General features: G+C 42.0%; 1 protein-coding gene and 1 non-coding gene across 9 annotated transcripts; one reads left to right on the top strand and one right to left on the bottom strand.

The window, feature by feature from the left end:
- Positions 1-94,790: 94,790 nt before the first annotated feature.
- pcdh9 (protocadherin 9) lies at positions 94,791-269,868 on the top strand. Of its 8 annotated transcripts, none has more exons than XM_028979369.1 (5): positions 94,791-95,369; positions 95,918-99,038; positions 127,597-127,698; positions 200,336-200,411; positions 267,779-269,868. In XM_028979369.1, exons 2-5 carry the CDS (start codon positions 96,024-96,026, stop codon positions 268,126-268,128), a joined length of 3,543 nt encoding a protein of 1,180 aa, XP_028835202.1. In that variant the 5' UTR covers positions 94,791-95,369; positions 95,918-96,023; the 3' UTR covers positions 268,129-269,868. The 8 variants fall into 8 exon arrangements, with proteins under 8 accessions (XP_028835202.1, XP_028835200.1, XP_028835204.1 ...); XM_028979367.1 differs by having other exon boundaries at positions 200,207-200,411; XM_028979371.1 differs by lacking the exon at positions 127,597-127,698.
- Positions 169,147-169,218, bottom strand: trnag-ucc (transfer RNA glycine (anticodon UCC)). Its single transcript has one exon. It is a non-coding gene; the product is annotated as a tRNA-Gly (tRNA).
- Positions 269,869-288,358: the final 18,490 nt, after the last annotated feature.

Here is a 288,358-nt window from a genome sequence, read left to right as displayed (position 1 = left end):
TTTCCCCTCCGTTGCCATGACCTCATGAATATTCATGAAGTGATTTGCATTTACCATGTATGCTTGAAGGGGGCGACCAAATTTTTTACATTTTTACTCAAAGTTTTATAAATGGGACCCCTGGTCTGGTTTCAGGTAAAGCTGAACATTGCACGCCTGCCAGATACAGTATTTGCCAACTTTAGGTACCACTCTATTCAATTAAAAAAAGTATCCATTCTAAAATATCACTAAAGCACTTAAAATCATGAAATATAAATTTTGCTCAGAGGATAAAAATTCTGCATGATTAGATGGTATTTATGAATTTAGTTCTGAACAAAATCTTATCTCTCAGTACAATATTTTAGACAAGTTCTCTCTTTTTTTTTTTTATTTGACTATGAAGCTTTGTGTCATCTGTTGCTGAAGACAGGCCTGTACCTGCAGTGACGTAAAATGCTGGGTGGCTTTCATCTGAAGTGGCATCTGCATTCCCCTTGCTTTCCAGGCTCAGTGCGCGTGCAGAAGGACAGGCACAAGGTGACTGGAGGGCTTCTTGTTGGCTCAGCTATTTGACTGACTTTGTTTAACACTTTATCTATTTTTCCCTGAGCTGGCAGGATTCGTGCGACCCACACCGCCCGCCCGTCTAAACTGTGTTTATTTTTTACCATATGGCCAACTGTGTGGTCCGCCCTACACCTTAACATCACTTGTAGTTAATTAGCACTGGCCTTTACCTGAAAAATAGACGAGATGAGGAAGGAGAGTGACGGGCCATATGTGAGTGTGTGTGTGTGTGTGTGTGGGCTAGATTAATCATTACGGTGCATCTGTGCAGCCGGCAGAAGCGTGGCAGGACGCCGAACCGCTGCCCCCGTTTTCCACTTCGGCAGCTGCATAATGGTGTGGTCGCTCGCTGCTGTGTCCCGGGTGATAATCACGCATAATCACACATGCTGCGACCGACCATGACCTCTGACCGGACAGAGGAGGAGTAAACATAGAAGAAGGAGAGAAAAAAAAAGGAAGATCACAAATATGCTGTTCTATCAAAACACAAGCAAACTGGCCAGCTGTCTGGACACAGCATGAGCAGAACAGACCAAGGCGGGGTGGGCAGGAAAAAGAAAAAGAAACCTGAGCCTCTGAACACCAATCTGCCACTCTCGTTATTCGTAATATATCCGTTTTTCAGTGTGACTCGGTACAATGCCGAACAGAAAAGACACAAAAGCTTTGGAAAAATGGGATCAAATGATCAGTATGTTTGCTGCCTGTTACCTGTTCCTGTAATACCATGGTAAACGAACGCCAGGCCGTATGCACTTGTTGCATTTTACACATTTGATTATGCAGACAATCTTCAGAAAGATGGTTCTTTAGAAACAATAACAACTGGACAGAATGAAATACAGAGTTTGTAATCTCCCTGGTTTGAGCTGACAACCCCAATTAAACTATTGCAGCAGCGTTCCTGAAAATTAGCTCTGGTGACTTGGGTGCAATCTTTTTGTTTACCGCAAAACGTCAAGCCTCTAACAACCAAATTTCCCCTGGCGCTTACAGGGATCGAGTGATAATAAGAGCTGTGTTTATCACAGAGGAATCCTTGTTGCTTCCACATAGCATTGCCGACACACTTTTTTCCATATGAATAGCTATTGCAGCTCTGGACATTTTCTTGTTTATCAGGAATATGTGCGGAAAGGATACAGGACACGGGGTCTTTGATAGAAAGCATGTTGCAGCTTTGCTCAGTAGAAATCTAAGCAGCTTACTGCTTGTAAATTGCATATGAAGACTGAATATCATATTAGGGATGTACATCTGGCCCCTTTTTGTAATTTTATCCACCCACCACCATGGACCTAGACAACACCTGATACCACATAATGTGGTTCTGGAGACCACACAGCAGACTACGTCTGGTCAACATGGACAGAAGACCAGTAAAGTGGACAGTCTGACCCATGCATGGACAACAATCAAACCATTAAATGAAATGACAATAAGGCACATACATGCACGCTCACACCAACGTCCTCCCCTTCTGCTGCCACTTTGTTGTTTCGCGGAAAGAGCAGGGCACCAAGGGCACAGAAAATGTAGAGTGTTACAGCCACTTTGTTCACACTTTAATCTCAGCAGTCAGGACTGTATCTGTGGCAACAAAATCGTTAGGCTGGCGGGTTTGTCAGCAGTGTCACCTGAGTCACGTTGACAATTCAATCAGTGAGTAGCGGTCTCCGATAAAAAAAGAGGCAGGCATTATATAGCCATTATGTTGAAGTGGAAGTAAAAATAGCAGTTTTCTATACTATAAAAAAAAACAAAAAAAAATCCTGTACTGTCCACATGAAAGCGAATTCAGATTTGGAGCCCTGTGTCTGAGGTTGTTCCTGAACTTGCCCATTGATTGGAAGGTGCCTACGGGCTCAGCATGTTAATACCAGTGAACTGAATTAGTCTGGATGTAGCAGACATCTAGTATAGCTCTGCGGTGCAAACAAGCTTTTTAAAAATCGTCTCAGGTAAACAGCCGCACCACCATGCCTCATATTGTCTGAGTGAGTCAATGTCTGACTTTCAAGCAGCATGAGTACCAAGTTTCACCTTGTATAACTCTTAAGCCGTCACAAAGCTGCAAAATGGACACTGACACAAAGCACAGTCATCGGTAATGGACATGCCTGTCCCATTTTAATTAGTCTAATCATCAAATACACAAAACATTTGAGACAAATCTTTAATAATTCATATTTTTAAGTTGCGTTGTGTTTGATTAAAGGGTGTTACCAAGGTGATGAGCATTATTAGCACCATCCCCGGTGGTCTACAGTTACTCCTGAATGAATTCATCAGCACTGGCTGAGCAGAGGAAGGTCAAACTGACCTTATCATGCTCATCTGCTATGTGAGCCCAAATGAAAGTGATTAAGCGTAATTTTGCCTCCAATAAAGACTGACAACAAGACAATACTCCCTTAATTGCCGTCCCAATTATCACGATTTGTTCCAGTACTGTAATTTATAGACAACACACTGTATGCATGGCAACAGCCCATTCGTGCACACTTGTTAAAACGTGCTTTCATGCCATCACCCTAAGAAAGAGAGAATTAAAACACACAGACATCTCAATAGAATTGAGGTGAATGTTGCTTTTCACCAAGGCATTATTCAGCATGCTTAGAATGTGAATGTAGGCATGATTAATTGCATGAAAAATAAATCATTCATGTATGTAATTGATTGTACATCATGATGAATATACAGATGGCGAACAGGAATGAGGAATTTATAAATGGTATTCAGGAGTTTCCTACATCATTAGGAAACATTTATCTGGTCATTTCATTAGCGAACAGTTAAACCACGGGTCATTCTAAATGCTGAGCCACCATAATATGAAGCCGCTTTTCCTCTTCAGTGTAACGGACCATTGATTGATTAAATGCTGATCTAGTTCAGAGAAGAAAAAAGTCGAAAATACTGGGGATCTGGATACATGTGGCCAAATGTGAGGACCATACTAGTAAAACAAGATCAGAATATTTTAAGCAAATATGTCAACTCAAGAACTGCTAAATGATAGTAAACCCAGGGTTGGTGAGCCCTGCTGTAGGTGAACCCTTATTAAAAGCATCATTTGAACAGTAATGGCCTACAAATGAATGGGCTTTTACTTTAACAAACAGGATGGGATTGTAGTTGTTCAGCTAAACCCAAGCAATCATTCATAATGAATTCCTTCTTCTGCTCTGTCCAAGTGTCCGATGAAGGAACCACACATGCAATACCTGGTAAACTCGGCTAAAAGGTAATTAATGGGACTGCTAATATCATAAAGTCATTGTTAAGATGGAGTCAAAATGGGCTTTATTTCCATTTTACGTCAACTGTCCTTCTCAAAGCATTTGAATGGCCTGATAAAACTCTGCCCCAAGGCCACAGTGCCTCTGATTATACCAGCTCATAATTAGTCCTCTCATTATTTGTGTAGTTGTGAAAAGTGATGGCCGTTACATCCACATTGAATATGTCATGGACCAGGCATGTCATCAGAGAGTCTAATCTGCTCTCTGTAGGATGGGTCCTCAGAATAAATCTGTTTCTCTTCTTCGGCTGAGCAATCAGAGTTTTCTCCTATTTTTAAGTCCTCCTTTTTTGGTTGCATTAGAATAGTTTGATTAAAGGGTGTTACCAAGGTGATGAGCATTATTAGCACCATCCCCGGTGGTCTACAGTTACTCCTGAATGAATTCATCAGCACTGGCTGAGCAGAGGAAGGTCAAACTGACCGTATCATGCTCATCTGCTATGTGAGCCCAAATGTAAGTGATTAAGCATAATTTTGCCTCCAATAAAGACTGACAACAAGACAATACTCCCTTAATTGCTCTCCCAATTATCACGGTTTGTTCCAGTACTGTAATTTATAGACAACACACTGTATGCATGGCAACAGCCCATTCGTGCACACTTGTTAAAACGTGCTTTCATGCCATCACCCTGAAAAAGAGAGAAATAAACATACAGAGCAGGCATCTCAGTAGAATTGAGGTGAATGTTGCTTTTCAGAAATGCATTGTTAAGCATGCTTAGAATATGAATGTAGGCATGATGAATTGCATGAAAAATAAATCATTCATGTATGTAATTGATTGTACATCATGATGAATATACAGATGGCAAACAGGAATGAGGAATTTATAAATTGTATTCAGGAGTTTCCTACATCATTAGGAAACATTTATCTGGTCATTTTATTAGCAAACACTAAAACTATGGGTCATCCTAAATGCTGAGCCACCATAATATGAAGGTGCTTTTCCTCTTCAGTGTAACAGACCATTGATTGTTTTTCTTCCCTGAACTAGATCAGCATTTAATCAACCAGTAGTCGAAAATACTGGGGATCTGGATACATGTGGCCACATGTGAGGACCATACTTGTAAAACAAGATCAGAATTTCTAAAGCAAATATGTCAACTCAAGAACTGCTAAATGATAGTAAACCCAGGATTGGTGAGCCTTGATGTAGGTGAACCCTTATTAATAGCATCATTTGTACTATAAAGGCCTACAAATGTATGAGCTTTTACTTTAACAAACAGGATGGGATTGCAGTTGTTCAGCTAAACCCAAGCAATCATTCATAATGAATTCCTTCTTCTGCTCTGTCCAAGTGTCTGATGAAGGAACCACACATGCAATACCTAGTCATTTTGACTAAAAGGTCATTCATGGGACTGCTAATATCATAAAGTCATTGTTAAGCTAGTGTGAAAATGGGCTTTATTTCCATTTTACGTCGACTGTCCTTCTCAAAGGATTTGAATGACCTGATAAAACTCTGCCCCATGGCCACAGTGCCTCTGATTATACCAGCTCATAATTAGTCCTCTCATTATTTGTGTAGTTGTGAAAAGTGATGGCCGTTACATCCACATTGAATATGTCATGGACCAGGCATGTCATAAGAGAGTCTAATCTGCTCTCTGTAGGATGGGTCCTCAGAATAAATCTGTTTCTCTTCTTCGACTGAGCAAACAGAGTTTTTCACCTCTTTTTAAGTCCTCTTTTAATGCTCACATTAGAATAGATGACATGACAGAGCTGATTTCAAGGTAATTGAGAGGCAACACCACATTTGACTTCACCCATGAACCTTCGGCAGAGAACTTGAGGACTGGAGGTGCTTAGATTGAAGCACAGAATGACCAGACATTTATCTTCTTAAGCAAAAGATCTTGCACTCAGATTGAAACGTTGAACTGAAACATAATATATTTATGAAAACAAAGTCCACATTTTTTACTAGTAAGAAAAAAAGAACTTGATGGGACAAGGGCCAACATATTGGTCATTTTGTTTGTAGTGTCCGGCTGCAAAATTACCAGATCAATGAAAAGAAAGTGGAACAGAAAAATACATTTTGTCTAAATTAGATTTAAATTGCTGTAATGAGATTCATTTGTAATCCACTGTCACTGTTACACAGCCATCTATTCTCATGCACTTTTGTTCAGTTCACATTTGGACTGTCTAAAACGTCCACTGTGACAAACCATGAAATATTATTGTCCAGATTTGTTTGTCAAAATGTTCAAACAAAATCAGCTTTGATGTCCAATGTCCAATGTTACTGAAGGGCTACTTTACAATAGCCTTTCAGTAACATATAAAATATATCAAGGTAGCTTGTACAGAGATTACGAACCCATTGGATATTTCGTATGGATGTGACACATTCAGAGCCATTCATGTATAAAAAAATAAATAAAACAAAAATACATTATATTACAAAAACAAAAACATGATTTCGCCTTGAGGATGAGGTCTTGGAAAATATATATATTCTTCAAAGAGAACCTGTCCTGCCATGTTAAAAATTGCACTGCACACATTTGGACAAATGTACTTAATCGGGTAAAATGACCAAATAATTTTTTTTTTCTGAAAGCCCAGTAAACACAAGTTCAGTAACGCTAGTCGTGGCCAGATTACACCAGTTCCTGAACTGTCGGTGGCCTAGAGACTCGACAGAATAACAGCAGATGGCAGTATAACACCACCCTCCCTCCCTCACTCTCGCTCGCTCTCCTTCTCCCTTCCACTCATAATCATCTCTCCTTCTCGCTCTTCCTCTCCCTCTGGGGGCACTACGTAGTCTCAGTTTGCACAGGGAGGCGGGGCACTGGAGATTCATTAAATGTAACTGCTACCTGGGATTAGAATATAGACCTCAAATGAAGTGGCACTAATATGGGGATTACATCAACAAATCCACCTGAAGTTCGCCCCAATTCAGAACACGGAGCACAGGGGGAGAAGAACACAGAGGCGAGAGTTAATCAGCTGTTCACACGCCACTCACCCGGCTCCTCTTAGACGCCGACAAACAAAAGATGTGAATTCAAACACGGCCATTATTATCATACCCGGCCCTGCCGATTTCAGCATGCTGACGTGCACGGCTCTCCCCCGACGGCAGCGCAGATGAGACTTTAACTTGTCAAGTAAACTTCCAAAAGTCAAAAAGTGCAGTGAAGAAACAGCATCGTGACATCACTTATTTACAACTGATTATTATTGTGGTATTTTGGACTTTACACTCGGCCAGTGGAAGGGTTTGTGGGGTTTTTATTTATGTTTAAAGCATGAAAGGCAGCCCCTGGTGGGGGTTGAAAGGGAATGCTTTGGTCATATGATCAGTAGATCAGCATAGAGGCACCATCTTCAAACACCACCGACCACAATGCACAACTCTTTATTTACTATGCGGACAATAAACAAAATGAGATTGAAAAGAGAATTTTTGATCGTGGCACATTCTTCTTATTAAAGCAAACTCGTTTCTGCCCACCCATGTGACCGTCGAAGATTCGCTGCGCTCCCGTCTCCCATCTTTGCACAGCTTGCATGTTTCAAGAAGAAGAAGGGATGGATGAATGGCTATGGTGTATAATGTTTGATGACTGCCAGACAACACACCCCCAACCCCCTCATTGTAAAGCTACGCTGATTGTCCATTGATTGCTTCTATCAAAGGGAATTCCTCACATATAGGCACTTGCATTATTGATAGATGTGCACTGAACTGCCACAAGCCATAAGAACTTTGCAGTGTCCAATTAATCTTTTAGCTTACTTCAGTCACAGCCATTGCCACCAATCCAGATAACAAGATGTTCAGGAGGAAAGAACAACAGAGGGCCAAGTGGCAAACCACCATGTGAAGCGAGAACATCATTACACTGAAACAGATTCACTATCGACCAAAGCCATGAGGCCGAGAGCGCCCTGAAAAAAAATAAAAACCTTCTTAAAATGTCTAAAATGCTGCAGAAAACATGGCATGATGGGTTTTAATGCAGTCTACCTATGCTACAAATATTTTTTATCTAAAAAAAGAATCCCACATTTGAGTTCCCATGAACACATCTGGTGTGATCATTTCACAACGGAGTGAACGAGAGATGTTTTTTTTTTTCAGCCGCTCTGCATTTCAAGCATAGATGGAGCCTAATGGCAAAGCACCGTAATTTGACAAGTGACAATTAATTACTGTGCACAAGCTCGAGAACACGCACGCGTACACACACACACACACACACACACACACAAAGGCAGTCACTGATGCGATAAGATAATGTAGAGGTAATAGCACATATACATCATACTTGCTTCACTTGTGTCAATTATGGAAGAACCTTTTTTTAGGAAATGAGAACTAATGCCTCCGTCCGACGCCATAATACACCTTCACCGAGGATCAGAGCATCATTAAATACCACACACTCTTCCTCTCTGCACCATGAAGAATTTTTCTCATTAGATCCACCCGATTTGATGAGGTTGCAGTACGCACTACGGAATATCAAGAAAGGGAGGCCTTAAGTAAAAACTTTAATTAGAAAGTTCTGCGCTTCATGAAATGTCCATGTATTTCTTCTTTTTTTTTTTTCAGCCTTTGTTATCTTCACATATTATTCCCTCAGACGTTACTCCTTTGCCGGGTCACTGGATTGAACGTCTAGTGTTCACAGATAAAGTGGGGTAATTGAAAGGGTGTCAAGGATGCTTGTTTTTAAGATACGGTACGTTCTCATCCAACCAATTTTCGACGTGCGAGCGACAAGCACTTGCTTCCTGTGACAGCGTGCCCTCTGTGTCCGTGTTGTGGAGTATGATGGTGAGATGGCATGTGATGGATTGATTACGAACTTCTCACCCCCCCCGTTTTTTACAGGTGCAGCGGCGCTGGCTGTTAGCCGAAGCATCTCCGCAAGCTGCTAATGGGCTCTCGAGCCTGAACGCATGTAATGGGGATCCGCTTCCTGGGTTGGGGTGGGGGCGGAGTGGTGGCGGTGAGGGTGAGAGGTAGGTACATAAATAAGTTAGTAAGTAAGTGAGTAAATAAATAAATAAGACGTGTTTGGTTCATCATGCAAATTAGGCTGCCCGACCATAGCACATTCCTCAAACAGACACCCCCTTTGGAGACAGGGACATGGAGTGAAAAAGAGACAAATGAGCTAAAGATCCTAACACGTGCCTTGGCTTCATGTTGCTTTGGATTTAATGTGTGTGTGTGTGTGTGTGTGTGTGTGTGTGTGTGTGTGAGAAGAAAGAAAGCATGGAGAAATGCCCTTTGCAGCAAGGACAGCATTATCAGTAAGAATAGCTTCGTTTTCCCGATTCTTTAGCAGTTATCTTCCGAAACGACAGTACATCTGTACAAGACATATGGAACAGTTTCAGCATGGAAGCTGAATCTAGAGTTTATTAATCCCTTAACATCTCTAGGACGTGCCAGGGACCTGTTTCTGTAAGAAGGGGTTAAGCCGTTAAAACATTATAGTTATCACTGAAACCATAAATAAACCTGAACCTAAACTGAGTTTGTAATTGCAGAAACAAACTTGAGCTTGTGATATGCAGCAGATATTGCTGATGTGCTTGAGACTGCAGCATCACATTTCTCATGGTATAGCTCTTCCTCTTGTGGGTTATGTCTTAAATATTCTGACAGCAATAAATCACTAATCATCTTTACAGCACTATAGTAAAAGACCACATCTAAGTATATAAATAGCAAAAGGAAATATTACTGATGTTTCTCTCAGGCTCGGCGCAACCATACAGAGTGTTCCAGTCCATGGAAATAAAGGCTGATGTGCTGATTGCCATAGCAACCAAACGCCCTTCACCTCGGCTTTCACCTCACTAAATGGCCTGTACCTGAGTTGCCATGGCTGTAGAGAGGCCGAAGGCGGGGTCATGATGATTAACCCATGCCTCGGGCCAAGAGCTCACACACCAACACATATAATCCTGGTAGTCATTCTTGACAGTACTTTACACTCACAGGAAGTGACATCATTTCCCTGCCTTTTAATTAATTTTTTTTCTTGCAAAGGCTACAGTTAAGCTAAAACAGTGGGTATTGTTCTCCCCCAAATCGATTCTGCAATTATTTCTCCAGAAATTAGATTTTTACCCTCCCTCATCTAAATAAAAGGCAGTAGAGTGTTGCATATTTCCAAATGATAATCATTTGGGCCAGATGGGAAAGGGTAATTGTGATTTTGATTGCTACGCCCCTTTTGAGTTAACCTTTGACCCAGGCGATATTTGGTGCGCACTCGTCTCTGCCGCACGCTTCTTCAGCAGATAATGTATTTGGATACCCCGACAAGGTGATAACAAAATTACCTGACATTTCCAGATTTATTGCTGTATTTTCCTATTATCGGCAAAGAAATAGTGCATAGGGAAATTTCAAGTCCATAAATCATTTTGAGAGAGAGAGACGCCAGGATCCATTGCGCACTTAGCCCTTTCCCTCCTTTTTTCGATCAGAAATACATTGTAGCCTCATTTTGGCAAATGGAAATGAGGGGAGAGCGTTTCGTCTGGACACACTGTGTGTTTCTCTGCAAACGCATGTCGATGCAAAGATTTCCTGTGCTGTGGCTGCATTTCTCTTCAATAGTGATTAGCTCTCATTGGTTCTGACAGCTGGCTTGCAGGCCTTTGTAGTTTGCAATATTTGTTCTTTCTTTGAGGACACACTCCGGCAGGATTGCGCCTGTGCTCCATTTTGCACGCAAGGCCGGGCCCTCTGTTTTTATTGTGTTTTATGTAAAAAACGCACAGAAGTGTCCTACGGCATCTCATCCGATGGCATGTAGAAACCTGCACTTTCTTCATTTCGCAAAATATGTATAAGTACCTTTCAAGTGGATCGTGGTGACCTTTTGGATGTCTGGCTTGTAAGGGAGTCTGAAGCAGTGCCTTGTAAATATTCATTGGATGCAAGGCTGTGACATGGTACTTTTTCACTCAGCCTTGTACACAAATGTAATATGTATTTCATTTGAATACACATAAAAGTAATAATAAAGAAGTTACACAGTGGTGAGATGAGTTTCAAAGAACTGCCAATACTTAAACATTTCAGAGTTTTAAATGAATGTCTTCACAGACTTAATGAGTGTACTCATCAATGCTTTGCTGTTGCATAAGTGAAACTGTCATCACCTCAAGTGTCACACTTAAGGCTTTCTGTTAAGGCTCAATTTTTTAATACATATAGGGCACTTTTCAACGGTTCTTGCTTGTTTTTTTTTATGTATTCATACAAATCCTAAGGAAATTCTTACCTTATACTAGCGAACAAGGTCAATGCTGAGCTTTGGGCCAACTTTATAATCGTGTCGGAATATCTCTTTTGATGGGGTGATTGCATGTCCAGCCAATAATCTGAGTTCACAGATACTTGCCTTATTACCAATAAGTAGAGCTATGACAGGTTTCTGAAAAGCTGACTATTAATGGTTAATAAAAGTCCAGAAATTCACCCTAGGAGCAGCTCAGCTGTTATGCCAAGGGGAAGGAGTGACAGGTGACAGACCCAGGCTTCAAATACAGATTTTTATCGACAAGAATAACAAAACAAAAGTACACTCACACGCCAACGCTACGACATAACACTGGTGAAGAACAGACCACAGCTAGTGGGCGTACCTGCAGTTTTAAAGGCGAGCGACCAGGAAGTGGTGTGTTGCAAGTGGGCGTGGCTTACAATGGAGTGCTCAGTCTCTGAGGGTAGGTGTGTGTGTGTGCAAGTGGCGCAGCAGTCGGCTGCTGCCGGGCATCACATTAGCTCAGGGCAACTTTGTAATATGGCTGCCCCTCATTGTTCCCCACTGTAAACCTTTTATTCATTTCCCCCTTTTCTACGTTATTTTCCCACACATTCATATTCATTCTCACCTCTAGACATAAATGCACATAATTTTTATGATTTTTTTTTGCAATTTATCCCAATAAATAATTTTTTTGAGAAATACTTCAGTTTTTTTGCTCTATGTTGCGGTCTCTGAAGAAAACCTGCTGATTCTCAGTGTGAGAGGCACATCTTAAGCTCCTCTCTGCTTTCCAACCCCACCACCATCAACAGGTATCCAGCTGAGGTGACTGTTTAAATTTTTGATGGGTGCTCAGCCCCCAACACCAACCGCCCTGAGCATTTTCAGTGCAGAATTCTCTCAGTTTAATCAGCTGCACGGTTAACCCTGCTGTCCAGCTGATGAAAAGTGTCACTTTAAAGAGTTCCTCATGAAGCTTGGAACAGACAGTGGGATTCGATCTTGCCAATAGCCAGCTTTGTCTTTATCGCTCCATCTTTACTCGGCCGCGCTGACACTGTTAGGACGTGCGGCGCTCAGCAAGAAGCCTGGTCTGTGAAAATTGCTCCCTAGTCGCCTATAAGAACTGATTTCAACCAAAACTCTGACCTTCCCCTCTACATTTTGTTTAGAAGTGACATTATGTATAAGACCGATGCCATTAACCATAAGCCATTACCCCCAGCTGCGGCATACAGGGATCACTGCCTGGGGTAAATGTGTGGAAAGGCCTTTTTGGATCCTGGGGGAAACACTTGTGCTATTTTAGGATGCCATGAATTTCATGCTGTAGAACTGCAGCAATATTCACTAGATCTCATATTGACTGTAGATCCCAATTTCAGGCGGATACAGCTAAAATATGAACAACTATGAATTATAATTGAGTATGTTGATTACTTAATTCTTCATAGCCAGCAACTTTATTGTAAATAAGGGGGTTTCAGGAACTCTCTATTGCACTATGCTCTACAACAGGCATTAATCAGATGAAAATCATAAAATTACATTAAAAGAAACTTTGGTTTAGAAAGGCTTAATAAGAAGAAAAGAAAAGTGTTGCTGAATCTGATTAAGAAGGTTGATGAGCTGAATGAAGCAATTACAGCAATCCAGCAAATCCAATGTTCAATTACCGTAAATTCCAGAAAATAGGCAACACCTATAAATTTTTAAAAGAAAAAAAAGTCTTCAGTATCAGCATTGAACAGCCTGAAGGTAGGCCATTACTCAATGAACGGCTGGTCATTGATCTTTGAACGGCTGGTCAGAGACTTCATCATTTCTTCACTACCAGATACACTCGACCCACTACATTTTGCGTATCGTCCCAACCGGTCCACAGATGATGCCATATCACATCTCCTCCATACTGCACTCACCCACCTGGACACTCTGAAGGGAAATTATGTTAAAATGCTCTTCATAGACTACAGTTCAGCATTTAACATAATAATCCCTTCCACACTCACCACCAAGCTGGAGCACCTAGGACTCAGCTCATCTCTCTGTCAGTGGATCTCCAACTTCCTAACCGGGAGACCACAGGCAGTAAGGATGGGTGGACATGTCTCAACCTCCATCACCCTCAGCACTGGAGCCCCCCAGGGCTGTGTTTTGAGCCCCCTGCTGTACTCCCTGTACACCCATGACTGTACAGCCACTACTAACTCCACCACCATCATCAAGTTTGCTGACAACACTGTCGTGGTGGGCATGATCTCTGACAACGATGAGACGGCCTACCTGGAGGAGGTTGGAAATCTGGCGATCTGGTGCCAGAGGAACAATCTCCACCTGAACGTCAGCAAGACAAAGGAGTTAATAGTGGACTTCAGTACCAAGCAGGAGAGGACCTACCAGACCCCTGTCATGAACAGGAGCCCAGTGGAGAGAGTGGACAGCTTCCGTTACCTCGGTGTTAACATCACGCAGGACCTGTCATGGTCCTGTCACATCAACACCGTGGTGAAAAAGGCCCGGCAGCGTCTCTACCACCTCAGACGCCTGAGAGACTTCAAACTGCCCTCCAAGGTGCTCAGGAACTTCTACTCCTGCACCATAGAGAGCATCCTGATGGGAAATATCTCAACCTGGTTCGGGAACAGCACCATGAAGGACAGGCGAGCCCTACAGAGGGTGGTTCGATCAGCCGAACGAATCATCCGTACCAAGCTCCCTGACTTTCAATCTATCTACAGAAAACGGTGCTGTACCAGGGCCAGGAAGATAGTGAAGGACCTCACCCACCCCAACAATGGACTCTTCTCTCTGCTGCGATCAGGGAAGCGCTTTCGCTCCCTGAAGTCCAACACAGAGAGAATGAGGAGGAGCTTCTTCCCGCAGGCTGTCCAAGCTCTCAACAACAGTACATAGAACTCATGCACTTTCACCTTCAATCACTCTGGACTCTTTGCACAAATCACTTTGCACAAAATCACTTTGCACAAAATCACTTTGCACAAAATGACTGCGCTTTTTAGGTCCTTACTGCTCTTTCTTTTATGGCTCTTTCTCTATTTCTTTAAACATTGTAAAAAAAAAAACTGTAACTCATTTGCACACCTTCACCCTACCAGTTACACATATTTTATGTTAAAGACGTAAAAGTGTAATACTTGGTTATGTTTGCAATATTTGCATATTGGTTCATTGTTTACTTGCAACATTTGCAATACTGTGGTCTGTAGCAGTTGCAGAAAGCATTTCACTGCACATCATACCGTGTATGACTGTGTATGTGACAAATAAAATTTGAATTTGAATTTGAATTTATCACACATTTTCTCGGCAAAAATATAGGAAAAGCAAAAGTCAATGATCACTGTCGCCATCATCCTCCTGTGCACTCTGGCTTCTGTACAGCAGCTCTACTTCCTTCTTCAATAGCTAGACTGATCGCTTTTAACTTAAAAGTCACATTGTGTGCATTTCTTTGTGCCTTTTTCCATGATGAGGGCCTGTGCATGAAGTACAAAATGGCTGATCTGCAGAATTAAGTGTGAGTGAGTTTGCTGAGACAGTTTCATTGGTCTACTGTGACCTGTTGTAATTTTTTTTGGTCTGATATGACTAGATTAAATGTGTTGGTGGCAGGTAGCTTGTTAACCTATAAAAATCCATAAATTAGTGGCATCATTATGAAATTCTCAAAGCGTGTGAAAAAAAGCTGGAATTTATGAGTACAATATCTAATATAATATGACTAGGGCTGTCAATGTGTTAATATTTCAGATTATTATATAACTATGTAACACAATACAATTAATTAATGCAGCTGCAATGTGTTTCCTTCCTGTTTACTTCCTAAGACACAAATGTAAAATCCACCCTAGCCAGAGAAAATCGCTACATAAAGATGGAGTTCTAGGGCCCATTTAGATGATGCATCTTTTGCATGTGCGTTTACATTATTTTCAAATGGAAATGTATAATGGATGTGTCTGTGAGTGGAAATTGGTACTAGGTGACATGCAATTTACAGCGTTTTTGTGTCTTAAGAGTGAATTCATTGCAATTATGAATTCAGGGAATGCATTGCAATATATGAAATTCATTTTTGAGTTTTTCAATTGACACCTCTAAACAGTGTTTAATGATGCTCTGTGATATTCCGTGATATTACACACTCAACATTTATTGCTGGTTTGTCTTTAGGCTACCTCACGGTGAGGCAGCATGTCTCCAGTTTTTCAAGGAAGCATATAGTTGAGGATTAAAATGGCTTCTGCTTGTTTTTATGTTATAGTGAGAACACAGCGCCGCTGAAGGGCACACGTTTGTACCAGACAAGAGATTATTATTTACAGCTGCGAGTCGGGGAGGAACTAATCTAATTAGCCAATTCCCTTTCCTTCCCTCCTTCCTTCAAGGAGACATTCTGTTTTCTCCTTCCCTGCTGACGCATCACATAAACGCAGCCCATACCACGGCGATCATAATGCATCTGTCTCCATTAGAAAAAAGAAGAACGGCAAAACACACTTGCTGCTTCTCTCCCTATCCCCCCGTCTTCTGCCACTCTCTCACATGTTCCCTCTCTTTTTCACCAAACACACATTCTCTCGGAGACAGTCAAGCTTATTGGCTGCTTCTTCATTCCAGCAGATTGCCACACAGGCTGCATCATTACTTAATGTGTTAAAGATGCATTAACCAGCAATAAGGAGCCATCGCAGTCTAGTGGAAACACTGTGAGATTACAACGTTCATATGAATATGACAAATGCACCTCTCTGGTGATAGTCCAGGGTTATGAATGTATTCTGGTGCTATTTCCTCTAATTGCTGTTTCCTTGGGTAAGACACCGTCTGTCTTAATGATGTGTTAATTAAAGATTAGCTTGAAGGCGTGAGTAAATGAGGGAGGTCTCCTGTGTTTATTTGCACTCTCGCAGGGATTCTGCTTAACAACTGACCTTTATTGCTTTGACCGCAGTGGCGACCTTTCCAATCAGCTTATCAAAACGATGTTCCTAAGTCTACCTGGAGGGGTATAACTGCTGAACCTGCACAACGATGTCAGGAAACAGGTACAGGAGAGCGGCCAGGAGCCAGGAGTGATGTTGGAGTCTCTATGGAGAAACCAGTGAATGAGCCAATGAGACCTGGTCAAGTTTCCATGGTTGCAAGAGCAAGATATGGAAAATGACTTTGATGCTCCAATGTTCATATTCACTATCTGGTATATCTGGTATGTATTTGTATTTACAAGGTGTACATTTTTTACACCGCAAAACTATTCAATCTTTTGCATCATTTATTGGATGCCCTTATCCAGAGCATCTTACAACCAGTAGTTAAAGAGACAGTCCCCCTGTGGACTCAGGGTTTAAATGTCTTGCTCAGGGACACAATAGTATGTGGGATTTGAACCTGGGTCTTCTGGTTCATAGGCGACTGTGTTACCCATTAGTCTACTACCATCCTACATTATCAACAGCATTTTTAAAAATATACTAAACACATTTATATATTTGGACATATTAAGGGGTTTTCAATAGCAAAAAATGGCTGTGAAGCTTGTGTTTCTAAATCTGATTCCCACTCTTTGTGCTTGAAAAAAGTGAGGTGTCCAAAAGTGTCTGTCTCCATCTTTATTGAGAATTTGTCTCTGGCAAGGGCAAATTTCACATCCATCTCATAGTCAGACCCATGCATGAAGTAAACAAAATACAGCTGTGTTAATTGCACTCCATATTCATATATGTAGCGCAGTAATTAACATGTTGACAGGCCTAACTAATACTAATGTCCAATTGAGTTTTAATGTTGAATTACAATGCCAAGAAGGCTGCATGGTCAACCACTGGTTGGGAAATAGAGAGTTCACAAAGCCTCAGGCTCATATATCCATGCGTGTGATCCCTCAGCAGATGGTTAACTTGGCTGTTAAATGCTGTTAACATTTTCGTGCTCAGCCAGTTCCGTTGAAGGGTTGTCTTTCCTCGTCCCCAATAATCTGATGGCTTTGTACTTTTACTTTCTGTTGGACACTGACAGTTTATTTTTCCCCCCTCAGGCACATTTTAGGACCGTCTGCAGGCAGTAATAATTGTGGTTTGTGTAAAAGATTGACATGTACACAAAACCAGGAAATGCATTAGCGACCAGCTGTTCCAATTTATTCAACCGAAATTCTGAGAGCAAGTGAAAATGAGCAAGGAAATTGGAGCAGGAGGAATGGCCAAGAGAGAGAGAGTGAGGAGGAGAGAGAAGGAGATATAATCTAAGACTATTCCTTCACAAAGGCTCCCTAGCCCGCTCTCCTCCGTGACTTCATTAGATATTGCTGAAAGTATTGATACTCTCTGCTACATTCAATTAACTGAGAACATTTCTATTTCAGCACATTATTATTGCGCTGGGTTGTCATGACAGGTCCCCACAGTCCTGAAGGTTCATTTGTATGCAGTTCCATTTGATATGGAGGTCTCTTTTGTCTCCAAATTATACTTTTTTTTTGCTTCTAGAACAAATTCATACTGTGGCAGAAGCCTGTTAGGCCACTTTATATATGTTAGCTATGTGTGTTTCAGCTGAAGCAGTGGAATAAACAACTGTAAGTGATCTTGCAATGCTAATTTATTCATGACATCTCTTCCTTCAAACTCTACATCAACAGAACTGCTGGTATTTTTTAGCCCGTGGTTAATCTTGGATTGGTGCAACGTCATGAGTGCAAACTTCCTTCTGGTGGGTAAAAGTGACAGTTACAATTTACCAAGTGGGTGCAGCAAAGAGGAGAGTAAATTTTTTTTTACATATCTGGCCTTATTGCATATTGATGTATAACATCGTCTAGTTCTAAAAGCTGAAAATTGTGGGTGGAGACGGCATCACTTCCTAATCTCTTCTTCTTTTCACTGTGGTGCCAATCTCAGGGACATGAAAGCAGTCATATTTTTTGCAGCGTAGTGCATAGCACGTAATTTGCTTTGCGTCATCATTACGTATCTGAACAGGAAAAATTGGAATTAAATGGTCTGCCAGGTCTTTCATATGCAAGTTAAATAGAAAATCTTACTGTATGCAAGGTTTCTGAATTCTAACTAAGAGAAAATAATGCTCTCAATCAAGCAGGTTTCAGCTCAGGCCCAATCTACAAAAAAAAAAAAAGAATTTTGGAGATTTGGAGTGCATATCTTTTCTGAAAAAGTTTTAATAGGCTTTACTCTGCGGCAAAGATGCATTAGCATCCTGAGAAATTACTTCATTATCACCAAACCTGTTTTCTATCAAAGGAATGAGAAAAGTTCCTTTCAAATTAGAAGAAAAAAAAAAAAGAAATCAAGGACACACCCAATCGTTGACTTGTGAGGTAATAATTGTTGTCTCCTCTGGCCTTTACCTGAGACGCAGACTCTGATTGTTTTCTCCAGGCAGATGCTTCATTAGAATGGCACCAGATTTGCGATTTATCGCTGAATATCACTTGCATTGCAGCAGCCAAATCAATGACCGCTTCTCCTTAGCCCCCTCCTCCCTTTCTTCCATTTCGGTGTTAGTGCTGGTTTTTATTTGCCTGTTCCACGTGTAAAACCCATTTTATCCAGACGGTCTTCTTACTGTACTGTCACAAGCATTGACTCCTGCTTCCATCCATTTGTTTTTCATTTTTTGTTGTTGTTCATTTTCTATTCCAAAGACAAATTGCCTTGGGTTTTCTGGCCCGCCACTTTGACGTCCTGTTAGGTCTGTTCATGTAACCTTCTCATTTTCTTTATAGTAAATTTTACACACAGCTGACAGGGAAAACCCAAAATCTGTTGTGCTTCCAGTTGGATTTTTCCTGTTGGATAATCCTTTTCATTCTTTCATTTGACAATTCTCTTTTTGGGGACATGTTTATTTTCAATTAGCCGACTCCAACAGCTCATTAAGGTCTGTAATAAGACCCTCTTCACTGGCGAGTAATTAGCATTTTCTGTCTTGTGCCAGTTTGTTTAAAAAAAAAAAACTGCATATTTCATAGAGTAATTCATAGAGTATATATATATATATATATAACATACACAAAAAAATTTGATATATTGAATCTGTAATGGATGCTTTTTATTTATGTCCAAGCACCTGGTTGAGCAGGATGGTTATGAGTCTTTGTGAGTCATGTCGTACCCTTTTTTCTCCTGTCTCTTCCCATTAGATTTTCTTTCTTTTGCAAATGTTCTTAGACGTTACGTCACCCTTCCTTCTGTCGCACCGCTGTTTACAAGGTCCCTCTCGCTCTGATTCCAATGATGCCATTTTAAAGAAGCCAATATCTTTTCTAACAACATTATCTGCAATTAACTCTTGAAATAACAGAATCAGGTTCATAATTTGGTAACTGGTGTGTGGCATGAGACTGCGGATCAAGATTAAATTAAGGTGCTGCTGCGGATGATTTCTAAAAGCCATTGCACAACAAAATAACTTCTCCTTCTTTATGACCCAAGGATTGAATTAGGGTGATTTTATGAAGGCATTACGCAGGAGCATGACAAGATGCATTAGTTGTCGCAGGGTGGATGACACATCACAACATCTGCAGCTTCTCTGCGTCCCACGGGTCTTAGCATGAACTCAGTCACAGACGCTAATTCTGTTCTCTGTGCCCTCGGGGTTTATCAGAGTTGGAAAAAAAGTTGCAAGATGGTAAAACCATTTCCACAGGCCTATAGTTACCCTTAAAAAAAAAGAATGCAGAAAAATAGCACTAAAATGATAAGGTGTTCTGCAAGTCCCTATGAACTGAGAGCAAGGCTCGGCCTCGTGTGGGCACTAGCGCTGCAAGTGTAATGTTGCAGATTTAACCCACAGACCTAACAGAACACAGTTCCACAGTCAGTCAGTCCCTGAGTGACAGTGATAGACAGGACTCAGACTCTGAGAGAATGGCAGGCTCGGGTCTGCAGGTTTGACAGATAAAATAGCTGAATTGAAAAATGTCACCCCTGTTAAAAAAAAAAAAAAAAAAAAGTGATAGAGTACAGATTACATATGGCTGCTTATTGCTCAAAAACAGAATACATTGACCTTGCGGGGCGGATAAACGCATTCAAGTTCTATGATTCTCTGTTCCTTCACCTACCTTCCTTTACAAAGAGCAAAGGTGACTGTTGTGCCTCACAACTGGAGCCGGCATTTCGTTAGCCCATAAATGTCACAAAAGTGACGTGAAATGATGCTCCTTCGTAATGACATCTGCCATCAATTTTTATTCCGAGGTCGGAATAAAACTCTGATTGGATGAAAGGTGTAAAATTAATCTTTTATTAATTTTGGATAGCGTCCATGGTGCAAACATAATTTTAAACAGACCATAACACAACATAATCATTACCGTCATTATGCATTCAATTGCAAATGCATTGCATGAATTTCCTATGCCAGTCGTTTGTCAGACATGTTAAAGTCACTAATGTTGTTTTGGCCCTGATCGAAAAACAGACAGGGACAGAAAAAAAATCTTTTGCTTTTGGGGTGTTTGTTTTAAATTGTTAGTACCAATTTTCCCTACATCAGCGTGCGACAGTTGTTGTGTCAGGCACCGCAGACAAGGATTTCAAATTGATCTGCTTAATTCTGATAATAGACAGAGAATGTGGCCACTGCACAGTTCTGGAAACTGTACCTTCAGCCGCAATGCACAAACACACACGTTGCATCACACTGTTGCATCACCCAGTTTGTCAAAAGCCTCAGCTAAATTACTAAAGATGTGCCATAATATGGCATTTTAAGACAGGATGTCAGTAAATAATTCGGGGTAAATGGCACTTTTCTCCTTTTGTTTAAGAGGCTAGAGCCGTAAATAACGGCCCTGTTTAACAGTCACACTGCTGTAGCTGTAGGTGGTGAGGACTCATTTTAGGTGGGTGTCGCTTTTTGCCCGTGTTTACCATAGGTTAATTAACTGGGCTCTTGCTAGATGCAGTGAATTAGAACACCTCACTGCCAAAGAGAGGAAAAAAAACTAAAATAAAAAAAAATAAAAAAGCAAATAAGAGATGTTCGGGGGGGCTAACTCAGTACTGGGCACCACACTGCGCATGCTGCACACATAATATTGAGTTTAGCTCTCTCCGCGTAACTTCATTAGCCTTTAAAATGCAGGGCGTGCTGCACTTCTACAACGCACTCGGCCGAGCAAACGGATTGCCGGCGAGCCCCAGGGGTGGATGAACATGCTTGTTTACCGGGTTCTGCATCATATTAACACCACCTCTCGCGCTTCTTCTTACGTCTTCCCTTTTTTGAAAGGGCGGCCGGATGGAGCTCACGAGTACAGATCCATAAATACATGCTGCTCCTGAAGCCTTGATGATATAGATAGATAGATGCCACTATACAAGTACAACAAGATAACATTTGGAGCAAATCAGCAAATGCACAACATAAACTAGGGTCATCAAAATGAAAAATACAAGTAAAAATTGAATAAAAGATACAGTTTAGAATACTCACAATATAAAGTAACCAGTGCAGTTAACATCAATGGTTTTTGCTCTTTTTGCCTTCCACAAACTCATAAATGTATATACTCAGGTACTTACGTGGCCTGTGAGGAACCTTGAGCAGATGGGTTGAGGGTTTTTTTTTAAGGGTGCACGCTTCCCTTTAATTAATGCTGACAGTTAATGAGACTCGTCAGTTGGGGAGGGAACATATGAACCATTGCAGTTTTTGCACTTGTATATTTCCTAATAACTTGTCATAGTCAGAATTAAACGAAGGGAGAACAGTGAACGCATTTGCCCTCCAAAGCAGGATAAAGGTGAATCATTAAGGAAATTTTTGTTTGATTGAGTAAATTCTGCAGGAGAAATTTTCTGCCAACTTGGACTTGCATTGACCTCGGCTCAACTATAAGATTTTAGATTTTTTTTGTAATCCAATTCAAAACCACATTTTTTTTTTCAATCTTTGTATCTTTTTTCTGACATTTGCCAATCATTGAAGAATGTCATTCTCAAATTCTGCTTCAGTATAAAAGAGACATCACATCCATATCCTTCCTGAAATGACACATTTGTACAATGCAGGTGCTCCACCTGATATATTTAGACCGGCCAGTTATTTCTGCTGTCTCCAAAGATGGATTTACCTGTGGAAACACAGCAGAGCTGGGAAAGGATGCTGTTGAGACATCATTTTAATTTTGTGACACATATTTTCAGGATTAATGTATAACGACTGACAGTTCCTCCCCTGCAGTTGGAGTGAACCTTGCAATGTGTTACCCAGACACATGAGCTCGGAGCTGATTAACTAGATGCCAGGAGATGCTGAGCGCTGTGACGTCAGCGGGAGATCTGCAGGTGTGAACGTTACAAGAGCGCCGTTGTATAAATGGCTGGAGACTCTTCACATTCATAAAAGCCTGAAAGCTGTCGAAATGATAACGAAGGTGCATACCCCTTCCCCACAATCAGAACACTTGCATGGAAAACATTATCTTGCTGCGGCAAGAAGTACTGAGCTCTCTCGTTCACTCTGTGATTCTTACAAATATTGTTTTCTCCTGAATTGTAAACCAATGCCGTGCAGAACTCAGAATGGATACTCCATCCCACATGATCACTATTTTAGCTAATTGGGCCTTTGAAGGAACATGAAGTGGGACTTTGATAGGAAGAAGATGGGATGCAGACGTTTTTTATATTTCACTTTTCAAACCTGCTTGCTGCGGACCAAAGGTAAATGGTTTTTTTAGTGCAGCATCTTCCACCGCAACGGATAACCACTGGCCCAGAAAACATGGCACAACAAATCACTAGTTTTCTGTTGCTTGTTTGACCTCTCATCAGAATGGGTCAAAACTGCTGAGCTATTTTTTTTTTCATCACAACCCAGGACCACGTATGTATTTTTTTTTCTGTATTTGACATGTGGAGGGCTGATGTCTGAAAGCAGAAGCTACAAACGTTGCTTGAGGCAGTAAAGAGGGCTGATGAACTGTATTTTTAAGGAGATTTTACCTGTCTTCATGCTCCTCATCTTTTTCCGACCATCACAGGACTGAATAAAATGCACATTGCTGGAATAAGATAATAAGATGATGATTGATATTAAACGGCTTTATGGCGAGGGCACGTAAGGTTGGCATTTCATCACCATTGGCCTACAAAGGTCAAAAGGAAATGATTTTCATGACAAGTAGCTAAATCAGAAATTTTCCTTTAATAGCTTTTAATGGAGGATATAACTTGGATATAGATGGATCAGTTTTTGAGTGGCCGCTTGCCTGGACGTGCTCATAAATAGCTGTGGCCCCTGGCCGCTTTGAGCCTAGCATTGTGGTAAAATCTATGTCTCATATCTTTCCTCATTCAGACACAACACGGCATTCATTTTTGAATGACATTTAACTTGTACCTCATCTAACCTAAGGTGGTTCATTTTTTCTGAAATATTGCCTTATGTGAGCATAAAAACTTGTAGGTTTTTGTGTATGCATAAAATTGTACCAAATGCAATATATTACAATTTGTCATAACTAACCCTAATGACAAATAAGGCATTTTTGATTGCAAAAGAGAAAAAGACAGATAGTAACGAGAAAATGGATGCATCACTCTCACTTGATCTACACTCAGTCTTTCTGAATATTTTAGAGAACTTGAAGGGATGCAACGTGGCTCTTTACAGCTGAAACGACAGATTTTCCTATTACAGTAAAACATTATTACCAATCTGTTGCCCCCCCATAAATCACCAAATTACACATACTGTCCTGCTGCAAACATTTGGAAGCGGACGTTATATTGCTAATCTTTTTCAATTTCACAGAGAAATTGTCCAGATTGTCCACTACGGCAACAAGGCAGATTTTTATTCATCTAAAAGCTGCACTATCAAAACCAAGCTGGTCACTTGCTTAAACATCGCAGCGGAAGGGAGAAGATGCCAAGAATCGCGGATGCTGCCAAATGCTCAACAGATGGTAAAGAGCATAAATACATCTGGAAGCATATGACAGTGTAAGGAAATATTAGGACAGAAACGAAAGTGGGATGGGAGAGGAGGAATATTAAACAGGCATCTGGAAACAATAATGGAAGAAGGTCACCCTGAGTTATATGGCAAAAAAGTTTCATGTGGTGCAAGATAATGGGACACTGCTGGGCTAATTTTAGTGTAATTTATGGTATGACCTTTGGGCAGGAAAATCTAGCATTATAATATGGAACAACACAGTTATCTATTCTCCAGTAAATTAGCTTGAAATTATTGAACATGAATATTGCATTTTTTTTACACCTCGCAAATTTATTATGCATTCCCGCACGAGGGATGGAAATTTTCACATTTTGGTCTCCATGCCTGGAGGTGCCGATTCCACCAGAGAGCGGTTGTTTGGAAGAGCTCCGGATCATTAGCAGACTTGTGAGGTACACCTGAATATCCAGGCGTGAGGGAGGGAAGAGGGAGGGCAGAATGGGCCTTGATCTCTCGGCAGGGATCCTGTTTTGGAATGAGGCAGTGAAAAGAAACAAAGCAGGCGTGTTTTTGAGAGATAATGGGGAGGTTGGGGGGTCGTGCTCTCGCTCGGAGGGAAGCCTTTGTGCTCCTTTTTAATGTTTGTCTATGTGGGTGTTAGGCCAGCACCTCAGCAGCCGTTTTCACAATTGCTCTCTTGTACTTGGCGTTAAAGGCTTCGGCTAGAACCACTTGACGGCGTGGATGCCAATCACAGAGCAAGTCGACTCAAACTGGCTTTATTTGACAGATGCCAGAATTGCTCAGGGTGGAGGCTTTTGTCAGGAGTTTAGGTCATGGCTACACAAACAGGAATTTGGAAATATTCATATCTAGAACCTCCAAGACCTGACAGCTTTTCAAAAGTTTTTGGGGAGTATTTTGGGATGCTACGTCTCTAATGAATTCCCAGGATCCTGCATGAAAATGTGGAGCCTCTTTTTGATCAAGAGAGCCACCGCTGACCTTGCTCCAGGTGAAAGAATCTGGAGAGGCTGTGGGGCCTTTCAGATTTCCCATTCCTGTGGCAAATAGTCAAATATGCTCTTTGATTTGCGTCTGTATCATTGTCAGGCACTTGTGCGGTGAGGTAAAAGTTCCTCTCCAATTACTGATCAGAAATGACAAATTTCCCTTTCCTGGATGTAGCAGTCCAATCTTAACACACACTTCTACCGAAGTAAGCCAAACAAATACCAGTTGTCTTGAAAGAAAAAAAAAACTGGCCAGTATCAAAGACTGGCCATCACAGGCATCAATTAATTGGTGGATCGGGTTCGAATCCTGATCCACCAAGGTGCCACTGAGGTGCCACTGAGCAAAGCACCCTGGGCGCCCTTCATGGCTGCCCACTGCTCACTAAGGGTGATGGGTTAAATGCAGAGGACAAATTTCACTGTGTGCACCGTGTTCTGTGCTGCTGTGTATCACATGTGACAATCACTTCACTTTATCACTTATCACTTTATCACATATACATATTTACATAATAATTAGGCAGCCTCACAATCAAGCTGCTGCACCGATGCTACACAGTCAACCGAAAACCATTAACCTGACCTAAAGCCACAAAGCCCCCCTCTTTACTATTTTCCCCCTATAAATACACCTGACTATAATCCCATAATTGGGTGTGCTCCTTGTAGAAGGGGGGACCATCAAGCAGGGTGAATCCCAAAGCACACATATACACACACACACACACACACACACATACATTCATATTCAGAATTCCCCAGTCAATGACTCCTTCATCACGGCCACGACATAACATATTGCCAAATATATCCCAAATCATACAGAGAACACAAACATTAATGAAATGAAAATGGCAGACAAACACTCACCCTCCAACATCAAACACACTTTGCTATGATCCCAAAATGGATTATAAAGGATTATATTAAGTCTTTCAGGCCGCACGTTTCCATGGGGAACTGGGGAATGTCGCTGGACCAGAAAGAGTCGTGGTGAAAACGTGAATGGCGCGCATGTAAAATTGGGTGAAAGTACAGAATGAATAATGGAGCAGAAGCAATGGATAACACACTGTTTGTTAAAACAATGAAATAATAAATGAGACGTGATGGTACAGTACGGTTTGTTGTGTTTTTTGGGAATGCTAAGTTAAAGTTGCCAATGCATGTCATGTAGTCCGTGTACATGACGTGTAAACAAACAGAACAGCATAATACAGGTAAAAAGTGCACTTACTTGTGTTTGGGTCTTCTGGTATTGGTTAATTCTTAGTCCAGTCAGCCTTCTAGGTCATTAATTTTTTTCTGTGTGTACATATTATGACTGATTTGCTTAAGAATTATTGGCTTTCATTTTGAAATGTAAAAAATGTAAAAAAATAGCTAATGTCCATCTGTTTTCTCCCCAATCTCATCTGCTCCACAACCAGGGTGAGTGGTGGCAAGGCCTTCCTTGGTCAAACACTGATCCTCTGTCGTGCGCCCCCAAAAGGTATCCAGCGTATTGAGATAAAGACTTGTATATTCAATTTTTTTTTTTTTTATAAAAACAGTTTTACCCACTGAGTTGGTCAATGTTTAATGCTATTTCTCATAAATTAACTGCAGCCACATGTCTTTGAACATGTAAATGAGCATCGAGGGTGCCAGTCAAGGGACTGCAAAATCAAGCATACATCTGTGGAAAAAATGTCAGATGCATTTTGTTTGCTTTGTCATGTTGTCACAATGATCATGTGTGGGAGCACAGAATTGAATGACCTTTGGCTGCCCTCCACACAAGTGCTTTTTGGCAGAAACTTTCCAAATAACCAAACCATTGTAGCAATGAAACAAAACAAAAAGCTTTAAAAGACTAACCATGCCACCCTAATAGTAGAAAAAAAAAATCACACCATTTAATAAGTTGTTGTGGTTTATAAGCATGAGAAACATTGTGAAACGTTGTTTTACCGGAGTGAAATCAGATGACCATTTCTTCTCATCTTATCAAGAGGTGCTTGAACTGCAGTGGAACAACTGGTCCTCTCAGCTTCAGCTTGACAACCTGAACTGTGGAAGCATCATTTCCACAAAAGTTACACATTGAGAGTTGTCTCAGAGAAACACAATGTCACGTCCTGTTTTTTGTGGTGTGTTTCTGTTCTGTGTTTGTGTTGTGTTTGCAGGATGCTTACTGGTTGCAAATTGAACCAGAATAAAAGGGGTCTCAGTTTCCTTTTTCGGGGCTGCACTAGCTGTGCCATCCACCCCGCCCACCTTCCTAGGATCTTCCCGTTTGCATCAGTTTGTTTATTTTTCTCTTTTTTCTCGTTTTGTTTGTCGTAATTTGTTGTAATTAGTTTCGTATGTATTTTTTCTTTCTTTATTATTATTATTTTTTTGTTAATAAAAAAATTGTTACATTTCTCAGTTTCGTCTTAGTAGGTTTTTGGCTTTGTCTTTTCTTTTGTTATGGGCCGGACCCCCTAGACTGGCCCGTAACACACAACAAGGACTGAAACCTCATCAGAGTCAAAGTCAATTCCAAAGTCAGCTACTCAAACTCTTAGCCTCTCAGGCTACCTCATCTTTGTGCCTTCATTGGCGTCGATTCTTAAATCGAACGTGTCAAGACAGGTGAAAGCTGGACACACGCAGCAACTGTTGCTGCTCCAGAAATGTTCCAATATGAGTTAAAACACACAGTGCACCTTGGGAATAGTCCAACGGCTATGGATCACACTGGGAAATGTTTTAATTGGCAGGTGAAGTAAATGTTTGATTGTTAAAGGCTAACCAACCCATCGATTCTGCGGACAGCAATGACGTGCCGATGGTAATTGAAACTTTTTTTTTCATTAACATTAATTGATTCCAGTTTTTTTCTGCCTCTTGGATGCACATTGGAATTGGTCTGATCAATCCAGCTCTTTAGCAGAGTCTCTCTTTTTTTTCTCAGTCAGTGTGGAGTCAGCTGTTTAAAAAGGGGCATTTCCTTAGGAAATGATTCACTCTTCTTTGCCATTTTTTTCTCTGCATGACCCAAATTGACTGTAATATCCCAATGATAAGAAAAAAAAATAGGCACCATTTCTTCCTGCACTTCAGTGAGCGAGGTTAAAATGAATGATTTTCTTTAACTCTTCAGTGTACAGAGTTGCCTGCTCTGGGTCTAATAAGTGAAATGCTAAATTCAATTGCACCTCATCATCGATGCGTCATCAGTGAAATTGCTGGCTGCTGAGAACTTGATTTGGTCCCTCTGCCTTACTTATGGTGAAGAACTTTATGGTTTCCAGATGTTGGCCCCCAGCCTGTTAAATCCCCTGCATCCCTTGCTATCTGCTGATGGGTGGTGGTCAGTATTGGGATGATTACTGTGGACTGGTAGTAGCCTAGTGTGTATAACACTGGCCTATAAACTAAACCTCATTCAATAGCACTTATCCCTGAGCAATGGGAAATTTAGCATAAATGACATGGCCACATTACAAAACTTTGTTACATGATGGAACATGATGGAAAGTGGCAAATGAGGAATATCTCATAGAAATCAATGTCATTACAACCAAGGTGGAGAAGATTGAAAGCTCAAAAACAATAATTCAGGTGGAGAGGAATAAAATGGTGCTGTTTTGCAGCTAAAAAGCATAATAAAATGGGGTGATAAATCACATGTATCAAAGCAGATTAACTCAGCGATTATGCAGTTTACAGTTTCCTAGTAATGTGTTTAGTATTGAACTAAATTCAAAATGATTTACATTTAGGAAAAAAAAAATGCCGGACTTGTGTACTTTTTGTCTGACAATTACACACGAGGTACGTGAAATCTAACAACATAAAATATGTAAAAAATGTAATTGTAGCTATAGGCATGTCCATAATAACACAACTAACTACATGACAAATAATCTCACAATTATATAGGTTGATAAAGAAAATTCCTTTCATTATCATATATAACTAACATCACCTGAAATCCTGGCTGCCTAGCATAAATAAAAAATAGCTTTAATGTAGTTTATTCTCTTTCACAGCTTGATTTCCTCTGCTTCAGAAACATACGCTATGACAAAGTTTGATAAATCACTAAATGGGCAAAATTGTACACCAGTTTTTCTGCCATATGCACATTTGATAAATGAGGCTTAATGTGAGGAAGTTTATAAAGTGAAGTGATTGTCACATGTGATACACAGCAGCACAGCACACAGTGCACACAGTTAAATTTGTCCTCTGCATTTAACCCATCACCCTGAGTGAGCAGAGGGCAGCCATGACAGGGGCCTGGGGAGCAGTGTGTGGGGACGGTGCTTTGCTCAGTGACACCTCAGTGGCACCTTGGCAGATCGGGATTCGAACCGGCAACCTTCTGATTACGGGGCCGCTTCCTTAACCGCTAGGCCACCACTGCCCCTGGTCACCACTGCCCCTGCCCCTTTATGGTGGTTTTGTGCTATTTTGATTCATGGGCAGGTGTACTACTACCACAACATAATTGAACTATGGAACTATGCCTTTATTTTAGTTAAAAAACTGAAAGTAGGTCTACAGCTATCACATGCAATGTCTGTTTCACATATACTGTCAACAATAAACAATGTTCACTGTCAAAATAAATCTGACAGGCCTACATCTTTCTCCAGCATACTGCCTTCCTTGCGGTAAGATGATAGGGTTGAATTAAATCACTATAATCAACTTATAATCACTGCTATAATTGACCTCTCCATGATCTCTGTTTCAAAACCCAGTTCAATGCCCTGTTTTTATTGGTAATGCATCACAGCACAAACTTAAAATTTTACTTTAAATTCTAACATCAATGATGTGCATTCTGCAGGAGCACATGCAGCAAGTTTGAGATGAATAAGGAAAGGTAAGTGCAGTTTTGTTTTAAAGGGCATGTAATGATGGTGCTATAGAGATCTATGTGAATCTATGAATCACTGTGGATAGCTAGAATTATCGGATTTTATTTTTTCACAATTTATTTTTGTGGGTGCATACTCTGTGGTACTAATTCTACTTAACATTAATACTCATGCATTGCTTGCTGTTGTCTAATTGTGAGTTGGAATTTTTATCATGTTTTTGCTTGGTTTGCAAACCATGCTGTAGGAATTTTTGTGCAGTAAATGCTAACGATTTCTAGGTGTGAGGAATGCCATGTGTGGCGTGTGAACTTGTTGAAATGAATGTGCCTCACGCTATGCCCTGATTCTTGGCTGACGATGCTGTGATTGAAGCTGCCCCATAAGGGACAAAATCAAAAATCACACATATTTCGGGATGTCCCAGACAATACGTCTGCCAACCCTTCAAGCCCGTGGTCATGACAGAATGAGGCAGCCCAAACCAGAAGTGCAGCAATAGGAAACAGACTAAAAGTAAGACAGAGAAGAGGTCCCCTCTTCATATGCCAAGCAGGCGTTAGCCTGAGGTGCAGGATGGTCGGCTTGGGGATCGGTTGCGTTGTGAGTGGGTGGGGCAAGGATGAGGGCATTAGCAGCAGCGAGGAGGTGACGTGGGCATCGAGTGAAGAGAATGCGACCCCCACGAAGAAAGTGAAGTGATTGTCATTGTGAAACACTGCAGCACAGCGATACAACAAAATGTGTCCTCAGCTTTTAACCAACACCTTTGGTGAGCAGTGGGCAGCCATGACAGGCGCCCGGGGAGCAGTGTGTGGGGACGGTGCTTTACTCAGAGGTCGGACCATGCCTCACCACCTCATCCTGAACCAGCCATACTACCGGTGATGTCTGCAGCACCACACCTCACCCCCTACAGGCCCTGGATAGCCTGACAGAACACCAGCTAACCCTGGCACCAGCACCGGAACACCACACAGTGTGGGACCCAGCGTTCTGTGTGTGTATGTGTTGTGTCCGTTTGTTGGCCCTGTTACCCCTCTTCTTTCCACCCAGGTGGCGAAACAGGAACCCAAGGAGGAGGTCCTTAACCCGCATTCACCAGTCCAGGGTCCAGCCATGGCAGGCGTTGTTTTTTTGGGGGGGTTGGCAAGGAACCGCCACAGATCCCCCTGCGCCACATCAGGATCTTGCTATTTACCTAGACAACTCGCAGCTCTCTCCTTCTGCAACAGCCCGCAACCTTGGCGTAACAATAGACAACCAACTCTCCTTCTCAACTCACATCAGCAATCTTTCCCGCTCATGTAGATTCCTTCTCTACAATATCAGACGAATCCGCCCTTACCTGTCAACCCAGGCCACCCAACTACTGGTTCAGTCCTTAGTAATCTCACGACTGGACTACTGTAACTCCCTTCTAGCTGGTCTACCTCTATGTACCATCCGACCTCTACAACTCATACAAAATGCAGCAGCACGACTGATCTTCAACCTTCCCAAATTCTCCCATACCACCCCTCTGCTACGTTCCCTTCACTGGCTCCCAGTAGCTGCACGCATCAGGTTCAAAATACTGATGCTGGCCTACAAAGCCAAACATGGAGCAGCACCATCCTACCTCACAGCCCTCATTACACCTCGCACTGCACCTCGTCTACTCCGAGCCTCCAGTACTGCTCGCCTGGTCCCTCCATCTCTGAAGGTAAAAGGAAAACATTCATCCAGACTCTTCTCCGTCTTGGCCCCTCGGTGGTGGAATGAACTTCCCCTCGAGGTCAGAACAGCTCAGTCACTGAGCACCTTCAAACGGCAGCTCAAGACCTTCCTCTTTAAAGAATATTTAGATTAAATTGTAATTTTCTTGTCAAACTTTGTGTACAGAATCTACAACAGAGTGAATTAAATAGATGTATTCATAGTTGGGGTCCTAGTGAACCGGAATTGATCTCTTCATCGATGGTAACTTGAAAGCACGTTGTAAGTCGCTCTGGATAAGGGCGTCTGCCAAATGCCGTAAATGTAAATGTAAATGCGCGGCATGAGGATCAAGCCAGGATGGGAAGGAAGAGGGCCTGCTTGTCCCAGTGGACCAAAAGGGGCTGAGCCCGACATACCAGAGAGGCAGAGAGAGAAGGAGGAAAGCTGCACAATCCTCTTTGTCGTCCTGTCAAACGAAAATGAAAACTCCTTTTGATCAAAAGACGGTGTCTCATTCATTTAATGAACGCAACCAAGTGCTTGGTTTATTACCTATTCTTGAGGTAAAATTACAGGTAAAATTTTCAGGTCCTTATGTCGATTAACACTCCAGACCGCAAACGAAAAACTGTCACATTAACATGCTGAAACAACATGTTGCTCGCGAGAATGCTGTGACTGTGCTGGAGGTTGTGTCAATGAGTTCTGTTTCAGCGGATTTTAACCCGTATTGTCCGGATGAAGATGGACTCCAGATGTGCCCATGGCAGGTACCTGGTTGCAAAACTCAGAGGTTTTACTGACTTTGGACTCGTACTTGTCACATTACAGTAATTTGTTCGTATCTGTCCTGTGTCACAATATTGATGTGGAAAATAATCCTCCAATTAAGCAGCGCTGGTATCATTTAAATCCCCATAAACGTGTAGGGATGCGTAGTGCCTTTAACGCCTCGTGGGGCTGAGGTCTCCACATTTGTCACACCTGATGATTCTATACAGTATACGGTGGTGGCTTTTTAAAAATGCACCTGTTATATTTCAGCGGCTGATGCGCGTTGTTTAATCTGAGAATCCTTGCTTATCTGGATGACATCGTGGTTTATTCGTCTACATGGGCTGAACATGTGATTGACTCTTTGCAGTTTGGCAAAGCCACGGTCACCTATCTCGGTGAGCTAGTAAACAAGCTTTTAACCAGGATGAAGTGCACCCAATCTTGACAAAAGTCCTGTTGTTATTCACAGAATAAAACCTTACTGAGCGCTAACCCTCTCATTCTGGCGCCTGTCTGAGACATGGGGACATGACATAGCCTGACGGCACAGCCCTGCAGTTGGGTTGTCGTTCCCTGGGCGGTCCAGGACCGCCTCACTGCATGACACGGGGAGGAGCCTTTGAAGGGTGGCGCGGGGAGGCGCCTTGTGAGCACGTGCACTGCACCGGCCAGGAGCTGGGTGCCCGCAGCTGCCATGCACAGGGCTGATTCGTTCTCAGTTGAAGCTTGTTGAGTGGGATTGATTAGGTCCTGTTATAAACAGAATGGACAAATTTGGACTCTTATGTGCACTGGTAGTTTACCTTTTGTGTTTTATGTTACCTGGCACACGGCCAGGAAACAGTTCCACGTGTTTGTAGGATAAAAGCAAAATTGACCACCCCGCTTCACACTACTCAGCGTTTGGGTTCACCAATCGTCTTCAGACATTTATGTATAAATATATAATCTCAAACCATTAATCAAGAATGTAACACAAATAGTAATATTAAAATATTTCAAAGATTGCCACCATATGAAATAAATGGGACAAAAGCCACTGACATCATAGTACACTTTTGGCATTTCAGCGAACTTCCGGCATCTTAGTGGATTTTTAGCCAGGCCCTTCCCTATGGCTTGTGCAACGTAAGAGGTGCGCCAGTATTCTCCACCTGGCTTTGGGTGGCTGCCTTGGCAGATGGCTCAGTCTCTGAATCTAAATATTTCACTCACTTCATCCGTGGGCTGTGATGGGGAGTAGATCAGATTGGGCGCTCATGGCTGTGGATTGAGAGGGTTCTGCCAACTGCAGCAAATATTTTCAGCTAACCTTCATAAATCCAAATGACGGACGTCTTCTACTGCTTCGCTGATGAAATTCTCAAACTTCTCAAAGCTGGACTCAGATAATGAGATTAGAATCAAGCAACTCCTGCATGTACAGTGCTTCCGAAAGTATTTACAGACCATCACTTTTTACGCACTTTGTGCAAAATGGATTGAATTCATTTTGTCCTCAGAATTCTAAATGCAACATCCCATAGTTACAACATGAAAAAGTTTACTTGAGGTTTTGGCCTAGTTATTAAAAACCAAACAAACAAACCAAAACAAAACTGAGAAAGCACACGTACATAAGTATTTACAGCCTCAAAATACAGCTCAGGTGCATCCATCCTCTGTCAGAGCTCCAGAGGTTTTCTTTGGAAAGAGGAAAACCGTCTAAAGGGACATCCATCTCTGCAGCAGTACACCAACCAGGCCCGTATTGGAGTCACCAGATGGAAGCCACTCCTTAAGAAAAGGCACGCGGCAGCCCACCTGGAGTTTGCCAGAAGGCACCTGGCATCAGAAAGGGATCAAAAGGTATCAGACCATCAGAAACGAAATTCTCTGGTCTGACAAGATAAAGAATGAACTCTTTGGTATGAACGGCAGGCATCACATTTGGAAGTAAAACCAGGCACTGCTAATCACAAGGCCAATAGCATCCTTACAGTAGTTGGTATTTTGGTAGCACTGAGGATGTTTTTTTAGTTGCTGGAACTGGGAGACTAGTCAGAATAGAGGGGAAATGACTTCCTCAATATAGTGTGCATTGTGCATCTTATTTGCAATATAAGGAAAGCATTCTGCAAACATGAAATGTTCAATATCCAGTGCTTCTTGGTCTAAACTCTTGTACTGTTGTTACTGTGCTTCATGTATATTGTGTTGCCTTCTTTATCATCTGTAAATATGATTCCTTCTGTGTGTGTGGTAATGTATGGCCAGTAAATACAATTCTGATTCTGATAGATAGAACTGTATAGCTGTCCAGTTCACCACTCAGCATGGTACCAATATTCCACCAGCTAAATGGTTTGTTCTTACAATATCACAATCGACCACATTGTACACGGAAAGGAACCAGTACTATAATAAAAACATCAAAATAATGCAGTCCAGAAGAATGGAGGCTGACATTCTATGCCAAGGAGCACTGAAGCTGTTTTGGTAGCATGTGGTGCTCAGCAGGTTGCTTAAGTCTCTTTCCCCTGTTGTGCAGAGAAGTATGCTTTTAAAACTATGCTCATGGTCATGAAACTTTCTTTGGATTTAACACACGGTACCCATATGTCTTGGGTTGCCCAAACAGCAGGAAGAGAAACAGCATAAAAATTTACTGTGAATTTTGTACAAAACTAACAGGTAAACAAGACTATATTCCTGATGGGACTGCAGCCCAACTCAGAGCACCTACTTTCAAAGGTTTCAACTTTTACAATGGCGATGATATGTAAAGAGATCTATAAGACACTTTATATATAATATCAAATTATGTAACAGTTCTGTGCTAATAATTGAGGGGAAGGGAATGTAATTTAGGATTCACTCATTCTTTCTCCCGGAGGAGGGAAAGTTGTGCTATCAGAATATCCCGATAAATTCTGTCCCTAAAGAAGGATTTCAGTCATATTTCAGCGTGGAGCTGTAATGGATACCGTAATGGAGTCCTGTGCGACGTTTATGCTATACGCTACATTAAGGCACCTGTTACTCAGTATTTGTACATTTAATTACATGATAGTTGTAATGTGCTATCGGATGCGACATTAAAGGAAGAAGCAGCTCGTGCAGGGTTGCCGTTGTCAGCAGCAGTTCTAGAGCCTATCAGCATGTGCAGAATTTTGTGGTACTCTGGCCGCTCCTTATCTCCCCTGCCCTTATCTCTGCCCAGCAGAACGCCTCGCACACACCTCACACCACCAGTTTCCTGGGAACTCTGTCAGGAAATTTTTACTGCCAGCCACAGGGGTTGGAGACCCTCCATTCTCTCAGTGGCAACCTCAAATGCCACAGCAATATATAAAAAAATAATCTGAAACCTTAACAAAATGTCTGATACCAAAACTAACTACTATAAAAAAAATTGTTTTATGTAAGGAAGTTTAAGATGCTTTATTTTAATTACTTTTATTTTGATTGCCTTCAAACTAAAATGACAATTTAATATGTTATGAATGCTTAGAATTTTTTTTTTTCAGAAGAAAATGTAATTCCAATAATGCCTAGAATACATCATATCTATATGCATTGTTGATGGAAAAAGGAAGTGGGGAGACAGACTTGTGTGTGCACTGCTGTCAGGGTGAAAATCTGGCTTGCTAAGTGCTTCAATTATCATATGTAAAAAAAAAAAAAAAAAACTGAGATCAAGACTATGTTTATCTATTAAACTTTAATTCAAACTCAAGTACAGGAAATGAAAAGTGCCTCCTCCTCCTACCTAAAGACTTGTTTAATCTTTGTTGGCTCACATAATAAAGTCTCTTTGAAGCCCCTCTCCCCTTTAATCAGAAAGCCTGTTCATCTCCATACACACCAGGACTTGCTCTTAACCCCTCCTTCCCCTGCCTCTGCTGTCTCCACTCCATCTTTATTTCTGTTGACACGGCGTTACTGTGCCCCTGTGTCTTATCTGAGCTAATTGGCCCAGGTGGACTAATTTAGCATCTAATTACGCTGCCGTTCTCCGTGCAGCGACGAGTTTTCAGGGTCTCCTTCGGCCTCTGGCTGAACCTCCCTCCTTCTCCCTTCTGGCCTCTCATTCATTCTCAAGGCTGCATGACTATTCAGATTCCTCGGCGTGGCATGCATTGATGAACTGTTGAGGTGCTCAGAAAAGATGAGACAGAAATACGCTGACAGTTGGGCGGCGATGGCTGAGGCCGTGATGTCGGGGCTGGAAACTTTTTTTTCCGGCCGACTGGCGTGATTGTGGATTAATAGGTCTCTCTGGGTCCAGGGAGGGAGAGTCGATTGTGTTACTCACCGGCAGCAGCTTCCTTTCTCGCTATACATATTCATGTCCGTCATTACGATCGGCCGTGTACCTCCAGTTGGTCAGTCCATCTGTCAGGATGTCTGAATTTTGCCCAAGCCAACCCTGATCATGTTACAACAAAAACATATGACTGAGAACATGAACAAAAAATTAATGCACTCATGAGAACTAGTAGCGGTGCACTCTATATATTTATTTATCTATCTATCTATTTGTTTATTTGTCTATTTATTTGTTAGTTGTGTTTATAAATGTAAATATATGCCTGAGTGCTATCTTCCCTATATGCCATCTTTCCAGTGGCATATCAATGAAGGCTAAAGATGTTTGATCATGACTTCAAAAAGCTTATTTAATTTTCTGTCACATCAGTAATTTGTTTTCATCTGAAATGCATCACTGCTGACTAAACTTTTCAAATTTCGCATTAATTAGCACCGCAATGCATTAGCTTGTTTTAAGTGTTTAAGCAGAACGGGCTCTCCATTGATGCTTTACCACGCTCAGTTAAACTTTGCGCCAAAGCTAATTACATTTTCTGTGGAGGAGTTAGGATTGTATGGAAATGTTGATGAACTCACAGAAACTAAAGTGGCAAAACAGTGGGAACGAAAACTGGATTCCAGCCAAACCTGACTTCCAGGTGGGGTTGGCTGCATAGCTACTACTACTAAACCCATACCTGGATTCAGACTGATGGCCTATTACTAATATACCTGGTCTTTTATAAAGAAGAGAAATTGGATATAACCTAGTGCATTTAATTTTCTGCCAGTTTATTGCTTTTATGAATACATAAAATAGTCTACTCTGGTATCTATTAATAAGAGTTGTGCATTCTATTAATTTGAGACCTTTCACGCAACCCAGACATCAAGAGATATTTCAACATAATTAAATTGAGCTTAGAAACAAACAGAAATGATAATGCTACTGGCATGTCCACATAATAAACAGAGAGAGAATTGATTTGTGTGATGTTTCAGCATGTATGATGGAATCCATGTCCAATTTGTTCTTATCTGCTTGTGTGCAGCATAATATTAGTTAATCTTTTGTTAATAATTTGTTCTAATCTTTTACAGCTTCATTAATATGACAAGGTACAGTTCTCTTTGCACACAAATGTTTTTAAAACTTTTAAAGAGTTGCGTTTCTATAACAGATAGAAAACTGTTTTCACATGTTTATGTGAAAACTACAACAGAGTGAAAAAATGATTGAGATGACAACTGATCACTTCATTGATGGTAACGTGAAAGCACGTTGTACGTCACTCTGGATAAGGGGGTCTGCCAAATGCTGTAAATGTAAACGTATGTGTTTTGCACTCACAAAAAATGTTTCTCTCATTACTAAGTGTCTCCATGATGGAACAGCGCACTCCATTGGTTATACTTCCTGAATGGGTTCGGGCTTGGTTACAAACTAAAATTAAAATTTAAACAAAAATGTGTTAAATTTGTCAATCTAATTCACATCACCTTATCCACAGCACCTAGCAATTACATTGCCATTAGCAAGAACATATACAGGATTCTAAAAAAAAGTGTCCAATGTGCCAATACCGATATGCAATATGAACAGATTCATGTAAACTCTGTTCTTCCTAAACACATATCTTTACTAAGAAAAAACAAGTCGTTTTGCTAACATTTCCACAAGGGCTGCTTAAACTGAAGCTTCTACACTTAGAGTAGACTTTACAACACTCGCAGAAGGCTACTGAAGCACTCATAAAAACCCAGACAGGGCGATGCGTGAGACATGTGTTTCAAAAGAGAGGTGTCACCAATCACAACATTGAACCCTCCCTCTCTTTGCCATTTGAGTTCCATCACTCCTCCTCACAGACTCTTTCAATATTAGTTTTAATTACTCCTTTAAAATTAATTAACAATTATATTATATGACACCCCAAGGGCTGTGATTAACTTACTGTTCATAGATAAGAGCGCAGGCCTTTTTTCTTTGAGTGGGAGCTCTGCTTTTTTTTCCTTAAAGATCAATTGGTGCAATTGGATTCCTAAAAAATAAAACATTGGTAATAAATAAATGAGTCACATGCATGAAAGGAGCTCTGCTAAGTGTCAAGCACTCTGATGAACAGATTAGTGCTTAGAGGATCATGGTTGTGAGGTGTCAAAGAGGTGGGGTGGGGCAAAGTCATTTTCTTTTCACAGCTAACGGCTGTTAAAAGCTTATTCGAAACTGAGCTGTCTATGATCCTGGAAACGAAAAGAGCAAACAATGTAAAAAAAACTTCCAACAGGTATTATTTCATATTTAAAGTGATTTTTGAATATGTATGTATATAAACCTCAGTAAGAATGACCATTAACTGTCAAAGGGGACCATTTACATTTACGGTATTTATCAGACGCCCTTATCCAGAGTGACTTACAGTCAGTAGTTACAGGGACAGTCCCCCCCTGGAGCAATTTATGGTTAAGTGTCTTGCTCAGGGACGCAATGGTAGCAAGTGAGATTTGAAACTGGGTCTTCTGGTTCATAGGCAAGTGTGTTACCTAGTAGGCTACTGCCGCCCTTGGGAACCACCATTGATTGTCTGTGTTTGAGTTGACATACCTTAACATTTTGGCATATTATAATTTTAACTGTTTTACATTACCTTTTAATAGGTCTGAAGTATGAACTGCCTCTTATAATTTATTACAATTTATTATTTATTCAGTGTTTAGTCAGGATCCGTATTCAGCCCTGTGTGTGTGTGTGAGTGAGAGAGAGAGTGTGCGTGCTGTTGTGTGAATAACTAATGCCTTAATAATGCTATGCCTATAAAGAAATATTAAGAACAGCAGCATAGGAAACATTTTTTATGGCATTTTCATAATGAATAGCAGTCTTATGTTAAAAAATTCTATTTTAGCCATTCATATTGATCTGCTGACTAATTAAAGCTAGTTGTCTTCAGGTGTCATCTTCAAGACAGGATGGGGCTGCACAAAATATGCTTTACAGCACAAATAAATGGTAAACTGAAGGTAAAATGTGGTTGAAAGGCTGAATAATAGGTACCAAAATATGTATTAGTAAAATGCAGAAAAACTGCAGGGATAAGTGCTGCACAAACAGGCTAATGTGTTGCAATATATAGTGTACATAGTAGTTAAGGTATCTTTACACTTTTAAATATTGTCAGAAAATGTATCAATTTAATTCAATTAAGAAAAATTGGACAATACATGTTACTACATGTTTTGTTTTATGTATATGATTACGGTGATGTCCTGATTCTATAAAGCATGTTATTTAGTCAATACTTATTAATTAATTAAAAAAACAACATCTTCCTGAAAATCCTAAATTTTGACATTCACTAATATACAGATTATGCAGGTGAAATATGACAACAAAAAATGAGACATGGAGCATAGTGTGCTTGCAGGAGCATAAGGAAGTGGACAAGAAGGGGGGTGACTCACCAGGTTGTGACACCAGGTGAGAGAATGAATAAGAATAATTTTCTACAATAAATCAGTTATTGCAAAGGTAGCACCTGCGCAGTCGTTGCATGACCTGATTCCAGACACCAGGATTTCAACCTCCACCTGCAATATATTCTCTTTTTGCACCTGAAGAGGACATATAATATGTCTCTAAGATGGGATCAGGGCCAAAAGAAATAGAAGGTGCTGACCCTCATCCAAGTTGTCAGTTTTGTCAGAAAAGTCACTGCAGTACATGTCAAAGGTCAAACGGTAGTGATAACAAAAGGACATAATGATCTATTTGAGCTCTAAGGACACCCTGATCATCCACAAGTGGACACAGTCCTGATCCCAGTGGTTGTTTGATAATCCCAAACAATCTTGGGGAGAAAGGACCATCTTGACTTGTCTGACATGGTTGTAAGCCATTTCCAAGTGAAAAAAGCCTGCGTCCACAAAAACATGACACTAAACCTGGAAAAAAAGTCAGATGTTAGCGCACCGTATGCCTCAAAGAATTTGTACATTATGTGCTCAGACACACACACACACACACACACACACACAGCACACGTGTGTGAGTACTGGAACATAATCTGTGATTAACAGAGTGGGTTCGGGGCGCCGGAGCTTGGGCTGCCACGAGGCAGCATGCTCTTTAAATCCCCAAGGTTCGGCTTTTCATTTATCACCTTCCGACAGGGTTCCCAGCTGCCAAACACAGGTGACACAGTCTGGGAGAAAATTAACTGTCTTTAAGATGTAGAACTCCTGCAGCCTTCAGGTCACTGGATAGGAAGAGTGTGTGTGTGTGTAAAAGATATTTTTTAAAGTCACAATGTGTAAATTATTTTGTTTTAATGTTTCATAGATTTAATGGAAGTTACCAAGCAAACCAGCTAGCATGTCCCATTTCATAATACCACTGCTTGCCTCAGGAGGCAATAAAGAGTTTTCAGGTAAAGCTACTAGAGTGTGATGGCCTCCTCCTCCTTGGACAGTGAAGATGATGGTTCGACCTCTCTGATGCTCCAGCAACTGCAATGAATTTAGTTTTAAGTTGGATATTCGACTAGTTAGACACAACAACATTTTATATTAATACAAAAAAACTTTGGAAAAAACTTTCTTCTGACTAGACCCATGCAGCAACACAGTTCGACAGTTGTGATGACCAGGGGCCACTGGGCTCTCACAATGGGTGCCTCTGCACCTGATTAGTGGGTCCTGATCACTCGTGCCTGATGAGCAGCAGCTGGGAGTGATCACCACCTGTTAAAAGAGTTCCTGCACTGACATGGACAGCATTATCGTGGTTATTAAAAACACTTTTTTGTGTTTTTTGAAGGCAAGTCACACAGTGCCTGGTTTTTTGTGATTTTGTTTCTTTGTAGTTTTGAGCGGCACCGGCGAGATATAGTCGGACTCACCTCAACACATAGCATTGGCTCTGGAACTAAAGTCCTTGAGAGAGGTTGGACACTCTCCTTTGCTGGAGTGTCTCCGGGTGAGAGGCGGAAGGCTGGGGTTGGCTTTTTGTTAGCCCCAAGGCTCTCAGCCTGTTTGTTGGGGTTTACCCCAGGGGATAAGAGGCTAGCTTCCTTCGGGTCAAGGAATGGTTCCTGACTGTTGTTTGGTAGAGGGTGTGCTCAAAAGTACCCACCCTTTTTTCTCACTGGTGGGACTAATAAAGGTTGATCTTATCTTTTTTGAGTCCCTGGGATGAGTGCTATATAGTGCTCTGACTGAGGACTCCATTGTCCTGCTAGGGGGCTTCAACGCTCACATGGGCAATGAAATCATGGCCTGGAGGGGCTTGCCAACTCTAAGTCGGGAGAGAGGTCCTGCCTCAAGTTGAGGAGTTTGTGATTGCCTCTTTCTTCTCCTCCTCCTCCCCACGTGTCTTTGGTTTGCCACCTTGGATATCTTAGTAGGGGGGGTACTGTGATGCCACTGAGCAGGTGCCTGTGCACCTAATTAGTTGGTTCTGATCACTCCCAGCTACCGCTCATAAGGCACAAGTGATCAGGACCTTTTAAAGTGTGTCCGACCCATGGAGCAGCACAGATCTATATTGACACTACCTGACACTTCACCGCAGTGTTATAGTGCTCCTTCATTTGGGGTTCATTGGCCTTCCTGCAGCTGACTTTGTCAACACAGAGCTGCTGGACTGAAAGGATGGATGTGAGCAAGGTGCTGGGTAAAGGTGCGCCGATCTTCTACCCGCCATGCTGGATTCTCAGCAGCCAGAATCCACACCAGAAACCTTGCCAGTTGCGCCCATGCTGAGTTGTCCACCATTGTCTCCACCCACTGACGGACACCACAACAGAACATTCTCAACAGCATGCACTGTTCTCTATGCCAGCACTCACCTTGTACTATTCACACCAAGACACCTGGACCTTTGTTCCTCCAAGACATCTTGTTGCAGAAGCTCCAGGACTTCGTCAATGCCAGAGCTGGTTCCACAGGAGCCTTCACCTGCCATACCTGGGGTGGTTCTTTGATTGCTGTCCTGTCCTGCCTAGATGCTTGTCTCTTGGTTTATACAAAGCCTGAGTCAATGAAGGATCACACCCTCCCACCTCAGATCACTTATCAATCCTTGCTTTGCACCTCGATCTCTCCTTCAACTGTTTTCACCATGCTTCAAGGTACCAGGAAAGCATTCATTTAGACTCCTTTCAATCTTGGCTCCTAAGTGGTAAAATGAACATCTGACATCATGATATTCATACAGAAGTTAAAACCATTCTTTTTAAGAAATACTTAGACTAAAAAGATGCACCCTTTATTAAAAAAAACAATTGGTTAAATGAATGGTATCGAATCAGCATCCTAGCACACCCATTTAGGGATTTCAATGATGGATATTTAAAGCATTTATGTCAGTCTATCTGGATAAGAGTGTCTGCCAAATGCTGTAAATGTAAATATAATATCAGACTGTGAATTTATTGGCCAAGTATGTGAGTGAACTCCTACAAGAACTCCTACAGTTGATGGTGTTTTTCAAGCACAACTGTACAAAACAACAACAGAAGGCTAAATCTTACATCTGCAGGCCAAAAAGTTTGTGTCCTAGCTGTACCAGTTGCTCAATTTCCTGTCGGTATGAGGATCATTACCATACAGAATCAATCCAATGATGGTGGTGTCATTTGCAAACTTTAGGAATTTAAAAGTTGAGTACCTGATTTACAAACATTAGCGTAGAAAGAGAAGAGTAGTGGGATGAGGATTCATCCTTGAGAAGCACGCATACTGAGGGACCGACTTGACATTACTTGACATAGTAAACTTAGGGTAAGAAGTGCAAGACCATATTCACACCCATGTCATACCAGCTGTAGAGGGCCGAGCAGGAGGTGGATTGCTGTGTTTGCACCATCTGCCCAGTTCGGTGTCTGGCTTCCTGAAGCTGAGGTTTTGTCCCAAACAATGTGCTAATTGTGCTAAATATCACAATGGTGAAATTCTTAACTGCATATATGCTGTCCAAAAATGAATTGTTTTTGGGTGAATTGATATTTGGAACATTAAATAAAAAAATGCATTAACCATATTAGATGCCAATGATTCCAGTGTCCAATGATACAGATTCACACAAAGAACTTCATGTTAGACATTTAATTTACATTTACATTTACAGCATTTATCAGACGCCCTTATCCAGAGCGACTAACAATCAGTATTACAGGGACAGTCTCCCTGGAGCAATTTAGGGTTAAGTGTCTTGCTCAGGGACACAATGGTAATAAGTGGGATTCGAACCCGGGTCTTCTGGTTCATAGGCGAGTGTGTTACCCACTAGGCTACTACCACCCTAATTGCCTAGAAGTAACAGGTTTCAAATAATGTGAAAGCAAAGTGATTTTGAAACACAGCACATGGTGACACAATGAAATGTTTCCCCTGCTTTTAACCCATCACCCTTGGAGAGCAGTGAGCAGCCATGACAGACACCGGGGAGCAGTGAGTGAAGTCAGTTGCACCTCAGTGGCACCTTGGGGGATCAGGATGGGGCCGCTTCCTTAACTGCTAAGCCACCCACAGGTAATGTTTGCTTGGGCTAAGATTTACAGATTTAATGCACACTATTTTTTTTTATATTTTCCCTAATTTTTACATACATAAATGCACACATATGGATAAGACATTCATTTTTGCAGCCTTTTTGATACAATATTCACAGCATTACATCCTAGATGGTGAGCTTTCTACAGAGACAGTCCTTTTGTGCACAGGCAAGTACTGTTGGACTGTGAGGCAGCCATTCACAAGCTTAGTAGTGTGTGCAGTAGAGCCTGAGGTGAGAAAATCTTCCTCCTGTGCTGTGCCCCCTTCTCTGCAGCAGAAGGAGAGTCTGGCCAGGTTAGCACAGTTTTTCATGAATATGCCATGAACAAGAACACAGCAGAAACAAAAAAAACTGTACAACACGTGTAGTCAAAAATGCCTTTAAGCCAAGTGGTACTGGAAAGTTCTGGAAAATGCATATGCATTTTCCCATTGTTTCTTTTCTGTGCTGGTGTATTTAGCCACATTCATGATTTCATATTGACCATCCATACTACCCAGTCATAATTGACTGTTCAGTGGTGACCGCAGCGGTACCACTTTGCCATGTGTTCTGTAGGGGGAATACAAAATGAGTTGAAAGTAAAGTAGTTCTTTAATAACAGCCCTCAGGTGACAGACCAAACTGTGCCAGCACTCATGAATAAAGGATGAAATGACCAGGACACAGTTATTTCCTAATTCAAGTCAGCTTTGCAAGCCATCTGCTTCTTTGCAATGTCCCTTCACCGCAGTGTTATAGTCTCTCCCACCTGTCACACTTTCTGGTCTTTCTTTGGGCCTGTTAGTTAACGCAAGACACCACACAACGCAAGACACCTACGTGTGTGGTGCCATTGAAGGGCATAATCCACACAAAGTGGATTCGGATTCCAAAATGGTTGGGAAAAAAAAGGGAAATATGAAATTCATCTGAAATGCGCAGTCTTGGGAAGTAGCAAGTCATATTTGATGACGTTATATAATTTAATTACAAAATAATTGTCACTGTAATACGTAATCATTGTCCAACATAATATAGTAAAAAGATGTCAGAAATAAAATGCAGTCTAAATAAATAGAAATCTGACTATGCTTGTATATAGAGCTCCTGCGCATACCTTTTTCTGTTGAACTTTGACCTTTGCATGCTGTGATGCATTGTCATTCAATCAATTGAAACAAAGCATTGAAGCAGCTCTGAAACCAAGATGGAGGAGAGGTTGATTATGGCAGCGATTGAGTTGATTATAGCTATTTAACTTAATTGAATCATCTTATCACAATGAAGGCAGTCTACTGTAGAAAAATGTCAGATGCTGCAGGCCAGCCAGGTGTTTTTTGCTGATATTTTGGGACAGGGGTGAGGGAGTTCAGAGGACCCCCTGAGCAACCCTAAAGTTCCTCATATCATTCAGTGCTTTGGAGTAACGTTAAATATTTGATTTAGTAATGTATTTTACATGTGTGATCATACAATGGTAACTGAATGTACTTGTTTCCTGTTGTAATGTTTCATGCACTTTTAGAGTCTCATTTAATTCCAGTTGCCTCACTTCAGCGACATTATGCTATTACATTGCCCTGCTATCTCCCTTTCATCTGTCCCAGTGCATTGACCACAAATGCATTATAACAGCATTTATCTGAGAAACCTGTTAGGTTCAGTAATGGACTGAATACATAGTCAGCCGGGTGCTCAGCTCTGAGTAATCCTGAGAGGAAATTGAAGCATCAAGTAGGCTGGTTAAGATGGTTATCAGTATCAAAGTCGCACAGCCCCGTGATTTAATGGAAGCAGTATTTGGTGACATTAAATCATTCAGGTCAATTATGGCTACCTACCCTGCAATTTCCATGGCAGTTGGAGTTGATACTTGTTCCTTAGCATCCACTGCATCAAAACCACATAATTTAACGTCTGTAGGGTCCAAATAAATAGGGGGTTTTAGTGTTTTCAGGCAACTTGTTATTTGGCAAATAAAAAAATAAATCCCACATAATGATATCTAGTCTCAGAGTCCCACACAACACACGACACCTCGCACAAACACAGTCTGTTCTCCACGGTGTTGTTGTGAGATAGATGCACAGGACACAGGGCTACAAAACATTTAATCACGCTTTCCCAACTTCCCAGTGAATCCTCTGCTGATCTGTCATCATCCATCATAATCAGTTTAATGGTGTCTTCTGTTGACCCCATCATCTGGAATACCTGCTGCAGCCTCTTTTGCATTTTTCAGCCCATTAATTTAACTAATTTTAATTCTGTACATTTTTGACAGTTTTAATTTCTCCCCAGTGGAAATGCAAGTTTCTTTCTTTCTTTTTTTTTTTAATCAGGCCCTGACTTTAAATTAAAGCTTCTTAATGGGATGCGTTAGGCCCAGTCTAAGTAAACAAAGGAGTTTTGCCAAATCAATTATAAAACTCCTGTCCTTTCCCCCTTCAGAGTCTGCTCTGTCAGATGTCCCCGTAAAGAACCACCCTCGCAAATTTAGGAGAAACCCTGTAGATGCTCGGCAGAATGAAACATTAATGGAGGCAAAGAAAAAGTGACATGTAATTATGGCGGACACATTTGTCCGCTAAGGCAAACAAATTCCATTTAAATAGGTTCTGAACTGTGCTAGTGAGATTAATCACAGTGGTATTAACAATGCCATACGCGGGGGATCAATCACTGGCATCATTCCTTCACTCTGACACAAATGTATTCACTTATTTAGGCCTTTTTATGTATTCATTTCATTGGTCAAAGTGGCATGCTTTTCAATCTGAATCTCCACAGGATCCTATTAGCTTTTAACAAAGGCCAGTGGTATGACGCGTGCTAATGGAACAGGGTTTATCCTTCAAGGCAAGTGTTGCATTGTTTCTGATTCAATTCTTCTTTACTTATTCTCTGCTACTGCCTGTCTGTGTCTGTTGTCTGTGGTGTCACACTCTTTTACAACACTGCAGTATTTGTAGGGGAATATAATATTATATATTACATATATATAATAAACCAGCTCACAAATAAACACTTGCGCACACACAATTGCTTTTCCATACAATGTTCAGTCTGTGCACTGCAGAGGCTGTACAATTGGCTCAAGAATCCACAGTAATGTCTTGCTGAGACGAGAATTCTAAGCAAAATGTGTGTGGGTGAGATTTTTCTTTCACTTCATTGGTATATGAGTTATTATTCCATGGCCCCAAATAATGTGCATTCTGTATCAAATTCTGAAAATACCTCAGAACAAGAACCCATTATCAACCTGGCCATAAAGGATTCATGCAATCTATGGTCCAAAAGAGAATATAAATGAACAGGGTGATAACTTTAACACATGTGAGTAAAAAGGGTATATTTATAATGTTATAATATAAGGAGGATGAATCTAGAGTTATTCTTACTTTACTTTTCTATTTGACTCTTCTACTTAACTTTTGTATCATTGGAAACAAATGTAACAAAATTCACAAAGATCATTTATGAGTTAAAAATAAATGTCAAAGTTTCTCAACAAATTATGTGATGCAGAAGTGTCAGTGAAGTTACATTTATTCACAAACTGATGAACCTGCATTTACAAACCACCATATATATTTGTGAATACCCTTCCATTGGTGGATTTTTAAAGCATCCCTGACAATGCTCAATTCTAAAATATGCTTATTTTCAAAAGTTAGTCAATCAAATACCTCCAGAGTTTACAGCCAATCACATCAACTGATGTTCAAGAGGGGGCAGTGGTGTCCTAGCGGTTTAATTGGAAGGTTGCCAGCCAAACCAAACTGCCAAGGTACCATCGAGGTGCCACTGAACAAAGCACCGTCCCCACACACTGCTCCCAGAGTGCCTGTCATGGCTGCCCACTGCTAGCCAAGGGTGATGGTTAAAAGCAGAGGACACATTTCGTTGTGTATTTAGGGGCATGGAATTATACCTCATATACCAATGAAGTAAAAAACATATCACCCACATACATTTTGCTGTGAATTCTCATGTCAGCAAGGAAACTTGATTCTTGTGTGCACCGTGTGCTGTGCTGCAGTGTTTCACAATGACAAACACTTCACTTTGAAATAATGTTGATTATCCCATTCACTCTATTACAAGACCCTGTTACATAACCTATGTTGGCCCCTCTCAAGCCACCAAAAGAGTTCTGAGATTCATCAGACCACATTCTTTCATATATCTCACCTGGAACGGGATGTTGATGGATGATCCATAAATGCTCGCTCCAGCTGCATGCTAGGGACATTCGCCAGTATTCCTGTTTACAACACAAGAACGCACAACTTACTTGCCTACATATTGCACTCCATGAGTACTCATTATTCATTGCATAATTTCAACTTGCACAAAAACCCAGTCAAAGTAATGATGGCAAGTGATAGCAATTGTACCAGAGCTTATTTCAGCATGTTGGTGACATCAGTGACAGTTTCATTATACTCTCAGTGATTGTTACATGTGATGTGGTGGCCTTTGGGGCAGTGGTGGCCTAGCAGTTAAGGAAGCAGCCACATAACCAGAAGTTTGCCGGTTCGAATCCCGATCTGCTGAGCTGCCCCTGAACAAAAGCACCGTCCCCACACGCTCCTCGGGTGCCTGTCATGGCTGCCCACTGCTCACTCAGGATGATGGGTTAAATGCAGAGGACAAATTTCACCGTGACAGGCACCCGGGGAGCAGTGTGTGGGAACGGTGCTTTGCTCAGTGGCACCTCAGTGGCACTTTGGCGTATCGGGATTCGAACCAGCAACCTTCTGATTACGGGGGCCGCTACCTTAACCGCTAGGTCACCACTGCCCCCCAGTGTATGTCATAGAGAATAATTGATCATTATTTTTTAACAGGCCACGAAGGCTTTGTCATGACTTTCAGCTGATAAACCGAGTTAATCACAGTTTAGCATCTGTAACAGGACAATGCTACGGTGTCAAGCTATGAAATGTCAAGATGTGTATTCTTTTCAGAAGTTAGTAAGTTTGCCTTGTGACAACAAATGCTAATGAAATATTTTACAGACTTATAGGGTTTCACTGATTTCACGATGTCTTTCACCGAATTGTAATATGTTTTGCACCACATTTTCTTGAGATAAAGACTCAAAATGTTTTATCCAAAATCAAATCTGTAAAGCCCAAAAGAGCAGATGAGAAAAAGCATTAAGTTCCTTTTGATGGGCTTGTTTGTTTTGGTAGGGAATATTGAAAGAACTCCAACATTTCCACAGTAAATGGTGTCTCAGTGGGGTGGATGGCTGTTGAGTTGAGTTGGAGGATGATTAGCATTACCCAGAGCGCATGGAGGTGGGGCGGCAGACTGCTTTCCTCAGCATCTCACCACGCAGCAAGAAAACCACATGTGATCTGTGCCACGTCCTAATGACTGACTATTTCCAGCAGGAAGAATATCAAACAGAATGCGTAAACAAGCCCAAATAGCAGTGCTGCGTACCGAGTAAAGCTCTTGGGGGGAAGATGTGTGGGACCAGAGCTGCGTACAGAACGTCCTTGTTAGCTCATTCGAGAATTGGGCTGAGGACAAGTCGGCCATCCCACACAGCATTTCAGGTATGTGATCTCTGCACCTCCGCACCTTCAAAGGACACAGCAGTTAAATGTGAATGGAACAGGCGTCTGCAGGTGGCGCTTCAGGTGATGCCACCCATATGTCTGTTTTTCTCACTTTCCATGTTCATACCATTCAGTGCCATTTATCTTACATGTGCTAAACAAGACAAACTGTAACTTGTAAGCTCTTAGTCAAATGTGTGATACATTTCCCCCTGCCTACAAAACATTCAAGAAACAAAAAATGCTTCATGTATCCTCAAAGTCAGAGCTGGACTTCTGGAATGATCGATGCACTGAATATGTATTAAGGACTTAACCTTCCTGCATTGCACGTATTTTATTTGTAGTTAATTTTTTACGGGGAGACAACACAAAAACTGTGTTGAAAACCTCCCAAGAATCTTCTCCTTCAATAACTCACATTCTCTCACAATCCCAAAGACACTTTTAAAATCACATATTTTACTTTACTGGAAAGGTTAAAAACCACCACCAACAACAAAAAAAAAGCATGAAATATTTCATCAATTCTGCACATCACTTCATATAACAACAGTGCTGTGAGTGGCCCAGATGGTGACATAATATATGGGTTGTGTATTCACCATCTGTGGTTGGCCATCAGTTAATCTCTTATTCTCTGATACTGACCTCAGGGCATAAAGCAGGCTATGTGTTTTTTTTTTTGTGTGTGTTTGTGTGTCTGTCTGTCCCTTGGGAAACACAGAGGGAATTTATTGTCAGTGGCCCACATTAATATTAAATGTTCCTAATGAGCTGTGATCTCCTACAGCAGGATTGATAATGAGGGGGTGCAGGGCTGAGAGAGTGCTCTGTTTCTCTGACACCAGGCTTAATTGCTTATGCTACTTTTAGTTAACTCTCAACCTGGAGACTTGTGGGCTTTAGGGGTGTCAAACAAACAAAGATCAGCCCTTTAAACTTGGTTTTTTTGAAGGTGAAATATTTTTGGTATAAATGACTATACAAAATTATTTTACAACTGTTTATATATATTATTCATCCATGTAATTCAGTTGCATGCGTGAATCGTTCAATTCATTACAATAATGTTATTGTAAAGTATTGTGAACACGTCAGGAACATTAGAAGTTGGACTATAGGATTAACTTTACAGTACATCGAACTTCAACACTTGCTTATTTTTGGTAATGGAGGCAATGTTTGTACATAAACAATGCGTATAATTGGGGCCAGGGGACTTCATAGCACCCAAATGCACAGCTGGGACTGCCGCTGTGCTTTGTTCCTTTAGAGGCCACAATGACTCTCACTTGCTGGTGCTTATTTAAGCAGGAGCAGTTCAGGAACAACTCAACAGGCACTTCATCAAACATTATTACCTACAACTTATTCCAAGTGGCAATTTAGGCAAATGTAATTTGGGATCATAGCCTTTTATTGGCTCCCAATGAACTGTGGGTCCAAACCTACCTCAAAAAATGATGCAATATGTAATGGCTACAATTAGAAAAGGAAATAGCACATTGCGTGCAAATGTATTGGATTGCAGAGATATTTACTGATGTTTGCATGCTAGCCGGCTATCAGCAACCTGCTCGATATCATAAAACTACTGATTACAATAATGAGTTACTGTAAGTGTAGCTCTATTGTTTTTTTTTTTTTTTACATTTGCATTTTCAGAACAGATTGGGCTGCTGGCAGCCTCTTCATCGTGTCCTCGCCTGTTCTGCTAAACTTGTGATAAGCATCGTGTTTACGATGAGTGCAATTATATTAATAGCTGTTAGATTTACCAGTTATGATCGAGTTTTATTTTTTATGTTTCATTTGTTTTCACAGGGAACAACAGGGTGAAGAAGAGGTGGACCTTTAGGTGGTGAAATACTAATAATCTATTGTTAGAATTTTTGCTGACAATAAATTCTCTAGAAAACCTCCATCAGATTTCCACAGTTGACATCAAGTTGCTTGAGCCTTGACTTCATCCTTTCTCATTTCTCTAGTTCATCCATCTTTTTATCTGACCCATTTTGACTTTCTTATCCATCCATTCATATGTTCAGCCATCCATAGCATGACATTCTGTATCACATCACACTAAGAAATGATGAACATGTATATTCATCTCACATTCTGTCACTACTGTGAAAGGCAAAAGCAGTACACTGAACAAGCATTAAAATGAGAAGAGTGGTGTATGTGTTTGCATCCATTCCCCTCCCTCACGTTGTCTCTGTCATCTGTTTTGCTGGTATGGTGTGAGCTATGTCTCCTCTGAGCCCCTTAATTGAGGTGGGGCATGGAAAGCATGCTGTGTTAAAATGGTCCTATTAATTAATGGCATAATTAAGGTTTTGTCAGTGACATGCCAGGCCGTGACAGCGATAGATGGCTCACCATGTCTCACGGCAGCAGAAGGAACGGGTGCGCAGTTGGGTAGGCGCCATAATGAATGGCAGCAATTTAAGGCGGGTTTCCACGGTGATGGAACCACCTATGTGGGCATGACTGGTATCTCTACTGTTATTGAGCAGACGGACAATTCCATGGCGTCCAATTTAACCTTAAAAAAGCAATCATTTCTTCCTCTTCCTCCATTCTCTTTGTCTAGTTCTCAGAAGTTGCATAAATGACATTTTTATGTGGTCTCACTAAAAATGCCTTAAAAGCGTGTTTTATATGAAGACTCACATTTTATTGAAAAATCAGACTATTCTGAGAACACGTATCCATTAATGCCAATTTTGTTTGAACTTGTAGAAGGTAAATATGGTGTACTGACTTTGACAGTTCCTTAGAAATGTTAAACCATAGAAAATTTTATTTCTCAGGGAGGGAAGTGCTTAAAAAACCGAATGAGTTATTACTTGAGGGACATTTGCTCTCTCATAGCCTGGGGTGAGGGTGCTGCGTCCATATACAGGCACATCTGTGATTATCATATGACCAATTCCATGTCACATCCTCTTTCCTCCCTCTTCCTCTCCATCAGTCTGTCAGTGTGATTTTCACTGCAAGGTGACACAGGGGTCATCTCAGGTTACGTCGGAGGATGAAGTCACATTTAGTTTGGTGGTTTTGGTAAAGCTGTGCCACAGTCTCCCCTGGGAGAGGGAAGAGTAACTTAAGAATGCATAAAGACTCGGAGAGTAAAGGGGACACAGCTTGTGACCTCTGCCTGAGTGAAGGAGAGGAGGAGATCTGTTCAATCAGATTAATGCAAATATGATACAAAATTACTGGACTCTTTTAATACACTATGTCTCTGAGTGACTCCACCATCAACACATTGTGTTTGGATTGGGTGGAGATCATTTAGAATCTTTGTACCTTATTTTTATTCTAATAAACTTTTTTTGCACACAATGTACACATTAAAGGGCTCTGGTTTCAAACTATCACTAAGTGCAGCACTGTGTGGGACTCTTTCGCTAATGTAGGTCACAGGCATCTTCAGGATTTACACAAATCAATAGATAAAACAAGAAAGAAATACAATCTTTAATTAAATGGTGTATTGATGGGTGCAGGTTTAAATCATCCTGAAATAGGAAGTAGCATGCATGAGGGCTGCCAATCCAAACTCTTTTTATTTGAACATCCTTAAATATTGTGCTCTGGATGACAGATGACACAGATGACTACCACGAAGTTCTTTCCTTTCATAGTTCTTTTCTTTATTTATGTAGCTCCTGAGGATACATTCTTACCTTTGTAAGATGGGACGTCGCGGAGCCATGATATTCCTGTGCCTTTGTTGTGCATAGAGATTCAACACCTCCGTTTTTGCATGTCTTTGTCAAATGGCATTGCAGCATCCACCGAGCCAAACGTGTGAGGGCCGCCTACTCTCTTTGTCTTCCCCAGACGGGAGGCACCGGGGGTGTGACGTCAGAAACAACAGGTTCTGATTGGTCTGTGACTGGTCTGTAGACCAGGTGTATAAAGATCTGATCACATGTGGGGAAGGGACTTCACTTTCTTTCCCATCTGCCTTTCCATCGAAACCGAATTTTCCAGTTTTCGAGTGTGCTCTCTCCTCTCACTTTCTCTACTGCTCTCTCCTCTCACTTTCTCTCTACTCTTCCTTTTCATTTTTGTTTTTTCTGTAACATTGGTACCTTTTTACATACAATATTCACATGTAACTGCAATAATAATTTACTGGTGTTAATAACTTAGAAACTGTTCATTTTCAACCTCTATTGTGCCATGCCTCTCTCTGCCAGGTAACATCAAGTTGGAGTGGTTTGAATACAGTGCTTTTGTGTGTGGAGAGAGAGGTTTTTTTACTCTGTTCTCTCCACACTTTTTACACCTTGTACTATGCTTGTAGCACTACAGTTAGTGTTAGTTCAAAAATAGTGTCAAAAGAGATAACAGCTTTCAAGAGTAGAACATCAGAGAACAGATATAACGATTGGAACTCTTTAAAAAATAGTTGCTATCTGTCCTGAAGATTTACTATAAACACAGGTCTCAATAATCCACAATAATGGATTAGAACTCAGAAAAGTGCCTCTAGATATCAGCACTGTGGAATGACATTTCCCTTTATGCTTATTGCAAGAATAGTGTTCTGGGAAATACTGTTAAAACTGTTTTAGAAAATACTGGAGAGGTCAGCATAATGGACAACATTACATACCTTGTCTGCAACCTACTGGTTGAGGGTGATTTTGGTCAGAGGCTTATTTAGCTCCAATGCAATAGGAATTGTTGCCCCTGGCAAAAGAACTCATGAGTTCCAGAAGAGCTCATCTCTGTGACTGGAGTGGAGAAACTGAGGCAGTGCATATTGCACATTTACATTCAAATTGTAAGTAATATCTTACATTTAAAAAGGTATTTTCCTTATTTTGATCGTTTTCAAGAGATTCTTCTTTAGTAAGTTCTAGCCCCTTTTTGGGGGATTATAAGAGTTATAGTTACATATTTACGTCTACGTATGCATAGCACTTTTGGTTATGCACATTACTGCACATTACTGCCTTTGAATTGCTGACATTCTCAGTCCACAGTGCCACATCCCTGGTTGACCATGACAGTACCCCTTTGACGTTAAAAACAAATTGCGCCATGGCCATGAGGAATTTATTTGATAAACAAATTCTTAACCCTAACACTTTACTCTGCTCTCTGTCTATCTAAATCTGCAAGTGTTAATTAAATATGAAATTTTCAAGGCTACGGCAGTGTCAGAGATCTATTAAAATTGTAAAGTGTTGTTGAGAAACTATAACCAGGCTCTTGATTTTTTTATAGATGTTAGACAACAGTATATTTACTGTTTGGGGGGGGGGGGGGGGTGTAAATATGTGATATCACATATCCAAATTCACTGTATATTTAAAAAGTGTCAGTTTACATTCTGCTGCACGTTTCTCTTTATGATTAATATACATTCAAACCTGTCCATGCTTTGCTGACTGAGGCTCTGCAGTCAAATCAAATTAGATCTGGAGGTTTAATTAATCACAAGCAACTTTGTCAGCCAACGTTTGTGGATTTCACTGAATTTAAAATGGCAGCAGAAACTCAGGGCAGGAAGCTCATTAAGATCAGTCTTAGACACCTTAATTTGAAAGGCTATGTGAAAAAAACTGCAACTGATACCAGTAGTGACAATGAAAGCTTGGCACCCCCACCATCCTGTTGAATGATATAGGGCCATCTATGGGCCATCACCACAGGGTCTCAATGTGACACCACAATCTGCACCAGGATGCTGCAACATGACACAATTGTATCTCTGTTCCCTATCTTGACAGAGCAGCCCTGAAGATGACTAGGACTATGGGTAATGAAATGAAAATAATAAAAGCTGGATCACTGAAATCTGTGAGCCTGCATATAAATATACAGTCTTCAAATTAACTACATACATGATCAACAAAATAAAATTTAATTTATGAGTATGATGTTTATTTGATTCTTTTAAGTTTAATGCACGCCACGAACAGAACTAACATGAAGACCAAAACTAAGGTTTAAGACCAAAGTCTAGACCAAGAATTGCAAATGGGAAGTAAAACACACAGATCTCGGCCTACAGCAACCTAACTTCATCCATTTAATCTGTGACTGTCTGCTTGTGAAGAACGAACAAGAAACCATGGATACAATAACAGAAAATGAGCAGTCAGCCACATGGTCAGCAGTCAGCCACAAATGATCAACTACAGAGTTTGCTGAGTGGAACGTTTGAGTTCTGTATTTTTTGAATGCTGTAATTTTGTAAAACTTTGCATATTGGTCTGACAAGGTCTACAGGGGTCTTTTCATCTTAATAATGAATGCAAGCCATGTAACTAAAGATGAGAAAGACCATCATTTCTTCTGTCCTGGCATTGGAAGTCAGATTTTTGGAAATGCCTAATGGTTGTTGGTTGTTGTATGCAAGTTGCACATACTTCTAAAAGTGCATTCCTTGAAAATTCTTTGTACATGCAGTGGAGGCCTAGTTTTGGTCTGGACATAGTTTAGACTTTTTTCTTTCAAAAAGAGAACATTGTTTCTTTTATCAAAGTTCTACCTGCACATTTTCCCTTCTTCAGCATTCATTGAAAAGTTTATGTCCATCTTAAAACATGACTGAATGATTTCAATCGAATGTCTGAATGTATTTTCCAAGCCTCAATAAAGAAAGGTGTGAAGTGCTGAAAAGAAAAATAGCCACCGAATGGAGACATCTGTCCTTCACTGCGCCAGGCAGGGGTGATGGCTGCTGAGGGTCAGCATTCATTTGCCTGAACAAAGACCATTCATTCATGTTCAATTAGAGAGAAATTCTGGGGGACCAAGGCCCCTTACAACATCTTAGGCACAAACACAACAAAAAACTATTGACGGTATTAGAGTTAGAATGGAAATGCCATTCCTTGTAGCTCGTCAGTGCTCTTTGTGCCCGAAAAAGCTTTTTTGAAGAAGAGGCTGAATTGTTGCGCTGCGTCTTGGACATTCTGGGGTGGCGTGTTGTTGCAAGTGTCCAGGCTAAATGCTTGGAGAAATGAGGATGTCAGCACAAGGCTTTGTCATGCATCGTTGGATCATTCAGACTCCCATGCAGCTTTGCTTTATCAGCCAATGCCAAACAGGCCCTTCCTCTGTCAACCCCTCCTCGGTTTGTGTCTGCCTCGCTCTCTCTCTCGCTCTCTCTAGGAAATTACAGGGTGAATCGCCTACTCTCGCTGGTGCAGTGTACTTCCCAAATCTTTGATGGACACTGCAGGTTTATTTTGTTTCAGTTTAACGCATGATCTTGTGCCATGCTTTCTGCATGAGTGTGAACGTTCCTGTCATGTTTAATCTGGCTTTAATTTTTTTTCCTGAAGATTATTTTCTTTTGTTCCTATTTTGACACAAGACAGGGCAGATCCAGACAGCTACTAATGCTTGAGCGGAAGCCCGTGAAATAAAATGACATCTGTGGAAAAAAAAAAAACCCTCCTACAACCATAATCCTGCCTACTGGCTCAACGGCGATGGGGTTTGAACTAGTCAGAGGGACACTCAGAGCAAGGCTCTGTGTATTATCTGGCAAGATAATACACAAGTGAGGCATTATTTATAGCAGGCCCTTTGTGTTTGTGAGGTTCCTCATGTACAGGACGCAATGCAGGAGGCAACAGAGTCTGACCTACATTCTGTCGTTCTTGTGAGAGGAAACATATCTAAATTTTCTCATCGTGCATTAAGAAACCTGTTAACTGACAGGTCTGGTTAAATAACAGATAGTCATAAAGTAATAGAAACAACAACTAGCAGGCCTTTTTAACCCCTTTCAGATTCACCCTTCACTGAAGGTGGTTATTGGACTGATAGAGGGGGATATGAAGCAGTGCTGCAAGTTGAAGCTGGATGTATGGTAAGTTAGTCAGAAATGTTCCTCTCCCAAACATTATATAGAAATGGTTATTAATTCAGATCCATTTAGTTTGTCTTACATAGTTTTGCAGTACTTCTACATCTACTTTTACTAGTTTTACACTAATATGAATAGTTTTTAAATTCATTATTCAAAAAGAATGATAAATACCTGTATTATTAATACCTATATAATTTTCTGATTTTGCATCTCTGGCTTTTTGGCTATTAGTCCTCACATCCTATTTATTTACCTGCAAACTGTATAGCCTGGGAATTATCCTGCAACCCACCCAGCAATCACCTCAAAATCCACTGTCCAGTGCTTCCAAATGTAATTTTGCACTGCCAATAGCAGCTGTGCATCTGAAATCATTTATTTCCTGAATCAATTACACATATTCTGAGTCCTTATCAGGCTGGACTGGTTTCATGCATAATGTTACTTCAGAAGCCTTCCACTACCATTCCGTTCCTGAACATTGTTGACATGGAGGATGTATTTCTATTTAAGGTAAGAAGGACACACACACACAAACTTTTATAAAACACACACACACACACACACACACACACACACACACACACACACACACACACACACACACACACAGACCCATGCAATTTGAAAAAGAAAGCCGGAAAGGCCCATCCATGTCCAAGCTGGGTTTAAGCAATGGGGTGCATTAACTGTTCAGATGGTTAAATCAAATCACCTACTGAAACACTTAAGCCATCTAAAAGAAGACAAAGGAAAACGTCACGAATGGCTGGCAGCATAAAATCCCCGTTGGGTGGGAGATCGACAGCAGCGTGGTGAGGAAGACTCGTCACTTAAGAGCAGGAGGAGGCTTATCAGCGAGATCAGTCATCCGTCAGACTCCAATCTCCTGATAAAGAAGGTAGCGCGGCGGGCGAAACGATGTGTATCAAAATCTCATGAAGATCGATGGCACCTGCAGCCCACAGGCTGACAAAGAAGAAAGGAATGAGAAAGAATGATAGGAGAGAGAGAAAGAAAGTGGAGGAGAATTCATAACCCTCCAAATTGATGCAAAACAGTGATGCAAGGAATAAGCGGTGGAGAGATTGTTTGCCGTCTTACTGGCGGTAAAAAATGGGCGAACAATATAAAGTGAAATGGCTGTTTTTCCACACCGGGACTTGAAAGTGATGAGAACTAATAGGTCCCACAGAAATGCAACTGGCCATCATTCGCATTCAGGGGCAAAGCGAGGGAGATAGTTTGCAAAGGAGGACTATGCTGCTGAGTGCTGAGTGTCCAGTGCTGAGGCTGAACATTGTAAAAGAGGCCGGTCATTAGCGCAGCGCCTGACTCCTGTTCCCTAGCATTCAGGAATTCTTGACCAGGTTAAAAAAAGGCACTGGAACCAAAAGAACCTTGAACATGATTAATTCAGTCTGTTCTATTGGCATTTGCTGTAACCCAAGTCCAACTGCACCTTGTTAGAAAATACAGCATATTTAATTTATTTGTCTTACTGTATACAAGTGTCTGAGAGAATATTGTTATTCACTGGTAAGTGTGGACATCATTGTGAATAAATGTATAAACCTACAACCCTCATCGTATTTTGCTGAAAGAGCAAAATGTGTTCAGTTGTGTTCAGTTGTATGAATGTATTTTCATTTCACAAATGTTCGCTTATTGGAAAAAAGAACGTCATGATGACTATTTTACCTCTTTATAAGTTAGGATTTAATTATATTCCTACTGGAATAATTAATTAATCCTCTTTCTGTATCTTGAGGGTTTTGTAAAAGAACTGAAACAAACTGAAAAACCTTATCAATGTGATTAGAATGTGGTTTAAACTGTGACAAATTAGCATTGGACCACCCAAATAACCTTTTAGAAACTTTTGACATACCCCTCAGTAATGTTAATGGAATCTTTGATAAAATTTGAGCAGATGTTCCTGACAAGAGGAAATTTTGCTGTTGTGAGTCGTGACAAAAGAACCGTTTGCAGAATCCTGTTATACTTCGTGGACCGATAGTGACGTCAGTGTTGCGGTGATCCTCCAAGAACTTTTCTCTCTGATTCCTCTCCTGATTTTTTTAAAGTACATGCTTGTTAGTATAAACCAAAGTGCTGAGCATCTTGCGCCCTCGGTAGCGTAGCCTGGGTATATCAAAGGGCTGCATGGTGCGCTGCCGTGCTGAGACGGCAACTCAATCACTCATGCTCTTTGAGGTGGTGTCAACAACTCATTGGGCTGCTTTTGAGCGGCGAGAGGCAGAGCGAGGTGGGGAGAGTGGGGTAGAAAGAGACATGATGTGACTCTAAACGCTTATAGAAAATACCTGAAGCAGATGCTGTAAAAGGTTCTGGGATGGTGCTCAGTGATGTGGGTTGGCCTGATCACACACTGACATCAGCAACATGGTGGATTCAGTTCCCATCAGAGTGAGTGATACAATGTTCAGCTATAATGCTGTCTGGGCGTGTGATTCAGGTGCGCTGCCGGCTTCGTGATTCTGCAGCGTTCTCTGTTATCCTATGGTGAAGTACGCAGAGTCCTTTCTTATGGACTTCCCATGCTGTACAAAGTGTTATGCGGTATAAATGGCAATGAAATAATATTTATCTATTTTCCAATAAGGTTTACTTTCTTATTAAACAAATAATGTTAAAAAATACTGAACAAATATAGAAAATTACAACAATATAGAATATATGTATCACAGTTAATATTGAGGATTAAAAGAGGTCTGTCATTTTATATGTAGAATAAGATAGCAGAAAGCATGGTTTAATGTATTCAAACAATTCCCACTGAGCAAAGCACCGTCCCCACACACTGCTCCCCGGGCGCCTGTCATGGCTGCCAACTGCTCACTCAGGGGGATGGGTTAAATGCAAAGGACAAATTTCACTGTGTGCATCGTGTGCTGTGCTGCTGTGTATCACATGTGACAATCACTTCACTTTAACACTTAACTTTAAGAATGTCCCAATTTTTCCAGGCTTGTCTTGAAATTTCAAATTCAGTGAACAGCTTGAAATTGTTCAAAGTTGTTCAAACAGTTTTTCTACCAGGGGTTACCCACAATTGAAAAAATAATGTACATTTTAGAATTGTACAAAAGGGCCTTTTTGAGGGGACACAATGGCTAAATGAAGACAGTTAATCAAGATGTTCTGCAGCAATGATGGTTGATCAGGTCTTGTGGTGGTGGCAGTGGTGGCCTAGCAGTTAAGGAAGCGGCCCTGTAAGGTTGCAGGTTCGAATCCCAAGCCACCAAGGTACCACTGAGCAATGCACCGTCCTCACAAACTGTTCCCCAGGCGTCTGTCATGGCCCACTGCTCACCAAGGGTGATGGTTAAAAGCAGAGGACACATTTCGTTGTGTCACCATGTGCTGTGCTGTGTATTATAATGATAATCACTTCACTTCTACTTCACTTGTTGGTGCTACCAAATCCCTATTTTTCTCCAACCCCCTTTATCTCCATGAAAGTATTGTTGGAATACACCATTGTACCATACAATATTTGAACAGTATTTTACCATAAGAAATTGCTCGCTGTGAACAATGCAATTAAAGCAATTAACAATGAATGAGAAACAGACCATCATAACACTTTAAATTGTAGCTCTTTCCAACTCTGAGAAAGAGTTGCAGGTTTGACAGGTCAAGTTGCAGTAATTCTTGCCATTCTTAAGACATCAGAATAATCATCAGAGCCATGGCCATGAAACACTGCCATCGCATTACAATAGTAAATACAGCAAAATAGGTAGTTTCATCCAATGGCAGGAAACTTTCGACTAATGAGCTGACCTTCCTAACATGCTTGAATGTACATTTCATAACAAAATCAGTCATGTGACTGTAGCTTCGACAAGTTAACTTTCACATCAAACATGTGGGATATATTTACCTCTGTGAATGGCAAATATAAAAATATAAAAAGCATACTTATATAAAGTGTTCTGCAAATACACTGAAGGTGTTTGCTTATGCATGCAGACCCCCCCCCACCCCACCCCCCCCCAGTATTTGAAATTCACATTTTTAGATGATGACATTGCAACATTTAATGCGCTGTACACACCAGGTCAGAAATGTTTAGGCTTGTCAAGGAGAAGTTATAAGAGGATCAGGTGAAGTCTGTGGTCCTCCGAAGACAACCTTTGGTGACTCTTTGAAATTGGGTTTTAGATTCAGGCTAGATTCTAAGAAGTGTCAGTGCTAGTGAATGATGTACTTTAACTTATCACCCAGAGGGGAAATTGGTGTAGCGGTGAACCCCTGTAAAACCTGTAAGCATGATTTGGGTTTAGTGGGTCTTCTTGGGGCACACTGCTGAATTTGCCAAATTCAGCACTTGTCCAAGTACTTGGAGTTCCTTTTCCCTCTGACTTTCATTTCTGTGCTTCTGCACCTGTGTGCTGGAAGCCCTCACAGGTGCAGAAGACATATCTGGACCAATGATACTGATTTATCAGCTGTGAGGAGAAGGAATTAAATGGTTGGGACCTTTTAGGAGATTAGGATTTTCCAAAGTTACTCAGTTTATGGCACAGCCAGTGGCTGACAGATAACTGATCCAAACAGATACAGAACACAATGCACAGAACAACATTTCACTGGATAACTGCATCAAGAAGTATCCCTTAAAGTTAATGAAATCATATAATTGAACAGACAAAGTCTCAGATCCATACCAAATAATTAGCATAGGACATATAAAACTCCAACTTCTATCTCACATAAACAAATTTATACAAAACAGTGAAATAAATTGAAATACATTATGTTAACAATTAAGAACGAAGAGGAGCTATGATTATATGAATTAAAAGAGAATAAAAAGGAGGCCAACAGATTTTTCACTGAAATTGGTTATTTTAGGGACCTAATGACAGTATGAGGACCAGATCATTTTTATGTTTTTAGTAACTTTTTAGAAACTATTCTGACTCTTGCAACAGTGAGCTCATTCTTTATCCTTGCTTAGCTTTGGCACTTTGGGGAAAAGATATGAGTGTTATAGGTCAGGTCGGCCCATTTCACATTTTCACAGTTACCTTATCTGGTGAGTGTAGTTCAGTGACTGGGTGAAATCCATAGGGCCAAACAGAGCTTTAAAGGTCAGATTTTGACCCATTTTACATTTATTATATTCTAAAGCAGACTTTTGTTCATTTGTAAAGAATCTACAATGTCTTATTCACTTATTTACAAGGTAAATTAAAAAAATATGCAGTCTAGAGACAATGCATTTTAAATGCAGGAAGAGTATGTGCACTGCAGAAGACAAGAGATCCAGCAGCTCTAGTTATTAGAAATAACCTTAGACAGTAGTTATGATGGCCTCAGGGGATTAATTAAAACAGCAACAACAACAAAAACTGCATTAGGACAAGAGAAAAATACCAGAAGCATGTAAATTTTCAGGCAACACAAAACGGATGACTCAAATGTAAATTAGTTTTTTTCCCCCTCTCGAACAACCAAAGGGAGGAAAACAATGAGTGCAATTTAAAAAATAATAAAAACAAATATTTTAAGTACAAATGCCATCCCTTTCTAATTGTCCCTGTTCACACCACTGCAATTCCAACATGTAAACAAATATGTGCATGCTGCGCTGTTATATAATTGGTGCTTTTGATATAAATTTGTATTCCTCTTAATGAACATAACAAAGACAGAGCAAAGATGGTCGTGTTCAACATAAGTTGAAATGAGTTGTCCAGAAGCTTGAAATATTTGAAATAATGTACATTTTTTAAAAAATGTATCTTCTGTATGTTGACACATACTGGCATCTAGAACAGGCCTACATATTACACTATTCGAGAAAAAAATGTGTGTATGAAAGTACATAAGAAGAGACACACTAGCGCCTCACTATGAAACAAGCATGTCTCTGTTGGGGTCCTAGAGCCTGTCACTTACTTAAAAAAAAAAAAAAGGCCATAGGCAACTGCCAATCAGGAAACATCAGCAATGTATCTTGGTAAAATGCAACACAACCAATGAAAACTAATTTTTTGGAAGATTTTGACTTCCAAAGGATTAGGAGCATTAATTCAAGTCATCTTCTGTTTTAATGTTACAACAGATTCACAACTTGTTTGACACAAACAATGACAACTTGGCTGCTGTTAGAGAATATTGCTGAGATAATTAGCAGTGTCTGTAGCCTAAAGTTTTATATCCTCTTCACTGACAACACCAGTTACAAGCAGTCTAGGTCATATTTCTGTCATAATGTTTTGATGTGTCAACAAGCTCATGTTCATATTTTTTTGTATTTAGTGCAATTAGTTTATTTAAGTAATAGAAAGACTAAGACAAAGCTATTCGGTTTCTTGTGAGAAGAATATTTACACTTTATTTACAATTTATTGTGATGCAAAGGGAGCCACCTAAATTTGTTAGGGCCAGCCCGATGAAAACATATAAAAAAACATGAAATGAGAGCACAAAAGCAAGATCAAGTATATGACTGGCAGGCATGGCTATAAAAACACTTAATGGTGCCTGGTGTTCCACATATTCACCATATCCTTACAGCCAAATGCTAAATTTAGTACTGGGAAATTTTGCTATTAAATTTAATAGCACATTTTGTATTGAATTAATCCACATTTAATTTGCATTTAAATATTAAGCTTGTTATAATGCATGTTTAAAACTCTGTGACAAGTGGTGGAAAGAGGTTTAGATGGAGAGTGACAGAGATGCTCTGGATATTTTATAAAATAAAACATCCTACAGACTCTGACAGCAAATAAATGGAAATAACATGTAGTTTCATTCTCAGTTGGCAACTTTCTGCCTAAGGTCTGATTCAGACAACACACCAAAAACACTGAACATGTTAGTGTGTGTGTTTGAACATGAATTATAGATGCATTGCTCCCATGTTTGAGTGCCTTGGCTGCCAACTGAATCCACCCTAAATCTTTGTCCATCTTCTTCCTTATGTAGGAATTGGTTCTGGCTATCATGAGTTATGCATTTGTACACAGGCAGTAAACAAAATGCAGCTGCTTTAATTTTTTCTTCATTGAAATAAATGTGGTAAAAATTTATGAATAAAATCACAGCAATTAACATTGACAGCACTAAAAGTATATTTAAATGGTGAAACTCCAACTCTATTTATAAAGCACTTTTATGCAACTATGATACATATTCAAAATGATACATAATCAAATTAAAATCAACATGTGAGATCTAACAGGGTGTCAAAAGCCAAAGAGAAGAGATGAATCTTCAAAAGGGATTTAAAAACAGAGGAGAAACCTGTCTAACATGCAAGGGAAGGATGGCCAGGAGCTGCAGCAGTGAAAGCGTGGTCCCCTAGTTTTAGGCACACTTAGGAGCAGCTGGCCAGTTGACATGAGAGACCGTGAGGGTATGCAGGGCTGTAACAGCTAGGGAGGGAGGGAGGGGCAAGGTCATTAAGAGCCTTTGAAGACAATATAAGAAATGCGCGGGCCTGGAAAAAAAAACAAAAAAAAAAACGGGTGAAACATGCACATATTTCGTAGCGCCGGTGTCACGATGGCGAGCTGACGGGGGAGAGAAGCGCAGAGTCGGGACATTCTGGGAAAGGGATTTTATTACAAATAATAAATAGATGCGTCGCGATGGCCCGTAAACAGTAGAAATAAAGGGAAGAACAAAAACTAGCCCGCAGGCGTGTGCTGATTCCCAGAGCTCAAAATACATATAGAACTTTTCAAGGTCAAGTTCACCACAGAGTTCACGAAAATGCCGTCCCTGCAGAGTGGACACAAGAGAGGACTTGCTGCACGTCCCCGCTGGCAGAGCGGCCAGCTTCCCTACCTGCACCGTGCAGGGAGGCGGTCCCGGAGCCTCCGGCAACAGTTCACGGCACCCCTGGCTAATGCCTTCAGGGAACATGCAGCCCCTCTCGCTGCACTTCCCTGGTGCCTAGGTGGGGGCTTTTCCAGACTAGCCCCTTCTGCGTCCGTTGGGACAAGCAGGCCCTCTTCCTACCTGTCCCAGCTGGGTCCTCATGCCTTCCTGGGGCTCTATGGTGCTCTGCCTTTCTTTACCGGCTACCGGAGGACCCAGCTTTGTCGCTTCCCCACCTGGACTTATGGGGATCTTGGGGCTCGTCCACCTCATCCTGGGCCAGCACAGTCGGGTCAGGAACCTCCTCCCTGGGGTTCGGCTCCGCTGCTGGGTCATCATCGGATGGACATAAAAGGTGGAAATGGGGGCGACATACGGACACAAATGCCACACACACACACACACACACACACACACACACACACACAGACAGAGACAGACAGAAGAGAGGGACTGGCGCTGGATGTGGTGGAGGGGCAGAGTTCAATCCCTGGCTCAGGCTCTGGCCGATCAAACTCCGCTCTCAGTCTCTCTAGGAAGTCCCGAAAACCCATTCCGTCCATCTCTCCCTGCTGCCAGAGATGCTGACCCAGTCAGATGCGTGAGGATGGTGATGATATTCTCCGCGTCTGAAAGAGAGGGAAGAGCAGCAAAGTACATGCCACAGGATGATATAAATGACTGGCATGTACCTGCTGATCCACTAAAGGGTCCTGGGACAAGAGGGACGTCCCACACGGGGCTGGGCGTGTAGCTGGAGATGGTGGTGGGTGTGTGGTGTGGGGGGTCGTGGACGTCCTCTCCCTCGGCGGGGGTGCTGGTGCTGCGCTGCCGTTCAGCTGGGGAACGTCCGGGCAGAGGGAAGACAGGCAGAGCTGGAGAGGCGGATTCCCCGTGAGGCAGTCCCAGCAGTGCAGTTGCTGGCTGGCGACCTCCCGTCGCCCAGTTCCATCAGCGTACCCCCGCGGCGCCGTCTTCCTCCTCTGGGAGTGACGTGGGTCCCTCGTCTTCCTCGTACCCCTGGAAGTCTCGTGGTTTGTCACGGACTTCGTGATGATCTCAGACGCGCACGGGAGCCATCCCGGCCCCGACTGCCCACCAATCTACGTCATCCTTGCTTTCGGCGTCCGTGTCCTCCCACCGGTGGTCCTGAGGGTCGTCCACTCTGCTGACATCCCGGACCCAGGGCGCGATCAGCTCCCACTGGCATTACTCTGGCCATTCTGACAGGAGCCCGCCCATCTCTCCGCTGGAGGAACGCATCCATTGTCGCTTCCGGGTTTCACTGACTCTTTAGGGTTGACGTGCTCTTTCTCCTCTGCCTTTTTGCTCTGCGCTTTTGGTTGGAGGGACGGCATTCTGTCACGATGGCGAGCTGACGGGGAGGGAAGCACAGAGTCGGGACATTCTGGGAAAGGGATTTTATTACACATAATAAAAAAACGCTGCGCGATGGCCGAAAACAGTGGACATCGTGTGCCGATTGCTAGAACTCAAAATACACATACAACCTTTCAAGGTCAAGTTCACCACAGAGTTCACGAAAATGCCGTCCCTGCAGGGGGGGGGCGGAGTCAGAGGCTTTTAACAGGAATTGGCCTTTTGCACCATTTAAAGCTAAACAGTAGAGGATGCACCGACCCCTAATGTGCATCATAATCAAGCTGAGTGGTCATGAAGGCATGGATTATGGCCTCAATATTCTGCTTAGAATGAACTGGCTTTGTTTTATCTAACTGCCTCAACTGGAAAAAAGCTTGATTGCACCACAGCCCTGATTTGGCAGTCAGACCACCAAAACCATCACCTCTGCCTAATTACAAGATATTATGAGAGAGCCAGGCCTTCATGTCTTCAAGACACTCCAATAATGGCAATGTAGAACAAGTGTCTTTTTCTTTAAAAGGACATACATCTGGCAGATCGTGGCATCTGTGTTATTCACTTGACCAAATAAGACTTAAACCACTGCGCTAAACCCCTGATACCCACCCATGCTCTAACCGGGAGAGTAAAATAGCAACATCCACTGTATCAACTGCAGAGGTCAGGTCAGGTCAGAATGATAGTTACAGCTACAGACTCTGGAAACTATATTGTGACTTAAAGCAAGATAAATAAAATGGCTCTTCCAGCCATCAGTTAGTTGTCAAGAAAGTTAGTTGGAAAACCTGCTCTTACACAATCAAGAATCTCCTGTATAGAGGACAAAGCTACAGGTGCAAACCGGTCAACGACAGCAGAGCAGTTGTCACGGCCGTTTCACATGGCTGTGATGAAATGATGACAAGACTTGACAATGAAGAAGGACACATTCGCACAACATCATGAAACAGGGGTTTAATATGTGATGAAAAGAACAGGGGAGACATACGGTGACATGTAACAATGACCCGACGGTGAATATACACAAACGGGGAAGCTTTATACAATCAGACACAGGTGAACACGATTAGGAAACATTACACAGGACAAATGTGAAAGTAACCCTTTCCGGACCGGATCATGGCAGCAGGAAGCAGACACAGAAGGGTCATGAGCAGTAAGAGCCCCGGTAAGGAAACAGAACCATAATCAGAAGGTTATGGGTTTGAATCCCGAACTGCCAAGGTGCCACTGAGGTGCCCACATGTCCCCAAATGTCCCCAAATGTCCCCTTTCATGGCTGATCCTGCTAACTAAGGGTGATAGGTTAAAAGCACATTTCGTTGTGTGTCACTGCGTGTTTGGCCTGAGTGAAGTGAAAGTGAAGTGATTGTGCAGTGCAGCAAAATGTGTCCTCTGCTTTTATCCCTTAGTGAGCAGTGGGCAGCCATGACAGGGGGAGCAGTGTGTGGTAGCGGTGCTTTGCTCGGTGGCACCTTGTCAGTTTGGGGTCTGCTAGGCCCCTGCTGCAGAGTTTCACAAAAACAATCACTCCACTTTGACTTTTAAATCAAACACAATGATTGTTACGATTAGACAAAATAATTCATATAGAGTCTTATGGCATGTTTAAAGGTTGTCTGATAATGACACAAGCAGATGTTTGACATTTGAAGTGACACATGTAGTCTTTTTTCTAGTTGCTTGACGACACTCGCATTGGGCAGCTTGGGTTGTGTGGTACAGCAAGGGCTCTGGTTTTTAGTGGAGCCACAGTGTGCAGTAGGCCTTATGCACTGTTCTAATATTTTGCTCTTAAAATGAACCTGCCTTTGTTCTGAAGTTATGGTTAGTGAGTATGTCCACACTGAAATGATAATACACATAACTAAAAAGTTGTGGTTGCTCTGAGGCAAAGAATAGAGAATTGTGCCTTTCCAGTAAGACCTTCTTGAAAGTTCTCAAACTTTTTGAAACAGCTGAACATCACAACATGTGACTGTGACATTTGACTCTACATGGAATTGTGGGAACAGACATTGCACTGTTTCCTTTAAGTTTGATCATCAACATTAGGTTGGAAAAACATAATTCTTTTAATGGAACTTCATGGTTCCGGTACATGGCTACTGTTTGAACAGAGGACCTTTTGTACCGAGGGAGCTGTGAAAGTAGCTTTGACAAAGAGAGCAGATGTGATGGAGTGGCTGTAGGGTCCAAGAGTGCTCCTAAAGCACTCTCCACTGGCTACACTAATTTAAGAGACAAGCTCTGGCCTGGTCTGAAGGGGTGGGGTGAGCAGAAAAGTATGGCCTTGCTCGGAAATCAGCCGCTTTGATGCAATTTGGCCAGATGGAGTGACACTTCAGAGTCATTTTTAAACCCAATCAGGAGACTGTCATTCCCTGACACCCAGTCATTTTGGAGACATAAGGTTATGAAACTCAATTGCTCTTGATAATGTGGCAAAGTGGGGAAAAAGCTAATATATTATGAACAAAATGCTAGAGGAAGAAATGTATTGACTCAGTACATCAATGCCAATGATTGGCTATAGTGTTCTCCCTTTCTCTTTTCTATGTCTTCTCAGTGCTGGGCACCCACATTTATCATATCGCATTACTCTCAAAACACAAATGGCACTCTCTCCAAAAGCCTTTTTTCCCCTCTGTTTTGTTTTGGAGCTGCATGTCCAAGTGCAAGCAGAACTAATATGGAAGTGGTTTTGAGATGAAAGGGTTCTTTTCTTGCCCAGCAGGGTTACTGTACAGGAAATTAACTTTCAAAGCAACATATGATCTGAAACATAAACCCTTTTTTGCAGTCATGATTTTGGACTTTTGGACGATGTTGATAGTTCGGGGACAAGATTATAGGGTTTGTCACGTCCCGCCATGTCACCCCTCTCTTTGAGTTGAATATCCTGTTTCAGATTCTTTGCTGTTTGCTTTCATTGTTTGCACTGGTTCCCATTCCCTTGTGTTCCTGAGTCTCACCTTGTTCTCTTTTGATGCGATCCAACGAAAGTTGTAAAAGTGAACTCGTGACTTCTGAGCTGTCAGCTAATGTTTCAGCACATTCACATGGACTTATAAGCCCAGTAAACACCCTTTGATCACACCATTAATATACTGTTTATGGTTAGTTTGACTTTGGCAAAGTTGCTTGAACTATAGCCAATTGCAATTTTGGTTTGACCTTTTAATGTCAATAAATCCCGATTCTGCCAGCGCCTCCGCGCTCATCACTCTCCTCAACATTGTTTATTTATTGCTAAAAATCCCATGCAAACAAATGTCACATTTATCAGGTTTCAGAATACAAAATCAAAAGTAACTTATTAAATATCTTGCAAACCACACTTCTAATGTAGTTCAGTTCTTCACAAACATCTCAACATTTCCCAACACATTAAGATCAATATTTTAAACAAAGGCATAACTACTCTGTGTGGAGGATGTCCTGGGGCATCAAAAAAAGCCTATGATGCACATCAATTAACTCAAAACTTCAAATCTAAAAGAAGTCCTAACTCCACTTACAGAGAGTTGGAAAAAACGGAAGTGTGTACAAAAATGTGGCAAAAGATTAATGGAATTCCTTGCCTCCTGAGCTGTAAAAATTGATGGTTAGAACAGCATTTATACTGTTTATTTTTTATATTATTAAAAAAGGCAAATTTTTGACTTAATGTGGGTCATGCACAGATGACAACAGGAATAGAAAGAACGAGCAGGCTACAGTTCAACGTATTCATATTTCCACGTTCAAAGCCATTTACAAAATATGGCAAAAAATGTTCACAGGTCAGGGAGTGCAGAAATGTTTTATATTAAAGCAGATGGCTGACAAAGGCTCCTAGTCCTGACATGACAGCGAGGCTTTTTAAAAAAATTTTTATATCAGAGCCCCGTTGCAGACAGCTCTTCAATCATGCATGGACAGATTATGAATGGAAATGAATAGAAAAAAAATCTTGAGAGATAGTCTTTAAATAAAAAGGCTTGAAGACCAACAATTATTGTAATAATGTGCAGGTCTTTCTTTTCCTTTCAGTGTGAATAAGGGCACTTAATCCAAGCCAAGAACATTAATATTCAAGTTCAACGCAAAATGGCAGAGCATGCTGTCATTTTAGTATTTTTTTCCTGCTTCTCTCAGATGAAACTGGTTTATCAAACATGTTAATCACTAACAGAAGGCACAACACTTTCCTGCAGCTTTCTGCTGGGTACATTGCCCAAGGCAACTATCTCTTGTAGCCAGAGGAGTTTAAGTAGCGAGCACTTGATCAAAAAGTACCCCAAGGAATCACATTGTTTTGAGTTGTTGAAGACAAAGACTCTTAACATTGTCTGTGTTAGAGATCATTTTTATAATGGTCTTATGGCATAATGTTTGAGACTGGTTGCCACATTTAACTGAGAACCTAAGAACAAAAAAAAAAAAAAAAAACAGTTGAAGAGTGACTAGTGTGAGGATGCCATAAGGTTGGCACAGTGGTTGTCCTGATCTGGGTGATCTATGTGGAGTTGACATGTTTTCCTCCAGGCACGTGCTCAATTTCTTACTTACTTTTTATTTGACCTGTAGCATATAAGGTCAGAATTTGGCAAGATTGTGTGACTTTTTTTATTTTTTTTTTACATTGCTAATAAGAGTAAATACATGCAGTCCAAGTGCCCTCACCAGCTAATATTGCTGACTGCCAGCTTATGATAGACTTTTTATGATAGACACCTAAACATTAGCAACGCTCCAACAAGCAATTAACACGTTGAAGTCTTTAATGGTTTAAATGGTTTGGCTCAAGCACGACTTCTGGCCTTATGTTTTACTCTCATTGTTGCTAGATCACTAGAAATTCCTATACAGCATGTTCACCACGGTGCCTGTGGATTACTGCATGTCCACCTTCTTCTTAACACCCTGGAGAAGGAAGATTGACGAATGGGAGAGTCATTAGTTCCCTGTTATGACCCTTCATATGCACTTCCGCAAACGCATTTTTTTCCTTATTAGAAAGCTGTGGCACAAACACGTCAATAGGACAGCAGACGTCTTGGGGTTAATTAGGTGGCACAGCAGGAAATGGAGGGGGGCACAGGAAGCCGAGGAGATGACAGGTCGATTTAAAGCCCAATACATGACACCAAAAAAAAAAAAAAAAAAAAAAAAAATCAATATTCTATACTCTGCGCTCTATTCTCTTGCATAGTGTATAGGTGTCAGATCCCTCTCTGGGCGTTGGGTTTGAGGGACAGACAGGGGCTGAGCGAATGTGGCTGCGCATGAGAAGGAGCCAGGCAATCAGAATAAAAACAAGCGCGGCTGAGAATTACGCTGTAATACACCCCAGCAGCGGGCAGAGTGGGCACCGCCGCTCGGCTACTCAGGGCCACTCTTCGCAGCTCCGCCGGCCGGTGGAAGTGAATGGATAATGAAACATTTGTATGTGTACCTGCAGCTCATTCGGTGACATTCCAATTTCATGGTGTGTCTTGCTTATTTCCACGAGATGCTGGCTCCTTATTGAACAATTTGAAATTGGATTTGAGGCGAAAGGATGCTAAATACCATCGCAGGAGTTAAGCCAGCCGGGGTGGAAAAGGTGCACACAGCCGAAACGGAGAGGCCATGTTTGGAAATAAATCACCATGTTCATCCGGGGAGAAAATGACTTCTGGGCTTCGCCTTGTTTGCTGAAAGAAGCAGCCAAAAGAGCGATAGAGACAATTCCGTAGCTGAATCGCCGCGACATGACTCTGTGTGTTATTAGTTTGTGTTGGCTTGTCACTGTTATTCATTCACTCGATCATTTTATTATTTTTATGTTATTTGTTTATGGATGGGGGTTGGAGAGCTGGCTTTTTTTTTTTTTCTCTGATGTCTTGCACTGGGAAGAATGAGCCAGATGATCTCCTCATAAGCTGAATTTTTATAAAATAACTAAACAAACACATATTAACATTTCCATTCTGCATTCAGCGCGATTGTGCGCCTCATTTTTGGGTTCGTTTTTTTTGTGGAAGGAAGTGTTCATAATGTGTGTGTCTTTGTTTACTACTTCGACCAGGGCCACACTGTCATTTTCCTGGACCCCCCTCCCTCAATTCTGACAGTCAACCTAATGTCACCGGTGAAACAAATTGGAACAATCAGCTGTTTTACGGCGGCAGCGTGGGGTCAGGCATTGCAAATTAGCCCCCATTAGCATAAAGCCCCAGTGGGGAGAGCGGCGGCCCCGGCGCAAACCCTTCCCAGCATTCAGCAGCCCGCTGTTTACACCTAGATGGCATCCGGGCCTCATTAGCACATTCGTCTTAGTTAGGCACAATTGGCAGTTTTGTCTTCATGGGCAAATATTTGTTTATAATGGAAGATCAGTGGAGCGTGTCTCGCCCGATGTCACTCATGATGGTGCAGCGGGAGCGAATAAAAGCTGTCATTTAAAAAAGAAAAAAACAGGTCCTCGCAGATTAATTGTTTTCTTTTGTGCCCCCTTGTCGCTACGGCGCCGGCGATATCGACTTTTTATCTGCCGTCTGTGCTTTATTGTTTCCAGTGTGCAGGTTACTTATCGGTTTGATAATTGGCAGCCGCGTGTGTACAGAAATTCAGTTATGGATACAAGTTTTGCGGTGTTTTTCATAGACTTTCTGGCACATATATTACTTTGATGCACTTTGAAGGGGCCATCTATTGGTTCTCTGTCAGAACCTGGTGTTTGATGTATGAGCATATTGGGCTCCTGTGAGCAAACTCTGGGCAATCTCACAATAACGATTGCGTGCTTTAGATATCTATTGAGCCAGCTACAGCACCCCAATACTCCTCTAGGGTAAAATCTGCCTCCAAACATTACTTTAAGGCTTTGGTGTCTGCCTCTGGACAATTTCTGGGAATATGACAGTTTGCAATCAGTTCAAACACGATTCTATAGACCTGTTTCACTCAGGAGTGCCAGACATCAGACATCACCCAAACCTGACTGACCTTAATACCACATTAATACCACATCCAGTGATGTGTGCCTGAGACGATGTGCGAAAGCAGCTGTCTATCATGTCAGGTGTCAGAATTTCACTGGGCCTGCCTATTAGTTTCACTTGTTTTCACACTCACTATTCTTCTTTTTGACACTAACAGGGTCCCCACCAGCTCACAAGTGTCGGCTGGCTCTTCTTCCTTACGACTGATGTTGTCTTCTACCCCAGCTGATATTGTGGCATCCTTAGCTACACCTAAATAAACCAATACAAATGCCACTCTGCTCTCTGGAACATGCTGTGAGCCCTCAAAGGCGCTCCTGGTTTGACAGATAATGCGTCCCTCTAAAGACACAACAAAGACGTGTGCCAGGCCTTTCTCTGCCTCTGAATTATAGGCTACATCTGCGAGAAGAGCCAAAGACACGGCTGTTTTCTCCACACCAGATTAGTTGAGAGACCGAATCGCAGAGGATTATGAGACACGCGGTGATGAGAGAGTTTATGAAGCTCCATGCTGTCACCTCTGCTAATCACTGAAGCTTCCTGGGTCTGTCTCACGGTGGCTCAGGGTCGCCTGCCACGTTCATACATCATTTATTCAGCAGAACGTCCCCCCTCATCCTCATGCTTTCCTGAATTAAAGATAAATTCAGGCTGGATGGTAGAATAATGGAAGTGATGGTACATTAAACCCTCTTATGTTGCTTTTAGAGTCTTGGCAGAGCCATTGGAGGGCTGGGCTGGGAGTGAGCGGTGCCCTTCAAGTTTCACTAATAACAGACAATAAGAGAAGACTCGGAGACCTACCGCTGTGGGTGCCTTCAGCTCCCATTAGACCTGTAACCTAATCTTTACTGGTTGTGAGTCTGTGTGCAGGATCAGTAAATGCTGGTGACAGAATTTCTGTCCTGCAGCATTGCAGCCATTCTGAAATGAGCCAATCTCCCTCTTATCAGCACATTTCCATACCAGTCGCTACCCTCCGCCAGTTAAAGAAGGGGGGCAGCTGCACGCAACAGATGTTGAGCCTCCACTGACTGCGCTGAGCTCCAGCCACTAACGAAATGGGTCTCATTGCACCACGAGGTAACTGTCGCGCTGCTGCCAAACCTGCCGCCTGGAGTACACACCCTGTGCTACAACACAGAACAAAAAAAAAAAAAAAAAGAAAATGGTCCCCTGAGTGCCTGGTGCAACTGAAATGCAATCAGATCTTCCCAGATTCATTTACATGGTTTAACCTGCTGCTGTTATATAGTGCAGTAACTAGAACTATTCAATAGTGTATCAATAATTAATACACTACGTTTTGTCCTGAGTTGTTTGACTTTTCCCAGAAAAAAAGTCAAACTCAATAGTACATGAGACAGGAAGAGCCTTTTGTCTCAAACAACGTAAAAATTATATAAAAAGTTGCAGCAATTACCATGCATAGCAAGTAAATATTAGATAATGTGCATGAAAATGCTGAACATGCATGGAGACTGAACATTTAGATCCTGTAGACATGGCATCAGAAATTCCTCTTGCTTGGGTTCATTTAACGTAATTATACCTGGAGATATTGGAGATTTTATTTTTATATATGGTCTTCAAATGCTCTAAAATGCACATTTAGTCTCATCTAAGCATGACACATATGACATTTAAAGCATATGTCATCTGCCTTTAATTCCACTGAGAAAATTATTTATCATTTGAGCCTCATGATGTTCTCTCTTATCTGCTCCTCTGTCTGCTGCTGCCTTGCTTTTACATATAAGGTACCTCTCTTTATAGTATTTTTCTGACTACAGTGATTAGCATATGTGTAGGTCCAAATAGCCTGAGGATGTTATAATTTTTCCAAAAAGTTCCTTTCACAAAGGCTTTTATTGACCGTTTTGCTCAGGGGGGACTCCATTGAGCTATCAGCCCTAAAAACAGTTTCCATGAATATGGTGTGAGCCCACAAGGCAATAGGGCAAACAACACGTTTTCCATTATCCATGATCAGATCAATGAGGCCTCTGTGAATATCTGTAATACAGTTGAGGCAAAAGAAAGAGAAATTAAACATTTATCATCAGGAAGAAGAGCAAACTGTATCCACTAGTCTTTCAATGGTCTGGGGCTTTTTGTGTTTACACTGTTCTATTTCGTCATTGTATGTCATAACTGTGAGTTGCGAGGTGAGTAGCTAATACACTTTCTTCGTATTAAATTAAATCTTGTTTCATAGAATTGTAAATACTGTATATAAATAGAGACATAGCATGAATAGGTGTGTGAAAGCCCATGCAAATCAAACACAGACGAGTGTTTGGACTGCTGGAGAACATGCTGGCCACTGCTGGGCCACCCGACTGCTGTTTTAGGCGGGTTGCCAGTTACTTAGGCGCCAGCCAGCTCGGGTGACTGACAATTAAAAAACAGGGCAGGACAGGACAGGTCAGGCATCTGGGATCAGTCCTTTTTTGTGTTTTGGTGTGTGCTTGTGTGAGTGCACAAGGCAAGAATGACCGCAGGAGAGTGTGCTAGTTCATTGAGGGTGAACACCCACAAACCCGCACACACAATTTAGCTCCTGCAATTCACCTAACCTGCTTGTCTTCGAACTGTGCCAGGAAAAATTAGTGGCCTGAAGAAAACCAACCCAAAGACAACAGCCCGGGTCTCCTTGTGGAGGGACATCAGCGCTAAATGTCATTCCTCCCAATTACAGCCTCCATCGCTGCGGTGAAAAGTGGACAAAACCAAACAGCACTACCCTACAGTGCCATTAAGGGCCACACAGCAGTTCAGTTGGATGTGGCTGAGCAAACAATTATTCCAATAAAGTGATTTTCATAAGCACCACAGAGTGGCTTTACAGTTGAACTGGCAATTGATAAAAATCATAAACCATGCACTCCGAGGTGTTCAGGATTATGAATGTGCATCTTAATGTGCACTAGGGTGTTGGGAGATGACTGTTTCACATCCATGTGTATGAATTTATTTGGCACTGTGACAAGCACGATGACAGGCCTTGCTGTTACACGTTTTCTGTGAAAATGTGCAGGACGCACATAGTCAAAATGCAAATAAGTCTAGAGGATCCTTGACAGAGACCAAAAACAGTATAAAAATATATGAAAATAGGTAGGGACGAGCTTATCAATGATTGCCGCACAACAACTTCAGCTACATGTTTTCCGTATAACCCAGAAAGAGCATGAACAGGAGGGCAGATGGTTCTTTTCTTCTTTTCTCTTTATCCCTCTCTCTCCCATTCTCGGCGTTTTCCAGTCTTAACGTGTGAATGTCACAGAATGTCATGGGGCATGTTCCTGACAGACGACGCCATTCTGCTGCTTAGATTTGTTCATTCAAATTGTGGCCGTTCGGGGGAAATGTTTTCCATTTGGTGTGTCATTTGGTGAACACAGATAGCACATTGTCATCAGACACATGCGCCATATCACCGCCTGCCATGATTTGAATGCTGGGGGCAGGCAGTGGTCGTGAAGCGAGATGTGGCACTGCCACCTGGCACAAACATTTGCTACCTCAGAATCGTTACTAACATGCATGTGTGCACACCCACACACATACTTACACAGATATATGAAAAAATGAAAAAATAAAAAGTAAGTAACAATGAATCTGTTACTTGAAATTTTATTATGGCTAAATTTAGAAATGCTTTATAACTCAATCTATTATGCAATTTAATTCATTAGTTCACTTTACACGGGTTCATGATATGGTATCTGTTAATGTCTGTACATTTCTGTAATATTGAACAAAACCAGGAAAAAGGGGTAAGGATCTGATACGTCTTTCTGCTCGTATGGTGCTACTTATATCATACATGTTTTATAAGTTATTGCTTTCGTTGTCTTTAAACCACTGGTCATGGGTCCCTTAGTTTCATTGGTCTCGACACAACAGGAAAAAAGAAAGCAGCCCACAACAAAAAGCTTCTTCAATGAGGACATCAGTCAACATAAGGAACAGATCTGGTGTTACTGCCGCCTGGTCAAGGATCAGGGAGGAGAAAAAGGACGTTGTGGTGTAGTGCAGTGGGAGGATGGGAATAAACAAGGGTTTTAGTTACGCTATATACAATATATATGAAATCACCTACAAATCCATGTGGTAAAGTTTAAGTGTGGTGCTAAAGGAAAAAAAAAAAAGAACGATTCTATCCGTACACAGGACAGCCCTAGTCTAAACTGGCATATCCGAACGGGCTACCTTTTCCTTCAAAACTTACAAAGGGTGGCGCCCGCCTGATTCTTCTTCTGAGGTGTACAACAGAATGAGACCTATAGATTTTTCCTTTCCCCGCAGGAAAATCTCTAGCTTCTGCAGAGCTATAACGTGCCTGTGAAGAACACAAGGTCTAGTACAGCTAGTAGTTGTATACACAGAACACACACAAGTCAGAGGGACACAAAGCACAACAGATGCCAGCCACCCGCTGCAATGATGGTTGAGACTATTCATAAAGGTTTTACTCTGCCGTGACATCAATCATCATCATGAGGAAACCAGGGGAGGAGCCTAGAACAGAACAAAAACAACAGCAACCCCCCCACACGCCACCTTGTAACAGGCACGAAACTCCCCTCCCCTTTAAGCAGCAATCACACATGAAAACGTTCACCCTGTAATAAAAAAAAATATATATATACACAACGTGCAACCCACAGGAAACCACCCCCACCAGCAAAAACTGCAGCTGTAACCTGCTCTTCTTTAAAAAAGTGCCTGTAATTTGTGTCAAGTGACTAGTCTTGGATAATGACAAAAACGTTCTATTTTTGCATCGATGGGGCAAACCTGGCCCTGCCCCCCCTGATGCCCTAGATAAACAACCGTTGCCTTTTGCAAACTAGGTTCAAAAGGCAACGGTTTATACCAGGTTCATTTGTCACTGAAAGGTGGCTGGGGCATTCCTGAGACCAAAAGGCACAACCATCTACTGTAAAAAAAGCATCTGGAGCTACAAAAGTGGGCTACTCTGAGTCCCGGGGAGTCAGCGGGACCTGCCAATAGCCCTTAAGGGGATCTAATTTAGTAATACAATTAGTCTATGCAATCTTATCCAGTCCTGGGACATCTCAGGCGACGGTATTCTGTACGCAGTCTTTACGTCCCGTTCGGCTTGGGGACTACTAGACGAGGGGCACAGTCAGACAATGTTATAACAGATACTCTATCTCCCTCTTAAATGCATCCCGCTGTTTGATGGTTAACATGATACCTACGCTGCCTCAGAGGGATGCAGGTGCTAGTGGCTTTGTGCCCTGTGCACCTGATGAAGAGATGGTTGCAGGGGGCATTATGGGAAAAAAGGTAAGATGGTGGAAGTAGATCGCTGTTCTGCCGACTGTCTCTTTCTTACCTTGGCACGCCTCAACTAACAAACACGTGTTGTAGCTAAAACACACCCATTCATGGTAGTTGTATCCCCCGATGAGAGGGCCCTCTTACTGTAAAATAATATATACTGACACAAATCTAATATTGGTTTAAAAAAAGCTTCTGATCAAAAATCAAACTAGATCTTAATCTGATCAAGCACCTATATGATGTGCTGAAGAAACCATGCAGACTCATCCTCACATCCTACAGGACAGGGCAGGTATTTTAATGTAGTGGCTGCTAATTTTAGATACATAGCATAAAAGAATCACGGTCAAAATGTGATTCACCTTAACATATTTAACCACTGCTCGTCTAGTTTTCTTCCTTTCTTTCAATCTACACCCATCTTGAGCTGATGATTATTCTGTTCAAGTCAGAAACAATTCAAAGAAACAGCCACATGTCATTTTCTTAATCAACGTGTTCGACTGTGTCCTCTGTGCTAGTCCGTGCGGGTTTTATTGTAATCCTGCTAGTTATTTGCTCAGGTGGTCCTAGAACTGCTGACAAGTAACCCCTGGTCTGCCTGACTGTTCTCCGTGCTGGTAAAGACGGCTGTCCAGGTTCGGAATAGATGATGTACTCCTCTCGCGCTCACTCCTCAGCAGATTGATTTTAGACTGAGACGCAACAGTCCTGATAGGAAGACATTGAGACATACAGCAGAAATCGTAATGATGATAGCCTTTAGCCATTAGTTCTGCTCTGGAGCAGACTACCCTATTCATCTCTGCTGATGGGAAATAAAACGACTGAAGTTTTACTGAGGGAGCACTCGCCTTTTGTGAGACATTTAAGATGGAGCAGATACCGCATGCTTTTTACTTGTTTTGCCTACAAATGGGTCCATTCCACTCTATAAGAACCTGCCAGTAAAGAATAAGCAAAGGTCAAAATGTTAATGCTTGCTAATACAATTTATGATTTTACATCCAATTTCCTGCTTCTTCAAACATTTCAACTATTCTCTTACCAAGAAACAATTTTATTCAAAAATAAAAATGCTCTATTCAACATAATGCTGAGAGAAAAGAGAGAAAATGGGGATATTTTACCCTTTCACTGCACAATGCAACAGAAGTTTTTGTTAAAACAATCTTTTTATTACATCAGGCTGCATGGGAATAGGGGCAGAGCTGGTGGTGGTCAGTGGAAAGTTTTTCACAGGAACCATCAAGGTCACAGCAGAAATTGAGATAGTCAGTAAACAACATCTATGTAACAATGCAGAAAAGGAGCTCACTTACTCTCAGGACTGCTTGGTCCTGTTACACAGGGTCATGGTCGCTGAAGTCCATTCCAGGACACTGGTTGTGGGGCAGACACACGCAACGTCTGAGATGGCATTCGAGCGCTCAACCTTGCTACCTTGCTCATTTAAAAAAAATGATTGTGTAACTAAAACCATACAAATTGATACAGAGTGTCAATTTGTGTTCACCTGGTTGTTGTCTATGTGTAGTTTTCATTTCTATGTATCTGTATGTATCTGTATGTCTACATATCTGTGTGCCAACTGTGACTCAGGCACATTACTGTTGTTCTACAAAAAAAGTATCTTAATGCTAATTCACATTTTGAGAGACTGAATTACCTGAGGACAACACTACATTATGCTGAATAAATATGGATGAATGAAGATACATGTGTATTGGACGAGCTCTATGGAAAGCAGGATGGCCAAAGCCTGAAGTACTTTCCAAAGACGCTGCTGCACACACCGTGTTACAACCTCAACCAAGAGCCGCGGGTCTTAAAATAGCCATCATTTCACATTCCAGCTGAAGACAGGACTAAACCTGAGTGCCATTGGTACCAATTCATTGTAGCCCCTGCTAGCAGACACCGCGAGGGAGAAGTGGAAACTTTGTCTGGGTACATTCTTCACAACTCGCCCTGGACTCCCACCTGTGGCGTTCCGTTCGCTACGCTCTGTGTACACAGAGACAGATGGCCTTCTGTTGTCCTTCACCATGGTGGAGAGCGGAAAGGAGGGAGGAATACCTGGCACACTGCTTGCAGTGAGATTATTTCTCACCTGCCTGTATAATAAAGTTGTATTGAGTTGAAATATGTGTCTGGTGCAAACAAAGTCAACAGACGGGAGGTTGTGGTGGTTAAATCATTGTTTCTACTGTGAGCCCATGGAGTAAAATAAATTCACATTTAGCAGTTAATCAGACTTGATATATAGACCAAAATGTAGTAATGCCTTTCTTATGAGTCTGCTAGGACATTTTGTGAACTGTGCTGACAGGGCAGGGGGGTCAAGCTACACACACACTCAAACACAAGCGTGCACGCACGCGCACACACACACACACACACAGACTGAGTCAAACTTATGTTGACAGCTGCTTCATGCACACATCAAACCCAAACCCAGATCAACCGATCTCACATTTCTAAATCAACACTCCACTTTCATTTAAAGGTGGAGGCATTTGCCCTAGAGCTCATTATGAGTAACCCGAGCCACCATTACTAACGGTCCTTGCACCCGCAAGGGAAGCTGGAGTCTAAACATTTCTGCCTTGCTTTCACTTAAAACTGTGCCACAGATGAAACCTGAAACACTGCAATAACACTGTGGCCATTTACACGTCAGGACTGTGATGCCTGAGCGTGTATGTCTAATGTCCCGGTGTGGGGTGCATTTAAGAGCTGTGCAGAGCACATTCGTCAAACACTCTACTTGAAACGCTTAGCCTGTAACTACTTATGCCTTGTGTGTGTAGAGTTAGAGGCCACTTCCCAGCTGTTGCTGTGGACAGTGGACAGTTTGTTATAGCCTTTATCTGTCAATTTCTGACCGCAGGACAGCATCTGATCTTTTCAATGATGTGTGTTAGAAATGCTGATACAACACAGGCATCTTACAACCATCTCAGTGGTTGATACGGAGTTGTCTGCCATAATATCTGATCAGAAGTGTTAAATGTCAGAAACTAATCTTTACTTTACTTTATTTAGCGGACGCTTTTATCCAAGAGGAAGACACTAGCAATTCTCGTTCGATTTCTATAGAATATTGAGTTTACAAACTAAGAGCCCTGATAAGGCTCAACTTGTCAGCGAAGAGCATGCTCAGAGATTGTTAGGTGCTAGACGAAGAAAAATTATAATGTATTTATACATTCTTGTATTGTTTGTGCAATGTGTACGCATGTGCATGTGTAAGTGTTAGATTTGTCTGTAATATTTTTTGAACAAGAGGGTTTTCACCTGCTTCTTAAAAAAGTGGTGATAGTCTCGGCTAGTCGTGTGGAGGAGGGCAGGTTGTTCCACCAGCCAGGGACAACAACGGAGAACAGAGATGATTGGAATCGGAGACCCCCTGAAGAAGGAATTTTTAGTCTCCTTTCGTTTGCTGATCTGAGAGAGCATGCAGGAGTGTAGCTAGGTAGTATTGTAATCACTGGTGAATGGGGTGAGCTACAATGGAAAACCAAAATATGTTTAGATATACAGCCACCAATTGTGCAGGTTATCCCCACTTAAAAAGATGAGAGGCCTGTAATTTTCCTTAAAGATATACCTCAACTATGAGAGACAAAATAATCCAGAAAATCACATCCTCTGATTTTTTAAAGAATTTATTTATGGTGGAAAATAAGTATTTGGTCACTAACAAAAGTTCATCTCAATACTTAGTTATATACACCCTTTGTTGGCAATGACTGTATTTTGGCCCATTCTTCCATGCAGATCTCCTCTAGAGTAGTGATGTTTTGGGGCTGTCGCTGGGTGACACGGACTTTCAACTCCCTACAAAGATTTTCAATGAGGTTGAGATCTGGAGACTGGCTAGGCCACTCCAGAACCGTTTCTTACGAAGGCACTCCTTCGTTGCCTGGGCGGTGTGTTTGGGATCATTGTCATGCTGAAAGACCCAGCCACGTTTCATCTTCAATGCCCTTGCTGATGGAAGGAGGTTTTCACTCAAAATCTCACGATACATGGCCCCATTCATTCTTTCCTTTACTCAGATCAGTCGTCCCACGGTTGTTCCCACAGTTTCTTCACACCAAGCTTCTTACCGATTGCAGATTCAGTCTTCCCAGCCTTGTGCAGGTCTACAATTTTTCTGGTGTCCTTACACAGCTATTTGGTCTTGGCCATAGTGGAGTTTGGAGTGTGACTGTTTGAGGTTGTGGACAGGTGTCTTTTATTCTGATAATGAGTTCAAACAGGTGCCATTAATACAGGTAATGAGTGCAGGACAGAGGAGCCTTTTACAGAAGAACTTATAGGTCTGTGAGAGTCAGAAATCCTGCTTGTTTGTTAGTGACCAAATACTAATTTTCCACCATAATTTGCAAATAAATTCTTAAAAAATCAGAGGATGTGCTTTTTGGGATTTTTCTCTCTCATTTTGTCTCTCATAGTTGAGGTATGATGAATATGATGAAAATTACAGGCCTCTCTCATCTTTTTAAGTGGGAGAACTTGCACAATTGGTGGCTGACTAAATACTTTTTTGCCCCACTGTATACAACTTTTATATATATATATATATATAAACTTTTTCAACTGCATGTACTGTCAAGTGCACACCACAAAAAAGAGTTCAGCCTGCAGAGGCTAATGTAGGGTATTAGTGCTAATGGCCGCCCATTAGATTGACCCCTGACACACAGTAGAAGCACTCAAGCACTTTATTGTTTGGCTATAGGACACAGAGTGCTTCCATGTGCCCTGTGTCGACATTCACTCTGTCTTCTCTGTTAAATTCTGTGTCTTTCCAATCCAATCAAGAGACAAGACACTACTTAATGTGTCAAAATCATGAGGGGAGAGAGAAGGACAGGTCTAACTGTCATGAGGAAATGGTGAGGGCATCCTTATCAATGTAGGATGAGAATAGTGATGAAAGAAAATAAAGAAAAGGCATAGTAACATTTAAGATGAACTAAAATTGGTAATTGTATCCAAGAAGTCTAATAAAAGTATGCAAAAATTGTAAAATTGGATAATATAAAATATACTTTGCTTAACAAATTGGAATTAAATAACTTCATACAATTATTGTATTCATGTCATGATCCGGTCCAGCAGGGGTTATTCCGGGACCGGAGTTTCATGTTAGTCATGTGTAATGTTTCCTGATTGTATGAGTGTATAAAACTATACTCTTTGTGTCTGTTCGTCGTCGGGTCATTGTCTGGTGATGTTTCCCCTGTCGTGTGTACTATGTATTAAATCCCTGTCTCGTGACGGCGTGCGTATGAGTCCTCCTTCCTCGCCATTGTCCAGCCATTGTGACAGTACAGTTAGTAAAATTAGGTTACTATGTAATAGTAAAGTCATAGTTAAAGATATGTAAAATCATTATTAATATCAAAGTAGTATATTACACCACTTTGAAGTTTTTTCATCCCTATTTTTGTCATTTAAATGTTATTTAAAAGCGATTGCAATACACTGTTCAAACCTCCTAAACACTACCTGACAAAGTGCCTCATTGGTAATGACAAGTTTTGAGTGACTTATGATGGCTTTATGATGGCTAGAAGGCTTGGTCATAGCATGTCCAAAACTGCAGATCATGTGGGAAGTTCCTGGTCTGGGTAAGGTGTGTAAATGTGCAACAAAAGGTATCAGATCATACATGTTGCGAATGGGCCCACGCAGCTGCAGATCGGTCAGGTTGTAAGTAACAGGAAAGCAGTCGAATGTTCTGACTGAGTTTTTGTTGGGAAGCCTTATATTCTGCCATTCGTGTGGATGTTACTTTGGCATGTACCATCTGCCTAACCATCACTGCTGACCAATCTACGTCACTTCACATAAAAAGCAGGGCCCTCTTTCAGCAGAATAATGCGCCATGCCCCATCTGTAAAAATGTACAATTCCTGTTTCATTAACTGCTTGGAAAACTGCCAGGTATAAGCTGAACATTCAAAGTTTATCTACACCAACTGACACATGCTATGAGTGAGCCTGAGCCTGAAAAGGGGTTTGGAGTGATTGGGAGAGGGCGCATCAGAGTGGCACTGGTGCAGTGGTGGGCAGTGGAGGCCTAGTGGTTAAGGAAGCGAACCCATAATCAGAAGGTTGCCGGTTCAAATCTTAATCCACCAAGGTTCCACTGAGGTGCCACTGCTCCCCAGGCGCCTGTCATGGCTGCCCACTGCTCACCAAGGGAGATGGGTTAAAAGCAGAGGACACATTTTGTTCTGTCATCGTGTGCTGTGCTGCAGTGTTTCACAATGACAATCCCTTCACTTTCACTTTTACTTCAGAGATACAAAAGCGAGAGATACAAAAGGATGGCTTCCTGCGCCAATGCACCAAGTATATCTTTATTGATCATGCCAGGTGTCAATCACTGCCATCAATTGACAGGACATCACCTCTGAAATAGCTACAGTGCTGAAGCAATCTGGGCAAGTAGATTCTCTGTTGTACAAATGTAAACACTTCAGAAGTGAAGCTTGACCTTGTCAAATACATAGGCTTTTATATTATTATATTTTTATATTATTAAAAAACACCTCCAGACTAAGAGGGGTCTAAATGTTGTGCACCCTCACGTCAGAAAGGGTGCGAATCACAGCCCTTTGCCGAAGCCATTTCTGCTAATTCTCAGTTAAACAGTGAGTCCCAAAATAAAACAGCAAAATCACAGCTCCACTTTGCTATGCCATGCGGACCACAGTTACACACTGCTGAGTTTAGGCTGTGGAATATCTTAGAAATATCATAAAAATATACATATGTCCACATGTGGCAACACAGGCTACAATGCACTCTGCACTGATGGAACCTTGTGATTTATCATTTTTTTTATGCATTTATGCCTATGACATCATGCAATGGGCTTTTGAAACTTCGGTTTCTTTCCATGGAGAAAGATGGAAAAGCTCCTCTAGCTTTTGGGCAGTCTCCAGGCTCCAGGAAGTGAAAAGTTAATTTTTTTCATCCTTTATATACTTATTGCACTATGATTTATATGCACTACATAAACTATTGTGTGTTATTTCATCAGTATTTAGTTATGACAACACATCATTTAAGGTTCAGTCCTCATATTAATGTTTAATAATCCTTAAAGTGTTATAACTGCACATTCATCCAGTGTGTGTGCTACCAACTCTTTGGGTCAATGAGAAATGCCAGCACCTGGCGTTAACTCAGGTGCTGGTGGAGCTGGCCAGCCGCTTGGCTGGTTAATCGGAGCTGTATCTACTACGCTCTCTGGCTCTGTGCTCCGATCTGTTCCATAGGGAGCAGATTGAGGAAATATAAAACCAGGAAACATACAGTGGTATTAAAAAAAAAAAAGCTTTTTTGTTAGCGGACATTTCTTTCTCCTTGGGCACAAATAGACAAAGAGCACCCCCCCCCTCCCCCTCTTTAATTCAGACTGAATGGGCAGCAGCAGATTGTAATTAATATCTCCCAGTACGCTCCCTACAGGCCACAACTCCGACACCGGCTGAGCAAAACTGGGATGAAATTCCATTTGATTGGGGAGGAAAATGGATTATTGTTACGTGACTCTGTTCCCTCCTCCTTCTCTTTCTCCATTTCTCTCTGGCCTCATTTACACTGGGTTAATTAATGCAACATGTACTGGATATCCCGACAAAAACCCAATGTCCTTGCATGAAATAATCACAGCAAAAGCCTTTTGTCAGCCTGCATGTTTTTTTCAGTGTGGCATACTGCACATGTAGGGATGGTATGTATGATGATTCAACGCATCTTTGTTCCACTTCGACCGCTGCTGCTCAACGTCTTTTAAAAACTCGTTTGACCTTTGATTTGGATGCTCTTCAGCAGGGTTTGAAGTTCTCGGCCGTCACGTCAGCCTTTTTTTCCTTTTCTAAACAAACAAAAAGGGACCAATACTTTTGCAGACAAATGACGTGTCCAGAGAGCTTTCATTTAATGTAAATCTTCATTCCCATGTAGAGACCTTTGATAATGACCCTCATTAACTACCAGGGTGACACACAGACTGAATTGCGGAAATTGTAGCTTTCGTCTAAAGATGTGAGTTGACTCCCATTGTTAGAATCCATAAGTGTGCTGAATATTACAACTAAGATTGGCATCACATTCTACATATTTCTGAATATTTACCAACTTATGCCTATATGTTGTATAATGCAATGTCATTTTTCCATTGGTTTCAGATGGTCTCATGTTTTCCCACAACATCTCCACTCTCCACTTCAGGCCTCAGAGAGTTGCTTGTTTGTACATACGAAGCACGTCAACTCTTCGAGTGCAAGCTGCTCTATGTTAATTACGGAGGAATCACTTGACAGATCTGAAAAAAGAAATGGGAGGATGTGAGGATTGTTCGGCTGTGAGGGTATGGGCTTCCTGCGGGACCTGGGTGGAGGAAATCAGCACAGCCCGGCACATTGAGGAGCATCTGCCAATCACAGGAAATCTATCGTAATGCTCTGCAGCCAAGGTGTTTCTGTATTGCTGAAACACTGCTGCTTTCAGAGCAATCGGCAGAGCTGGATCCCAAAGATCGATGAAATACGGCGCTTTTTTTCTTTAAAAAAATGAAATGAACATCTTGAACCTCGGGTTTAATAATTGAATCCTGTGTGGGAGCAGCCTCTGATTTTATACTTGCTGTTTTGTAAAGCAAGCATGTCTTGAATACGTTTTGATGTTAGAGAATATTTTCTTTTTCGCCCCAAGCACCTCCAAGATTTTCTCTCAGTGTTAGAAAACATTATTTATAATGTAGACACCTGGACTAATTTCCCCTTTGCACACTTTTCAACATTTATTTAGTTCAAAACTTAATGCAATTGTTAGTTAATCCTTCTCTTCTGCACTACAGTTGATTAGGCTGGTTGAAACGTGAAATCATGCTGCACAGAAGTGCTGAGACTCATTCTGACCCAGATAGTGCCATGTTGCATTCAGATATGGTGCTGTGTGTGTAAATGCCCCTGAAATTCTGGTAAGATTGCTGTCTAACCTGGAAAAAAATGCTTGTGGATTTAACTCCATACTGAACAGTGGGGATGAATTATGTATCTGTGTGGAGTATAGGATTTCGCTAAAAGTTAGCGAATCCTCCAAAGCAGGATTTTTTGCTCTGATGACAGCTTCTCTCGGTCATCTTAAGTTAGATGATGGGGACGGTTTTCTAACAGTCCTGAAGGTTTATGCCCAACACTTTCTAATCATTCACTCATGTTAATGAGCATATAGTGAAGCAGCTTTTAATGATGAACAAAGCAGGCATAAAAGTAGAAAGAGACGACTGAAAAAACTGTGAAACTATAAAAAAAATAAATATGTTTCTTGCATTGGATTCTTAAAACTGGTCTACATCTTAGTCTCCATAACCCCCACAGAGTAGATGAGTCGAAACTTTTGACTGGTAGTGTAATTATCAGTTCAGCCAGCACATTGGTTGAGTTAAGTGATAAGGAATATAAATATATTATTGAGAAATGTGCCGCAAACTGTCACTAAAAACAGTACTAGTCCCTGAGCATGGGGCTTGTTCACTTTTATTTGTCACATGCAAAGTTAAAGCAGAACAACACGCTGTGAAATGCATCCTGAACTACTCTGTTTTTTGATTGTGCATTGATAAAATAATAGTTATAAAAACAAATAAAGTAGAATAAAGAAAATACAAGAAGAGGAAAGCTAGTAAATTAGTAAAAAAGGTAAGCAAGCTATAATGCTAGCAAAAATATTTATGTTCAAGGAGAACGTAAAACACAGACACCATTGGGTAGTGGCTTTGGATTCTGTGCATTGTGCACAGATTGTGCAATGACAAACGTAACAGCAACAGATTGAAGTAGACATCGGTGAACATTCAGATGAATGGGTTAGAAGGTGTGAGGTGTGGTGGCATGTCCTGGTTCAGCATTCTTATGGCCTGAGGATAAAAATCCCCTGTGAGTCTCTCTGTTCTGGTATAACATGGATTTGAGTCACCCAAAAAAACATGCAATTCAACCTGTCATTTAAAATGTTTCCCATTTAAAATAAGTCAAACATGTTCTGGTTGACAAAAATATTACGCAGCAAAAAAAAAAAAAAAAAAAAGAGTTAGTCTTCATCAAGGTACAAATAACTACACAATACAAAAAATAATGATGCCTTAACTTACACCAGTGAAGAAGCCCCATGCATTGAGCATGGTGCTGCAGTAAGTATCAGCTGAGAACAGTGGCCAGAGAGTCAAAGAAGAAACCATTGAGTCAATTGAGAATCAGCATCTTGCAGAACTTTGCTGATGCATGATCACCTAGTTTGGAGACCTGCACCCTTCCAAAATCTGCTGTGTAGCCACTTTTATTGAACATTTATTTATGTTCATATCTGACTCCAGTGAGGATGAAACAGCTATTATGTGTGAGCGCAACCAGACTCCATGGAATACAAAGTGTTTTTCTCTACAAAAAAAAAAAAAGCACAAACCTCGAAAGGTTTTAATAATTGAGTGCCAAGAGGGGAGCTGGCCTTGATTATGTTGCAATTTTGCAAAGCCAGGATGTCTGGAACACCTACTGATGTTACCGAATACATTTAATTTTTCTTTAAACCTCAGGTTCTCTCTCTGATCAGCTGAAAAACCAAATATTATGCTGACTGCGGGGTTACTGAAGGTTGTACAGTTGTCTCCATTTATTCCAATCTTATTTTACTATAAATTGGTGTGTTTCTCTTTTGCATTTTAATGTTGCAATTTTGCTGATTTTGGTTATGTTTCATGCACAATACAAACTACTTCTCCGTTAATGGTTGCCTTTGGCTGTCTGCACAACTGACCTGGCAAATGCCCTTTCTAATGCAATCGTACCTGGTCTTGGGACTGGCACCAAGAAATAATCTGCTACATGCATCTCTGCGATGGCTGGGCTGCACAATGCAAATTATTTGTTGCTTTATGTCTAAGGTCACGTAAGGTCACAAAAGTGAAAGTGAAAAAACGGTGTTGACAAAAGGACAGGAAGGATGGAAGCCACTGGAGGTAGTGAATTAGGGCATTAAGTCTGGTGCAATATGGAGCCTAAAGCACATGAGCGGTGGAAATTATATTTAATTGGCAGGAAATTATTTTAAATGTATTTGATTTTTTCCCCCCATTTAATTTGTCAGTCCCACCATGAGAGAAAGCCTTTGGAACGTGCCTTCACTTTCATTTCCTGCCACTTACCCTTATGTAATTCAGTTCTCACAAATATGTGCACATATCTATATAATATATGTGTTTTGCATGAGATACTACCTCGACCCCTTTCCCCCCAAGCATCAAATTCCAAAAGAATTTAAGGTTATTTTCAATGTGTGTGAGGACCTTTGGTCCAGTGCGAGGATGCACAAACAGCAACCCACCCATCCACAGATCTTTTCCACCAACACCAACTTACACAGCAGCACACCCACACATAAAAGTACACATGCATACAATGCCCCCACCCACACAAACACACATTTACACCTATAAACACACAAACACACAACTCTCCCACGTTCTCTTTCATGCACAACCAGTTGTTCATATGAATCTCGTCTATTAAATTTGAACTATAGGTAATGTAATATTACCACTTTGGAAATAAAATGCAAGCAAAAGATTTTTTGTAAGATTGTTAATGTGATCAAGAACGTTTCAGGTATAATGTTGTCTTTGTCTACCCACTAAATTCGAAATACAAGAACTGCAACCCGCTCAACACGACTGATACAGAGGAGAGCTCCCTCACTGAGAGAGGCTTATCTGAGACTTAACACCAGCATACGACATCAGCAACACCTCCTTCCTCCAACCTAAATGCAATTAAGGCTCATCCCTCACACGCCTCATTGCCAGATGATTCTCTATTCTCGAAGAGCGCCAGCCGTAAACGTCTCTGTAGAAATATGGCTGGGTGAATGAGAGAGGGAGTGGATAGTAAATATGGGTGTGTGGACGTGAGTGCAGCACATTGTAAATATGCGGAGGGGCCGTCTGTGCTGCTCTGTCTCATATGCCATCAGTGGATATTCATCACTCAACCTTTCGCTGTCAAATAACCTGCCAGTCCAGATTGTGTCTAAAGATAGCTAGAGACACCCTTTCCCTGGAGACAGCTCCCTCTCGGTCTGTCTCTCCCACCTCACACACTTGATAAGATCATGGATATGGAAATGGATATGGAAACATGGAATAATGTGTGCACTTGTTATTGTATTCTCTTTATTTTAGGATGTTCCTTTAAAAATACATAATTACACAAACAGACACTATTTGGGCTACATTGGCAAGTTAAATTAATCTAAGACATTGGACTTGATATGCAATTAAACCAAGGAGTAAAAAGGACACAAGGACGATCACATAAGGATCATCACACACAAACACACACACACACAAGTAAAACAGGCAGGCCACATGGTGAAGTTCTGGAGAGCGGAGGCAGAAAACCTTCACTGTCAGACCTCCTAAGCACCTGGTCCTGACCCTGCTCATCCACTGAGCAGCTCTAGACCATGCTGGCCCAGTGAGTGTGTACTTCGCTAGGCCCACACCTCAACCCACACTCACAAACCAAGCCGCCTATCAACAGCTAATACTCACAGCTAGGCACCTGAAGAGCATGGTAAACAGTCAATTAGACAGTCGTCCGAGGTTTGACTTGCTCATTGATAATTATGAGAACAGAATTTTGAGCTGTTTACGCATCACGCATCCGCCGCAGACCACAATGTCTTGTAATACAGGATGGTTACATTCACATTCAAATATTATATTAAAAAGATAGTTGGTCTGGTTGTCCGCATAATTGCCGGATGCCCTTCTTGACGCAACTCTCCCCATTTACGAAGAAATGCACTGTCACATGCGTCTCAGGTAGCTGAGTTGTATTAGAAGATGCATTAAATCATTGTAATTAAACAGAGGTTATTGACGGTAAAAATCTGCATGGAAAAGGTTTTCAAAGAAACTCGCCAGGGGAACAGAAAACACAGTGGTGAGTTTGACGGTTCTCCACGTGGCACATTACTAACGCTTTTCAATTAGTGCAAGGTTGCAAAGAGCACGCTGTCCCTGTGTGGTGAAGATGGCCTGAAGAACTCTTCAGATAGGCCCGTGTCTGCCAGCGATTATTGGGACGAAGGCGTCTTCAATGCCACTCAGCCTCATCAGCTGAAGGAGAGTCCTCCTTCCAAGAGCTCATCAAAAACTGCACTCGGAAAGACGCAGTCTGAGACACACACACACACAAAAATGCTGGGGTGGCTCATCTCCTTTGCCCGGCCGATGCCTTAATCGTCTCCTGTCACATCTTTGATGACCAAGAAAACAAATTTAAACAAATGAATTACCAAAGTCAATGACATTTCAGAGCTACGTTGCTTTATCAGTTTCCACACTCTCACCCATTACGCCCTTGTATATTTTATCAGGACTGGACTTGGTTCAAGCTGTGACAAGGCATTTCCAAAACAATCATTTTCCCCCTGCAGAATGTCAGCATAACAGATTGCATGCATTATTTATGGCGGCAATATTTCCCTTTAAAATATCTATTTAAAAAGAGTAAAAAAAAATAAAAAATCAGCCCAATCAGTTTATTTTCCTGACCACAGCATTGATGATAGTCCTGTGCTTAAGGCACCGTGTCTTTGGTTTCCATGGCTTTTCACACATCCTTCAGCATTCCAGAATGTATAGGTATTACATCACTGCATTATTTAGAAGAGATGGCCGGTCTTACCCTCTTGCAAAATGAGATTAACCTTTCTGGCTGCAGGACCAAAGCAAAATATATAGAGGTGGATATGTCACATGACCTGTGTGTCCTTAATTTGTGACATCCTGGAGCCCTAGATGTTAACCAGGCCTTGAAGGACAGGACAAGGTTAAGGCGAAAGCTAACTTATGCTCAACTCTAGTGCAAACTTTTTTTTATTGATCCAAAATACTTATGAGTAAAAAAAAAAGTCTCTTCAAGACCTTCTTTCTTTGAAAAGAAGGCGTGTGACAGGCCCGGTCTCCATGCAGTGAATTCTGCTCCTCGCACCTTCCAGGCCCATTAGAGAGAGGGCAGTAATTGGCCACGACCAAACTGTTATCAGCTGTGTGTCCTGTCAGAGAGCAGAGACTGGGCGGCGGGATGAGAGCGAGATGAGTCGGCCAGCGCTCTGGACCCCGCTTGGGGAAAAAGCCTTCCGGTAAGAAGAGTATCAGACCGCTGCCACCAAGCAAGAAGCAGGCAGGATGAAGGGGGGGAAAAAGGGAGGGAGAGAGAGAGATAGATAGATCTGCTGGTGTGTGTGTGTGTGTGTGTGTGTGTGTAAATGGACTTGCAGTCTGGAAGTGGGGAACTTGTCGATGGATGGAAGGCAGATACCACAGTACCGCCGTTCTCATCTTAACCACTTGGAAGCCTTGGAAGAAGGCAAGCAATCACACTTTCATCGACAGAACCTCTCCCAGGTCCTCAGTCCCGTACTCCTCCATCTCTCCCTCCCCTCCGTCATCCCCCCTTCTCCTCCTCCTCCCTCCGATCGTCTTCCTCACTGGTCCCTCTTAAAGCACATTTCCTCTCTCGCCTTTCAAGTATTAATACTCGGTCTTGTTAAATACCAAACGAGCCAGTATATGAGGATAATTATCTAATTATTCATAGGAATCGAGCCACGATGAACAGAGCGGGAAAAAAGAAAGTTCTCGGCGTCCCTCTCGGCGTTTCCACCGAATCCCCTCTAGATGGCGCTGTTCACCGCAACACGCACCGCGGACGGCGGACCGAGACAAACAGGCGCGGCGGACACGCCGGAGAGCGCAGAAGGCAGCAAAAACCACGGCTTATAATAAATTACTGAAATAACAACGGCAGCGCGTATAAAACAGGACATTCTGCTGCTGTTTGTTATGTGTTCGGTGCCTGGCAGGTTCGTTGCAGTTTACGATGGGGTTAAAACGATAAGTTTATGATGGCGCATGTAGAATATAAAAAAAAAAAAGGTCACAGTGAGATTCAGCGCCGTAATAATGGAAATTGGATTCCATTATTCACATTTTCTGTGCTCTGACTTCTCCCACAACTCATTCCGCGTTTGTAACGCTTCACAAATCGCTCCACTGATGACGTTTCAGATTATTTATTATGACTATTATTAGGATTATTGAAGTTGCACTGTGGCCGTCCGACGTGCATCGCGCAACGCACGCACGGGTCTCAGGAGGTAGCGCCGCGGCCGCGGCGACGGCCGGTCTGAACGCGCCGCTTCTCCGCAGCCCGCAGCGCGCCGCCGCTTACGCGACGCCTCCGCCGGCCAATCGCGCCGCGCTCCCTCCCCGGAGCGTCGGGCTCCAGAAGCGGGCGGTCCAATCGGCGGCGTCGGGGGCGCTGGTGTGCTGTAATTCACACACACCCCCCCTCCGCCCGCCCGCCCTCGGTGGGTTTTACTCGGAGTTGGGGCAAGAAATTCAGTTCTGGGAAGGAGAGGCGCAAGGATACGCGCCGGCCGGCCGCCCTGCATCTAGTCTGGACTATCGCAGCTGAGCATCGCTCCGGATTCTTTTTTTTTTTTAAATCGGAGCATCGGAGCGTTAATCGAGCAGAGCAGGGGGTCCTGTGGGTGAAACGGGGGGCGCAGAAGGCGCTGAACAGGTTGCAGACTCTCGGCGCCCACGGAACGCGGACTTGTCCGGGGTTACGCGCCGATGCGGAATGACCGCTCGGGACCGTCCGTCGCCCGATTCCGTTCGCCGATCACCGCATCGGCCAGAGCTCATGGAAAGTTAAACGTCCAGAATTAAATAAGGCAACAGCAACAACGATAATAACACGGACAGTTCTTTTTTTTTCACCCCCTGGTAACCTTCGACTATCGCCTTTCCATCGTTCTGTCAACTGTCTTTCGAATGGGAAAAACATATTTTGGGGCACAGGCTGCTGCTGAGGCGCGATCGGTGCGGATATCTGCTCTGTATTTCCTCCGTTTCGCTGGAGTTAATGAACATTTTCCGCTCGGAGGGCAGGCGGAGATGGAGCCCGTCGCCCGGATGCTGTAGGAGACGGAGGTAAGGACGCGCGCATGATTCCACAGATAATTGAAATCCCGCCATCAAACCGGCATCCTTGTTCCTCCCGTATTTTTTATTTTTTTTTTACTGATACGTTTCTTTCGTCCTTACCGGTGTGCTGCTAAAAACGAATACACGATTGTCGAATAGAAGTTGCCAGGGCATGTGCGTAAGGCGCATTTGGAGACTTAAGCACATTTTGCGGAACGTCTTGAAGAAACTGGCTCACACTTTAATGGCTGCTCTGACTGCTGCAGCCGTGTATTATGGACCTCCCCTGAGTGTAAAGATAATGAATGCCAGGGAACCCCAAGTCAGGAAATGATATGGCATAAACTGATTTAGAGTACGGCATAACTGCCAGACAGTCGGTTTGCTGGAGCCCCATCCATCCTGGACTGTTTTCCCAAGTATTAATTCAACCACTTCACCATAATTCCAATGAGATTAAAGCAGAAAAGAATTTTCAAGATGAGCTGTTTTCTGCCATTTGCCTGTTTATCTGTGAATCCTGTTTGCTAAAGACTGTGAATATTTATTTATAGGGTCTTGCCTGGCTGCTTTTCAATTACTACAGATGCAAGGTTTCATGTAACCAATACTGTGGCCACACTGCATGGAGAGAACTGCAAGGCAGAGTGAATAATCACCATGAACCTGAAGGATTTTTATCTCTTGGCTGCACTAGTAGCTTGCTTGTGGTTGGACCCAGCCATAGCCCAGGAGCTTATCTACCCCATAAGAGAGGAGCTGCAGGAGAACGTTCTCATTGGGAACATACCAAAGGACTTGAACATCTCGCATACAAGTGCTAATCTGGTTTACCGGCTGGTGTCAAAAGCAGGGGACAACCCTCTGCTCAGGGTGTTAAGCAGCACCGGCGAGATCTTTACAACCTCTAACCGAATTGACAGGGAGAAGCTCTGTCCAGGCTCATCCTATGAGGAAAGCGAGTGCTCGTTCGAGATTGAAGTGGTCATCTTGCCTAACGACTACTTCAGGCTGATAAAGATCAAGATCATTGTCAAGGACACGAATGACAACGCACCAATGTTCCCCTCCCCGGTCATCAACATCTCCATTCCTGAAAACACGCTGATAAATAGCCGCTTCGCCATCCCGTCTGCCACCGACCCTGACACCGGCTCCAACAGCGTCTACAAGTACGAGCTGGTTAATGGCCAGAAAGCTTTTGACTTAGACATTGTTGAGACACCGGAGGGTGAAAAGTGGCCTCAGCTGATCGTGCAGCAGAACCTGGACCGGGAACAGAAGGACACGTATGTGATGAAAATCAAAGTGGAGGACGGCGGCAATCCGCAGAAGTCCAGCACGGCTATTCTTCAGGTGACCGTGACTGACGTCAACGATAACCGGCCCGTGTTCAAGGAGGGTCAGATCGAGGTTCACATCCCTGAAAACTCTCCCGTCGGGACCTCGGTGGTTCAGCTGCAGGCCACGGATGCAGACGTGGGGGTCAACGCTGAAATAAAATATATGTTTGGCAACCAGGTGTCCCCTGTTACAAAAAGACTTTTTGGACTGAATTCCACAACCGGCCTAATAACAGTTCAGAGGCCTTTGGACCGAGAGGAAACCGCCATCCACAAATTGTCCGTCTTGGCGAGTGACGGAAGCTCTAGTCCGGCTCGGGCGACTGTAACCATCAATGTCACCGATGTCAACGACAATGCCCCGAATATTGACTTGCGGTACATAATCAGTCCCATCAATGGCACGGTCCGGCTGTCGGAAAAGGATCCCATCAATACGAAGATTGCTCTGATCACGGTGTCAGACAAGGACACCGATGTAAACGGCAAAGTGATTTGCTTCATCGAGAAGGATGTCCCCTTTCACCTCAAGGCGGTGTACGACAACCAGTATTTGCTGGAGACATCTGCGTTGCTCGATTACGAAGGCACCAAAGAGTACAACTTCAAAATTGTAGCGTCTGATTCCGGAAAGCCAAGTTTGAACCAGACGGCACTGGTGAGAGTACGGCTAGAGGACGAAAACGACAACCCGCCCGTCTTCAGCCAGCCCGTCATAGAGCTCAGCGTCAAAGAAAACAACAAGCGGGACTTGTACCTCACCACCTTCAGTGCCACGGATGAGGACAGTGGCAAAAATGCAGAAATCGTCTACCAGCTGGGTCCTAATGCCTCCTTTTTTGACCTTGATCGCAAGACAGGGCAGCTGACGGCATCGAGGGTTTTCGACCGCGAAGACCAGGAGGAGTTCCGCTTCGTCGTGACGGCACGAGACAACGGGACTCCTCCTCTGCAAAGCCAGGCCACTGTGATCGTGACCGTGCTGGATGAGAATGACAACAACCCCAAATTCACCCACAACCACTTCCAGTTCTTTGTGTCCGAGAACCTATCCAAGTACAGCACGGTGGGGGTCATCACCGTCACAGATGCGGACGCGGGCGAGAACGCTGCCGTGTCTCTCTCCATTCTCAGTGACAACGAGAACTTCATCCTCGACCCTTACACGGGAGTGATAAAGTCCAACGTGTCCTTCGATCGGGAACAGCAGAGCTCGTATACATTTGACGTGAAAGCGATGGACAGCGGGCGACCTCCGAGCTCATCGGCTGCGAAGGTGACCATTAATGTCATCGACGTCAACGACAACATTCCCATCGTCATATATCCTCCGTCCAACACGTCCTTTAAACTGGTGCCCCTGTCTGCCATCCCCGGCTCGGTAGTGGCGGAAGTGTTTGCTGTGGATGGCGATACGGGGATGAACGCAGAACTCAAGTACACTATTGTCAGCGGGAATAATAAAGGCTTATTTAGGATCGACCCGGTGACGGGGAATATCACTTTGGAGGAGAAGCCTACCGTCAGTGACATCGGCCTCCATCGGCTGGTCGTGAACATTAGCGACCTGGGCTACCCAAGGTCGCTCCACACCTTAGTGCTCGTATTTCTGTACGTAAACGACACTGTGGGGAATTCTAGCTACATCTACGACCTCATTCGGCGCAAGATCGAGACCCCAATAGACAAGTCCATAGGGGAAAGCAGTGGACCATACCAGGGTGGAGACTACCTTACAATCATGATCGCCATAGTGGCAGGGGCCATGGTGGTCATAGTGGTCATCTTCATCACTATCCTGGTGCGCTGCCGCCATGCCTCGCGGTTTAAAGCCGCCCAGAGGAAGAAGCAGGGTGCCGAGTGGATGTCCCCCAACCAGGAAAACAAGCAGAACAAGAAAAAGAAGCGGAAGAAACGGAAGTCGCCAAAAAGCTCCTTGTTGAACTTTGTCACAATCGAGGAGAACAAACCAGACGACCCGGCCCACGAGCCCATCAACGGCACCATCAGTCTCCCGGCCGAGCTGGAGGAGCCGGGAATCGGCCGCTTTGACTGGAACGCTGCTCCCACCACCACCTTTAAACCCAGCAGCCCCGATCTGGCCCGGCACTACAAATCCGCCTCCCCGCAGTCCGCCTTTCACCTCAAGGCCGACACGCCGGTGTCGGTGAAAAAGCACCACGTGATTCAGGAGCTGCCCCTGGACAACACCTTTGTGGGGGGCTGCGACACGCTCTCCAAACGCTCCTCCACTAGCTCGGACCACTTCAGTGCCTCGGAGTGCAGCTCCCAAGGAGGGTTCAAGACAAAGGGACCCCTGCACAACAGACAGGTAAAAGAACACTTTTACTGGTCTATAAGTACTGCCTATAATTGCTCTGTCCCACAGTACTGAAGTACTCTTAATTACCTATTAGCCAAAAAGTTCCCACCTTTGTTTTTACATTTTTTTTTTTAATTTTGTACCAAAAACTCAGCTCTTGATTGCTGTATGTGGTTAGACTGATAATGCATAATCTCATGCACATTTCTGATGTCAGTAAGTAGCGTTTTTGTCTTTGTGTGTGTGTGTGTGTTTTTTTTTTTTAAACATGAATATTTTTTAACTGTTTATTAACTCGCTTGCCTTTATGTATTGACAAGACAACAGAGGGAGGCAGAATATCGCAGTACTTTTGGTGGGATTTGTCATGCATATAGCCAATGCAAGAGCTCAGAGGTTAAATGATAGAGTGTGAAATGTATTCAGCTTGTTCTATCACTCAAGATGCAATGCTCGCAGACTTTGTGAAAGAAACATTTTTTTCTCGCCTGTCTACTGCAGCCATTACTTTTCCTGTTCAGAGTCCCCTCAGCCACCTGAGAAAAGCAAAATTATTTCCGCTACCTTCAGTCAGTTTGAAAAAACATAAATTTCCTTTTTTTTTGAGTAATCATCATATTTTTGTTGATTTTTTACATTTATTTTGTTGTCCGATTTTCTTTCTTTGATGTGTATTTTAATATTCTCTAATGATAATTGCAACATGAATGGCGCTGATCTGGAAGTGTTGTATGTGCTTATAAAGCATCCTAGGGAATTTGAAATGTGTCCAATTCAACAAGGATTATGCATTAATGAGCCCAAGGTACAAACCTAATCCATAATGCTTTTTTTTATTATTTTATACTCATTAAAATGGGGATCTACTAAATAAATGAACAAACACAGCCAGCCCTCCCAGATGTAGCCGGACCCAGAGTCAGGGGAGGAAGGAAAGGGAAGAGGCCAGTTGGATAGATGGCGTGGTGGGAGGAGAAAGAGGGAGGAGAAGACTACCTGTAGGTGGCAGTGTTGTTCTGCAAGGTGTACCCTGGCTCCGGGCCAACATGCAGCCTCTGTAATGGAAGGGGAGGGGGTGATGAAAGAGGAGCTGACTCTCTCTCTCTCTCTCTCTCTCTGTTTGTGTGTGTGTGTGTGTGTGTGTGTGTGTGTGCGCGCACGAATGAAAGTGCGTGTGTGCCAACAATCCTCTCCCATCATAAGATAGTCATGCCTAACGATGATCTGAATGTGCAGAAGATTAGTAATGGCATTGTGGAATGTGTGAATGATAGCGGATGACTGTCATTCAATGAGAGTGCGAGAGATGACATGGTAGCCAGAAATAGAATGGTGTGTGTGTGTGTGTGTGTGTGTGTGTGTGTGTGTGTGTGTGTGTTACTGATGCAGACTCCTGGGTCATTTCTTCAGGGACCATGGATAATTTCTCTAAGCATGAAAGATGAGCAAACTCAAGCAGCCTCTCCGGACAGTGCTGCTTTCCAACAGAAGAGTGACCAGCTCTGCTGGACATGATGGGAACGCTGATATCCATGTGACATACGCGTCAATTATGTTATTTTGTGCTGTATGACTGGACCACCTTAAGACCGGTTAGCTAAAGGAGTACAGTTACTATTTAGTTGCCTTCATGTTTATTTCACTGTTTGAGTTCTGCACAGAACCCCACAGGAGCAAGAGGTATTTTACGCACCGTGGAAGGTCATAGACTATGGCTTACATAGCAAAAAAAACCCTGCTGTGGGGTGACGAGTGGTTTATACGATTCCGACTTGTCTCACTGACGGGCTGAACACAACAATAACGCCGACTGTATCCTGAGAGTCTCGGAGCACAAAGCGGCGGCGTGAATCTGTCCCGCACTACAAACTTTTCAGTGCAACAGTGTCAGCAGCTAACTGGCGCAGAGGCGCTGTGTCTTACTCGTTTTTATGTATTTACTGTAAGCTCCTCTCTGGAAAGGAAGGAATAGCAGTCGCCGACTCGTAGCCGCATTCGTTTTTACCGCGGTTATTTCTGCCAGAGGCTTGTTGGGGAGTGGCCTTATTACAGCACCCAAACCCCTGTCGACAGCAGCGGGGCAATTAATTTTGTCCCTTTATCCACCCCCAGTGAACTGTATTAGTGTAAACAACTACGGAGACATGAAAACGCTGGCCTAGTTTCATCTGAGAATAGACTCACACACGCACACACACACACACACACACACACACACACAAACTGTCTTTCTTCTGGCATCGAGGCGTCTTAGCATGCCGCCGTTTGGCATGATGCGCCCGTTCTGAGCTCCAGCATCTCGGGCGTTTATGAGGAGGAGGCACAACATTCGTTTACCCCGCGTTAAAGATCCATCACCACCACCACTGATCTCTGCGCTTCCTGACTCGCCTCAGCCTGGCCGTGGATGAGCGTAACGTTACGTTTTTTTTTTTTTTTTTTTTTTTAGTAGGGCTCCTTTTAAAGGCCGCTCCCTGCCCCGATGACCCAAACGCGGCCGTGGGCCCGCCATCTGCTCTCCACGCCCTCGCCATGGCGCGGTGGCGTTAGGTGCGGCGGCACATTAGGCAGTCGGTTAGGGAGCGTATGAAACATTTCAGCTATTGATTAAACTGTACATGCTTAGGAGTCTCCGCAGGGGGCCTTTTCAGTGCTCTTGATTAATAAACTGTGAGCGGCAAATTGAATTGGGAAGTGGTGGCTCATAGTTCACTGCCAACTTAAATCTCAAATGGGCAAAATAAATTCAGGGGAAAAAAGGCAGAAGATCTCCTTTTTTCTCCTCAGAACCGCTCCAGCTTTCTTTTTTTTTCTTACTCCATCTTTCGTTTCTCTACATCAAGGCAGGGTAACATGCGTTAACCTTTTAATGCAGACATTAGTAACCGGAACGCAACAGTAACAGCGCCGTTGTAAGGGCGCTCCTTAATTCCTGATAAAGAACCACGGAACGTTGTCGGCGTTAAACGCGATTAATCACAGGACTGTCTTTCAGGACGGGAAGCGGCCAAAGCCGCGCGCGTGCGGAGGAATCCGAATGCTGCATTTAGCATTTAAATCGGCCGAAAGTGGCGAGATGTTCTCTGTGCGTGCCGTTGCCTGTTTGCTAATGAATTCTTCCCCCTTTCTGTGTGTGAAAAGTGGAGTGGTTCCTTTTTTCCTTCTGTCTCTGTTGCTACATAATAGGCTGTTTTCATCCATTCTGCTATTGGCAGCAAATAAAGAGAAAGAAACGAGAAAAGAAATGCCCCTGACTTGAATCACAGATTTGCTGTGCATTGTTTTAACGCGTCTTTGTGGCTTGTCGTCTTGAGAATTGGGTAGCATACATCTGGCTGGCAAAGTCTAACAGCCAGAGATAACAGTGATAAAGTGAATTTTGATGGTCTCTCTCTCTCTCTCTCTCTCTCTCTCTCTCTGTGATACTGTATGGAGGCATCACTAGCACATCCCCCAAGTGGCTTGATGGACATCCTAGACAAACAGGGCCTACACGAGACCTGCCATAATAGAGTTGCCTTTGTAATTCTGAAGCCTGGGGGGAGTCGTCCCTTTTCCGCAGGTTCATTTGCCACATTAATAAGGGATTAGAGCGGACGGGGCTCCCAGGATCGGCCCAAACTTTGAGGAGATTAATGGACTGTGACATTATTGCACCCGAGGGGAGAGTCCGTTGCGATTTTTGGTAAGTTGCGCCCATGCAGAGCTTGGTGCGAAAAAAAGAGAGACTATGCATATCTTCATATCCCTGCTGGGATGGATGTGCTGTCACTCAGTGAAGGGCTAGTTGAATACTAATAATGATATCATATATGTGTGTGTGTGTGTGTATATCTATATCCCCTTTAATGTTTTATGGGAATTATTGAAACAAGGGAGCATTTGCAGACACAGAGTAAAGCTAGTCCGGGACTAAATTACCAAATAATGAAATGTCACGCATGCCCTTTATGAACTATAGGACAAGCTCTTATTTGTTAAAGGTTGTGTTGAGTTTGGGAGCACAAATGAAAGCCTTCAGCATGGCGGGCAGTGTTACAGCTGCTAAGGAAAAGGCTACGCGCACCTCCCCTCTGCTTTTTCGTCAGCAAAACTTTTGGACATCTCCACTTTTTTTGCACATCACAGAGTTAGAAATTCTGCAGGAAGCTGAAACGCTGCATGACTGGGGTGGTGGAGGCAGTCCGGCTCTTCTCCGAGTGAGATTCTCTGCTCGGGGCCTGCCGAGAGCCCCTCCTGTCAGGTAGCATGATAAGGTATTGATAGAGTGAGAGAATATCTGAGGTAGGCAGCGCAAAGACGCTCTTTCAGATTGAAAGCGTAGCCTCGGGGTGGCTCTGCTTATGCCTGTGTGAAACTCCAGAAAGCATAACCCAACCTGTCTGATGGATGCGGGCGAGGCCTCAGTCTCGCTGAGGTCTACCGCCCAGGCTTTTGTAGCGCCCTCGATATACTTTCTTCTTTCACTCATTTCCTCCGGAGCGCGTGGAGGAGGTGCAGCTGGTCGGCGGCGCTGCTCCCATTGAACCGCCCTTCCCTGAAGAAACGCCGCATCTGCATCCGAACATGTCAGATCCCGCCTTGTAAGGCTGGGCCGAGGCTATCAGTCCAATTACCAGGACTGTAACGATGAATTATATCCCCAGCATTTGTCTCCGTTATCCTGTGTCATTCTGGCTTATCATGTCATCCCCGCTGCCATACAAACATGTAGATACTGAGAAGGCCAATATTGGAGGTGTCAAAACTATTCATCATACTCTGTAGCTAATCGTTCTTTTTCCGTTTGCTCGCATTCGTTGCGTGATTGTGTGTGTATGTGCTTTTTTTTTGGGTTGTTTAAATTTTTTTTCCTTCACAAACTAATCCAAGTTGCATGCAGAGCAGCTTTGGTGCATTCAGCTATTTTTCAATTTTTTTGTTCTACACTGTTCTACACTGTTTTACATATTTTAGCACTGCATGGCTGACCAAAACAACTCATAGGCAATGAAAAGCCCTTAACTGAACTAACATTGTGAAATAAGATTCTTTTTTTGGAGTGATAGACCCCTTTCCAAATTAAACACCGAATGTAGCGGGTTGGAAGAAAATGTTTCTTGACTGCTGGGTTATTTAAAAAAAAAAAAGCACCTGAATGCAGGTGAATGAAAGTGCGCTGTATGACAAACTGCTCCCATATGCCCTAACCTGTAACACCCCACCCCATCCCACCCCCTTCCTCCCCCCTCCACTGCTTCCCACTCTGTAGTGTGTGTGTCGGGGTCAGATCCTTTTCACTCTCGCTCACGCCTCCTGCACCCTGGGTTGCACAGATACCTTCTGTGTGTTTGTGACAAGATATCACTTTCTCCCCCTCTCCACCTGCTTTTCTTCTCTACCTCTCTCTCTCTCTCTCTTTTTTTTGAATAATGACCCCTCGAGGGGATATGTCCACTGTCACTGTGGAGGTGGTGCTGTCAGTGTGGCGTGTCACCTTCCGTCTGGACTGACATTAATGATGCTAATGACTCGGGAGCTGATGGGAGGCCGGTGACATGTGGCTGGACTTTGACTCTTTCCACTTTGACCTCGTGCCACACTTTTACTCTGTGACTGTATATAAACAATTCTTTGTGTAAAAAAAAAATAAAAAAATCCTGGTAATCTGCTTAATGTGCTGTGTTATGCAATAATTGACATTTTATTTCTTTTCTCTGCTTTGTGTAATGTACCCTCCTCTGAATCCTGTACAGAAAACACCACTGCACAAGTAATTGCCATTATTATTATTATTATTATTATTATTTTATTTAAGAAATAAATTGTTTGGACAGTGATGCTTCATCTTTATAATTTCATAATAAATGTTTAAAATGAAAGTTTGCCTTTTTGTTGTTGTGGTGGGTCTTTAGTTAGGGGTAAAATAAGGGGATTTTCAGTTTGCTTTTCCAATGAACATTAAAGTGAGCCGTGATTGAACCGAGTCAAGAAGTCTCTCTAAATTTGAGTAATTTCTGTTCTGTTCTGATCTCATCATAAGGTCCACACTTTTGGATCTTTTCAGTTAAATGGAGATGTTTATTCGTGGCTCATTCAGTGGTGCTGTGCCCTTAAAAGTGCTTTCATCCTTGCTTTGGTGGCATTGATGAATACTCACCAGGCTGAAGGTGTAATTAAAAATAAAATGACCCTCTTTTGCTGCATTTCCTAGACACGTTTCTGTGTAAAACTGTAGTGTTAAAGATGCACTGTTTAAACACACAAATGTGATGTGGCTGGTTTATGTTGAAATACGGTAGGTAAAGATCACATCTCTATCTCTTTCACTCTCGCCCGCTCAAAAAAAAAAAGAACTTCAGCTTTGAGTGAAAATATTTGACTGAAATATTCTACAGCATCCAGAGGTCATTTAAATCCTCTGAAGGAATCAAATTGTGGTTAACTAAGGGTTTTGGAAGTTTTGTAATTTAATTCACAAAGCAGAACGTCTCACCTTTTCTGATAAGACTCGTCTCCTGCTATTGCTGAAATGATCAATCAAATCCCTGGGAATATTAATTTCTTTAGGGAGTGGCGATGTGCTTAAAATAAAGTTACCTCTTTCGTCTTTTAACGTTGCAAGGAAAGTGTTTGTGTGTGTGTGTGTGTGTGTGTGTGTGCAGCAGTCTCAGCAATGGCCGGCTCTCACAATCTGAAGCTGATTACATGCTTGGTGATCAATCGATTGTCATGGGTCCTCTGTGGCCAAGGGGTGTGCCGGACATAGATGCTGGTCACCTGATGACCAGTGACCTGTCCAGTAGTTTTTGATGAACTGAGTCAATGGTGACCATAACGACAGTGTGTTATAAGACGCCATGACATGCTGCCCACTTCTGATTATTCGGTTTAGGCAACTTAATAATTTCGAGTTGTGTTGATCTCAGAATCCCTTAAAAGAATCTGTTGCCTGTAATTTGCGTGGTTAGGAATACCACATTTTCCTGAAATGACTTCCTTGTACTGAACACAGAGTTTCTTTCTTTCTTTTTTACATTTCTGCTCTGAAAAGTGTTACTAGTTGAGAATAATCCACACCTGTACCAACACCTATTTGGGTGATTGCATGTCTGCACAAAACTCCCAATTAGAAGAATTTTCTCTTGTGATAAATTAGGTTTTCACCAGTGACTCCCTGTACCATTTGTATCTTCTGCGACTCCTGAGTATTTCCCATTGCCGTGTAACCAAGAGGGGAAAAAGTAGGTGGCCCTAAATTGATATAAATGTAAAATAAAAAAAAAAAACAGAATAAATAAGTACAATAAATAAGCAATGGCAGCATGGGCCTGGCTCGTTACTGGCCATATATTTATTGCGCTGTGTATACAGATAGATGGACATGTCCAATGTATGAAGCATAGATTAGTATTGATCCCGGGCCCTTTTCCAAGAGCCGAGGGCACTCTGGCTGAAAGAGCATTAGCCGCGGGGGCCCGGCTATGGGCCCAATGTTGGGTAAGGGATAGGGGACACAATAAATCTGCCCAAGAATAAGCTGTCATGGCACTGCCGCACATGGGAATATTTAACGCTAACATAAAATATTGCGGCCCTATTGTTTTATTGTCAGGAGCATAAGGAATTGTGGGGATTTAAAACAGCACGGGACTAAAATATTTTCTGCTGCATTCTCTCTCTGTCTCTCTCGCATCTCTGCTTTCAGTTATTGTGGTCGGCTGTCTGCAGTGCACCCCTATGTGTGTGTGTATTCAGGAAATAAACACACACACACACACACACTAGAGCGCTAATGCCAGACAGAAATGGTTGCCAGGCATATGACGAGGCGTGCCTTATCACTGCTCAATTAAATGCTGAGGTGTAAAACATTTGGCTTCCTTATTTAGATGTGGTGATTCTGTCCTGACGGGAAGCTGAATTAGGAAAGAGGGGGAAATTGCTTCGCCTCTATCTCCCTGTGAACACGGGGACACTGGGCTCCCCGCTCCACAGCTCCTGCTTCAGTTAAGGCGATAATGGTGCTGATAAAGTTAATGTGGACCAGGATTTATTTCCACCACTCCGCTCTTGCTTGCTTGCTTGTTTATTTATTTATTTGCCTGCATATTTATCTATTTATTTATTTATTTATTTATTTATTTATTTATTCATCTGCTGTTTGCTTCTTTTTCTTTTCACTGTTTGGCTTAGCAGTCAGATACTGGAGCCTCAGAAACAGCGCAAGATTTGGACATGGGAACATCTTGTGACACCCATAGGATGAACCCAGCCTCAGGGTGGGTGTGTTCAGGGGTTGAAACGCATGATGCCAAAGCAGCAAACCCTGCAGGATGGGGTATGACGGCAGTGTGACTGACCCTTGTGGCCCCATCCCCTCCCCTCCCCACCTAATCCCCACATCCCAAGGCTGGAGCTACAGCCATCTTGTGACCCTCTTCTCCCGTGGCCTCGCAGTGTTCCCACCGGGGCGCGTCTCTGTGCTCCTCACCCAGGATCCTCTCTGAGATCTGGGCCAGGAGACAAAGCTGAGCCTTCAGAGCCACCGAGTGTCCTCAGGGTCCCTGCCATGAGTGGGGAGAGGAGGGGAGAAGTGACGTGGCCGGTTCTAACAAGCGAACGCTTTCTCTGCCATCGCCTCAGTCCCCTACCCCCTCTGCCCCGCGCCGCGATCAGTGGATCAGTGTCGGCCTTGTTCTTGGATGTGCCCAGACGAGCCTTGCAGGCACCCGCAGGAGCCCCGCGGTCACAAGATATGAATATGGACAAGAATAAACAGCCGCGGCGCGGAGGAAGCGTATCATACGCGGCTCACAGTTCACTGAGCCCCACGATGAGTATCAGGGAAGATGAAATCATTTGCCCTTGTGTTCGCTCTGCGATTATGTTGCTCCAGAGCGCTCCCAGCCCCCACTTCAGCATGTCCGGCTAAAACTGCTTAGTGCCTTTATCATTCCCCACAATCGTCCGATCACAAATTCAATTGCAGAAGGAAGTGGTCAGTTTTGTTCATGCGTAAATTTATTTAGGTCACCCGCATTTCAGATGAATATTTTCCAGTTCTGTCCTGTTCCGCAACTAATTTATTTAGATGTGACAGCAAACTTCATTTGACCGCACATTTCAGATCAATGCAAATCCTATGGACATGCAGTCATCTGTGTTTAATGTTGTATCACTTTAATGCACCAATAGATCTTGGACCATGTTTGTTAATGTCACATCAAGTATGTCTTCAAGATTTACAAAAATAAATAAAATTTAAAACAAGAAAGGACTGCTCGCTAGCTATCAGTGTCTCAGGGAGGAGGCCCATGGCAATGACTGACAGCTCTCACGCATCCTAGTTCCTCATTCTGGATTATTTAAACCTGTTCCCCTCAATACATCATGCAATTAAGAGAGCGCCAGCATTGTTGCCAAATATGTGATTGTTTCAGCCCACAGTTGTCCAAAATTGTACAGTAACACAAAAACTGAGAAGTATAAAGTGAAGTGATTGTGAAAAACTGCAGCACAGCACTCAGTGACACAATGAAATGTGTCCTCTGCTTTTAACCCGTCGCCCTTGGTGAGCAGCGGGCAGCCATGACAGGCGCCCAGGGAGCAGTGTGTGGGCACGGTGCTTTGCTCAGTGGCACCTCAGTGCCACCTTGGTGGATCGGGATTCGAACCGGCAACCTTCTGATTACGAGGTCGCTTCATTAACCTCTAGGCCACCACTGCCCCAATGGATGGTTAAAATTTTAAATATATTTTTTATTATTGTTTTTTCAAATTATATTAATTCATATCTATATATAGAATATGTATTTCAGTATATACAAATTGAAATACAAAACAATCAAGTCAAATTCAAATCTGGATAGGTAGCGTTGGACCATTTCTACTAAATGAAACATAATTATTAAGTACCATTTCTGGTGAATTAGTGTATATCACATTCACACACTACACTCCCAACATTCTGCGTTTTTCTTGAGCAAATTTTCTAGTGCTTTTAGTATCGTATCAGCCTGCACACAAACGGGGCGTACTGGCGGCCCTTGTTCGTTTTTTCTTGCCCTCGCTCGTTCTCTCCCTCTCTTCCTCTCTCCTAGACAGAAACTTTATTAATTCCTCCACACACACACCTCCCTCGTCCCGCCAGCCATTTTCGTGTTCATCCGTCTGATGGTCTCTTGTAAACAGGCTGTCTTTGAGCTTTTATTAGTTCTGTCCTTCTCCGGCAGAGCTCTCAGGCACTCCGGTTATAAGGCTGCTTCCTGCACTGCGGCTGCATTGCGGTGAATCTGAATGCTGAGTGGAGTCAGGGGGCTGCTGTTCTGTTGAGTTTTTCGACATTGGATCAAGGTTCTGGACAGTTTGCAGTTTGGGGGTAATAAAGCCTATCTGTAACGCTTCCGGATTTAACTTTTTAAAGAGCAAAAGTCCATTGGTCCAAGTCCTACTTCCTGGAGAGGGACAAGCAGGCAAAAATCTTAAAAAAACAACAACAATAATTTGCTAATTAAATGAGATGAGACCCCCATCATTCCTCGTTTGCCGGATAATGACGCCCAGGTTTATATTTAATTTTCCAATCCCAGATGCCTCGCACACGCCAGGTTCAATTTTCACAGAGGACTCGGCCTTGAAGAGCCCCAGTAATATCAAGCACAAACAATCAATCCTGACCAATCTCGCCAGGTCCTAATGGACTGGGGGAGAATATTAAGAGGCCGCTGCGGTGGGGAAAAAGGCTTCACGTTGCCACAGCGTTTCTTCCCCTGGCTAATTTGTGTGTGTGTGTGGGCGGATGCTCGCCGAGGAAGGCCCACACACTGAGCGAGCTGTTAGAGACCTCACATGGGCAATCGCAAACAAACAGACACAGACGCACACACACACACACTGATTACAGGTCTCTAAACATGCGTGGACCTGAGTACACACTGTCTGGGGGCACTAATGCTCAAAATGCACATTTGGTATTTTGAATTCTCGTTTTTAAGTGATCTAATTAGCATAGAAAACTTGAGCACAAATTCTGATGATTTTGAGTTGAGATTTTTGTATCATTTTAGCACATCCCAGTTGTGTTTTCATGTCAGCATTTACTGAGAATGTGGCTGATGTTGCTGCTTAGTTCATCCTGCTGGAATTCAATGGAGATAGAATTCCATTTATGTCAAAAAGGAGTCATACTTATATTTCAAAATGCATGCTAATTGTATGACACACAATGTGTGATTAATGTCTTTTTGGTTTCCATATTACAATTAAATTTTACGGTTTATGCATTTATGATTCGAGAACTGCAAATCATAGGTTACACTACTTTGCCAGCGACCAATGGGTATTGACACCAAAATTTCAGCATTGGTCAAGTTAAGATGAACATATAGATAATGGAGAGCTCCCGAGAGGTGAGGGGAGGGCTAGAAATAGAAATTACCTAAAATACAGTCTACACACACTTATCTGCCGCAGGGGATAAGAGCTGTCTAAACTACACTCGCAAAATGAAAATCTGTGGACCTAGACCGTTGCAAGTGCAGTGCGAACTGAATGCGCATCTGCCGCTAATGTTACAGCATACGCAAATCTTTGGATATGGGGCAAGTTGTGATTTATTTATAACCTACAATTTCTTTTGACATAAAAGTATATCCATAGATATTCAATTCTTCTGATTTCATTTTTTTTTGTATATAATTTAATGTAATTTAATAAAAAAAAAATGAAATAAAATAACACTTCCTATGGGAAAGGCAACACTTTGACTAGGGTCAAAGGTAAAAGAAGAGTTTGGGAAAAAGGTACTGTATGATTCCCTTGCTTGTGTTTTTTTTTTTTTGTTTTACTCTGTGTTAGGTCAATACCCCAGATGACCACAGGGATCAGCTGAGCTGCTCCCCTTTAACCACTATTCCCACAGTGAGCACACACACACACACACACACACACTGCCAAGCTGTCACACTCCAATCCACCTGCAGTGCCACTAGCACCATTCTCATGTTTTTCATCCTCTTCATAGTGATGCTATTCAAAACAGCCCCATTGACTCAGAATCAGAATCATCAGATTCAATCAGATTCAATTCATCAGATTCAAAACAGCCCCATTGACTCTGTAGCATTATAACCACGTGATCATCTTTGTTTTCTAATACTGATGTTCTTGATTTTTCTCCTTCACTGTTTCTCAGTTTGAATGGAGGTGCAAAAAGGTTGCTGAGAAACAGAGTGGAGGGAGAGTGAGCGCGGCTATGAAGTCCAGCTAGTTCCACGCAAGAGCGCTGTCAGGAACAATGGCTGACCTTCCTCTTTACAACAGTGTGTGGGTAAAAAAGGCCCATTATCAGTGCGGGTAAAAGAAGTTAAACAATTTCGCCAAGGTCTGCTTGTTCCACAAGATAAGGTAAGAGAAGTTGTAGGCAGCGGGGGAGGAATGAGTTTTTGGTCCAGCGGTTTGTGCGTCGCTATCTCTCATGAAAGCCGAGTTGGGCCTGTGGAGTTTGCTCAGCACGCTTGTACCTGTAACCCAGTTTACAGTAATGTTATTTCACCGCACCTCTGCCGCAAAGCAGGGCCGTCTGAGTTATATGGGTCACACTTTAAAAGCGCTACCACGCTGACGTCTGTACTAACGCGCTCTGATTGCTTTCTCCGAGCCGCGAGACCCCTTGTCGCTTTCTTCTGCGGATCACATGGATAAATGGGCAGAGTGTTGTGTGGATGTAGGAGCGAGGGGGGTGTCTTTGCAGTGTTTGATCCGCATCTGATTTCAGGGGCCTGAAATCCAGAGATCTCCAGCGGCGCCATTCCGGCTGCTTTTAGCGCCCGCCATCCCCGGCCAGCCTTTGGGGGGTGGGCTCTAGCTGTGGGTCAAAGGTCGCCAGTTCTTAAGGCTTCCCGGGGAGATCTTTACCCTGAGCTGTGTTTGGCCCGAGAGCTAGTCACTAATGCAACTCGTGGCCCGTTAGCCGACACACAGCGCTAGCAGTAAATCAAACTGACACGCCTTTGTTTACTCACAGAACGCCACTGCAGATCGGCAGTCATTAAGCTCCGCCGCGGCGCGCAGTCGGCTTTAAAAACACGCGCAGGAGAGAGGCACGTCTTTCTAATGCCAGCGTGCGAAGGACCGTGTTACGTTCTAACAAAAGCAAGCGCGCAGCCACGGCGCATTACACTGCATCATGACACCAGACAGAGCTGGCCCGTGCCGGACTGGGATAACCTCATTACGAAACGGCCTCTAATAGGAAGCCTTTTACATTTCTTAACACCGAATAAAAAAATTCCCACGAGATAATGACACTGCGGCCACATTTTTTTGTGTCCGTTCCCGAGTTGGGTCTCCTCTGTTGCTGGAGTCTATTGCATTTCCTGCCAGTATCGTGTGACCGTGTTTTTTAAGTGGCGGAGCATTAATTATGTAGCCATAGCGCGATTGTGCGAGTTGACGCTCTTCCGCGCCTGTTTAATTTGTGACGCGGCGCATGCAAGTGTGGTAAAAGCGCCCCGCTTCCTTTTAAAGGCTTCAACGACCTTCCCTGCATTCGGATCTTCTCTGCTCACCATTCTGTCCAGATGGATTGACTCCAGTGACTCCCGCTGCAATTAAGCCCAATTCATAATTAATGCACGACGGCCTGGGAGCTCATTTGGACCTGCGTGCTTTCTGCCGGGGCCTGTGTGCTGGTGTCGTTCCACATCAAGGTAAACACCGGTCGTCGCGGAACGAGGGCGGCGCCTTTTCGTACCGAGAGCGCTCATGGGAGATGTTTTAGCACATGCGAGCGGCTTTGTTCTGCAAGGGGAAGAGGAAACAGTGTTAACACTTCCACAACAGGTGCAGGTGAGTGTGTTTGTACTCATTGGCACATTGTTCCTGCTTCCCAGGAGGCTGTAGATACACAGCTCGTCGGCAACAAAAAAAAAAAAAAAAAAAGAGAAAGAAAGAAATAAATAAAGCTCAGAGAGAAAGGCCGTACAGTAAGGATGCAGAGCTGGGATTCAGCGCTGTGCCTGCTGATGCTGAGGGAGGAGAGTCAAGTGTGTGACTGTTTTTCTGAAAGGCCTCCAAAAAACCTCAGCTGAGCTCAAGTCTGAATCAAATGTTGAGAAGCCAGTTTAGCTCTACTTAAGTACATCAAGTACCTGCTTAAGTACCACATTTCCTACACTATTAAAACTGGGAGGAGTCCATTCCTGATCCTCCAAAGTGACTTCACAAGAATATACGCTAAGGGTACTCTAAGGGTACAAATACGTACCTCATTAATGATTTGTGACGTTGTATCAGTAAACAACAACACATTGCTTTGGATTTTTAGGGCGGGCCATAAATTCATGGGACTTTTTAAGCCTGACCCCCTACCCAAACAATCAGTGGTTCTTCTGCTCCGTCATGAGTTATTACAGCTGCTAGTACATTAGACATTTAGCTAGCTAGATATACCTCCGTCCCACAAGTGAACAGCTTGGTTTCATTATTTACATTTAAAACATTTATCAGACGCCCTTATCCAGAGTGACTTGCAATCAGTAGTTTCAGGGACAGTCCCCCCCTGGAGCAACTTAGGGTTAAGTGTCTTGCTCAGGGACACAATGGTAGTGGGATTTGAACCTGGGTCTGGTTCATAGGCGAGTGTATTACCCACTAGGCTACTACCACCCTATTTAACTTTCTTAAGGATGACATGAAGAGGTGGATTGATGGTTCTGTTAATTATTGACATCATAACTGACATGTAAAATGGGAGTAAATAATCATTGACTGAGAAAAACTAGGCTGATTGTTTCAGTGAAGTGTGACTGTACTGGTCCAATAAAGCTGCTTGACGACACAAAGCTTTCAGGTCGTAGTTGTAATTGCGAACGGGGCATGAACACACCAGCATTTCAGGGAAGAGAATTCTGCTCATTTTATATTATTTTAAACTTGCTTATAAATAAGCTTATTCATAAAAATTTTTTTTTACTCCATGTGCTGGATGATCAACGGCATATTGTAGGAAATAGAAGTTTAATCTGCATTCCCATCCATTTCTGGTTGATGCTTAATATGGGATGTGTGCATGACACGTATTCCTAATATGCTGCCTTGCCACAGAGTGAACGATTAAGAAATTAGCCCTGTGTCCCAGCGTGCCATCCTTACTGACAGCGACACCACAGTGTAAAATCTCTCAACCCCTGAGCTTCACTTCCACTGTCAGCGAGCATTTCCACTTCCAAAGTGATAACATTTACCCACCAAATTAACAGTGAAAAGGATGCAAAAGTGGTCGACTTTGTCATGTGCGGAGAGCTCCGCGCGTGTCTGCGGTGGGAACTCAGCATTCCAGTGATGAGAACTTACTTGTCGTTCTGACACATTCCGTTTGTTGTCCCCCCGTGTCCCAGGCACTTTCATCCTGCATTGGATGGGGCCCTCAGTGGGGCTGCTCCAAATAATTCATTTACTTTCGGCCTCATTTTTTTTACACTAGCTTGGCTTTGAAAACACTGCAGCAGAACAAAGGCTATTTTTTGATGTTCTCTGTTTTTTTTGCCGGATTTCCCCCCTTTTTCAAGCGCTTTGTTTCCTATTTGAAACTTTCATCATGATGTTATTACTGCAATTTGTCGAAATCAGTCATACATTTGTAGCAATCCTCCCAGAGCAGCAAATCTTTCAGGTACTGTCAAAAAAGGCCAAATTTTCCCCAGGTAACCACACCAACCACAGTGATTTCTGGCGTTCTCGTGGACAAGGCTGTGGCTTTTTTTTCTGACATTTTTTATATGAACACTCTCCACCAGCTCTTTCTTTTAGCTCTTATTGAAGTAATTAATTGCCTAGGATTCAAAAAATACCCGAACTGTGATTTATTTTGGTACCGGTGGTCCATAAATGATGTGTTTTATCCTCAAATGTTTGTGTCGGTAGGCTAGTTGAGCAGTGACGCGGCGTGCCACTCAAAGAAAGTAATTGTAGTGGTACATTTGACACCTGAAGCATCACAGACAATGGAGCACAATGGCGCAGAGTGAGCGAGAAGGAGGGAGGGAGACAGTGGTAGACTGGTGATGGATGCGGCCCTATTGTGGGGAACACTGTACGTTCAATTGCCGGCAAATTTTTGTGTAATTAAAATCATTACAGCAGATTTATATTGCGGTGAGAGTGTTTGCATGACATTTAGACATATCACAGCAGGCTGTAACTTGACTGATTTATGGAGCGGAATATGAAAACAAAGCATTATAGGAATGGGAAGGCGTCAAAAACACATTTTCTCATTTCAGCAACATATATGAATACTTGTATTAATCTGACAGTGTACAAGTTGACTGACATTTTTTTTTTGATAAAAGATTAATAAACTAGGCAAAGGATGCAGCTGGAGTGGGGCTTTAAAAGTGCTGGAATGCTTTTGGAACTCCTTCCAGACTTATTACCATTTCATTGGCCAGAATTAAACATGCTGAAAATCATAGTCAATTAGTAATCTTGGCACAGTTAAGAGATTAAGGATAGGTTGCTATGGTAACGTACTTGGCTGAATGATATGCTTTGAGGGGAGATTCAAAAACACACACAGTTTTCTTGGGAGTGATACACAAATGTAATGTGTATATGGGCTTGGACTAAACATTTTCAAATATTTTAATATGATATAAGTATTACGACCATGATATATCTATCTATCTATCTATCTATCTATCTATCTATCTATCTATCTATCTATCTATCTATCTATCTATCTATCTATCTATCTATCTATCTATCTATCTATCTATCTATATATATATATATATATATATATATATATATACACACACACACACACACACACACACACACACACACACACACACACACATATATAGGACTGTGTGTGTGTATTTATTTATATTTGGTGGGGACAATAAACCACAATTGTACACAACAAGTGGCTTCTTTTCCACAGATAATCAACAGTAGCAAGTCCTAAAACAGGCAGCTGTGCTGACGGGAGCACTTCCTGTGCCCTGCTCAAGGTCAAGTGCTAAACCATCCAGCAGAGCAAACAGCATGTGTCTCCTAATGGGATCTTTATTTGTGAAAAATATAATCAGGTGGAGGCCTCACTGTAAGTCCATCACTTTTTATTTGCCATTGGGGTGTGAGTGGCTGTCCGGAATGACCTTAGAAAGAAGAGTGATGGTTTGTAAGTGAGGTCTGATTCTATTCCATTTGCTGCCCAATCAAACTGATGAATGGGAGCAGTTATTGTTAATGTACAATGACAAAGACAATGATACACAATGGCTGAATTATCTATCTATTATAACAATTATTACCTCGGTGGCTTGGGATTCGAACCAGCTACCTCCCAATTATGTGTCCGATTCCTTACCCACTAGGCCACCACTGGCCCAATACTTTTTTCTTTTTTTTGGTGCTGATTCTGTGGGCCTGTAGAGCATTACAAAACATATGTCTCCCTAAAAAATACATATGTATATGTCTCCCTAATCATAATGTGGTGCGGTGGGGCATCCATTTTCTTGGCCAATTAGAAATGTTCTGGTCTGAGAACGTTTGAGAATGCTGATGTCAATTTAAATGCAGGCTGTTAAGGATAATAAAGAAGAGGGTTATAGTAAATACAGTGTCATATTTGGGCTAGGGATTGTGGGGTTACTTCTGCACTGTTCCCCCTGACCATGCTTAGGGACAAAGTGAACATCATCCACCTAGCAAGCAAATTGAGTTCATCGGAGTTTAAACTGCAGGGGGCTTTCTTATTATCCTCAGTGTATTTTTGTTTTCAGAATATATTGTGTAAAACTGAATATATTGTGTAAAAACCTTCTTCATTCATAGAAGTGAGAATTTGTGACCCAACAGCATCTCGTATTTAGGGAAAAAAATATAGAACGTTTCTGTTTGGCAGGGTTGTATCCACATTTGGATCACCGAGCAGCAACTTTTCACCCATAAAATGCATTAATACTTTATTTCAACAAAGTTGCTGTTTGTTGCACCTTTCAGATGCCCTTGGACACCACATAGAAACTCTCAGCTTCAACACATTTTGAATGTGACACTTTCCGCCAGTCAGCACTGTGCCATAGAACCTCCCCTGTGTGCCCCCAGAATGGTGCACTAGCAACAGTTGCAGTGAATGGGAATATTTTGCTTTTTGCGACTCTACCAAGCGTGAGAGTTCTTACCCCTGCATGCAAGTCAGCCAAAACACAGCACTGAATATATGTTAATTAGCAGATTAAAATCTGACTCTTCAGGACACTGTTGATGGCGACTTGTTAATGCTGAACCCTCCCTCTCCAAATCGACCCTACTCTTTTTTTTCACTTAATGAATTAATTATTCTTTTTGGATCACTAATTTGCAACCTAAATCTGATGTAAAATTCTACTCAGTGTTCCGTGAGGTTGTTTGTACAAAGACACTGATAGCTGCATTTTTCCAAAAATGTAGATATCAGTCAGAGCTCGTACCTGAAAGGAATCCTGGAAGTAACAACAAACTTCAGTATAAGCACTCGTTTAAAAGGTCTCTTTAGATATCAATGTGCATCATTTTACTGTTTATTATCACAATTGGTGGTGATTAGAGTTGGTGCCCTTGTCTGACAAGGGGACCAACTCTAATCACCACCAATATATAAAATATGGTGTTGTTGCTTTTGTAGTGAACATTGCACACTGATATACACATACTTTACATATTGCCACTGCTGCAGTATAATGGTTGTCAGCCCTCGGGGGCCATCTGAATTGCCTGGGGCACCATGTCACATGACGCAATCTGAATGAGAAGAATCGATGCAGAAATACATTTTCCACTGAAATAGCAACGAATAATCTTATGAGGCGAACTGCTGCTTGAGGAGGACTATGATGACGCATTGTAGCTCAACTGGGTTAATTGCAGCCTGGGATTCTGATTAGATTGTTTTATTGCTTTTTTAGATACGAGGGGAATGTTTGTGTTGAGCCGGGCTGATTGTTGAGCCAAGTCTTGTGTCCAACTTCAACTTTTTTTTCGCCACACTGCTGACAGGGAGGCTTGAGGTGATGGCAACCGTGGCGCTAATGGTGTAGCTGAAACCACATCTGAAACCACTGCGGCAAAAGCAGCTCCGTATTGCGATCCGACAACGGCTGCCCTTCTGATCATTTCCTCCAGTTGACACGCGTGATTTAAAAGGTGCGCCATTCGGGCATCATCATCCAGAAAAGAGTATCTCTCAGTGTCTGAACTTTCCTCAAGTCCCACTCTCAGGCAGTGAGGAGCGATCAATAGTCGGCCCCATTAGTGCGAGCAGCAATGAGAAAAGACAAAAGTTAAACTGCCTCAAATTGCCACCCTCGCCACTGTGGACTCACTTACACTGCCTGTCTCTCTGCTCTCTGTATTTCACCTCCTCACTGTCTGTCTGACGGCCTGTCTATAAAACTAAGCAAATATAAAACATTGATTGTAAGTTGAAAAATTAAGGCCCTGAAAAGCTCTCCATGAAATTCACGTCACTGACCCACTGGCTGTTGGCAGATTTTTCCAGAATTCTGCTGGGATTAGACCTCCATTTTTCCCCAGTTCCTTTCTTCTTTTCCATTCAAATTAATCCAACCCACCCTGCGCAGATAAACGATGTGTGCCACTCGTTAAATTAATTAATTGTTCAGTTAATTATATAACTCATTTATTTAAGAAAATGACACAGTGACATTAGTCTGCTGGATATGCAGCATGCTGTAATTGTACAAGGAAAGTGTTTTAAAGACCTCTTTAATTTACCCCCTTAGGCCACTGGATGGAAAGACTTGCTTTACATTCCGCAAAGCACTAAGCGCACGGCGGTAGATGTATGGTCTCCATATGCTATACGGAAAATGTCACCCGAATTTACATGGAAACACTGGAGTTTTTTGTGTTTGGCCTTTCTATACTTCAGGATTTCAAAATTCATGATTCTGGGCAGTGGGGAAGTCACATTATATCCTAGCAAGGAACTAGCTGTTTAGAAGCTCATTTAAAATTTCTTCAAAAGCTTGATCTGGCTCGTCTATATGCTATTAACTTTGGGCAGATGTTAGGGAATTCAGATTCCAAAGTTTCCTATCATCCAAATAAATTAAACACGAAGACAGTGGAGGAGGTTGTAATCATACATTTAGTAAAAAAGAGATAAAAACATGGTCTTGGAGACCAGTAAACAGATTTCAATATGTGGATGTAAATGTGACAGCATATAATATGTTATAACTTTAAATCATTTTCCATAATCTCCTCTGAAAAGACAAGCTCTTTTTGTGAAGAACTATTGGCTGTACTCCCTCATGACTACTGCTGCTTTCTGTCTTCCAAAAACATGCACGAGCATGGACATAAAGATCCATGCGTGGGCAGAAGACTCTCTCTCCGTATCTGTCTTGTGATTGGCTTCTTTTTTTTTTTTCATATATTTAATCAGCATATTAGGGCGATGACCTTGTTGGGATGACCTTGATTAGAACCACGGATGATTATACTGTGTATGGATGGATGGATGGATGGATGGATGGATGGATGGGCTGATCATAAACACATGGTCGGTAGTGTGAAAAATGCAGTATGAGCGCTGCTGACACCCAGTCTGGCTTTTTAGTAGAAGAGAGATGCGATTTATTCTCAGTCTTTTGAGCAATTCCTGAAGCACTTTCTTGATTTAGGGTTATTTTACATATATTTTTGTAATCTAAAAAGCTTTACTTTGGTCATAAAAACAAAACAGTACAGTTGCTGCTAGGCATGAATTGTTGGCACTTTGATGAATGTTTATCCCCTTCTTCACGCTTTTCAGTCAGTGCATTATACTGTTGCGTTGAAAGTGACATTATGATTTATGGTGCTGGAGCATCCAGTTTTTTTTTAGTTTTTTTTTATTACAACCTACAATTCAGATGCTAATTCTCTTAGGACATTTCTACTCACAGGGGCGCGTGACTCTGTCAAGATTTTCAACATTTCTGAATTCAATTGCACCAAATCCGCAGGGTGCTGCCTTGAATTTGGTGAGGCCATTAGCTCGTTCGCTCTTCTCGGCATCTTTATTTCGGTAATGCCTCTAATGACAAGTGTGAAGCACTGGTGGAAATTGATGGCCTCCATTGCTTATGAATGAGGCTGAAACTGTGCCGTTCCTCCCAATCCTTGCTTGTCGCCCATCTCGGCATCTTAATTGATCATATTATCGTTTTTCTTCCCTTTCTCTCTCAGCACGGGTGTAATGTGTCTTGCCTAGTCAGAGGTGAATCACTCACGCCGTTAGAGCGGGAAATCAATGGATCAATGGAAATGTCTTTGCTCATCAAAAATTCACTGTACTACACAAAGCTGTCTGTCATTTAAAGTCTGTGAGCTTCGCATGTGCACTCATTCTTTTGTTTGGGAGGCCTTTAATGGGCTTCGATGACACTATACATCGGCCTGTTATTTATTTGTACAGATCCTTTGTGTGTCTTCGTTTGCCAGGGCGTTTATTAATTACCATAAATTTGTCAGCGCAGACGCAGAGCGTTTTACATTGGTGCACATTTCCTTTGAATGTGTCCTTAACGCACACTCTGTGGGTGGCCAGTGTCGCACGGTACACGCGTTTGTTCTTGGAGACACACTGGAGGCCTCGTCGGCACTCTTTGCTCTCCCTCCGATATTAACGTGGACTCAGTAATTGGGTGATATTTTTGGTGGTATCCCTGCCCTTTTTTTCATTACATCTCTTTCATCTGAGGCTCTTTCAGCCATTGTCAACTGAAATGGAACGTCGATACTCTGTACTTTTAAGCCAACCATGGAAATGGGCTTAGCGCCGGGGTCCGTAAACACAAATCTGAGAGTCACTGAGGAGGAGGAGGGCGATCAGGCTGCTGCTCGGCAATCAGAGGCTAATACTGCCTTTTTCCTCCTCTGCACTCGTCTTCGACCACGCTATAAATAACCGACTAACACCCATTCACTAACACCATGCCTCACTCCCTCCTCAGCGCTTTTCCTACCGCTCTACCTCTCCCTCACAGTTGACGGTAATCACACTTCTCCCCTCAGTTCTATCTCAGCCTTATCTCTTAGACCTCCAGCCCCTGTTCCTTTGGAATTAAGTATATGTGTGTGTGTGCTTGAATCTAGGTGTACGTCTGTGTAGGAATCTGTATGTGAGAGTTTAAATGGATCCGTTTGTCTGTATGGATGTTATGTATATTGGTGTGTGTATGTTTTATATATCATTGGACCAAATTGGAAAAACTGATTTTTTTATATGTTCAATTTCACTTTCATTTCTTGTCACGTAAAATGTCCCTGAGCAATAATTGCATGAAATCTTGAGCGGAACCAAGACTAGGCAATTGGAACCCATCTTCCATTGGTCGTTATGTGTCAGAATTTAAGGCCTATCCTGGTTATGCGCCTTGCATGTGTGAATGCATGTGCCCATGCAACTGTTTAAGTTTGTGTGCGTCTGTTTCTGTATGTGTGTGGTCTGGGATGCTGAGCTGTGTGTAGAAGTGAGCTGTCCAGGGAACATCACCTCTCCCCATTCGTTTATGAGCTCATTTGCTCGGAGGAGGCGGGCCGTAAGTCAGGCCGCGGAGAAGCTTGCGAGTGCGCACTCGATTATGAACGCAATATATTAAACATACTGGCGCGATCTCCAGAGACAGCCCAGATAATGCACTGATTGATTTTTACTGAGCTGTTAACTATTAATGCAGCTGTAACTGGAATATGCCCACAGAAATACATCACGGAGTAACGCGCGGGCCTGCGCGCCTGTCAGGCTGCCACACAGCGGACCAGTGAGGATTCCATTTAGCGAAAAACCCCTGCGATTCTCCCACTGCTTAGACAAAACTCATAAGGAATAGAGCTTGCATGCACAGGCGGGTGGCAGATTTATTTGTTTTGCCACCGCAGAGCTCTCCCGAGTCTCACTTATTGTTATTATTATTATTCCGGTATATTATTTTATTTTAAGTGTAACAGTTCGCGGTTTCGGATCAGCAGATTGTTGAGCAGGCAGGGGATGAGTCAGGGACCATCCAGCCCCTGTCATGAGTAAACATATTCAAATGAACACCTTCAAATCACATATGTTATATTTCTAACTGGGCTATATTTACCTTGCTGAAGCTTGCTGTTGTGGGCTTGTTCTGTGACTGTCTCTTTCCCCTTCAAATAGCGTGAATCGATATGCCGGAGCACGTATCTTGACAGCTGAAACAGAAATGACTCTACGTTTGTTCATTTCTATCCCCCGATAAATGGAAGGCATGATTCTTAATTCAGTCTTTTTAGTGGCAGTACCTAAGCTAATTAGCCCAAACAAATGGTTCTGTGGGTAGAGCAGTATTGTGAATCAGGTTGGCAAATACACAGAATGACATCAGGCTGGAGATGCCGCTGGGCGTCTGGGAGGATGACGCACATTAGGTGTTAGATGTGAATTACCCAGTTGCAACAAAATGGGTCTTAAACTTAAACTGCATGATTATACACACACAAACACACTGAACTATAGGAGCTGTTTACTATGCCTGTTGTTCTAAAATGAGTGAAGTGAGTGGGCAAAAATATTTATCTACTAGGGTGTCATATTATATTATATATTTTCTTAACAATTCGCTGATGTATGGAAATATATTTATTTTCCACAGACCGAACCTTCTAAATTTGCGGAATGCAGCTGGAACGCTGCTTTTCACAGCACTTGCACACGAGCACCAAATGGCATTGTACCACTAAGCGGCATAAAAAAACCCAACATCATGGAGGGTTGAACAGCGTTTTTATGCTGTCTTCTTGCAACAAAATGCTTTTTTTCATGGAATTATGTTTAAAAACGTGTTTTTATTATTGGTCCGTTATCATTGGCCCGTTTTTCCAGCTCTGTCAATTGCCATTCAATTTTATGTAGCCTATAATCATATCTTTTGAAAAGCTCATTTTCATGATCAGACAGCTCCATCTAGAGGAGCTTCCTTTCATGACACTGAATACTGATAAGCTTTTACAACTCAGAGTTTTGACACATCCATTTTTTTTTTCAATTTATTTCGATCTGAAAAATTCTAAAATGTATCATTAATTATCTGCATCATTTTCTGATACTGACTAATACTGACTGACCACACAACAATTTACACAACAAGCATGCACATACATTATGTCACGTCCATGCGGGAATGACGCGGCGGGTGAACATAGAGGAGGACGAGGAGTGACGAGGAACGAAGAATGAAGGACGCTTTCACCTGACATCACGGAACAGGGGTTTAATTGGTGAATCACAGGACAGGGGAGACATCCGAGACGAAGACACTGGTGAACATAGAACATAACTTCAAAGACCTGACAGCGGACAGAAACGAACAGGGCAGCTTTATACAATTAACACAGGTGAGAACGATTAGGGAACATTACACAGGACAACAATGAAACTCTGGTCCGGATCCTGAACCGGACCTGAGTAACCCCCCTTTCGGACCGGATCGTGACACATTAATCCTCTTAAAGTGAAAGTGAAGTGATTGATATTGTGAAACACAGCAAGCACAGCACATGGTGCCACAACTAAATGTGTCCTCTGGATTTAACCCATCACCCTTGGTGAGCAGTGGGCAGCCATGACAGGGAGCAGTGTGAGGGGACGGGCATTTGAACAGTGGCGCCTCAGTGACACCTTTGGTGGCTCGGGATTTGAACGGGCAAGCTTCTGATTATGCTTCTGTTTACTTAAAAGCTAGGCCATCTTTGCCTCTTGCTAATGTGCTGGGGCTCTGGGCACACCACCCTCTCGCAAACTCTTATTTGTTGTAGCAGCTCGTGGCTATTCATATTCATATGCTGTACAGGCTACATTATAATATGTCAGAGAGTCTAGCCTGCTCTCCTGTAAACTCCAGCTCAGGATAAATTGCACTAATAAATTTCTGCCAGAGGGATATATATGAATAAGACCCAGAGTAATTACAGTGACTGACAAGGGTATAACTACAGTAAATGTTGTAAAGACTGTAACAGCGCATCGGTAAAGTGTCAAAGCAGACACGTAAGTGCAGAGTTTATGGAATGTCACATAGGGAATGTACTGCTGAGGCCTGTTCTTGATATTTATTGCCCCAGAAGGTACCGTAGCTGTCAGTGAATAGTGAAAGAAAGACGATCATGGGAGTGACATAGTAGCTCACATAATAGAAAGAATGGCATGTTGTTATAAGGCAGCTAATTCTGTAATAGCCATGGTCTATTCATATTATATAATATATAAAAGTATGTGTGTGTAAATTATTATATTATGAACATTAAGTATAAATCCTAATGTTATTGTTAAACCGACAGAATGTACTTTACTTTTACTTACTGCTCGTCAAAGCAGACAGCTCCCCTGCCCATTCAGAAAACTGTCCTGGCAAATGTGCATTTCTCCTCAAAGTGTCATATATTCTCATATTGCCCCAGAAGGGCATATATATATATATATATGAATTTTATTCTGAGCAAATGAATTAATTACCAGTCCAGCGGTGTCTAATGGTGTTACTATTTTCTGCATGTGAAGTTCACGAATGTGATAGGGGAAGGAACCAGTGTACGTTGTACAGTGTAAGCTCATCACTCTTCTCTGCCTGACTCACACATGAAGGACAGGTATTTCTTTTTAAGACCTCATCTGCAGCTTTCCGTACTCTAACGTTGGAATATCGATCCTCTCGTCTTTGATCACACACCTTGTTTTCCAGAAGGTTTTGAAACCCTGTCCGTGAATCTGCTACACACATGACACTGACTGGGAAAGCTGTCGTCCTTCAGCTGAAGTAAAAATGACAGCCAACAGCCATTGTACTAGATCCATGCTCTCTCTCTCTCTCTCTCGCCCCTGCCCCTCTTTCTCCTCCATCTACTAAACTGCAGTGATTAGAATCTGGCTTGTATTCCACTTCATAATCAACTGGCAATTTACTTCTTGTAGGTCAACATGACATTAAAACACAATGTCATCACAGACAGCAGCTAACACAAACATAAGAAGACAAATGAATTTATTAATTAATAGACAATTAGAACTCTATTCTATAAATAGTAACACTTTAAAAAAATGTATTTATTATCTAAAAATGTGTACATAGTGCAAGATTCACAATTAAAATATTACTTGAATTGCTTGCCAATTACATTAATTGTTTATATAAATATTAAAACATGTAGATGTGCATCTACAAAACGTCGTGGTAGCCTAGAGGTTAAGGAAGCGGCCCCATAATCAGAAGGGTGCTGGTTTGAAACCCGATCCGCCAAGGTGCCACTTAGCAAAGCAACGTCCCCACACAGGGATAAGTGTCTTGCTCGTGGAGTGACTTGCTAAGTGGGTTTTGAACCTTCTTCTGGTTCGAGTGTCTTACCCACTAGGCTACTACCACCCTAGATGTAGATTAGAAAGTTGAGTTGCTTCATGTATCCAAACAAGACACATTAGTATGTTGTCAATAGCAATATTTCAACAACTATTTTTTGACCGCAAACAAGGCATATTGGTGGTGGCAAATGTGCCAATGTTATGTAATTAAAGTGTAATGGTTTCTGATGTTGAATAAGATGGCAGAAAATATGTTTGATGTCATAGGGAAGAAAGAGCTAATGTTAGGGAATTTGTAACTAGAAACTTTATTTGGTGCCATTTACTATTGTGCTGGGAATATGTTTTTGGCTCTCTGAGGGTACCTGTTTAGGCTAGCGACCCAGGAGCTGAGGCGTGGCCAAAGTTAATCGAATGAAAAGGAAGTCAGGTAAAGAAAGTAGTGTACTCCACGTGGTGGCGGGTCGCTTTGCGATGTGACCTCAGATCTCCAAGGTTGTACGTTTGAATTTCTTGTCTATGCGGAGTTGTGACATGCTTTACCCCAAGTTTCCTCCGGGTACTTTGGTTTCCTCCTGCCCTCTAAAGACATGTACACTAGCTGGATTGGTGACCGGAGGTGTTGGTGAACGGGTGTATGTTTGGCCTGTCGTGGGGTGGCATGCCCCATGCCCAGTTATATGAGGGAGTGTGCCCACCGCACATGCTAAGATGTCTAATATTCCCAAGGATCCTAATCAGGACTCTTAACAAGCTACCTTTTGACATTGAGCATTTCTGCCATACATTTCTTGTTGAAATACCCAGCAATGGTGCCACCAAAATGGATCCTGCTGATTGGTGATTGGCAGTATCAGAGATGATTGGGTTTTGTTGTCAATTTTCTGAGAGACATTGAGACATTAGCAGGGCAGGAATGAAAACGGCTCATGTGCGTACCGCAGCTCAGGCTCTTTTTCTTATGGACGCTGTGAGCGAAGAGACAGTGATGTATGCCTGGAGCTCTATCTGGCCCTGCCTCATTACGGGCAGCCATTTTGTAAATCAACAGATAATTACCACATACATCATGCACCTGAAAGGCCGTGCCAATTTACTTGATTTTGTGAACCCATCATTAAGGGAAAGTGGTCCTACTGAAAATGAAAATACAAGATTTTTAGAGCGAACAAGCTATTTACCCCGAAGCAAAGAGCTCATGGTGTTCATGTTTGGAGTGAGACAGAGGAAGCTGGTGCTGGAGCTTTGCAGTTGTACTGTATGACATGATGGCTTTTATATAGAAAGCCTCTCAGAATCATGACATACATTTGGATGGTAGGTAGGGTCCTGATGTTAGAAGCTCTTGTTTTAAGAGAGAATTATTAGAGATAGTGAATGCTTGTGTGAACCTTTTAAACAGTTTTAAATGTTTTTTTACAAGTGTAATATCAGCATGATCATCTGAAAACCCATGGTTTCTCATTTGTATTATCTGACCTATCTGGTCACATTATGAAATGAAAGCATGATGTAGATAGTGAGGTATCTGGGCAGGGTCTGGTTGTTTGTCTTGAACTTTGACATTTGAAAAAGTGGTGTTTTGTGAACATAAACTTCACATTTTACCAAACAGATTCACAGAACCTTTTTTGTCTTCAGTCATCAAAATCTATGGAGGTGAAATCTTGCAGCTGAACACCTCATCTCAGCTCTCATCCAGTTGAAATGACATCGGTAGGGGTTCATAAGAAAATTGTGAAAAATTCTAAATGCTTTCGTAAAGATGTTGTCATATTTTAGTGGAGCTATTTATTTGGTTCCATTTTATTTTAAAAACATACATATTAGTCTGTGCAGACACAAAGTGCAGTAGGCAGGCTCTACAGTATGAAGATCCGGAAGCTCTATGTAATTTGAAGACACTTAAACTGCTTGAGTTTCAAATTATGTGTAATTTCACACATGTAGAGTGGTAGGAGGTTGTAATTTAGATGAAAGGATGGGAAAATTGGTCAAAGAACATACTGGTATCAGTCCAATGTTAAATTGATTATAATTTTTCGTATTTTTTTTCATCTGTGCATCACATCAGGTTTTTTTTGTGATATGTCTAGTCTCATCCTTCCAGCAAGCTCACATACCCACCTCCATAAAAACTGTCATTTTAACTGGACACTAGCTTACATTAATAACTCTTTCTTCAATATTCTTTAATTGAAGGGAACATTAACCCGTGCCCGTACTGAACTCAACCCTGAATATCTGGATCTGCGCTCCCGAGCTGAACTCAACCCAGAGTACTGGACCCCGTGCACCCCTTTAGTGAGTACCCAAGTCCAGTTTTCCTTTAAGTTTTCCAGTTGCTCTCGCCAACAAAGCAAGCACAGATCCAAGCAGATGCGGAGTGAAAAAAAAATTATTATGCTCTCCTTGCTACCATCGTCGGCTCCCGTTTCATGTCTTAAGAATGGACATGACACCGCTGGCACATTTTTATAGTGTTTTTAAAATGATTGGGTGATGTAACAGACATCTTTTGGGGATATATGGGATACACCTTTCATTTCCACTCATAGCAAAGAAGGTGGCAGGCCTCACATTGTAGCTGTACACAATCAGGGCTAAATGCTAAGTCTAATAATGCACCTTTTAATGATTCCACTTGATCTAGTGCCTAAACACAAACTCTTGGGACACTATTATCTGTGGAGTGTTTGTTGGATAAAAAACTGCACAATCGTGCACAATCTGTTTTCTGTCTATCACTTCACCGAATACTTTCCATGAGCTTAATTCGGAGCCAGTTCCAGAAATATGCTGTTGATGTGTTTCTGGAAGAGGACTGCAGGCAGGCCAGGGTGTGGCTGTTCACTGCCATAAATACTGATATGCAAAAGTAATGGCGCAACATACTGAATCCCAGAGCTGAGAGATGTGACCACTGGTGTGACACTCAGCTCTGGGATTCAGTGTGGAAATGCTCAATGGTCCAGGAAGCAGACGTCAGTCCTCACGAGTTCTGTGATATTGCTTAGTTAGGCCAGATGTGCGTGTATGTATATATGTGCATGTTCGTTCATACATATGTATGGGATGTTGCACATAAAACCTTACATGTTTGTTAAGTGAATGCTAATTATGCAGAATTAGCCCACAACAAATTTATGTAAAAACATACATCACATCACATATGGTCTATAAACATAATCAAACCTGTGTCTCATTGTAAATGTTGAAGTCATGTACTGCCATGGCTTAGTTCGGCAGTCAGTAAGGTAGGTACATAATTAAAATGCATATTCAGCATTTTTAGTACCACATGTCCCCACAAGTGTTTAAATCACACAGATGTGAAGTTGTGTGTGGGGAATTGTTTAAGTCTCACACTGATCATGTCTTGGTTGCAGGAACATTAGAAACCCCTCAAGAGAGGCTCAGGCTACAGAACAGCCTAGGTGATCGGGTGGATTTAATTTATTTCACCTCATCTGCCATATCACCCCTTCTCTATCCTTCCCATGCCTCATGATGTCCAATCTTGAAATATATGAAGATGGTAGGCAGCTGAATGGAATCGGTCTGAGCTACTTTCCGTGTCACTGAGCCTGGTTTCTGCAGGGCTGATGGAAATACAGACTCACGCCGTGCATCACAATGCTCTCCTTGGGTGATTAAGACCAGGTCAGGAGCTGCCATGGCTGTGCCCAGTGTCTTGAAACATAAATGGGGCACACATTGAGAGGCCTACTGTATTCACTCTTTCCTACAGTATAAGCAGACTGAAGCCAAATGACGTAAAGCAGGTATGATTAATGAAATATTTCCTTGACACAAGAGTTGCAGAAATTAATGTCACATTGGTAGGGCTCCAATAATCTTCCAATTTCTCTGTAAGTTTCTTTTTATTTCTGAGTTTTTTTGTCCTAGTTTGAAAACACAGAGGTTAGATTGAGGTTAGATCTGTCGGTGTCTAAATTGCCCCTGGCCGTGCATTCCAGTGTGCCTAGCTTATGATAAATTGGCATCCTGTCCTGGGTGTACCAAGGGAATAGTATAAGTAGTGACTGAAGATGAATAATTGTTTATAGCCTAATGTAAACCTTACAATCACCTCCAACAATCATTCATGCATTAAAAAAACATGAGGAAGCGTGTGCTGTCAAATACTCTAATGCACTTTAAGGAGATAGCAACGATCAGTGTAATCTGCTTTGTATAGAACCAGGTTTTATGCTTTGCAATCATAACCCATGCAAATGAAGCTGCTTTGTGAACAAGTTTATGGAAACTCATAAAGGTTCTCATAAAGCTTAGCCTGGAAGAGGGAGTGAGGGCATCCGTGAACAGCATATTTGCCATGTTTTAGTCACAGGCTGATTAGAATTAAATACTTGATTGAAACAACCCCTCAGAGCACAGTTATTCACAGTAGGTTGTGATTTCCTTCATCCCCCAACGTATTTGTCCGACTTCAATTCTAAGGAAACTGCAGGCTAGCCCTGGTTCCCTCAGGACAGTTTTTTTCATAACACCTCACTTTACGAATACATCCTGAAACAGATCATAAAACCCTAGCATCTGTGTGTAACATTAAACCCCCAGAAGTATCAAAACAAATATTTAGCCCCAAACCCTGGTTTTAATGAAGAAGACCGCTTAATCCCGCTGGATCATCAGCGGGTCTGGCGGTTCAGTGTTTTGATGGTTCTCTGCATCCCGCTGGACCGGACCTGAGTAGAGAAAGCAAACACTCTTTAGATCCAGAGTCCTAACACCCAGAGTCCTTTAGGGAGTTCAGCCTTATTACTCTGAATTGCTAAGATAGCCACATATTCCTGACTCTGCTCATTGGCTGTGTAGCCAGCATAGTGGGCGGGGTTAAAGTTGATGCGTGAAGCCTCATCTGGCTGTACTTGTCCTGTGTGTCTCATCAATTTAATTGTTTATGGAACTGTTCAGGCCTGTCTTAGCCTCGGTTAAATTTGAGGTTAAAATGTGGAGCTGTCAGCAGGTGGTGTTGATTTTAACCCTAAGTGTACTCTGTGTGCAATGGCAATAAGGACAATTCAATTTGCCCAGTTCGTGGACCTGAGGAAGACACTTTACCCTGATCCCCTGGGAGCAGTTCATGTGATTTTCATCAGAAATTGTTGGGGTTCCTTTCATTTCGTCTTTACTGTCGTTTTTCTTACTGTCAAGGTCAAAAGCCAAAAACATGTATAGACTCTGTTCTCTGCTTGTGCATTGTCTAATGATCAGAATTGTCATTAATGGGGTGGATGTGATGAAGGAGACATTTTTATTTCCCACAGTGCTGTTCATTTACATTTACATTTACATTTACATTTACAGCATTTATCAGACGCCCTTATCCAGAGCGACTTACAATCAGTATTACAGGGACAGTCTCCCTGGAGCAATTTTAGGGTTAAGTGTCTTGCTCAGGGACACAATAATTGTAACACAGTAATTGGGATTCGAACCCGGGTCTTCTGGTTCATAGGCAAGTGTGTTACCCACTAGGCTACTACCACCCCATATGTTCATAAATGATATCTGAAAATTGTCCACATGAATGTTTAACGTAAATGGTATAATATGTTTCTTGTTGGAAATTGATCGGGCACTTTTTTAAGTGAGCAAAAATACCTGGAACACCTAGTTGCTTTTTCAAAGATCTTAAACCACAGATATGTTTGGTGCCCTCTGATGACCTTTTGAACTCTGAACTTGGCAGACATCACCTATGGTGGTTGTTTGAAATGTACCAAACTTGAAAGACTTGTCAGGATCTCCAAAAGGGCAAGTGCTTGGCGAGCTTTCCCTGGTTGTGTAGCTCAAGTTCAAGGCTGATGTCACATCCTGCTGCCCTCATGGGAGTCAGAATCTTATCAAAATGTGAATCAACCCAAAGAAAAAGCTTTAGCCATTCCCTATTCAGTCTCCGTGAAGACATCCATCACCCTATCTGTGGTTCTCCATCAGAATTTTTTCCATCGTCTTCTGTATCTCCGCACACCTCCCTCTACATCAGTGAGCCTCCTCCCATTCCCCCCTGTTTTATTAATGGCAGAGTCGGTGTCTTGAGATAACTGGTGACTCCTGGAGGCGCTGAAAAGGGAAGACCACTCCATTATCTCTCTGAGATGGATGGGTTGAAATATTGCCTGCAAGAGGCCAAACTCGGCAGAGCACTGCCAAATCAGGCTCTTTTAAAACGCTTTTGTCTCTTACACGACGAGAGCATTAGTGGGAGACGAGCAATCTATGGCCTCAATTGTTGCCCTAAAGCAGCTTAGACCTATTCCATCCAGGTTCTGTTTGCGGCAAAGGCCACCGACAACGCACGATGACCTAGTTAAGGGACAACTTGATAAGTATAATAATAACATAAGTAGGTGGGGAGATGGCATTAAGTATGCAGCATGTGTCGCAGATCAGTGATGTTTAGGGCCAGAAAAATCTCCGAAACCCCATAACTCATCCTGTGAGCATGTGAATTAGCACCAGTGAAAGCGCTGTTCAGACCCATGTTAATTACTTCCACATCATAAACGATGAAAGAGCCGCACAAATGAGGCATTGTTTACGTGTCTCCAAAGGGCTCATATAACTCATTCTTTTAACGTGCATCTCACTACAAGGTATTTAAAACATGGCGCGGCAGACAGGTCGCAAATTACAAGGGAAACCTGAATAAATGTGTGTGGGGAGAGCTCATTTGTCAGGACAAGGCTTCTTACACAGCTTCTCTGCCGCCATCATGAAAATACAGGCAGAAACCATATCTTTCAGAAGACTGGTGTCCATCCCTGTAGTAAATGTAACAGGGGGTACATCAGTGACAACGAGCACTGAAGCTGTTCTGCTGACTACTGTGGCACATTATGACAGTTCCTTCTTTTAATTTGTCAGAGCTTTGATTGAATGGTACATAATTTGAGAACACCTTGTTCCCGGTGCAACTGCTGAAAAGCTTCTTTTTAGGCTGAACTTCAACAGGGGAGTAACAAAAAAGAAAAAAGAAAAAAACTGCAGGACATTGCTCATAAAGCTTTAGTGCGGGTAGGATTCTGGGAAGCCCCATTAGAAGCATTTTCTCTGGGATGGCACTTGTCCTTTCACATAAAGGCGTAATGAACAGTGAACAAAGTCTCCTCCTACAAGCGATGAATGAAATGTTGAAAAGTAGTGATGCATCCCGATTGGTGTCTCAAATTAAATTATTTGTATCTTTATTGGTGGCTCAGCAGGAATTTGTTTTCCATTTTTGAAGAAAATGAATGTCCCTAAGTCAAGATGATGCATGTTTACTGCCTGTTAGTTACATGTTTTGTTTGTTTTCTAATACTCATATTTGCGCATATGGTATAGCATGAATCTGAATGAATGTTGCTAACTCACATCCAATGTGTATCGTTTAGGGATCAAATGACTGTTATCAGGGAGGGAGAATGCTAATCAATGCATCTGTCACTGTCCACACCACTGACGCTTTATCAATCAGCAGTTTAATTATTTCTCTATGGAGAGGAGGAGGAACATTTTTTTTAATGACACCCCAGGTCACTGATCAGGCATTGTGACTTTGAGGAACTGGAAAGATTGAGGCCAGGGCTGGACGTCAGTCACTTAAACCCAATCTCACCTAAAGATGCTGGATTAACCTACAAAATCTTTTTTTTTCCCAACGTCACTAGTTTTGTCACTAGTGACAAATGTTGCCATTCTTGTAAATGCTTGACACAAGACACCATCTTTCTATGGGCTTGTTTAATTCAGATCAATTTGCGCTGTTGGATTTCATCTGGATTTCAGGCCATGACCTCCTCATTTTACTGAGAGGTGGCTTAAGAAGAGATGAGTGTTTGAAAAACATTCACTGTCTCACTCTCGTAATATTTTGCTATGTTCATCCTTTTTTTAAGGGCATCATCTTTCTCTCATCTGCCGGATGCATATAATCTTGTTGATACATATGGCTATGCGACAGTCAGACACACTATATTAGGATTTTATTAATATCATAAAGTGAGCAGATGCTGTGTGTTTCTCTAAATACGTATTAGCACAAATGTCATTCTGAAGAGTGTGTGAGCTGACTGAAATGCTCTGATATTACTTTAACCTTGATACCATTGAGATTCTCATGCTACAGTCCACAGGCTATGTCCACATTTGTGAGACCAACATGGAGACACTTCTTACTGCTTACCTTAGTATTTAGTGTATTTATATTTTACACAAAAAAACTTAATTGATATTATATGTATAAAACTCAAATGGTCCATTTTGGATCACCTACTCCCACGAAATGCCACAAGATTAGCATTTTAAGAAAGCAGCCCAAGTGACCTCATTAAAAAAAAGGGAAGATTTCTCACAGACAGATCTGTACCCTCCGTGTAAAATGTGTTTTCCCTCAAGGTTGTGGGTTAATGATGCTGAAAGCACCTATTGGGCCTGTGCTAATACATCCTGCTGCTGCAGTAAACAGGCCTGGTAGCCTGGCGAGTTTGTTACTAACCAGAATACCACACAGCTTGCACAGTGGATTGAGTTGAATCTCCACCTGCTTATAAGTCTGTATTGTAATGTGGTTCATCATTGAATGCGTAGAACCAGAGTAAAAGCTCTGACATCTATGGGTAGACCTGTAACACTGAGTCAAGGATCATTCCAAGGTTTGACGGGCACATCAAAGTGTGACTCCTTGCTTGCATTCAAATAATGCCCAATGGAGCTGTCTAGTGAGTGTGTGTCTTTAAAAATTCTCTGAACCAAGGACGTTTGAAGGACCCTAGACATAGGAAGAGTCCTTCAGTGGGATGTGAAGACATGGCTTCCATGAAATACATCCTGTGAAGCTTCCTACCTTGACTTTGAGACATACGCTGCATTATTCAACTTCAAACCTTTGCCCAGCTCCATTCTTGAAGTAAAAGGGTTCTGGCATTTTTGCCATGTTGCAATGTTGCAAATGTTATTCCAGTCCAAATAGCTAGTGAGGTTCACATGTCTGAATTTTTTTATTAGTCGTTAACTTGTAATATCAGGACTATTGGGAAACTAAAAGAACACAAATGTGTGGCAAGCCCCTTGTGCTCTGTGTGCACTACTTATACTTAATGAGAGAGTTTGAAGGGGTAATTGCCACTTGGCTGGCTTTCCTTAATGTCCATTAAAAGCATGGTGGTCAGCAGTGTGACTCGTCTTAATGTCTCTCACTGTGTGATTAGCTGTAATCTGTTCTTCTTTGGCTCCCACAGACAACTCCATAAACGTGGGCCTGCCATCCACAATGAGGTCTGAATATTGCATTTAAAAGAATGGTGGGATTAGTCCAGGTGCATGGGCTAAATGAATTAATAAAAAGGGTTTATATGTTTGAGAAAAGTAGGCAAGGGAAGAGGGGGAAAAAGAGAGAGCTGAGTCTCCTGTGGTCAACCTCAGCAGACCCGGTGTTCTTTGAAGACATCATTAGCTGGTTTTAGGATGGTATTGACCCTAAAACTGGCACCATTGGGGCTTCGGTTTGCTGTTGCATTAGACCCTGCACGCTGCATTGAATGGATGAAATAAGACTTTGAAGTTGAAGGATTAGCCATAAGGGATTAGACATTTTTTTTACCCTTAAATTTTTTTCTTGGTTTGTCCTCAAAGCAAATGTGCTTTGTGTGTGTGCATGTGTGGAAAAATGTGTGCTGCATTGTTGCTTATTGGTTTACTCATATATTTATTCAGCTCATTACTGAGTTTAACAGCAGAGGCCACATGGGTTGGGTAATAGGGTTAGTTTACGTGGGATTGGTTCTGGCTCTCTCAGAATGTACAGCAGAGGGCCAGCCTTCGTGTGATCTCACAAAAACAATATTTCAAATATTGCTGTCTAGAGTAGAAGCCCCACGGCACAACCTTGGACCACCTTTCTCTCTGACGCACACACACCACTACCCACTCAAGAGCTTAATGTTGGTTTACAACGTCGTGCTCGTACCATCGCCTCCGGAATCGTATCAGCAATTTTAATAGGTAAAAAAAAAAGACTTAGCCTTGACCTCATTCTGAGCACAGCTACAGTGGCACCTCAGCGGGAAAACAACTAATTGATATCACGAGCAAAATCCAGCCTGTTTATGCAGAAGCGTTAATTCAATTTAGTTTATAACAGACGTACAGCGGGAAAGTTACACTTTCTGACAAAGGTTTATATTCACTCTACGTGCCTCACGTCCTCAAATCCCACACATCTTTCTGTCCATGATGATGTTTTTTCTACTCCATTTAACAGAGAAACACTCTGAGGGTATCCGTTTTTTTATTCGTTTTTATGCTCCCTCTATCCCCTCATCCACGATATGAGACAACGCGGAGGAGGTACGGAATGAAGAGGGGGGAATGGCGTTGTTTACATCCACACACTCGTACGTTTCTGCTCCATAAACACTTCCTTGCTCACACATTTATTTAATTTTTATTTTTTCGTTTGCGGCGTTATTGCAGTGCTCATCCTCTTGGCTGAATTTTTATTTTAATTATTCCCTTTTCTGCCAACCTTTCACAGCGTATGTGGCAGAATTAATAGGTGCTTGTGAGGCAAATGCATGATATATGCAGATATAAACATGTTTTTTCCCTAATTTAAACATGAGCATGGTGATCACATCCTAGCACTGCTGGTGTCTTGCTTCTTAATTACTGAGTCTTGACTGGTTTATGTCCATGTGGTTATGGAATGGTCACTATTTCTGGTATTGCTCTTGTCAGATCAATCAACACAACAGTTTAGCCATGTACAAAGAAAGGTGTCCATTCAGTCAGTTCTATTACATAATAGGAATATTAATATGTATGTATAAAAAAACAACAAAAAAATATTTGTATTTGTCAGCATATTCATGTGTATTGCAAAAAAATGACCAATTGGAAGAAGCATTGCATAAACCATTGCACATATATAGCAGTTAATTTTCAGTATGCCCCACATGTTACCTGGGTGGATGGTCACTGCCAGAGTTTCAGGGGGAATGACTCCTATAATCAGTGAACGTAAGCTACTCTGGATGAGATAAGCAAAAATACCACTGAGGATGTTGTCCTTTTTCATGAACACAAGAAATGCCATCCATTCCTGACGTTTCGCATCAATAGGATTGATTTTTTCACTTGACTAGAGCGCTTATCCAAGACAAATTCCATGACCCCTGGATTAAAGGTAACATAACCCAACATTTCTTATGCGATGTCAAGGTTCAAAGCCATGACCTTGTGGGTCAGCTTGTAGACAGTTTTTCTTTTTGCCCCAAAGGCCATAACCTGGGTCTGCTACTGCATATATCACCCATACATATGTGTAATTTCTCAAAGTAGACTGAAATCATCTGTGATTTATGTTTCAATCCAGCTCAATGTGTAACCCGAATGGCTTTAATTTTGGGATTTGTATCAAACAACACGGTCTAATGCGAGACAGCATCTGGATGTTTCTCGAAAATTGGACCCAAAAGAAACATGACTCATGTGCTGCATTTGCAGAATACAGTGGGTAATTACCATGACAATGGGGCTGCTGTGTGGTAGTGCATTGTTGTGGTTTTTACTCTAAATAGTAATGGCAGGTTATTGTTTAAATATGGAAATGAAGCCTTTTTCTTTTAGGACCTCCCTCTTTGAGGTAATCTCTTTGAGTAGCCTCGGCTTCTGAAAACAATTTCAGGATGCAGACCTTTTTTTTTTTTCTAATGGACTTTTTTTCTCGCCGCTGCAACCTTGAGCCTTCAAAACAGATAACTCTGACCTGATTGTATCCTGATTAGATTAGGGCTTAATCCGCCACACATATGCATGGGGCTGCCAACAATCAGCTCGCCTCTCCAGACACCCAAGAAATACAATAACAGGCCAGATGCTTGTTGGAAGAGCTGCGCACAAACAGTATTGAGCCAGTCCAGGACAAGCAGATGAACCAGGAAATATAATCTGTCTGCTCCAACTTTGGCATGTGTGCAGCATTCAACCTCCACTTTCTCTCCCAGTAATACAATGTAACCTTGATGCCCTGCGCTGTCGCTGGCTGTTATTAATATCGACCCCTATTCCAGGCCTTCATGAAAACCCCAAAACGCTGATGAATAAATAAAGTTAGCTCTACCCTCACTGTGGCTGAGAGGCATTATAGAGGTGCTGGATATATCAGCAGCCTGACGGCATATGTTAAAATATCTTTGAAATAACTTAAAGTCACTGCTACCTGCTGTCTGAAAGACGTTGCCTAGCAACCATAGCCAAAAATGAATTACAGATGGAACTATTTTTGATGATAGAAGCAACATTCAAATACCTGCATGAGCGATAATACACTTTAAAAACATACTTGATGTCAACCATAGACCTAGACCTGAACTGAACTCTGCTGCACATATTATTGCGTAAGGATCACGCATAATTTTTGAACACCCAAATCATTCCCAATTAACAAATGAAACTAAGTGTGCTCGTGTGCTTGTTCCAAGGACTGACATTTTTAATAGTCTTCCTTGTTGCTTCATTTCACCTGAGATAAACATTCTCATAGTAGAAATTATGCACTCTACCTGAGTTTTTGTGTTTGAACCATAATTCAGCTGCCTCTTTCAAGGTGTGAAGTGCTCCCTGTTGCCAACTGAAAGCTCAGATCTCTTCATTGGAGAGGTGTGAGGGGGAAATTAAATGCACACTTTTTGTTAATTTTTTTTTTTATTTGTTTGAATATGGATGCTTGTTGGAGTCATTTCCTGTAAAGGTTATAGGTGGAAACAATGGGGTGCAGGATCTGTTCTTTAGAGAGTGACTGAGATAAAGAAAAAGACTTAGGACTGGAAATTATGTCAGGAAGTGTCTGTTTTTGGGTGGTTTGTAACTACCATGACATGTAATGGCATTATCACACTGCCAATTTAGCCCAAGAACCAGAGCAGTAGTTACGTAAAGTTTCAAATCCACAGCACAAATATCTTCAAAGCCAGACACTGATGTTTGAAAAGTTGAAATGAATGGAAAGGCCATCAAATTTGAAGCAACAAGTTCTGAGCCTTTTGAATCCTTAATGGAAATCTTTCCCACTTCCAATTCATTCTTGTCTTTGGCTTTTCACTAGTGTATGATTTATTTGGGATGACATAGTTTGTGATTTATTTTCTACATTTTGAGCTAATTTTAACTAATTCCACTTGAAAGGAACAGGTACGAGTAAAGAAATGCAGATTTGCTTTAACATTAATTTGAAAAGCTCTTTTTGTCAAAATAAAATTTTACATTTAAGAAAATGAAATGATTGCCTCTGGAAAAAAACAGATTGGTTCTGAGTTATTTGTCTCTGAATCATTACATATCTCAATTTTAGTAATAAAGCTTTAGTGTATTAACCTTTCATCTTGGAATGAAATCAAATCCAGCTGCCATAATGTCCTTTTAACCCCATCCCTCCTTCAAATTGCTTTGTAATATAACAGGAAACGTAAAAATGATGGCTTCTATCAGCAATCTGGGAATTTTGTTGTAAACATTTGATGGATTTATTCCAATGCTCTTGTTGTTTTCCCGAAGACAACCATTGGATTTTAATTGAATCAAATGGAAGGCCATGCAGAGAAGCTCTCAGACAAATGACCTTGAGTCTTGTTTAAGGGATATTGGAGCGGATAATATCAAAGGCATTTGCGGACGTGGATGTTTTTGAAGGGGTTCCTTGATATTAATATTTCATTGATTGCTGCCTTGTTTGAGATACTTACGTTGACGACTGTAGATTACTGAGGGAAAGGTTGAGAGGTTTAATGCTGGATGTGCTCCAGACATTTTCATTTCAGAAAGGAAGTGGGGGAGGGGTACAGTAACTGATGAATCCATTGTGTTTTGATTTACATAAGGGATCGTTTTTGGGGGGATTTTAATCCCTGGACTTAAAAGTTTCATTTTTCATTAAAGAATGACTCCCTGAGCCTGCTGCCATCTGCAGAGCATATCTGTGAATTGAGTTGTCTGTAAACCACCCTCGGGGCACACACACACACACAGAAATATAAAATAGATCAAATTAAAAGAAAAAAATAAATATTAGCTGGCCTTTGGTTAGGTGATGAGTTTAAATGTTATATGTGGCATTGAACAGGCTTGCAGTGACATTTCAATTCATTTCCACTAGACTGCAAGGATCTCGAGTATTGACTTAATGCTTACTTGTGGGATGGCAAAGGGTCTTTATTTAGGTTTTTTACACTAAAGAAGCATCATTAAGGCTGTATTCTGGCACATCCCAAGGTCTCCACAGAAGAGATGGACGATGGGAGAAAGGTCGTTAGTTTGCAGCAGTGGTGATTTTCCGACCTTCAGATGCTCATCTTTCACCTTTGGGGCTCCATGCCAATCTCCTTGAAATGTTTTTATGGCACGTGCACGATGGTTCTCCCCCCTGCCCGCTTTGAATCAGCTCGCACATCGTCAAATTGGCGTGATGCGGTAAAACGTACATTAGTTAATGGAAAGCGCCTGGCACATCCAGAGGGAAGGAGTGGTTCCTCTTACTGTAAATACAACCCTGTGCGGTGTGCCGGGAGAACACCGGGGGTCGCACCGTGATAATGAGATTTACGGTCAAACGGGTATGGACCAGTCCGCTGAAAGAAGGGTGTGGGGGGTGAAAGGGGTCCTGGGCAATCCTGTTTCCAAGGGAACGGGAGACTGCTCCTGACCTGCCTTTAATGAAGGGCCTGTTTGTCCTCTTCTCTTTACGTCAGGAAGTCAAGCGGCCAATCAACATGATTGCCTGCTCAGAAAGAGAGAGAGCGAGAGAGTCAGAGCGACAAGGAGACATGCCTTCATCGTCCGCTGAAATGTTATATGTGATTGCATTAGTATGGGGGTCAGCAAGTGTCCTTCTTTTAACTTTTCACTATGCAATGACGAGACCTGAATATAAAAGGGAAGCAAGAATGAGCAAAAGGATATCATTTTTAATTTTGATTTTGCAGGAAATGGTACAAATTTCTGTGATCTTTTGTGGGCTCCGAGCATTTTGGAGGCAATTAAGTAGGACAAAGAACTACTAACGAGCCATTTCGGTGGAGCAGAGCCATGAAATTCTGTGAACACAATTCAAACAAGCCTGTCCACAAATCAGATCATATGCCTCCTACGTGTAACATTATTTCAGGTCCTACCGGTTCCAGTTTTTGTTTTATTCCCCTCATTAGAGGGTGTGCACAGCAGTTAAACACAGTTTCAATCAGGGCATGGTGTCTACATGTCACATATTGTGCAAATTTACACCTGCTTTTAACATGCAGGTCATTAAAATTATAATTTTTTTTTTTGTAGATGAGGCTTTTTTTCTGCTGTAATGGAAAATCGAAATGCCCCAAACACTTATCGACTCATTCATTGTTTGAAGCTTGAAGAAAATGGATCCAGGTATGGGGTGAGAAAGAGAAAATTGAGAATGTTACTTCATGCAACTTTTTTATTTTTTATTGGCTGAAAGATTGCTTCTCTTTCATGCTTAGTAAGTCTTATTACATACCACCCAGGGGGTGAGAAATCAATTTGTGAAGCTTAAACAGAAATGCCAATTTCATTTTCAAGTGATGAAAAAAAGGCGAGTGGGGAAAAAAAGAAATATAAAATCAACTGTAAGTGGCATGTAGACAGTAAATCAATGTGCTTTTTCTCATGGATAGCATCGTATCAATCTCTGAATGCAATCCATCTCTGATTGTCTCTGCCTCTGCTTGCATTTTACCTTTCTCTAACACAGCCTTCTCATCCCTGTCAGAAAATTACAATAGCAGAAGGAAATATTCATGTGCCCTGGGGTTCCCTTTGAAGGGAGCTGCTTCTCGATTATAGAAACCAGCCATTACACACGGTGACCACGGCAACCTAAGAGTGCATTAAGCTGCATTGAGAATGGATTTATCTCCATTCTAACATTACCTGTGCTAATGAAGTTTGATCAATATTGCATTTTAAGGATGCACGGTCACCGATCACTTGCAAATATTAACCTTCATTCCATGGTAGATTATTATGTGCCAGAGTGCGATGGCCTATGTAGGTATGAAGGCTATTGCATTGCAGGTATAGTTCACTTCTGGTTAAAGCCATCGGGTATGATCCCATTCTATTATCTATTAAAACGGAGGTGCGTGCTTTCTCCATAATGTGCAGCAGTGATGATGGCAGGCATTGCCATCACTCGCTATTCATCCTTCTTTCCATTTGGACAAATAATACCAGCAAACTCAGGTGTCCCAGACCTCACCTGTTTGCCAGTGTTCTCCCAGTAACAGATGTCCCCTTCTGAATACATTCCCTCATCCTGCTTCCATTCGGATATGGGCCTGTTTCTATTTAATTGAGTCAGCATTGCATTGTGCTGCACTTGAATAGAATTTCCTATTAAATGCACCATGCCTGCCTCAGAAGTACATTTATTATACATTGAGCACTGAACGATGCTCACTTAGAGTTTTCACTCTCATTCACTCTCTCATTCACTATCCTCCTGTTCCCAGTTCTCGGCCTTCAGGCATTGATCTGATGCCGTCATATCTGGAGTCTAGTGTGGAGACGTCCTTTTTTTCAACTAATTCTGTCAATTATTCATGACTTGGCAAACACACACCCTGATTCTTCTCAGGTGACTGCTTTTTTATTCATTCATTTCATTTTTCACCTAATTTCCTATGCAATTTTATGTTAAAGCAATGTCCTATCAGTTGTCCATAAGGATTTAAAGATTGGGTTCAGCACCTAGAAATTAACATCAGTGCTCTTTCTAAACCAGTGTCTTACTTACATTGCATTGTAATGGGCAGTCCTCCAGAGCACCGAACCCACTCATTATAGAGAGAATATTTCAGGCTCAATCACTTCTGCTTTATATGATATAGGTTAATTTTGTGCAAACTGTGTAGAGAGTCTGACATCTGAATGCTAATTGATGAATGACTAAATGTATGTGCAAGGGCACTTATACATAGCAATGTGTAATATGCAAAATTTTTTTGCATCAATCCTTTTCAGACCCACTGTAGACATTAATGATTGGCACATTAGTGACTGTCACGTTTTAGATTACTTCTCCTTTTTTTCTGAGATTATTCTTTTAAAGCAATAAGTCCTGGATACACTTTAACAACGAGAGATCCACTGCACTGCAGAAACCCTTTCAGTGAACATGCTGCCTTCAGACATTATCTGTTTTACAGATCTTTTGTCAGTGGACCACGATATACCACAGGAGCCAGGCAGTCATACATCTGGAGGCTTGTAGAAAATCCTTGAAATGGTGAAAAGCGTACTCGGATTTGACCCGAGACCTCCAGCATACATCCTGAACTTTCGCTTTTAATTTCCGAACAAGGGCGAATGCAATACAGCCCTGACATGTTCACCTTTAATTCAGACAATGGCTTCTTCAGGGCAGTTATAGCAGCACAATGGCTTGTGTGCTGGAAGTTAACTTGCATACTGAGGCTCAGGGATAATAGATATTTTTCTCATTTAACATGGCACTTCATTGTGAAGCTCCTGTGAGCTTACCCAGAATGCAACTGTGAGTTGCACATGTATATAAGGGTTAGAAGAATTGCATGCTAAGTATTTCAGTTTCAAAAGACTTTGCAGAAGTTTCCTTCAGCCAGATGTTTCTGGACATATAAACCCATTGAAGGAATTTAAGATAATAATACAATGTGTTATAAACAAACACTACAATTGTGCCTTTATTTAGTATTAAACTTTGTTTATTTTCTTTGTGCATAGCAGTTTTGAAATAGAAATATTGTCATTGTTAATTGTGGAGACTGGTAATTAACATATGAAAGTGAAAGTGAAGTGATTTTAATTGTGATACACAGCAGCACAGCACATGGTGCACACAATAAAATGTGTCCTCTGCTTTTAACCATCATCTTTGGTGAGCAGTGGGTAGCCACCGCCTGGGGACGGTACTTTGCTCAGTGGCACCTCAGTGGCACCTCGGCGGATTAGGATTCGAACCAGTAACCTTCTGATTACGGGGCCACTTCCTTAACTAATAGGTCACCACTGCCCCCATATGTATCTTTGTGCCAACAAATACTGATGTTTCTTTTCATTTTCATCATCCTCCTTTGCCCTGTCTTTGATCTGATGAAGTTAAATCTGCTGAATGTGTCTAGTGTTGAGGGCAAGTTCTATTCACCCTATAATTCAATAAGCCTACATTTGTCCTGACAAACACACACACACACACCCTTGCACACAAATCCTGACTCATCAGAAGTGACTAGAGTGATGGTTTATTCTCTCTCTCAGACACTCACACACTTGCCATATCTGTCTTCCCTTCTGGGCCTAATTTGAATTGATGATGGTATGTGTGATATTGACTGTTGAAGGGTCTTGTCTCTCTCTTTCTCTCTCTTGTGCTCGCTCTTTCACTCCCCATCATTCGTTCATCTACCTCTGGGAGTTGCTCCAGCCCTCCATGTGAGATATAAGCAGTGGATCAAAGGTAATAAAGTGTTCCTCTGCAGTGTATTTAGTATTCCTTTGCGTCAGCTGAGCAGAGGGGGCAGGCGCCTGGAAAAACACTGTCACTCAGAATTTCACACGTGTCAGATCCAGCTGTCGGCAGACTTTCAGCCTTTCAAAGTTTACATTTCTCCCAGCATGTCCCCAAACAGCTCAAGCGTCTCCTGCTTTCATCTGTCAGCAAATATAAAATAATAAAGTTGACGGAGGAATCGGCTCTCATCGTGAGCCCCTGAGAGAACATGATCTGAATGGTGGCCAGTGATAGACAATTATTCGAAAAGCCAATAGAAAAGATTTAATGTGGGTCTCATTTGAGGATCAGACATCCTACATGACATTGTGGCCCCAAATTCACAGAATAGGTCCAAAAAAACCAAGCGTCCAACAATTAAGAGCCACCCGGTGTTTTATGGTATGGAAGGTATTGAATAACACCAGATCTGTTATGATCCGGTCTGGAAGGGGTTTCACATTTGTCATGTGTTCCCTAATCGTTCTCACCTGTGTCTAATGTATAAATCTGCCCTGTTCGTTTCTGTTCTCCGTCGGGTCTTTGTTATGTTACATGTTGACCAGTTGCAGAATGTCTCCCCTGTCCTGTTCTTCACCCATTAAACCCCGGTTCGTCGTGCGGATGCGTCCTTCTTCTTTGTCATCTCTGCTCGTCATCTCCGTTCACCTGCCGCGCCATGTTGTGACAAGATCTGTTCAGTTTCCCAGTACAGCCACAAATATTGCTATATTTTTTTTAGATTTTTTAATATTAAATCACTGTACATGTTACTACAGACTTGATAAACAACAAAATGATACCATCAACCTTAATATACCACAGTGAAGTAGCTTTTCTAATACAAAGCACTTCAGACGATATGATGTATTTGAACAAGTTTGTTTTAATGCAGGGTTCTCTTTAGGATATGTGATTAGTGCTGTTTTTTTCCTTTGGAAATGTCTTAAAAAAGACTAAAAAGAAAAATCAGCGACAAAAACACTATGGTCTGAACCACTCAAAATATTTACAAGATGCATACTGAATTACTGTATTGAATACATATGTTTTCTAGAATAATGTTTGGCCACAATCACACAAAGAAAATTTTAGGGTTGTAAAAATACCTGGTTTGAGAAAAAGAAGTGATCTTGGCACCAAAAGACAGAATCACTAAATGCACTGCCCCCAAATTTTTTACTCAAGACAGTTGAGTTGCACTGGAAACATGGAGAGGCAGTTATTAATGAGAGGATATTGATTTATTTTTCATTTCCACAGTAGGGTGTCAGTCTAATGAACAGCCACGATGACGTTCATCAGCGTGAATGAATGTGACCGAATTTTATAAACACAGTTAACCACACACCCTAGACTGAAAAGAAGGAAACAGTCATACAATTCACATATATCACATATATCACATATAACCATACATAAAACCATGATTAACCACAAAATGCAAGAACGAGCTATATAATTTTTAATTAGTGTAGCTGCACAAACAGCACAAAAAGTTTAGAAATTGAATTTCCTTAACTTACTAATTAAACAAAACAATACTTTGCATGTATCATAATGTCAAATGTCACTAGGTGCAACATTTACAGCAAATGTTTGAACTGAACCCCTATGATGCACATGCAAATGTTCCATTTTCAGACCAGGTGAAAGGGAACCAACCCAGGATATGAGCTGCGCATCCAATCAAACACAAGACAGCATCCCTGGAAATAAAAAAGACATATTTATTGTGTAGTGTTTTTACCCATCGGTCACTTTATATTTTAAACTAGAGTGTATTGACACTGGCGTCAAGACGTCCATTTACTCCTTTCAGGTGAGCGGGGCTAGTGACCACGATGGCAAACTGAAGAGGATGGATAATGATTGCTACTGAGCGTGCTCAGGAAGGGGTCTTTTCAAAAGCATATGGCCGTTTGATGTAGAAAATCATTTTATAAACCGCAGTGTGGACGCAAAGCCGAGCGCTTCTGAGAAAGTTTTGCAACCCACTTAACCCACAATACCACTCAAACGCTCCTCATCTTAAAAATCTCACAGTTATGTGGCATCTGTTCCCAATTAGCGTAAAGCAAATGAATGATCTCCGAGTGACAGTAGTGATTAGACCAGTGTCTAATGGGTTAATGGCACATGTTGCCAATTTCCTTTCTCTTTAGCCGTTTTTTCTTTTTTTTAATGAATAATGAAAGATGCTTTTATGGCGTATGTAGGTGAATTTTCGCCGCGGCTCGTGCCGGGGTCTCTGTAATTAAAAGTATGGATGTCTGCCAGTGTTTATGTACTGAGTGTGTTGGCACTTTCCAGCTTCACCCTTTTAAAGTATTCATGAGAAAAAAGCGGCAAAACAAAGTGGCACTTGCTTCATGTTTGTGTTTCCGCCGATATTCCTCCGGTTCCCCACACCGCACACCATTCCCACAGCCTGACGCATCTTGGCCTTATCCCACAAATCCTAAATAGCATCCTGATGTATTCTGTTTGAAGGAGATTTGATATTTCGATGTCTTTGAGTGGATTAATTTGAAATGTCAGACCGTGAGGAGGAGAGCGAGGCATCGTCTTCTTTCAAGCGTGTGGTATAGTCCCTTCCCTGGGTCAAAAGTCAGGCTGCTCACGTAGAGCCGGGAGAGATCTGAGGCAATTGTCCCACTGCTATGGGCGTCTGAAGCTGCTATTGAACCTAAATGGAGGGGGTGCAAGCTCTGGCTGCTCCAGTAACATGTTATCGCCTAACGGGTCAGTCTCTTAAGCCGGCAAGAAGCACACCCTGAGAAAGGGAACCACCGGAGAATCCACTGGATTAGGCAAGGGGGGGGGTCAGCAGCGTGTGTTTTTCGCTCAGACGTTCAGAAGAAGAGCGTTATAGTGGTGCAGAGACAGGCTTATACATCACACACACACACACACTCCCGCCCTCTGTCCCCAGACATGAGTGCGGATTTCGGGAAGCGGCGGAGCCCTGGGAAGATAAATGCGCGTAGAGTCATATACACCTGTGTTGGAGCTCATTAGCAAACGTGAGGTTATTGGATCATTTCTAATGTGTTGCCACAGATCAGTGGGTGACTGGCACCAAGTGCAGTAATATCTGGTTGGAGGGAGACTCTACTGTGTCCATTGCAAATGTGACAGTGAGTGTTGCAAATGTGAAAGCAACAATATGTTAATGCACTGAATGGGACCTCATCCCCCCTTTGTTTAAGTCATTTTAATGCAATACCTTTTATCATTTTTCTCTAATTTTCATCTCATCTTTATATTTGGCTTTGTCATACGTTTTTTTAAAAGCTTTTTTGTGTTTGTATGCCAGTGGGTAATGCATAATTAATGTCCCAACATGACATTTGTCCCCCCACTCCTCAAAAAAAACAGTGCCATGTCCTCCTCTTTAGCTATATCTGACTGACTCTGTTTGAGTAGCATGAATCATGGGAATAAACATTGTCCTTTTTTACTTCACTGATGGCCTAGGTAGACAATCTGCCAACAAACGCTAAACTTTTCAATCAAGTGGGGTTGAAATAAGAGCACGTCTCCACCACAGCACTGCAGCAATGTCAGATAGGCTGTAAACCTCCTCTGTTGTCAATAAGACAATGAATGTGTCCTCTGTAAAGACTGATATATGAGATAAAATGCTGATGTGGAATGAGACTGCACTCACACACTCAGAATCTCATTACGGGAGATGTTCCTGGGCCGAGAAACGTCCCCCTCTGCCCTCTCGATTCCGCTCATGCACAGCCAAGAAGTAAATAAAAAGTAAAATATGAATAAGAAGTATTGATTTTTTTTAGTTTTTTTTAAGTTGCATGCACACAAACCTTCAGACTAGACTGTTGTATGAGCTTTGAAATTAAAGACCTAGACAAGATATTGAAAATGAACCATACTCAGCCTGAATGGTACTCACAAATCTGCAGCCCTAACCTGACTCATTTCCATAACGTTTAGGTAAAGTCATACGCCTAAACAGACAGATTCAATTATGATTTTCTTTCATTATGCCTTTCACCGCAGATGTTGAATTTTAGGACTGCCCAAAGATGGGTCTGGACAAAAGAGGTTTTCAACCATATCAAGGTGAACCACAGTTCAGTTCATTTTAAAGCAGTAATGCACCATGGAACAACATAGGGAGAGAAGCAAAGTAAATATTCAGTTGCCATTTTACATTTTTGACTGAATATAGTCAGAAATGTAAAATGATTGACTGAGATACGAGAGAGATATTAGAGGACACTGGAAGATGAAAGACAAACCTTCATTAAAAAAGACCAGTCCAGTATGGGAAATCTACTTTGATGATGATGATGCCATTCAAATTTTTTTGTGCTAGCCCCCGGAAATACAGTATCACAAAAAGATTAATATTTTTTGGTGTTTAAAAAAAAAACAAAAGATTCAGAAGCAGTACTGTTTAAAATTTTACCATCAGCTCTGTTGCATTAAAAAAATCAAATTATGGGGAAATCTTCTGCTAGTGCGCTTAAAAAAAAAAAATTATATAAATGAAATCTTTAATTGTGGATGTTAAATTCTCGGGCTAGAATTTAAGGTAAATCAATGGTAAATCAAAATCAAAAGCAAAATGCCTGGTTGGCCCTAGAGACATGAGCATGGGTCAGTTGCGGAAATTAAGCAGATATTCGGGCTCCCTCAGTTACAGTGAAGACATTATGAACGCCCCTCTGATAGCAGGATCTGCTGCAGTGATGACAAACCAGCCTGTTTCGGTGTGTAAACGTCATGGCAACCGATCACCCCGGGGGGCTGTTGCGTCACCTTGTGTTCATCTTCAAAGCAGGAGATACTTTTTATTTCTCATCGCAGCCTTTGTAGGTCAGGCGAATTACACGGCGTGTCATGTCCTGTCTGTAGTAGCGGGTTGCGGATTCCATGCGAGTTTTGCTGGCTTTAATTACATTTCTCTGGCCCGCCGTCCAAGCGAACGAGAGAAAAGGAGAATTAAGCCGGACTGTTTTCTTAATCAGGTCCAGCTCCTCGCACACAGCGCTCTCAGGCCTCTCAAATGAAAAAGCGCGGCCAGGCGTGAACTGCCGTTGCATCCTGTCACGCTCTAATCAAGTATGCGCGTGTGTACGAGCGCCAGGCCGCAGGGTGCATTTGCCTATGTGTGATATTGAGAGACAATTGCTTCCGTGCTTCCGCTCGGCGGGATTGCATGGCGTCTGTTGAGGCCACAGCTCGCGCTTTGGGAAAATGCGCCCGGCCCGCTTTCCTATTGATTAGCTTCCTAGCGGAACATGAGTTATGTCTCCCGCTCAGCAGTTTTGAAATATCCCACCGTACTGCCGCTCTTTGACCAGAACATTAATCATGTGCTGCTGAAGATACAAGCTGGTAATGACTGAAGTATGGACTTTGGCTTGTCAACAGTGGAGATATTTTTGCCCTAAATTCACATCTGCACTCTATCTTTGATGGCTCTTTCGTCTTCATGTGAATGAACGGCAGCCGTTGTTTTAAAATACATTTACAAAGACCTGCTGAGTATCGGATGATGAGGCTAACCGCAGTGACCCACATCGCCGTCTCTTCACCTCCCGCACAGCTCCCTTCGTCAATGTACCTATCTGTCTAAACGGCGCAGTACACTCCAACCTAATCATTTTTATTGGCCTTCCTGATGTGTTCAGAGGCATAAGACCGTCCCACTCTTAATTTACAACCCCATCAGGAGGTTCCGATGTATAAAGCAGAGAATCTAATGGTTATTGAGTTGTGCATGGGACACGCTGGGGATTATTTATACCCCAGCCCTGCAGTCAGATGACCAGACCTTGCGATTGAGCGGGTGGAGCTCTGGCGAGGAGCAGAATGAGTGCTGGCCAATCCCTGAGAGAAATATGGCTCCCAGCTTGCGGTGAAAAAAAAAATGGTATGTGAGCTCCTTCAAAATGTCTTGTTATGCTGAAGGAAGAGGTCACAGGACAAGTTGTGCCTTGTTTTTTTAAATGACACCACAGGTCAGCACTCTTTTACACTAGTTTTAGAGCATCAGTAGGTAAAAAAGTAAGGCACGTCTCCTTTTTTGAGGGATCCTGTGCAGATTTAAAACCAGTTGTAATCAACCATATTGATTTGGACAGTATCAGATTTTGTACAATAATCTATTGTACTGATATTACCAACTATTGTTATGATGTGTCTAATGTGATATTCATGGCTAGACTGTTATTACACGTTATTTGATGGACAGCTGTAGTGTGACCAAACCTTATCTTGAATCCAGGTCCCACATATTTGGGGTCAAACAGAGAGTAGAGTTCATCACATTGCACTAAATGATTATTCTGCTCTCTTTTACTAATGCAGGATTTTTTTTTATTTATCAGTGCTTCAAAACAATACACATAAACCACATGACCATCCGATTGCAGACATTTCATGACATCCTAATAAAAAAAAAAAACACGTAAAATGCAATGATTAATAACAGTCAATAACTAATATTCATTGATCGCAAGCAGCACCCAAAACGTGCTCCAGAGACATGTCATGACCCATTAAACCGCTGACTTCTGTATCGACAGCATCTCAATGTATGTGAGGTATTGACTGTCAGCTGTTCTGTTGTGCAGTCATCCTTTAGAAGCAGAATGCAATTTTAGTGGCAGGGATTTGTATTGGATTTTTTATGTGTGTGTGGGGGGGGCGGAACAGACACACGTGGGTAAGAACATAATTGGCTAATCCAGGGGCAATTTGCATGAAAGCTTTTCCAAAAGCCCTCTCCGTGTCTCATTGTTCAAGATTGGATTTCCGCCCACTGTTTCATTTTACTAGACAGGTAGCGCGCCCCATGAGCGTCGCAGCTAGTGAAAGTGAGAGGCCTGGCCGAGGGCTGGGATTCGCCGCGTCCGTGAAGGAGAGAGATAGATGCCTGTCTGTTTGTAAACAGAGTCGGGAACATAAAACCAGTCGAGTCGCGCTTGGTGCCAGCTCTGCGTGAACGTTGTGTCACCGCGGGGATCAATATCATCCCGAGACGCAGTCAAAGGGGCAGGAAGGGTGCTGGGACGACAGAGGAGACAGACAGAAAGAGACAGCACACTTAGTTGGCCGGTCATGGCAGGCTGTAACTCGTTGGTCGCACACAAATAAATAAATCAATTTCCCACAAGCCCTGAACGGTGTGTCGATAGAATTATTTACACGGTGCCTGCAATAGACTACTGATTCACGCTCGCACGGCCACAAATAAATTCTGTTGAATTTAAAGCGCTGTCTTGGGGGAGTGATGGTGTATCGATCCCAATGAGACACAATGGAACAAAAAGCCATTCTGTTTAATAACAGCTGGCTAAAAGCTGTTCGGTAGCTTAAGGAACACGCATGCCACAAAAATGAAACATTTTTTCTGAGTACAGTCGCAGTTCTTCAGTCACAGTGGTGTTTTAATGCTCCTGGGTTTGGCGCCTAGCAGTTTGCCTCATTGAGCCCATTTCACACTGGAGCTCCGGACGCTTTTGTTTGACAAATCTTACTATATAGCTAACTAAATAATCTAAATTATACCATGCATAATTATTTAAATATAACTATTCAGTCCACATATATTGATGTGGAATTTTAATGAGGTTCTCTGTTTTGGCTAAAATCCAATATTATTTTTAGCCGGAAGCTGTACTCATTTTGCCATAGGGTTTAAAGTGGCAGGCAGGAATAAATAAGGGTGGCACAGTAGACCAAAATGTCATTGTACATCTTCTAGAAATGCATTATTAATAAACCAGTATCAGCGTATCGACTTTTAAGTCAAATGCTTAGAGACACGTATGTGCCGCATTTGAATTGAATATTTTATGTTTCTTCCCACGTGTAGTTATTTTATCACAGACATACTGAGTGCACTGAATCATTGTTATTATATCGCTGTAATGTTGGCCAACATATCCTCCTTGAATTTCGAGTTATTCTGAGATCCATACTGGACTATTCTAAATGGGGAATTCAGTATTCAGTATGCTTGTTTCGACCATTACATTATTTTCAGGCTTTCTGATGGAACTATAAAAGCTGTACTACAGAATGCATCATAACTGCACAGCAAAAATACCACTGCAAGTGGGCACATTCACATGCAGCCTGTCTTTTCATTAGAAAATAAATAATGATGTGCCTTGGTCTCAGGGCCATGGGGTTGATTATGCTTTAGGGATGATTGCTCTGTCAGACCCTGATTATGAAAGAAGATTGACAGGCCACAGGGATGAATTACCCGCAGTGTCCTTTTCCTTTCATTTTCCTGTGCTGACGAGCTCTTGACCTGTTGTAGGTACTGTGTTTGCCAGATGTGCTTTTCAAAACCTCTCTCTGGTGCCACTGTGTGACGCAAATATCTGCTGTCACTTGTCTCTTCTCCTTCCGTACCATCATTGTGCCCCAGTTTCAGCGTCTGCCTCATAATGGCACATTAATATGTATAAATGTCCAAGTGTAAACAACCACCCAGTCGTAAATGGGGGTTGTGGCTCTAGTTTGAGGTCAGAGATGATGCTGTATTTAACTATAGGAGGCTATATTCGGGCTGGTGTTATTGTAGGAACAGCAATGAGGGATTTTAGGCCACATGAGCACAGGACGTAGAATTTTTTTCTCCAGTTTGCCCTCTTGTTTAATCGAAATTACACGTGGCTGCTGGGAGAGTACGCGTGAGATTCTTCTCTTGTTCTTCGTCGCTCCCCAGTGTATTTAGCCCTGGTGGTCCTCAGTGCGATCATATTGATAAAGCCCGCTCTGGGATTGCTGCTGAAATGGAGCGAGTAAACACTGTGCCACATGTGTTGGGAGTCATTTTCAATAACATCACCAACCAGAAAGTCTGCCAGCTTCTGCTGCGCCAACCCAACACGGGGCGGTTTAATTGTGACTTCATTTGCATGGCTCTTTCTTTCTCTTCTTTCCACTGTTTCTCTCTTTTTTTTCTCTCCTATGTTCTATCCCACACTTGTGCAGATGAATTCAAATGATGTCTGTGGAATGAGGATGTAACATAATTACACCAGCTTATTAATATTTTGGTTCACCCCTCATTGTCACTGTGATGAAACATAGAATTAGTGTAGGAGTACGAGTGTTTTTCTCCCAATCCTTTCATCTTCGCCTTTTTTCTCCCCTTCGCGCCACTCGTAGCCCTTTCATCCCTGCTGTAGGACGACGCGGTGAGCCGACTGATTAATCGGGACAAAACGTGGCCATTTGAAGTGTCACTGGCACCTTCAGCAACACGCCCAGTGATTTATTCACCGCGGGGCTGCGGAGCGGCAGCGAAGCTACTTGGCCCGCGTCATCGACCCACCCGACCCTGCTTTGCATCCGCTCTCCAAGCTCTCCAACGCAACACTCGTGTTCCTATTTTCCTCTTTCCCATCCTCTCGGACCCAGGGCTCACCTTCGCTTCTGAGCATGTAAACACACACCGGCGGACGTGCCTCACATTGCGATGGGCTTCGTGCCACCTGATTGTGATGTTGCCTGGTGATGATATGAAACCAGGCGTTCACCGATCGTTGCTGAACGTTCGCTGAAATTACGCTGCGGAATTATTCCGCCGGGTGTTGTTCTGTCCGATTGGTTTGGTTGATTTCGGGGTCTCGTAAATAAAGACGAAAGATGAGGATTTGTTTGCCTCATCAACATTTGGGGCAGTGATGGCCTAGCGGTCCCATAATCAGAAGGTTGCCGGTTCGAATCCCGATCCGCCAAGGTGCCACTGAGGTGTCACTGAGCAAAGCACCGTCCCCACACACTGCTCCCTGGGCGCCTGTCATGGCTGCCCACTGCTCACTCAGGGTGATGGGTTAAATGCAGAGGACAAATTTCACTGTGTGCACCATCTGCTGTGCTGCTGTGTATCACATGTGACAATCACTTCACTTTAACTTTATTCAGCATGTTGTTTTAGACATTTAGAATAACCCTATCGCGCTGCTGTGCTGAGACCTGGGCGGTGTCACCATGACCCGGCCTGGATAACCGGATTCAGTTGAGGGTGGTAGCATCCCGCCGTTTTCGAGAACATGAGTTGTCCCCCATTTTCATAAAACTCTTAAGTCGATGGGGCACGCCGTCTTGTGGCACTGACCGAAATTAAACCCATTCCGTGGAATACTACGGGAATTAACGGCGGGGGTGGGACTGTGAAAAGCGCAATGCGTGCATGCGAGGCCTGATGGGAAGATTTGCTACAGTTCCATCCCCCAATTTCCTATTTTCAGGATTTGAGGGCACTGTGCCCGTGCCAGGCATTGTCTGCTACCACAATCATGACTAATATATCTACATGGTGGTGGTGGGGCTGTCCTTTGTGAGGCAGTGGGCTGATTGTGAGTTGGGTGTGCTGGAGTAGGGAGCGTTATTGTAATGAAGAAATTGCCATATTGGAACCTTTCTCTCTGCTCCATTTCTCATTCGCTTTGAATAATACTTCCCTTTCTCAGTCCTAATTTTATCCGGAAGATTGAAACTGACATGACAACAAGACGCCATACTCGTCTGTCACACTGCAGACCCGATTTTTTTCCCATCTTACTCAATCTCTACCATCGCACCTCTCTCACTTTCGTCTGAAGAACAAGAGGGACGCTTATGGTTTTGATGTGAGTATTGGGTGCAGGAAAAAAGGGCTGATTAAAATCTGAGAGAGAGAAAGAAATAGAAGCAGGATGCTAACAGAAGGAGGGGAGGATGGAGAAAGGGGGGTAAATGTCCTCATCAGTTCTGTGGATTTTAGGAGAGGGAGCTTAATTACACTTTGACCAGTTTCATTAGACGCCATAAACTGATGTAGGGTTTTAGTGGTGGCAGTGACTATTCCATGCTTGTGTGTTTTCTGTGCGTTTCTATGTGTTTTCTAGTGGTTATACACACATAAACACATAAAAATTCACCAAACATCTATCATGGCTCAACACACATACACTACAACAAATACAGATTCATGCACTAACACACAAACACACACAATAAAAAAAAAAAAAAAAGAGAAAGATGTAGACAGACACACACTGGGTCATCATCATGATTATCATCATGCAGACAAATTGAGGGAGATTGGAGAAGCACAATTCTTGCAGTTATTTTGTCATGGTTACATAACAAAACCACACAAAGTGGAATAAGGACCACTTCCAATGTGCTTCTTCAAACTGTATTTTAATTACACCGCCAATCCACATTTTTATTTATTTACGTGGATGAGACGGTAGCTTTGCCTTCCTGTGCCGCAGTTCCCTGTCGCTTTGCGTCAGGACAGCAGAAGAACTAGAACAGTTCCCCCGGGACCATTAGGAGATAACTTCAAATTGATAATCAGCAGGATTCATTATTACGGTTCCTGGGTTTACTCTTCAGTTCATTTTCTAATTACTTGATTATATATTTAAAATGATTCATTAATGTTCTCCTTTCGGCTCTGCAAAGAGTTTACACCGGTCATTAATTACCTTGATAACTAATAATGATCTAGATTTCACTGCAGCTACGCCTGCCATTGATCTTGTCCTTTGCCTGTTTACACGGGAGTGCTTTAGCTATGCAAATTCGGCTGGGCTCTTTCAATGGTGCCTTCCAGTGTCCAGTAGTAGGCCAGAATCCTATGCCTACAGATAATATATTCTTACAATATTTTATAGATTTAAGTGTGTGCTTAGGCAGATTGTTACATAGATTTAATATAAACTATAGTTCATTTTCCTTTTTTGTTACCATCTCAAATCCCCCTTTATTAGAAAGCTAAATATGTTAAACGGTGTTAAGAGGACATAATTGCCTCTTTCTTTTTTCTCTGGTCGGGGAAAATAATTATCCCTGTATCCCAACGGATGTTTTGTCTATTCCCATGCCCTCTTTTCTCATCACCTGCTACCTGAAAGAGAAGATATAACAGCACTGTGCTCTTTTTCTGGGTACAGAGCATCGCATCTGCTGCTGCTCCACCCCTCAATGGCGTTTTAATGTAATATTTGTTCCGAATTCTCTAATGGGCAGTGTTAGACGAGGAGGTCATCCCTGGGCTAATTCCTATCTGCGGTATCGCTCAACAAGCTCAGCCGATTACTCAAGCTGTCACTCAGTTAAGTGCAGGCCTGCTTGTGCCACGTCCTGCCTCTCTCCCGGAATACGGTGGTAATGGTAAAGCCGTATATGGCGTGGCTGTCAATAATGCATGCAGCCATTGCCTGGTCTGACATATCCTCTGAAACTTCTGTTTTTTTTTTGTTTTTTTTTACTTTCCTGTCGCTGATGGAGAGCCTAGCCTGGACCATTAACGTCATTCTGGAATTATACCATTGGTTTTAGGGAGGTTTTAAGTGCAGTTCCACTTGTGGACACACAGCCCCCAGGGATGGCTGAAGCAACAACTCTGTTTCCTTCTGTCCTTCAAGTGTTCTTAAGGTTAAAGTGGAACACACACATTCTATTTTTAAAAGCTTAAAGTGCTTCTGAACATCTACAAAAATGCATGGTAATTCGTAAATGTTTCGAACAACAAAAAAAGGGTTAAAACGGTTGGATGTGAGTGTGATGGGAGTGGATTTTTTTCATTGTGGGACCCCTGGTGTGCCACCCTCTTTTCTCCTGGTCGCACTGCTTTCGCTGAATTCAGATTGAAATTATTTTAATGATATTACTTTAATGCAGTAAAAAATCACCTACGTACCCAGAAATTTAAAAAAAGGCATGTGAAATACAAAATAAAGAATTTATTTGAAACATTAACATTTCAAATTTTTATTTCATTGCAGTCATCAGGGCTGGCATTGAAAAGTCAATCATAACTGTCCTGTGTCTCCTAGCAAATCTCAAATCAATTTTAATTGGACTCTTATTACAGTTCTTTTTGTGCTTCTTTCTTTACTCACGGTTTTGCTGATCTTTTTTTGCATTGGTGAGCCAGAAGTTCTCTTCACCCTCTGTCCAATCTTCAACAGCAGCAGCCTGGAGAACAGCACCCCTGTGTAGCGTCCAAGATCCCTTCCTCACTTTTTCCCCCTGCCATCTCCCTGTGGCCGGAGTCCCCATTAAAATTCATGTGAACTTCAAGCAGCGAAGCCATAACTTTGTACTCATTGAGGATCTGGAAATATAGTGGACTGGGCTCCCCTGTGTTCTGGCTTCTGAGAGATGGGAGGCGGCTTTGTTGTGCTCCATGTGGGAGTTATCTGTCCCGGGCAGGGTGAAACGGAGGAGACCAAGAGGCCATTGTGTGTCACTCTGATTGTTCCGGGCCTCCATCAATGGTACGGAACTGTGGAACTGTACCACCACACTGGATCCAATGAGACCCCGAGCATACGCACAAACTCAAAGATGATTATCGTGGCGCGGCGTGTACTGCAGGTGATGTGGGCGTGCGCGTGCGCGACCTCCTCGCCGAAGGTGGTTATGTACGATAAGAGACGCTGAACCTGAAACAGCCGTGCGGTTCTCTTTTCTCCTCCTTTCTCTGCTCTTTCGTTTGTTCTTGAACTGTTACATAAACTCGGCATCGTTCTGCATTTGTTTTCAACATTCTTTCAAAATGCGTGGTGATTACAGCCCAGGAGATTCATCTCATGTCCCCAGCCGGACGCTCTGCCAGGTGATACTGCCGCCGGCTCATTCTCAGTGACGCTTCAGCAGGGTAGATACTTACCATATATCATCCTGACTACATTTACTACATCATTACCATCGGTTTGGGCCATCAGGGCACGTCTGAAAACTTTTTTTTCCCGGCGTAGCACAGTCACGCTTCAAACATTTGGGATAGTGGGATGGTGATGATAATGGTGATAACGCCGCCTCGCCGCATGATGATCTCACCAATCAGAGACTTCTGAGGGTGTTCCGCCACGGCCGCCGTACTTCACTGGCGTGATTGAGTGTGCGTCAGTCCCTGTTTTCTCCCGGATGTGCCGTGGTACTCATGGGACATCAGGTCTCTATCTCACTTTACTCTGAGAGTTCATTAGAGTTCCTCATTTCACCCAGCAGCCATCATCTTTATCAGTCCATCAATCCGTGAGGTTTTTACGACTAGGGACAGACGCAACTTGCAAATCTCTTTCTCGCTATCTCTTGCTGCACCTCTCCCATTCTCTTCAGCAGAGCAGCGCAGTGGGGTGGAATGGAGGATATCTGAAATTGGGAATGTGTTGCTTTATTCTGCTCTGCACCCCATCTCCCCGCCACAATGCCGAGAGCTGGAGAAATGCTGCAGTGGGTCGACACATCTCCCCCGTTCCTAATAAAACATCACACCGTGTGTGTGCGTGTCCGTGTCTGTGTACAGGCTTGAGTTTAAGCACTAGGATCCTGCTAGACTCCTTTCTTCTCGATCCTTAAACCTCACATTCATTGATTCCCTAAATCACATTTGTAGCCTAACAGTATGGCCAATGTTCATAGGCTTCAAAGTGCATTAAAAGCTGGGCATTCAATTCTAATGGGCTCTACACAACCCCTGGTGCTCCTTTTTACTGCCGGTGAGTGTAATGTCTTATTGCATTTCCTGCTCGTCGGGCGTGCTCTGAAAGTGCAGACAACGGTGTGAAATCTACGCTTGGCCCGGGCTCAGCTTTTTGCAGTGGAGGCTCGAATGTTGCAAATTGCATCTGCTAAGCTCTTAAACTGCCGCCCTGACCTCCATGTTGCATTAGAACGCCTCAACACTAAAACATTATCCCGCGCATTGAGGAGGCGTGAAGAAGGTGTCAAGGTTTCACTCCATAAGCAAATTAATACAACAACAGATGTGACAACAATTTCCAGCAGAGGAGGAATACACATTAAACCTGATACACAGATGCCAGTGTGTTCCAGAGATGATGACGAAAAAAAAAAGTAATTTTTCTCCCCGGTTGTATTATTATTATTATTTTTTTTGTCTCTGAACACACAATCTAAAACACAATTCCTTGCTGTGATTCTCCATTATATACGATGAAAGGCTTAAGCAGCCAATTCTGGGGGAAAATCCAGAGAAGATCTGAAGGAGACTGTACCTTGGCAAATTGTTCCAATAAATTCAATGTCACACCTAAACAATGGGCCTCCATTATATTCATAGGAGCATGAAACTCCTCTTGACTGCTTAAATATGGTGAAGTGGGCTGTGGCTGCATCAAAGGGCCTCAGAATAAAGGAAAAAACCTGAATTCAAAGTCATTAAAATGCTTCATTGCTCTATTTTCTAATTTACGAAGATTAATGATAGGCAATGAAAAACACATACTCCAAGGAGTTATTTAATTTGCCTGAGTTTAAAATAATAAGTTCCAGAAGGAGAGATGGGGGCTGCGAATGGAAGGTTTAGAGAGAGCAGCGAATACCGTTCGAATAAAATCCTTCTAGAGGATTTTTTCAGTTCTCTCTTTCTTTTCAAAGTCATTTATTTGTGTGCAAACACATTTGTAAGTGATGCAATCCCACTCTGTTGTCGATGTACCATTCCACTGTGGTTTTTGAACATTCACAATGAAATCGAAAGAGGACTAGAATCAGGGGGGGGTTAACCTTTCTCGGCATTAAGACCCCGGTCAGAGAGGCCATCGCTGAGCCTGTGGTTGGGCGGCATCGGACCTGTGGTCTTCACACGACACCGACAGTGTTGTGCAATCAATGTGCGGCGGTTATGCACAATGCCATGATTCTGCCTGTCAGTCTACCAAGATAGGGGGCTTGTTAAAAAGTGGGGCAGGAGTGAGGTATGGTCTGGAAAGCCATTTCTGCGCTGCGCATTTTCATGCCTAAGTACATAGTGTGACAGTCGGGGGAGGCTGGAATTACTCCCTTTTCTGAGGCTGTGATGGGTTGAGTGTAGCTGATAGCTTGCCCAGGGGCAAACTCCCGAATCTGAAAGCCTTTTGGATGGTTGGATTGACGGATCTCAGGCACTAAGTGGTTTCCTCCCTCCCTGCTTGCTTATGGAGCTCCTAGAAGTTCTGCGTTCAGCTAATCTGGAAAATGTTTTGGTGATTTGGCCAAAAATACTTGCACAAGCACAACTGTCAGTTCCGTTTGTGCCTTGAGACTGCTGTGAGGGCAGTCCACATGACACAAGGACAGTCCACAGATCACTGCTCTCATTAGTGAATTAATGCTGTTGGGTTTAATATATAGGCAGACAACGTACCTGGCATCATCATCAGAAATGAAAGAAAAACAAGAAACAAACAGTGAAAATACTGTTCAACTTATTCTTGTTCTCCTGATGGTTTTTCGACTCTTGTTTTCTGGTTCTCCCAGGTAATTACCGATTCTGACTCACAGGTAGAGGAAGGCTTGGAAATCAGCAGTACCCAGACCCTGAGGGCTATGAGTTGATGTACCCTGCCTATGCTGCTTGGCTCAGACTCTTCTGCCGGTGTTACTCTACTGCAGGAATTTAGATCATCATCACACGGCTCTGTGTTGCTAGTGTCTGCACCATTAGTCCAAGGCCACATGATAAAGGCCTCATTGTATCTTCTTCTGTGTATATGCAGCCACTGTTATACTGGAGGAAGCCACTGTTATACTGGATCTCATCCAAAGGTCCCAATACAGTTACTTTGTAGTGATTTGTAGTGACCCTTCTGTTTGAGAAGAGCTTTTATGCCCAAATTTAAAAGACAAAAGCTTTCTAACTTGTGCAGGCGCCTGAAGGTGACAATGCTGATTTATGGGTGTCTGTCATTTGTTATTCTTCTGTAGTATGCTGACAATGTGCAAGCATTTGTCCTCTGTGGGGTCAGCATAGGAGAAGCGTTGCCTAAGAAAAAAAAAGGTACAGATGCAAGTTTTGCCTCGAGCCATATAAGACACGATCAATACAGCAATGGCATCACACTTAACAACTCAGCACATACGGACGTTAAAGTATTTTAATGACTGCAACTGCCCTTGCATGATTGACAGTCTGGAGAGTGCGCCGGGCTTCACAGATCTCCCTTTAGTCGGAGAGACGCTCTGACAAAAGCTTCAAGTCTTTTTCATGGATGTTGAAGGGAGCGGGGGGAAAAAATCCCACAAAGACACAGTGAGCACACGCACGAGCTCCTCCCCGCTCTCCTGTTGCCTTTGAAACTGTGAAAGCTACATCATACCGAGTCAAGAACCACCACACCATTATTTGGCAGCCCAGCAGTGCCTCTTCAGAAGCTTTCGGAAACCGCGAATCACGCAGACTTCACAAGTTGCACTTAGCACAAGCTATTTCGCTGTTTTCTGTTCTTCGCCCCAGAGGCGGGAGGATAAAACATGGCTGTAATATCGAAAAAGGAACACACGTTTGTGGTGGGTTTATTATGGTTATTTACTAGTGCACTTTTCCTTGCGCCATTCGTTTTTAAATGCTGGACACTCGCTGGTCCTCCCCTCCCTGTCAGTTGGCAAACATCCATGTCCTTCCCATCCCACACACCCTGTGGTATACTGAAAAAAGCAGCCCCGTTTTGTATCTTGATCACGGCACCACCCCTCACCCCATATGACCTCCCATTAAATCATTATTATTTTCATCATCATCATCATCATCATCATCATCAGTGGGGCAGTGGTGAGCCCAGCAGGAAAGGAACCAAACCTGTAATCGGAAGGTTGCCAGTTCGAATCCTGAATCAACGAGGTGCCACTGAGCACATCACAGTACCTTCCCCACACACTGCTCCCTGGGTGTCTGTCATGGCTGCCCAATGAGGACATATTTTGCTGTGTGCACCATGTGCTGTGCTGCAGTGATTTTCACAATGAAACTGACTTCACTTCACTTTCATCATCATTTTTATTTGTAGCACCCAAGGTGGCTAACATGGCAGCTAATCTGTGAATTGGCGCCAGGTTTCATTTGTGTGAAGAGTGCCACACGTTTAAAGGGTGCACAAATGCGGCTTCATCCCTGACTATTAATCACCGTAGCAACAATGGAGGACAGGGCACATGGAAATGCTTAGTGACCATGGAGAACACTATGCTGCAATCGGAATGTGAGATAAAAACAGGCTCATGCTCCACATGAGCACAGCCGGGCAGATCCTGTCTGGCCTGTGAGAGACATTTAACTGTTTTTTTTAACATTGTACATTTAATACGAGTGCAGAGGCATGTTTTTTAACATACCCAATGCCTCTAGGTAATTTGATATCCTCTCATACTGGAATGGCATCCATGATGGTTTTGTGCCATTCAGAATCCAGCAATAATGCATTTCAGTATCAATTTAACACGCAGGTGTTTATATAAGTTTGACAGTTTTTTATAAAAAAAGCTCATCGGTGACCTTTGAATGTGTTTTATTATGCTATATTTAATATGTTTTATTTATTACTGTTTCTGACTCCATCACAAACAACTCGAATCAGACCTTCACCACTTTTAGCACATATCTTCAGACTGTCCCTTACTTAAAATAGAAAAAAGGTAGTAAGTGTGCTGCTGAACACTGCGAAAGTAAAGAGATTTGCCATCTCCCCGCTGGCTCTGCCATCCATCAACCCCTCCCCGTGCTCTGGTGTCTGGAAGGGTGGGGTGAAGTGTTCTGCAGGCTGCCCCTTACCATCCCCATGTTAGGGACGGGGCCATCGTTCATTCAGCTCACTGATTGATGCTCCTGGATTTTAGGCCAAGGAGTGTGCTGGAGGACCGTGGGGGGGGGGGGGTGTCGGACACTCCAGGTGAGAGTGTGTGCATTGGGAGTGGGGGGTGGGTACAGAGAGTTTTATTATCTTAAATCTAATGCACTTTGAGCTGTGAATGTGTGGCAGAGGAAGTCAGTGCTGAGCATCACACCAAATCAGCTTTTATTCCCTCCATCGGAAATCCACTCTTTCAGCACTGGTTTCTCTTTCTAAAGCCTGGGGGTTCATTCCATCTGTCTCTTTGTCTTACTCCTTTCTTTTTTCTTCTCTCCAACTATCTTACTTAGTTAGTTTCGGTTTTGTTTTTAGCACTCAGGGTTCATGTACGTGTGTACCTGCATGTCTCTCTGTGTGTGTGTGTGTGTATGTACATTTTCAATCTTAGTTAAGAAAAGGATCCTTATAACCAGGGGTGCACATAACTGGTACGCAGTTACGCATGCGCGACAAAAATTAGGAATGCGTAGTGACAATTGTGTCACCACGCGCCTTTGCGTACTTGACCATCACGTTTTCAACACCACTATCTCATTTAATCTTACACGTTGCTTGTCACCAACTAAATGTCCAAAAAACAACAGACATTAAGCAGCTTCTTTGGCGTTTCGCCACCAGCTAAGAAACGCCAACCGGAGCCAGAGCCGAAGAAAAGATTTTTTTCGGAAAAGTGGCTCCAAGATGTGCAGTGGCTGGAAGCTAACAGTGAGCGCACTGAAATGTGGTGCAAGATTTGCCGCTCGCATCCACATATAGCAGACAAATCAGGTGCGTTTTACAGGGGCTCAAAGAATTTTAACCATCCTTTATTTGAGAAACATGAAAAGAGCAAGGAGCATGTGAATGTGGCGCAAGTCATTGCTAATAAACAAGCTAGCCGAGAAGAAATGTCCAGTCGCCCGCTTAATAGATGGCGAGACAAGCTAAATGAAGAACAGCAGCAAGCTCTGTCTAATATTTTTCTCCTCGCTTTCCATAAAGCTAAACACGCACGTCCCATGTCTTCATATTCTGAGGATATTCCTTTACTGAAGCGGCTAGGAGTAAATGTCGGAGTTGCATATCATTCACGTGAAGGGGGCACACGAATCGTGCAGAGCATCGCTCACACCATCAGCGGGGAGTTACGAGCCAAATTGCAGTCTGCCGAATTTTGGGGGCTGCTTTTTGATGGATCTGAGGACATCACAAAAACTGAGCAGGAAATCGTTTACATTGTGTCTGTGTCCAGCAACGGAGAATTTACGTCGGACTTTCTTGGACTGATTGAACTGGGTACTGATCGAACCGCGCAGGCCATAACAGACGGACTTGTGAGACTTTTCCAGAACGCAGGCTTGAATGACTGGGCAACAAAGTTGGTCGCTGTGTGCACAGACGGGGCTGCTGTCAACGTCGGTATGTACAACGGCGTTGTGCCAAAACTCCGGCAACTTGCTGCAGTTAGAGAATCCCTTGTGCACATTCTGTGCACGGCACACACACTGGAGAATTGCTTAAAATCAGCTGATCGCAACGTTCCTTACTGTGAGACATTTAATTGCTCCGTGGTCAAGCTGCTGCAGTTTTATTTGCAAAAAGGTGGAGCAAAAAAAATAGCTGCCCTGAAGAAGCTGTGTGAAGAAAATGGGATCCCCTTTGTGAAGCTGGGTAAGTTTCATAATATCAGGTGGTCTGCATGGAGGCATGAAACACTGTTAAAAATATCAAGACTATTGCCAGCCATTAAAATGCAACTGGCTACGAGTGATAACAGTGACTTGCAGCATATCTGTACAGAGCGTTTTCAATGCGTTCTGTCAAACATGCTTGACATTGGCAACATTTTAAAGACCACATCCATTAGGTTTCAGAAGGAAAAGCTGATTATTGGAGAATGTAAGGATGAACTCATGGTGGCCATTGGACAGTTCACCCTTCTGCTTGATAGTGAGGGCCACTACAGAGCACACACTGTTTCTAATGCTGATGCTGACAGAGACAAGACAAACTTACTCAGGGGGTTAATTGAAGAGTTTGAAATCAGATATGACTCCCTCAAGTCATGTGATCATTTCTTAGTATTTGATCCTTCAACATGGCCTCAGGAAAAGCAAGACCTCCACATTTTTGGAAACATAACTGTTTGCAGCATTCTCAAGAAATATGAGGCCATCTTGCATCTTGACAAAGACACCACTGTGACAGAATGGATGCGCTTAAAGCAGGCAGGAAAACGCCTGGGAGCCTCTTCTGTGTATGACTTGGTCCAAATAGTGAATACAAGTAACCCAGATGCTTACTCCAACATCAACAAGGTGGTTAAGCTGTCTCTTACACTGCCTTTAAGCAGTGCAGCTTGTGAGAGGGGATTCTCACATCTCAACTTGATAAAAACCAAGTACAGATCTCGTCTGTCACACGCTCATCTCTCAGCCCTGTTGCACATTCACCTGTCAAAGCAGACCACAGAGACATTTGACCCAAAGCCAGCTGTTGACCTGTGGATGGAGACCGTTAATCGGAGGCTCAACCAAGGACAGGCAGGTGCATCTGCAGCATGTTCATCATCTACCATGCAGGAAGCTGAAGCAGAGGTCAGTGGGAGCAATACTGAGGAGGACAGTGAGGAAGACTGCACTTATTAAGACCACGCTATGTATGGGGTGAGTACCAAACACCATTTCCTGGTACTCACCTGAGTAGCTCACTAAAAATATTATGTGCACCCCTGCTTATAACATAGTGCATTGCATAGTGCATCTTATTACCATTAAACCTTTAAACATACCAAACTAATATTGCATTTTACATGTGTGTGTGTGTGTGTGTGTGTGTGTGTGTGTGTGTGTGTGTGTGTGTCTGCTAGTTGGTGAGTGTGTGTTTTTCATAGTTTTTATTGTATATCTGCGTCATTGCATATCATTTTATTATTTATTTTAATGGATGTACATATACATATTGATCATTATATGCCATTATACTAAATGTGTGTAAGCTCACTTTTGCATGTTTATGTTCATGCAACAGATTGCGTTCTTCTGTAATGCCATGTCTGTCATGGTGCGTGTCTGTGTCTGGGTGCTCATGTAGCTGCTGGGCAGTGAAGTAAGCTGCCCACTCACTGCATCCTTGCAGGTAATGAGGGGAGAGAGCATCTGCTGATTCTCTGTGAAGATGGAGCACAGGCTGGTAATTGAATGGGGGCCACTACAGCACAGGAGCTTCAGAGAATAACTCTGTCCTCACCATTATCCTCCATCTATTGTCTCCTGCTTTCTGAGCCCCTACATTCAATTCCAAACATGCCTCAATTCCACCAGTGTGTGTGAACGAGAGTGTGTATTTGTGTATTTGTGTTATATTTCTTGCTGACCTTTCAGCATGGTTGGGGAGTTTGGTTAATAAAGGCAAAGTAATTTAAGTCTGGTCTACTGCAGTGTTAGTGGAATGCAACGTTACATGAATTCAACAGCTTTCTAGCTCTCTGACAAACCCAGATGTGCCAGGCCCAGGCACAGTGCTGAGAGAGAGAATGAGAGAAAACCGCAGGCTTCATGATCAAACCACCCGACGCTGTCGCTCACTGAGCGTTTTTATCCAAGCCGCATTTCCCCTTTGAGCGTCTCTACTTCCCGCCTCTCCATTGCGCTTCCTCAAATGTCAAAAAAGAATACGTGCCACATTTGTGGCTTTCTTTTTCCTCCTCCCAAATCTGTCAAGTGTGTGAATGCTCATCACACTCATCACAGACCAGACCCGAGACGCAGGAAACAGGAAACAGAGGATGCCTTGTTGTCATGTATGGGTTCAGTATCCTCCTTTTGCTAGTAGGTGTAGGGGATTTTTTTCTGCCTCTCGCTCCTGCCCGTCCTCTATCTGAAATCACTCCGTTTGAGCCGTGATTACAGGGCCCTTCTGATGGTTGTGAGATGTAGCGCCCCAGCTGTCGTTTCTTTTTTTTTTTCTAGCTTTCTCTCAATTTTTCCCCTTTTTGTTATTCAGAAATTCTCCCAATTCAGACACACTGTTTTTTTTTCTCTGTAATAGGCTTGTCTTGATCACAAAAGACAGAACTTGACACTGGGCTGCTGATGTCAATGGAGGCTGACAGTTTGACGGACAGCAGCGGATGGCGGTGCAGGGCCGGGCGCAGGCTAATTAGCCGTTTGGAAGAAGCATGGTTGATTTACGCGAAGCCTTATCAAGAAAGCCCACCTTTCTCACAGTCCCCTGGTGATAGACACCAGGACTACACAGCCCTGGCCTTCAGTGATGAACAGAAAACGGTCCTGTTATCTGGGAATGGGAGCGTTGCGGAGCCATGATAATCACACATGGAGACATGGAGAGGGAGAGAAAGAGGCTGAGCGAGAATGAAGAGCAAAGTATCAATGCAAAAATGGCAAATAATCTTAAAGGAGAGGAGAGAGGAGAGAGTGAATGAGAACAGGGGTCAGAGGTCAAATGAATGACGAGAGGCATGAAATGAAACATGAATGAAATGCACAGGGAGACTGCATTTCATCACAGGACAATCACAGCATGCTATTAGGTTGCTAAAAAATATCTTGATTTTTTAGTTTATTTGTAGATTGCGCTTTTTGCACTTATGAATTTTCATTCATAATTGTCGTATGACGATCTTAAAAAGTTTTAAACTGATCTTGCTGAAATATGTGCAGAAACCCTCTTAGTTGAATTGAGTTGAAGTTGAGCTTTATTGTCATTTCAGCTATATACGTGTTAGATAGTACAATGAAGAAATGAAACGACATTACATGTAACATTTAACAAAGGTTACATACTGTGGGTGGTAGTAGCCTAGAGGGTTACACACTTGCCTAAGATCCAGAAGACCCAGGTTCAAACCCCACTTACTACCATTGTGTCCCTGAGCAAGACACTTAACCCCTCTAGGCCAGGGGTGGACTGTCCCTGTAACTACAGATTGTAAGTCGCTCTGGATAAGAGCGTCTGATAAATGTAAATGTGCATGACATAAAGTACACGTGTGTGACACAGACAAACTGGGCTACATTAAGTAAAACTAGTGAAATGAATAATAAATGAATAATAAAAGTAAATAGAAATAATGCAAATACTGCTGTGCCAAATGGAACTGTCCATTAATAGACTATATTAATCAATATAACAGAGGTAGTGTGTGTGTGTGTGTGTGTGTGTGTCAGTTCAAAGTGGAAAGTTCCTGAGTGTTCAGGTGTCTGATGGCCTGTGGAAAGAAGCTATTATATATTCTGGCAAAGAGGGCCCAGATTATATCTCAGTTATATCTATGTTATATACCTTGGTTATCTCTCAGTACTGAAATTTCAGTTTTCACTAGTATACAATTCATATGTTACCATGGCCCTACAGGCCCCATGGACAGTGCAGATCTGGACTTATTTAAAATAACACTTTAAAAAAAAAAAACTGTTGAAGAGTCTAGGAGAAAAATAAATAAACTTGAATAAACTCAAAATTCTTCTTGCTTCGTAGCCAAGCAATTTGTCCAAATTCATCACAATTTAGCAGCAAGTGGAGGAAACAGCACCGAACGAACACTGAATGCATACATATTTCACCCTGTGTGTTACTGAACCGTGTAAAAGTTGCGCTGAAACAAGCTGTCTGCTGTGTGTCTACACACACACACACAACCTCACACAAAATTGCAGCAACTTTCACACTCATACCCTTTACTTATATAGACATACCAAAAAATCTATTACAGGCTGCTCTCCAGCCACTATAATAGGAGTTTCTCGGTGCCAAGCCAGCTCGAAGATCCCAAGTTGGACCCATGCGCTGTCTGTGTTAAAACCTGCTGAGTCTGTGGGGTTTGGCATGCCGTTGGGGACCGGGGGCTTTTGGCAGGGGCCTCCTCTCTCACCTTGTGAGTCTGGAAGTGGGCGCGGAGCCATTAGCATTCAGGTGTCTTTCAGCAGGGCCAGCAGCAGTGTCCTTTAGCTGGCCAAACCAAGGCCACTCTGCTGACGCTTTCAGGGTGTGTGCAGGAGCACTTTGAGCTATTGACAGTTTTGCTTATGTCTCTGTGTGTATATGGTGCGGTATACAAAAAAGCTTGTCAATTGTGCATATTTTTTGTGCATATATTCTCCTGAAATAAACAGTGATGTAATCTAACCTTGCTGTGTGTTACATAAATACCTCATTTGTGTTTACTGACCCTTCGTTATCTATCATTAAGCTTGTGTACAAAGACCATAGATCATTTAAGGTATGTGTGTGCATGTGAACAACGTATCATATATGTGTGTTACTGCCGGAGTGTCTGTGTTAAGTTTTTAAGTGAAGTGATTGTCACATGTGATACACAGCAGCACAGCACACGATGCACACAGTGAAATTTGTCCTCTGCATTTAACCCATCACCCTGAGTGAGCAGTGGGCAGCCATGACAGGCGCCCGGGGAGCAGTGTGTGGGGACGGTGCTTTGCTCAGTGACACCTCAGTGGCACCTTGGCGGATCGGGATTCGAACCAGCAACCTTCTGATTACAGGGCCCCTTCCTTAACCGCTAGGCCACCACTGCCCCCGCTAGGCCACCACTGCCCAAATGTAAGTTGCGTTGGCTGGGAATCGAACCCGGGTCAACTGCTTGGAAGGCAGCTATGCTATCCACTATACCACCAATGCGTGCACAATGCCCTCACATGTGTACTCATGTGCATTTATGTAGCTTTACACACATAGCATTATTGTAGTTCCATGTGTGTTTGCAGTTTAAATGTGTGCATATTTGTCTACAGGTGTGTATGTATGTTTGCTTTTGTGTGTTTGTGTCATGTATGTATCTGCCTGCCTGTGTTATGTCAAGAAATGCATGCATGCAGGTTTCTGTCAGTTTTGTGTCCATGAGTCTGTCATTATGCCGGGTGGGAGTTAACTGCTCTCTGCTTCTCCATCTGTGGCTGTCCGCAGCGCCATCAGACCTGTGTCAGCTCCTCCATAGATACGATAACCAAACTAAGCAACCACGATAAAAATAGTCCGGCTCTACGGTGCCCTCGCCCCCCCGGAATGGCAAAGTCTGTCACCTCTGTGCTTGCATTCTTCCTTCTCTTTCCCTCTCTCCATCCAAAAATGGATCCATAAATCTCCCTTTATCCAAGGGCGCGGCGCTCTGGGCAATTCCCCCTTCCCAATGACTGGGGAGCAGCTGTAAGCCCACCGCTTGGAAATCTCATTACTGGTGAAACGCACTCCTCGTGCATCGAGCCGGTCTGACTGCAGAAACCCTTCTGTTCTGTTCTATTCTATTCTATTCTATTCTATTCTATTCTATTCTATTCTATGTCTGACAAAATCAATATAATTCTACACAAGTGTTCTTTATTTTTCATTAATCTCTTTGATGCCTCAGTAGATTGTTACCTAGATGACCTCTCTGTCTCTGATTAACAGCGCTGCTGATAAAAGTGTGCATGTTCATTAGCACAGCTGATTAGCTCAAGGTAGAAGGGCGCGAGTCCCAATTAGCCATTAATTGGAAATATTTATCTGTGAGTATAGCCGGCCGGTTTTGCTAGTGTCAGCGGCAAGCTCTCACTTTGAAAGGGCCGATACATTTCTCCTCAGATCAGCGAGATTGGGAGCGTGTCAGGTGCTGTGGCCTGGGACGCTCTCGTCCCGATGAGTTTAACATTAGTGAGATTGTGCGGACGTCCCACCATGTCAGGCCACCGCGGTGCCTGTTGGCTTCACTACCAGCCCGATACGCCCAGATCAGAGACGGCTGGAGTGCCCTTGAACTGACCTTGATGTTTTGAGACTTGGGCGCCTCATTTATTTTCCAAAAAGACGAAGAAAAAAACACTACAGGCAATCAAGTTGACATTGCTTGAAGCTAATCAGTTCCATTTCATCAAATGGTGGGAGACAAGACGGAATCTGAGTGCACACGGGCCTCCATGGCAACCAGGTCTGAAAATTGTTCTTTTTTTGTTCTCCATATGTGTTGTTATCCTTTATTCCGTGACATGTTTGACAATAATGAAATGAGAGGTAGAGAGAGAAAGAGAGCAAAAAAAAAAAAAAAAAAAGAAAATATGTATTTGGGAATCCAGAGGATCTGGCCTGCTATTCGCTTCATTTTCATCCGCCGCCTGTTATCTCTGATTACAGGCCCCTGCATCCCTTATTCTCCAGTACTCTCCATACCCGTACCGCGGTCGTTCTGAACAACAACCAAATGGGGAGAAAAGAAGAAGGGGAGAAAAGTACAGCTGGAAGCGGGAGAGATGAGAAAGAACGAGTGCACAGGGCCGACTGGACGGATGCGGAGGGGGGGGGGGGGGGGGGGGGGGCGCGTTCACCATTACATCAAAGGTCGAAATAAAGAAAGTGTCCGCTCCTGGCTATTTGATCCCTGTTCCCTCTTAAGGTCAGGTAAAAACGTGTGCTTTTCTTGTGTTTTCCGCTTATTTCTTTATTTCCGCTGCTCCCCGAGCACCGTTACCTAGCCGGGCGGGGCAGGGACGGGCGTGGAGGGCTGTGGCTGCTTGTTCGGCAGCAGATGCGGCTGGCTTTCGACGGTAACAAGACCAAAACAAGTTTAGCTGTTTGCAGGGACCGGGCTCTAAATTGCCCGGCGTCCTTCACTCCCCTCCTCCATCTCCCACTGTCCTTTCTTTTTATCCCCTCCCTGGCACTCACTGAGCAGACCTGTGTCTTCGCTCCTCTTTAGTAAAGTCCCTTCCGTCATGCATGTCCTCTCATGCTCGGAAAACAACATGCATCTGGTCAGAAATGCCAAACCACTAAATTTCAACACTTCAATTCATTCATCAAAAATAAAAGCGAGCTTTTGTGCTGAGTAAAGCCTGGTGACTCAGTTATTGCAACGCTAAAATCCATTTGTGTCCTTCCTGTGTTTGAGACTCATGCCATTTGCCTCGGAAGTCGGATGCTGGAGCTCCGAATGACGTCTCACGCAAGTTGACTGTGTTCCAGATGGAAAACCATTTTTAGCAATACCTGCTGTTTGCTAGCCATTATTAGCAGGCAGCCTGAAACAAAAAAATAGTACTTTGATGGTACTTTGTGTAGGGCACACTGGAAGAGAGATGTGCAACAGAATGCATTACAATATTTTAAAGAACCATCTTTATGGTTCTTTATGGCTCTTTCTCTCTTTCTTTAAACATTGTAAAAACTGTAACTCATTTGCACACCTTCACCCTACCAGTTACACATATTTTACGTTAAAGACGTAAAAGTGTAATACTTGGTTATGTTTGCAATATTTGCAAATTGGTTCATTGTTTACTTGCAACATTTGCAGTACTGTGGTCTGTAGCAGTTGCAGAAAGCATTTCACTGCACATCATACCGTGTATGACTGTGTATGTGACAAATAAAATTTGAATTTGAATTTGAATTTAACTCTACTGTCAGACATCCTGATTAATTTTTCCATCTCGCTATACTAAAATATATCTACTCGCTATACTTAAATATATCTACTGACTCACCGTCAAACAGAGAAATTCTTGTGTTAGCAAACAGGTCTTCTGTGTCCTATCTTCATTAGCTCTTTTCAATTACAGAAAAAAAACAAGCTGAGAATTCTTCAGATGTGAGTAACATTAGTTTGTATTCAGTCCAAGGTCGTTCCTTCATTATTCATTTGCACTTAAAACTAAGAACAACTTCATAAAAAACCTTGCTACTTCGTTTTTAACATAGCAGCATGCTCCACATTAGTGGTTCGTCTTGATGTGTTCGTATTATTGCAGCTTTACTGTACCTGTGCTCGGGTCACAGCACTTCCACAGTGTGAAAATATTTGAGGTTCTACCGTGTTCAAGGGGCCAGTGTGCGCTTGTACGAAGCTTCATTTTATCTCTGCCACCACCAGCGCAGATGACACGGCTCTGGGCCGCCATCAGGTGTTGCCGACGCTGCAGGTCCGCAAAATAGGTGCTGAAACGGGATGGACAACAGCTCTGTCGCTGCGATAGTGGTCACGTGGGCTGTTTTATATATATATATATATATATACACACACACACACACACACACACACACACACACACACGACCAGATATGAGATAACACACTTGCCTACTAACCGGAAGGATACAAAGTCTCTTTACATGCTCCAATCTCCACCTACATTCTCCACCACTGATGAAGTCGCTCTGGGTAAGGGCACCTGCTAAATGCCATAAAAAGGTGTGTGTGTGTGTGTGTGTGTGTGTTATATACACACACACACACACACACACACACACATATGCGTTTGAGAGCGTGCTTGTTCTCTCCTCCAGTCACAGTGTCACACGTCCACACCCTCCATTCCATTAGCACTGCACTTAATGCTGAGGGGACGGGGTGACCTTGAGAGAGATTCTCTTTGGAAGCAACTTTGGGGGGCCTGGCTTTAACAGTAGGTGTACCAGAGGGAGAGGGAGAGACAAAGAGAGACAGAGCGAGAGGGGGGAGAGTTGGGGAGGGTGGCAAATCTGCTGAGCATATGGTCACTCTGTGACACAGAATAGTGGTCTGGCATTTCCCTTATGGCTTTAAAAAGCTGGTTCTGAATCTCACCAACACTACAGACACACACACACACAGACACACAACCCTTACAGCCTTTCTTAGTCTGATGCGTTCTCATTATTTAAGCTCAAAACCCAGCCGTCTCTTCTATAGCAGAGCGAAGGATTACTGCCATTGTGTATGAAAGAGAGCCAGATTATCTCATCTTCCCTTTTCTAGATGGAAATCACTACCATCACTTTAAACATTGGCAGCGCTAGCTCCGCTCCCCAGGCCTGAGTGATGCCGATCTGCTGCGTGACTGGTGTGTGCGGATCCGGACGCCGCTCGGCGTTTGTTTAATTGAAGCGTTTAATGTTGCTTGAGTTTTACATTGTGTTTCCGTGTCCCGTACGTAATCCTGCAAAATGCATTGCTAATGCCAGCCGTGAGGGTGAAAAAAATAAGCAGTTGTTTGGGCTTAAGTGAGAGCATTTAAATGCCTGAGTGTTATTTATTCGGGTGATCTTTTTAATGGGTTTGTTCGAGGACAGAGGACTGCTTGTGTGTGAACGGGACGTGGCTGTGAAATGCTCATCAGCCTGTGTGTTTCCTCTGGCACGCTGTAGTTCAGGCCCTTGCACTTGACCAGTGACACCAGCATCATGGAAAATAAAAACTCTATCCAAGGACTTTTTTTTCCCTGCAGAAACACTTTGACACCTGAGGAATATGAATTCAGTCATAGCTGTCTTCTTCATTTGCAGCAATAAAGGGCCATGTTTGTTTACCCCTTTGGTGAATTTCCTCCAATTTGATTCCGTCCAACTCAATATATTACAGTTCAATTTATGCAGCATGTTTTGTCTTAAAATGCTAATGGAGCTTAATTTCTTAAAAAGAAAAAAAAAATAACATGCTGAAGATTTCTTACGCACTGCAAGCCATTTCTGCAAGACACTAAATGCCAGGCGATACAATTAAAAAAAAGCCAAAGCACTGCATTCCCTTGATAGAGTAAATCTTGTCAAACCCCCGGCACTGAAAATCGGAGGGTCGGGCTCAGCCTAGACTGGAACAGTTTGCTCATATTCCACCCAGGGAGTGAGGGTGAGTCAGGTGGTTGAAGATGGTGGGTAAGCGGCGCCTAAAATCACTGTTCTCCAGAACCACTGCCGTCCAGGCTTCCCATTAAACCATCTGCCTTGGAGAGTTCAAAACCAGAATTGGATTTGGATTTGAGGGCCAGGTTTTAACAACCTTGGTGGTAGAAGGTTCCGGGATCAAGTGGGTCTGCCAGGACTTGGAAATACAAAAATGTGACCCATCAGGTGAAATATTTATGAAACACCTGTGGTCTGCCAACACTGGCCTATCCGCATACATGCCTGTCTCATGTGGGCAGACAATATTAAATATTGACGCTGTGGGTGATGCACACATGCAGCTGTTAGGCTCCCGTCTCTTCCTGTTTCAATATTGAACAAAAGCATCTTGCACAGCACTTACCCAGAACATCTCTAGATGTACAGGATCTTGCCAAATGAATATAAACAGCAGAGCAAATTAGGGACGTGGCAGTGTGAACGTCAAGACATTTATGATGAGCTAGCTAGCCATCCAACAAAGATGATGCATTAACAATTTCATATGCCTTGTCTGCCAAATTTAGAAGAAAAGGCCTCATTCAAATTCAGAGGGCAAAGAGACATAACTTAAAGACACATTAACGGAATAAAGCAGCACAAAGGGCTTTTGAGCTGGCAGAGCGTCTACATTGCTGCTTGTCACTCTATTACTCTACAGGGATGCTTCCATAATTGTTTACAATTTGATTTAAATCTTGACCACATCTTATTTTGTGTTGGACTGCACACTCTGACATGTTGCAAGCAAGGGTATATTATTGTCCATAGAAGATGGCTACAACACTCTATGGCAACTGATTCTTTCCTTTTGTTTGCTGCATATTTTTAACATGACTGTGTGTGTTGTCTGTGATGCTATATATTGCACTGTATTGGCTTTAAAATGTGTTTTTGGTAGTAATCTCAACCAGGCCATATAATATGATTTGACACAGTATTTCATAATCAGCAATTAAATGGTTTTGTGGATAATTCGCCATAAAGCTGTAGTGATTTGCAGCGACCTTTCACTTTTTTAGGTGAGCAAGATAATCCAAACCCTGCAAAATATATCACAAATTAGTTTTTCTGTATATTTGTCATTTAATAACATTTTGTACACCTATATGAAGGTGTAAAGAAGGACATTTTTCATTCAATTTTCAGAAATTTAATTTGAGAAGACTGAGGAGCCTGAGGAAGCTGTGAGTATCTGTGAATAATTAGTAGGGTCTGATTCAAGCACTAGACCTCAAGTTGGTGAAGTTGGAACAGGTTAAGTCAATATGCCTCTGTGTGTGGCTATGTGTGCACATGTGCACCTACTCGTGCTGAAGGAAGTATTATATGCTGGAGGAGATTCTGAGGAAGGTATATAGGCTAAATACATCAACCTCAGAGGAACCCAGAGGAGTCCCTTGAGGAGGGATTGGGGTTGTGAAGGTGATCAAATGAAAGTGGAATGGTGTCAGGTTGGGTCATTATCGTCCTGAAATAGCATGGTGAACTGGATGCCATTTATTGCACTATAAAGCATCAGGGCAGCACGGTTTTAACTGAATGTTAAATGCAGAATAAATAGTGCAGCAACACTGAACTGATCTAACTTGGATGTCGTGATTCAACATGGTTGCATGGTACAGATGGTTCACACTGTTAATGTGTGACAATGTCTTATATGTGTTATTAGGCAATGGAGGCCTAGCAGTTAAGGAAGCGGCCCTCGTTATCAGAAGGTTGTTCGAATCCTGATCCACCACACACTGCTTCCAACTGATCACCAAGGGTGATGGTTAAAAGCAGAGGGAACATTTCATTGTGTCACCGTGTGCTGTGCTGCAGTGTTTCACAATGACAATCACCTCACTTTCACTTTCAATGCTGTTTTGGTTGGGGGATGTCCTTACAGTTGCAGCAATATTCCATGAGCTTCTCATGTACCAAACTTGAATTAACTTCAAAATGCTTTTATTACTAATTATAACTCATCTGGTGAATATAAGGTTATGATGTATTTTTGTCATAATGCATAATATGTATAATAAAGTCTAAAAATAAAAAAAAAGTCCTGGTACATGTTCACTGTACATTTTATCCCTGTGGCACTGTTGTCAACACATTGCATAGCTCTTCTGTCATCAACAAAGCTCCAGCAGGTCAAAGGAAATTCTGTTAAGTAAATTAGCATTTACGTAAGCATTAGCTGAACTCAACATAAACTGTGATTATAATTACAAATTAAAGTTAAATTTACAAATTGTTTATAATTACTGTGTTTCCCATTGAGAAACAGTGCAACCATACTATTTTTATCTGATACATGAAAAGACTGAATGCTAATTGCTGATATTCCTAACATTACACCCTTCCCCCAGTATAAGTGCTGTTATAATATTGTCATGATGGCTGGACATGGCGAGGAAGAAGGACGCATACGCACAATGTCACAAAACAGGGGTTTAATACATGGTGGACAGGACAAGGAAAATATGACCAAACAATGACCCGATGGCGAACAGACATGAACAGGGCATCTTTATACAATCATACACAAGTGAAAACTATCAGGAAACATAATAACACGACTAACATGAAACTCCTGTCAGAACTCCAGAACTGGAGTGGCCCCTGCCGGAACGGATCATGACAAAAATATAATATTGCTAAGCCATCCTCCAGCTAGTTTAAGATGGGCACCCTTGAGACAAAGCAATTGTCACCAACTTCATGTATGAAGAATTGCAAATTGAAATTGGATGAGATCAACATGGACACTGCAGTGTCTAGGTGTGTGAAGACAAGCTTAAACAGTTCACATTTGCTCACTGCATTCACTAACCGATATTCTATATTAACGCCCTAATGAGCTGTCCTTCATCCTTGGCTCCTGACTGCAGTCCCACTGACCCCACTGGTGGCGCTAGTTAGATGGTCCCTGTCATGCCCCAGGCATTGCTTTCGTAACTACAGGCCGTTTGATCTGTGAGGCCAGTGTGTGATCCTCCATCACTAGAATAGTGTCCCTGTCATGGGTGAGTGCCCTCCCCAGCGCCCTCACTCTGAGATGCTCTCTCTCTGTCAAACCCTTCTCCTTCAAGTGAGGCAATGGTGGGCACTGTGAAAAAAGTCAATATCTTAATAAAATTGGTAACCCTGCACTTTATATTAAGCCCTAAATTATGTATATTTTACATATGCCTCAAGAAATGGATTTTAATTTTTAACATGCTTGTTCAAGTTCCATACTAGAATGCTGATATTACAGACATTTTGAACATGCATAACGTCAAATAAAAATGTTTTACAGAACAAAGGAATTATTAAACTGGATGAGCCTCATTTACCAATATCATCACATAAAATATTTACTATTAAGTCTTAATCAGAGTCTTGATGTGCTCTTAAACTACCAAAGTGTTTACATTTCTGTTCTTTTAATGATGAATTCCATTGTCCTTGTAAGAGGACAGTTTCTTTCCTAATTGGTCAGTCCCCATAAAAGGGCATAAAGTAAAAAAAACTGAGAAAGATGTCATTAATTAATTTCACAGTTCATTTTGTATGCAAAATAAGCCGTTATTACAATATATCTATATATCAAATATTGTACAATTGTAGATTTTAGCATGTGAAATATGCCCTTAAGTGGGTGTGTAGGTTTTGCTATATACAAGTTCATAAGAAAACATTGAATAATATTTTCAGTGTCATTGTGACAGTAACTGAATGCCTTTTATCAAGTGAACAATTAAAGAGATGGGCTGAGGTTGAGAAAAGACTGAGATGGAGACAGAAGAAAACGTGGATTGCTCTTATAAGGCTATTTTAGCACAGTCCTAAAAAGCAGAAATATGTTATTAGCTGAAATGTCAGAGGAGAGTCTTCTGTAGACAGACATCAAAGGGTGTATGATCTTTTAGTCTTTAGAGAATTTGATGAAACACTGGTGTTTGACTGAGCGTTTGCAGGAGAATGACCTCTCTTCTCGTCTGGCTTTGCAGTGCAGTGATAAGGTCCTCATTCCCTAACCGAAACGCTGGTTTATAAACTCATTAATTAGCTGTCAGAATAGGGAAAGGACACAAAATATTTCAGATTGCTGCCCTTTCTTCTCACAGCACTCAAGTGAAAGAAATAAAAATGTATTTTTTTCTGCATCATGATGCAATAACTACAATTTTACAGAAAATAGGCTCTGTCCCACTCAACCTGCTACATCATATGGGACAGAGATTTTCTGGCTTGACAAGAAGCCACGTATAGTTTGGAAGGTGTAACCTGTGAGCAAGTACATTAAAACCATTTTTCTATTACTCACATTCCCCATATGCTGTCAGAAATGCTATGATCCACATACTGTAGCATTTGACAACAAGATTTTGATGTGGGGCTTTTATGAATTTGACTTTTCCAGCACATGATACTGACGATGGCCGCTCTGCAAGCCAGGTCAACATGTTATTTTTTTGAGATTGCCAGACTGGGCCGAAGGAGACCACTGCTATCCGGGAACACCACAGCAGGGGGAAGCATACTTTAAGTGGGGGGATCTGAGAAGCACTGTGTGCTCACCCTTCTTTTATCACCAGCATTATGTTTGTGGCACTAAATTTGTCCTACTCTAGCCCTTCTGGGGGCTTTGGCCAGATTGGCTAACCTTTGCTCCCTTTTCTTGAGCTCCCATGACTCTCTTGACAGTCCACTGGATGTCCTTCCTTGGACCAATTTTGGCAGGCAGCAGATCATTGCAGACCAGGAATTCCCCACAAGACCTACCATTTTTGAGAGAGCACTTGCAACTTTTCTGACCTCTTGACACTGACCTCCGAGGGCCTTAGGATAACAGACTGAGCTGATGTGCTGATAATGGCTGTTTGTTGAAATGGGAGCGCGCTAATGAGCACAGCAGCCTCTGCCCATTGCTCTGCTCTCAGGGGCATTCAGGCTGAGCTTTTTAATTAAAAGCATCACTGTCCAAACAGTGCTTCTTCATTACAGCCTCTTCTACAGGATAGGTCATTATTTTTCACATATATGACAATGTAATCCGCTTTAGATGCCGATGTCGTTGTAAAATGTATTTCCAGCTCTTGAGTGCTGCTGGCTTCAGGCCTTCCTACAAAATTAAGCAAATAAGTGATCATCTGAACAGGTGCCATTAAATGTGGGTCACATGCAGAAATCTAAAGACTATAAATCTACACAGCAGGTGAGAATGTAGTGCATTTCAATATTAATGTTATTAGCTCCTGTAATGCTTGCTTTTCAATCTACGTTTCACCATATTTGTTCATCTTTCATTTAAACTCTTCACCTGAAGTGAGGAAAGTGTGTGTCTGTGTGTGTGCTTGTGTGGGAGGAGGAGGGAGCTTGCGCCTTTCCCCATCAGTTTGTGTCATGGTTTGCCAGTGACTGAGCATTTCACGCCGTCCCTCTCACTTTCAGGAAGGCATTAGTCCCCCTCTGCAGCGTCTATAAAGGATTCATTTTGGTCCCTGCCCTCGATCCTTCAGCTCTGTTTATGTGCCTTTTGCCTCCTCTTCCTCGTTGTCTCATCCTTGCATCTCCTCTCTCATCTTCTCTCAAGGTAAAAAGGGATTTTCATTTTTGAAGGACAAAAGTCATCGCCTTGTCTGGTCTTCTTTCCTCTACATGGGAAGTCTTATTATTCACTGTGTGGGTGTATGTCCTCTGATCTACTTCCCTTATTTCCCCTCTGTCCTTTCTTTCTTTACACTCTCTGTCCATTTATCCCTACTAAGAGTCCCAATCCTTTTTTGCTTCTGCTTCATTATACAGAACAGGGGGAAGAAAATTGAAAAAGTGAACAAAAAAGTTGCTTTGTACTAATATTGGAGGTACTCTCCAGTACAGCTTTTCGCGATTTGAATTAAACACTGTGCCGGCTCCTTACATAAATCATTAAAAATTCAACTTTCCGTTTCTTTCATGAAATGGCGAAGGCAAATAGTGTTTTAGCGGTCTGTCTGCTGCAGCGGAGGGGCCTGAAACACAAGCGGCGGTTGTGAAGATTAAAGTCCGGGCTGAAGCTCGCTTCCTGTGTGTGTGTTAATTAAGGTGGCCTGTTTGCCTTAGATGTTCTTGGCTCTTGGAACCTGTAGAGAACGGCGACAGAAGAACACATCTGAATCCATTGGATATGAATACGAGACATAATGCACTGACCTCTTGCCAGCCAACTATCTATCTGTCTGCCTACTGTAGCCTTCTATTTATCTAATCCAAAGCAGGAATTCCTGTAATATAACACTACTACAGACCCACTCCAGTTGCCTGTGTACTATAAATCACATTTAATTGGGATTGATGACTGCAATCCTGGGGTCCTGGGGGCATCGGGAACGCTGAGGGTTTTACATAAAAAGGTTAGACCTGTATTTTGTCTACAGTGTCATTCCAAATCACATGTGATTTCTTTTCCTGATTGATCTGGGGTCAGGATAATCCCTGGGGTGCGTGTGTTGTGCTGTGCGTAAAAGGCTCAGCGTGAATGATAAAGGTCCATGGAGGATTAAAGGATGGATTTTCTTTTGGTGGGGGGTGGTAGAGAAGATGTAATATTATTCAACACGTGGAGCCTGGAATTTTACTCTAGCTGTGGCATCAGAGAGAAAGTTTATGTGTGTGTGTGTGTGTGTGTGTGTGTGTGTGTGCGCACAGTGGCTCATTTTGCATGTATGAAGTGTCCCAGCACGGTTGGAGGAGGACGGCAGCTCCAGCTGAGGAATGTCTTTGTGAGGGCTTTTATATTAAACTTCCTGAAGGCTCGTAAGACGGCCCCCTCCTCTACAGCTCCCCAGCGTCCTTACAGACGGATGTTATCCCATCAGTTACAGAGGGAAAGGCAGAAGAGAATAAAGAGACTGGCTTGCCAGCTGACCACTGAAGCAGTGTGTGAGCTGGTACGTGGGCCATGTTCATCAGGCAGCCTTTTGCTCTAATCTTATTGGCCATCTCCTTTAATAGGAAAGGCCATTTTACTTTAGTGGAGTGTTCCAGCAGCCATGTTAAAAAGTTATCTGCCAGCAGATGAAGGCAAGGATGTTCGCAACCTTGGAACCTCCTGCAGTCAGAGTCTGGGACTTGTTCCCCATGGATGCATACGTCAGTGCTGGCACAGAGGTGTCAGATTGTGGATCCCAGAATCGAGGGCCATAGCAGTCTCAGTGGGGGCATGAATCCCATAAAATTTTGCCCGGTACAAAAACTTGTCAGATCAGGTCATTTTATGGATTTATCTGGTCGACACAGCAACACAGTCAGGTATATCTATCTTGCTTTGGGCTGCAATTTTGCTCACTACATCACCTCAGATTATGAAGGAAAATCAATTGTTATTTATTTTCCTTTCTAATGCGTGGATCAAAGAACGGTATGCATGTCCCTGCTTCTATAAGGTGGGGAAATAGCAGGTCACTTTTTTGACAAGAATAAATTGGATTAACACTTAAATCATGAATACAATTTGTCAGTATAAGTGAAATGTTTATGAAATGTTTTTGCAAGAAGCCAGAAACTATAGTTATTTAAAAGTTATTTTTAATAGTTAAAGCACGTTTAAAAAACATTACATTGCCCCCGAGCTTCGCTTTTTAAGGTGTCAGAATGACAATACAATAATGAATATGCAGATATGCTAATGGATGTGAGTGGCAGATGCTCACGTGCAGATACAGCCGTCTGCAGTGTATCACAGGGAGCAGAGGCAGCGACCGTCTCCCCACCGACTGGCAGCAGTCCAGGAGAAGGGTTAGTTAGGGCTGCACTGATGCACACGATTAAATGCATGAGAGCCTTCATCTCTTCATTTCTGCCCTGAGGATGACAGTGAGAGAGCAGGCGAGAGAAAGAGTGAGAGATACACATCAGTGGAGAGATTCCACATCGGGGTCTAATAGAAATGTGGCAGGAGGTCTTCTTTGTGTCACATGCCCCTCTGGATTTTGCCAGGGAGAGCTGATTAGGCCCCACCAGAAATGCCCACATGCCCAACTCTTATTACTGTCATTTGAATTCCCTTAAACCATCATTAGGCTGTGTGGTCATTCTATAACACAAACTATCCAGATCTCATGGGACACTGCAATGATTCCTGATTCACCACAACTCAGGATTGTTCCTTAGTCAATTCTCTCTCATGTGTGCCTGTATTGTGATTGACAGGTCATGTGATGTTGGTAGGCCTCAACGCCTTTTTTGTCATTGTGTCAGCCCTTCAGCATCATTTTATGAGTCCTAGCAGGCATTGTGTGGTTCTGTCAGAGGTGAATGGGCACTTTGCATGTGGTCACCTTCGAGATCTGGGAGAAAGGGAAGCCTTGGCGAGCTGTGAATGCTGGGGCAAAGCTGGCCAAATGGGACCCTCTCTGGTTAAATTCAATTGAAGGGGGTGTTGAACACCTTTTCTCTCCTTTGGAATGGGGCATCCATTTAATTGACAAGCATCAGTTCATTTGTTAATTAACAATTTATCCACCTGCCTCTTGGCTCGCATGCTTTGCCCTGTCCTGGCATCCCTCCCATAACTGTCTAAGTAATCTTGCTTTAGATCACCGTTCATTTTAATCATTTTTACTTCACTACTTTTGGAGCATCCACTATTGCGCCGGAAATACAATATATGTCAGAAAATATATCTTAAGTCACAAATTAGAATGGAACAATCGTTGTCCATCTATGTGGGGATGTCACTGATAATGAAGAAGCAGATGTCTACTGGAGTGTGTGTCCAGCCCCCGGTGGGTTGAGAGAGTTCTTTTCATAAGGAGAATTGGCAGGTTTCTTCTGCTGTGCGTCCTGGCGAATACTGTGAAAGGATGTGGGGATAAAGTGACACATTCAATAACTCATCTCAATACTTTCAATACATTGTAGGCTAATTTCCCTGGAGCACACCTCCAGTGGTAGTTTGAAGAGAATTGAATTCCTTTCCCAGACCACAGAAAACTTCCAGGCCTTTTTAGATTCTGTGCCCAAAATGCACTGCAGATACCAAGTCACTGCTTTGCACTTGGCGAGCCAGGCAGGATAACCCTGCATGTCCTTGTTTGGCTCACACTTAACTTTCCCCAATATGCAATGCTTCAGTAAAGTTCCGCACAGAACTTTCATACTCATCCAGGAATGCTGTTCTAAATCTAGAATAACCGGTGAGTGTTGTTTCTCACACAGTACTTATGAATGATGGCAAACATCTCATTTCTAAAATCTTTTTTCCTTTTATACACAAGTGCTAATGCAAATTCTAGGGTGCATTCACACATGTGTGCCGAGATATTTTAATTACATAGATTTCATTTTTTGTTTAGGACCATTAGTTACAGCTCTCATAGATCTTCCTACACACGATTGTAACCCAAACCATCAAGTTCTGGCTGCATTTGGATTTGTTTTTTTCAGTCTGTATTTTGTAATTATGCATCACTGTCGGGTCAAAACCCAGACTGTCACATTTATTTATTTTTTTCTTTTCTTTTTTCCCTTTCGCACTCTTCTATTTAAAAGTCATTGCTTGTCAGCTTCAACTCAAATGCATGGTTCACAGCAGCTAGGATTTTGATAGATCAAATAGTTAATGTAGATAAACTGCATTAATTACAAATCTCGCCATGACAAATTGCTGCTGTCATGTCGTAAAATATTTCAGCGCTTTTAGGTTCAGCAGCCACACTAATGGCAGCCATTTGTGGCGACGGAGGAAAGAAACGTAGTGTCAGTCTATTTAAACACAATAAACCACATGGCTGGCAAACCACCAAGCTCTCACAATAAATATATAAATAATCATACAATAAGGCTGTAATAAATTAGACTTTGCATCTTATCCAGAATCTCGGCAGTTCAAGACACTAAAGGAAATGACGCTGAATGAAACAAGGAGGGGAAAGAGGCAGAAGAGGGAAACATTTTCAAATCCTATTTGCTTGTTTGTTGGAGCAAATGGCCCTAATTTCATTGAAGTGCATTTGAGGTTTGTGGTAGTTGCTGGGATAACTGAAGAGATTAATCATTTTAAAAGATCGGGGAGACAAGAATTATGCCTGAAGTTAAAGGCGGGGTAAAAACACTGATAAATACAACCAGCAGAGACATCAGTCTTTGGGGGAACTTGCAACCTTGTCTATGGTTTTAGGCATAGCAGATCTTTAGCTATAGGCTGCTAATTGCTCTATGAATTGCTCTATTAGAGAGAAAAATAAATAATTTGGTCACTGTATTTTTAGGTTAGTACACAACATGAAACTTAAGAAACAATTTAAGTTGTGATCTTGATGTATACTCCTGCTGAATTTGCAAGAGTTATTCTTTGTGCATGACACTTTCCTCACTCTTACACTTAAGAAAGGCACTACTTTAGCAAATAAACACTGATGATGGCTTCTTATTTCCACAGAAATATGATCATTGTCTAGTTGTGGTTGGAAGGAAAGCATGCATTACAATCTGAACTGCTACATTGTGTTACCGTGGACACTCAATTTATTTTTCATTTAATTTGTGTGAGATTTTTGGACCATGGTTACTAAGTTGATATGCTGATTGGTTGTCATGTTGCATCTACATTGAAAAAACTGACACACTATGGCTGTAGATCCCCTTCATCTAGATACTTGATATGAATGAAAGGAAAATCTCAAGGAATTGTACTGTTCTGCAAGGCTAAATTATTGAATATTTATTTTGTTATGTTCATAAATTGATGACCCATTATACACTCCCTGTCTATGGCAGTTATGACAGGCAACAAGGGGTTCTGATATATAACACTGTATTTTGCCGCCTTTCATCCGTATGTATGTTGAAAAACTTGTGTGAAAACGATGTGTGACAGAATTTAGATTTTTCATAACATCCACCCCCAACAGTGCAGTTCATAATACGGGTGAATGTAGTGCTACCTTTCTTGGCCCATTGTGATTTTTGCTTTTTTTTCCCTTCATATTGCTGTCAGAAAGCATCTGCAGACACTCTCTCAGAATGGCACACTGTGACCCTAGAGGGTGATATCCCGTCTTCAAAGCAAGCAGACTTCTGCCCTCCCTGGACACAAACTCAACACACAGCCCAGTGGTGCTCAGCTGCTGGATGAAAACTGGGTGGAAGGCAGGTGAAATCGCGCAGAGTAATGAAATGAAATGATGGCCTTCTGCAGGAAGGAAGGGGAAAAGGAGGCTCTTTTTTCCTCTTTCTATTTTTTATTTATTTATTTTTTTGCTGGCCAAGAAATTGAAGCCATCACAAGCAAATTGAGTTCAGGTCCTTTTGAAGGTAGAGAGCACACCAATCAATTTGTGCCCTGCTAGCATATGGGAGACAGACAGTCATGGGGGCGCCCCGAAGATCCGAATGTGGCGAACAGCCAGCGGCGCTAGGCAGGTTCACTCCCACAAAAACCAAGCAGAAAACAAATAGCAGCGGACCATTTCGTCATTGTAATACTGCCCTGGCGATAGGGTCTGCCGGACATTATCAGCACCACCAGCTGACATTTGCCAAGATATTAAAAGGGAGAAAAGCGTATCATATTTAGGGTTTTTTTTAACACTGCTAAAGCTTCTACAAATAAACACACAGCACATTCTACATTCAACACACCTGTACATGGAAATGTCTGAAAGTTGAGTCATGATCACTTCATCAATGGTAACTTAAAAGCACGTTGTAAGCCAAATGCCTTATATGTAAATGTAAATGTCATGGCAACTGAACTTCTTTCTTTAAGGTAGATACATTTCATTCTACATCCACAGAACTTTGTCAATCTGAGGGAAGTTGGATTGTGATCACAAATTTAGCCTCCAGGTTGGTTTCATGAGTTTGTCATGAGTGTGACAAAGGACACTCATTTTTGGATGAAAATGATAAAATATTGGACAGAGAAGATAGGTGGTTTGAGAGAGGAGTGAGGGAAGCTTTACATGTGCAAATCAACAACCCCTCACTCAACTTGTCTGAGGCCTTGGCAACATTAACCTATAATGCATCCATCCCCAAAATATCAGATTGGCTTCACTTGTCACATCTACCTATTCAAGGTGGGAGTGAGGTAAAACCTACCTGGAGGATAAATTTATGAAAGTGAAGTGAAGTGATTGTCACATGTGATACACAGAAGCACAGCACCCAGTGCACACAGTGAAATTTGTCCTCTGCATTTAACCCTTCACCCCGAGAGCATGACAGGCCCGAGAGCAGTGTGTGGGGACGGTGCTTTGCTCATTGGCACCTCAGTGGCACCTCAGCGGATCAGGATTCGAACCGGCAACCTTCTGATTACGGGGCCACTTCCTTAACCGCTAGGCCACCACTTCCCCACAAGGCAACTTCCCTCAGATTGACAAAGTTCTGTGAAGGCAGAATGAAACGTCTACCTTAAAGAAAGAAGTTCAGTTCCAATGACTTTCAAAAAATTTCACCTGGATGACTGAGAATCTTTACAGACTGGACGTGGAAAGTGTTGTGCTTGTTTTTTCTGTGGTCCATTACAGTGTCTGTGCAAAGCAAATGCAGAGCACAGAAAGTACACAAAATACGGCTCCCAGATAACTACATTCCAAGAGTTCCCAGTTAATATTAAATGCTGCAATATTTGTTAACGTCATTCAAAGAACGTGTATTGGAAGCTACTGAGATCCGAGGTATCTTCTGCAAGCACTTACATCGTACCTTTCCATGACAGGATCAAACTCTCTTTTTTCATTTTTAATGAAGCACCCTAAAGGTTTTTGGGATGATTACAATCAGAAACAATAAGTGTGCTGCATAAGGGGGCAGTGGTTGGCCTAGCGGGGTAAGGACCCATAATCCATGGTCCCACTGAGCAAAGTCGCATTCCCCACACACTGCTCCCCGGGCGCCTTTCATGGCTGCCAACTGCTGGGTGATGGGTATCACAATTGCACTCACTTCAGTTTTGCTAAAAACATTCTATCTAAACCTAATACAACATTTACCTGATTCAGAATATGCACTTAAAAATACGCAAAATACAACCCATCAAGCTACCTGTGTATAGTTGTGGACAGTAATTTACACATTCTCATCATGGGCAATAGTGCAATTTTAATTTCGTTTTTTTTTTTTTTTTTGTCTCTTGCATACATGGTGAGTGCATCTAAACACACACACACACACACGCACACACACACACACACACACACACACACACACACACACACACACACACACACACACACACACACATATATATATATATATATATATATATATATATATATATATATATATATATATAATCATCTCTGCACTCAGGTTTCAACTATATATTGTACATGCTGTATTGTAATGTGGAACCTAAGCACTTAAAAATCTTAATCTTCATCGTCCGGAACAAAAAAAAAAAAAAAAAAAAAAAAAAAAAAAAAAATCACTCTATGGATAGGCTTGTGCTAGTGATTCTAACCCTTAGCCTGCGCAAATAATCCCAGTGCCAACTTATTTTCTCTGACTGAAAGCACATCTTTAATAAGCCTGGCTGTGGCCTTTTCTCCTGCTAATTCTTGGACAGTGACACAACATCTTTGCTAATTGTCTTGATTACACAGCACGACTATCGCAGCGGTGGCGAGGCTGAGGCAAGTGTTGACGAGGGTTGGAATCATAACCCCAAAGGCCTAATTAGCTCTGTTGGTTCCCCAATTAATCCATTAAGTTGTTTTGGCTTGGCTGAAAGACCTAGGGCTGAATTTTATATACCAATACTGAGCTACGCTAGGCGCCTTTACTCGGCTCCAGATTTTCTCTTCTCACCATGCGTTCTGTTTTCTTGGCTCCGTTTCACTCTGTCATGATGTTTTGTGTAAGATACCTGAGCGTTCGCTCACATGATTTCATTTTCGAGGCGCATATTTTGCAGCAGTTAATTTTATCGATGTTCAGTCAGTCACTTAGACAATATCCACTCATGTGAAAAGCCAAGGACTTCAGATTTCTTTCAGGTAGTCTCTCGTTTTCTGGATATTACAAAAAAAATTAAAAATTAACATCTCAACATATTAAACGTGGTGCAATTTTGCTAGTGATATAATCCATAACAGACTAAATGTTTTAAAATGCAGAGAAGTTATGAAAGAGTATCTGCTGTCTTCTCATAATCATGAAAAATGGCAAAGGGCAGCCAAACAGAGGAAATCTTAACCATGGAGGAAACCCACACAATGAGATACTAGGGCTCATCTTACACTTCTGTGGCTGTACAAGCCTTTACAAGCAAAAAAAATAAAAAATAAAACAGGAAATGACTAAGGGCTTAATTTAGTCAGACTTTTTCTCACCCAATTTCTCATGGCATTTTGGCAGTAACAATAATTTATTAAAAAGTCTGTCGTTCAGCTGTCTATATTTGTTTCTCATTCTTTTTTACTTGTTAAGTGCAGCTAAATTTCATATTAATTGCACTTATTTTCTACTTGCACTTCAGATTCAGATATGGACCTCCATGGTTTCTTGTCATAGTTGGATCTTGTGGGGTATTCTGGATCCATGTCCGGACCCTAGTTTGATGTGAATCCTCTTCCCCTGATTCCTAATGTGTGCATCTGTTGACACTTGTATACAACTGCCGAGTTTGTGTTACGTCCTCGTCGGGTCATTGTATGCGCCCCCTTTTTCTGAAGTCAAGCGCCGGAACCATGACAGAATAACCCAACCACTATAGGGACCCGCCTGAGATTTTGCCGTGTTCTCTGATTGTTTCCGGCATGGCGAACCTCGACGGCCCATGAGAGAAGAAACTCTACGGCGACAGTGTCTGTGTCTACGGTTAATCTTTGGATTTCATCGACAAATTGATCAATGAAAGTCCAGGACATTATCTCCTTGTGTTGGACACCTGATGAGGGGCCACCACGTTGATCCACCCCTGCAGTCAAGATGATGTAAGGGGATTTGCTAAAGTGATACTGAATGCTTTATATTAAACAGTTGATTGTAAAAAGGTGATAAAAAGGCAATTCAAGAAATATATTAGCAGCCATGTTAGCAGTCTGTGTGTGTCTGTGTGTAAGTGTGTTTTTTACACCTCTTTCACTCATCCCACTGTTGAACTCTTCTGAAATTAATAAATATTTAGATCACAGTGTTCCTAATATAAGACTTTTCTTCAGAAACCTCCCCCATTAAGCCAAATGGAACACAGAGTCCATGCAGTGTAAAGACAACAGAATGATGTTTTGCTTGCATCATCACTGTCTTCTGTTTATATTTTATCCTCCAGTGCTGGGATGTGACTATAATTGCAATAGATAGATCTTCAAAATGGATGAAAAAATGAAAGTGTGTGTGTCTGTATACATATATGCACGCATACATAGAATATACATTTCTGTAATCTTTGTATTTTATGTATATAAGATTTAGACTATATTCCCAGTGCCAACTTCAACCCCGACCCCCACAGCCTCCTTCCTCACATGTGTACACACGTGTGCGCGCACACACTGATGTACTTGTGCTTGCCCTATCCAAGCCTATACACACACACAGAATGCGGGCCTGCCCACTTGAGGGTTTTGCTGAAATTGTACTCTGCTTGGCAACCAAACAATTGGAAAGAGTCTGGGCAATGCTTATTTTCCACATGATTGTCCTCAACAGAAATAATTGTCGGTAAGATCATTGACCATAAAATTAATTATTAAGGCAGAAATTAATTGTATTTCTTTCTCGCACTCATTCCTTTTCTTTAAATAAGTTTGTTTTTCAATTCCCTCATGGATGAAACAAGAGACCTTTGCCTGGCTAATCACTCAATTCATGTTGAGGAGGATATGCAAGAGAAGACTGATGCTGTATTGTTCTTTGTGAGTTTACCACACCCACCCAACAAGAATGGATATTGGTTATTTTCTACTGCTTTTTGCTACAAATCGTACAAGGAAACAGTTTCACTGGTGCTTAAATTATGTAACATAAAATGTTATACAGGGTTAAAATAAGTATACATATAAATATATCACAAAGTTCAGTTTTATCACTTCAATTTCATCAATTAATTACTTATACAACAGTTGATGCCTTATTACATGCCTTCTGCGCTACTTTAGAATTAAGAGCAATCGAAAACTAGTCAGTCGTGTCAGAATCGAAATCCATTCTTCATTTTCTGTGGTACGGTGTGGTTCTCACTCAGAGCTTCACCACCCACTACCCAGTCAGTATAGTGGTGATCCAGGGCATCCATGGATCCATTCTGCATTATTATTATTTTATTTCTAACGCTGAGATTGCTCCATGCTCTGTGTGTCTTTTTGCAGCATGTGGATTAAGAGGTGAAGGTCTATAGCAGCGATCCATGCTGTCACATTTGAAGAATTAAAATTTTCACACGTTCAACAATTGAGGTCACCTCCCCACCACTCTTGCTTTTTTTTTGCTTAAGACATGGTGTCAGTTGATAGGGGAGACTCACCTTCATATTTCATTACAGCCCGCTGAATAACGTGTACATCTCATTAGGCATGAAATGCATGCAGGTAAATCACCCTCTGCCAGGGCTGCATCCATCTGCCTGTATTATCTGTTGCACAAATGCCTGTCGCCGCAAACGGGATTAGTGCGGGATCGCGGTGATTAGAGCCGTGCAGGACATGGGGCTATGTGGCTCAGCTAACAAAAGAGAGCGAGTGAGAGAGAGTGTTATGCAGATTAAACCCATCACGTGTGTGTTTGGAGACCGGGGGGCTTGCTCAGCTTTCGCTCGGTGTGAGATGTGGGTAATACAGGTGAATCATTGACTCTTTTATATATATTAATATATAAATATTTTTTTCCCCTATATCATTTGTTAAGACAGAACTGCTATTTGCGAATGTGCCTACGTGTTTCGTACCTCTGATCCTTGACGAAAGCGTGGAGATGGGCGCAGGCCAAGCGGCGCAGCAGTCTGTCAATGCTAATCCCATAGCTGCGCTGTATGACGTGTTGTAAATGCACAAAATGCCAATAGCAATTTAATTGAGAAGCCTTTCAATCCGAAACTTGTGGAGAACCCATATCATTCGAATCCCAGCACTTCCGGGTCCTCTGTGTCAGGAATTTGAGTTTTTTTCAGCGCAAAAATGGATTTAGCATTGAGCCGCCATGCAATGCATTATCCCCAGCCTGTGCCAGGATGATGTGCCTCCTGTTTTATTCTTACTCTTCTTATGCCTCTTGCCCCCCTGGATTTGACTCAGTTGGAGAACAGTGGATTTTTGTACACTCGCCATTTGCATCCTACCCCACCGGCCTCCCTGCTTGTCATGGTTTAACCCTCTCTCCGTCAGACCCCCCCCATCCCCCCCCTCCTGTGTTTGCAACCCCAGTTAGCTGCTTCAGTGCCCTGGTGTCTGAACATAACTCTGGATGTCCTGTCAGGCCTGGCCTGTGTACTAATAATGCAAGTGAGCAGAGGTTATCCTCCGGGTGAGTCATGGATGAAGCTGCGGCCCAATAAGGCGCCGGCCAAGGGCGGATCATTTATTTATTTCTTTTTAACCTTTTTGTATCCGGGCGGGACCATTAAGATACAAATTCTTATTTATGAAACCCCAGCCAGGAGACGGGCTCTTAATAAGGTCATCGGATTCACGCACGAGAGTCGGAGAGGCAGCGCGAGCGAGAGAGCAACGCCGAGGAGTGCAGGAATTTGACAGCTCCCCTAAATTCACTTTTAATTGCCTTAAACAGAGGTGCGCTCTCGAAGAGCCAACTGTCAGCCACAGGCTCGGGACAAATCCTGCCACAGCCATTAAATGGCGGAGCACTGAGGCAGCCTTGCCTGTGTTATACAGCTTGATACTCCTAATCTTAAAGCAGAGATGAGACAAAAGAAGTGCCGTCCCTTGGCGCTGCACTGTAAAAAAAAAAAAAAAAGCAGGAAGACAAGATGTCAATGCAGATTCCTATCAGCGCGCCTTTATCTCCTCGTCGACCTGTGTTCTCCACACCACCGTACATGTCTCCACATCCCCTGGTGCAGTTCACGCCACTCTTCTCGGCTGGTTTCAGCCAGTGTTAGCGCTGCTTTGAAATGATGGCACGTCATTCAAGCAAAGGCGACAAGTTCCATCCGAATCTTTGTCTCATCAAAAGGCGCTTATTATCAAAAAAAAAAAAAAAAAGAGAAATATGTCCAACAGAAGAGGGTCCTCAACAACAAGCGTGCAGCATTGATGTTAACGCTACGTTCCATTTATGTTGTCAAGCGTTTAAAACCTCCTCATGGAGCTCTTTGAGATTTATGAAGCAATTAATAATTGCCAAGTCTGGCCCCGTCCCCCGACAGTTGCGTTCACGAGGTATGAATCAGTATATTCCAGCACGTGTGGACGTCTGTAGGCTCAGCTAGTAATGTAGTCAGTTTAAGATAAGCCAGAGACGCCGCCGCCCATTATCTCTGGGCATCAGTCCTAGAGTGCGATGATGTTTTCACAGCTATGCGCTCCCTGCTACTATTAAATGGAGAATATTGACAATTCATGCACTGTTATAGAAAGCTGTTTGGAAATGGGGTACAAAAAAATAAAAAATAACACATTCACTGCAATTCACTTCTTGGTAGTACAATCAGGATTTTGTTGAGCAGGCTGGCATTTTTTTTTTTTTTTTCTCGATGAAAGCGGAACGTAGTAAAAATATGTTTTCAATGCATTTCATATGGGCTTTCTGAACACCTGCAGCAGCGATTATATCCCGGGCGTTGTGCGCATCAGAATGTGGAGCAGCACAGCTCCCTCCCTGCTCCCGAAACCTTTTCCTTCCCTCCGAGGGGATAGGAGACAGATGGTGGTTCTGAAGGAGGCAGGGGGCTGGGCACGCGGTGGCACAAGAACTCAGCCGTTTTCACCGTTTGATCATTTCTTTCGTTTTATTTTTATTGTGTTTATCGGGGCTGAGGCAGAACACAACACTATTGGAAGTGGAATTGTGGAAATGAAACGATGGCAGGGTTAGGGTCAAGCGAGAAGACCGAGCAAAGTGAAAGGGTGCCACTGTTTGCATTTCCACTCTAAAAAATGGAAATCGCTGTCGAGTAAATAGCCATTATTTTAGCATGAAAGGCAGCGAGCAAGTGGGCGCTGAGTAAATATTTTTGGCCCTTGATATGTTTGGATTTGGGTAATCTAAAGCGCCTCGTAGTTTATTCATGCCACGCTGCATTTGACTCATTCTTCATTTGAATGTACGCGGCGTCAGTGCCACACAGAGAGCGCGGGAGAAGGCAGATTTGTTAAGAGACGCAAGGCCGGTGCATAATATGCTGAACAGACCACCAAACCATTTGGCGATTATTCCGCTGGCCGCGTTGCCTTGCCCTGGCTGCGACGAGGACTCGATTGACATGTTACTGTTGGCCAGATCTGATTTTAACAGACTAGAAACACTTATAATGTACCGATTGACTGGGAAAACATTTCTACGGATGTGTGATTTTTTTTGGCACCGAGGCAGCCTTTGCCATGGGGAAGGCAGGAAGAGGTGCATTCTGCTAGGCACGGGCGGCACGGGGGCTTGTGGCTGCAGATGAATCCTCAAGCTGTCGGTGTCAAGGCTGAGAGACGGACGACCGCCGAAACAGCAATACGACCAGACCCCAGACCTGATCAGATGGTCGGTCTCTTTTTTTTTTTTTGGTTTGTTTCTGTGGGCTGGGTCAATGTACTGGGTCAGATTTTTGCGGTTGGCAGCCGCCTCGGCCCAGTGACGGAAACAGACTGCAGATTCAGGCTGAAGTCGGCTTATCGGCAGCATATGGTGGAAAAAATCCCAGACTAAACGTGAGTCCGTCGGGACTGCATGTAAATGTGAAGGGAGAGGCCGTGTTCACACTGCGTGCCTCTTAAACTAAATGCTCAGGTGGAGACAGATGCATTTGGAGCAGAGGGCCTGTCGGCAATGCTGACATTTAGTGGCACGGTTAGCGAGTAGCAGGTCATGCTCGCTGGTTGGCATGGAGGCCCGCCTTCCCCCCGCCCTTCTTACTTCCTCTACCTCAAGTCCAAATGCTGCACTGCTTCTCTCATCTCTCTGCGTGAAGCAACGAGAGACGGAAAAAAAAGACAAAAACAGAGAGTGAGGAGGAGAAAGGTCAGTGAGGTCATTGGAGGTCGTGCCTACTCTCAACTTGAGAGTGCAGTGCTTCACTGTTTAATCATGTGACCAAATATACCACTCATGATTAGATAAAACAATGAAGAAAGAAGCCATACTTTATCTGTCTTGTTCAGGACCACCATGAATTGTACACTTTGATAAATAATAAGTAATTACAAAAGAATTTCATTTAAAGAGACATTTTATGGTAGCTTTTTTCATGTTCATGGTGAGAATGCTTTATACATTACACTGTTTATGTTTTTGCTCCTACTTTTAGGATAGCTGTGATGAGTGTGGCATGAAACATATCTGTGCTAGACTGGCTTGCAGCATGGGTGGCACGTGTCTTGCCTTTTGATCATGGTACAAATGCTGTACTTGTGTACTGAAGCTCCACCAACTCTGAATCTCCTCTGAGTGCAGCTCAGCTCAGCCCTTGTACTGCAGCCCTGGATATCCTGAGGAACACCAGTGCGACATTTGCTTTGCTGGGCTTGGCTGATGTCACTGGAGCTTTGGGATGCAGATGCTGTGGCGGGGCGCGGCCGGCGTGTTTTTGATTTCATGATGAGAAACAGTGTGACGGGCAGGGCAACAAAGTTCATGCATTATTCCCCCCCTTTCTGCATTTTACTTCTGCTCAGGGAACCTGGGTCTGCTTTGCCCTATCCACTTCTGTATGTGTGTGTGAGCGTGGGCATTACCGGCAGTGATGCTGGCTGTTGAGTGCGCTTTAAGTACACCCCTGTGCATCAGGGGACAGCCTAATGTTATGTCAACAGCAGGACGTGTCCTGTGTCTAGTCTTTACAGCATAACTTGATTTGAAGGCAAATAAAATGTTAATGCCAGGAAGAAGACTGGATGGGCCTGGATGGACCCAGTAACAGTTCTCTTATTATCTGCTGTTCTCATTCACATTGGTGCAGTCATGCAAATCTTTTCTGCTAATGATGATTAGCAGAAGTGAAAATGTGCTCTGTATGGGACTTTTATGGACCTCCAGTCATATAAGATGGCTTTCTCCAACTATTCACAGAGAGGTGAGAGTGAGAGTGAGAGAGAGCATTACAGAAATTGTAACATAAGGTGGCATGAAGATCAGAAAGAATTGAACTTGAAGGGATTTTGCAGAGGTGCCATTCTCCTTTATGTCCAACAGAGGGCAGAAGGCCTTTGAGAGACTCTCTCTTCTCAGTCCCTTTTTAAAACAAAAAAGACACACACACAAAACGATATATATGTGCAGATTCTGTGTGCGTGGGTTATGGGTATGTATGATACTAACTTGATGCATATATGAGTGGTACTGCATGCTTCAACTGCACAATGTGTGAACACATCCCTTTTTTTTGTTCTTCTGTATATTTGAATGTTTGTGTATGTGTGTGAGTGTATGCCTAGAAATTGCTCAAGTACTGTATATAGTGCCCTACAAAAGCAGTTTCTGACTCTGTGTTTTTGTTAGAGAGAGAGAGAGAGAGAGAGAGAGAGTCTTTATCTCTCAAATGCTTTTCATTTGAAATGAGCGGTTCTATTTTATTGAGGTGAACCGCTGGTTGCTACGGCAGCAGCTTTGATGCCCCTCACTTTGCCACCATGGCTGGCGAGCGCCTGCCACTGCAACATGTCACTCAGACCCGGTGAATTATGGACTGACCGTCCGTCCATCATCAGCATTCTGCCCACAGTGGTGTCATTTTCTGCAGTGTTCCACCTCGCTGCCTGCTCCGTCTGTCTTCCTTCCCTCCACACTTCCCCGCTCTCTGTCCCCTTCTTCGTCGTGTGACACTGCTCCTTTCATTCTTCCGCCCTCCCCGCCTCTGTTTTTCTCATTTTGAATTCGCCCGTTTGACTTCCCGCCATATGCAGACACGCTCCATGTGAAGCTGTGTGAGTTGGACATTATCATTTTTGGCAGTGAGGGTGTGAGAGAGTTTCCTGGACATTTGCTGTGGTGCTGGTGGTGTTGGAATATAGATTTCCTCCAACAGAAGAAAACCATGGCCAATAACCATGAATTCCTGAGATGGCCTACTCCTGACACTCATTCTATGTGTGTCTGAGAGGTTAAGAGTAGCATCAGACCTATAGACTTTTTGAATGTACTTGCAGGTGATATGGCATGTGTGTATATAGATGGTAGAATAATGGTATGTATTTGTAGCGTTTGAAATGTTTATGCTATCATCAGGTTGCCCTATTAAACATCTTTGAGAACTTCACAGATTGGGGCAGTGGTGGCCTAACGGGTAAGGAAGCGGCCCCATAATCAGAAGGCTGCTGGTCCCCACACACTGCTCCCCGGGTGCCTGTTGTGGCTGCCCACTGCTCACCAAGGGTGATGGGTGAAAAACACATTTTGTTGTGTGCTGCAGTGTTTCATACTTCACTTTCACTGAATTCTCTTTCCTTTCCTTAAAGGTTGACCATGGATGAACAGGAGGGTGGTAGGGGTCCGCAGTTACTGAGAGCTTTTTCCATCATTGGGCAAGGCCAAAGTGAAATCCTGTAGGCATTTAATGTGCAGCCTCTCCACCTCTCTATGTTTCCTGCATCCCCATAATTAGATTCATGTGATGGTTAATATGATGCATGTGGCAGGAGCATAAGCCTGAGGTAAAAAAATAAAAAATAAGAACAAGCCCCCAGGACCAGAACGCTGATTGGCCACTTTAACGGCCTACTCTGCACTGACAGTCAATTTCATTACCGTTAAGTTTCCAACAAACCGAGCCATGGAGCTGATGATTTTTGGAGGAACTTTAAAATAGCATTAAGTAATTTGACTTGGGTTAATGCGAAGTGCTTAGTCGTCATTTATTTCTGGTCCTGACTCGCTTGCAGCTCCAATTTTTTGCTGAGCAGAAGTCCAGGTTAAATGAGATTTTGGATGGAAAGAGCTCTTAAGTCCAACTAAGCCTGATCTGAGAAGACTTGTCCAGATCCACAATTAAAGTGTGTTAATTCAGAACCAGGGATGGGCCAGTAAACATGTCTCCATGCCATATTTTGTGCTTCTCCTGATGAAAGTGAGCAAGTTGTGTCTTTGAGCAGTAAACTTTGCTGACACTGATATTGTGTACTTTGACTGGGGCAAACATCGGCGGCGGCAGCACGGCTGTGTTGGCTTGGCATTAGTGGAGGCAGGAGCTCATTTGGTGCGTTACAATATGAAAACAAGCTGCTAATGAGTGGTGACAAGCATGATAAGCCATGATCGCGGCGAAATTGGCAGCGAGGAGAGTTTAAGCCGGTCTTATGCTAATACTTGCATGAGTGACTGCTGGACAGACACACACACACACACACACACACACACACTCACATGCACAGATTAGAAGGCCTCCTAGCTACTCTTCTGATAGTGTTACTGTAAACCCATCTTTGGTTTGTTTAAACTGGTTTAAAGGTATCTTTTTCTGTTCTGGGTTGTAGGACATAGATGTTGGAGGACATAGGCCTGAATTACATTGTGGACTTTTCAGAAAACACACTGCAACGCCTTTCTATTTATTTGTCTGCAGCAGGCCTGACAGTTTTTATGCTACAGAAATATGTCGGATGTGTTAAATAAAAATGACAATGTTCGACTTACTCAAATCGAATCAGATCTTTATGAGGGCGTATATCAGACAGGGGCAGACGGGTGAAGGTGGCAAACTCCTATTGATGACTTGTCAGGAGCGAGTGACCTGCCCCATACTTCTCTAAAGTTAAATATGTACTCCACTGAACAGGGTAATTGGCTTGGCAGTTTATCTCCGCCAGCCTGAACGGAAAAATGACACATTACAGTGGTGACATCAAGTCATGTTGAGCACAGGGTCCAGACACCTGATCACTCCTGCCCTTTAATGTTTGCTGATATGTTCCTAGGCAATGTTCTATCAAATGTGTCCTAACAAAATTATTTAAGTGTTGAATTTCTGTGTTTATAGCATTGCTCCCCAACAATAGATTCCAATGATAGAAGCAAGAAAAGGATTCCCAAATCTTTAAACAGCCTTGTACAACAAACGATAAAAACAATGAATGTGTGTTTCCTGACAAGTGCATGGCATGATTTGCAAACAGAAGTGGTTGTTGTTTGTCTTATTTTATTTAGGGTGCTTGGCCCTACAGTGCCACTGACTGGAGGTTCCCTCTTCTGCCTTTTTTAGCTTCTAATTGAATGTCACTTGCTTTCTGAAATGCTCTAAATTATATAATGAGGTCATTTGCATGGCACAGAAATTGGATGACCTTTGCTTTTGCCAATAATTACTGTGTAGTGTCTCAGCCTGTCACTGTAGACGGCAAAAAGCGCACATCTAAAAGGTTAGCTGAAAGCTCATTTGTGGTCTTATGAAATGCTTGGGAAAATGTCATTTGAATCTCACAGAATGTGTTCGGAATTAGGAAGAGATGATGGAAAATCGGTAGAGGAGCTGATGTAGTTTTAAGAAGAAGTGCGGAACAAAGGAACGGCTTGTGTTGATGCCCATGTCTGCGAGGGCCAGTGAATGTCTGTGGGTGTATCTGTGCTCAAAGTCAAATTGGACCCTGGTTTAAGCTGTGGGTAAAGGTGTGCACTCGGCATGGAAAGGAAACAGACCTTTGGAAGGTGCGATCCGGATGCTCAGTGCCGTGTGAGTTGCCAGTGCCCAGTGTGAGCACATGGCATGTTAAGTGCCGCGCTCTGTGCCAGTGAGTGGCAGCCCAATGAGGGACGCTAATGATGGCAGGAATGGACACTGTCCTGGTATGGCCAACAAAAACACTAGCAATTGCACTAACTGCTTCCTGTGCCACAAAGCACTTTGAGAGAAGATATGCAGCCTTAAGAAACAATCCACTGTACAGTATGATATCAATATGGTATACCTTTTCATTTAGTGATCCAATCTTTAATATACTCTTTACTAATCTTTTATTATTGCTCTTTCACTTCAGTTTTTAGTAAATAATCCTAAACAAAAACTGCTCTAAGTTTGAGGCCAATGTGCCCATAGCCCAGCAGGTGACACCAGCTCTCAGTCTGAATTTGCTTTTCTCTCTCTCCCTTGTCATTTTCTACTACCCCTGGTTAGATGACCCAAGCGACTGTGTGCTGTAGTGCTTTACACTGCATGTTTTCAGCTCATTAGCCATTTTCATTTGTTTAAATTAAATAATTTTCTGTAACATGGGTTAATGATCATATCATGAACCTGGTTATGATGATGGAAATAGTGTTCAATGTTGTTATGAATGTAGAATGATTCTTGAATTCATTAAACATTTGAATGTGTCTTTTGTCAAATTTGAATATATTTTCTATTAGAAGATTCATCAGGATAGTGTCCATCACAGTCTCTGTGTCCTCCATAGAATAAGTGGGTCCAAAATTTTAGTGTAACCGATATGTCATACGGTCCGGTGCTTGTCAGTATAACATTGTGGTAACTGTGGACTTACAAAAACTGGTTTCTGGATTATCAGACTGAACATATTCTCACTTATAAATTGTGTTTAAGCATTGTATGTTATGTTGTGATCTGCGCTTTTGTAGTGCAACAGATGTGCTGTGAAACGTGACTGTATTTGCTGTTTTCTGCCTCAAAAATGACAGAATTATTTTTGTCTGTTTGGCCATCTTTTTTTTTTTTACCAATCCTCCTTTTGCCTTTCTTTCAGAATAATTATAACATTTTTACCTTCACCTCCCAAATGTGTCTGTGATTTATTCTGGACAAAAAATCCAATCACTCTTTGTCTGTGGTCATAATTGGATTTGACTTGATTGATTTTTATTGAATTGGCCATCAAAAGGTGAAATACTGACTGCAGAAAGACGTTTTAGCGGGGACAGAATGAGATCTAGAGAGAACGAGAGCACTAACCATGAGGCTCTTTTTCTGTGCTCTTGGTTTCTAGTCGCAGCGGCGCGTCACGTTTCACCTTCCTGACGGTTCCCAGGAAAGCTGCAGTGACAGTGGCCTTGGCGACCACGAGCCTGTGGGCAGTGGCACCCTCCTCTCATCACACCCTCTCCCTCTGGTGCAGGCACAGGAAGAGTTCTATGAACAGGCCTCCCCCGACAAGAGGACCGAAGCGGACGGAAACTCCGACCCCAGCTCTGGTGAGCCTTTTATCCCTCTCAGGATCAGTGTACCCCTTCCCTCAGTTCAAAATCCCTGTAACAATTGAGATTAAACTAATTTTGGCTGATGTCCCTCTGCCACATCACCACTTGCGGTGTGTCTGGAACACCAAGTAGCTGCCCTTTTTGGCGAGTTCTGTCTAAATAGTGATAGGCTATATTTCCAATATTAATATTATTTGCTGATTTCCTTCAAGTCTTAAGAAAATATTATTCATGTAGAGTTTGTGTGCCATCAGACCATATGGATCCTCTTTGGACTCAGGCCCCAGGCTGTAAAAGTTGGATCAGTCCTGGTCTCTTCTCTCTACTATATTCGGAGGTCTGCCTGCTGTATTTAGTTATGATTTCCCTGATGAATCCCCTTGCGCTGAGATGTTAACTTTTTATTTCCGATGGGACTCATCTCTGACCCACTTTCACCAAACGTCATCACAACCAAGATGTGACCTGGAGATTCAGCTCTGTTACCCAAGGTTACCATTTTGGAGTCTGGTGTGCAAGGTGGTGTAGGTTTGTGAAAGGATTTCTTCAAACTATAATTTTTTCTCTGTTCTCGTATTTATTTTAATGGCTAATGCAGCTTAATTACAGCAATTACTCACAACAATTGACCAGTTTTCAAACGTCTACAACAACGGTGCAAAAGCTCTTTAACAGTGGAGGATCTGAAAGTTTCCTCTACCCACACTGACCACAGCCATCCATTAGCACCACTCCATGGTTGCCATCCGCTACCTACTGTGCGTCGTCATGACAACAGCAAACAAAATGGCAGCAAATGAGTAAGATTACTGGCCTCGCTGCAAAAAATAATGGGAGCTGCAGTTCTGCCCTCACTTCAGTGTGTGGTCCTCCTTCTGTGCTTACATTTGTGTCACGGTGACATGAAAATAATTTCCTTCTTTATGTGCCATCCTCAACCTCTATTTCCCATCTGCTTTTTGGTTTGTGTGCCTCAAGCGCTTTTAATTTGTTTTGTCTAATACTTCTTCTCTCTTTTTTCCAGCCTGTAAAACACAGATGTTAGATGTACACTTATGAAAACCTGTTGCATTCTGTACTTAGTGCAGTTTTAACTCGTCAATAGAACAAGAAGTACACATACACATTGTTTTACTTCATGAATTATTAAATAATTCTGAAGGCAGTTTGCGTGAGATTTCATTATAGCAGTTGGTTGTTTCAATGGGACTGAAGTGGTACGTAGTCAGGGGTGCAGTGCTTATTGACTCTTTTACTATATCACTGAAGACATTAGAACTTAGGCTATGAAACTCTTAGACGGCATGTTGAACAGTTTCATTTTTGCTCATGCTGTTTTATGCAATTGGATAAACACCTGACTCTGCTCTGAATTCTGTATAAATAATGTTGCCTAGCAACCATAAGAGCCAGATTATACATAGATTTTTCCTAATTGTTGTAAAATAACATTCAATATTGATTCTGGAGAACAGTGGTCCAAGGGTCAAGGCCAAATGCAGGACATCTCAAATAACAATCTCAATTATGTCAACAGCATCATAACTATAAGACAGAAATGCAAATGTTGATCTCTGCTTATTTAACTAAAGATCAATATTAAATTTATGTGTGAAAAATCCATTTGGCTGTTCTAATATTCCATTCATGACCTAATTGCCTACAGCACTTGCTATGAAAGCCAAAAACTACTCAGTCGGTAAGAAAATGAATGTTAAATCGTTCTGATTTGATTCACTGAGTAGCAGAAATTATTCAGGCTGGATTTAGAGAAAATTTGTTTATTTGCAATACACCGCACATATAGTATATCAAGTTCTCAATCAGCCCTTTAAACATTAGTCACTCATTAACTTATATCTCATAGGATGATCAGATGTTAGAGCCAATTAACTGAAATAATCGATATTTAATTATTTCTTTTTGATTAGGAGTGAAATGACTTTGGTGTTTCCACATCCCTTCTATAATGTTTAAACCCAGGATTAAATTGAGCTGAAATACATAGCTTCATTCTGAGGATGTGTTACATTATTTGATAGTTTATTGTCCGCTCCATCAACATTGATCTAAATTATCCAAGTGATTGTTTTGTATAAGCATAATTATAAATATGTTCACTTTTTACCAGGTGATTGGTATTCCAATAAACTCTAAAATAACTAATCACAGGTCCATTTGCTTCAGTTTGTTCAATTTGTAACATAGTGCAGACGAATAAAATCCCAAGACTCGCCTCCTCATTCTTTTCTAAACTGCAGATGTGATTAACTCAGAACCGTCCATTCGAGATTGAGTTTGGTTACATGCACCATTACCTGCATCTGAAATGAAGTGTTTTTTCCCTCTCCTGTTGGCTGATTGATTTCATAACATGTTTTGAGCACAGGCTATAAATTAACTTTACTTTGATTGATCCAGATGAAAAGCTTACCGTAAAATCCAACCCTTAATATTAGATTGTCCGTTCCGGGTTTGATGGCAACACATTGATCATGTCTTGCTGGGGTGGGGTTGGGGGGGTGGATTCTAATATAGAATCCACTTTCATCTTTCAAAATAATTAAGCATATCAAAAGGTCCATCTCATTGAGGTTTTACTGTCAAAGTACCACTGGAAAGTTTACGACTCTGAAGTTAAATAGTGCCAGACTCCTTTGAAGATTAGTTTAAAGTTGGTAGGTGTCAACTCAGTTCACCAGAAGGCATAATTATTTAATAGGACAAGTTTAAAAAGACACAGAGTTAGAGGTCTACAAATCTGCACTCAAACCAACGTGGCTGTAATAATATATGTATGCATAAGTGTATGTAACACTGTATTTAAAAAAATGTAAAATGATCCAGCAGTTGTTTAGTGATGGTCAGTAATTCAGCAGGGTTAATTCCATTAAACCCCAATTCTGCCTGTAAAATGAGTATGGAAGTTTAAAATTGGACGGTGAAAAGTGTGAAGATTTAAAATTAGAATATCAATTTTGTAAAACAACTATCCAGTTTTCACCCCTTTATATACAATTTCATGAGTTTATCTGACAGTGTAGGGATTACTGACAGTCTTCAGTTCATTTACTGATTATAGGCTAAGAGTAGAATTGTGGGATTAAGAAATACAGATAGGTTAAACCCAGGATTAAGTACAGATTTACTAATTTGGTTGATGAATCAGATTAAACAGATCGCATGCAAATCACTGACTGAGGGTGAACAGAGAATTGTGGGTAGAACCTACTTAACCATGGTCACTGCAGTTTGTCTGGTAGGTGTCAAGCAAGACTGCAATTTTATTGTAACTGGGAACTGTCTAACATTTTTTATAAATAGCCAAATTGAGCTGTCTAGAACACATGGATCCCTGTCACTTTCTTTAGGGCTTTGGTGCATACTCATGGCACTGAGGGCTGATAGCTACTACTTGCTCTCCTGTGAGAGGTGGGCTTCAAACGTAACCTTCACAAATGCTCCCTCAGAGGAATCCTGACGTATCCAGCTGTAACAGCATCCGTTGCACAAAGGAATACCAGAAACACAACTTGTTATTGGATTGTTTTCACTAAGGTTCAAAAGAGATTAATGTAAAAAAACTAAAAAAAGACCAAATATTATATATTAAGACAAATAATAATACTTATCAGTATTATCATGTATACAAAGTAATAACCATACTACTTCACACTGTAGTCTCTTTGTTTATAATTTTGTTATTTATCATGTTTTTGTTATTTCAAAATCTTCATTGACCTACTGTTAATGACATCAGTTTAATCTGTTTAAAGTATTTGTTTTCTTATGAGTTTGCATATAAACATGAAATTGTGTGTTGCTAAGGTAGTAATCTCTATGCTATTACTTTATGATATGCAAAACGCTTTGCAATTTCAGCAAGTGCAGTAATAATTAGGCACATTAATCCACTAGTTGCTGTGCAGCAAATACAACACTTGAATTTATAATCTAATAACTGTGGGGTATAATTAGGAGGTATTCATTATTTAAAATAATCAGATTTGTGTGCATCAAATGCCTGTGCATGACGCTGTAAATTTGTCAGGGCCCCGAAGCTGTTTATTTATTGATATACATTTTAATACCTCTGGTTTGTGGTCTGCCATGGGTCATTAAAGATTAAACATGCTAGGCTTAAGTAGTCTTTGAACTAGACCATCACAGGGGACTGTGAGACCCACAGAAGAGAATTTAAGTGCAATAACATGTGGTTTGGTGGATGGACATGATTATGAGCCACATCTCAATATCCGTTTGCTTATAGACACACACACATATATATATATATTTGTTTTCTTCAGATAACTTTTTGCCTGGCTGAGTGTGGGCCATATCTCAGAAGTGATGCATCAAACGATAGAAGCCCTTTTCAAGCATCTTTTCTGTTTGTGGAGGCATACCTTGAGTACATTCCAACAATTCAGCATCGCCCATCTGATCGGAATGCAGTACATAAGCAATTTCAAATTGAATTCTTCATGCTTTTACAGAGAGCAACATCTATAGGAGAAGTAATGAAAATTACATAAAAGAACAGATTTGCCCCTGTGAAAACAACTGTGAAGCACTTTGTGCTGTAGATGGATGAATGGATGGATGGATGAGTGATGGATAGGGATTTGAAACAAAAACAGATTCTGTCAGTCAGGCATGTTTCTTGTCTTGAGGTGCCGAAATTAATTGTGGCACAGGGGAGGTCCTCCGTGTTAACTTTGCATGGCTGCTAGCACTGACAAGCGGCAGGGCACAACATGAATGAGTGATGAACAAACCAACTGTGCACGTGTTGAACAGATGAATTAGAGATGGAGAAGAAAACGAGAAGGATGTGAACAGATGATGAGGTGTCATATACACATGCACACACACACACATGCAGAGTTTCTGCAGGAGGTGAATCATTTGGTTCTTTCTGGGAGGAGATGTTGGTTACATCAGCAGCTGTTTGTGGGGAAGACGCCGGCATGGTTTGTTCTTCAGCTGGAAATGCTCAAGGAAAAAAAAGCCAGCGTTTCTTGCCACTAACCATTTCTTTTATCAAGGACGGCTTGTTCCCCTTTGATAGTCGCAGTGCATTTGACGGATTAAAAAAAATCTAAGATCTGAAGCATTTCTGCTGCACTGATGCACTGAACCCGGTGATTTCTCTAATGAGGCCAGCCTTCTGGATGGAGAACTGTGTTCTCCCAGACAAACCCCAGCCGCGCTGGATGTGCTGAACGTTCTATGGCATTATCACAACTCCTATCTAGTTTGAGAAGGAAGCACAATTTATGCTAAGCTTAATTAAACACTATGAGTTACCAAGCGGAGAGATTCAGCCTTGTGGCAAAATTAACTAATTAACCCCATTATCAGGATCTTAATTACACTTATAATTAAAGCCTATTGAAATCAGAACGATATTGCAGTAGACACGAGGTTAAACATTATCCAACTGTTCCCCTCTTTTTCTTTTCTTATTTACTGGCAGTAAGTGTTGATTTGTTGTTGCTTTTTGTTGTTTCTTCATGGGGCAGTGGTTGAGGTTTTTAAGAAGGACCTTTTACATTTTTCGAGCCCTTATTTTAGGGATGGTTTAAGTGTTCAGTGGTTTTGGTGGTAGTGGTGGTGGTAGTGGTACTGGTGGTAGTAGTAGAGTTGTGGTGGTTGTAGTAGCAATAGTAGTAGTAGTGGTGGTAGTAGTAGTAAATGTAGTAGTGGTGATAGTGGTAGTACTACTAGTAGCAGTAGTGGTGATGGTGGTAGTAGTAGTAGTGGTGAAAGCAGTAGTACTGGTAGTTTTAGTGGTGGTGGTACTGGTGGCAGTTGTAGTGGTCGTGGTACTGCTAGTAGTAGTATTGGCATTGGTGCTGGTAGTAGTAATAGTAGCATTGGTAGTAGCATTGTAAAAAATAGACTGCACAAGCACTGTATTTAAACACACGCATCTGATGTTACCTGGCATGAAAGAGGCATGGCACAATAGAAACGACAAGAATGAACGGTTTCTAGTTTATTAACACCAGTAGATTAATACTGTAGTTACATGTAAATATTGTATGTAAAAAAGGTACCAATGTTACAGAAAAAACAAAAATAAAAGAAAGGAGAAAGGGATAGAGGAGGAGAGGGCCAGCAGCCTAGCCCAGGAGAAACAGGGAGAGAAAGATGGGGTTGGGGGGAACCCCCCCCGGCTCCCGGTGGAGCGGGAAGTAAGAAGAGACCTCAGCCCACAAGAGAAAATTTTGACTCCTAAATTTTGACATTTGACTCCTAAAAAGTTCCCACAGAGCAATCAGGATTTGTCCTTTGATGTCTCTGCCTTGTCTTTCTCGTCATGACATCTCAAGCCATTTGCTGGCATTTGACACTTCTTGTTTTGGGGAGGACGCAGCTTGACAAAGATTCAGGTGGAGGACGTTCACAAAAGACAAAAGCACAAAATGCCATGGACCTGGGATTTCCCATATTACAGTATTAGTAATGATAGTAGTAGTGGTGGTAGTAATAGTAGTTGTAGTTGAAGTAGTTGTGTCTCCCATGGGGCTGCCAATCTGGAAAGAGAAGCAGCTGGGGTTGGCATGGATTATAAAAATTTGGCGGCCATTTTGTTTCATGTGAGCTCATCGTTGTTAATACTCTTTTGTTGCAAGATGTTTTTCTTGCCTGACCGAACCTCACATTAAATTTCCCAAATTTCTTGACTATTCTTCTTGATTGCCTGTCTCTTGTTTTAAAAGTGATGTTTCCAACCAACCGCCTGTTCAGGGATTATTTGTCTACCTCGCCCTATGATCCAATTGCCATCAATTTTGCTAACCCATGGCTTCTGACTACTCTACCTTCTACCTTCTACCGTCTCCCTTGTGCCCTGCATACCCCACAGTAACCCTGAACACTGCTATTACACTGTGTTCTATATCCACCATTCATCACTTCCCAAGTGTCTATGTCTTGCTGCCCATCACGTTCCTGTTACTTTTCTATTCCCAAGGGGTCCTGCTCATGCACTTTATGTCCTTGGCCCTGACAAGTGTTGATAGTAGTAGTAGTGGTGGTAGTACTGTTTGTTGTACTAGTAGTAGTAGTAGTAGTGGTTGTGGTGGTAGTAATAGTAGTAGAGGTGGTAATTAAAGTATTGGTGAAAGTGATTAGGCACAGCGCTGAGTGTGATGGTCTCTGCATTTAACCCACCTCCTGAGGGCAACTGATTACAAGTTTGTTTCCTTACCTGCTAGGTCAACCACTGCCAACCACTAATAGAATTAATAATGGTAGTGGTGGTAGTAGTGGTAGTTGTAGTCATGCTAGTTGTAGTATTAGTATCCCCTAGTAGGATTAGTATCCTCTAGTAGTAGTATCCTCTTCTTACCTCTTTCCACTGGCTCCTGGTAGCTGCTTGCATTGAGTTCAAATCCTTGATGCTTGCCTACAGGGCTGTAAATGGAACTGCACCCTCCTAAATCAATACAATACTACCTAGCTACACTCCTGCACGCTCTCTCAGATCGGCAAACGAAAGGAGACTAAAAATTCCTTCTTCACGGGGTCTCCGATTCAATCATCTCTGTTCTCCGTTGTCCCTGGCTGGTGGAACAACCTGCCCTCCTCCACACGACTAGCAGAGACTATCACCACTTTTAAGAAGCACGTGAAAACCCTCTTGTTCAAAAAGTATTATAGACAAATCTAACACTTACGCACATGCGTACACATTGCACAAACAATACAAGAATGTATAAATACATTATAATTTTTCTTCGTCTAGCACCTAACAATCTCTGAGCATGCTCCTCGCTGACAAGTTGAGCCTTATCAGGGCTCTTAGTTTGTAAACTCAATATTCTATAGAAATCGAACGAGAATTGCTGGTGTCTTCCTCTTGTAAGTCGCTTTGGATAAAAGCGTCTGCTAAATAAAGTAAAGTAAAGTAAAGTATTTGGAGTAGTAATGGTAGTGTTTTTTTCTTATTAAAATCAGTGGGATCATGTAAAACAGGCTGAGGTGTTAACACATTCACCACGCCCAGTGTGAAAAGCAAGGTTGCAGAAACACAGCCAAATGTGCTTCCAGCTCAAACCCCCTCACCAGGCAAGGAGAGTTAGGACGCAAATGTGTAGTGCTAAATGTAAATTGCTAAAGGCAGGTGAGGGATGAGAGGTGAAAAGTGAGGCAGTGATAAACTGAAAGTTGACTTTTCAGGCAGGACACAGGGCAGGGTGTACGTTGTGTCACGCTCAATATGTGTTACAGTGACACTGACTGAGAACAAGGTGTTATCTTTCCTCGGGTGGATGTGAAAATTTCTCCACTCATTTAAATTTAATCATGCAGATCCTTGTGCCTTCTTCAGAGGAGAGTGGAATATGTTTTAACTTTTTCATACTTTAACACACTGTTGATGAATTAGAGCAAATGACAAAACGTCACGAGCAATACTTTGCACAATGTGCCATATTTTCATGGCAATAAAATAAACTGTAGCACATGGAACATGTTCACTAATGTTAGGTACCATACAAAACTAGACATTTGGGGCTTGCTAGTTAGTTGTTTCTTGAACAGAAGGTAAAGTCATTTTTAAGGTATTCAATTGTACAACAGTTTAACAAGAATCAATATTTGACAGATTTTGGTTTATGAAGTTGTGTTTACAATATATGTTACGTATGCAAAAACCCGTTAACATCTATAGACACCCAGTCCCTTTAATTACTGCATGTTTCTGTTGTTTGTGTATGGGTGTAGGCATGCATGCGTGAGTTACAGGAGACTGAAGCTGGAGCGCTGGGGCCGAACGGACACCGAGGCAGATGTGGTGATGATTGTAAGCGCTCTGTGCTCAGGGACTCTGGGGCTAAGTGGCGAGAGGAGAGATTGTTATGTTCTCTAGCATGAAAACGGAAGCACTTTGGCCATCCATCATTGATGAGTTTCAGATGATGGATAATTCCCCTGTTATGCTGCTGAGCGCCACTCACCTCACTTCAGTTCCTCATAGAGACCCAGAGAGAGAGAGAAAGATAAGACAGAAGATAAAAGAAAGAGTGAAAGCCCACAATAATGATGCCACTGACCAACAGCTGCTTTTGGGTCTTTTTTTTTACTTCCAGGGTGTCGTTACACAATAATGACACTACACTTGTTGTCCAGAAGGGATGATGATGCAAAATTTCAGACTTTTAAGAGCTTTTAGTGCAATATCAAACACCCCGCTCTCTGGCCTGGCAGCAGGAATTACCTTTAACACACATTAAAGCTAATCTACCTCGTTTGAGCATGAGATTAGATACTGTTTTCTACAATAGGTCAGCATTATAAAAACCTAAACTTTCTGTTTAGAGTTTGATGGAGACAAAGTGCATGCTTCCCCTCTGCTTTTGGCTTCACCTTGGTGAGCCTTGGCCTACTGATAAGAAGGCCTGTTTATGGGAGCCCATATATCATTGGTCGTTATCCAACAGGTTGAATGGTCTTCTCTTCTCTGGTTCCAGTGTTTGGTCCAGGTTGTCTGAAAAGCTGAAAAGATCAAATAAAGATGTACACGGTGTGCTAATCATTAAAATAATGTCCATATTTGGTCATTTACATGTATAAATCAAACCTGAAATTAATAACTGGCTCTTTATTTTATCCTTTGTGACTTCCGCTGCCTCAGGTTGGGAGGAAGAATATCTTTAAGGTGACCATGACTGACATTGTAAAATACACTGCAACAATAACAGAATAACAATTGGGTTCAACATCTGTTGCCTTTGACAGACACAATGGGACCATTTGGATGCTTTGTGTTGACAAACAGGCGGTGTGGTAGGCACCGTTTATTGAATTAGTCTCAGTGGGGTCTGCCAGTTTCATTGTGTACGTTGCATTTATGCTTGGCCCAGTGAACTGTTCACTCGCTGAGACGGGCTGGCCCGTGCCTCGCTGGCAAGCGGTAAAAGAGTGAATCAGACAGAGTGGCAATTAGTGCCCAGCATAGTGCCAGGGGATGGGGAGATTCTGGCATATTTGTCTCCAGGAGCAGATCTGTGGTGCAGGGGCATCATCTTGGTGCCTTTCTGCAGCATCTGCTTTTGATCTCCTAAAGTTTTGGACCAATAATCTGAGATCAGGGCAGGGAGAGTGAAAAAACAGATTTTTTTTATTTCTCATGAAACTTTTGTTGTTGTTGTTGTGGATCATATAACTGTCCACCTTTCTTACCTTCTCACCAAATTAAAGATGGTTGCTTTGGCACAGCATCAGTACACGAAGGCAGGTGAAAATGACCTACCACCCCATACTCACCCCTTCAAAGATGCAGCTTTTCCAACTGCTTCTTTTAACATCTGATGCTTTATCATCATGTGAGCCATGCACTGCTGCCCTTTAACCCCTCTTGGTGGCTGCTATAACCACTGAACCTGGTTGAAGACCGAGAGAAGTTTGCAATGTGTCTGCTTAATCCCTTGTCCTTTTGTCTGGACTTTCTTTGTGAAATGAGTTGTCTGGTCCCTGTTAGTAGCTGGCTATTTTAATTATTTTATTTTTTGGATAAACCCTTGATGTGATTTTATGTCGTGCAGAAAATATATTGTAAGATATTGTAAAAATCTGATAAATGTTCTCTCCAGACAAGCAGTCTTTAATTGAACATTTGTTCCTCTTGTTAGGACATGGTCTATGGCGTTTCTGTTAAATGTCCAACATTTAAGGAAGAAACTGCCTTAAAATTAATAATTGTAAATGAAAACTAGTAAGATACAATGGTGACATTGTAATCTTGAAGAAATGTCACACTGCTTTCACAATTAACTATGATAGCATACATCTAGAAATGTCTATGATCTTTGACTTTATGTGAAATAATGAAGGATACTGGCATCAACTTTGTGGTCAATGGTCGCATTAGAATTTCCTTAATGTTAGAAAAGAAAAATATATCACACATTTTGATTGAAAAGGATTAATGTCTATAAAGAGAAATTGGTGGAGACAAAAGGTATCCACTTTGGTCGCTGTCACATGATCAGTTTTTTTAATGACACTGGTCATTAATAAGGTAACAAAGCTGTGCTGTGGAGGAAAAGGAGAGTTTGGGGGGGATGGATGAGTGATAAAACAGGTGCTGTTCTGATCAAACCAGGTCTTTGAACAGTGCTTATTTGTGTTGAGGCAAGGCCAAATGTACGAATTGATATATCTGATGTGTTGTGTTGCCAACAAGAATCTAGAAAAACATGGAAAACTGGGAAAAGGCTGAAAACCCACCCGCTACGCGAAGCCTTTGCAATGCATAGAAGCGGCAGAGAGGCCAGGCGAAAGGTTTGGCCTCTTCGCACGATTTGACATATTGGTCACTTTAGTGGAACCTATGGTTCACCCACAAATTGGGACAAAGTTTTTTTTCAGAATTTGCACTGACACAGTTGAGCGCATAGAGCAGTCTTTCATGCCAAGTTGTAGGACTTCGCATTTTGCATTGTATGACATGGGTTGTCTCAGTGGGGTCTACGGAAAATTTCACCCAGGGACATGGTTGCCCTGCCCCATGACAGTTGTATACATTATCATTAGCATGCTAGTATGCTAACATTAGCATGCTAATATGTTATAATGCCACCAAATTTCACCTGACTCATTCAGGGCCCCAACATACCTCAAATGTCACCACCTAGCAACCGCTTAGAAAATCCTTAGCCACCCTGTCCTTTAAGACAATTGCACAACATCCACTTTAATAGGAATGGCTGTCTTGTGGCCAAGAGCCGGGGGCAGTGGTGGCCTAGCGGTTAAGGAAGCGGCCCCATAATCAGAAGGTTGCCGGTTCGAATCCCAATCCGCCAAGGTGCCACTGAGCAAAGCACCGTCCCCACACACTGCTCCCCGGGCGCCTGTCATGGCTACCCACTGCTCACGCAGGGTGATGGGTTAAATGCAGAGGACACATTTCACTGTGTGCACCGTGTGCTGCTGTGTATCACAAGTGACAATCACTTCACTTTGAATGTCCGCTTCTGCAGCAAAAAGATAGGCATATCCAAATTTCTAGTTTGCTATTATTGTTGTAATTATTATGAAGATGCCACTTTAAAATATTGTGGAGAGTTATTAAATGTGTCCATAGAAAACAGATCGTTCTACCACTACAGTCTTAAGAGTAGCGTGAGTAGGGACTGAATTGTAATGGCTGTAAGACTTATGCATAATAGATTACGTTTGGTGCTGTGGGTTTGTTTGCTAACATCACATGAATGTCTTCTGGGCTGTTGGAAATGAATACACACAAAGAAGCACGGGTTGCTTGCTGTTAAACTGTAGCAGGAACAACCCAGCAGCACATTCTTGTTCACTTGCTTTCTTTTCTGGAGTGCAGAGGACGTGCTAATTTGGTGATACTTTTTGCAAATGTGGCCCATTGTCTGAGTCTTAATTGCGTTGCCATTACTGTGATTAAAATACAACTCTTAATGATGTTTTGTGTGGACTGAAGGAGCAGGCACATGTGCTCAACTTCCGACTCGTCTTTTTCAGTGTAAATAAAAGCCAATACCAAAATGCAAAAATATGTGAAAGGATGGCACTGCTCTGCTCAGTTTAGGATCGCAAACAATGGATAAAGTCAAGATGTGAGGCATGCAGAACCTTAGAAGCAAATACCGCATTTCAGGGCTGTTCAAGGGCATCTGGTGTGATGTACATCAAAACAAACCAGGGTCTTGCTGTATGGTGGATATCTAACCTGATCACATGCTTGAGAAGATTAATAGATTTATTTGACTTTGTTTGTCACCACCATGTGTCATAGTCAAGAGAGTGAGATATTTATTACAATTTTGTGTGATGTGTGATATGTGTAGCAGAATCAGCAGTTGAGCATATCAGCTTATTTTTCAGATGTCAATTTTAACGATGATTTGCCTCATGGGATATTTGGATGAGTTTCCTTCTATATAAATGTTATGCACAGCATTTAATAGCTTGCAGGTTGTCCCTCATTTGTCCCTTATTTTCCTGGGGTCACTTTCATCTCGGTGCTCTAGACCATTTCCTGCTTTCCCTGCCTGGTTACCATGGTCATCAGTACAGTCAGGGTGGAATCCGCAGTCTGCAGTGCTGAAACTCTGTCTTGACAGGTTTGAAAATCAGTTCCTTAAGCATCTTTATGATGTTTCTTGATTAATTATGGCAGTACTGTGATTTAAGGTGCATTTTAAGATGTATCATCACTGCCGAAGTGTAGATAGAATAATTATCGACAATGAGACGTGTGGGGGCGGCAGTTAGCAATGCAGCGGAAAGCCTCACACCTGTTGGTACATGTGGAGAGAACATGTACTAGGGGATCTGGTTACTCTGAATAGGTGTAAGTGAATGATTCAGAGACTGCTGTGCACTTAATAACCAGGGTGATGACCAAGATGATGCTGCTATTTCTGTGCATATTCTAGCCTGTGTGGTGTACAAGTTTGAAGTTGTTTTCTGTGCAATATCGCACATTGTGAAGATTTGAGCATCTGTGACAACAATAACCAGGAAAGTGAAGTAATGAAATTGGCACTGCAGTGCTCCGCTTTAGATTTTAACATCGTAAACACGTTCCACAATGAAGCTTCCATTGTTATGCTGCAGCCGCCTGTAAGTCACCCTTCTGTGCCACACACACTGTAAGCCCTACATTCATTTCCATTCTGTACTCAGAGAAATGCTAAAACAGTTGTGTTGCGTTGCTAAGTCAATAGAGGGAAGATGCAGGAAGGAAATCAGCGTGGAATCAGGAAGTAGAACCGCTTCTCAGGGAGGGCAAACTGGAACAGAGCTAACAGTGTGCTTTTGTAACAGAGCTAACAACGTGTGGAATGTCACCCTTCTCAGACCAGAACTGGATCCAAGGTCATAGTGTTTTATCTTGTCACCATATTAATGTACAATTCAATCGTCCAATCATTTCATCATACCTCAATATATTTATATGAGTTCAATCAGAGATCCACCTAGCGTGTACAGGGTTTTGGGAAGTGGGAGGAAACAGGAGTACCTAGAGGAAACCCACACCAACATGGGGAGAGAACGTGCAATCTCCGAAAACAAAAAGCCAGAGTCCAGGTTCAAACTCATGACCTTGGAGGTTTCTGTTGAAGTTTAATAAAAGCTTGGATTAAACTTGATTGTGTGTAAATGTAACCTGAAAATCAGATTTGCTATTATATTCAGAAGAAAGTCACCAAATGGACGCAGTTTACTAAAGTAGAGATATATGAAAATGGCACTTAAGTACAGAAACAAATGACATTTAATACATTTACTTTCCACCTCTGAGACTTCCTTAGGCTTTGTTTAATACTGTGGGTCGCCATGCCTCTTCATCTCAGCACACAGCCAAAGCCAGAGGAAGGAGTCCTGGGGCCGGGGTGATAAGGACAGAGCGACAGATGTTGTCCCAGGTTCCTCTCAGGAGGACACTGCTCTTCCTCAACGACTAAAACACATGCAGTGATGGCTGCCAGGCCCTGTCTCCTCTTTGCCAATGTTCCTCTGTAGTTGAGCTTCACTCGTGCTTGCAATGTGCAATTAGGAAGTGTTAATGAAAGCATTGACGGACGCGCTCTGAGGTATATATAAAAAAAACCAACAACAACTTGTTTATCTGTTTAGTTCCGCCAGTGTTGGGTGTATAATCAGACACATTGTTTTGAAACATCAAAGCCATGTTCTGTCGAAACTGCTTCATTTGCAGACAGAAATAGATTTTTTTTGTTGTTTTGTTACTCTTTGTTTTTTTTAAATTATTATTATTTGTTTGTTTATTTTTTACAATAAGTGATTGCTTCATGTCAAAGACTTTAGCTTCACCTGCCACTGTGCTCGTGATAGCTGACATATTTTTATTGAATAATTGATTTTAATTATCAAATATTAACAGAGCATTTTATTAAAGATGTGTAAGGTAGGGAAATGTTATTCTTTTTCTTTAGAAACTTCAAATAGCTGCGCCTCTTAGTTGGAATGGGTCGAATAGTGGAATTGATTTAGTTCTATTAATTAATCTAACTCTGCAGAGTGCAAACCTCAGTGTCCAATTCAGTTCAGGGATGCTTCTCTTTATCCACTTTACGCAGTGAACGGTAGGGATTTTAGAACCAGGGTCTATGCTCTTGAGGAGGAAAAATAAAATCTTCAATTTATCCTTGAAGAGAAGGGGAAAATATATACACAGAATGTTTTGGTTGGAAAGTAAAAGCTCTTTTCATCTTTATAAAATGGCAGTTTAAAAAAAAAAAAAAATTGGCATTATGTTTATTATTTATACTGTCTCGTATATTTTGGAGAAAAGCAGCGGTGCACTCTGCTGGATCTGTACCCGACCGCGACACCGAAGAGGGAGCCGGGCCCCCGCTGAACAGCGGCGTGTTATGAACGGTGCCGTGGACGGGGGAGATGCGCTTCGGAATTAGATGAGATGGGAGTGTGACTCTGTGCCGTACACTGAATGGCTCCTGTTCGTGCCAAGTATTCCTGCTCCATCTGGGAAATGCAGCTGCAGATACGGCTGGAGCAAAGAAAAAAAAAAAGAAGAAAAAAAAGGAAAAAACTGAGTAAAACAATGCAGATAGAGAGAAGGAAAGAAGGATGGGGAGAGGAGGGCTGAGAGCCAGCCAGGCACAGAGCTCTTTATCTCGACACCTCCTCCCTGTCTCCAGACCTTCTTCTAGGTGACTTCACAGTAGCGCGCTGGCTCTACTGTGCCTCTGCCGTGGCTCTATGGAGAAAAGCTATTCAATGTCTCTCTCATACACACCCTCACGCACACATTTCCTGTTCTGTGTGGCGTCTCTGTGCTGCGATTAATAATTATAATAGTTGCGCCGGTGCGCCACTACTGTAGGCGGCATTTTAGCTGTACAATGGCCTGTTTAGATGGAGCTCTGAGTTATCTTTGTGAATCGGTATGCTCCGTGACACATTTCCCAGAGTGATGACAGAGCAACAGGCCAAATTTATGCCTTGTGCAGAGCGAAGCTCGCGCAGAAAGCCGGCTGCTGTGTTGGCTCCCAAAGACAGTATTTTCAAATATTGTCATGCCCATGAATAGATAGCAAAATGATGACAGGAGTGCTGAATTCAGGCCAAGGTAGAAGTCGAGCTGCCAAATCTCTCACTTTTTTCCCTCCCCCTGCTCTCTCTTTCCCCTCTGCTGCGCCGTCTCTCCGCCTGTCATTTCGTCCCTGTCTGGGCCGCGCGGCTGCCGCCGTGCCAGGGCAGGTTTGTACCGGCTTCCAGAGGCTTCCTGCCTCGCTCTCGACGCACGCCTCGCGTGTTCACTTCCATTAACACTGGGCTCCTGTGGGGGCTTTGCTTTACTCAGCAGAGACAGACGGCCCTTTCTCCGCCGGTGTGTGTGTGGCAGCACTGACGAGACTTTATCTTAGAGCTAATACTTCAACCCAGGAGAGAGAGAGAGAGAAAGTGGGAGAGATTCCCAGCAGGAGAGGCTCACCTTAACCTGGGTAAGCTGATCTGAGCTCTGAAGCTCTGAGATGGGGCCTAATCCACAGATATTCTGTGTAATGTGGCTTAGTCAGGTGGGAAGTTGGGGGCAGCTGAGGCAAAAACCGCAAACTAGCACAAATAAAGCGTTTGGCCATACTAACTATAGAATCTACTCAATCAATGTCAGGCAACAAATTGTACTCAATTTTGAGGAAAGAACACATTTTACATTTATGTCATGACATATTATACATAAACACAGCTCCACTACACCACAGCTATCAACATTCCTCAGTGATCAAGCTCTGGAATCTCATCCAGGGCATGCCGGGTAGCGACAGACAACTGGCCTCCGATTGCTGTAGGATCAAGGGCATGATTATATCGAGTATATTTTTACTTTGATGTTGTTTTATAGTCTACATGACCTCCAAATCAAATTCTTCCCCTTCCATTTGTGTCAATATGATGTTATTATATCACAACCCAGAGGCTCACTCTAACACCTAACAGTATTTCATAAGCATAGACTTGTGTGTGAATTTGTGGATTTGGAGTCATTGACAAGGCTTAACACACACGGCAGAAGACCTCTTTGTCCATGTGTGTGTGTGTATATGCATATGTGCATTTCTGTTTGTGCTTGTGTCTGCATCTTGTGCTTGCCTGACTGCAGCATATGGTTGGAGGCTCGCTGGCCCACCAGGACTCGCAGTATCGCCTGACTGTTAATTGCGTCTTCTTACAACTTTGGCGTGAGTCCAGACTCTGAGCCTGTGTTGACTTGAAGTTTGAAAGGGTTTACGTAACAGACTGTGGACACTTTCATCTCTCAATATACCATTCCTCACTGAAAAAACGGATTCTGTATTATTTAATTTTTTTGTAGATCATTAAAGAAAGTTGTCCTTCTTATTCAACACAGAACAGTAACCCACTAACGCAATTTGGTAGACAAAGTCAAACGAAAAGAAATTTTGACTATGTCATTCATTGCTGGTTCATTAACATATTATGCATGACACATTTATTTGTACAATTGGATTGATTGGTCAGTTTTCTGCTAAATAAAGTCATGTTGGTTTCACGTCTGCAGTCACATTGCTGAGCATGTTGGCTGCTTTCAGTATGCTTGTTGCAGCATGCCGATGACTTGTTTTTGTAAGCAGCAAACTGTTATAATTGACCGAACCGGTTGACATCCACCGATTTTATTGGTTTTTGCAGACAGATTAACCCCAATGGCAGGTTATGAACAGTGGTGACATGACAACAGTCATTAATCTACATGTTAAATGTCTGTCTCGATAGGAGACATTCGACCTTGCACGTTCATGCAACAGCACAATACTCAGCCTTGCTTTAAGAAGAAAGTCTAGAAACAGTTTTTAAATTCCCTTACTTTCACACCTGATTTAAATGCCAAAAATGAGGCTTTGCTCGGGGAGGGGCCATGTGTGAGGACGCATTAATACGGCGAGGTGAGAGGAGGAGAGTGGGAGGGAGAGACAGATGGAAGGATGGCAGGTGGAGACAGGGTGAGCACGCGGGGTGAGAAGTAATCACACACAGGGCCAGTGGCCTCGTGGGAAGGCCAGCGAGGAGAGAGCTCACAGACAAATGAGACAGGCCGCAAAAGGAGGAAAGAGGTTAGGCTAATCCCTCTATCAATTCCCTATGGGAGTTGGGGAGGGAGGGTGGAAGCGAGCAAGAGGTACACGCGTATCAGAAAGAGAGAGCGGAGGGAAGGCGGCGATGAAACGAGTGCAGCGCAGATATCGACATGCGGCAGGAAAACTTTGGAACTCGCCGCAAAAAGCGAGGGATGAAATGTGGGGGAGAAACGGGCGCAGCTTCTGTCGCACCGTATCACACAATCGACAAGAGCTCTTCCTCAGAATCCGTCCGAACGCTCTCTGTCTCGAACGTTTCCTCCTCCACCGTTGCCCGCCCCCCCCCCTTCCGAACCGGTGTTTCAAATTAATAGAAGTATCTGTGAATAGAAACGGGGCTGAATGACAGCAGCAACAGCGCTGCTTTGCCGCGACATGGAGGTGTCAGTCAGCCTTTTGAGGCGAAGAGCCTGAGGTTGTGCTGGGACTGCTCAAACCTTCCTAAGGAAATGTAATTCACAAGCCAGCAATTTAAATGTCACTCAGCATCTCTCAAACCCTTGTGACTGACAGTTGATATTCAGGAGAGGCAGGAGACATTTTTTCATTATTTTTTTTAATGCTGAGCTTCATATAATTTTAACAGGCTTCGGGCAAGGTGTGGATTATCAGCCTCTGCTTAGCTAAGCCATGGATGAGGCTAGAGCAGGGTATGGTTCATGCAGAGGAGCACCATGTGCAAGATAAGGTCCATTAGAACTATACATATTCTTTTCAATCTTTTGTCCACTCTTTCATCCAAACCTTCTTTTGGTTGCAAGAGAGTTTTTTTTCTTTCATTTACTGCCCAATGTATACTAACACACCATTTTAGTGGTACTTAAATCATTGTCATTGACAGGACATTTCCATTTCCAATTATTTTGTCTTGGACCATTTTCTCTTGGGATGGTTACCCTGACGAAAGGTCACCCTCCAGTTCAACTCTTGGACAGATGTCTTCACATTATCTTTTAGCACTCTTTGGAGTGATGCGGAATTCACAGTTGAATCAATGACTGCAAGCTGCCCAGTCCCTGAGGCAATAAAGCACTCCCAAATCACAACGTGCTTCACAGTTGGTGTGAGGTTCTTTCCCTGAAATGCTTTTTTGTCATTTGAAACATTACACACAAACATTACACAAGTTTATTGCTTTCAAAGTGTGATAAATTTGTAATTAATTTTTTAAATGACTATTACCTTGATTAATACGATCACAAGAATGTTTGTTTGATTGATTGATGGATTGATTGAGACTGACCCTGAGATTGATTTTTATTTTTTCACATGGCTGCATTTTGCTCTGTAAAATGTTCTATATAGAATCACTTTTTGCTCTGTTATACTGATCAGCTCGATCCACAGAAAGAATATAAAGGGACATTTAGCTTTAATTCATTCTTATTAGAACCATTAGGAAACATTTTTTTTCTCAAGATGAAAGGGGCATGAAATGAATGATTGAAACACAATGAATGAAACACAATGATTTGCCTAACAACCTGCTCCTCCATCAATATCTCTTTTTTTAGTGTTAATTCAGTTGGCTGAAGACGTCGGTACTGCTGCTCTTGGTGTGTCTGCTTCGTTCTTATATATTCAAGGCTGATTTCACTGAGAGTGGTTAGACGTGCCTGCTATTTCTGCTGAACCCTAGCCTGGCCACGCTGATTCCCAGCAGGGCTTCAGGCCGCACAGGGCCCCTCCTGGTACAGCTTTAGGGGATAATCCTGCCATACCTCATAGCCAGTGATGGCCTGCTGAGTTGCTTAGACCAGCAGGTTTGACGAGGAGTGATTCAATTTAATCTACTGCACTAGCAAATGGTGATTCTCCACAGCTGACACTCTAAAATCAGCACGAATGTTTAACATTAGCAGAATAAAATTTAACTTGACAAACTCTAGAGAGGCTTTAAATGATTCCTTCAGCTGTTACTTTAATAAATTGTAAGCTCTTTTCTTGCCCATGTCCACCTAATCTGACATTAGTCCACAGTTAGGTGTTTTTAACAGGCAAATCTGTCAATCAACAGTTGAAAATAAATAAAAAAATAAATAAATGAACTCCTCCATCTTGTAAGGTTGTCAGGCTGTATTTGTGTGTGTGTATATATGTGTGTGTAAAGTATTTGAATGCATGGTGCAGAAGCACTTTTGTGTGTCACACGCAAAAATAGAACAGAGGAAGACATGATGATTTCTTTACCACTTGGCTGCTAGACACTACAGTAGCTCACTAGAGGATGTGGTGACAGAGGAAGACAGAAGGAGGTGGAATGGGAACTGCGCTGTCTTTTCTTCCCCCTGTTTGTGAGGATCTGTCAGAGATGTTTTTTTTTGTCATGTCCATAAGAATATGCAGATGCTCAGTGAAATGCATGCATGGGTAAACAGAAAGCAACGCTTATTAATGAATTAATCGGGCTCATTTGTCACATGGATCTGGCATGAATTTGAGTGGCACTATGCTTATCGCCATGTTCATCTGCGAATGTAAACAACCTGCATTCTGGTCCAGCATCCATCTTGGCACGAGCTGCTGACAGTTTACTAGTAAAAAACGCAAAGGCAATATAATTCTCATTAGCACGACAATCAGCCAGAACATTAAAACCTTTGGCAGGTGACGTGAATAATGTGATTGTCTTGTAGCAACCTGTCAAGGAGTGGGATATATTAAGCAGTACGTGAAAACTTGGCATTTAAAGATGATGGGCTGCATGTGCATGGTGCTCCTTGGAGAGAAGATAGCAGCACGATACATTACGGGAGGGAGGCGAGCCGAAGGAGGCAGTTTGATGCTCAGGGCAATGTTGTGCTGAGAAAACTGTCATTCATGGGGATGTAACTGTGACATGTACCACCTACCTACATCAACCATGCACCTCCCATTCATTGCAATGGCATAATTCAGCAGAAAATATGCACCCGGCACATTTTCTTCAGGAATATGAAAAAGAGTTCAAGTTATTAACTTGGCCTCAAAATTCTTCAGGTCTCCATTTCATGTTTTGGCAAAAGTCACAGTCACATTTTGCAGGTCTTAGAGCCAGACACTACACCTTCAGAAGCATCTTAGGGTCTGTGATTTGTTAAAAATGGTGCAAATTTAGATTTTTTTATTTCCAGTTGTTAATCCTCTTTCATGCCAAACCAAGTGTCCCTCATGTTTGCACAAAACATTCCAGTTCTATCATCTGTGAGTTTATGATACCAAATGAAAAGGCTTTTTCATTTTTCTAGACTTTTGTATTTGGCTTACTGTAAGTAAGGTTGTTGTTTGAATAATTGTTGCACATACAATAAGTATGAACATACACACATACATACACAAACAGCAAACCATCACAGACTGACAGCTACTGATGACAGGGTTATCATCTATATGGTTATATCAGCAAGACGTGCTTGCTTACCGGGTGCAGTGAGGGATGTTAGCATGGGCTGTTCTATCAGCATAGATAGGGCTGCTAAATGTGTGTGCTTTGCAGATGCATTGTTAGATTTCCCATGGGGAATTCTGCGACAAGAGAATGAAGCACAGCAGTGCACAGCTATTGTTTGAAATTCAACTGGGCTTCACAATAGTCTGCATTCCATGACCTGGTTTTATGTATGATGTATGTGATGGTATAAACACATTTGTGTATGTCTGTCTGTGTTACTATGTATTCTTTGTGTTGTGATCTCTGCTTTTTCATTGTTTCACTGGTCCAATGAAAAAGACTCATTCTAGTTTAGCATGAATCCAGAATTAGCACCTGAAGTACTATTGGTCTTAAATTTGGTTTTACACCAACCAAGATGTTGATACAAGAATTTAAGAATTTTATGTGGAAGAAGTCTTGTCTTTCAGGTCAGTGTGTTTGGGATCAAGATAGACTCATCACAATCCACAATTTTGTAGGTATTAACCAAGTCAGGTTCAGGTCAGTCTGACCAATGCGTTTAAATTCAAGTGCATCAGTTAAAAATGTGTGCTGTAGATGACTGACATGAGTTTATTAATTAGCCACAAGTACCCAGCATGTTGACATGCTTCTACACAGTGCTGGTGGATTGGATGGATCGTCATGCAGGCCAGATGCAGTGCCGGGTCTGAAAAGTCATGTAAGGTATAGGACGGTCCTGGTCCAGTTTTGGGCTTTGTAGGCAAACATCAAGATTTGAATCTGATGCTGGCATCTGTAGCAAGGCATCGGCGAGTGTGCTACAGTGGTGTGGTGCAAGAGGACTTTGTACGTTTCATAAGACGTGCAGAGGCAGATCTGCCAGGAGTGACATACAGTAGTCTTGTCTTGTTGAAATGACAAGAAACTGAAGTACCTGAGTGTTCTGTGTGGTAGGAAGTGGACAGATCCTTCTCAGGCTGACCTAATGTTAAATGTATTGAACATACGTTCTAAAGTTCTTTGTGGCAATAACTGTTTTGACAGCTGACGATTGTCAATTTACTGGTGTCATTTTACATTTAGAACCATGTTTTAATCTGACACTCATGACATTTATGCCAAGTATTCAAAAGAATGAAATTGTTGTTGTCAGAACTTATTTTTTGTAAAAACCTTGGAGACAGGACCTTTTGCTGTAATGAGATTGTAACGTTTTATTTCTCGTGCGTCGTATCCTTGCAGACGTCTGTAATTGTGAAGTGAAACAAGACAAATAAAAAAGGTCAACTACACATTCAGGGTGGGAAATAAATAAATAAATAAATAAATAAATATCTGATTTCACTCAGATCACAGGCCCTTAAATCCTGTGGAAATTTGAGAGTGAGGTTTTGCTCCTTTGGCTTTTAGCGCCTGCAAATGGCAGCCAAAATGAAATTCTCACACCCTCACCTAAACCTGTTAAAGAGTTACAGTGTGTTAATTTAGTGCCAATTTCAGCACCATTTCTGGATTATAGTTGTACTATAAGGCTTTATTCGGGGGATTGTTTCATACTGGACCTTTTTAATGCACTTGTGCACAGTGACTCTTCATGTCCTCCAGTTGGAAAGCACTTTAGCTGAAGCACATCATGGTGCATGGCAGTGTTTCGTCCCCTCGTGGATGAGAGCCTCTCTCCTGCAGTATGTGACTATGTTTTTTTGATTCTCCTTCCCAAGGTACCACTGGTACCTAGGCACGCCTCTCTAAAATGCATGGTTAGTGTAGCAGGGTGCTGTCGCGTGGAGGGGAACAGCGCGCCTAATGCAATAAATGATACGGAAAATCAAATCTAACGTGTGCATATCCCCTCCTAAAGGACTTCAAAAGTCAGGCAATGCGTTTTTTCAAATTATTTATTAAATTCCCCACTTTTGAGTCACAGTAGTTATATTAGATGAAAGTATGCACTACACTGGGGTTCACATTTCAAATCCTGCTGAAATACACACACAGAGCATCGTACTTTTAAAATGTTGAGGAGAGATCAGTTGCGCAGCCAGAATCAACTGCTGTCAATGAAGCCTAATTGTAATCTGTGTATGAATAAAAAAAAGCCTTTGAGCTGATGGCTTCTGGGGTGAGGAGAGGACCCTGTGTGTTCCCTCATTTGTTTTCCTTTTTTTCTGGACTGCTTTAAGCTGAGCGGGCCACAGGCCAGGACTTGATGCTAATTCATGGAGGCGGTAGAAATTCCGCAGACAGGTTCACAGAAAATGCGGCACAATCTGTCTTACACGACCTGGCATGGCTTTCAGTCTTACTCACAGACACTCCCCCCATCTCTCCTCCTTTTGTCCTTCTTCTTCACATCAGGCAAGGAAAACATGGCTGAATTTTAGCGCTCACACCTGCTCTCGAGTCGCAAAAGTCCAGACAGGGGGGTGGGGCACTCATGATAAAGATTCGTCTCAGTATCATCCAGGAGCAACAGGACACCGAGGCTCATTGCTCAGTCTGTATTAGTTGTGTCTTTTGTGAAATACACAAATGCATAGACTGTTTATCAAGAGAGTTTATAAATTAAACTTTTTTTTTTGTATAATTGTTTAGGACATTTATTCAAAAGCAAATGTTGAAAAAAGTGAACATGATGCAACTTTGAAACAGGTGATTTATGCTTTAAAATCATAGATTATCCCTCATCTTGGGCTGTCTGTCCCAATCAGTTAGACGGGTGTGGAAAGTGCCTGCTGACCACCATGCCCTGCTGCCAAAATGAAATTTGCATTTATCACTTTGAGCAGCTAGTGCATTCAGGAGGCTGACATAAGGGCATCAGCAAGAAAAAAATTCCCTCCGGCCCTTTTGGTGGTTGTGATCTGGCTGACTTTGACATTTTGTGTAACTACCAGGCAGGGAAGTGAGTGACAAGTGAAGTGAACTCTGGAAAGAGGGCCGAGATTGGATCTAATTACAGTGTTTAGATCGAGGCAAATGTGCTGCATCTAGACTCATCTCAGTCCCATCATTGGCTGAGTGTCAGCTGCATCTTTCCACCCCTCAGCCCCCTTCTCTCCCAAATACCAATGAGGAGACAATGCTGGGCAAGATCCCTTCGCTCGTACAGTCACCATGGATGAGTTAAAGAATATGCTGGGATCAGAGGGTTTTGGAAGACTAATTCCAGACATCATTAGATAGAGAAACCGTGACGGATCATCGTTCTTGCCTAATGCTCGGCATTCTAGGACATGTAGTTCTGGAGTGCAGTTCGTTCTATTTCCGTTGAGGCAGATAGGCCAATTGCGTGCCTGACGGAGATACTGTTAAATAAAAACACATATCTGGCCCAGGTCGTGGAAGGTCTGAGAGCTGGGATCTTATCGACGCATCTACCAATATGGCTGCTACTGCGTTGCCTTTTTTAATCTGAAGCTCCTCGCCAATATAACACAAACCAGATAGAGCCGATGGGTGTTAGAAGTTCCTCAGTGTTTGATCTCCGGTGCATATTCATAAAAGTCATTACAGAATCTGACCAGCGCTCTCAGTTTTAATATGGAAGACCTGATTTTCTCGAGGATCAGTGCGGTCCCTGGTGTATTAATTAATATTTATATTTGTCCAGTTTGCCTGAAACACTGCCTTCAGGCGTTTATAAAAATGATGATCTGTGGCTGAAGCTCGCTTGGTCCAGGCGCCAAGTTAACTTTAGCCGCGGATATTTGAATTGACTTGAGATTGAGCCAGGGGCCCAGTTCTGCCTTGCCCATGCTGACGAGGTGCCTCCAAACCTAATGAGGCAACAACACCACTACATATTGTAAAAGGTAGAATGCAGCGTCTACAAAATATCGGAAAGAACTTTTTGCGCCATTTTCTTTAACATGAATCATTAAACAACTACAAAAAAAAAAGACCCTTTTCCTGCATGCTAAACAACCGTAACGCACCAAAACAATCAAACAATTAGGACTCCTGTGTTGTGGCTGACAGCGTGCCTGAGTGGAAAGTGCAGTGCGCCAGTCGTGGTAATTAGTGCCCCTGGCGCTGAGCTCTCCCTGCTGCCGACTCGCCCCCGCGCACTGACCTGTGGGAGATTGGAGAGCGCCCTGCGTCTTTCCCCAGAGAAGCAGCTTGTCAAAGCCGTCACTCCTGCCTGTGTCTGGGGAGAAGGGGCGCGGCGCGATAAATGCCAAACGGGGGGGGTGTGGATGGGTACAGCACAGAGAAAACGCAGGGTTTGGGAGGGTGCTGAGCACCGGCTTGCAGGGCTGGCCAGAGGCGTGTGGATCGGGGAATTCTGCGTCGTCTGCGGATGAACTGCTTCCTTCTCCTGGGACCTTGATGATTATTTCAGGCTATGCAATTTTAAAATAGCCTGTTAAAATTTCATCTCAAACTATTTCCACTTACAAAGAGAGGGTTCAAGAGGTAACATGTCAACTCGAAATATGTTGTTTTTTTTGCTTTTAAGTTTTAAGCATGGCTGTCCTAATGAAAGGAACAGCAGCAAACATTTAGCCTACCTGTAAATGTGCCGTAATCAAGCTGTAGCTACATTCGCAAAAGAAGTCAAGGGGCCAAGTTTGACATGCTGCAAATGAAATAAAAATATGAAACAGCTTCACCATTTGATGTAGGGCCTTTTGCTTTTTGGTTGCACCTGCACATCCCCAAAATAGTTCATAATCATACGTGACAGATACAGCAGCTACTTCTATTGGATAAACGACTGCTGCGGGATGTTGATCACGAATGTTGGCATGTTTTGTGTGTCAGAGGAAAGTTCACACAAAATTTCCATGAAGTTTGAGCAAAAAGCATGCAACAAAATTAATTATGATTGCAAATGGTTAAATGTAAATTACTTTGAATGCATTGTTATTTCAAATGAGCCCTTAGACTGTAAACCGTCCTGAGCAACAGCACTTCTCTGATATTGGTTACAGCTCGGCTTTGTGTTCAAACCACTATTGTCAACTGATTAAAATAATTTAGCAAATTTTGCAATGAACAACAGAGACAGGTGTGGGGAATGACAGGGCTCGTTCAGACTGCACCTAAAGATGCAGGTCACATTGTACTGTGTTATCATCTTATCACGCCCTTTGATTGAACACAGCATTCATGTGGCTCAATATGAAAATATTGTAAATCTGCATGGATAAAAGTACTTCACTGTTCCTCTCCATGTTTATCTAGATGTTGTCTCTGGCTATAATGAACTTTTCATCCATGTCATAGGTCAGACCCACACAAGTAAACAAAACACAATAAAATAAAACAATGTATTTTTAATAATTAAATGCAGCGATTCATGTGTTGATTTTGAATGCCCTAATTAAAACAATTTGCTGTAAATCCAGCAATAACAACCTCAGCAGCCAACTCAGGTCGATCTCAGCATCCACCTTCATGGGTTTAAGTGAAAAAAAAAAACAGCTTGCAGAATTTCTGCTTTTTACTAAAATAATCTGTGACTTCCTATCTTTGTGAGGACAGACTCACACTCGAAGTTCCACACAGAAGAGCAACAGCTGGGGTTTTCTATCAAACCTACAGCCCACAGAGGCCACATGTGTGTGTTAATAGAGCGCAAAGAGTGTTGTGTCTCATCGTGTGGGAGCTTTGCAGCTGTTTCCTCTTTTGTGAAAGCTGTATGGAAAACATGGGCTCCTAAATCAGATGGGAAAACCATATGGTTCACAGTGATTTTGATATCTTATTATAATTTTTATATATATATATTTCAGGGACATTTCAATAGCTTGATGATCTAAAGCAAAATTTACAAAAGGACAGAAGAGTTTGAGGAACAGTTTCACCCTATTTGAACTATATATATATATATATATATATATATATATATATATATATATATATATATATATATATATATATATATATATATATATATATATATATATATATATATATATATATATATATATATATATATATATATATATATTTATCTCATTTAATATTGGTTAAAAATCCAGTTTCTGTATATCAAAAACAAGTTAGTTAGCTTCTTAGTTAGTTTGCCTATTTTAGGTTTCGTGTCTGTTTGTCCAGAGTGTGAAACAGATATTTCCCGTGCTGTTTCATGGTTGCACTCTTTCATCTCACTCTACAGAGCCAGATGCCATTTATGACTGGAGATGAGCCAACAGTGGCCCTGGAAGTTTGGCTGTACATCTCCCAGAAACTAAGCTGACATGCTAAGATACAGACACCCACTAATGTTGACAACTGCCACACAGTCTGTCACCTGATCTCAGATGAACATGTGTTGAATTTGGGTTGTGAGATGGCTGAGAGTGATCACTGTATGGCGGCTGTGGCTTGTTACAGACTTTAGATGAACTGACTTCTCTGCTGTTGGGGATCCTGTTATCCATAGATTTGAGCAGCTGTCATCACACCTAAATACCACTTTCTAAGAGACAAGGACTTGATGGGTGACATAAAAAGAAAGCAGCCTATTGTATTTCATGACGGTTTCTGCCCGTCCACCCTAACTTCTTCATATTAACATTAATAATAATGTTAATAGGTTCCTTTAAACAGGGTTCATTAGTAATATAGAAAGCATTTCCAAATCTGCCAGCGGGCTAATGACAGAGGAATGAAAGCCGGGCTGTTTCCTCCCTCTTTCTCAAAGTCTTGGATGGAAATCATATTGATATTTCATGTACTGGAGGTAGATATATATTAGTCTGCCCCATGGGGACTCATGCTTCATTTTTGAATAAAGAGGGGATTAATCAGGCACTATGAATTTTTATTTTCTTTAATCATCCCAGAAACTATGCAGGAAGTCGCTGATTAAAGACAAGTAGAGATTCATGATACAGAGCTGAGGAGACAGGCGCACAGCTTTTTAAATAGGAGTCCATTCGACAAACTGTTTTTGCTTAATGTGAAGGTAATAGGATCTTCTTAATCTTTATGGGAGATAAAAGGGGTGTGAAAATGAAGTCATTTGCTCTCCTAAGAACCCTGTGTTCGGCCCAGCGTGAGCATGACACACATTCAGAGCCCCCTCTTTCTTTAATTTTCATGCCCCGTGTCCCATTGGAATATAGATTTTCATAAATTGCAACATTGACATGATCTACATTTCAAGGCCACAGTAATCCAGCTGAGGTTACGATACATTTTTGTTTCATCTTTCTTTTTCTTCTGTGTCAGTGTGATTTTGATTTCTGAAAATGAATGTATGACAAACCTCAAATTTTACTTTAGTTATTAAACTGAAAAATTTGTTCTGATCATTTGTCACTGAATTAAAACCTGCTTAACTGCACTTGGATTAGCAATGCATTGCGCTTGTGCTTAGCGCTTGTTAATTAATGACTTCAAAATTGACAGAAATAACCAAATAGAAACAAATATCCTGAAGGGAAATAACTAACCACCCACCCACTTAAATGTTATTTTTTTGTCACAAAACTTTAAGGATGTTTAAAATGGGAGGAGCCCACTAGGAATTATTTTATACACAAGCACCTTTACCGATGAGGATTATGGAGCTAAAACCAGACCCATATAAAAATGGCAAGATTTGTTTTTTTACCATAGGCTACGAACTCACAATTGACCATTGATTATAGTTCCATCAGCATTGAGAGATCATATTATTGCAAGGTATCTCTTGGGTAGCAGTGGTGTCCTAGCGGTTAAGAAAGTGGCTCCGTAATCAGAAGGTTGCCAGTTCGATTCCCGAGCCGTCAAGGTGCCACTGAGGTGCCACTAAGCAAAGCACCTTCCCCATACACTGCTCCCCGGGCGCCTGTCATGGCTGCCCACTGCTCACCAAGGGTGAAGGTTAAAAGCAGAGGACACATTACATTGTGTCACCGTGTGCTGTGATGCAGTGTATCACAATGACAATCACTTTCACATTCACTTAATAGAAAAACATAATGATTTCCTACAGAATGAGTTAAAAGTGGATGCTTAAGTAGTTGATGAGCGATTCAATGTTTGTGTACTTTGCGAGCCAACAGTCTCACCTAAGAGTAGTGTGGTAATAAATTTCACTCAAGGCTCCTGCTATTGTAATGGGATTTGGCATGCTGTCTTTTCTTAGAGGCGAGAGTTAATTGAAAATAGCATTTACGATCTAGGGTGGATTGCATGGAATTCTAAACTGAATTTAATGAAAAAGCAAGTTTCAGTATGATGGACAGAAAGTGCTAAACATCATGGAGGGAGGGCATGGGGGGTGAGAATTGAGCCTATGAATATTTTAAAAGGCAACATAAATTGATTTTCAGTGTAAATAATTATGATAATGTCCTTCGCTCATTGCCTTTGGACATGCTACCCAGCTATTCTATATATGCCAAACACAGCAAAAGAGGAAGAAAACCTTGGAGTGATCGCCAATCCCGTCTTGTAAAGGTTAGAAATTTTATGCTTCTTGCAAATGGCAGCAACAGCCTGTATTTGTTACAGCTGATTAACAGAACTGCTCTAAGAGGAACTGTGCATTTTAAGTGTGAGGTTTGGGAGTCATGATCTTCACTGAATTTTTAACACACTCTTATTCTGACGAACTTCTCTCACTTATGCAAATTACCCATGTAGAACTGGGTGGCACAGAAAGTGAAGTGGGCGGGTCTAGAGAGGCATAAGATGGCACCCAAGATCTGTTGTTACCAACCTCTTTTGGACACAAATGGAGATTATGGATATATAAAAAATATATTTTTAACCATTCAGACATATACTCACAAATCTAATCTGAAGCGCTAACAACTTGGGTTTGATGAAATGACAAGTTTCATCAGATCTTTCCACTTTATTTTTTGTAGCTGATTTATTGTGAGCTGAAAACACTGCTTAACCTCCCAGAAAAATAGAAGTCACAGAAAAAAGAGAACAAACAAAAGAGTGTTTGTAACCCTGAAATCTGTCATCATCAATTTTCTTGTGATTGTAATGAAAGGGATGGTGGGTAAGCAGACGTGAGAAGGATAGCAGGGAAACAAAAGCAGGAGGAGGGGATATGGAAAGAAAGAAAGTGAGGGTGCAGAAGCGTCTGCTGGGCTGTGAAGCTGCTGATCGTATCGCGCTCAACGCGGGTGCCATCTCATACGCGTCTCCTCTATCATCCTCACCCATCCCCGTGGAGATTGCCAGCCAGGAACACAACAAACACCGGGATCAAAGGTGGCACACATCCTCCCCAGGACAACACACTGCTGGATTTTAATTACTTCGAAGGATGCTGGTCTTTAAGAGATTCCTCTCTGTGCAGTGTTGTGGGGACAGACTGCTTGGGAGACAGAGACGCTAACTAGTGCTGCAGATGGCATAGAAACTGTACACTGACTGCAGGGGTGGGGCACATAGGGGCATGAGCTACTGATGAGTTCACCCCTAGGATTTCTATTATTTGGTTCCAAGTACCTGCTGCATCAATAAAATGTGGTTGCTGTCCATGGTGCTGATCCCTGAGGCCCCAAGATACTAGATTGTCTGAGCGGGTGAACAAATTACTGAAAATAAGACCATTTTCCCCCTTCGAAATACATTGAAACAAAATATGTCTACACCACAAATGTTGTCATACCTTTGCGGTGTGGATTGCTTTCTGTGGTAATATTTTATAAAATATCTAAAACACAATCTAACACCAACTACTTTATAATTTTATAATTTATATATGAATGTCTCTCCCTGCATTTACAATGTGGGTGTCAATGAAAAAAAATCTCATCTGACTCAATATGTTCTACTTTTGTTTGGTTGGCGCTTAGCTACAAACCCACATGGGGGATTATAGGATACACCATGAAGCAAGCAGAGAAATCTAAACTCAATTGCCAATCAGTTGTAAGAAAAGCCTTCAACAGGAAAGGTTTTATTTCTTATTTCTTAATTTATTCAAAATTTGTATAAACTTCCCAAACTCTTTTAAAACTGGCATGCAGCAGCTCGGTAGCAAATCCCTCACTGCCCCATAAATTGATTAATTTCATTTAAGAGCCTGGCTCAGGTATTAAATCATTTGCTTCTGGAAAATCACACTTGCTTTGGAACAAATTCCACGAAGCTTGAGATTTAAGCAATGCGTATGAAGGCATCAAGAGGAGGAAATGATGCGCACATGAAAATGCCCCACTCGCTCTCTCTGGGCCATATGAAGCACATGACATGTGTTCACTGATGCTGCAGCCTTTATGTATTTACAGACATAAATAGCTATAAATAAGAAAAGGACTACGAGCTTGCACAGGAGGAATCTTTTACTTCTGAAACCCGCAAGATGAACTAATTATATTTTGCATGAGAAGAGAAGGAGCCAGAGACTTGATTTAAATCGATTTAAGTCAAGGGTGGTAGTAGCCTAGTGGGTAACACACTCGCCTATGAACCATTGTGTCCCTGAGCAAGACACTTAACCCTAAGTTGCTCCAGGGAGACTGTCCCTGTAAATACTGATTGTAAGTCGCTCTGGATAAGGGCGTCTGATAAATGCTGTAAATGTAAATGTAAATCCCTTCCTGTCAATGCGGCACCCATCAGCATCCATCCCCTCTTCTCTTCCATTTAGTGCACTCGTAAACCGCTCAAGGTGACATTAGCGAAAATGTCCCACATGTTTTGTCTCATTTAAGGCTGGGAAAACCTCTCACTCTCCCATTCATATATCCACATGTCCAGTATTGGAACACAAGGCTCTCCGGTGAGGGACACCTGTTGCTAGCCGCATTGCCTCCAGGCAGAGCTGTCGCGCAGCGTGAGGCCGCTCATTCTCGGGGTGACGGTTGCAGCTCAGCGCCGGGCCGCGTGTCGGTGCGCGCCGCACCCCAACGCGCAACTGCAACGGGCCGGGCCATCCCTCAGCTAGATTTAATAGCTTGATTGATTCACCATCTCTGCCCGCTAACAAACACATTTTTCTTTGTTTGCCCCGTCTCTAATGGCATCAAGCAAACGAGTTCACGGGGAGGTTCTGAATTTGACGGATGGTGGGAGAGCGCGGCGCGGCGCATTTTCATCTTTTCTGCTCCATGACTTTGAATCTGTTGCTTGTTTAGAACAGGCAAATGAATGCTACGCGGAAGGTGACCTACAGGCCAAATGTACGCTGAAGTTCCCAAAGCAAACAGTAGTCAGTGTTGGGTAATCGAATGAACTTCCCAAAGCACTTACGGTACGGGACTGACATCTGTTGGATAGTGCTGCTGCCACGGGGGGAAGAAAGTAGAGAAGCTAAGCTAATGACGGCAATTGAACTTTGCGGAGCTGGAGGTGCTTTTGAGCTCGGGCCAACGTTCGCAGCGCCGACTCCCCCCTTTCCCGCCATCCCCCATCCCTCCAGACATCAGTCTCTAATAACTGTCAAGGCTGTTGACGCGTTAACTGCAGCTCTGGAAGGTGTGGACGGCTAAATCTTTTGCGCGTGGCTGGATCACAGCTGTTCGCCTCCTCCGGCTCCCCTGGCTGAAGGATTCATTTTCACCTCGCAGACATGCGTGAGGCGCGTTGCTAATTATTGATTGGCCCTGATGGCACACTCCCGAAATATGCACGGTTCACAGTGACCTCCATTCAGAATGTCAAAAGGACAGAAAAAGACTGTTTTTTGCAATACATTCATAGTAACCCTGACTTAAACTGCATGCATTCAATAAACTGGTGCAGCGTTTTATTTTAAGTTTCCTAGACATACAGTATATTCCACTTGATGTATTAATTTTTAAATATTAATATCCTTTTTGTTCTTTTACTTTTTTCCTTTTGCTGCCTCGCGTGCTGCTTGGCTCCACTTCCGTACAGGTAAGATGCACTTCTTCATTCATTTTTCTTTCAGAGCTCTTACTGTGACCTTGGACAAAGTCACGCTAATCTGCTTTTTGATTTTAAAGAATCAGTGTGTGCGTGTGACAGAGAGGATGAATGAGAGGAAAATAGGGAGAATACTTGCTGCAAAGTGAAGAAGAAGACACGCAACACCATCCACCAGAGGCAGGTACAGGTTGAGTGCACCTGGAGAGGGGGAATTGTGTTGCAGCAAGTATTCTCTCTGTGTGCACCTCTGTTGTATATATCTGTGTGTGTATGTGTATTTGTGTGTGTCTGTGAGATCAGAGTGTGTGTTTTTAAGGACATGCTACCTGTGTTTGTCTGAATTTGTAAAAGAAGTGTGTTTGCATGCTTTGTGTGTATGTGTGTGTACGTATAACTATGTGTGTACGTATGAGTGTGCTTGTCTTTAGTATTCATGCCTGTGAATGTGTGTTTGTAGAAGTGCACACTCCATGGTAAATAACTGTGTGTGTCTTGGATGTGATTGGATGTGTGTGTTGGGTTGGGTTGGACTGCTTGAAGCTTTGACTTTATTTACATGCCCTGCTTGTAACACGAGTCAGGTTTCATCTGCCGTTGGCCACACAGCTGCTTAACATTTCTGCTGCTGAATTAAAGAGGCGCTTGATATTTTCCATGCGTCTCCTCCCTGGGTATTTAGCAACTCCATCGGCCAGCGAATCATCTGTCATCACCAAAGCAAAGCTTTTCCACACTTTGTCTGGGGAACTGTTCGAACGGGAAGTGTGAACGTGCTGCTGAGCAGTCCATCACTGCCAGACCTCGTGTCGTTTTCCCCATGATTGAGCTCGTCACTCAAAGCCCATGGGCGGTGTTCAGCACCAGGAAGGGGTGTCACCGTGGTTACGTCCTCTTGCCCTGACCCCTTCGCGCTTAGGCGCTGGACGGTGTCAGTGCTCTGGTGACGTTCGGACCAGGTGGTTAATCTCCTGGCTCTTGTACTGGCCAGCGTCAGAGGAGCAGAGAATTTCACAGACTTCTGCAGATGCCTCTTTGCTTTGGCTAATTAACTGGCGCAGCCCTTTTCAGGCTTGTGTTCTTTATAAACCCTGCTTGACATTCATTGTTGGGATACTCTCAGCGCCGGCTTCATTTTTTTCTATCCTAATGAATTTTCCGAAGACCTCAAGGGCAGATCTTTAAGCAAACACTATTAGAGGTGTCAAAGGCTCTCATGGTGCGCAGCATCAGGCCGTTTACAGTTAATTACCAATGCTTTATTTATTATTTTTATCACAGTCTTGGATGAAGCCTGGGACAATAAAGCAAACAGCTCATATGGCCTGTATGAACATGCCCAAACACTGCTGCTGGTGCAGTGGGACACCACTTGATCTATGTTTATATAGCCTCTCTGGTGAACAGTCGTCAGTGTCAGAGAGTCCGTCTCCGGCTTTCTCCACTTGAGACCCCCTCCTTTTCCGTCGGTTTCTCCCAGTAGGGGTCGCTACTGTGGATGTGTGTCGGCACAATTGATTTTACGCCGGAGGCCCTATCCTGACACCACCATTCCCGTTTGGGAATGGGACCAAGAAATACTGCCACATGCATCCCCAGTGACAGGAATCTCCACTTGAGACCTAGAAGTGTAATATTTATCAATAAAAGCGATTGTATTCCCCCCACCCTCCGACAAAGTTGACGTACATGCACATGAAAATAAAAAGGGATTAAAACTGTAAAATCATCTAATGGTGGTGCTTCAAGGTTTTCCTGAGTCTAAGTGTCTGTTTAGGTATGTGTATATTTTTGTGTATGTGTCAATGAGAACATACATAATGTTTATGAGACTCAGTTTCCCTGCATGGTTATTGATCAAGAACATGTTAAAGGCCCCATGAGGAAATTGCTTGTTAATTGCTTAAATGGTTGTAAAATGCCTAAAATGAGCATTTGTTGTTTGTTGGCTTCAAAAGATGGTTAGATACTGACTGGGGGTTAGTTCAAGCAGATCAAATTAAGTCACAGGTAGATACTGTTTTTAGATACGTATTTGTATTTTCTAGTCTGGTCTAGCAGTACATAGTGTGTATGTGTGTGAGAGAGAAAGAGAGAGAGATAGAGAGATATATCTGTAATTTCTGTAAAAATAAAACGTTGTTAATGAATAATAAAGAAAAGCTGTGAAAAAAAATGGTGATGCACAGGATTGAGGCTATGCTTAGCAAATATTTATTTGACAGATGCCCCCCATCCATCTACTTTCTAAAGCAGCTTATCTAGTCCAGGTTCTCAATTTAACTCAGTAAGGCTGAAGCTGAACAGCATGTACATAGCTCCAGTTATCACATACTATAGATATAAATATAGACCATGTGCATTGTACATTTAGCACTTATAGTCTCCACAGATACAGTAATATAAGTGTATGTGTGTGCGTGTGTGTGCTGAAGAGAGAGCTTTAAGTCCCCGTTCTAATCTTATCATAATGCCACTGGCTCCCCTGACATCTGCTACTCCTCTCTCTCTCTCACTCCCTCTCGCTCGTTCCAACCAGCCCATCCAGGGAACGCAATTAGCCGTCCAGTAATTACTTCATTTTTCATGTTAAAGCCCACTTCATTTAGAGCAATGGGTCAGTGGTGGCTAGTGGAGATTAACAGAAGGGTTTTCAGCATCTCCTGCCACACAGCATGCCCTGATCTTCATCCTTCTCTGCCTCCTCCTCCTCCCAAGAAACTCTTGGCAGGCAGTTGGCATCCCACTCAAGAGACCTAGCTGACACTTTTCCGTCACCAGTCATCCCTCCCTCTCTCCCTGTTCCCATCCTCCAGGATTCATAGCCTCAATCTCTGCCCCTGTGCCGATCTCCCTACAATGCAGAGAGGTGGGATTTCACCCCGATTATTTAAAAAGTGGCATGCCTGCGAGGCAGCCCCTTTCATTTCCTCCACGGAGGAAGAGTAGGATGGCAGGGCTTTTAGGCCAACAAAATATTTTAATAACATAGGGGTCGGTATGAGGAGACTCAAATTCAAACATGGAGCTTGGAAAATGGGCGGTAGGAAGCGTGGGGGAGCAGAACAGAAAGGTTAATTCCTTGGCAGCCCCATCGTCTGCATGGGGAAGGGGCACTACAGATTGGTCCTTCGGTTTCTATAACGTATTCTTCTGAGGTTTGTGCTGTAATTCTCTCTCTGAGGTAATTGTGGCAGGAGCTCCTAATTAAAAACCATCCAGATACATGCCATTTATAGAAGGGCCAAAAGAAATGTATCTGACTTGCGTGTTTTAACACCCAGTCGTTCTCTACCCAAATGGCTTCACCTTCAACAACACCTGCTGACTTCTGTCAGATTTAACATATTAACTGTTAAAACATGCTATAATTAACTGTCATCCTGCCACATATACTTTGACATTCGTAATGTTATTAAGTGAATGACGTTGGTTACCTCTTTAGAGTGGCACCTGGCAGTGGGCGGGATGAATTAGGCAACATTTTAACATTTCTTCATTTAAGATAAAATGTTGGAAGTACAGAAGCAGACACTGGGCAGTGACAACCACAGGGCTCCAGCCATGCTATTGTTGGGGGTCTTCTTATATCGTCCAGCATGGTGGAGGCACCAACGCTTTAAAGTAACCTGCACACAGAAAACACAGCCAAACCTTCTGGGCATGTTCAGGCCCTGACACTATGCAGCCCTGCTGGTGTCTCCAGCATCCATTCGTGGGTCCAGTATGGAAGCGGTCTCGGACCACCCCGAGACCATGTACCATAGGGCAGGGTGGTGCCTTCTGGGCTCGTGCAGCCCCGGCCACTGCACAGCCCTGTCTCCAGTGGTGCAAGAGACATGTAGTCCCTCTCCCTCCACCTTAATGCTGCAGTGTCTGTCTGCTACCATTTGGTCCTTATAGCAAGGCCCTAACCATGGACGCGTACTCAGCGGCACCTGTCCATGATTAGAACCCTGTTGTCAGGCTGCTTGGTGCTGTCCGGGAGCCCAGCAGCTCCCAGCCATGACCACAATGGTCAAAATGTAGTGGTCCAGAGAAGGCATTGCCCAGCTTCTGGTGAAGAATGCTTTTGGAGAAGAATGGAATTATCTCAAATTTGGTACAATATTCACTGAAGCTCAGCATTTTGGTGGTCAAATGACAAACAGTCAAGATCACCAGAACTACATGCACAGCCCACTCTGTGAACACGATTTATCAGCACCTTGAGGGAATTTTTCAGCTGTGGTAACAATGTTCACTTGGATGGATACATTTTAGTTGTCAAAGTGCTAAAGTTCACTGAGTGTAGGAGGAAGTTGACGCGTGAATATGAAAAAGTAATTGCATTTCTTTTCCTTGCTTTGATATTCTCATCAGATGATAAAAGTGAAAATCGGGCAGGATATGAGGGGTTAAGTCCTTCACAGGCTGATGGCTCTAGTTATGCAGCAGATAAAGAAGTAGTTGGGCTTGACAAAGTGTCTCTACAGAGCACGAAAGGCAGAGGGCAGCCTGTTTTTTTCCCCCAGTTTGTATCATCTCTGCACACTGTACACGGCCTGATTTCCAATCTGATAGGATACAGTCATCATTCTTCTCTGTAAGAAAGGGTAGGGGGTCTTGTCACATTTCCACCACTAGCTGGAACAGGTTTACCATCATCCCCTCAGGGGGCTGTGAGATGAGAGGTTTCTTTATTTTTGGTCTGTTCTCTCACTAGGGTTATGAGGGGGCTGCAGCGACAGCGTGGTGCTGTGGGGGTGGGGCGGGGTGTGTGTCTATAAAAAAATATAAAACAATGCCCTTTATGCATGGAAAGGACCCAGCCTCGGCAGAAAGATGTTAAGGGCTGCGAGAGAACGAGAGAGGGTGCCAGACTGCTTGAGTGATGGAGGAGAGGTGAGGGAGGTGGAGCGCTGAGATGCTGGAGACGTTTACATCTCTTAGGATACACACTTTTTGTTTTTTTTCTCTTTGCTGGATGATTGCCTACTGTAGTACAACAAAAAAACACAATATCGCTTGGCGCACAGACTCATTTCTCTCAGTTTGCACTTCAATATTGTGCCTACAAACACATCCTATCGCTTATGTTTCCACTATTGCCTCCTTAGATAAACACAACAGTTATACAGTCTCTTTATGAAGAGAACACTGGCAAAATTGTGATATGGGTAATTAGACTTCCTTGAAAGGCAGGCTGAATATTGTTCCAATGCAGAACATTTTTTTTTATAATCTAGCCAAGATGCGCACACACAATACCTCTGCTGGCTGTAAAAAAAAGAAGGGAAAAACACAATAAAAACAGCAGCAGTTAACTCAGAAAAAATGAAGGTGTCAGCCAGCAGCACAGTGCCCAACCTCATGTTCTGATTAAAGGCCTTATATTGGCTGTTGCATCATTCACTCAGTCTCTCTGCTACATTCATGCATCTCCAGAAACAAGCCGAACCGATGGCTTTGGCACAAGGCTGACTTCAACCTGCAGAGAGGAAAAAGGGAGAGGACAGAGAGAGAGAGAGAGAGGAAAGGAGAAAAAGTGAGAGGTTGATAGCAATTAGTCCCATTCTTTTTTTTTTTTTTTTTCTTGAGACAGTTGGGTCTCACTCCACTGGCTCTTGCTCATCCAGGAGCGCAGCGCGTGGTGCGGCTGTTATTGTTTGCTACAGGATGCCCAGGGAGTGTGTGGGAGTTGTGCTGACAGTGCACTGTTCGGCACACGTCAGCAGAGATGCCAGAGACTGATGAGATGAGGGCTGTCGTGGACGCACCGATGGACGGACCCTCGCAATCAGGGCACATCAGAGAGGGTCGCTGTGATGCCCCTGAGCACCTCGCCTCTGGAGACAGTTGCTTAAGGAGCAGTGGAACACTTTACTGAGACAGACAGTGCCGGAGAGGGTGTCAGAGCAGGAGGGATTATGAAAAGGCGCAATGTTTTCTGGGGTTTTCACAAACACACACACAAAAAAGAAAAGTCATGAAGGAGGGGTTAAAGAAAAAAAAAACAGAAAGACGCTTTAGAAGGAATGTGCCTCTGCACCTCTTTATATTTCATCCTCGTCTCCCTTCCTGTGCATCTCCAAATGCGGTTATCTGTTTTCCATACTGTTACAGTCAGTGCCTCGGTTTCTTCAGCCTGCACACCCATCCTCCTCCCACCACGTTGCTGTGGCAGGGTGCGCTTAGCCCTGTTACAATGCTAAATATGCAAAATCCAATTTTTAAAGGCCCGGTTTGGCTGTGTGTGACAATGCAATGCGCACTCAGACTCACTGTTTACCATAACAATGGTGTGTACAGTCGCTGTGTGCAGCGGGGCACAGACTGCGCTCAGCACTGCATGCCCTTTTCTTGTTCTGCCGAGGCTGGAGAACAGGAGAAATGGGGCTGTGTGAGCAAGCATTGGCCCCAAAAGCCTAAAACTGGGGCGAGTTGAGCACAGATGCTGGTGTTCCAGACTTTCTGAGGGGCTTTGTGAAGCAGCACGGCTGACTTCCCTGACTAAAACCCCACCTACACCTCACGCCCTCTCTGAGAACCATTTATGAGCCTCTGTTTGAAGCAGGAAATGTCTAGAACATGAGGTCAGTTCCAATTTTAATACTGATTTCATTTCCTTTCTCCACATTTTTCCAGCATTATTAGTCATCGGGTACGGTCGGAAACATTAAAGGAGAAATTGATGACACGTGCCAGTGTGAGCCCCTCATCAGGAAGTTAAATATGAAAAGGAAGATTGTGCTACCAGCTCAACCTCTCGAGTGTGTGTGTGTTGGACAGAATTGGTATGTACCTGTAATGGTGCAGAATTGTAGGGTGGCATCTAAGACACAGCAGGGGAGCACACACAGCATGACTGCTATGTGTTCTCACCATGCCATGTGTGTGAATGTGTGTCTGACTTGAGTCTGTGTGTATGAGGTCATAGGGCCCACATGTTCTCACAAAGATTTAAAAATGTCACTTTCTGAAAGTTTGGACAGAGTTTCATATTTTCATGAAGAGTTTAATTCTGAGTTTAATTAATTAGGCTGATGATGATTGCCTGATCCTATTGAAGCATTGGCTGAAAATGAAAAGTTCTGTTAGGTAGCTCCTGGAACAGGTTTGAACCCCTGGTTGTGATATCCACTGAAGCCCCCATGTACACAGAATAGCAGCATAGAGAATGAAGGAAATCATTGGAGGAAAGAGAGGATAGATGAGCTTGTCTTCTCACTGAGAAATAACGGCTGTGTATTTTCGCTGTGTAGGGTACTGCATTCTAAATTTCATTAACACACTCCACCCAAAGATAAGACCAGGACAGGGCAACAACCACTGGAAATAAACATTGGCGTCTCATTGTCTACTTGGTAGAGCAGAGTCAGTAGAGAAGAGCAGAGTCAGCAGACCAGAACAGAACTTAAGAAGAACAGTGCAGTAGAACAGAACTGAGGGTTCTTCTTCCTGCAATTCCTTCTTCACCCTGCCATCATGAGTCATGATGTAATAGATCTTTAAACTGCATATAATAAAATTCCAAAAGGCATTTTCCCTGAGTTCGTTGAATAGCTGCGTTAAAATACTGGGTCCATACACTAATAAAGGTCAGGCTTGCTCTATATTTGATCTGACATATAATAATTGTGGACGACATCTGGAGACAACCTTTTGTCCACTTCTCTTTTATAAGAACTTTAAAATTAAAATTATAACGAGACTTAATCGGTGGGTGAGTTGTCAAATGCATGGAATTATTAAGAATTACATAAAACTGGGGAGTAAATGAATCAATTTACAAATTGATTCATTTTCTGATGACTATAACAGTGGTGGCAATTTACAAATTGATTCATAACCACACATTTGGGCTCCGTTTATCCTAAATTGAGATACAGTGTTGGACATAATGGGATGGCACATGTGCAGTGTACTTCTAATGTCGAATGTGATTATTATGTCCAATCATGGTACAGACAGGCAGGGACATGGTCAAGAAACAAGCAGGGTCAAAACCAGGCAGTCAAACACACTCAGAGAGTTGAGGCTGAAACATAGTCGTATTACTAGGCAGGGAGGTTGTACCATGAATCCACAACAAGCCACACAGGGAACGGCAAGTCAAGCAGCAAAACGAGTCAAAAACAACAGTGAGGAAAGGACCAGTAGCACGCAAGGGTGAGCTGCGTGAATGAACAAGGCTTCAGTGTTCTTTGCTCTGCTGTTCGGAAGTCCTGGTTTCTTCTTTAGCATCTGAGTTCACATGAATACATAGCTTTTGTGAGAGCAGTCAATCATCAGGCTCCTCTCATGTTAAACTGTGTTTATGAAAAATACCATTAAAGATTGTGTCCTGTGGGACAGAAAAAAATGAGAGGGTAGTAGGCTTTCAAATGCAGATAACAACTAAGCAATTCTTTGTAGTTTTATCTATTTCTGTAAATCCTGATGATGACCTTAAACAAGCCTCACAATTAGATATGTAGCATTTCACAGTTTGAAAACAGTGCCCTATAAGTGTAAAGGTCTATGTCTTTCTGAACATGTATTAATGTGGGTGCGTGTATGGGGGGAAGTGGCTGCCTAGTGGTTAAGGACGCGGCCCCATAATCAGAAGGTTGTTCGAATCTCGATCCGCTTAGGTGCCACTGAGCAAAGCACCGTCCCCACACAACTCTCCCCTGGCGCCTGTCATGGCTGCCCACTCAGGGTGATTTCAGACTTCATTTCAGTGTGTGTCTGAGGATTTACTTGCATGGGACTGCATGTGTGTGTGCAATGTGCATCGGTATTTCCCCTGCTAACTTGGTAACATTGTGTTTGCGCACAGCTCCTAAAAGCATTAATGCACAACCTGTGTTTGTGGATCACACTTTTTTTGAGGATAGCAGTCCACTCTCTGCAGTCCACCCTCCTTCTCCAAGGCAGTGTCTGTGTTGTAAGCAGCGTTGTTCAGTGTGCCATGTGCTAAAGCGATGTAGAGCATTTTCTGTTTCAGTGCTGAGTAAAGAGGCAAAATTGTGTTATTGCTGTTCCCACTTTTTTTCTGTTCATATAACATTATAAAATCAACAACAGTAATAACTAATTGTTTATATTAATAATATAATGAAAAAAATATGATTGAAGAGATTGTCATTGTGAAACACTGCAGCACAGAACACGGTGTCCTCTCCTCAAATGTGTCCTCTGCTTTTAACCATCACCCTTGGTGAGCAATGGGCAGCCATGACAGGCACCCGGGGAGCAGTGTGTGGGGACAGTGCATTTTCTCAGTGGTACTTTCCTTCTGATTACGGGGCCGCTTCCTTAACTGCTAGGCCACCACTGCCACCACTGCCACCACTTTTATAGTCATCAGCATTGTCCTCCATCTTCTTGTACAGACTCCAAATCAATAAAATAAACAAAAATTATCTAGCTACATTTATTAGTAGTAAACAAAATTAGTATTAACAATACTATTAAGAGTACAAATAATAGTAGTTGTAGAAGTAGTCGTAGTAGTAATTGTCATAGTAGTAGCAGTAGCGGTATTAGTAGTCATAATAGTAGTTGCAGGAGTAACCACAGTCATAGAAGTTGTAGTAGTAGTCGTAGTTGTAGTTGTAGTCATAGTATTAATAGTAATATTAGTCATAGTCATACTAGACAACTCTCCTTCTCGACACACATCAGCAACCTTTCCCGCTCATGTAGATTCCTTCTCTACAATATCAGATGAATCCGCCCTTATCTGTCAACCCAGGCCACCCAACTACTGGTTCAGTCCTTAGTAATCTCACGACTGGACAACTGCAACTCCCTTCTAGCTGGTCTACCACTATGTACCATCTGACCTCTACAACTAATACAAAATGCAGCAGCACGACTGATCTTCAACCTTCCCAAATTCTCCCACACCACCCCTCTGCTACGTTCCCTCCACTGGCTCCCAGTAGCTGCAGGCATCAGATTCAAAATACTGATGCTGGCCTACAAAGCCAAACATGGAGTAGCACCATCCTACCTCACAGCCCTTATTACACCTCGCACTGCACCTCGTTTACTCCGAGCCTCAAGTACTGCTCGCCTGGTCCCTCCATCGCTAAAGGTGAAAGGAAAACATTCATCTAGACTCTTCTCTGTCTTGGCCACTCGGTGGTGGAATGAACTTCTCCTCGAGGCCAGAACAGCTCAGTCACTGAGCACCTTCAAACGACAGCTCAAGACCTTCCTCTTTAAAGAATATTTAGATTAAATTGTAACTTTTTTCTTATTGTCGAACTTGTGTAACAGAGTGAATGAATAGATTGTATTCATAGTTGGGGTCCTAATGTACCGGAATTGATCTCTTCATCGATGGTAACTTTAAACCACGTTGTAAGTCGCTCTGGATAAGGGCGTCTGCCAAATACCTTAAATGTAAATGTAGTTGTAGTAGAAGTCCTAGTTATAGCGTTAGTCATGCTAGTAGCAGTAGAAGTAATAAAGTATCAGTAGTAGTCGTCATAGTACTAGCATTTACATGGTGAAAAGAGCTGGCTGATTGAACATCCAGTCTGATTATTACTGATGCTGATTTGTGAACGGTTCAGGGCATCAGTAGCAGGTAGCATCTGTTCCCCACCCGCGGGTGCGCTCAGGGATCACTGACTGGCCCAGGCTGTGGTGGGTCTGGCTGACTGCTGGAAGGTGCCCCACAGAGGAGCAGGTGTGCCGGAGGCCTGGAGAGTGGGTGAGGTATCGGTTAACAGCTGGTGTGGATCACAACGCAGCCCGCCACCACTCGACCATGGAAGCCACTTGTGCTTCCGTGTGTGTGTGTGTGCGTTCAGTGTGTATTTTGTGTACGTGTGACTGTGTGAGCATCACACACTAAAACACAATGAAGGCTTGTGTTTGCGCATCTGTTGAGTTGATTTTGTAACTTTTGGGTGCTATAACAAAATCTCCCTCCCACCCCACCCTTGACTCTTACAAAGATTAACTGTGCCATACGGCACACACTCACAAACAAGCACACACAATAAATCCAAATCTCTTCTTAGTTTTGTTTTCACATTATGCCAATCCTGCCCTGATTGCATTCTTTACGTGGACATGTTCAGTCACTGGTTAGTGCTGGGTTACCCTGTACTTCTCTTATCTTAATTTATTCTGACAGCAAATCGTTCATGTTTAATGGGCTCTTTTTGTTTGTTTTTAAATATCGCCCGGGTTGCCCGCTCCCTGAACCTGTATTCAGTTGCGCTTGTCAGCAGAGCCCTCTGTCCTAAGAGACCATCGTACAACAGCGACGGCATCAATAATGCACAACAACAGGACTTCACAGACGGCTGAATGAAACAGGAAATGTCAGCCGTGGTGGAGCTGCACCATATTGGACTGCTTTATCAGACAGGGGTCAGCTCCAGCCAGATGCCGGCCGTGTTTTTCTGGACTGCGTGTCGTCAAAGCTCCTTTTGTTTTCTGTTCAAAAACCAGGCTGGACACTGGATCGAGCAGAAAGGCCACTGTGGAGGGGGAGAAAAAAAAAAAAAAAAAAAAAACCTTATGAAAAATGCCCACATCTGGCAGTTTCATATCAGGCTGGGTACGGCGGGGCATTTACAATATGCTGCCCATCTGTTTGGCTTGACTGATTGCAATTTATATATTTATTTAGTATTTTAAAATTTGGGCCAGATGTCAAATTATGCAGGGAAAGGATAAGGAGTTCGCCAGTGAAATCTGAATGAGTTGGGATGATCTGTTGAAGATGTGTGCGAGTTTGTGTGTTTTTTTCCTCGCTATGTTTCAGAAGTTTTTACATTTCAGTTGTCCATCATTTAATCTTTTTGATAGGTCATTTTTAATACCATACAGATTGTATCGATCTACCCTGTCAGATATTCTTGGATGTCAGGCAGAGGGGAATTAACTCTTGAAAGACAGACCAAACAAAACTTAAAATAGCTACAAAAAATACCAAATGTTGCAGCAGGTCAAACATTTTTTATGCAAATATGCCTCTGTTTATCTCTGAAAGATTAAACAAAATCTTAAATACCTAGAAACTTTTTTTGGTGAGTACTTGTTCCACTGGGTTTTCCTGTCAATCAATTTTAGGATGAATGAACCTGGGATTAAGGTCTTTTGTTTTCCTGTACAATCTGCAGTCATCACTCCCATGAGGCACATTCAGTCTTTGGTGATAGTATAGACTGAGAGGGGATTAATGGCCCCGCATGTAGCTCATAAGAGGTGGCGCAGCGGTGCAGATGGACAACACTTATAGCCGGTTTGAGATTTGTTCGCCTTCTCATCCAAGTGTTTGCAGAGAGCCACTGCACTGTTTGCTCAGCGCTTGGTAAAGAACCGGAGCAGGGCGGGAGAGTGAATTGATCAGACTCCTGACATTTCCGCCATATCGGCTCAATATTGCGGCAGTGGCCTAAATGCTCCTCTAAGGTCCACACTCATTGGCCAGGAGGGAAGATTATTTTAAAGCCCTGCAGATTAGGCTTCTGCTCTGTATTGAGTTTGTCTTTCGTCTTTCAGTAGAGGCAACACTTGCCTGCAGCTTAACTGCTCTCTATCCCACCACCCCTTGCACATATCAGCAAATACATTTTATACTGTTTATTCGTCTATATACGATACTATTCCTAACTCCTCAGTATACTCTATACAAAAGCCATCTGATGGTTCACATATTACACTATGTGTATATATTTCTAAAATAACATATGATCAGGATACAATAAAATACACAGGTGTGCAAAATATTTTATGGACAAAAGTGAGAGTATAATAATAAAAACAATATCCTATTCTGATAGGATATTGCTTCTGTGATGTCCTTCCAAATCTTTCCTCTAGGCGACATTATGACTGAATGCCTCATCACATGATTCACATTATTTTTACACTTCCAGTTTAATACTTACCTACCATGCTTTGGGCAGGGTTAATCTTCATCCTGCAATATGCCATCACCCATTATGCAATCAGATTCTTAAACAAGTTACAATTTGTTAAAAAAGTCATTCATATGATTATATGAGCATATTTTCCAGTAGATGATTCGTAAAATTTAAGTTTGGGATGTGTGAGTGGAGTTCAACCAGCCATTCTGCCCGCTCGTGGCTTTTCCCAAGGGCTTTGTGGCATCGTCGTGATGGCTTTCTCTTTGTTGACAGGAGCAGGCTGCATGTTTCCCAGAATGATTGAATTGCACACACTCTGCAGGAGTAACAGCTAGTTCTTAATTTGTAGCACCGGGCAGTGAGAAGAGGGTTTGTGCAGTATATGGGAAAAAAAAAAAAAAACGTTTGACTGAGTGTCACCACTTTCTCTGAAGTTCCCCTGTCCTTGCTCAGCTCGCTTGTGATTGGATGCTGTTTTCAATCATTTGAACAGTGTGTCTTGAAGGAGAAAGAGGTAAACACTGAGACACTAAGCGTTTTTCTTTTTTTTTTTGGCCGGTCTCTCAGATCTACATTTGCAGAGGGAGGAGCTGCTCATGGCTTACACAACACCTACACTGCATTGGCATTGTCCTGCACTTCAGGATTACTCATGCAGTCATAGTGAACTTAAATGAAAGATTAAAACATGCCCTTTCATAGATGTAAGAAAGACAGAAAGACAGCTTCCTGTCTTTTATTTATTTTTTATTTATTTATTACTTTTGTCTATTTTGCATATAAGTGTAACAAAAACAGAGGGGATGAAAAAAATCTGAAATTTCTGATGTGCTTCATTGAGAAACTGCAGCATTGTCTTTTCTGCTGTTCCACCAGCTCTGTGTGCTTTCCTCTCAAGGGGAGGATTTATGGACTTTTTTTTTTTCTCTTTACTGCAAGGGCTGACCTTTCAAACCCCCGTGAGTCTTATGAAGATTCGTTTCAGTGCCTACCCCTGTATAAAATTAGTCTATGCGAGGTCGTGAAATACATGACCTTCCGAGGTTGAATTTGTAGATACGTACTGCAGATATTCTTGTCTGCTTCTGAACTCCTGCCCTCACTTGCTCTCACTGTGGTGAACTTCAGCTAAAAGGGAGGAATTGGTGTAGCGAAGCTGACCCGCTTCTGTTCTTGGCGTGGCTGGCATGGCTGCTCTGAGGGAAAGTGGTGTCAGCAGAAGAATTCTTACCTCATATCCTATTGTTCTTCTTAGCAAAACCAAAGTACCTAGTAGCATGTTCATAAAGTTTTTTTTCTTACTGAGAATAATTTTAGTATTAATAATATATAATCATGGTTATACAAATAATCAAAACAGGTTGTTAAGGAGCATCTCCAGGATCTGAAAACTGTAAAAAAATATAAATATATAAAAGTGACTGTCATTGTGAAACACTGCAGCACAGCACACATTGCACACATTGAAATGTGCCTTCTGCATTTGACCAATCACCTTAGTGAGCAGTGGGCAGCCATGACAGGCACCCAGTGAGCAGTGTGTGGGGACGGATCTTTGCTCAGTGGCTCATCCGTGGAACCTTGGGGCCTCTGGATTCAAACTGGCAACCTTCTGATTACGGGTCAGTCTTTGTATTTATCCCATCCCCTGAGGGAGCAGTGGACAGCCACAGTGTGTGGGGATGGTACCTTGCTCAAAGGTTCTTCAGTGGTAGTTTGTGACAAAAAAGATACTGTACATTAAATAAATAATTTCTAAATTAAGAAGGTGTAGGGTGATGTACAGAGAGACAGTTCATTATGCTGAATGCGAGGGATATTTACACAACATTCCGAGCTTTCTGATTCTGATTCTCTTTTGTCAGGGTTTCTGTTCTGTTGTACGAGCTCCATTCAGAACATGCCCTCACGACATGGGTTTAGTAATGTAAACTTAATGCATTTTTAGCCTGGTATTTCATTATACAGATCCTGGCAGAGCATAGAACAACGCAGCAATTGGATTTTAAATCATGTCAGTACTCAGCGCATAAGCCAAGGAATCCATGACCTACCTCACCTCCCCCAGCTTTGTCTGAGGTGTTTAAGAGATGAACAAATTTTCTTTACTGTGAATGTTGTATTTTTGAGCATAGTCAGTTAAGAACCCCTGTGTTTTTGTTAGATAATTTCATTGAACTGCTTCCATGTGTGACTAATGTTTGTGTGTGTTTGTAGTTTTGTGTGTGTGTGTGTGTGTGTGTGTGTGTGTGTCTGTGAAAAAGAGCAAGTGTTTAAGTTAGCAAAATTATTATCCACAATATCACTAAGTATAATTACTTGGCAAGAGGGGGACAACAAAATGATTTCCACATAATTGTGAAAGCATAAGGGAGACCTTTTTGTTAGTGTCAGAGCAGAAAAGGCCAGGTAGCGTCCCAGTGTCCTTGCCAAGTTGCCAAGGCGCACGGCAAAGAGTAAAGTTAATTCCTGCGGTTGGGAATTTCAGAGGTATCACCTGCTGTAATTGCTCTCCTCGTGAATCCATAAATCATCCTGCACTAAGGTCACTTTTATAATTTCTCATCTGCCCGAGATTAAAGAATGCACACTTTTATTTATTTATTTCACCTTCCTCTCGTTCCCCCACCGCTTCCTACATTTTGCCAGTGGGAGAAATTGATTAGTGCTTTGTTCAGAGCAACAAATTGTTTTTTAAAAAGGTAATTACACTGCACATCAGAAGAGAACAGCTGTTAGGGTGGAAACACTGTAGTATTGAGTATTGGGGGGTGGGGGGTGGGGGGTGGTGGTAAACTGACATGCTGGTCCGGGACAATTTATCTGCTTCTGAAGCCTGCCATCATTCTCAAGACCTATCAGCACTGGAATAAACCCTCCCGTGGGTTGGAGGAAACAAATTGAGAAGCACATTAATCACCTACTTCTGCAGAATCAAAGACCCAACATGAAACTGATATCATCTGCAGTGCAAACAGCCCTAGCTCTGGACTGATACTTCATTGGGCACGGATGGGTCTGAAAGGTCTGGAACATTCCCTTAGATGCATTATTTTACCCCACTGCATGGCGTCTGGGGAACGTTAAGCTCTGTCTGGTCACATTCGTTGCCGCAGCATGCTCAGCTTGATGTCTGATGAGGGATGCTGATGATGTTGGGATGATAATAGTGGTATAGAAATCTCAGAGACAAAACATCAATCTGCCACCACAGGAAAGTTTTTCTTTCTTTCCACCCACAGCAATTAAAGTGTTAAGATGGAGCATCATGTCAAACAATGGGGCATGCACATGATATTCCAGAACACTGGTACAAAAAAAAGTGTGAAAAACCCTTTAGAACTGTCCATATTTTTACACAAGGACAGACTTTACTTGGGACAATTATCCAGTATTGCATATCTGTCAGACTTGTTACCATAGACGTGGACAAACAACCAAGATCACTCAAGAGCAAGGGGAGTCAGGCCAAATGGAACCCAGGGCCACTTCTAAGCAACTAAATTCCTCTCTCAACTTGACTAGTGTTCATGAGTTTTGTATGAGTCTTAATACAGTTTTCTTAAGATAATGTGGACAAGCCAAAGACTACTGGAAAAAAAATAGTACAAATGTTCAAGTCTTTAGGTAGGTTTCTCTAGTGTGTGAATGCAGCATAAAGTTTACATAACTTTCATCCCCAAGTTTATTAGATACATGCTGCACATTAGGATTTATAACGATCTAATAAGAAATCAGAAATCAAATCACTCGGTCTGTAGAAGATGTCACAAATTCGTCCGGACTTATCTGTGTGCCATTAAGAAACTTTAACTTCTTTTCTGTTCTGTTTCACGCTGGAAAAGGAGGCAGTGAGTGTGAACCGCCTCTGTATGTAGACCTCACCTCTAAGGACCAGTCTGTCATTTTACTGAGATTCAAATGAGCTCCCGGAGTTTCCCAGACTGCACTAATTATTTGTAGCTGCCTAACCTCAGCCCCCACATTGGCATTATTAAACATTAGAGGGAAAAAAAGTTGGTAGAACTCAGTAGCAACTCATTCCATCAAAGGCAATTTAATGCTCGACTGCACAGTAACTTGCGACACATTCTCCTCCATAGCAAGCTGGCTCTAGCATGGTGGGAAACATGACACCAAGAGTGACTGTGTGTGTTGGGCTTATGTTTTCCCTGGAAGATGGCCGGGATTCATGGGGAAATAAATAAATAAATACATACATACATACATACATAACATAAATAATAGCAAGGGCACCATTATTCTTTTGGTCTTTACCTTCTGGCATTGTCTCTTTTCACTTTATTTATTCATTTGTTTGTTTGCTTGCTTGCTTATCAAAAAACCTTCAAGTCATTATGGAGGTACAATACAATTTCTGGTATATGTTGCAAGGAGAAGGGTTGCAAAAAAATTAATTTTGATCCAACATGAGGGGCTGCCACATTGTCTTCGTATAGTATTTTTGAGCAGGTTTATGTAATGTTCCTTTCTAGAGCAAAGCAATGAGAAACTCTAAACACACATAGCCCAGTTGGTATGAAATGACTCTCCTTTCACTTGTTTTTTCTGCGTGTGGGAAGCTGCAGCGAATTTAAAATATTATAAAAAAACTTGGTGAAAAAAAACAAAAAAACAGGCACAATATTAGCTGCTAAGTTTCAATAGAAGTGACTTTGGAATAGAGAAAAACAACTTCCCCCATTTTCCTGGCTGGGAGAGAGAGGGGGCCGATTAAAATGCATCTTCAATATGACTATTCTGGGAGCGAATCTGCGATCAGACCATTTGCAGCTTCAGACATCCTCCACTCCCAGACAATTATCCCTCTCTCATTATGGTGGTGTGAGCATTCGATTGACTTCGAGTGCAAGCGCTCCCTAATCCTTTCTGTTGGTTAATAAAGATGGTTAGCTATCCCTTCCCTCAGGTAATGCCGGCTAAATGTTTGCCGCATAGGTGAGGCGCCCTCAGAAAATACAATCATTACAGAGGGATGGAGAACAAAGCAAAGGTGGGCTGAGGTGGTGGGAGCCCCCAGAGGAGCAAATACTTTTTCGGTTTTATTATCAGTTTTCTCCGGGTGCAGGCTAATGATCAACACCAAAAATTAAGCTGGGGAAGCAATGAATGGACAGTGTCGGAGAGTTTTTTTTTTTTTCCATTTATGGCTGTGCTGCCTGAGGATGAAATCAGGCTTTTTGCCAAGTTTGCAGAGAACATTTACGGTTGTAGGTCTGTTTGTTTGATGAGTTGAAGCAAAGGTGGTTTACCTTCACAGTTGATAATTTAGTGTCACCCCAGACACCCCAGATCACACAACTTTTAAAAGGTAGATGAAGGTTGGATGACCAACTCTACCTGGATCCGTGGGTTTTTAGAGAATGGCAAGGCCCACAGCATTGTTCCTGGGATCTTTTATTCGAGTGATTTGCTATTTCTTGAGCAGAAACTGTTTGAAAGGCATAGAGCTGATTATTAAAAAGGTTCCAAGAATGTCCCCACAGAACTATTTTATTTTGCTGGCATTTGAAGCAGGAATATGTTTGTTTTCTTACAAAAACTATGGTGGCTTCAGCCTTGACAGCGACACAAGGGATGAGGTTTGGGGTGATGGAGAGCGATTCATTTCAGGTCTGTCCCTGACAAGGTTGTGTCAAACATATTGGCTGAACAATAAAGCCTGGTAGAGTAGCAGATGAGTATGGAATGCTGTGGTGTACTTAAATCAAAGGAGTTTTGTCTTTTTGTTCATTGCCAAATTGAAAGTCTCTGATTTAGTTCCATAAAAAAGAGCCGTTTGTGCTTTTCAGAGTGGCACCAAAACAGAATGCGCATTGGAGCGAAGCAGAAATGGCACTTTAGCAGTTTTCTGGTCATTTTTGTAAACTTTATTGTTGTCTGGGAAAAAGCTATTTGAAGATACAAACAATCATTACAGACTTTTTTTGGAAAAAAAAATCTTTTACCTTTTGGCCGTTCTTGGTGCTTTTGTTACATGAAAGAGCCACCCGCCACCTCCTGCTGGCCTCCCTGCAGAGCTCTGTGTTCAGCGATGAGGATATGGACCAGGGCAAGCTGGTTCTTCAGGCCAGTGGTACTAGGGTACAGCACAGGTACATGTTTCACTATCCCAGCTGAAAAAAAAAGACCATGCAGACCTGTTCACAAATGCAATTTGAAGAACTGGTGAGATTGAGAGCAGGAATTAGCTGTTGTTTAAGAAGATAAGGTCATTGTGAGAAACTGATATTATCTCTCCAAATCTCTGTATTTTAAGACAAACCTGTGTCTTTTTCACCCAAGTGATCATAGTGTAAAGAGGGGTGTCTTTTTTTCTTTTGTGTATGTGTGTTGTTGTCTCAGTAGTTCATGGAGACGCAACAATAGCGAGCGCCTGATAGAAGAGAATGAATGTCTGCGAAGAGTCTTGCATTACAGGGTTGCCTATTGATGTGCTGAATGAAGATAATCATTATCAGCACATGCTAAAATACTCTTTTCTGCACTGTCAGCAGGTAGCAGGAATTAACAGGGTCCTTTTTTTCTGCCATGTACATTGGGAAATGGGGAGATAAAGTCAATGGATGACTCCATTGTTTACAGTAGCACTTTCATATATTACACACACTCTGAGGTGTGTTTCGAGTTGTGTGTGTGTGGTATTTCATGTGCACAAGGGAATGGCATAGGATGATATTCCAGTCAAATTTTAACCTTAAACACCGGTACAGTCACCCACCTGAACTATTTGAAGAGACAAATGTCTTGGCCCATGCATACGTTAACACCAACACACACACTTCATGCACTTAAACCAACACTCACATAGTATTTAAAGGCAGAATCCACCCCACCATTCGCACTAGGTCCTGGGAGCAAGGCTGCTGCCTGTGTGTGCACCTGCATTTTGTTTGTTGGTTATGTGTGCCCACTCATTGTGTGTGAGTGTGTTTTCAGGACTCCTGAGGTCACAGCTGAAGTGGTTTCAGGCAGAGCTCGCTCCAGGCCACTGGCAGGGTTAATGCTTAGGAGCAGATCCACTCCTCTGTCTTCCTGCCCTCTCTCTCTCTATTTCTCTCCTTTTCTCTTTTTTCACACTCACACTACCCAGACTACTGGTAAATGTCTCTTTATTTTTTCATTATCGCATAATGTTGCTGATATTCTGTCTATGATCCCCTTGCTCTCCTTCTGTCATCCAGATAGACAGGTGGTGATGAAACAGTATCCACACCCATTCAACCAACCGCCCATACAGCAAATCCATTTAGTCCCCATTACATCTGCTTTCATAAAAGTAATTTTATGTGGAATTATCATTGCTACACACCAAAGGGCAGATATTGTGTTTATTTAATTTGCCATCATTTTCCCCGGCTGTAGAACTGGGCTGGTCGCGTAATCACACACAGCCGAGTGTGAGGCAGAGATTAGTCCAATATTGCCGGCTTTATAATGTGTGCCGACTGTGTCACCTGCACGCTGTTCTGCTTAATTAAAGGCGGAGGAATAGGACCAGCGACTCGGCCAGCTGCTCAAATCCATCTGACATTTTATCTGACGCATGGTTGCTGTGACAACACCATGTTCTCACGCAAGTGGCTCTTGGTGTAATTGGAATGTATAGATCTCTGTGCGTGTGTATGCGTGTCTCTAATACTGTTTCATTGGGAAAAGATTTGTCAAGGCACTTTATTCCCCAGTGCAAAATGTCATGTTTTCCACACGTCTTCTTGGTACTGGGTAGGTGTGAAATACCTCCTTGGTCAGAATGAGATGACATGGGTTTTTTGGGGGATACAAGTCGAGCAGTGAGTGGGTAGTCTAAGGCAGCAACCCCCCTCGCCCCTCAGGTTTCAAGCACTAATCATTTTCTGGTGAAAGGAATTTTTTTTTCTGTTTGTTTTTCTGGCAGATGCACCAGCCTTGGAAGCTGAAGTGGGCCAGAAACACTTCAACACTTCCTCTTGTTGGTTGTCATGGGAATGTGAAGCCTGGAAAGTAGTAAATGAGTTGCCGTGTGTTGTCTTGCAGGAGTGCATGTTGACTGCGTACTGCTTACCAGTGCAATAATGTCTGTTGAGCGCAAATGAAATATTTTGGCAGAGTGTGGGCGTCGTTTGTCTTGTTTGAAGCGACGGTTTGAAATGGTACGAGGAACATGGTGTGTGTCTGTGTTATTGTCTACAGATTCGGTTCTGAAGTGGTGCTTCAGACCTTTTTTTTCTTCTTCGACTGAAGAAGAGGAGAGGATGGACAGATCATTATCAGTGTGTAACAGATTCATCAGAGGAAGCTCACATATCCGCTTCGATTATGGCCGAGGAAATAGAACAAAGCAATCTCTCCCGGCCCCCGAAAATAACTCCCGCTCCCAGATGTGACAAACCTGGTGCCCACACCCCAACCCCCTTGCCCTGGCGTCTTGCCATCAAATGTAACTGTGTGAGGATGAGGAAGAGAAGGGGAAGGAGATAAAATGAGTCATCAGACATGTCCTCCTCTTTCTCTGACATCTGATCGCACTTTCTTCTGTCTCATTTTTAAGTAGAAATAGAATTCCAGGAATGAATGCTTGTGAATAATGGGTTGGGGTCGGCATGTGTCTGGGTTGAGTGTCAGACTCCAAAAGCGTGATCCCTGCCTGTTAATGCTGTCAGAGAAGCTGAGGGAAGCATATTTTCCATTTTCCTTCTTCCTCTTGTTCTGAAGCACTGAAGCCGATTTTGGCTTGGCCTAATGGTCACACTGTAGAGAGATTCTCTCCCTCAAGTCCCCCTCTGCTGCAACATTAAAGGACCACACTACTTAGCACTACACTCTCCAGTGTTTCGGAGGCTCTCTGGGGGATTCCAGCAGTCTCAGCTTCAGACAGAGGCCGACTATGTGATTTGTATAAATCTTAACAATAGACACTTTTTTTTTTAAAATATATATATATTTCTGCCCCAAAAGAATTAAAGACACGCTTACACATATGTATTTGGGCCTCATGTGCCATGATGACTGAGTGAAGTGAAGGATAAAAAAAAAAAATTACATATATTTTTAGCTCCTCTTGGGTGCTGCCAATGATAACGGCTTTCTCCCATTTGCACTTGTGGCCTTGGTTTTAATTAGAGTTCATGAAGAATGAAATAAACCCTTATAGAGTTAATAAATGTCCATGTCTGTGACTCTTGAAATTCTTTAAACTTTGATATTTGAAAAAACAGAATGAAAACAAGCTCAGTGGTGGGGTAATTGATTTCTAAGGGAAATGAAATCGTTGGGGCAGCCAGAGCCTTGAATTTTAAATCACAGCTGACGGTAAATATTGTGCGGCACATTGGGTCTGGTCCTGCGTATGGCCCTGTTTCAGCCACGTTCACCAACACTACCTGAAGAAAACCTAACAACACTACCCGAAGAAAACAAAGGCTTCAATTTTTTTATTCTAACACACCTGAAAACTCATTCAAGAGCCAATACTTCTCTACAAATCAATGCATTTTTATCCATTTATAATTAAACCCAATCATCACACTACTACTTCAAACTACTCCGAACTTTGATTAAGAAAAGGATCCCCTGCGGTGATGTGATTAAAGTTTAAAAGGGCAGATCTTCTGAAAGCGGCATGATGCAGCTTTAAATATGTGCCCTAATGCTTTTGATTTGCTGTCCATACAGGAACGAAGTGCACATTTCCAACAACAGCTACATGAATTAATGTCACAGTGTGTGATTTCTGTTTATTAATGGGCAAAAAACCAAGACTTCCAGGGTAAAACCAACTTATATTCACGTAGGAACCGCAGGTGCCAATTTCTTGCCATTAAATCAGGCAGCAAACACATTGTACCAAACAGACTGACAACAAGCAAGCATTTTAATTAGCACATTTATTTTAAAATGAAAAATTAATTCATCCACACTCATTTTGGTCACAAGCTGTTTTCTGGAATGTAGTTTCAGCAAGAAAATTATACCTCTTCAAATTTGTTTACTGAATTTTTATTTTTTTTATCTCATATATAATGATAAAATAGATCTGTTAAACATTTTTCCTAACTACAAACACTATGTACAAAACAAACCACTATCCTGTCACTAAACTTATGATGAATTTGAATGCAACAATGAAGAATTGTTATTTCAACGCAACCTATTTAAGATTACATAAAGTAAAATGACTTTTTACCATTATATCAAATTTATATCATTTTTAATAACCATCATTAGAACTAATGATGGTTTTTACTTCATCAAATAATACACTATTATCATTAATGGTCTGTATGGAACATCATAGTGTTATAGTGTTACAGCTAGTGTTTTGCGCTGTCTGGTCAAATGTCATCTTTTGTCTTGTTTCTGAACAGTATTAATTGTATAAAAAGAACAAATCTTGTGTACTTGTCATAAATCTTACTTTTGACTATGTTGACATTGTTCTGATTTGTGCATGTATGCAGATTTTGTAAAAAAAACACACTAAATGATAATCACTATAATAAAAAAAAAAAATCACACAAAGTAAAAAAGAGTTCATAGATTCCTCTGCGTGGATTCAGAATTTCCCTTGGGGACTATACATTTTCTTTCTTGCTATCTATTTCCTCCATCTATCTATTAAACCTTAATGATGTAAGAATCCTAATGAAAAGGTGTGTGAATGATGGTGGCCACGGCAGCTTGCTTTGTGTTGCCATCATGTAGGCTGCTAAAAAGTCTGTATTAGCATTTTCAAGCAGTTGAAATACACATGATTTCTCTTTCTCTCTGTGGTCAGTGGCGTGGCTCTGTTAATAACACGCGTTGGCGCTCAGTGGGGACTCTTCGCGCCAGTTTTGCATACGAAGCCCTGTTGGGCTCGGATGTTCTGGAGTATTAATAGATAGTGACGTAAGTTGGCCCAGACAATGAAGCTGTGTGTGGTGGATGAAAGAGACCCAGGCAGGTCAGGGACGCTGTCCGTCTCCCCGACTTTCCCCCTGTCTGTCCGTCTGTCTCCTGTAAACAAAAGGTTTGTTTATTCTCAGTGACAACATCTGATGAGGCTTTCACAGTGCGACACTCAGCTGCCATTTACAACCCTCTGCCCTGTTGGCCGCTCGCTGGAACCTTTTGTGGAGGGAAAATTCATTCACTTCAACCAACGTGATTTCTATGTGGGCAGGAAAATGGCGAGAGAGCGGCGCTTGGTAATTATTAGCCTGTTTCCTGATTAGTGCGTGCTGTGGGGACTGGTTCTGTGAGCTGGAGAAACTAAGCTGTCTTTGCAGTGTGGAGTGTGTGTGTTTGTGTTTTTTCCCAGCCGCACCACAGCCACCCTGTGTGTGTGAGAAAGGCACCGTGTGTAGTTCTCACTCACCTTTGCCTGCAGCACAGCTGCGCCATTTTCTCCACTTCCCGCTCCTTGCTTCGGTTGTTCTCCATCACGCCGGCGCACTAATGATCTCTGCGCCTGACTGATCCATCTTAGTGGACGTCTCAAACATCTGTGCGCTGCGGCCGCGCAACCGTCAGCACCCAGCAAATCTGAAACGCTCTGGCTGCAGCCCCCCGGCGTTTCGACCAGGCGTGTGTGTGTGTGTGTGTGTGTGTGTGGAGAAAGCTTGCCCTCTAGTGTGCAGTATCCCAGAGCAACAAGCTCTGGCATGACTCACAAACAACACAGAGCTGTGAATTCGGCAGCCTGGCTGTTTATGTCCACGTGGCCTCTCTGCAAGCCCTGGCTTTTAGGGAGAACAATGCAGCTCGCTCACACACATCCTCTATGTCCAGGAGAAATAAAATGAGAAAAAAAAAAAAAAACTCTCTCATGCCCTCTTGCTCTGTCTTTACTTACATTTACAGCATCCGATGGATCCTTCTTAATTTTGTTGAATGACGGTGAAGCACACTTAACACCTCTACAATAAAATCAGGATGTACCTAAGAGCCATAACGTAATGAAATGTACTGCAGTGTCTCACACATGCACACACACACACACACACACACACACCCCTCCCTCCAAGCCACTGTTTGATGGTCCCGCAAGACGACTTGATAAGCGCCACTGTGATGTCAGGGTGACAGGTGGGATCATCTGTTTGACTGGAGGTGAGGGTGCATGAGCACTGTGACGTGCCGCAGGCCCTGAAACTAGGCCAGGCAACAGGCGCTGTGGCTATGGAGCCTCCGGGCCGAGGCCGAGCTGAGAAAAGCGCTGAAACAGGAACTGTGACTGGGATTATAACCATTTAGAGAATAACAGGATTCCACAGGCAACTGTCAGGGGACCGCACTGCACCGCACTACCCCTCACTTCTGCAGGTGCGGTTGCAATATCAGCTGTCTTGGAAATAATGTACTTCCCTCTGAAAAGCAGAAAATTTAATATCAACCGTAAAGTATGTTCAGACTGTGACACTCTTTAGTATGGAAGCTTAACATTATTCATTTTTTAATAAGGCCCCCGAATGGCCTGAGGTAATCACTCCTGTTTATCTGCACATCTCACTGTGTGTGAATCCATTTACACTATTTACCTCACTTTTCCATCTTCTATTGAGTTTCATCTTCTGTATCTCCTGTAGATTACAAAAATACATAGCCATCATTTTGTATATGCCAAGTTTGACATGGGTAACATGTTACTGCGGTGAAATGCAGTTGTCAGTCAACTTTAACATCCTTGAAGATGGTCATTATTCTTCCCTCAGCCTATGAGCAGTGAGCGGTTGTACTTACAGTGCCTTTATTGTATTCAGCTTTTCATTTCATCCATTCATCTCCTGCATCCCAAGGCTGCAAGGCCCATTTATGGTGTTCTTTGTTCTGTGTTCCTTGTAAGTGTGTGTACCATATGTGTACTGTATACCTTGTATTGTGTGTGTAGACTCTCTCTATATATATTATATACCATATGTGTACTGTATACCTTGTATTTTGTGTGTAGATATTTTATTATATTATAAAAAATGAAGAAACATTCTCAGAAATGTACTCATATTTTGTTTTTGGTAATGCAACAGTAATTGATATTTTAATAAAGATTTGACAGACAAGCATACATACCTTGGTCTCACTATGGTGGGATTAAAGACACAAAAGGGTGTCTGATGAGAACAAATGAAAGGTTAATACTGAGTTTAACATAAGTGAACGTTCCTCTGGTATTGTGACAGTCTTTAATATTATGATATTAACTGTTGTTATCAGCCTTCTTTTCATTTTGGGTGTCGAGCGGGAGAATATGGTCTGCGCTGCTGCTTTATGGCTGTGATGTTGTCAGGCTTGGTATTGAGGTGATATTTCAATTTCCCATGTGCTGCAGTGATCTCGGTCCAACCACAGGCCCTGTCCTCACTCTGTTGTTGTACAGGTACACACTTTGTCAGGTCAGATATGCTTCAGCTGATGTAAAGCAAGAAAAAAAATGTGTTTATGACACAGTCAGAAGAAGAGTAAAGGATCCAAAAAATGAAAAAAAACTTTCTTACAAGGACATGGAGGACTTTATTTAGGTCAAGGCATCTAAGAAAAGTTATTCACCAGGGTACAAGTCATCAGGGCATATGGATTGACGCTACACACACGACAACTTCATGACTTGGTTTTAAAATAGTGTAAAGCCACGATGTGTGCTGAATAAATGAAGGAATTAAAAAATGATCCTCACCCTATTTGCGTGTGATGGTTAAAGCATTATTTACCAGGGTTCAGTGACCCTGGTAAATAATGTTTTAACAGTCTCTTTTGGAATCCAAATGAAAGACTTTCCTTGACAGGCTCCTTTTATGGAGAAAGGCATTCTATCTAATCCTGATGGCCGGTCCTGAGCTGAATTCATGGGAGTGCTAATCTGAGGGTGCTAATGTATTTATTTATTTATTCTTCACTGATGTCTGCAGTCATAAAATAAACATTGATAATACCAAACAAGCTGGGATGCCAGCACAGAGCCCCTCATTCCTTTGATAGGCATCCAGGGCCCCAGTGATTTAACATCTTTGGAGGCGAAGCTTTAAGGAGTTGTTTGCTGAGGATCAGAAGATGTCTGTAAGGGCTTCTAATGTATTAGATGTCCCATAAATTATTTCTGAAAGTCTAATATGCTGTTTCAGGCTAAACCCTGAAGGAGTGTCTTTAAAAGTTGACTTGACACTTAAAGCAGGTGACATTATGGGAGGCCTAGGTTCAAGTCCAGTTCTGGAACTCTGTCTAAGGAGTTTGTATGGATTCTTCAGATGTTTTCCTCTCAAATTCTAAAGATATGCAAGTTGATGGATTGATTTGCCCTTGTTTGTGTGTGTGTTTGATGGAAAACTTTGCATCCTATGACTACTGAACGTTCCAGTTGCCATTTAACCCTGACCTCAGTCAGGAGATATAAAAAGTGAACTGATGAATTTCATTTGGCGCTATACTTAACTGAAAGACCCTTCTAACTAGTGAGTAGAAACCTTCTGAGTCCAACCTTCTGATGAAACCACAGAAAAAGTACAGCACATCCTCTACAGTTGACATGGGGCGTGTCTTTTAATCAGGCATTGTTTTGGTCTACCCTGGCAGCTCATGCCGTACCTTTGGTGACGTGATGAATTTATTTACATTTACATTTACAGCATTTATTAGACACCCTTATCCAGAGCGACCTACAATCAGTAGTTACAGGGACAGCCCCCCGGAGCAACTTAGGGTTAAGTGTCTTGCTCAGGGACACAATGGTAGTAGGTTGGATTTGAACCTGGGTCTTCTGGTTCATAGGCGAGTGTGTTACCCACTAGGCTACTACCAGTACTGAATACAGTAGATGTGTTACATGCTGCTGCTATTTGTGATGTCTCAGATGACACTCACACTGCATATTAATGGCAAAAGCAATCGTGTCTGAGGAATAGAAATGTACAAATTAGCTGAAACACCGGGATGGAGTAGCGGATCTGCACTGAGCCAGGCTAATTTAGTTAGAGTCGAGAAATGGCTGCAGGTCATCTGGTACAATCAATCATGGGTCTGAAATTATATCCTTAGGAACAGGAAGGGAGAGAAGAGAACTAGAAATATTTTGACGAAAGTACAGCATCAGCCACGCCACTGTTTGTTTCTGATTTTTCCTATTTTAATGTACCCTTTAAAAAGCATCAAGCCTGGGTGCTTAAAGGAGACAATGATGTTCCTGTTGATTCTGCCCATTGATCTCGTCACGGAACCCTCACATTTAAAAAAGGGACTTAAAGCACTTTTTCTTTTGTGAGTAAGTAAGTGAGTAACCCTTAGTGCCAAGAACATTCTCACAGCATTGCTATTTTCATAAAACCGTTTATGACCACCCTGAAAAGGTGGTAAATACGTGGTTGTGGTCATGGCTGCATGAGATTAATAAACAATAGAGGGGGGCCAACAATCCACAGCCCACATTATTTGGATTATTGTGTGTGCTCAAAGGTTTGATGTTATTTCTTTTGCTTGTTGATGAGGCTCTATAAAGAAGACTAAAATACCATGCAGTTTTTTTCCCCAAAGGTGTTAAAAGCCTTGTTGAGATTCCACATAAATACTATAATCAAAATAGACTGACATTTACCAAATTTAGCAGAAGAACAAAGATTTTTTTCCACAACCAACATTGTTTGTAAAATAGTTCAGTAGCAATCGCTCTATAAAACAAACAGCCTACAACCTCATCCTTTACAGTAATAGATGGCATAATTTTTATTGAAACAGTTGTCTAGAGTTGGAATGCGTGAGGATATGGAGCAGGTTTCCCAGCATGCCTTCTCTTCCTCTCTCTCTCTCTCTCTCTCTCTCTCTCTCTCTCTCTCTCCAGCCTCATTTGTGAAATTCATTTTCCTGTCACCACGGCTCAGTATCTAATTCATTCCCTATGATTCTTCATGTCAGTCCCATAATGCTGCTCTCTGCCAAGCATCTCAGGAGCCCATTAAGGGGACTGATAGCGACGGACTCCTCAAGTCAAGCTGGGAGGGGTGGACACATGGGGGTGGGGTTCTTTTATGGGGGAGGGGCAGTTGACGTAGTAATCAACCTTTCAGAGGACCATCACAATCAGGACATGGAAATTTTCCCTGATGATTTTAAAGGCCCATCTGTGTAATAAGGGTCCAGTCGCGTGAGGATCAAGGCGACATGTTCTTATTAAGGGACAGAAAGATGGAGCAATTACCTCCATCTTCACTATTCAGGATGGTAATGAGACAGAAGTGCCCTGATGGTGCGGCAGCAAAACGTATATAAAAAATGGCCTCCAATTTTTCTGTCAATGCAGATGGTAAACACATTAACTTGAGTGTATAAAGGAAAAAGTTTGACCTGGAGATTAAATTGTGTGAGATCTCTTGCAAGTGTAAAATCATTATAGAGAATTGAGTAGATATTTTTAAATCTTTTGAGTTTGATAGTACTATGAAGAATTATTTACACTGAAAGAAACAAAAAACACACACAACCAGGATATTTTCATGAATTAAAATCTTTAATAATAAAAAAAACGATCTTTACTCTTGGCTTTGCCCCAGAGGTCAAATTAATTAAAGGCTGCAATTAGTAAGTCATCAACATGACCTCACACAGATTTGTTCCGCAGACTTAAAACTTAACTTAAAAGCAAGAGCCATGTAAAAGAAGTTCCTGTTTAGCTTGCTCGTTTTGCTTAAATTATAAACATCCTTTAAGTTCAGTATTTGCCGAGGTGTCTATCAACATGCTGAATGCAATAAACCACACAAGCTGTTTAATGTGCACTATTCATGTTTCTTTGAAGCTGAGTTCACAAATGTATTTTTCCATATCATATTTACTCACCCATTCTGCTCTCAGTGAATATATCATTTATTTTTCTTTTCATGTATTTATTCTAGCTACGCAGACTGAGTATGTGATGAGTTGGGTTCATTCAAAGACATATTCACAAAACACTCAATGTAATTTTGATGACACTGAGATATAGCGATATGGATTATGAGAAGTATGGGCTATTTCTCTACATTGCTTAGGCAGAAAGGTTCAAGAGTGCAGAGGTTTACTCATCCACTTCTTTGGAGGTTTTTTGCTCCTGTTAAACTTGAGAGAGAGAGATGAGAGAGAATGTGTGTGTGTGTCCCAACATGTTATTGCAAACAACTTCTAATATGGTATTTTTCTCAGTGTTTTCGTATGTTGTGTTTTGAGGCACTGCTGTGGAAAGGCTTTACTCTTCAGTTTATGGTAACAGTCATTTAGATCCCCACTCAGTTCAGCCAGGCACATCCACATATTTTAAAATGTGGATTTAAAATTATTGAATTGTGTAGCTTTTTTCATCTTAATCCAGCCTGCCTCTGCACCATATATAGAATTTCAAAATATTTTGCAAACACAACGAACCCTTATCAATAGCCCAAAATGAAACATTTTGGAGGCTAATCACCTTCCATATAGTTATGTTTTCATAAACCTGCTTTATGCACTTCATGCACTCATCAGCGTGACTCTGGAAAACATCATTTGATGTTTTGGACTGCAGCTTTCGGTTGAGGTGTCTGCGGGATGAGAAATGTTAATGTTAATAATTTCTTTTATGGGCACACAGTATGCCACAAACCAAACATTGAGGGCATCAAACAGAGCCCTGTTGGGCTTGACAGAGCCATTGCTGTCCAAATGCATCCTGGAAGATGATAGTTTGTTCCTTTCGTTAGGGGTGGTGGTTTGGGTAAAGTCCCCTTCACTGCTAAAATGACTGCTGTCAATAAGATTCCTGAGGGAATGCAGATCACACACTCTCCACACTCCAAACTGCTGCTGCAAAGGAGCAGCTCTGTATCACTCTACTGCTTTCTTTTCTGATCGATGCAGGCCGAATGTACCAATTATTGGCAGTCTAGGGTCATTTGCACAACTTGTGTTTAGGTGGTAATGGGAGAAAAGGTGTTAAATCTGAATGTACCCAGCGGATTGGACTGCATGGGCTAAGGCAGAGGTGGTTCATTTTCTGCCAGTGGACTTTTGACCAAGTGCATTAATCAAAAACACATTTAGATTTGTGCTATGAGGTGTGGACTTCATTACAAAGCAATCATTCACATTCTGAGACTTTCACTGCCAGCCTTGTTTAAAAAGTGAGGGCATAACATATGGACAAAAGAACTAGAACATATGGCTGGGCAACTGTACAATCTTGATCAATTATCACAATATAATTCAGCTCGATCGCAGTGATCAGCTGCCAGACAACTCGAATGTCCCGGAAGTTCCAGGAGACTCCCGCATATTGATACCGGCTCCCAGATGCCCACAAATTGAAAAAAATTCACAGAAACTAGAGCAGGCAAACAAGAGCGTGCATCGCGAGACATAACCATGTTGAACACAGACTAGAGAAATTTCTCATGTTGGGATGTCTGTGCTGCTGAGGTGCTGGAATATGGAAGCAACACACGCAGTACCACTTAATGTGGTTCACTGTAAAGCTGGCAAAGACCGAAATGACTGATAACGGAGCAGAGGAGGGCATTGATAGTCCTTGTTTAATGTGTTAACAAAAAACGTCCTCGTTCAAAATCCATACCAAGTCTAACCCCAAAAAATTCTCCACTGCACCTGATATTACACCCACATGTTAACGGCATTAATATACATAAACCTTCCATAAGATCCTCAAGGACCTTGCTTTGTGCATTCACAGTCATGCTTGAATTGAAAAGGACTTTCCCATATAGTGTCCACAAAGTGGCATGTCATTGTCCCCACCAAAATTTACAGACACATTTTCCTGGCATCCATAAAACCCAGAAACCATTTGACTGGCAAAAAAGAGAAGTGGGATTTGTTCCTCCATAGAACATGTTTCCACTGCTCCACAGTCCAGTGGCTGTGTGTTCTACACCACTCCATGGTGATGTGAGGCTTGTGTGCAGCTGCTCGGCTGAGCAAGCCCGTTCCATACATTAATGAAAGTGTGACTTTGTAACTGTTTAGCAATGGAATCAGCAGAGCGTTGACGGCTTTAACACGCCATGGTCAGTGACCCTGTTCTGTGACTCCAAGTTTTTTTTTTAAAACTTCCACTTGCCAATGATACCACTCACAGTTGACAGTATATATATCCACAGAATATCCACCAGGGATAAAATCTGTTGCATTGTATCACAGTCACTGACCTCACTGAAGTGACCGACCTCTTCAGAATAACCCACATGAATGGACTACAGGGCTAGGTGCTTGGTGCTTATAGAGCTGTGGTAACACTGGTAACATTGAAGGACGACCTGAATTTAATACTGAAGAGAGTGTGGTTAAAGTGTGTGTCCCAATAACTTTGTCTGCATAGTGTAATTATAAACAATTATTTCTAAAAAATAATCATATCAATCCTTCTTTATAATTCATGTTTCTTTTTTTTCCAACCTGTCAGTGACACAGTTGACATATGAAAGTGTTTATGTGTATCTGTGCTATAATCATTCACAGACAAAAAAAATATTTAGAATATTACTATTTTTTTTATTATTTAACTACAATTATGACAGACAAGACTGGGGGACAGAGAAAAAGGAGAGATAAATTACAAGTTGAGGAGAAAGTTTGCATATAGAGGAGGGAGAGAAAAAAAGGGGAGTGGGTGGAATTTGGAGAAGGAGGAACAATCACTGACAATCTGCTTCGGTACCTGCTTAAAAAAACACATCAGCAACCAAGATCTGTATAAGTCACAGTAAATAATGAATATTAAAAATGTTATTTAACAGTACACAGTTCCCTTCCTATTAATACAAGACATGTTCAACCAGTCCAGACACTGTATGTCTGTGAGTATGTGTAAACCTCTGTGTGCATACGTGTCTGTGTGAATGCGCCCAAGCCCACAAGATGGGCTCTATGTAAATCTCGAAATTTTAAAAGTACCTTTATAGGTTAACCCCTTAATTTGTGTATTAGATTACATGCATTTCAATCACTTTCCATAACCGTGAATTCCTGCTCCGGGTCATGGTTGCTGGAGCCGATCCCCGGACACACATACACACACACACCATTCTACCACACTTATTTATTCCATGTAATTACTAAATTTATTTTATTACTGTAGTAATTAAATAGCAGCCCTTCATCCATAATCCCAAAGGCACTATAACTGTGAATTGCTCTTTATTATTCTAACTGCTTGTGTTCATCACGGTCACTGTGCTGTACACGCAGTAATGGCTTTATCAATATATCAGAAACACTTTTATGATTAAAACCATGATTTGTCATGCCCACTGTACGCGGATGTGGAATTAGGCAGTCACCAGTTATAAAAGTGCAGTCTTATTTTCAGCACTCAATCATTGGGTACTATGATTATTTCAGTTCGGATCAGTTTAATCTCCAGATCCATGAGTTATTCTGTTCTTGTTTCTCAAATGTTGTGCATTTTAACTTGCGAGTTCTTAACTTGTATTGAAATGTTGGGGGATATTCTGGCTCTTTTGTGAGCAGCATTCAAGATCTCTGCAAGGGTTCATTTTCATGCGGACGACATGATGTCAGATTACTTGATGACTACATTTACATGATTGGATGTCATTGACGTAGGATGTATATGCTGCAAATGCCGTTCCTTTACATCCGGCCCTAGCATTAGTAAAATAATATTACAATGTTGTATGATTTTCAAATGAATTGTTTGGTGCTGTATTCTATTTTGCCCGCCTCTGCTAAGCAATATTTGGAATTTTCGAAACCTGTGAAAGTCTCTTTTCAGCGCTTCAGAGGGAAACGCCCACTCAGCCATTGTTTCCAGAAAGAACAGTGAATAAACAAACAGCACACTCTCCCAGAAACACTCCATATGCAGTGGGAAAGGGGGGTTGTTGGGGAGGGGGTGGGGGTGCGGTGTGGGGGGTTGTTTCTGAGTTAATCCCAGACCATAATAAAAAGCTTTACAAGATGGCAGGTTCTGTTTTTCTGCATCATGCACAAACGTTTTACACACATGCAACCATCCACTGATATTGTAATAACCATATTTCTATGGAAAATTAATTAACAACTGGACTTGTCCCTCTATTTCATTGCAGCAAAAGAAGCAGCATCTGGGTGCTTTGCCATTAGCTGAAGCTCAGTGTGGCATGAATAAGGACAGAAATGCTGCTTCTTTAACTCTGTTGATAGAACTTTGGTTGAATAGCATCCTAAATGTTCACTGAGTGCCGTGTCCATTTCTTCCTGCAGATGGGCCCCTCGGACCTCGAGGCCTAGTGGAAGCCACAGAGATGTGCACCCAGGAATGCCTTGTGCTGGGTCACTCAGACAATTGCTGGATGCCCCCGGTCCTGGGCACTTACCAGACACCCAAGTCACCTGTTTCCAACTTTGCCAATCAAAAGGAGTGGTCCAAAGAAAAACTGCTGAACGGGCATACGCTGAGCCGAACCTGGAAAAGCGAGAACACGCGGGTCCAGTTCGGCAGTTCGGAGGGACACTTCAACAGTGGAAGTCATGTGGCTGACATTCCGTTAGCCAGCCTGAAGTCCTACCAGCACGCCTCTGGACCGGAGAACCCAAAGGAACAGCAGCTATAAAAGCCGTTGTTAGCCTGAAAGGCGACTTGTTCCAGCCGTTGTCCTTTTTTCATGTGGCTTTTGTTTTCCCTTGGGGTTCTTCTAGATTGATGCTATTGCGACTTCAGTGTGATAGTTCTGTGTTTGGAGTTAGAATACTAGACTTGTGCTTTTGCAGGAACATATACTATGCGATTTGACTTTTTCAGTGGAACCACTGGTTTTATTTTCAGAGATTCCTTTCATTGAATCACAAGGGACTTGCTGCGATATACAGGCACCTCCTGTGTACTTCATCTTGATCAAATTTGAGAAGGCTCTACAGAAAAAAAGAGAAACTGAAAATGGAGTATTCATATGCATATATAAAGATATATTTAACAGTTTAAACTGATATTATGGCTGACCAATATATACAGATATCGTGATGTGGTTGTTATTGAGCTGTTTTGGGACTATATTAATCTACACCATCAAAGAAAAATGGAATTACAATTAAGAAAGCATTGTACTAATAACACTGTTAGTGGACACTTGTTTAGTCTGTCATTGTTGACGTGTTTGTAAATAGGACTTAATACTAACCAATTTTATGTAATTGTAATATTTCACATGGATTAGATCATGGATTTCATCAATTAATATTGTTATAATTATTCTTATTGCTACTTTATTTTGTCTTTTAATTCTTTATTTTACAAATTTGTCAGTCAGAATGAACATACTGCTAATGCAATTAAATGAGGCTTATTTTCTTTAAAAATTGAGTGATAAACACAAGTCATTGATCATAAACCTGCACAGTTCTGAAGTCCACATATGTTCAACTGGGACAGTAGCCCTTACAAACCTATTTTTCAAACAAGTTTTTACTATAGAGTGTTAAAGCTTAATTTTTACTCAAAAAGAAAAAACATTGCCATTTCCTCGAAAAAAAAAGTTAAAAGAATGCAACAATTCAACAGCAATATATTTATAAATGGATGGATATTTTATTTTACTCAATCACTGTTGTAAAGCTTGAATTTAAATTTGTGATATAATTGAAATGAGTACTTGCAATCTTGAAAACACGCACTTCATTCTACAATGTAATTCTGTTCAACATACTATGTGAAAATGATTGAGTGTAATTTTAGATTTCCTGTGCCTTCATGGTGTGATACCAGTATTGTACGGATTAGAAAACACATGTTGGCAACACAAATGGCTCTTTGCACTTGATTCAGGCTGTACAGAGTGGATGTTTGGCAGGTACCAACATATTATCTCACCAGTGCAAAAAAAAAGAAAAAAAAAAACAATGGATAATCATTGTCTGAAAAAGACATGCACAAGCATGTGACTAAAATAATTAAATTGCTGGTGAAATGTGGGGTTTTCCTCCGTGTCACTTTTTTGTTGATTTTTTTGTACCTGCTTGTTGGCATGGGTGCCATTTTTCGAACAATGAAGCATGCTCAAAACAAAAAGCTTTAAATTGATCCAGTTAATTCTTGCCATTCTTTCATTTCCTTGAAAAGCATTAATTTGTACATGATAGGAGCATTCATTTTGTATAGCACTTCCATGTTTTATGTCACAATATGAGAAAAAAAGTGAAAAAAAAAACAAAACAAAGGAAAAACAGTGGGATGGAGTGAGTTGCTTAACTGCAGTATGTCTGTTGGTCGTGGGGGTGTTCATCTTAGATATTTAAACAGTTAATCCTTGTTACTGCTACAGGTAAACAGCTATTGCAATAAATGTTTGAAATATTTTCTTGCTTGTTCTGTGTTCTTTATTGTGACATTGTATTCAGCATGTTGCTTTGCTCATTTATTTGTTCATAATTTTATCTTGTCTGTCACATCGCTGACCGGGGAAGGAAGCGCAAAAGCGAGACATACTGGGAAACAATGATTTATTAACACAAAGTAACAAAAACAGGCTTGAGGGCCAACCTGGGGAAAACAACAGAGGGACCAACAGAAACAAACCCACTGGCGTGTGGCAATTGCCAGGAACTAAAAAACATACAGGAGGTAAGTAACAGGGCCCACATAAAATGTCGCAGCCCCGATCGGCTGCTCAGAAGGTCCTCATAACCGGGCTCCAGCCACACCTGTTCATGGCTGGAGCCCTGCTGTCAAGCAGATTGGTGCCAGCGGGTTTTCCCAGCTGCACCCAATCGTGACATTGTCATTAATGCTATGTATTTTACACAATACTACATATTTCAACCAAAAAAATAGATGTTTATTTTAATAGTTCATGAAACCTACTAGAAATTCATTTGATCAAATAAACAGAAATTATGTCAGATCAATCTGATCTTTGTAACTGTGTTTATAATATATTTTAATGTATTAATATTATAACTCGTGTTTATTTTGTGGTGTTACATGGAAGGAAAATCCTTGATCATTATTTAATTTCTAAACTGAAGACAAATAGTGTTTTTTTTCTCAACTTTGTGACGCCCAATTCTGAAATGTCCACACCTTTGCACTTTTCTTTCCTGATGTCCATTAGTGTGCAAAGATGTTGGATGTGCCTGGCACATCAGCAGCTTTTAGTTTGCTCAGCCAGTAGTTTCGTGCTTTGCTCAACTGCAAGTTCATTTGCATGGCACTGATGCCTGGTAATGAAGGGCCAAGCACACAGTCTAACTGTTAAAATAATTACATTTCTTATTTATTTATTTCATTTTCTCTATCCAGTCACTGCTACCTCCTCTTCTGTGTCTCGCCCCCTCCATTTCCCATTGCTGTTGATGTGTTTATCTGGGCTCCCCAATGGACCTGCTTAGACTCTTATTTGCCACGCTTGCTATCAACTTGGGCAAGAATAGCTTCAGAAAAGCTTCAAAGCTAATTGCTTTGGAAGTGTGAGGAGAGAAAAAAATTTGTGTCTCAGCACCAAGAGTGGAAGAATTTTCCCAATCATATTAAATTTCATAAAGTACAGCTGGAGAATCTATTCTGAAGAGTGAATTGGAGTCAATAATTCACCAAATTCCTTCTGCTTTTTAAAAATGTGCTACCTAATGAAATCTGAAGATTTTTTTTTGTGAATGGCTTCATCAATCAAAGACAAACTTGCAAGATACAACCTGGAACAGGTAGAAAGGCATCAATCATGCTGACAAGACCCACAATCAGGTTACAGGCACTCTGCGTTCAGGACCATGGACAGAGATGGATTCGCTGAAATTACAGAGTTCTTCATATTAAAATGTTGTTTTGCATTAGATTATTAAAAAAAAAAAGATTATTTTTACCACATTTTTTTGGTGACTAAATTGTAATTAGGTTTGAGCATGTGAGTGTGTGTTATGTGACTAGTGTGTGTGCCTGCATCCTGCCCTGGGTTGGTCTCTGGCAGTCTGAATCTTCTTAATCTTACACAGGATTCAAAAGTTATAGATTTACATTTACATTTACGGCATTTATCAGACCCCCTTATCCAGAGCGACTTACAATCAGTAATTGCAGGGACAGTCCCCCTGGAGCAATTTAGGGTTAAGTGTCTTGCTCAGGGACACAATGGTAGTAAGTGGGATTTGAACCTGGGTCGTCTGGTTCATAGTCCAGTTACCCACTATGATACTACCACCCATATATAGCTATTGTGTGGTTGAGTTTTAGTACTCTTAGACTTGAACTGCTGGAGTCATTGTGTATTCTGTAAGCATCAGTAGATATTGTTACCTCTGAGTTGTAGATTACTTGCTAGCAATTTTTATATGCTCTGTTTTATTTGGACAATTTCCATTCTGAATTAAAGACTGAAACCAGAATAATGACTTGATGTCATGGTACAAGAGAAGGAGTAGAAACCAGAGCATAACAAGTGTGAAGTGGGTGTGTTTAATGAATGAAAATAATTGATGTGATGGTCAGGAACATATGAACAGGACACAAAAGGAAACCTTAAGGCTGTTAAAGATTAATATCGACATAAGACATTAACTCATATATAATGAGACCTGGTAATAGACCTGGGGTGATCAGGATCCAACACACACAGGCTTCACCTGGCTAGTCCAAAGATGCCGACGCATGACACTTGTCCCATAATCAAGATAATCCACTTATTACAAGACAGGAGAAATTGTTGTCAGGGGAGATCTGTAATTGGTTGTTGTGTATAATACAAATTATGCTTTTAAATAAGGTTTGAAGAAGTTTTAATATAGGTTAATTTAAGTTGGTATGCTATGCCTTCACCCCACCATCATCTAATTGACTGACAAGTTTCTATAAAATACAGAGACATAGTCAAAAGCAAATTAAGTCAGTATTAATATTTACACACATTTTAGGTTGCTGAGTGTTAGTTATGTTATCTTCAGCACTTGTTTCTTCTCCTGAACAATGGACACAATGTGGAACTGCATTCTTAGAAGTCCACTTAGTGGACGCTGGAATTTTCACCAGCTCTGGAAATGAAATTGTTCAAGTTGGTAGGGAGCATTTTATGTGAACTGAGACACATTGATTTTGATCTAGTTTCATCTAGCCATTCAGAGACCATCAAAGCCCCCCCTCAGGTTCCCCAGACCACTCAGAAGATGGCCAAAATAGTTCTGTAATACCCTAATCAATTGGACTTGACTGTGAATGCTTTCATACACTAATCTTTGAGATGAAAGGTATTGAATGACATCACAGGCATGCCATTTGACTCTAAAAACATAAAAAAGCTGAATAGAACACTGCAGCGCCTCCAAGTGTAACTGTCATTACATTTATGCGCACAAACCAACAATGAAGCAGCCAGTTGAAGAAGATTATTCAATTCATTTAACATTTTACAGCATTTTTCTTTCAGAAATGTCCCATTTCATATATTACAGTCTTCCTCCCTCCCATTCACCTGTCTGATTATTGTACTTGTTAAACAATTATGTAGCCATTACAGGTCAAAAGTTCAAGAAGCATCCATTTTTCCACCCTGCCTATTTAAAACCACTGGGTCATGTTGAGCAAATGACGGCACTAATCACTTTATTACCATAGAGATGCCAGCACTCTCACAGTCCATTGACACAGGCTGGATCCTGAATTTGGCACGTTGGAGAGGAAGAAGTGAAGGAATCAGACTACAGCCATCATATCTATTGTGTCCAACCCAATCTTGAAGGGTCATGGTTTGCTGATTGTGGAGTTTGCTGATTGTGGAGTTTGCTGCTGTGTAAATCTATAATAGATTATGAACATGCAAGGCAAGATTTATTAATTTGTTGCAAACAATGGCTTGATTTTGTACTTTACATTATTTACATCAGAGGGTCCAAATCAGCTCCTCCTGACTAAACCCTAGTCAGGGAGGCAGGCAGGAATAAATAAATAAATAAATAAATACATTCCCAGGACCAGGTGAACCATGTGACCTTCGATTGTCAAAGCCCTGACTGATTCTTTCTTTCAGGCTGCCTGCGGAGTGTGAAATCCGTCAACTCACTTTACAGAGGGGGATTTAGCAGATGACAGATTAGCCATCCCTACACACTTCGCATCATGGATTCTTTATGTGTGTAAGTCCACTGGAGGTTGGTGGAACTGGCCAATAAATTCTACACTGAAGTAATCCAGTGAAGCTGGAGAAACCACTACTACTATGTCTAATGCTGCTACTACTAATAATACTTAGTAATTACAGTTGTAATCTTAAAAGTTAGGCTTGACAAGGCCTGAGCCAGAGAGAATTCATCCTGAACTTGGGTTTTCTGAGCGCTGGTGCTTGGAGTGGAGATGAGCAGCAGAGCAGCAGGGAGAACGAGCATGGGTGCGTTCCGGAGTGTGATGTCGGCTGAGGCTTCATTCCATGGTGGGAGGCAGAGAGTGAAGAAGCAGAACCAACATTGGTGTACTGGCAAGCTGTAATTGGGACGGACAGGCAAGGTTGGTATCAGGAGTGGAGGTGGTTTCAGAGCCTGAGGCAAAATTGTAATCATGGATGGAGCAAGCAGTTGGTAACATCGAGGAAGAGTCACTAGGGGCAATCCAAAAGCCTGGTCAGAAGAAGAAACAGTCGGTGTGATGATGAATCAGTCCAGAAAAAGGCTTACAGCAGACAGTATACAAGGTCGGCGAATGATTTCACATCATACCAGACGATCGCCGACCTTGGGCACTTTCTGGTCTGTGGTTCCGGGAGCGACTTCCTCCCCACCTGTTGCCCCGGGTGGGTGCCACCCATGATGTTTTGAAGGCAGAGGTTACACAGATTTTTCCACACCCCAGTCTTTGCTTTCATTGCTGGCACATCCAAAATGTACTTGCCTCTGTTTCACCTCCTCGCATCATTCTTGTCATAATCAGAATGGAACACCTGACCATTCAATTACCATGCAAGGCAAAGCTCAGCCCAGTCTTTATTAATAATATTAATAACATAATAATTATTATTATCATACTACCACTTCTAATGCTACAACTATTGCAGTCAGTAGTGTTGTAGTGTAGTGTAATCTACAATACGCTCTTTGGCGGTAAAAATAATGGAAGCAGCAGTTGGAGCAATATCTTTGCCAATGACATACTAACAATAAATCACTGTATCAATATTGCAAGATTAATCTACTTAAATTCATGAAGAGATAGACTGTATTAAAAGTGAAATTGATGTGCATGCATGAGCAGCCTATTGAGAATTTTAAATGAAAAAGCAAGCAAATATCATAAATCACTGGCAGGAACACTGCAATAACTTCAGGTCATTCATAAGCACGTTGCCATGAGCATGGATTACAGGTGCTGGCTATAATATCACAACAGAACTAGGGAATAGACAGATGAGGACAGGAGGATGGAGGAGAGGATTAAAATGAGCTTTTATGGTCTGATTGCGGTCTGTTGACCGGTCTTGTCTCTGTGGATCTTTAACCAAACAAGAGAAGTTTTTCATACAAGCACTTAGACCTCCAGGATGAATGCACTTAGTCTATCAAAAATATTAATAAATAAAACATTTTATTTTTTTCATTCTTCAACATAAAATACAAAAAAAGGTTTTCAGTGAAAGTTCACAACTGGTGTCCAGAGCTCTGGCTTTCAAAGAGTCACCTCTTAAGAACTGGATCAAAGATAAATGTGTTGCTGTTGCTAAGATCACCAGAGTTAAAGAAAATGTAGAAAAAAAAAAAGAAGAAAAAAATTTAGTTCTGGTGTATTTTTAAGTTTATTTTGGTCTTACTTTCAGTGCATTATCATTTGTAATTATTTAAACTCAAATTTATTGAAGCTCTTGGAAAACATGTAGCCATGGATACTATAATGCAAAACTACAATTTATTTATTGAAATGATTATTAGTTTTACTACTTAAAATCAAAGAAAACACACACAGGCCAACTCCAGACAACCACATTGTGCTTTTTGCACACAGTTTGTGGATCTTCTCCATTGTTTACACAACAGAACATGTTCTGCTGGGCCAAGTGGGTTCTGCTGATCTTTTAAAAGTTATTGGCTCAGTGGATGCAGACAATCATGATTGCAGAGGCTCATTTGGGGTCTTTTAACATTTTATCCACAACATAGACCCAAAAGAAAAATAAAATACATATTGGACAACTTATGTTCATTCATTTAAGGCAACTCAATCATAAGAAAATCTAAATTATGCATTATGATTGATTGTGCAAAATGTCACAGTGCAAGCTCTGTTATGCATGATTGTCATTATTTATAATGTACAGACATGGTTGGGATTACATCAAAATGCTAAATACTGCCATTCATCTCTGGTTCTAAATATCTGAATTTCAGTTCTGTATTTGAACTCAATGAATCAGAAATGGGTTAACATTTCTTGTCTGTTAAAAAAAAAAAATTCTTGATTGGCTTTTTGAAAAAAAAAACTTTTAAGAGTAGGTTAATAGCATAATACTTTTTATTTTTACTTGAGTACATTGTGAATAAAAAACTGCATTCTTACTTTGCTACATTGGGGAACACTCGACTCTTTACCAACATTTATATGCTTTATTTTTGCCAGAAATACCAGGCAGTAGATCTGACACGTTGCACCATTTAGATGCAAAGATTAAACACACACAACATCGCCACCAGACGTACAGAAATGAATGAGAGAAAGACCCCAGTATTACTGGGTGGTTTAGGCCTATTCAGGCCTAACATTTTCTAAGCTACGTCAGAACAGAAATTGCATGTGTACCATAATTTTAAGGTGCTTTATTCAATATAACACATTTACGTGAAAGTGAAGTGATTGTCATATACTGCAGCACAACACACGGTGACACAACAAAATGTGTCCTCGGCTTTTAACCCATCACCCTTGGTGAGCAGTGGGGACCCATCACCCTTGGTCAGCAGTCATGACCGCCCACTCTCTTTGTCTTCCCCAGATTGGAGGCACCGGGGGCGTGACATCAGAAACAACAGGTTCTGATTGGTCAGTGACAATTGGTCAGTGACTTCCTGTAGGCCAGGGGTATAAAGGTCTGCTCCCATTTTTCTCATGGCTTTTTCTCTCCCTCTCCCTCTCTCTCCCTCTCTCCCTCTTTACTCTTTCTTCTTATTTCTGTTTTCTCTGTAACATTGGTACCTTTTTACATTCAATATTCACATGTAACTACAATAATTATTTACCGGTGTTAATAAATTAGAAACTGTTCATTTTTAACCTCTATTGTGCCATGCCTCTTTCTGCCAGGTAACATCAAATTGGAGTGGTTGAATACAGTGATTTTACAGTACCGTAGATTGGGAAGAGGTCAGCATCCTCTATGAATACTCAGTGGCCATCTTGAAACTTTGCTCGATCTTCACTGTGAATTCATTCCTTTGTTGCTGCAGACTTTTCTTCTGCTTTTGACAAATGCCTCACGACAACACTTTTTTTTGACTGACTAATCTTTTGGACTTGCGTCTGTCTACCCTTCCCATGACAAGCATATACCCCTGCCCCAACTCCATTGTGTAGATACACCAGAACAAGGTTGTGTACAGTGTAACCCACCACTGCTGCAATAAAAACAGTCACATGGAACTCAAAGACACCCAGACTGATAAACCTCTGACAAAGTCACCATACTCCCAAATCCCCATGCCTGCTGCCTCTTCTCAACCTTCATGCATGTGACTCGATACTAATCTTCAGTGTCCTTGCCGAGGGAGATTAATGGACATCGATTGAGTGAAAGATTATCCTATTGAAGAGGCGACTTAGATCCAAGATCACATAACCTCTCACCATGATGCCCTAATATATTCAGGAATTGCCTTCAAAATTACAATATCAAAACTGGATTTACATCTCATTCAGCCAGTCTCTTTAATGAATGTGTATTTTTCTAATAATTCTGTGATTGGGTTACCTTTTAAAAAAATTACATTGGCCATTCCAGCAGTTTCTATTCACTTAACTGCAGTATTAAGACTAGATTGAGGGCTCAAGGACAGACACAACACACACACAATTGCTTTTTTCTTTTCTCCATCACTAAAGCCTGGGTCATGAGTCCTCAAATAGAATAGACCATGTTCTTGGTTATGATGCTTCATGTTCATCTGAAAACGTTTATGTCGCATAAACAGAAGGGGCCAAGTTAAAGAGAACGAGAGACTGGCGGAGGTTGTAAATTGCTCATTCATTAGGCCACTGCTAAAATAAAGAAAGCTTGAATGCTTGACACAGCTGCACTGTATACAGGTCGGGTGCTGCAAGCCATGCTTCTGCTCATTTTGTGTCTTCTGGTTTTATAAATGACTCTGTTGTGAAAGCTTCTAATCAGATCGCTTCCCGTTCTTGTAAAACTAAATGTGTGCCATGAAAGCGGGGCAGTTTTTTTTTTCCGGGGGAATGCTAAATCACTCAGAGACCTCATTTATCTGAATCCGTGCTGCTGCTCGTGCTCTTGGAATAGTTGCTGTATAGGCACAGACTAATTGAGAATGGTGGAATGCCGTATAGTAAATACAGTACACAATTACAAGCAATACACACAAGGATTTAAGATAAAATGCAGCTATAATGAGTAAGTAAAGCAAAGTGCAGAGAGAGAGAGAGAGAGTCAACCCACCCAGAGGAACATTAAAGAAAGCGCAGATGTGTGTGACGTCCTCCTGAATTCTCAAGTCTCTATGTGCTGCATTTGCTTAATCAAATGAGCACAACCCCCTCAGGATACTTACTTTACATCAGGGTCTCAAGACAAAGGAAACATATAAAAAATTCTTCCCTTGATGCCACGGTCAAATAGAGTATAAACACACACATTTATATATATATATGAGAGAGAGAGAGAGAGAGGCTTAGAAACTTGAAAAATTTGTAACATCCGGTAATAGTATTAAGATGAATTATTTGCTTCACTGATATAATACGTTCAAAACGTTCATCCTGAAAACCATTGTCTGGAACAGCAATGATAGCTCCTATCATGCAGGGTTGAAGTAATGGAGGTGCACATGATCAACATTGTGCAAATATGTGCACTTTTATCGAAGAAAAAAGAAGTGTCGTTATGGCCAATCAAACAAGCTCAAAAACCGTACCACAGGGCCAACGTTACATCCTCAATTCACAACCCGGTACGCTGCACCGAGTCAGACCTTTAAAGTGTTCTAATCCCCCAGACCAAACAAGCTGGAGCTGGGGGTGATTAGCACCCTTGCATGCAGTTCATTAGGCGTCGTGAGCACCTACGCATCACAGCACAGTTTAATAAATGAGTTGATACAGTGGTACAGCATTTCCTGCTTCTTCATCACCTAATAAACCAATATACATGGGTTTATTATATGGTCAGGCATCAGCAACAAGAAGGAAAACTGATGGTTGAGCACTGACACTGACAATTTCCATCATTCTCGAAACAATATATTTTTTTTTACCCCAAGGACATAATTGAAATCAAAATTACAGCTCGGGTGCAGAATATTCCCTGTATTTTCACCTTTCGACTGAATTAAAATGGAATTAGTGATAATTGTAGGGGCTTTGGGGATTATATTATTTAACAGGAGCCTTTTGAACACCTGAAAGACTCAAGTGAGATAAGAGATTCCCATTAAACCCCCCAGACAAGGCTGCAGTGGAGCATTACGTGAAATAAAGAGCTTTTACACCTTTGTATGCTAATAATTGGACAGGGACTTTCAGTGGCTGCCTCTGTGTCATTTGATTTTGGGGGAAATTGATATATTATGGTCCAATAATGCTTACTCATTTAACAAATTTCAATTAGCATTACGTATACTGTGAGGAAAATGAAGTGAGTGAGTATATTGTTGAACATAAACTTAAAATAGAGCACTTCTGTCAAATCCTGGCTTTGGGCATCAACACAACAGCTTTAAATTACTGTCCCACAGATTTGAAAGCTTATTAGAGAGTTAATCTTGTCAGATGGTTTGAATTATTATGCTATGGTAGTATGCTTAGATCTAACACAAAGCACTATATCAGCTCTGCTGTGGTTGCACTAGCTGTCAATGTGCTGATGCTGATCAGTACCTAACCGTGCATCTATAAACTTCCGTGCCACGCCACATGAGCACTGATCTTCAAAAACCAATCACCTAGGGGGCTGTAATATGACCACCCTCATATTTATCACTCAGCTCCATGGCACAATTATCATCAAACTAGATTTGATATTGATTGATGCTAATCTGCAATATAATGCTGTTAGCATGTGATATGGGCATTATCTTTGTAGAGAGCAAAGGACATTCTGTGGTTATGGGTCTGTGAAGCATCAGGTTGTTTAATATGATGCATGTGATTTGTGGTTTTATTTTATTTTCATTATTCTGTAAATGCTTGTCTAGACACATCAAATAAAGCCTGGGCCAGGCATGGAGAATACATAATCTTCTTGCATTATTTACCCCTCATTTTCCACACTATTTTAATGTGAGACATTACCATTGAAATGAAGTTCTGGCTAAGCTTATTTTTCAACACTGAACAGCTTCCGTGCATAAATGGTAATGACTAAACTGCTAATTTGAGATAATTTAAGGATGGGGTTGAGAATGACATAAAAAGCCTTTAGAGAATTGAGGTTAGGATAAATTATTCTCCCAAGTTAATTGCCAGGAACCTCTCTTTTCTTCATGGTGAGAGTAGTAGAGATATGGATTTGTAAGTCACGTAACAAATGTTAATTGAGTCCAGACATTTTGTTGCCAACAACAAATTATACAAATGACTTTACATGAAAGAACAAAATAGAAAATTGTTGAATCAAAACTTATGGGTCCATTTAGGTGTGAAGCCACTTGTACTGCTTTTCACACTGTACCTTCAGCTAAACCAGAGAAACTTAACCCTTTCCAATCATGGATAAGGTGAAAAAAAGAACAACCACCTCAAAAACCCAATAGAGACCCAAATGTGAGTGAGCAAAGCAAGGTAAACTCAAGTGAAGAATTAAGCCTAAAATCCCAGAGCTAAAGGGCAGCAATATCACTGAGACAGCCACCACTCTTTTATATAAAGTAATAAAAATATCACAGCTAGTGATGGTGTTCTCATGAATATAAATTACGTTGTCCTACGATGGCACATACCTTTTGGTACAGTAAAAATGACATATAACAAAATGCAATACTTTCCATATACTATACTATATAACACCAATTATACATATATATATATATATATATATATATATATATATTATATATATATAGATATATTATATATATATATAGATATAGATATATATATATATATATATCTATATTATATAGATATATATATATTATATATATATATATATATATATATCTATATAACAAAATGCAATACTTTCCATATACTATACTATATAACACCAATTATACATATATATATATATATATATATAGATATATATATATATATATATATATATATATATATATATATATATATTACAGTAATTTTCTTTTTCAGACTTGAATGTGATATATGCTTTACTCCTAAGACGTTTTGACATCAAAAGGTAATGCTGAGGTAAGTGACATCAGCACTTAGGCCCCCAAGCTTCACACATTTTACATGTAAGGACTGAATTGCCATTGGATGTTGTTTCCGTAGAAACAGGTCCATGGGACAATGTTAACCACAAAAACTGGACCTTTCATTGGTTCATTCTTCTTAGAGCAAATTGTAAATGAATGCCACAACTTGTGATGAAATGTTAGATAAATGTTTAATGCAGACTGCTATGTTAAGGTCACATTCCAGTCCTATTCTGCTGAATTCTTATGCTTTCATAAATGTGTGCTGTAGAACAATGGGGTCAGCACTAATTTCCATGGGAATAGAAAATTAAAATGATCCCCAGAGTAACAGTAGGAATGAAGGCAAATGTTGCTGTATTCTCATGGTAACTCTAACAATGTATGGTGACACTGTCTTAGCAGAGGTAAAATGACTCGACATTTAGGTTTTATTGAAAAACAGTGCTGCACTGTCAAATGAACTGTTCCTTTGTTGTTGATCCCTTTTGGTGATGACTAAGCATGCATGTTGTGTGTAATTTGTAAAACACATTTTTATAATAATCACATTTAAAACACATTTTCATAACACATTTCATAAGTTCTGCGGAACATGGAGATGATTTTGATGGTGTGTGTCATGGTGGCTGGACATTGAAGAAGGAGGAGGCATATGCCACGAGACGGGATTTAATACAAACGCATATGGCATGGGAGAACATCACCAATCAACCAACAGCGAACAGAAATGAACAGGGCAGATTTTATAAGGCAAACACATGTGAGAACAACCAGGAAACGAAACTTCGATCCAAACCCTGGAGCATCGCCTTCCGGACCGGATCCTGACAGTGTGAAAATATTTCTTATTCTCCACATTTTAGGTCATGGGTCTGCAGAGCTGAATAAATTCTGCTTGCCACTCCATTTACACTTTAAAATGAATCTTCACTTTGTAAATTGTGAACTTCAAACTATTAACTGCATAAAATTAATACAAACACAAACTTTTCTGCCTTGAAACACTGAAATAAATGCTACATTTCAGGAATGTAAAGGTTATACTAATTAAAGCATTGCTTAAAAGCATCAGAACACTGTACTGTCATGCAGAAGGAAATGCATGAAGGAATTCATTCACATTAAGGGATTCAACACATTAAATGATCCGGTAAAGCCTTGGGAAGACCAAAAAAGAAGAGAAAGAAAAGAGGACAGAAAAAAAGCCTCTAGTGCAAAAATGAGACTTATGGTGCACTTGAGCAGACTTAGCATCTGGGCAGGGAGATGAATCGTACTTAATTAGAAGATGAATATATTTCTGCGTGTCCCTGCTGCTTGGTTTCAGGGTGTAGAGCATTGTGGTGCATACCATCTCATAGATTAATGTAGGTGTATTCTGTGCATTGCTTTAAAGGGACACACTATTAGCTCTTTGGTGACTGAGAGTTCAGAGGACAAAAGAAAAAGTATTCCTATCCATTTGCTCATTATTGAGGTAGAGAGAAACCTGTAATCTAATGCAAAGTTTCAAAGGAAAGGCTGATTTTTTGCCACTAACGTGAAGCATTTCAAAGGCATAAATGAGCATTAAGTTCCATTTCCAGGTTTGTGTTAGCTGGTCAATAAACATATATTGGCCGTATTTATAAGGAGGTCATGCAGGCAGATGGACCCTGCAGGCTGTGGTGACATCTGATAAATCTCTGGTTGTTACAAGCTCGAAAGCTACTTGAGAGTCTCTCCAGTGCTCCTCAAAGTGGGGCAAGTTCCAGTGTAACCCAAAAAAGGACATTAAGTTAAATGAATGACTTCAGCAGTCTTAAAGGACAGCCTAGACTCAAATCACATAGTAACTTGTCAGACATAAACATTGTTTCTTTGTTCTACTATGTCTGGATTAGGCTTGTCACAATACTATTGATGGTACTCAATACTTGATATCGATACTACAGGTGGAGAAAAAAACAAACACAGTAACTATTTAACATTTTTTTTAATAAAATATATTTTTGGAATATTTTGAATAAAGTCAGAAAGGTAAATTTCTTTTCCTCATTCCTCATTAATACACACAGCACCCCATTCTGACAGAAAAAAAAAAAAAACGCTCATGCCGTGTTGAGCGTTGTACAATTACATCATTATAAAAAGTTTGATAGTGACAACTTTGAAGCACTTCTTGCAAATGGGCTTCCACGTTTTTTAATTCCTTATTCATCTGGTTGAGATCAGAAATACTTGAAGACCATGCTCTTGCATTTTACATGTTCTATCAAGCTCTGTGCCACATAATTCTGCTTAGAGTATCTCTCGCGTAAACATGGGGTCCTCCAGGTAGCCATGGCAGGGGATGCCCATTGCAATGCCTGCTGAAAGTTGTTGTTGAACCAGCAGATGGAAATCTGGAATTAAGCATCGTATGCAGTGCTAAATTTTGGTATCGATTAGTATGTTAGGATCAGTCTTTTTTTGACAGCACTGGTGTGGTTAGGTTTTATATTGTTATACTATGACAATGATAACCCACGGCAAGCTGCAAACTACCATGCCACCAATAATTATTTTAATCACTATATTTTTTAGTTGTATTAATAAAATGGGCCTGCTCTTTCTAATTATATACACTGTGTAGTTTATTTTTGTATTCCTTTCAATTGGTGATTATACATTATTAAAGAAATAAACTGTCAATCAGAACCAATTGTTTTACAAATGGTTTTAATGAGCGCATGCAGACCAGTCGAATCAAGTCCTCAATCAGCCAGTGGCTGACGGATTTTAAGAACATTCAATTTTCATTTCTTCCAGCATGGATGGCGTGTGGCAAATACCTCGAGAGATTTCCATGATTGCTTGGTAACGGTTTTCCATTTCAAGTATTGACAAAGTCATGCTTTGACATAGACCCTTTACACTGTGTGCCACAGGTCAAGAAATTGCAGGGGGAATGCCCTGGGGAACAAGAGATCGAGAAAGGTGATGATGATGAAGGAGCTGAGTGGAATAACGAGAAGAGACTGAAGCAATCTGAAGCGGCACACAACAAATTTACAGTACCTCATACTCATCAGTGGAAATGTTTCACACAAGAGAGTGGAAGCAATGATCCACTAATTGGATTGGCTGACTGATCTGAGACCCATTGTGCTTTAGCCAAGAATTGACAGCAAAACCGAAAAAAAAAAAAATGCAATGAATTGAAAACAAAGAGCAAAAGACAAGGAGTAAAGGTCAGGACAGACTGGGATGTCTTTGTAAAGGGTTAAGGTAAAACTTAAGAAAAAAGAAAATAAGTCCATTGTTTCATTGAAAATTGGCTCACAAAGTGTAGAAAATAGATATGGACCTCTTTTGAAAAAGTGCAATCACACAAAACTGGAACATATTAGCCGATGGTGGACATTTCTGTGTGATATCCAGTCATGTTGGCAAGCTGAGGAAACCTGTTAGGATTTTATTCATAGCGCTCTGTATTTATTAGAGCTGTCAAAATGAATTGCTTTAATTAATTAATTGCTGTAATTAATCTATAAATATTTCAGGTCTTAAAATAAATTTGCACAATTAACAAAGCTGTGTTTTGTTTAAATCCTATGTTTATTATCCATACGTAAAAATGGAGATGGATAGTAGGGGAGTTTTAAGGCCGACCCTCGTGTGTGAGCATTAAAAGGGGGCCACATAGGAGCAACACAGGAGCAACAGTCACAGCTTTTGTAGGTTCTGCAGATCTCTTCATCTGAGCCTCTTTCCAAAAAACGCCACTGTCATAGTTCTTAACATGCATTATTGAAAGCTTTAGACTTGAATTGTTAATTTAATTAATTGTGATTTATATATATTTTTAAATGTGCATAAAAATAATGTCCCATTTTTTTATTGACTGACAGCAGCGCGTCAACTTAGAAATACAGGAAGACTTTGCAATTATATTTTCCTATTCCAGCTCATCAAAGGAGAATATTGGAAAGTCAAGGCAGACATTTGGAATGCAGCACTCTCCTCATGAGCGTAATCCTGTGACGGCGAAGCACGGCAATGCTCTATAATTCACGCGCTGCGTGCCACTCCGATCAGGAAGGACAATGACTGTCCTCACAATTTAATATTTTCATTCATGTTTACCTCGGCTGCCATAACTCACCCCAAGCACCGCTCAATCCAGAGCATCCATCTCTGTCAGGCCGCGGAGCGCCAGGTCACCTTTACTTTCTCTGTCTGAAGGAATTCAGGGGAAGGGGACAGAGCGCCGGGCTTTTTGCCTCGCCTCTGTCAGAACGGCATGGCTGTGACTCCCGCAGGCGTGACTCATTTGTAATGCGCTATGGTTCGGCTGAAGCTATCTGACATCAGCAGTTTGGCCTGTGTGAAGACAGTCCTGAGGGAGAACTCATGTTTATGGATTACTTTTTTTTTTTTTTGGCTTTATTATTTTTTTTTAAATAAATAAAAATCTGACATTATTCCAGATGTGTCAGAACTGTTCCGATTCAAACGAATGACTGCAAACCTGTGAAACAGATTAGATGGAGTAGTGATGTTAACTGCAAATCAAAAATGTCATTCTTATCATCTGGACAACGTTCTGAAAATGTCTGTATCGATTCCAGAAAAATATCCCCACAGTTCAACTGCATGTGATACCGCAAGTCAATGTGCCTTTAGCAAAAATCCATTTCCAGTTGGCATCAATGCAAAAAAATAAATAAACTACTCAACCAACAACTGCTATATTCTTGGACAAAATGGCATCATTTTATTAGGAAGCTTTCAAGGGGTCTTTTTTCAAAATGATAAGTGGCCGATTTTGAGATCTCACATACAAATCTACATCCTCTGTAATACACAAATCCTAAAGGAGTAGAAGTGGTTCAACTTGGAGACCATTTACTTAAAGGCATTTTACATTTAACATTAGCTACGATCTATGCATTGTCACTGAGTGGGATTTACTGCAATTAAAACCCTGCTGCAGGATGCAACTGCAACTTGGCTCTAATGTACAGTAAAGGATTCATTACTTGGCTGTAGCACTTCTTAAAGTGGTGCCTGTTTGAGTGGTTTTATAGAAATGTGTTGCAGTTGCCCTCAACAGTGTCCGGACACAGAAGTGAATGTTAAAGGCTCTGTCTTGCTCTTTAGTTAGTGTCTTATTATCTAAACAGCAAATGTCAATGTGGCATGACTTGTTTTATGTCCCTAATATTCTTGCTCCAAATTAAGTTCTCATTGTTTCTGCGCATATTATAATTTGGCACATGAGATCCTACAGGCCATTTTGCTATGCACAGCAGTCAAGCTTAGGCTGTCTTAGTTTTCAAAGCTTTCTTTTTCCTCTAATTAATGATTTTCTTTATACCTATTCCTTTTAACGTTTAAACATATCATTCAATTAATATCAGTATGCAAAGAGTTAGACTTGACCTTTCACACACCTGGGGCAGTGGTGGCCTATCAGGAAAGTAAGTGGACTTGTAATCAGGAGGTTGTGGGTTCAAATCCCAAACAGTCAAGATGCCGCAGAGGTGCCCTGGAGCAAAGCACTGTCCCCACACACTGTTCTACGGGGACCTGTCATGGCTGCTCACTGATGGTTAAAAGCAGAGGACACATTTCATTGTGTCACCGTGTGCTGTGTATCACAATGACAATCACTTCACTTTCACTTCACCTTTTCAAATGCTCCTGCATATAGGTCTTTCGGGCAGCTATGTGAAAATGTTACATATATGAAAGAATAACCATGACAATTTTGTGAAGTATTCATAGGTTACAATATTTTCTGAATTTTTTATGGACATGTGGATGAACACCCAAATGATCCTCGTCTCCTTTCAGCTGATCAGATTGTCCACATAACTGATTTGGCAAAAGTTTGCTGACACAACTCTCCCCTTCACCCGGGCTTGGGACCGGGACCATGAAGCGTACGCTCAAACGCATTCCCAGAGGCTTGGTTCTAGATCCAAATGAGAGTGCTTCTTAAATTCTGAATCTTTCAGTATCTTTCAATAAATAAGTGAAAAATAATTAAATAAAGCAAATATATATTTTTTTACCCAAATCCAGTAATTTAAATAATGAATAATACAACCTTGACTGTTATCATTTTATCAAAAAGTACTTTCATTTTAATGTTTAATAGTAGTTGTATGAGCCCAGCTGTGCCTGTGTGTTTTTTCCCTTCATCTTCGGTGGGGGAAGGGGTTTACTCTGTCATTAACAATATGGGTAACTGACCAAATAAATTTTCTCTTCAGATTTGCTCATGTGAGTTTAACATGCTAGATCTGAGACATGCAACCATTATCACAGGGGAATTACACAACGCAACATTTCAAAATCTCATTTGACCTGACTTATTGTCTTTTTTCCATTCATTAAATATTGCATGACATCCACTATACAGAGCCCCTTCTCCACTCTGTGTAGGGTTTCAGATGAGCATTCCTGCCGTCATGAATTATTGGGCACCATCATCCGCCTTTTGAGAATGAACCTGCAAAAACAAGTTAATTTACTCCCAGACGTGTTTAATTGATTTTGCATCCTGACTTCAAGGGACTGTTTCCCACAACTGAAGTGAGTAACTGGAGAGCAGAGACCTTGCCCTGGTCTGGCTTTCCTCATCTGAACCAGAGGCTGCAGGCCTGCCTTCTGGGAGGGATGATGCTCAGCCATAATTAGCATTCATGGAAAATGTAGCTGATTTGTCATACTCTACATGGCTCCTCCTGTCTCCTGCTGCCAAATAATCAGCCAGTACCACATTAAAGCATCTGTGGGATGTAACGTATTGATAGGCATATTTGAGAATTTTAAAACCACTGTGGGCAAAAAAGGTTGACAATGGGACGTGGCAGAGTGATGCTTTCAAGTAGTGAAGTAACAGAGACACACACAGACACACCTCATATCACACAGACATCTGCATATCTAAGATTTTATAAGGGTCACTTGTTTTATTATTACCTCTGCTGCAATTAAATAAAGAGAGATTAAAGGCAAAAGACATTGTGTGTTCTGACACACGCATGCCTGTAATAACAACAACCAAAAAGCCTGACTGCTGGAGACATTATTACACCTTTTTTATTGCATTTTTATGAGTCTCTACATAGCAAAACCAAAAAATTTGAAGTAGGGTTGTGAGCTTACTGTGTTCTGGTGATGCCCCAGTTGAATTAGATAAATCATAAATGCAAAATGAAATGTAACATTTTTAGTGTTGTTTTTTTATTAATTTGAGGCCTAGATAGGTCAGGCATGTGATTTTTTGTGGCTTATGACCCTGGCCTT

The sequence above is a fragment of the Denticeps clupeoides genome, chromosome 5, assembly GCF_900700375.1.
Source record: "Denticeps clupeoides chromosome 5, fDenClu1.1, whole genome shotgun sequence".
NCBI lineage: Eukaryota > Metazoa > Chordata > Actinopteri > Clupeiformes > Denticipitidae > Denticeps > Denticeps clupeoides.
The sequence above is the reverse complement of the archived record's forward strand: the minus strand, read 5'-3'. Positions and strand labels throughout refer to the sequence as shown.

Bases quoted from the DNA above. Each gene is read 5' to 3' on its own strand.
- pcdh9 (XM_028979367.1), top strand. From the start codon at position 96,024: ATGAACCTGAAGGATTTTTATCTCTTGGCTGCACTAGTAGCTTGCTTG. The intron at 99,039-127,596 runs GTAAAAGAACAC...CTTTAATTGAAG, and splicing joins GACCCCTGCACAACAGACAG to GGAACATTAACCCGTGCCCG. The intron at 200,412-267,778 runs GTGAGCCTTTTA...TTCTTCCTGCAG, and splicing joins AAACTCCGACCCCAGCTCTG to ATGGGCCCCTCGGACCTCGA.